At 38.3% G+C, this 223,429-nt stretch overlaps 14 protein-coding genes and 2 long non-coding RNA genes across 30 annotated transcripts; 9 read left to right on the top strand and 7 right to left on the bottom strand.

Annotated features, from left to right (window-relative positions):
* Positions 1–1,568: 1,568 nt before the first annotated feature.
* Positions 1,569–4,986, bottom strand: LOC124301671 (thioredoxin-related transmembrane protein 1). The gene is made up of 5 exons (XM_046757036.1): positions 4,748–4,986; positions 4,072–4,233; positions 3,637–3,811; positions 3,292–3,393; positions 1,569–3,204 (listed from the first exon to the last, which is right to left on the bottom strand). The coding sequence occupies exons 1-5, from the start codon at positions 4,891–4,893 to the stop codon at positions 2,941–2,943; spliced, it is 849 nt and encodes a 282-aa protein (XP_046612992.1). The 5' UTR covers positions 4,894–4,986; the 3' UTR covers positions 1,569–2,940.
* A 122-nt stretch (positions 4,987–5,108) lies between these two features.
* On the top strand, positions 5,109–10,375 carry LOC124301668 (uncharacterized). Its single transcript, XM_046757031.1, has 4 exons — positions 5,109–5,294; positions 5,465–5,983; positions 6,340–6,932; positions 7,818–10,375. Exons 2-4 carry the CDS (start codon positions 5,473–5,475, stop codon positions 10,056–10,058), a joined length of 3,345 nt encoding a protein of 1,114 aa, XP_046612987.1. The 5' UTR covers positions 5,109–5,294; positions 5,465–5,472; the 3' UTR covers positions 10,059–10,375.
* Positions 10,376–10,847: 472 nt separating this feature from the next.
* On the top strand, positions 10,848–15,163 carry LOC124301669 (cilia- and flagella-associated protein 91-like). Of its 3 annotated transcripts, none has more exons than XM_046757034.1 (10): positions 10,848–11,572; positions 11,653–11,861; positions 11,943–12,276; positions 12,550–12,872; positions 12,957–13,178; positions 13,244–13,539; positions 13,742–14,012; positions 14,130–14,253; positions 14,537–14,587; positions 14,816–15,163. In XM_046757034.1, the coding sequence occupies exons 1-10, from the start codon at positions 11,245–11,247 to the stop codon at positions 14,875–14,877; spliced, it is 2,220 nt and encodes a 739-aa protein (XP_046612990.1). In that variant the 5' UTR covers positions 10,848–11,244; the 3' UTR covers positions 14,878–15,163. The 3 variants fall into 3 exon arrangements, with proteins under 3 accessions (XP_046612990.1, XP_046612989.1, XP_046612988.1); XM_046757033.1 differs by having other exon boundaries at positions 10,849–11,572; positions 14,386–14,587; XM_046757032.1 differs by having other exon boundaries at positions 10,851–11,572; positions 14,386–15,163.
* Positions 15,164–15,756: 593 nt separating this feature from the next.
* LOC124301670 (F-box only protein 28) lies at positions 15,757–17,839 on the bottom strand. The gene is made up of 3 exons (XM_046757035.1): positions 17,464–17,839; positions 17,035–17,283; positions 15,757–16,917 (listed from the first exon to the last, which is right to left on the bottom strand). The coding sequence occupies exons 1-3, from the start codon at positions 17,578–17,580 to the stop codon at positions 16,156–16,158; spliced, it is 1,128 nt and encodes a 375-aa protein (XP_046612991.1). The 5' UTR covers positions 17,581–17,839; the 3' UTR covers positions 15,757–16,155.
* A 1,841-nt stretch (positions 17,840–19,680) lies between these two features.
* On the top strand, positions 19,681–99,795 carry LOC124299682 (heterogeneous nuclear ribonucleoprotein L). 5 transcript variants are annotated; one of them, XR_006907037.1, is made up of 12 exons: positions 19,688–19,964; positions 33,383–33,426; positions 33,567–33,636; positions 57,612–57,697; positions 57,925–58,021; positions 69,317–69,380; positions 88,612–88,704; positions 89,337–89,635; positions 89,767–89,990; positions 90,573–90,832; positions 91,896–93,519; positions 99,626–99,795. XR_006907037.1 is itself a non-coding variant. In XM_046752962.1 (11 exons), the coding sequence occupies exons 1-11, from the start codon at positions 19,902–19,904 to the stop codon at positions 92,033–92,035; spliced, it is 1,440 nt and encodes a 479-aa protein (XP_046608918.1). In that variant the 5' UTR covers positions 19,688–19,901; the 3' UTR covers positions 92,036–95,188. The 5 variants fall into 5 exon arrangements, 3 of the variants coding, with proteins under 3 accessions (XP_046608921.1, XP_046608918.1, XP_046608919.1); XR_006907036.1 differs by lacking the exon at positions 99,626–99,795 and adding an exon at positions 99,098–99,599; XM_046752962.1 differs by lacking the exon at positions 99,626–99,795 and having other exon boundaries at positions 91,896–95,188.
* Positions 34,200–35,089, bottom strand: LOC124299683 (uncharacterized). The gene is made up of 3 exons (XR_006907038.1): positions 34,935–35,089; positions 34,676–34,848; positions 34,200–34,528 (listed from the first exon to the last, which is right to left on the bottom strand). It is a non-coding gene; the product is annotated as an uncharacterized LOC124299683 (long non-coding RNA).
* Positions 99,796–99,942: 147 nt separating the features above from the next.
* On the bottom strand, positions 99,943–105,301 carry LOC124299681 (uncharacterized). 3 transcript variants are annotated; one of them, XM_046752960.1, is made up of 10 exons: positions 105,077–105,295; positions 103,511–104,944; positions 103,067–103,428; positions 102,634–102,804; positions 102,294–102,555; positions 101,648–102,066; positions 101,303–101,551; positions 100,535–101,010; positions 100,330–100,438; positions 99,943–100,182 (listed from the first exon to the last, which is right to left on the bottom strand). In XM_046752960.1, exons 1-10 carry the CDS (start codon positions 105,090–105,092, stop codon positions 100,027–100,029), a joined length of 3,654 nt encoding a protein of 1,217 aa, XP_046608916.1. In that variant the 5' UTR covers positions 105,093–105,295; the 3' UTR covers positions 99,943–100,026. The 3 variants fall into 3 exon arrangements, with proteins under 3 accessions (XP_046608916.1, XP_046608915.1, XP_046608917.1); XM_046752959.1 differs by having other exon boundaries at positions 102,634–102,984; positions 105,077–105,294; XM_046752961.1 differs by lacking the exons at positions 99,943–100,182; positions 100,330–100,438 and having other exon boundaries at positions 100,870–101,104; positions 102,634–102,984; positions 105,077–105,301.
* A 14,039-nt stretch (positions 105,302–119,340) lies between these two features.
* Positions 119,341–124,915, top strand: LOC124299958 (golgin-84). Its single transcript, XM_046753445.1, has 7 exons — positions 119,341–119,773; positions 119,876–120,333; positions 120,422–120,872; positions 121,021–121,225; positions 121,315–121,554; positions 121,630–121,863; positions 121,961–124,915. Exons 1-7 carry the CDS (start codon positions 119,628–119,630, stop codon positions 122,018–122,020), a joined length of 1,794 nt encoding a protein of 597 aa, XP_046609401.1. The 5' UTR covers positions 119,341–119,627; the 3' UTR covers positions 122,021–124,915.
* LOC124299959 (uncharacterized) lies at positions 123,847–128,257 on the bottom strand. The gene is made up of 3 exons (XM_046753446.1): positions 128,238–128,257; positions 127,654–127,988; positions 123,847–126,767 (listed from the first exon to the last, which is right to left on the bottom strand). The coding sequence occupies exons 2-3, from the start codon at positions 127,967–127,969 to the stop codon at positions 126,403–126,405; spliced, it is 681 nt and encodes a 226-aa protein (XP_046609402.1). The 5' UTR covers positions 127,970–127,988; positions 128,238–128,257; the 3' UTR covers positions 123,847–126,402.
* An 18,736-nt stretch (positions 128,258–146,993) lies between these two features.
* LOC124299842 (peroxisomal biogenesis factor 3) lies at positions 146,994–148,862 on the top strand. The gene is made up of 2 exons (XM_046753228.1): positions 146,994–147,200; positions 147,283–148,862. The coding sequence occupies exon 2, from the start codon at positions 147,588–147,590 to the stop codon at positions 148,725–148,727; it is 1,140 nt and encodes a 379-aa protein (XP_046609184.1). The 5' UTR covers positions 146,994–147,200; positions 147,283–147,587; the 3' UTR covers positions 148,728–148,862.
* Positions 148,863–149,748: 886 nt separating this feature from the next.
* On the top strand, positions 149,749–152,194 carry LOC124299843 (uncharacterized). Of its 2 annotated transcripts, none has more exons than XM_046753229.1 (4): positions 149,749–150,234; positions 150,318–150,599; positions 150,723–150,938; positions 151,004–152,194. In XM_046753229.1, the coding sequence occupies exons 1-4, from the start codon at positions 149,959–149,961 to the stop codon at positions 151,310–151,312; spliced, it is 1,083 nt and encodes a 360-aa protein (XP_046609185.1). In that variant the 5' UTR covers positions 149,749–149,958; the 3' UTR covers positions 151,313–152,194. The 2 variants fall into 2 exon arrangements, with proteins under 2 accessions (XP_046609185.1, XP_046609186.1); XM_046753230.1 differs by having other exon boundaries at positions 150,109–150,242.
* Positions 151,963–153,556, bottom strand: LOC124299844 (ADP-ribose pyrophosphatase, mitochondrial). Its single transcript, XM_046753232.1, has 2 exons — positions 153,103–153,556; positions 151,963–153,008 (listed from the first exon to the last, which is right to left on the bottom strand). Exons 1-2 carry the CDS (start codon positions 153,452–153,454, stop codon positions 152,374–152,376), a joined length of 987 nt encoding a protein of 328 aa, XP_046609188.1. The 5' UTR covers positions 153,455–153,556; the 3' UTR covers positions 151,963–152,373.
* A 14,247-nt stretch (positions 153,557–167,803) lies between these two features.
* Positions 167,804–175,054, top strand: LOC124299491 (uncharacterized). 5 transcript variants are annotated; one of them, XM_046752720.1, is made up of 13 exons: positions 167,804–168,073; positions 168,542–168,749; positions 168,829–169,031; positions 169,136–169,416; positions 169,498–169,780; positions 169,937–170,679; positions 170,898–171,170; positions 171,581–171,841; positions 172,873–173,178; positions 173,288–173,505; positions 173,593–173,709; positions 173,792–173,910; positions 174,020–175,054. In XM_046752720.1, exons 2-13 carry the CDS (start codon positions 168,559–168,561, stop codon positions 174,190–174,192), a joined length of 3,168 nt encoding a protein of 1,055 aa, XP_046608676.1. In that variant the 5' UTR covers positions 167,804–168,073; positions 168,542–168,558; the 3' UTR covers positions 174,193–175,054. The 5 variants fall into 5 exon arrangements, with proteins under 5 accessions (XP_046608676.1, XP_046608677.1, XP_046608675.1 ...); XM_046752721.1 differs by having other exon boundaries at positions 167,804–168,152; XM_046752719.1 differs by lacking the exon at positions 167,804–168,073 and adding an exon at positions 168,170–168,456 and having other exon boundaries at positions 169,946–170,679.
* Positions 175,055–175,390: 336 nt separating this feature from the next.
* Positions 175,391–220,459, bottom strand: LOC124299492 (follistatin-related protein 5-like). 2 transcript variants are annotated; one of them, XM_046752722.1, is made up of 17 exons: positions 220,103–220,459; positions 185,040–185,129; positions 184,613–184,745; positions 183,458–183,682; positions 182,707–182,879; positions 182,339–182,473; positions 181,501–181,648; positions 181,186–181,346; positions 179,998–180,121; positions 179,558–179,914; positions 178,423–178,544; positions 178,168–178,305; positions 177,804–178,019; positions 177,551–177,701; positions 177,248–177,448; positions 176,583–176,729; positions 175,391–176,295 (listed from the first exon to the last, which is right to left on the bottom strand). In XM_046752722.1, exons 2-17 carry the CDS (start codon positions 185,121–185,123, stop codon positions 176,066–176,068), a joined length of 2,745 nt encoding a protein of 914 aa, XP_046608678.1. In that variant the 5' UTR covers positions 185,124–185,129; positions 220,103–220,459; the 3' UTR covers positions 175,391–176,065. The 2 variants fall into 2 exon arrangements, with proteins under 2 accessions (XP_046608678.1, XP_046608679.1); XM_046752723.1 differs by lacking the exon at positions 220,103–220,459 and having other exon boundaries at positions 181,516–181,648.
* LOC124299494 (uncharacterized) lies at positions 180,117–183,505 on the top strand. Its single transcript, XR_006907020.1, has 3 exons — positions 180,117–180,541; positions 180,918–181,407; positions 183,435–183,505. It is a non-coding gene; the product is annotated as an uncharacterized LOC124299494 (long non-coding RNA).
* LOC124299493 (stearoyl-CoA desaturase 5-like) lies at positions 205,874–217,976 on the top strand. Its single transcript, XM_046752724.1, has 6 exons — positions 205,874–206,091; positions 212,558–212,880; positions 213,774–213,904; positions 215,593–215,798; positions 216,092–216,274; positions 216,977–217,976. Exons 2-6 carry the CDS (start codon positions 212,670–212,672, stop codon positions 217,284–217,286), a joined length of 1,041 nt encoding a protein of 346 aa, XP_046608680.1. The 5' UTR covers positions 205,874–206,091; positions 212,558–212,669; the 3' UTR covers positions 217,287–217,976.
* Positions 220,460–223,429: the final 2,970 nt, after the last annotated feature.

Here is a 223,429-nt window from a genome sequence, read left to right as displayed (position 1 = left end):
TATCTCAAGTACTTATAGGAACTACTATATATCTTCATCATTTGATTAACTTCTTCGACTGTCTCCCATCCTTTGCATCGAGAAAAGATTTCTAACTCTGTTAATAGTAAACCAGGTGCATGTATTCAGATAACATTATTATTGTCCAATCAATGGAGATAGATTCACTTTGCTGAATTTGGCTCAAACAAATTTTCGTAGTTGAAAAATACATGGCATCCATACGGGGTTATTTGAAAATTTCAGTCTGTTCCCATTCGTTATTCCATAGGCATGATAATATTCGATTCTGCATTATCTGGGCAAAGGCGGTGAGCTAGGGTAACATCAGTTCTGTCGACTTTACGTACCTACGGCTTGCCGGATTAAGTTGCGCGTGCAAGGTAGGACGCAGAGGGTGCCGCTTAACGATAAAATTATCTCGTCCATATTCGTTTGCGAAAGGTGCCATAATTCAGTGAACGCCTTATATAAAGCATGCATGAAAACTGATACTTCCGAAAAACAGCCATTGAAATATGTGTTATTAGTTATAGTCGAGGAAATAAAGCAATGGACTGTCGATTTTTTGAGCAGTAAGACGGATTTTAATGCGGTTTTTTGCATTCGCTTCGTAAGAGCGCCTACAAACTTTGTGAACTAAATTGATTAATTAATTTTTTGAAAATGCATTATGGCATTAATAATATGCATTTTGCAAGTGCACTTCCAAGAGACACTAAATAAAAAATTTGCTACTCGGGGGTTTTTGGGGTCGCTGAACACGAATATCGCCACGGCAACCGTCTCCGAGGTACCTGGTGCCCAGGGTGGACAGTATCAACGTCTTCTCCTAGAGTTTTGGCGAAAATTGTGATCGAATTTGTGATTGAATTAAGAACAATGTTCTTTAATTGAGGTAAAAATGATAATACTCAAGATAATTCCAGAAAAAGACGTTGAAACGTTCACCCTGGGCACCACGTACCTCGGAGACGGTTGCCGTATCGATCTTCGTATTCAGTGACCCCAAAAACCCCCGAGCAACGAGTTTCGACAAATTCGATCACAATTTTCGCCAAAACTCTAGGAGAAGACGTTGATACTGTCCACCCTGGGCACCAGGCACCTCGGAGACGGTTGCCGTGGCGATATTCGTGTTTAGCGACCCCAAAAACCCCCGAGTAGCAAATTTTTTATTTAGTGTCTCTTGGTAGTGCACTTGCAAAATGCATATTATTAATGCCATAATGCATTTTCAAAAAATTAATTAATCAATTTAGTTCACAAAGTTTGTAGGCGCTCTTACGAATCGAATGCAAAAAACCGCATTAAAATCCGTCTTACTGCTCAAAAAATCGACAGTTGGGCCGTTTTTAGTGCTTTATTTCCTCGACTATTAGTGTTGAATGGTGTCGAGTAGTTTGCATACAATAAGGCATATTGTAGTGTTATTCGTATTGCATACAGTCAGGCGAACGTATTTTTATCGATTCTTTGATCTGTGACGATTTCATGAATTTTCAATTTTTTTCATCAACCAAAAATGCGTAGTATTCACCGAGAATTAATGTATTCGATAAAAAATGTAAAATGGGATACACCCTTGTATATCTATATATTTATTTAGGCAGTTAGTATTACAGAGCTTTTGGCTACCCTGCACATTACACATTTCTCAATAATTCAACTCATCAATATCACTCGTTTTTCATTCAACCATACGTCATATTTTTATATGGATAATTTCATTCAGTAGGAATGTAATGAAGTAGTAGGATATTTATAATATCAATATCATCGTATATCAAGAAATGTGAAAATAATACGGTAGTATAAAACATCCTACCTAATTGAAAATCGTCGTAAACTGTGCGAAATTAGAAATTAAATTAAAGGAAGAAAACTTACATTAGTTTGTGTATTAAATATTAACGCTCGTCTCTTACTACTATGCATATTTGACACAATCAATGTAACTACTCATACCAACACTGCGCGTGATAATATACGGAAGACTAATATCAATATATGTATGTTGTTTCTTGCGATCAAAACTCCACGCGAAATTATAACTTTCCTTCTAAACATAAAAGGAATAATTAATTGCACGATTGGAATCTAAAAGAAATTCTATCCATTTCTATCTAACCGACACAGGCAAATTTGGCCAGAATAAGTAGAACAGGCAAGAATAAACAACGTATATCGGATCCTCCCGACATTCATGTATGTACAATTTTTCACCTTGGTATACAGTGTAAATGTTCCGTATTATGTAATACGGAGTATGCAGAGAGCACAAAACCATAATTAATGTTAATCTGAATTTTATCACCCTCACTGTAATTACAGAAAAATTATAATTATAATATATTAATTTTTGGATCCCTTTCACAGTATGGTTAACCAGTTTATAATAGCATTATAATCACGGGCGCATACATTGGTAGATTTTGTTGACCGAGAAAATTTGCTGTATGAATTTCAAGATGAATGCAATCGGTAATTTACAACATTGTATTTAATTGCAAATTATAAAAATAATTTTCGTTATATGTAAAAAATATTCCCGAGAAAAGTCGTTATTAATAAAGAATGACCAAATGTCTAACGTACACATTTTTCATTTTACCTATAAAGTAGTGGAACAACACAAGAAAAGACTGTCAATGATAATGCCAACAGTCAACTAAGAACAGATGACAAGATACGTGCATTAAAACCTCCAAATAAGATTATTTTCAATACCCTGACAAAAAACCTTCGCACTCCATTGCCGAAATACTCTAGCAACACTAGATTCATCGGTCATACATGCAAAATGGGTTATCGAGTTACGTTACGATTTATGAAAAAAGATTCGCAAAAAACTTCTGCATTATTAGTCAATAGTATTGCGGTTCCTAGCCGTCCTTTAAAGATGGTAATACTTCTTTTCTGAAATGCTATGAGATATAATTAGTCAGCCTTGCGTGGCTTTCGTTTGCGTACATTCGGGCTGCTGGGTACACTTTTTGTTTCGTCTTCCTCCTTATCTTCTTCCTGAGCATCAGATCCACTTGCATCTTCATCGACCAAATCATCCTTAACGTTTTCGACCAATTCTTCGTCACCTTCGTTCTTTTCCTGCATAAAACCGCCAGACCCATCCTTTTCTTTTTTCTTACTAGGATATGAGACTGGTTTTGGCGGATATATAAAATCGATCAGGCAAACGATGAACTGAAATATACAATGATTTACTCAATACAGTTTAGCTATCAGCCTCAAAGTTATCAATGTGATGAACAACATCCGATGTATACTTACAAGTCCTAGAATGGCGCCAAGGATTATTGTAGCAATTGAAAAGATCAAATAGCTACCCCAAGTAGGCAGGCCATAGTCTTCCATCAGTTTGTTATGCATTCCCTATAAACGACAGATTCAAACGATTGCAGATAATTCAGTCTGTTGGCCAAAGTGGTAAAAAAAATTCGTAAACTTCAAATTTGTTGCACTCCTGAAGGACTTTTTTTTAGAATCAGAAAATTTCTCATAGTGCAGATGTTGCAAATATTTTCAATATTGATAGGACTCAAACCAGGGCTTCAGTGAATTATCAATACGCAGTACAAAAATAGCCAAACTGAATCATGCAAATAAATTACTCACCCTCAATATTTGTGATAGTTTGAAAAAATAGCTGATTACAGACATTTGGATAGAGTTTGGGCTTTTCCAACTGGAAATAGGCTCAAGTTGTAACCACTTTTTGTCCTTGACAAACGATATGAGGGATTCCTTGTCTCGTGGACTTTTGTACTGCCTAAATATACCATCTTTTGCGCTAAAAATTGAAAATGAATTCGAAGTATAGATGACCAGATTTATGATCAATAATCACATATAAAATACACATATTCAGTAATAGTCGGATCAAATAATGTTTTGATTTCTTCACAAATTTCTTCCAACATTTTACCTAACAAATACATTCATTTTCTGTAGCCTGTATCATGTTAGTATACATTTTTCTATGAAGCAACATATAGTTAATATGTGCCTATAAAATACAAATTCTCGTTTTTTATGGCGTGAACAACCTACTGGAATATTGTCGGTAGGGCAGTAACCATAAATCGTCCACTAAGTCCAGGTGAATCTGTGACGTCTACTTTGCCAACCCGAATGCCGAGATCATTTTTCCAGGAGGCAAAACTCTCCCAAACTGGCTCCAGTGCTTTACATGCCGGACACCAAGGTGCGTAACTGAAATTAGGAGGAAACTATTCGAGAAACGTATTTGCATTGAATAAATAATTATCCTATCATAGATGCGCATAACATCGAATTCAATTTTTGGCAACTTAACCTAACCTCTAAAACAAAACAAGTTCCTACATATTAAAAACCGCTGTTAACTTGAAAATTATTAAATTCATTTGTAGGGTAAGAAAGAATTGTTCGGACGGATTGTACATGACTCATAGAACGTGGTAACTGACAGGGCATGGCGCCGAGATAGCGGTAAAAGCGATATACGAGGAGGTTGAAAAACCGGGCGTTGGTAGTCATGCGGTCACCGCAAATTTTCAACAATTCAGTTTCAGAGCCTCGACGTGGGCGAAAAAAAATCAAAAAATAAGTAGTCGTCGTAGTGAATATAAGCGAAAACCGGGAGCCGGGTGATTTTTCACACGCAATAAGATATATCGATGATATGCATGTGTGTACACTAGTAACGTGTTCCTGTCTAGCGGATGAATGTTTGTTCGACACTCACAATTCCACCATCCATTCTCCGACCAATATTTTATTCCAGTTGTCTTCGGTTAGCTGTAGCGAGCCTCCATCACCACCGAGAACGCCGTGGATTGACGATAACACGAAAAATATAGAAAAACAGGCAAAATATCGTACAACAATCATTTTTTCCGACTGCAACACTTTATCAGTTCAATGCATGCCCGCCGACGGTTAACAAAGTTGAAAGTATTCAGTATTCACTCGATTATCCGCGGGTTGGGTGTGTTCCGAAATCTATTTTAAGTTTTCACGACCAGCAGATACATACATTTGGTTGATGTTAAGAATGTTTGGAACACATTTATGGTTTCCTTCCAGTGACGTTGCGCCCTCCAGGGCCGTGTCGCAAGCCTAATTTGAGGTGACAACAAACTAAATAGTGCGTAAAAATACAAAACCCGACACCTGTCATTCCTGATACATCGTCACTCAGCCGTCCTAACGTCGTCTGTACATATGCGGTGGAAGCTTTTTTCGGCCTGATAGAGTAGATCGACTTCTCAGAAGTGGTTCAATTAGATTCGGTAAGAAAAATTATGAAAGATATTTTACGCATGTACGTACATACGAGGGTTATATTAATCTTTATGAAATCAGCTGCCAATTCCAACAAAATAGGGTATATTCTGCCTATATTACATGCAATACATAGTCACATTGTACATAATAAAACACAAAATTATTTTCACTCTAGGGCCAATCATGTCGCCTGTGTACCCAACATTGCCCAGGTTGGCTGTACGCGACAGTTTGGACGATGAGGATCTAAGTGACGTTGATGACGAGGTGTTCATAAGAGATGGAAGAAACGGAGGTCTGAAGATAGATGACGAAGGAGGAGTCAAAAGGCCGTTAATGGCACCCCGTAGAAAATGCAAAATAAGTAGACAAACAGATAGGAGAAGACCAAATTGTAAAGCACTGTTGGTTCCCTGCTGCTATGGAAGTATAGCGCTGCTCGTTCTCTTAGGACTAATCACCCTGGTCATATTTGCCGTCAGTGTATTTCCTGTCCCGTTAACATTTCTACAGAACTGGCTTGCACGAGGCATTAAACCCAAGGTTCCTAAACTTGATATCGCCGCTTGTACATCACTTTCTGCAAGCACTGTCTGGACCAGGTCTTTACCCAAATTGACATCAGAAGCTCCTCTGCGAAGCCTAGATGCTAATAGCGACAATATCGACGACATCATTGTCGCCTTCAGTACAGGTTTAAAACTGACACTGATAATCATATTTCACTGTGTAAAGACATATTTTAATTTTGTTATGTTTATTTTACAGATTGCATTATTTCAGTTCCGTTGTCTCTATCTTTAGTTCGTTTGCTTGTAAGTAAAACCATGCTTAAAAGAGCACAGGATTAATCGATATATTCAAAGATCCTACATACTATCAATTTATTGAAGTGCAATAGTCTTAAGTCAACTGTTACTTATTTTTTTCACCCTTTATTTCATATTTGTATTACACTTCATGATCTGACATAAAATGTGTTTAAAATAACCATCCATATAATCCTCTGTACCCGCCTTCACGATACCAACATTCACGAATCACTTCTAGGACTAAGTGACATTGAAGCTCCTCAGTACGTGTGCAACGTATACTTTGGAGGTCAGACTGAATGCTTGGGTGGAGTCCTTGCTCTGGATGGAACGACCGGGGAGACAATATGGACGCACTGGTCTTGGCATGTAATATTTTCCCTGGATTGTTCTATGGACGTCAATGGTGACGAGATTAAAGACTGCATCGCAGCTGGCCGAGGTGGGACAATGCGCGCTATAAGCGGGCGAGACGGTTCTATGATATGGGCATTGCCGCTTCAAGATTTCGACAAATCCGACCATCACAGAATCCTAGATGTTTATGATGCTAATTACATGGCTGATATAGACGGTGATGAGGTCGGAGATATTATTGCTGCTCATACGATGCAAATAGGTACCAAGAGATCCAGTAATGTTGTTGTCGTGTCTGGGAAAACTGGGGACATTCTTCACAAAATTGCTATAAACAACAAGGAACAGTTGTTCCTTGCCCCACAGGCTCTGGTCCACCCAGACGGGGAAAGAATACTCGTCATAGTTACAGGAAGCCACGAACAGCTAGGAGGACTATACGTCGCTTCATTTTCAGACCTTTACGCAGAATTTGTAAGTAAAAATGTCGTGGAAATTAAACACTTGTACGCACTGGTAGGTGTTCACCTTTGCACACTTGATTTTTCAAATTAACTTTGAATAGTTATTATCGATACAAGAAGATTCGCTCAAAAATAAATAAATAACCAGATATAGATAGAAAATACTATTTATATCTTCGTTGAAAGTTTTGAACTTGAAAAATTGTCTCTAATTGTTTAAAATTGTGACACATCCATTAGGTATTAGAGTTCTCGAGGAGCCTGCATTTTTTATATCATGGTGTTGTGAATTATGTGAAACAAAAAGAACTGATGGTTTCAGATTCAACACACATGTACTTTTTGTCGAAGCTAGAAACTCATGCCATCACTGGAAGTTCTTTTCTCGGTACGATTTTTGTAATTTTATCAAATTTCAATACATCATTAATTTATAACTTACAGAGTCTAAGTCGGACATGAATCGTTCCAGTTCCTGCGAAAACTTATTAAATTTCATAAAAATTCTACGAATGGTTTCAAAATTATTGTTTGAAAACGTGTTAAGCTGAACATTTACAGATTATTTTTCAATTTCCAAAACTTCACGTCAAGATAAAATTAGTAACTTGTGGCCACTTAATCAATGGTTATTTATAAATATTTTTGTATCAATAGTAGCTGTTCATAGTTGACTCAAAAATAAAGTGCGAAAGAGTGACAACTTCTCTTAATCAGACAGGTTAGCAATCATGTTTTCCACTTGTTGATGTGACACTATTGGTATCGAATTAAGAAAGAAATAAAAACTGGCTTCGTTACAGCCAGTATGCCAAGCAATATGAACAATATAAATAAATTATCATTCACACTTTCCATATTTGATTTAATATGACCTCTATGACATTTTTTACAGAAGCTGAAAGAACTATATCATGACTCGAAAAAAGGTATCTTGACACAGCCTGTCCTTGCAGATATAACAGGAGATGGCACAGAAGATATCATAGTAGCCAAGTTCAATTCCACGATTACCGCTTATGATGGGCGATCATTTGAGCAGATATGGAACTACACAGTTCCAAATTCAGAAGTAATTAGTAGTCCGATTCCCGGTTATTACAATGACGATGAAATTCCAGATTTTATGGTGAAGCACCAACTTGGGCCAGGATTTCCAGTGTATTATTATGCAGTGGCCACAATTTTGGATGGAAAAAGCGGTAAACCATTGTTAGAAAACGAACTGCAAGACAGTATGAGTGGTCAAATTTCAGGATTGTCTGTTACCGTTGATGGGTATGGCAATGACTGGTTCTTACACTGGTCAGCCGACTGTTTGAACCATGAAGGAGACAGAAGCGTGTTCGAGTTTCTCAAAACTACGTCATTCTCTTCTCGAATGGGAGCAGATCTCTGCAAGTTACGATTCAATTCCACACTGTCTACTAAATTGTTGGCATTAAGTCAGCACACTGCACCTCCTGGGCTGCCAATATATATTTCTGATGAATGGAAAAAGTTGGAGTACAATAATTCCATTGATCCCAGAAAGGAGGCTGAGAAATATTCAGAAATGCACCCAGATTATGACGGACCTAATCCAGAAATTGGCGTTTCATCCATCACTGAAAGATCGCTGAGAATTCACCCAAGCCGTCGCGTCGGGTCGAGCAACTCCCAGAATGCCGAAAATGATATTTTTGCAGATCAATTCAATTATTATCCGAATTCGAAACTCGGTAATGATTTCCAAGATCTCAAAGCAGGCATTGCCAATGTTGGTAACAACCCTGAAACCAACGTGTCTGGGGATTTTGATTCTGATGAGGATTGGAGAGACACCAACAAATGGTATGATGAAAATAAAGATTACGATCTTTACGATGAAGGATCAAACCATGACATTGATGTAGAAAAAGGTAACGGAATCCGCGAACAGCGCAGCGATTTTATTGATACTACAAAAATCGGTAACTATACAGACAATGTGAAAAATGAATTGGACCCGAACATGGATTATACAAATGGACAAACCGAGAACAACAAGTACAATCGGACAACAAACGTTGAGGAAAGCCTGAGCTATCCGGAATTTGATGTAAACTTGGACAGTTCTGCTGACACTCAACAGAAGCGGAGTATCAATGGTAATAGAAATAAGTCTGAGGGAATTCAAGGTCAAGAAGAAATAGCTGTCGGAAATTTACAAAATAGCCGGAAGTATGAAAGATTTTTCAAAATAAACAAGCGGCCAAATCATGAACTACTGCCCAAAAAAAACGAGGATCCATCTTCAACTGACGAAAATGCTGGCAAAGTTGTGGAAGCACGCCTACTCCATAAAGGATCTGTTCTGAATGTATCAATTCTCGATGTAACCGAAATAAGAAATTCTAGCGATCAACCAGGCTGGATAGCAAAAATCATTGAGAGACCAAAAGAGCCAAACGGTACGGAAAAAGTAGAAGTAGTCGTGAATGAGGTGAGAGCGAAGGATTCTTGGGTGACGAGAGACATATTTTCCAAGGTAACAAAAAATAGTGAAGAAGATGCGAACATAGAGAAGATATTTAAACGGGAATCAATGAAGAACCGACAAATTTTTCTGAATAATAATAACAACAACAAAATCAAATCAAAGAGAGAAGCAAAACTTGTTGATTCTCAGAATGAATATGTGGATGGTGTACAAAGACAACCGCCTACTGGCATATTGTTGCCTTCTTTGGAGAGAATTGGAAAGCCTTCAAATTCAGTTGATTTAGTGTTTTTAACGTCATGGCTGCCGCCTTCTGATGCCTCTGTTATCTTGCTTCAACAGGACCTGGACTGTATTCATAGAAAAAGAAAAGAATCTACATCGCCTGGTTCTCGTGGGAAGAATACTAAAAAAGAACGAACACAGACGATACTTGAGTGCCTGGCAGAACGTGGCATTGATTACAAGATACTTCAAGAAGGCACTGATAGAGAGAACGTGAAAATACCCCTAGGTCAAATGACAATTTACAGAATGAAATTAGAATGCGTTTGTCCTGAAGATATGTTGGCAGGACAGACTTGCAGAAGTATATCGTCGCAGCAAAGCTGGCCTCAGCATTTGGGGCCTTCGACAAACGGGTATTTCAAACCCCTGAGAAAACCAGCTTCTTGAAATGTGATACTATGCATAATTGTATGTATACATTAAAAGAAAGAAAAAAAAAGTTCTACGAAATTATATGAAATAATTCTTTCAATGTATATCGCATAATCAAAAATTGTTAGCATTGAAAATATTTTCTTCTTATTTAACTCTACATATAATACATCGGTGAATGCTAGTCCTTCGTCAATGGTTATAATCATTATCTTTAGTCCGTGTGATAAGGAATACAAGCTGTGCCGTTACAGAATTTTTTGACGACATAAAAAAAAAATCAAACCGATAATCGCATGTAGACACCTATCTTTCTCTTTAATTACGACACATGATAAACCCATTTTAAAGTAATGCAACATAATGCCTATACTTCAAGATTCAATTGTTGATAGTATATTCGAAAACTAAAAGTTTGAATGTGAATAAACTGATGTATACATTATTTTTAAGCAAATAAAGAATTATCATCCGATGCAACATAGCAGTTTCTTCGTATTTCTCTACAAAAATTTGGAATCTGAAGGGAATATGGAGACTGGCGATGAGTAGAAATCAATTCTGTTGCCATGGTTCTGTTTTATACAAAGTGACAAGTACCACTATTCAGAACATTATCATGTGACCATCTGTCTACTACTGTCTGTCACACTTGCGATACGTTCTTTAAAAGTTCAGGAGAGAAATTAAATTTAAAAAAAAATCTCACAATGTCTACGCGGACAAATCGACAGCCCTTAACGCGGACTTATGACTATTTGTACGGTAAGTAAATACATGATGAAAATGTCTTTAAGCACTTACTAATGTCTGTCATGTGGAACACTTTAGATCCAGTATATACTGTATGTAGTGCTAAAGACCACTTCAAGGCAGCTGTCATAGCTGCGAAACGTACCTGTTTGTATGTGAGTTGTATGTGCGTCATAGATTTACCCAAATCAAGATGCTCACTGTACATAATCGTTTAATTTTATGTCATCTGCATAGAGAACTTGTGAAAATTTTCCACCTGTATCTTATGATCAACTAAAGTATCCCGACCATCTGCTAAAAATCCGAACTGAACCATTCTGCGCATTGGGACAGATGAATTACGAAGCTCGTATTCGGCAAGTTTATATGAAAGTTAGTAGCTTGCAGTTGAAGTAGGAAACATTTACAGTATGTTGATGGCTAAGCAACACATTGGCTGCAGAGTATGCTATTTTTCATTATTTGCAGTGACTCGCCGATGATTAAAATTATTTACAGGGCAAATTTAGACCCACCAAAGCGTATTGATATCAATGGACAACACAGACACTTGTTTTACCGAAGACCAGTTATGCCGTTTTTAAAGCCAGCTGTTCCTACAATGCGATTTCACATGAATCTTGAATATGACAATATGGAAAAAGCTATGAAAGATGCGGCGGTACGCTGTTGCCATTTGCCAGATAGGACACAGACTAAGCAGACACAAACAGACTACAGAGAAAGCGAGGCACAAACGTCTCCGTGGACACCTCCTTACAAAGTGCGACCAGGTATGTTGGCTCTTACGAAAATGATCATTGAATTGTTGGCATACGGATTGGAGCTGATTGTTTGTCCTTATGTCTCATAGACGAGAACCCTGAAGTTCTGACCATTGCCCATTTGAGTTGGGGTCATGGATTGCCAGCAGGAATGCACGAGGTGGAGATCATAAACAGAATGAGAATGAAAAGAGCTTGGGAGGCGATACTCCCTCCAATGGATAACGCGACTAACATCAAAACGCGAACGACTATAATTGAAGCAATGGAAATTGATGACTGGGCGTTTCGCGAAGCCGTAAGCATTTCAAATTTAAACCTCACGAATCTCGCGACACTTGCGGCCCTTGGATTCTTAGTGGACATTTGGGTTTTTAAGGAGATTCAATTTATGATGGACACACGAATGGAATTGATGGAAAAATATGCAAAGCTAAAGGATGCGGCGAGGGAGAAAAGCATAGGGGATCGGTACCAGAGAGTTGAAGATTTGATAGACAAAAGGCGAGATATGGAGATAAGAAATATCAGGCAAAAACTTGGACGAGAACTAAGAAAATTGACGGTAAAATATCACGGTGGTCAAAATAAATGGGCAAAAAAGTGCAGCGCAGCGAGAGGTCTTGGTGACTCGATTTTCAAGTTGAAAAAAAGTGCCAAGAACTATCACGAGATCATTAACAGAAGAATACTAGATGATAAGAATGTTCCTGGTTTGTAACTCAACAAATTACAAGTACTGTAGAAGGGATTCAACAAGGTGGATCAGGGACAATTGAAAATTAATTTAGCACCTTGTGCAGGTCATATGTTCACGAAAAAAAAAGGCGAACGCATTACATTTATTCTAAATTCTGCAATCAAAGATAAAAATTTAGCAATAATTCATTAAGCAAAAAAAATAAATAAACAAACTGTCCCTAATTCACCCCATTTTCCAATATCCACAAGAGTAAAAGTGATATTTCTGTATTTTCTTGTAACAGATGCGGATGAAAATGATAAGTACGTACTGCTTCCTACATATTCTGAGTTGAAGGCAGTTAAACCGAAGCAAAAGGCACATGAACTCTGTGTGCGAGAGACTAGATGGAACGAAGAAAAATTGAGAAAGCTTCATGCTGAATTAAAATCGATTAGAATGGACATCAAGCCGGATAAAAATACCAGCTTCATGAAACGTAGATACAAACTTCCACCTATGCCCATCACCCCAAAACTGCCAAACGAGCGTAACGTGAATGAAAGTCAGGAACGGGCAGCTGTATTGATTCAAACGTTGGTTACTGGAAGAGCGATTCAATGCGTTGTGAGTTTTGTAACTATTGTGAGAAATCCAATACCATCAAACTCGATTGACTTGGCATAATTATGTATCACTCCGTGACACTAGATGTTCGAGGGACGAGATAGGTGTAGAGAACTGATTGAGGAACTTCAGTCAACACATTGGCTTCAATCAGACACCAAGAAACTACGACAAATGGAAAAACGGCACGTTATAGAGCTTCAGCAAAGCGAAAATCACAGAACGCTGCAGGAAGATCGGTTGAACGAAATATTAAACATGCTGGAAGGCATGACGTTGTCCGGAATGTTGGACTACCTGAGCAAGGTATGAAGTATGAAAGTGAACTTTAGTTTATTTGCATTTGTCGAATATTAATAAAATTTTCAAAGGAGTTGGTGCGACTGAAAGATGAGCGTAAAGCGCACGCTTTCGCTCTGCTTGCTGAACGTGAAAGAACGAAGAGGGAGGCGGAAGAAGCTGGAAGGAGGCAGCTGGAAGAACAACGTCGCAGAGAATGCGATGAAATGTTCAGGCAAATGGTGAAGGTAAATCAAGACACAGTCGAACTTTACTTGGAAGACATAATAAAGGAAGGCATCGAGTGGGTCTCAGACGCTGAAGCAAAGCAGTATATCCTAGAGACGGCTGATAAAGTGGATAAGACACTGCAATATGCAAATGAACAGTACGTGCAGGCAAATACGAAGTAATAAATTAAAAATTTTAATATGTGTATGCACATATATGTATACAGGTTTTTATTTGTATTACATAACTAGTAATTAAACAACTCATATTAACAATGAATCCGTAAGTATCAATGGATCAAGTTACAATATATATTTAATAATATCCGTACAGCTGAAGTATTCTTTCTTCACATACAGTGCTCAAGGTTTGGCTGAACAAGAAATGGTTTCTGATATGATTTACAACTTCGTACTCCCTGACGTCGACAAACAAATAGTGAGAAAGAGAATGCTTGAGCGGCAGGCTAGCTACCTAAAAAATGCACACGCTGCTATTTACAACAAGATATTGGAGCTACCACCCATTGAACGAAAAACACCCTCGACAGAGCCAACAGCTGCAGGTGAAAGTGACAAAACAGCGGAAGTGGAGGAGGAACGGTTAACAGAACCTGACCAGCTGGTCGAAGTAAATTACTACTTTTTGAATCGAGTACTTGAACAGCTTGATAGACTTTGTCCACGTTATGCCCGGAGCCATGAAATAATATTCTAATATGATAGAAAAAAATCTTTATTTACACAGGAACTAACGGAGGAAACAAGTGCAGATTGGATAAAACGTCGAATAATCGGGGAAATAATTAGTCCAGAAGAGACGTTGACTGGCAGCATATTAAAGCACCTTATCTCTCGGTCTGTGCTCTCTGGTTAGTTAGCAATTTATGAAAAAACAAAAAGAACCTCAAAAGATACTATTTAGAAGTGTTTTCAGTTAGTACAATTTCCAATTGTAAATACTTCCTTTCGAAGGATCAAACTTTTTACTCGATATTTTATAGATGGCGAAAAAATCGCGCGTTACATACTTGAAAATGTTATCAAAGATGTGGAAGCCCTAGTTGATAATTCTCAGATGTCAATATTAAGTAAGTTGTATAAAGAAAATTTACATCTGTTTTATGCTATTGTTTTAAACCCATCAATTTTTAGTTTCAGCACGATCCTCAGCCTCAGGATCATCTGGGTCCTCCTATTCTAGCGGTGAGTGATTTTCTTTAAACTTTTCTTTAAATTATGATAATTGTAACAAATCCTGACCAATTTCTTCAAGACTATTAATTTAACATTTCACTACTTTTTTCAAAGATTCTCCTTTGATCAATACTGGTTATCGAATTTATTCGTTAATTTTTTTGTAAATTCGGAATAATTTCTTTGGCTTTCCATGCTAGTTAAACTTGGCTTTAAATGATGAAAAACACATTTTAGTTTCCAGTGCTAAGTCTAATGCTCCTCCAAGTCACGTCAAGGACACAGAGACTTTGGATTAGAATCAATTTCTCATTTTGAAAGTCGCTTCTTAAATTATATTTATTATGTTATATACAAATAGTTAACGTGGTTGAAGTTAGTAACATTATTATAACGAACCATTGGGAAAAAATTTACTATTTTCCAATTTCAGAATGATTCCAAAGGAGCTAAATTTTCAAACAAGTTTTTTTTGCTTTAATACGGTTTACTAAATTTCAGACAGTTTGAAGGTGCGAAATAACAGTTTTCCTCAAGATGCATTGTTATAATGATGTTACTAACTTTAACATGATTATATTTAAACCAATGAAAAGCAAAATACAATGCGGAAAGACAGTCGAAAGAAACCGTGTGTAGAATTGGACGTGTGTAACAAATGTTATCTTTGCAATGTTCATAACGAAAACTAAAATCAGCCATTTGCAGAGTAGTCCATACTCACAGTGTTTTTATATGTGCTAGTTATCATCATATTAACTCAATAGCAGACGCTGATATAGAGTATTTTCTGTAAACGTTATTATCTGTTCTTGAAAATAATAACGCTTCATGTTTAAAAATGTATTAAGGTCCTTACGAAAATACATTATTTTTTACCCAGCATATACCTATATAAGATAAATTAAATTTCATTAGCACAGCTTCATTTCATGCAAATCACTTTTGCTACAAATATTTCACAATCTGTTTCTCAATTGCTGCTGTACAATAATAATATATTTCGAGTGTAAAGTACCACACGAGTCAAGGAGTCCCTATATGCTCACATGTCATAAATCCTACTTTCTGTGCTACCTGTTGTCAAAAACGAGAATGTTGTATAATTTTTTAGCTCATAAAAACTACAAAGTAACTAGAGTTGTTGACAGGTAGTGCAGAAGAATTTTCACACGGCATCTTTCAAATAGGTTTACTGTACTGAAAAAGTTCAAAGTGACTTCTATGACAGAACCCCATTGCTCATATTCTTCGATACAGGCTCTATTTTTTACTGATATAAAATAAACTAAATTAACCCTATGAGTAATGAAAGTGAGCAAAAATTTGTGAGAAAATTAAGAGATAATTAGTTAAACAATGCATTTTTACAGCAATAATGTATTTATATTATTTAACAAATCAAGAGAATTAAAGAAATAACAAAGAAAAAAACAATCTCTAAAAAATACCATTTACACAACAGCACAAAGAATAATCAGTCTTGTTCACGTTTCATAAATATTGATTAAATACAAATTGTTGAATTTTTAAAGAAGCTTCTTTTTACATAAGTGAACACAATTAACCATGGATTATTAGTTGGACGTAGATGGAATCTCATCCTCCATATGTTCCGTATCCAACAGGTCTGATAAAAACTTTTTAAACTGAACATCTTTTGGGCTAGTCGATGATTTACGTTCGACAATCAATTTCCTCTTCTTAGCTTGAAGATTTTTACTTTGTACTCGGACCGACTCTCGAGACTTGAGTCTATCGATATGCTTTCTTTTGCAGGTTTCTATGGTGTCAGGCTTTTGCGTTTCTTCCCTGGACCTACTCAGTTCAGCTTTTAAGTCACCTATCTTTTGTTCCCACTCTTCAAGGTGCTTCTTCATCTCCGCTATCAGAGTGTCTTGTTCACGAAGCTTTTTTCCTTGTTCCTGTATCTTGATATTCTGTCTCCGCATCTGAAAACCCTGCCTCTTCAACCTCAATTTAAGTTTGTTTATCTTACTTCTCACTGACATAACAGAAATGTAATTTCTTTTCGCCCGACTTTGTATCTTGCGAAATGTTTGGTTCAATTTCTCAGGACTCAAACCATGTGCCAGTGTAATATTCCCGCTATTGGTATGATGTGATATCATCAGGCTTGCGTTTGGCAGGTCATAAGTACCTACGTGACTCACAACAGATGTGCAAATGCTGTGCTTCAATTTTGGCAATATTTTTTCATCAAAATGTTCCATTGCCATGCTGCTGATATCTCGCAACTCTTGCAGAATCTCATGAGCTCTCGGTGGGGTTTTTGCGTCACGTATTAACCGGAGGACGCGGAATATCTCATCGATAACCTTTCATTTTGGTAGTACCGAGAAAATCATAAACACAGTTAGAGGGTTTTTGCTCAATTTATATTTCCGTTGAGCATCTTTTTGTTTGTTTCTTTTCACTGAGCTAACAATACTCACTTTTCCAGGAATAAAACAGCACAGGTTCAAGTCGACATATTTGATGAAAGTCATTGATAGCATAGAAATCCTAGTTTCTATAGCTGTTAGTATATCACAGTGACGGGCCAAAGGGTGACTTCGTCTCTCTGATTCCCTTCTGGGCAGTTGACATTTTACTGCTCTTAGGCATTGAGCATGGTACTTTTCCATCAGGTTGAAGCCTCGATTCAGAAGCTTTTTACAAGTTCGATCAAACTGCTTGCAAACCTAGAGATGATAAAAAATTCAATAATCAATCACGTATTGCACAGAGGTCGAGGGTCATTTACGACGGGATCATTTGAAAAGCGCAGAACGTTAATGGCGAGAAGGTGGGCGATGATAATTGATGGATATCAAGGACACCGCGAAATAGTAGAGTACAAGTATGTAAAAACCGCTGCTTACCGTTCTGTTTCTAGCGATTTCATCGTATGTTAGGTTAGACAAAATTGTTTCTAGAACAACGTCGGGGAGGTTTATCAACTGTAACATGTCGTTGGAAGAATTTCCGACACACGGCATTCACGAGCTAACTTTTTAAATTAGGGAATTCAGCACCGTCAAAACAGATATTTGTATATATTTAATAACCACTGAGAGGTTTGTGACAGTTACAACAGTTTGTCAATGGTTTGCTAGCTGCCGCCATGTTACAGAAGCCACGAGAACCTTGCTCACAAGATATAATCGCCCCGAATTAATACAATAATACCGTCAAGAACGGAAGGCCAACTGACTGTTCCACGGACTTGTGCGGACAGAATGGCGTGGCGTGGCGGATAGACGCTTTACAATTAGATGGACGCGTGATGTTCCGTTAGCACTTGTCAGCTAGGGGGCCGAACGGTGTGGGAAGATGCGTCTGCAGCGCTACCCTGCGTTGCTTCAATGCACTGAATAAGGAATCGATGGTCCTGTGCGAATTGCTAAACAGCGCGCTAGACGCGGGTGAGGATTTTTGCCACCATTTGTAAAGATACATTATTCAAATATTCGCACGTGATGCACGTATGTAATGAGATGTTTTTATCCATATTGCTGTTTATTTCGTCATATAGGTTTGTGTGGTATTATATTATTATCCTTCATAACAAAACTCATTGTTATATTTGCACATGTTTGAATACCGGGCAATGTCGCGAAAGTGCTGAGAACATCAGTAGGTAAATAAATCAGGCACAGATCCCCAAAAATAGATTGGAAATTTTTCCGTGGAGTTTTATTTAGAAGAATTCGATATCACTGTAATAGCAATGTAATTGACTGAGGATATATAAAATATTTCACCTTGTGGACTTGGCTCCACATTATTCTGATATGCCGACTCGATTTTAATTAGCATCCAATAAGAAGAGTCGGTAATTGAGAGCAGTAGAATCACCCCTACACTCACTAGGACCCACCCAGGCGGATCAGTTCAGGGCTGAACGACTTTATTTACTTTCGGTTAACGGAACCGTGTGTCGTGACAGCATAAGAAAATCGCGCCTACGAATTGGCAAGTGTGCTACACCAACGTGGCTATGGTTATTTATGGGCAGGCGCGTTTGTCAATACAGTCTTCAGTCAACGCCGGGCGGGTTAAGATCCACACGGGCCATGCCATACCGATTGTACATCGCAATGCCTGTATTGTTATTTTTCAGTTCATCACAAATGTAGGGTGCCTAGACTATGACGTTATGTCCTTTTTCTACGTTTCTCTCATGCCCTTTCATTCTGCATTCGAACGATTTCTTAGTCGCGCTAGAGAGACGGATTTATTGACATTCTTTATTATTATTAGAGAGAGGAAGAAAGCAAGAAAAAAGGCACGCGATATGAAGGAAGTAAAAACGGTGCGGTATGACGTCAAAAAGTGACGTCATCCTTACCGTTTTTCAGAGTGGCCCAGAGGTGCTGCTCGGTGGCGAAAACTGAAACTACGCGAAGCGACGCCTTGTCGAGCTCGGTTTGTGTCTGTTGGATGCGTAGGAAGTTCGACCTCCTCTCCTACCAATCTCTGGTTTCGTTCCTAGCTGCATCACCATCCAGTGTTGCCAATCCAATGAATATACATTCGGGCATGTGCGCTTTTCGGATTTGAATAATCAATCTCGAAAATACTCAATAAGTTTTTCTCTTCGTTCACGGTCACCCCATCTTTAATATTGCGTAAAGTACTATGCACGAAAAGTAACACACCGAGTACTGACTGACGCGTAAAAATATGCGTTCAGCGTACATACATGTATGTATGCATGTACGTACCTACACCAAATGCCACGGGTATACACAGATATATTTTTGCATTGTAGGCTAAAATTTTTATCCTTTGGAATAATCCTAATATTACAGTATCGCGTATGATTGCGTGCATTATACATTTTGGTATCCACGATTAATCGAAAAAAAGCGATTCTTTGTCAAGTACGGTTGGTCGAGTGACGGGAACAGAGAATACAGCAAAACAAAACGTTGAACGCATCATCGCGTACAAAGAAGGACGGGGTGTGCGAGTGTTAATCTGTGTATGCGCGCGCGCATACACCAGCAGCGATAGGGCGGCGGGGGGGGGGGGGGGGGGGGGAATAGTTGAACAGAGCGGGAAGTTGGCACCACTGTCGGCGACCGTATCTCCGGTCTCCTCTTGGATCCGCAGTTTCGGAGTGGCGAGCTCGCGTTCGTCAGTGATTCGCAAACCGTTGGTGAACGCGTTCAACCCGTCCCGTCGCGCGTCGCGTATAGATTATACATATTCGCGTCGAAGCTGTCCCAAAGTCCGCGTCCTGAGTTCCGAACAATCCGTCGAGAAGTAGAGAAGCTCAGACTCGGCTTAAGGGCAGCTAGTAAACGATCTGGGAATGGCTTTCAACGGCGATGGACCGCACTCGAAGAGGCAACGTCTCGAGGAGTCGGGGCACAGGGTAAGCGATGCCGAGATGCACATTTTTCACTGTAATGCGTGTCGTTTCCATTGTTAGAAGTGCAGCGGTATCATTGCACCCATGTTTCCTTATTCCCGCGGGCCCCGTTCGCCTATCGAGAATGAGTCCGGGACTCCTGATCGCCGCCGGTTTCTTAACAATCTTCAAACAACCCCACCACCACCGACTGGTTATTACTCACGGTGCATCGATTATCCGCACGCGGTCGGGCTGCTGCGTACCTTGGAGATTGCACGCTTTCTGGTCGCCATTTATTGTCACGATCACGATCATCTCCATTGTTCGTTCCCCGGCGTTTGAAAATTGTCTCGGTAAAATCTCCTCCCTCGCGGGAAACACGGACACGTCGCCAACGGCAACCGCGTAAACTCCGTTCGACGAGTTTCTGCCATTCACATTGTATATACTTCGTCACGGTAGCCGGAGCCCTCCGACAACAATTCGCTAATCGATCGATCGCCCGCCGACATACTTCCTCGCTTCTTTCTATCTGTCCGTTAACCTTAGGAGCTCCGTCAAAGGAGTAAGACTCAGTCAGTCGTTTACCGGTCTTCTCCTCCTCCTCCTCCTCTCCGTCGTCGACAACCTGTTATCGTTTCTCCCGGCGGTACTCGGCGGAGTCCGTCGGTCGCAGACCGGTGGCCACAGGTTCCGTTGCCAGAAATATTGATTATTTCTTGAAGCTTCTCCCTCCCCCTCCCCCCCCCCTCTCTGTCTCACGCTTTGCCGCTGCTGCTCGATTCTTGTTTCCTTCTCGTTTGCGCAGATCTGCCGATCCTCGCTCCTTCCACTGTCATTGCTTTTTCTTTTGCTCTTCCCCCATTTTATCGAACGAGATCAGCGCTCCTCGAGAGGCTGCAATCTCGGATCCCGCTCATCGTCGGCTGGCTAGCTATAGTAGCAATTATTGACAAGACGGTGGCAGCCGAGTCGCTGTCGTTTCTACGTAGCCTTCGTCGCCGCCGTCTTGCGCCCAGGTTACTTACACACCCCGTTTCTTGTGTCAGACACCTTATCTCTCACGCTGTCGCTGCGAGCGAGTTCGCCACGATTAGACAACACAATAAACTCTCTCCTCATCTTTCATCGCGAGCCCGCCCGCCACTGCATCGTCCTCCATTGTACGTTTATTAGTTTTTGCTTTTTGTTCACGATGCAGCGATAAATCGTTATTGCTCCTCGGACAATGAATGCCTAATCCGTACAGTAGAACCTTTAGTCTTTGCGAGACCGAAGTTAGTAGCGTTAACGTAACGAAACATCATGAAAAATATCGTTGATGTGAAATTTTAGAATAACTTTCAAGGAGTCGGTTTTTTTCAAAATAAGGGTAGGTATGTTTTGTTTATCATGGTTTACTAACAATAAGTAGCAGAAATATCTTAAGGTGCGAAGTATCGATTTTTACTAAATATGCATCGTTACCGTAACGTTACTAATTTCATACTTATTCTTCTTTCCGGTTTACGTACTTGTCTATTCGGCGGAAATGGGTCATCGAGAAGAATGAGGGAAAATAAACTTACCAGGGAAGAAAAAAGTAAGATGAAAGCAGAGAATATGATTTTGTCTCTGCAACCGGTGATACAGAGATACAGAGAGAGGGAGCTTGAAACCTTATAATCGCAAGAACCATTTTTCTCCGTCTCGAGTAATCTATACATATATTATAAGAGTATATATTATATACTCTTTGCAAGTATAATTACTTTTCTTCAGCCAACCGGCGTGGCATTCCATATTCGTTACACATAGAATAATACATACACACACACTTTAAATGTACACACACACATACATCAGTTGGGTAGACGGGTAGATATTCTGTAAGCCGGGCTACTTTGCTCCTTCTGCAGCACTTCCCTCGGCAGCTAATATATATATATATATATATATTAGCTGTATATGTATATACACATATACATATACATATAGAGAGCTTTAGTTCAGGCCTCGGGGAAAATATTCCTCAAAGCTAACAACGAGATGGGGGTTATTTTATACCCATAGAACAGCAGAGGAGACTGGATAGAAGATCAGAGATTCTCTTCTCGCGTAATGCCCGGTGCCACCACGCTGCATACGATTTTGTAACTGTACGTGAACAGACATTCCCTTGAGAAATTCAAATACTCTTGCAAATACATATATGTGATAGACTAGAATGTCTAATTTTCGATGATCGAGAACCTCCACTGACAAAAACGGATGGATAACCATCCCTGCGCGTTACGTCACCGTGCAAAATATGGCCCGTGCATCATTCCTTTGCTCATTTGTACGACGAATAACGCGCGCCTCTGTCATTAATCTCACATTGAATTATTTAATAGTTTTGTTTCATATTACATACGCATATTTATATGTTTGTATACTTATGCGTTATCTTTTAAATGACGATTTGCACGATGAATGGGCTGTGGTGCGTTTGCTCGACGGAAAAACACGATCGTGCAAAAAACGAATAAAACAAAGAAAAAACATTGGGAGGAAACCGAACGAAGAAGAAAACAATATTCAAACATGGCTGACAATGGGTGAGATTGAGGGATTGCGAATAAATGATGGTACAGCCCCAGGAGAATCAAATATGTGTCGAGCATGTATATTCATGTGTTATTTTAATATTCTCTCACTCTTTCTCCTCTCCTCGTTTTCTCTCTCTATCTCTTCCTTGCCAAGATTGAAATGCCTTTGTGAAGTCCGAATTATCTTTTTCTGTTCGTCTTCCCGCCGGCTTCTATACTGCAGAGACAAACAGCTGTCGCAAGTTTTTCTGCAGTATGCATTGGCATTGGTGTAGGGTATAGGGTATAACAAAGTCCTCTGTACAAAATGACGAAGGAAGAGAAGTGAGTCGAAAATAAAACGACAATAAAAATATATTGAAGGGGGAAAAAAGGATGAAAAATCTGGGATAAAAATGCTTTATTAAATTTTGCTCAACAAATGGTACTTTCTCTCAGTACGGATGAAAAAAAAAAATTATTCAAATTTCACCTAGCCATGTATGTAAATTCTTGAAAAGTATGCGTTTTTTTCATACTTATAAAATCTTATTGGAAATAGTCAGCGCGCACGTAAGCCGTTGTTTATGGTTAATTTTACGAAGCACGTAGCGCGATGTCGTTATTGTTATTATCGGCACATCGTGTTACAGACTTATTTACGGTTATTTAATCAATTCTGCCAACGTACAACGCGACCATCACCTGCTGCAGCGCGTTTTACAAAAAAAAACACACTCTTACACATACATTAGAATCTGTTCCGCAGAAGATCGTCGAGAAGCACTTGGTCACTTTCACGCTGCTCTGTCCGCACGACGTTGCTTTGCAATTATATTTGCAGTACTTAGTTACGTTGTTGCATGCATACCGTGGCGGAACAATACGGCTATAATTCGCGTATCATGGCAATTCGTCGGTGGTTGTAAAATGGTGTGGTGGTGGTGGTGGTTGTACGCTTCATCGCATGCACCCATCCACCAGTGATTTACTCATTTATTTACTTCTTACTCACATTGTACTCTTTCTCATCTGAAGTGTGTGTAAATTTTACTGACGAAGAGTGGAGTGGGTGTATAATCAGTGACGATGCACGTAATACACGTATTACTTGGTTACATATCGAGTTTATTGTTGGTTACTTGATTATTTTGCCGATTGGTTGATCGGTCGGTCGGTTTATCAGTTGAGAACGACATGATGGATTTTCCGTTCTCTCCATGACCATCTAAGGAGGGAGCGAGTTGCCAACTTGCTTTCTTACTTCGATGAGTTTCGCAAAGTCGACAGACTTTCTTGCTCTGTCTACATGAGAGCTTCGGTTCCTCTTTTCACCGTGCAATTGTAAATTGTAATCTTTTCAATCGCAATCATGAACGGTACTGTGACGATTCATGTTGAGGAACCCTGTTTCGCGTCTTCGGAATCGTTTGAAATTCAGCAAATCGTAATACAACAAGACACACTCATGTTTTGAAATCTAAGTTTCTGCAGAGAGATTAAAAATTGGAAATAAGTGAATTTCTTATTTACTCGTAGATTTCTAGCCGTGGTTTACATATACGGTTCGTGACGACTATTTTAATTTTTCTTTTACCAAAGCCAAACAGCATACGGCTTTGGGTACAAAACAAATATGAGATTTGTGTAGCTGCAATTATGAAATCTAATGTGTTTTGTCCGTAAATACGGTTCTTTTGATTGTTGTCACTGGTATTATATTTCTTCGTAACTATTGCGATAATTTGATGCTGGTGTAACAATGAATTAATGTTGCGGTCTAACTTAATTAAAAAAACATTTAGTATACTATACAAACTTATTTAACCGCGGATTCAACGCCATAAGAATCATGAAATTTAACGTTAACAATTATAATCACACTTAATAATTGTTTTACTATATATTCCTGTAATACCAACATTATTAATGTCCATTTTTTTCTTAACATGTGAGAAGTGCATACTTAAAAGCTTTAAAATTTTTTTCAACTTTTCCTGCCGGAGAACAAAAATTAACTGAAATACCAAAGAATTTCCTGAAAATTTTTGTAAATGCCTCCTTAACAGGCCTGGGAGGTTTCCTAACAGAGGAAAGGGACGTTGATTTTTTCCATTTCTTTTTATCTGTGCCTCGGTGAGTGACCGTCATGTTTGATATAACGGTGCAGTTCTATTTTATATCAAAGTCTTGATTGAAGTTCTCTCTGTCTCTGTGTGCATATCTACAGATTTGTATACATTATATATATTGAATTCATACATTGATACTGGGAGTTTATATATACATACACACACACATATGTACACACGCATAGGTATAAATAAGGTTGCGTTTTTATGATTTCTTTTTTAATATCGATTTTTTTATTCCCTTACGATCATGGCTCCAGGCTCCTGCAGACATTATTATTATGGGCGATACGAGGGAAGCAAGCATTAAAACTTCTACACGGTATTTCTGGATGAAATAACTTTTACACTCACGCATACGTGATATGTATATTTTCAATGATTATACGCATCGGAGATTTCTACGGTAGTTGTAACGACACGTTTTTTATAAGCTAGATTAAGAGAGAGAGGGAGAGAAATTGGCGGTCCTGAGGGAAAAAATATCACAGTAGCAGTATGACGATGGTTATTTTTCCCATCAAGTATATTCAATACGGTTTTTTAATTTTTTTTATTTTCTTTGTCAACTTCACGTAGTTATTATTGACATTTTGTTTAGGATGAGATTAATATTATTACATACCGAGAACTGATAAAAATTTGCGAAAAAATTGCCGGACGACAAATAAATTCAATAATACTCTGCTTTGATATTCTCAATTCTGGTTGTAATTGTACGAAAATATGTACACATTGTGCAGATTTGAAGAAAGAGGGTTTAATCAAGACGTGAAACTTTCCGAGGTGTACTTCGGTCGGATGGCTGCTCGAAGATATAACATATTTTATTCCATTAGGCTTTGTGGGCGGCGGCGAGAGGAAAAGGAGGAAGCCTACCTTAAATTATGTACAACGCCAGCGTTTACCCCTACAATCCAATGTCTATTCTCGATGTTTCAAAGTATTAACGCCTCCGCGCCTCCGTTTCTGCTCTTAATCGCGCAGTGGTGAAACTAAAATCGTTCCCTCGATAATGTTAGTGTTATACGCGTGCTATACATACCTGGATCGTGTTATAGTAGCACTTTATTTGATTTGTTTCTATTGTTTGCAACAAACCGAACGTACGTGCTTAGTTTTAATATTATATAACAGGAAGAGAAAATTAATAATACAAGTAAAAATAACGAAGTGGAGAAAAAGAAATACTAGAGAATAGGTAAAAATTAAAGAACCGGAAGCTGGGGCGACGTAATGTCGGGATGAGGTAAACCGCGGGATTTTTTCTGCGGCGCCTCGCTTATTATAATGCGCCGCAGTCTGTGCGGTATAGTAATTTAAATAATTTTAATAACTGCGGTGGCAGGCGACGGGGTGTTGTATAAGAATCGTATTGCCGGTGTTGCACGGACCGGAAATCGTATTAACCAAACCTTAGAGTCGTCGGTTCTGCTGTTGCCGCTGCTTGCCGTGGCCGTGCCATGCGTTATTTGTCAAGCGTTTAAGCATCCGCGAACACGAAGCGCGTCCGGCTTATAATACATACTTATAGTGGATACGCAGGTATAATTCTCACACACGGTCAACTAATCCGTCTGCCTTCCTCCTCCTCGTCATCGTCGTATGCCAAAATCACTCTCTTATAAGTTTCTCGTCTGTAGTTTCTTAAACCGCTGCCCTGATCCCATGTAGCAGGATCTACGATATCAATCAAAGAAAAATTGTGCAGTGACAATCGATATATTATTTCACAATCCCTTCGTTCAAGCTGAAGCAGAAATGTGCTTTTCAAAGTGATTATATTAGTTTCGTCCGATTTCACAGAATATAATATAAAAAATTGCGTCTTTCGTTGAAAAGAAAAATGATGGTTAAAAAAGTCGTTTTTCTTTTCAGAGAATATATCTGATTTAAGAAAAACATTTCTTTAGATTTAACCTATAATTAGATTTGTGCTCCTTAACAATGAATATTCTTTTCAAAATATGCTTGGAAAGTTAAATTTTTTGAACCTGTATCGGTACAGTGCGCTAAAACCAGGCTGGCGCATGCGCTTGGATGAAATTCTCAATTTCACACACTCGGGGTTTCTTGGCGCATGCGCACTTTGCGATAGTTTAATTTTACGCACGGAACTTACTCACGTGAGTTCAACGTGAGGTTTGCGCGTTTAGGTTAGGTTTTAAATTGTTTAAGAAAACTGAAACAAAAGAGGAAAAATCTTGTCGTCTTGTTTTTACTACGTTTTCACGATCGAAAAATACAAAATTGTTGTTCTTGTTGTAGCTCCGAGAGAGACAGATTGTTGTTATTCGATGTATTCATCCCACTGCGTTAGAAAATGTGAAATACATAATAGAAGAGGGAAGATAATAATGCACAAAAGTATGTGTAAGAAAAAAAAAATTATCCTTCATTATTCAACAGTTGCAGAGACGGAATTGTGTAAAAATGCATACATGTTCGATGGTGTAGTTACGTTACTGTTGAACAACTGCTCGTATTGACAATAAATGTATTATATCTTATAGGTACTATACATTGTGCACACATGTTTATTCGTTCGTTTAAAAATATATCATTTACTCGATTAGCTGCAGTCTGTATATATGTGTATATTGTTATTTCTGATACAATTGAGGTGATTTTGAGGTTGTTGTTGGCTTTATTTTATTATTTTATTTTTTATAAATTTTATATTTAGTCAATTTGAATCGCATCTTTTCTCTTTCTTGTCTTCAATTTTCTGTTATTCAAACGAAACATCGTCGAGGTGTGCCATGTAATTAATAAATAATAGCTATTTTTACACCAATGTGTAACAGGTCTCGAAACATTTGTCGGATCTTTATCTCCGACGCGATGATAAGAATCGTCAAACATCTTCAAGCAGCGGTGTTCTTCATTCTTATTATTGTTATTGTTGTTATTATTATCACTATTCTTTACATACGCAACACTCGAGATAACGAGTAACAATAAAATACGCCCTTACTTGCGTGGTATCTTGATACATGCGTATAATAAAAATAATAATAAAGAAACTCGTAATAAATGCAGAGCGTTGTTTGTTGTACGCGGTGAGGAACACAAATGTGGAATTTCCTGAAAATGAAAGAGCGGTGACAAACAAAAAAATAAAAATAAAAGAGGTGAAATATATGCAGCTTATATTTTGACAACGTTGGATAAAAAAAAAAAGAAGATGAATATGAAGAAGAAGAATTGAGGAGATTATGTAAGGACAGATGGGTTAAAACACTCTCTTTTTTTTTTATTTTATTTAGACGCTGGGTGATTTATTCTCACAATAAGTTCACAGGCCTTCTTCTTTCGTTTCTTTTTCCTTGCCGGTTATCTTTCGATGCTATATACGTTCTGCCTTAACCTCACTTAACATAACATAACACAACCTGACCTGACCTAACATACCCTTTGTGGTATTCTTTAGATAAGAAAAAACACGTGCCTGTTTTCCATTGTCATTTTTTATAGCGTATTGGTTTTTTTTTTTTTTTTTCTTTAGCTGGGTTAGAGTTGCAGTAAAAGTTTTCTTCTACAAGTTTGTAATCCCGTGATTTGCAAATTTTTATAATTATTATACTTATATTATGAAGGAAGCTGTAATATTATATATCGATGAACAAAATTTTTGGCAACAGTTTTACATCTGTTTTTTTATACGCGCCAAAGCTGTAAGACTTTGCGTCGATTCGCGTATCAATCCCGGAAACAAATCAGTACATTTCTCAGCTGCGTGTTGCATATATTTATACGTCATGTGGCAATTTATCTGCAAATTTGATTTATTCAATTGTCTGATGGTGACCTCCGATGGGTGTCAGCTGATATCTCCATATTCTCCGACCAAATACTTAATGAAAATGACAATATTTACTTGAATATACGACGTATAACATATTCTCAAGGTTTCAATAAATGGTACACATTCCTTTTTCGCCAAAACAATTCGCGAAAATCGTTGAAAAAAAAGAAAAGAAAACGTAGTCCTAAACCTGTGTCCTCTCTTAACGATAGATAGCTTTGTACGGTTTAGTGCTGGGATGATATTTGATCGCGAGTGACTGTAAATTCAGTGAAACTCGTGAGATAGCCTGGATAAACCTGTACTTCCTATAAATGTTTTGTACATACGCTGAGATTTCACATGTACCAGATTTCATTTCACGTTTCACTGACGTCGCTGCCACGACGGTGGTTGCAGCAGCTGCCAACTGACTGCAGCTCGGGGATTTCGTTCGAATCGAATCACAACACGACTCGAATCCTGTGTGTGTGTGTGTGTATATATATGTATATATATATGTACACACACCTATAACCAGGTACATATAAAATCATATATAGAGCATTTCCAGATATCGAACACGGAAACGGTTTTCAGAGTATCGAGGTAAAATGTTGAATTCAGTTGTCGGAGGAAGAGAAGTAGGAGGTTTGGTACATTGGCGAATTTCAACCTCCGGACGGCTCTTTACGGTTTTTAACGTCGCCCGCGGGTAATAAACTCGCCTGTCTCTCTACAGCGGTGTTATATGAGAGCAACGGAACGCGTATTACGTTCTTATATCTATGGGACAGTCCGTGTCAAATCTTACCGGTTTTGATTCTCATCGTTTTTGATTTTGTTAGAACTTTTTTCGTATCATTTCTAAGGCGTCCAATTTAGTTTTTTTTGAATGTTCTTTGTGGAATCGATTCCGAAATGAAGATATACAAATCCTTTCAAAGTTCCATATTTTATTTTTATTTTATTTATTTATTTATTTATTTATTTTATTTATTTTTTTTTTTTTCGAAAAATATTCATCTTATTTCACTCTTTGCTCCGATCGTTTTAAGATTCGTGCCATAATAAATAAATTATCGCAGTTGCGTCTTTTCCTCGTGCTATACGATCTACGGTATAATCTGGGCTCGTTGCCAGTATATATGTACAGTTGGTGAACTTATTCATAACGGAATTTCAAATTACCGATTTACACTTGCTGCTACTGCTGCTGCTGTACCCCGTGTTTCACTTCTTCATGCAAATTACGTCTACGGATTTATTAGACTTGCGTATTATGGTAGAACGTACGCGTGTATCGTACGGTATATTTATCTATACGGTACCTGCGTATAAGGTATATATCTTGAATCTATGTGTATCGGACTGCCTGAAAAAAAGAACTAGTGATTTTTTATTTCGATCGCCCACTTCGTGAAATCATAGTTTTTAAAGTAATATTGAATCTCGTGAAATTAAATCGCGGTGCGATTTTTTTGAGCGGTGCCGCATCGACATTTTTTGTTCGCTGTTTAATTGACATGTAAGAAATTCAATTCTGACGGCCGGAGGGAGATGATAATTTTTTTATGCAATGAACGGATCGATCTCTGTGCGGTAACGTTTGACTACTTTTATGTTTCCTTCAAATCGGCGCGTTGTAAAAGCTTTTCCTTTTCGAAAAATGGATAACGACAAACGCCCAGCTTCTTCGACTGGGCCACAGTAAAATGTTGAATAATATCTGTGAAATACGTTGAATTTATTCAATTTAACCGAACTTGATGTGCCTGTCTGTCGGAAATATGAAATTATCAAAAATTTTAATAAAAACTTTATCGTTTTTCGTGTAGAAGAAAATATTATACTTTGATAAATACTATTTTTACATGGAAGATTTCCATTCGCCACGTTTAGATTCTTTAAAAATCTCCGATATTGATGAAAGATTCCTGACCATGGGTATATACGAACGTTTTTGAAAGGAACAGAAAAAAGTGAGGTAACGGTAAATATCAATAGCTTTGCAAAAAAATATTCATGCATAACTCCTCGGCTATGCGGATAAATTTATATATCCGTTGACAGATTTATTATTACGTACGTATTTATATGTATTATACATATACGTGTGTAATTTAAAACCGTTTCGGCAATTTTCGCTATTAAACGTAGTATTTTTCAAATAACTATATTCGTAAGCATTTTAATAAAAGCATTTAAAAAAAGCATTTAAAATAAAATGAAATAACAGAAAACAATGAAATTATAAACGAATGCTTAATCGATGTTTCGTTTCGAATCGCATCAAAAAAACGATTAAGAGTCTAGTAGAATCGTTTAATTTTACACGGTTGTCAGGTTACCACAACCACTTACAAATATCGAAATAAAACCGATTGGATAATTAATCGTTAATTGACCCCAAATCAACCGTAGAATAACATAGTTGATTGTTCGAAAAATTTCTGAAAAAATCGATGGTCCGGCAATCATCACGATAAGATAGCACAACCAGAGGGGTTATTCACTTGTCGAATTCGTTGACCACTTTGGAAAGCAGACACTTCAATCTTTCTGTGTGCACCCAGCTTTTACCACATTAATGCGCACTCAGGTTACCCGAGTATCCACCTCTCGTTTTTATAATTTTTTTTTTTTTTTGAGTTCGGATGTAAACGGAACCATGCAAAATCGATTTACAAAGTCACGTGAAATCACTCAAAATCACGTGCAAACGTGTGAAAGTGTGTGAAATCACATGGAATCACTTGAAATCGCACGTGTATTCACTTGTTGAACCAGCAAATCACTTTGGAAAGCAGCTACTTTGAAATTCCTTGAAATTAGTTGAAATCGTATGAAACGCTTTGAAATTCCTTGAAATCATCGCAATCGCTTGTTACCCGAACCATGATTGAATATACCTCCTCGGCACAAGCACTAGCGAGATAATTACGAGGGATTGACGGTTGAAAATCTCGAATGAGACTGTAACTTACCGCTAATGATCAGTTGTAATTTTAATTCAGTTGAAACCCAACTTTTCGAAAAATACTTTAGGCTTATTTTACGCCCACTTCACATTAAGATGGCACGCCACTGCTGACTCATGGAATTTATGAAATGCCACAACAATAATAATAATAATAATAATAATACCTATCCCATAACACGTGCTGTGCGTGCATTACACGTCCTCACATGCAACGGTGACCCGAATGGATGCGCGTCGATTGATCGGTTACACGAGGAAGGATTCAGTGTGGGTTTTGAAGAAATAGAAGGGATGATTATATTTATCGCACACGCTAGAGCGATAAGAACAGGCTATTAATTTTTCACCGGTAGCTAGAAAACTGGAATACGGGAGCAGCATCGACGGCTACAGAATGTGGATGTGGATGGAAGGAAGGAAGGAAGGAAGGAAGGGGGAATGAAGAGAGGCACGCTTTGGAGGTTCCATTGAAGTGTCTTCTCAGTTTCTCTCGTGGTTAGCCACGTGGTTGGCTCACCGCCAATTTCCTCCTCGATCCGTCTCTCTTTCTTTCTATCTTTCCATCTTTCTACCCTTTTCTTTTTCTATATTTCTCTATTTCCGTCTCTATGCATGCGTGTATCTACTCGCCAGGTTGCTATATTATTATATACCTACATTCGCACACGCGTAATAAATCATCAACACGCTTCTTCCATATCACGTGCGTATCGCAGCCTGATATTGTTTCATACGCTGAATCAATTTCTTTGAATCGACGACGTTTCATTGATATTCGCGACGTAAAACTGTGGCGATACGCGATCAGGGGGTATGGAGAAAGATGGAATGCAGAAAAGAGAACGATAACCTTTTGGTACGCTGTGAAGAATTGGAAATTTATTATTCAGAGTTGCAGGTGTTAATTACGTGACCTGAAGCAGACATTTGCTGGATCATTGTACCGCTAGACAACTGTATACTTGGTACATGCACTCGACTATTTCTTCTATTATACGTGCAAACTTGTGTAACAACGACATTTGGATTATCGTGGTTGTCCTCCGTTCACTGTTTCTGCATTTTAGAGAACGCAAGAAGAAACTTAAATGCAGAATAATGTGGGAAAAACGGCTGTTGGCGACAACACACGGAGAGAGCTTTTATTTTTTTAAATGATGTTCAAACATCGTTGCAATAATATAGAGGAAAATTTGATACCAGCAACTCTATTTTTGTCTAATTATAGTTGTCAATACTACATTCTATGGTAATTGCAACATCGACTTGTTGTGGAGGCTCTTGAAATCAGTTGTCTGTTTTAACCAGCATCAAATATACAGCTACAAAACAACTTTTATTATCACTGTGTACCCAGAATTGTATATTTTTAGTTAATGCTGAATAATGAATAAAGTTGTCGACTGGATGGGGTAACCTTAACTAAATATTTCATAAGTAGAGTGCATCTAACGTATTCTTTACATCCGTTAATACGGTACACAGCTATGCATATTATAATAAAAAAAGGAAAATAACGTGTCCTTTCATCTTCTGCTTTCGCAACGTTAATATTAAACGCATAATTTGGAACTATCTTACCGGTGCAGGAATTCTCTAGTCTTGTTAAGCCAGCCGTCGCAAAAGTTTGTTCTACGTACCTATCCTCTATATCTTCTTCTCGGCAAAATGCCGCCGCCCGACACTTTGCCATTCTTCTTTTTCACGGTTGTACATTATACGAAAAGTTTTACACCATATTGCGAAAAAGTTTTCCACCGTGCGTATGCATAGGGTGAACAATTACACGAGGAGCAAAAATATTTGACAAGTACTCACGTTACACGGTGTATTGTTACGCATATATTTCAAGTATTCCTTTTTTTACAGGAAGAAATCCCTTTGGTTCAAATCCATCTTTCGTTTGTAATTCTAACGTATACTTAACATCGACTCGTGTTTCGTTATGCTTACACATTCTCATGGTTGTTTTTCTTTTCGCATTTCAGAATCACGAGTACGGAGGTTACGGAGATGAGCCACGAAGAAAGAGGTACTATCCGATTTTACATTATCCACGAAGCTCATACTGTTACATTGTTACATCAATTTCGAATGTATTTGAAAATTGACGCAGCTGGAGCGTGATAGCGAATGATTTCTAATGATCTTCATTTCATTTTGGTTCTACAGGGAGGACAATAACAAGCCCAACCACGTCCTGCTGTTCACAGTAATCAACCCCGTCTATCCAATTACGGTGGTAAGTCAAAATTTATACCCATTTTTTCCGTATTTCGTAGATCTAAGACAATTGTACGACACTCGAGACGAACTGCGAATGCGCCAATTTTTGAGTCTACGAAAATAGGAGGATCGAATCCCTCATAGTCGATCAATAACGAGTTCCTTAAACTTGTGAAAATTTTCTGTATCGGATGATCAAAAACGAAATGAAAACAATGTTATTACCGATTATCGAATGCTGATCGTAATTGATGAATTGATTTTCTCTCGGTGAACCTTTGTGGGGAAAAAAAACAAGATAGATGAAAGAATGATGAGTTTTTATACGTAGTTTAAACTGGTACGACAAGCCTGATAAGATGCAACAATAACGAACAAAGAATATGTCGATTACGATAACCATCAATCCGAGTAATTCTCGACTAACAAAAAGGGGGGATGTGATCTACCACATTTAGAAGCCAGCAGCAGTGATGTCGAGTGACTTGCAGTCTTCGTCTCGTTTCGATGTCTATCTTTGCTTCTTCGGTGTAAATGGGAACGGTAGAATTCTTAGACCCAGTATTATTGGGAACAAGACAGTAAAGTCCGTCAACCAAGGCACGCAATTCATCATCAACTCCTCAACAAAAAGAGAGATTGAAAAAAAATGGAGAGCTGCATTTATTTTTACCTTCTGTAACAATGTAGCACGCTCGTCGATATTCATCATTGATGGTGTCTCTTGTTTGGCTTTTCATGTACACGTAACAATAGGCTCGTTTTATGCATCGCCATTACCCTGTTATTTCTACGAATTCACGTTCAACAAAGCATCGGCGAAACACATCCATATTCCATTCTTATAAACGGGTCACGATTTTCATCATCAATTCATCGTTCGATGTATGTAGTTGATTGGGTGTGACCTGAAATCAAAATTTTCTCTCCTTTTGTAAATACTTATTCCATTTTCAACCTGACGAATTCCAATATCGAATTTTCTTTCATTATCATCAAGAACTCGTCGTTGATTAAACTTGTCGATTTAACCGTTCAGTTACACCTGGTCCTACAAATTATTTACCCATCCGCAATTGGGGTCTTAGCATGCGTCTTATTGCCTCTAAGAAAATGTCGGGAAATATTTTATTGAGGTTGTTAATTTGCTTCAAGTTCATTTTTTATTTTACCACGTTCATTCACCGTTTACTTTGAAAGTGGTAAAGGCATTGCAAACTAGGTGCAGCTGCAGGATAATATAAATTTAACCACGAGATATATCGGCTGCTGTATAGGATTACGTTCGCACCATTTTCAGATAGCTACGCTTACTTGTTTTTGTTTGTTGTGTAGAGAGAGCTGCAGGTTCGCCGAAGTAGTAAATAAAACGACGTCGTATACAGTTTCCGCCGTCCGAGAAAGCAGCCTTTCCTACTTGGTACAACCGATTCTCACCACGCAGCCCGAAGTTCGCTTTTCTACCTTTATCCACTACCGCGTTACGACTGGTACACCTAGTGAACATATATATACCTTCTCTGCGCACAACCGGAAACAACTTTTTAATTGCATAACTTATCGTCGAGGCTGATTGGAACAGCAATTATGAGCACAATAGTAGTTCGTTTCGCTAAACTTTGACCGTTAAAAGCTTTTAATGAAGATCGATAATCAAGCATTTGTTCGTATGAAATGTTTTGTAATGTATAGGGTTGGGTAGAAACAAACGAATATTCCAAAATAAAATTCTCCTACAATCCGCGAGACTAATACTTGTGATTCAGTAGGTAATATAAATAACGACGTGACAGTTTAACCCTTTAAGTCACACATTATTGCGCCGAGTCAACTTTTATAACGCGATAGTATTTGGTCGCTTTTTGGGGACGCTGATTGCGAATCCGAAGTCAGATTTCGAAAGTTGAAAATGTCGGATCCAATATGGCGGACAAAAAATTCCAACTTGATTGAATACGGTCAAAAAATTTTATGCAGGGGTTTTCTGGGTAGCTGATCGGATTTCCTACATTGAACTTTCGTAATCTGATTTCAGATTTGTGAAAAAAAATCGTAAAGAAACATATCGAAAAATTCTCTTAATGTACAAAAAATGCTTGCCACTATGACTGAAAGGGTTAAAAAACGGTACTCAAGTTTCTGTCGGAGCGTCGTGAAAATCGGTACAACAGTTTTTAGGATCATCGATAATGAACAAGCTACTGCAGTGTCGAAAGCTCTGCAGTTTGAACGCGATAGTGTAGAACGTACTACTACGTATCAAAGAACATACCGTTCACCGTAAAACGGATCATTGACAAAGCTAGAAGTTTTCCGCTGTGGTGAATTTGAATTTTTTTTTTTTTTTTTTTTTTTTCACGTCACCTTTTTGGGCAGCCAATAATAGCCCTGCTGAGCTGCCGCCGGCGCTCTGTTGGTACTAAAATTTATTTAGCGATCGAGAGATATACATACGCATGTATTTTCCTCACTCCGCATTGCTCCGCGGTCAACAGACGGGTTACAATGGCTCTTCTGGGTCTCTCGCGTGTTCCATCCTATTCTTCCTTCCATTCTTCTTTTTTAACTCTGTTTTTTTTTTCATGTTTAATTTTTTTATTTCAACACCCCGGGTTATACTCATCGCCTACCGTACCGTTCAACACGCCATTTCATTTCATTCGTGCGGCAAGAGACGAGCGGTTCGATGGTTGGTCGGACGCTTTACCGAGTGTTGCACTAATTAAGAGATTCTTGTTAAGGAGAAGGAGGAGACGACGAGGCGAAACATTCTCTTTCTATATTTATACATTTACATTCATGTACACGCGTGTAACGTCGTCGACTCATTACAAAATGACCAATTATCTATTTTCGTTGAATTTAGCTCCCTTCGCGACGTGTGTAAATAACGAGCTGCCGCAGCGTCCGTATATCATGTAACAAATGCGTTATATTGTTTGTAATTATCTTGACGAGTTTTAATATTATCGTACTCGTAGATACTTAAAATACTCAATCGGCGTCAAACGTGATTAATATTATAAATGAGGAGGTTCAATTGCTATCGAATCTCAGGCGTCTATGTAACTTGAATTTTGTTTTTTCTCACAGCGGGTATTTAGTAACGTGTTGCAGAATTTTTCTTTCAAATATACTTCAGTGAACGGTGCTAATAGTCATAAATTATTATCCTTATTTCAACGTATTATTTATTCGAGGAACTGTATTTTCACGATTTGTATTGTATAATTGTTTCAACACGGTGATGGACGACGTGTAATTTTTACAAGTTACTGTATGTAAGTTTCGTTTTATTGGTTCTGGCGAGAATTCTCGAGGTTTTCAACCGATGCGCGAGCAATTCTTATTCTGTGAGTCATTTTACTCATTTTATATATATATATGTATTTAAATATAAATTACACATACATACTTATACCTATATGGATGTATGTGTGGGGACAGATGTAAGTATGTAAAAAGATATTTGGCAACTCACCTCGAGTTGCACTGATTCATGCGTCAGGAAAAATATGTTCCAAGTGATTGAGTCATATAACCGCGTGCCAAACGTACATGGCAGTGTACTTTTGAAAAAATCTCTGAGTAAAAAAATCTGACGATAAAAATGATAGTTTACTAACGACGAGATTCTTCGATCAATACGATATGACTTTGCATTGAGATGAAAAATTGTTTTCATTTTTCACTCCGATCATGCTGACAATGAGAGAGAAAAAGTTTGGAATGCGATGACGTTACCAATTCCATTAATCATTAGGGGGGGGGTTTCCAAATTCCAGAAGGGAAAAGTTCCGATAGCGCTCAATTCAGAATTTTTTGGTAGCGAAACTTAAAGTAAAGATATCGAACTTTGACGAAACTTCATGGTTTCAATTGGTCCGAAACCAGACGCTCAAAATGAGAAAGTTTAAAAATCTGAAACATGGAATTTCCAAATGATCGATGTTTTCACTTCTATGAATTTCTGGCTTGGAGAAATTTAACCACTTTGATCTTTAATTGTTTTAGATTTTTTTATATTTTTACGTTCGAAATCTTGGTCATTCTGATTTTCGATTTTTCTTTAACCCACTCGTTGAATAAACTACGCTGTGCGAGTATATTTTAATTTTCGAAATTTCACTCTATCGAAACTTTATTTTTCAGAACTTTGCCCTATCGGAACTTTACTTCTAGGAACTTTGCTCTATCGTAACTTTGAGCCGGAGGGTTCCCGACCATTCGAAACAACTTTGTTACCCAATAAATAATTCGGAGTTGGGCGCATTCCGAACTTCAACCTACCCCATAAAGAAATACGAACACCTTATCACACTGTATCGCCATTGTTGAATTAAGGCACGACGGGCATCTTTTTTTTACTTTCTTATAACAATTATCCAGCAGAGAAAGTGTAAGTAGCGATACCTTGTAGAGATCGCACATAAATTCTATCTCATTGGCTATCGTATTGTCGTGTTCTTAAAATCTAGATAAAATGTATAGTTGTACTTTCTAATCGTGAAAACGTGTGTGTACGTGAACTTCTTTTCGCTCTCACCCTTTCTCCAGCATCTTTGTGTTTCTATTATACAAGCATTCATGCCGTCCGCATGAACAGCGCAACAAAACTTTGATGTTAGTATAATTCGGATGGTTTTATCAACATAAAAAAGTGAAACAGTATCGTTGCAATGTAGTATGTATCAATTATTATGAACCCTGAAACATTAATCATACCTACAAATCTTGCCGTCTTGCACACTGCCGTGGTCAGGAATCGGAAGAATCGCAATAATCGCAAGCATTAAATTTTCGCAACAGTTACAAGAAAATATAGCAACAGTGATCGTAATGAGAAAGAATAGCAACGGATCCTAGACTTTGTGATAATAGCTAGAAAACTAATTTTCATTTTGTACCTCGAAGTATATTTTACGATTGTGGTAAAAAATGAAAATAGTTAAGGATTGAGCGGTAACCGGAACTAAAAATTTCTCTGAGTCTATCCGCAAGACTCTGCAATAAGTATTTGCACGTTTAGTCATAAACTATTTGGTAATACGGCAGCATGGCAAAGCAGAAGCCGAAGAAGAAAAGCCGCTGCAAGTCGCGCAAGACGTCAAGCATCTGTCGCTTGCACGTTAAATTCGTTGGTAGGGTACATAGTTTATATATATATATGTATGTATGCATGTATGCATACGTGTACACACACTATCATTTCTCGTCTCTGCAGCCATACACGCTTATTTATATTCGTCCGTGTACGTACGTACGTAGGCATGTGTGTACCTACGCACTTGAAGAAGAGGATGCCTCGCAAGTTATTAGTATACGCGAACGGGGCATCATTACGTAACCATATGAGTAGAATTCGAGACAGAGAACAGTTGGTCCGTGTCGCACTCTCCTGCTTCTCGTATCTAACGGCTTAGCGCAAATTCATCTATCGGCTGTGATTTCGTTCTCCGTGATGATATGAGACGTGGTTAAAATGTCATGAGACACAAGTGTATTGTGATGTACGTTATACTTGTGGAAAACGTACGATGGCCTGGTTAACTTAAATAAATAAACGACCGTTTATTGGGATGTAAGGTCAATGGTTTCAATTCATTGATATTGATTTTTACTAATTTTCAATCGCTCTTCTTTTGCCGTAGTTATACTTTCTCCGGTAAAAAGTGTTGAGGAATTATTTTATTTGACGTTAGTCGAGTTTGCCGAAGGCTTGCAAAAATTCAGCCTACTCGAGGAATTGTGGGTAAAAATTTGGTTAAATCGGGTATAAGGTTAATAAAATTTTTGCAACAACGAATCGTCCAACAGTTGAACTGTTCTTTTCGAATTAGTTTGAAGATCTGGAATTCCCAATTAACGATGCAAATATATTTTCTATCAATTTTATTATAAATAATAGTTTTCCAGCGTTTTCTTTTTTTCTTACCCTATACTGATCGCCCTACACATTTTATCACTGTGACTAATTTCTGAAAACCTTCTCACATGCGAATTCGGTAAAATTCCCATTCAGACAAAAAAAAATAAGTATTATTAAAAATATAATAGGTCGAAGAAAGAAGAATCGCACTTTGAAAATGACTTAGAATTGAAACGAGAAACGGTAAATTTTACGATAATAATAATAATAATAATGATCTGAAAAAAATTCCAGACTAGGTGGCCCATTTTATGGCAAACTACACGTTTTATTCAACAAATTGGAAAAATATATATCCCATGACGGTCGATGTGAAAGCTAAGCCAGCAGCCGACACAGAAAACTCGGAATTCACGCATATATTTATACAGGTGTTTTGTTTGTAGGTTATATAAGGTAGAATACCATGTCAATGAGTGACGAAGTATTAATCTTTATCTAACTGACGAACAGACGTGTTGTAAATCGGGTCGTTTACTTAGACAGCCTGAATATAAACATACGTAATTTATGTCGAAGGAAGAGATTTTATTTTTTGTATTTCTCACGTTCATGTTTTGTCCCGTTCTTTTTCCGTTTCTTTTAACATTTTTTCGTCGCTCAAATGTGACGTCCAGCTGCGATGGTGCATCCTTTGCCGCTGCACAAGACCGAAGGAAAGTACATAGGTATAGGTATACAAGAGTACATACAGTCGCACCGGTTTAATAGGTCCACTTTTCATCCGGCGCTTTGTTATATTTATATCTTTAACTAGAAGAGCCCAAGCTAGTACCATATATTAAAAATACACCAGCCAGTACGTGAAACGTACGTTCAACCCTCTCCTCTCTTCACACCCCCCTTTCACGCACTAGTTGCTGTCGCTCTCTCTCTCTCTTTATTCTCCTTCTTTCTCTTTCGCTCGTTAGACGCAAGCATCTAAGTGTTACAACGTCGTACTCGTACGATTGTTGCATGGTTGTGTATTTGTGCGTTTTTTTTTTTTTTTTTAACACCAAACTGAAATTTGCCGCATACATTTTGATGCATCCATTTAAGCACATATGTGGAAATTATTTTGATTTTATATGTAGAGCTGTCGCCAACAAGTTCCGGTAGCTTTTTATGGCGAAAGTTTCGATCTGGCTGGAATTTGGACAGGTCATAATGTTGGTACAGCAATATTCATTGATGTCTCAATCTTACGGCAAACTTGTCTACGGTTCGAAATAAAATCCGAGTTAGATTCTATACGAATTATGTGATAAGGACTGACGATACAGCCGGTGTGAGAGGATGGGAGTCACTATCGCATTATTCCGTTTAAACTGAATGAAGAAGAAAAAGTAGAATTTAATAACCATTAGAATCAATGAAAACAAACCGAATAAAAAAATTAAATAGGACAAATTGTTTATAACGAAGCCTGAAAGTCTTTTATCCCCTCATTTTTAATTTTTATTTATTTATTTATTTTTTTTTTTGCTCGTAACTTTTTTCTTAATAATATTAGCGGAAAAAGTTGCGAATAAAAGTTATGGATAACTGTGTCAGGTAAAAAAAGCTCTGTAAAATTTTTGTATCGGCCTCACGGTTACAGAGATGAATTTAAAGAAAACTAATTACGCTCTTAATTTTAAGATGGCGGTGGTTTCATGCCACTTACAGTCCCAGAAACTGAGTCTTACACTCATGGCCAGACCCCGTACGAAATGGAAAGAAAACGCATTCTACCCAAAACGCACCGTTATTCACTATTTTACCGTACTAGTACGTTATAATGTATTTCACGTACTGAAAAATGTAAACTTTTTACGTAAATAACGCCTGAGGTCATATTTATTTGACCATAGGAAGTGCCAGAGATTCGAAGACAAAGGTCCAATTCAAAAATGCGATAAAATTGATCAAAGTGTCTGGTAATCGGTAAAACTTAATTAACTCAAAATTGGAGGCCTTTCATGCTCGGCGCACACTACGACATATGTAAACTATAGGATGATATAAACGTTAACCATAATAGATTACGTCGAGGAATGTAAAACGTCTGTTTTTCTCACCGAAAACTGTAAATCATCTATTTTATCTTGATTTGATCGTGAATATAAAAATTATCAATTTCGTTTTATCAAATGATGTGCAATGTTCGACTGTAACTAAACTTGGCAATTTATACCTGATGTATAAAGGCACTTTTTGAAATACAGTCTTAGGTTATTTGGACTTTACTCTGTCATGTGTTTGCTTATAACTCACAGTCAATGAATATTAGTAAATTTCACATTGATCGTGCGATGAATAAATTTTATAATTATTTGAAGAGGATTACATTTCTTAAATACGGTATTGAATAACGTAATTAACGATAGAAATATTTAATTGAATCAATAAAAATCGCAATACCGTTGATTAATATAAATTTATATTATACCCTTGATTCAATTCAGTTTAAAAGTAATTTGAACCAAAGCAACGTTTATATTTCTGGCTATTGCTAGCGTGCATGAGGTCAGTCTTACAATTAGCTGCAATATATATACGAACCAAGCAAATGAAATTACTTGTTCTTACGCGTTGTGGTATTTTTTTAATTTCGTGTCGGTGTAACTTATTCTTATGTAACATATATTAAAGATCACAAATCTCACTGTTACTCTACCAACCGTGAGCACTACGTAGATATGTATAGTTACGTACGTGATTTAAAAAGAAAGACTTCATATCACGCACGCTCAGCGTCGAAAGTTTGATCGTAAAAAAGAGTCTTCAGCTCACGTCAGTAACGATTATGAGAAGCTGTCGGTGTAAGAACCGGTTACACGTATAGTTAGTTGCCAACCTATACCACAGGAAATTTGAGGAAGAAATAATAATAAAAAAAAAAAAGACATTGGCCTTGGCCTTGCTGCGAAAAAGTTACGTACGAATATACCGATCACGAGGATTAATATATGTATACCCATGTAGGCTGAAGAGTTTCTCGCAAATTATCATGTAACTGCTCGTACGATTCACTCGCCATTTCGGCTTTTCAATATCCACGTTAATATGACGAAATTATAATAGAGGTTGGTGCGAAAAGTTTTGTTATTATTTCTGCTTTATTTCGTTTTTTTTCCCGCAAAGACCTGCAAAAATAATTCGGTATATTCCGTAAAGTATTTATTGAACGATTTCTTTCCTTTTTTTCCATTTCTTTCTTACCGTTTGGTAGTGACAGTTGAGAGAACGATTTATTTATATATATATATATGGGTATATATGTGTAAATGTAAAGCAGAATCGGCGGGAATGAGAAAGGTGCAGAAAATCGTAACAAATTCTATTCCGTGATCAAGTTTTTTTTTTTTCTTTCTTATCCATAACGTATAAGCCTGCATGATACATGCGCGAATATAACTGTACCCAATGCGGTAATTCAGTGCGGTGAATGGATGGTATAACCAACTAGCCGCAGTCCCGATGCATATCGAATTGCTTGTGGGCGATATATCGCGTGTTGTAAAGATAATCGAAAGTGGAAGCTGATCATTAAATATAGTTAATTTATTTCTCAACGTAACGCGCGTCTTATATAAACATATTTGTAACCTGGGCTACATAACGATGTCGCGTGCATACAGGTATAAATATCTATAATCTACATAGGTATATATTTATTAGGGTGTCCCTTATTTAGGGTATCAACGAATTTTTTCGACCCCCCGCCCCCAAATCAATTTCAAATGTTTCATAAATAATTGCCTCGTTTTTTCAGATTCTTACCTCGTCTCGAACACGTGTTTCGGACACATTCTCTGTATATGTATATTGTTATTGTAAGAATAATAATGTTCATAGTGGGCATTAGTGCTGCTGTTTGAGAAAAAATTCACATCATCGTATCAGGCAATCTACACGGATCGTACACTACGGAAATCTTTTTTTTTTCTTCTTTTTCTTTTTTAAAGGTAGAACAATTTGTTTAGATTTTCTGGTACAATCATGTGAATTTTTTCTCAGATAGTAGCACTAATTCCCACTAAAACCATGCAGTTACGGATTTTGTTTTGTTGTTTGTTGGTGGCACGTGTTCGAGATGAAGTAAAAATTTGAAAAAATGAGGCAAGTGTTTTTTTTAATTATTTGAAGTTGGGGGCGTCAGCACCCTAAATACGGGACACCTCAATATACACACATATATCTTTCATGTGCGTGTATTACGTATAAATAAACAACTTAAGGCAATGAAGTTGAGGATGAATGAGCCGCACTCACTTTAGCAAGAGTTAGGAATATGGGAAAAACCATTCAAAAAATTGTCAGTAGTGTTATTTGTGTCTACGATAGTAAACACCAATACTATCATAATAGAAATGAATCTGAGGAAATTTGAATAGAACAAGCTAAGAAATATGTGAATAATTTGAGACAAGGTTTTATAGTTAGAAAGGTCAAAATAATTCAAACTTGGTATTTTCGATCCCGCTCCAATGTTTTTTGATTCATTTTGCTCGCTGGCGAGATATCCATAAAGAATGCGTGAAAAACCTTTAAGAAAAATCCTATTACTACGGCATATTCACAACACGGAAATGGAATTTTCGACGAACATTTGTTGCATATCGTATAAAAATGTATTTTTAAACCACTTTGGAGATAATTGTTTATCAAAAATGATCACGTACCTAAATTATGGTGATTTCTGTTTGGTGAACACAATAAGGCGAAATATACTGGAATCTGATCGACTACGTAAAAGTTGAATTATAAAACCTTTTTTCGAATTCTTGACGGGTATCTCATTAACAACGTTTTCCGAATTTCCTCACATTCAATTTTGTTACGTAGTACAGGTGTGTTGTTTCATTCGCGTTCGTCATCAGTGGCGCTGATAACACGTAACACTGCTGGAGATTTTTTAAACGTTTAGAGTCTAACTTATGATTGAGACGGTGCGTCTGTTGTTCATCCTTAAAATATACACGATTCTTGGCTACATGTTCCCGACCTGGGACAATCTGAACCGCCGGTTACATAACATAAATATAGAAAATCGTTTATGGGCATTTGAATAACGTATGTAACAAATATATGCACACACATATGCTTGTTTCTAATCACGCTGGCGGTTTTAAGTGCTATTTTATGCTTAATCCAGTGGCATGCGAGCCGATCGTCGAGTCCGTTTGAGTCTAGTTCGCTCGAGGAGAGTGGAGACTAAGCTACCGTTCTGTCATCCGCATTCCTGCTCTGTGTATGCATACCGTATGTATAGAATGTACACTTGGCCGCAGTGATTCTGAGACGGATAATTTTTTCAACGATTTGGTTACGTTGGCAATGCATAATCAACCCGTAGCGCCACCGCCGGCTGGCCGCGAAACAGGTTAAATCTTTCTCAACGTAACATAACCTGTTACCGTCGAATCTTATCAAGAAATACAAAATTCCAGGCTCAATCTTTGTAAACGTAACATAATCCACGACCGTCGAATCTAACTTAAAAATGCGAAATTCAACGGTCACGAATTTATGTTACGTTTACAAAGTTTGAGTATGTTTCACGGCAGGCCGGCTGTGGCGCTCCGGTCTGATTCTGCATTGCCAACGTAACCAATTATTCAAAAAACTTAACCATCTCAGAATTGTTGCAAAGATGATTGTGGAACAGGATTTCTTTCGGGACACAGTTTAACGTTTATAATGTATTTGTTAGTATATAACAAGAAACGGAACTTCGTACAATTAACATAGCGTCTATTTAGCTTCACCGATGCCGTCTGTTACAGCAAGATTGCGTTGAATATAAAAAACGAAGAAGACCATGGAATAACAAATGTCTAGAGGATCAACGCAGTCTACATCCTAAGTCTATCTTTTTAGTTAGCCTCTCTCTGATTGGCTTATTATATTTCGATCAGGAATCACTGTGGCGAAGTGTATAACGTACATTGGCCTGTTTATGTACGCCGTGTTAGTATATACTTATACAGATAAATGTACTCGTACTTCTGTGTGTGACTTGCGAAAAGAAAAATAGGCAAGCCACTACCGCCGTGGTTGCGGTAAATAAATTAATGTATTCCTTGGCCGAGCCTCTCGTATATATATATACATATATAATAAGAGAGAAGCAACTACTAGCGCAGAACTCCAGATGCGTCGACCGGTACGAGGATGCTGCTTGCCGTGCAGATAAATCACAAACACGTCGAGAAAGATAGATGGATAGATGCTGTGCAAGGGTAGAGTGTCTTGAAAAATAGAGAAAGAGTGTGTGTGTGTATGTGTGGGTGGTTTTTTATATGGGAGATTCGCGGCGACTGTTCGTTCTAGTTTATTACTCATTTTTTGATTCTTGTACTCTTTTTTCTTTTTTCTTTCTTTTAGCTTTAGTTTTTCTTCTTCTTTTGCTTCGACAAAACCGCAAACTACATATCAATGGTCTATGTATTGTAACCGCAGGAAAACTCAAGACCCTTGAACAGCTCTAGTGTTGATGGATTTCTAGTAGGAAAAGATTTTCTTTTCACCTTTTTTCACGATTTCTTATCACAAAATCGCAAATGATTTCAGTACGGAACTGAATTTATTTACGTTCGGATTCAACTCTGCGGAATATACTTTGTTCCTGGTTTTATTTGAATGATTTTAGTTCTTTCCGTGTTTAACTTTTCGCGTAAATCAAAAGTTATCATCATAATTCGCGTCGGGATCTTTTACAATGAGAATTAACTATACGGTCGATTTATTGCATCTTTCTTTGAGGTATTATTTGATAATTAATCGAATTTATCATCATCTTTTTGTAGGTATATTATACCATTATCCATAGGTACTTGCGAATTTAGGTATGTGTGTGCGTGTGTGTGTGTGTGTACCTAAATTCGCAAAAGTATACATATATATTACAGAATACGTATACATATTACGTAGACTTATACATCGTGTTAATTAAAACAGTATATATGCGAGCCGGTGATTCCCGTTTCATCAATTCACACCGATCACCTTCACTTCTCATTTCTATCGCGTAAGATCTTTGAAATTGAACGAATCTTGAGATTAATTACAAGTTAGTTGAAGTCTCGGTCGTAATCATTACTTGTGATTACTTTCTATCAAGAAATAATAGAATCATGTAATTTTGGTCAATGAATCTTCTATTATGAAATCCGTAGTACCAATGTATAATATATTGTATTCTCTATCAATACGATCGCGATTTCTTCCGAAATATCATTTAAATGGGAAAACGTTATATCGTAGTTGTCGGGCAACTCTTGGGCTTAAGCTTAATTTCAGCAATACTTTTTGAGGATGTTTTTTAGGGGAAAAACTATTTTTCAGACCTTGTTCTAGAAATGAAAGAAATATGTCTAATGTGTATAATTACACGTGTCCTAAGTGGAATTATATATATATATATATATGTATATATAAATAATGTAACGAGGAGCTGAGCAAGGGAGAAAATTTCTGTAGCGAGTGATAAACGGCTACCAATTCGGTTGTCACAACATCAACGACGCTGCAATGCCGTTGCTGCACCGCTGCATCTTCTCGTATCCGTGCACGGAAATAATCCCGTTTCTCACCGTCAATGTCTGGCGGATTTGCATACCTAAATTACCCAGTTGATACCGGCATACGCATTCGTTATAACATGTATCTTCCATCTCCGAAGTGTTAATTAATTCATTTCTCGTTTTCGCAAAAGTTCTTATATTATTTTCCTTCTTCTTCTCCTTCTGTTATCCTGTTCACAGTGCGTGTGCAATACGCGTCTGTAAATTTTCAGGAAATGAAAAACAGGAGTACGTGTAAAGAAGTAGAAAGAATTTAAGCAACGGAGAATAGGGGGGTTCGGAGAAAATTTGACAACTCTAAACTTGGATATTATTTTACTTGGAACAATTTTGAATATAATTGAAGATATTCGCAAATTTGATTAAAACTGTATTCTCCCTTTATCCCATTTCTTTTTTTTTTTCTTGCGATGTAAATGAATTCTTTGTTTCTTCATTGCTTCACCTTTTTTTCGTCACAATCACCGCGTTGGGTTTTACCAGCTTCGACGGCGTTGTGATAACTTTGGTTTTACATAACGCTCGGGGAACATGACTCCTGTAATTATCTTTCAAGGGCCGCCTTCAACGAATATGACGGTTTACATTGCATATGTATTATTGTAGGCTGTATAGGTTTGATATCGCCTCGCTTCCGACCCAACCACGAGTTTTTTTTATCATTTTGCACGCGGCATTTTTCTCCTTTGCCGTATACACGAAAAGAAGAGGAAAAAAAAAAGATTTACACATTACAAACGTATTATCAGGCAAAATAAACTCGCGATACTGAAACCGCCGGAACGCGGCGAACGGATATACCAAACATACATTTATTATACTAAACTTGTGTTGTTGAAGTTTTGTGCACGGGTTTTTTCTTATTACAAAGTAAGAATCAACGTTGGCTAATTTCACTTATAATTCTTGCATATATTTTGAATAAGCGAATTTAGAAATACTCTCATTGCAAACATTTATAATTTTCTTTCGAATGTTTAACATATTTACATACATATAATACAGGTTTATACATTTATTTCTTACTTATTGAAGAAAAAATAAACAACAACAAAATTATGTACACACAGGGTAAAGATTCTTTGAGTTTATCAAACATAGCGAAAGAAATGTTTTTTTTTTTTTCCTTTGCGATTAAAAAAATTATCTTCGATAACATCAGCAAGAAAGCGATCTTGACAATAATTTGGGTTATTGAGTTGAATTAAATTTATTTGATTTGAATTGAATTTATTTTATTTAAATAAAAAATTTTTTTGTCTTTTTTTTTTCACACCGCGTAGGCTTGGAAATTATTTTTATCAGTTGGTACAATTAGGTGTTAATATTTTGAATATTGACGCTTGATTCACACGTTCCCCGGATCGTGCATCAGATATTATAACAAGGGCTTGTAAAATTGCAGCTTATATACACGTGTCACATACACACGTATACCACACACCTATATAAAACGCGTTGTCAATTTATCGCGAGGCTCTCGTGAGCCCGCAAAGCTTAAAGCCCCGCGCGTTGTTTGCCTATTAATAGGCTCCCCCTGGTCTTTACGGCTGCGTTCGTAGCATACTTTTAACCGTGAGGAGAAGAGAGAAGAGAAAAGAGAGAAGAGAGGAGATAGATGAGAAAAATAGAGAGAGAGAGAGAATACGTCCGCGTCATTTTCTCTCTTGTTGAATCGCTCTAGATCGTGACCAAGAATAACCTTACAACTTGCACCGATATATGCGGTTGATGGTGTTGTATGTATACGTGTTATTCGTCACACTAACTCGTCGACGTTACATGCAAAAGAGAAATGGGAGGGGGAATAAGAAGAAAAAGATGGAAAAGAAATAAGAAAAGGGAACCGGAAGTTACGTGATGAAATATACGATATTATACAGCTTGTAATATTGTAAAACTAACGCGTGTAATTTAAGTATCAGACTGTTTCAAATTAGGATGGTATAATTTTTTTTTTTTTTTTTATCTCTTGGTACAAGCTCTAAACACAAGTTTCGACTGTAAAGAAAAATCCCTCACTCACGAAGTTATAGGATTTTTAGCCGAAGTCTGAGACATGACTCACATGCGTATGTGAATTTCATTCCAGTTTCTTAGCAGAATTTTATAAAATTATCGTGTGTATAACGGTTTAATGTGGATATAATCGTGTAGACAAAGTTTAATTATCTTTGATTAATAATCTCTTTTTTACGTTGGAGCGACTACACTGAGAGAAATTTTTAGTTCCGGTTACTGCTCAGTCCTTAACTATTTTCATTTTTTACTACAATCGAAAAATATAGTTCTAGGTACGAAATGAAAATTAGCTTTATAACTGTTACCGGACGATCCTAGTATCCGTTACTATTTTTTCTCATTATCGTCACTGTTACTATATTTATAGTTATATAAAACGACGTACACACCGAGCCGATCTGTTTACATCGGTACATTTGCATGTTCGCATGGGTCTTTTAGTACGTTTCATCCCTCAACCCTTATCACCTATTTTATAGCCATTTTTTTTTTTTTGGATATTTAGAAAACTTTTCAGTATGTTTCTTTGCGGTTTTTTGCTATTTCTGATAGTACATGTAACAGGTTTTCAATACTCGAAATTAATTATTGCGATATAATGTAATTAATTATTATCGTTGGAAACAAAGAGGTTGAAAAAAAATCGTGAAAATTGAAGGAATAATCTATTTCCGAGAAAGTTTTTGGAGTACGTGATTACGAATCTGAAATCGGATTTTTCAAATTCAAGATGATGGACGAAAATTTCGGATTTTATTGAATCCGGAGAAAAAACTCTGCCGAGAGGTTTTCGGGGCCGCTGATTGGATTTGCCATACTGAATTTCCGAAATCTAATTTCAGATTTGTAATCAGCGACTTCCAAACCACCCCTAGTTGGAGTTTTTTTCTCCGGATTTGATCAAATCTGACATTTTCGTTAACCATATTGGATCCGCTACCTTGTATTTAAAAAAAAAATCAGATTTCAGATTCGTAATCGGCGACCCCAAAAACCATAAAATGGTATTTTCTTACAAAAGTACAGTAATGCGTGACTCTAAGGGTTAAACGTAAGTCCGTCTTTGTCGAGCCTACATTTGATATTATGTTATAGCTCTATCTTGATAAACAATCTTGACCGGGCTGTATGAAAACTTTCATATTAGACGAGTAACTCTAAATCCATGATGTAACAACTCTGAGAGAATTATTGAATGCACAATAATTTATTTGAAAATTTTTAACCTTCACGGTTATCGCCGAGTGACACAGTTCGAGGGAACGAATTTTTCACGATGAAAACTGATTTATATTAAGAACGTTGATCGAAAAAAATTACGAATGATGATGTAAGACTTCATCCGACATTTTTGATGATCATGCAATTAACTCAAACTTGTCGTTCGGTATCTGAATCTATTTGTATATTTAAAATATGTATACATTCGCGTGTGCTATTCAATAGTTTATTTATACTCACCGCCTCGTTCACATAGGTGTTTAAAAAAAGTAAAAAGAAAAAAAAGAAATGTGTTGTGTGTATATATACTATTCAAAATATACTGTCTAAAAGCGTGACTTTTTCGTACTACAATAGCGGACATTCGTATATAGGTATACATTTTATACGTATATAGAATAAACGCGCACACAGATAAGAATATGAATATTATTTATTAATTTTTATTTTTTTATTAAACGATTTCTTTGTCGCCACCGCCGCTCGTTGATGGAATTCGAAAAATATGCGTACCCGTCTGCAACACCAAAAAATGGTCAATTATTCGTACATGTATATTACATTTGATAAATACTATGGAGGTACGTGCGTGTAGATCGACGTGTGTGAGAAGAGGGAGAGAAACTATAAACAGCGAGAGACAGGCGTGTAATTAAATTGGCTGGGATTATTGGCCGTAGCTCGTTGGTAGTGCTGCCGTTGCAGGAACGATTCTCGTCAACGACGACGACGACGACGACGTCCTGCATACCAGCATAACGGTTTGCTTGAGCGCTTCTAGACAATGCGAACAGACCGCAACGACGCGGGTACGACGGGTAATTAATTATCAATGATGCAATACCGAATTTAACTCAACGCACGCCAAAAACGAGAGGACGACACGTCGGTGTGAATTTTCGTTTTTGTTTGTGTGTTTTTTTTTTTTTTTTTCTTCGATGACAAATTAGCGGCTGGAAGAAGAAGAAAAAGAAGAAGGAAACAAGCCTTTGTTCGGTTTCTCTTTACCAAATTTTAGTTATTTTCTTTTTTACATCATTAATCGAACATCTTTTTACGAATTTTCAACATCACAGGATGTACTTCAGAGCGATCCTCAAATTCCCGGAGGGAATTATCTTTTCAAAGCTTTTTTATTATACTATGGAATTTTATCATCAGCGGTAAACGAAAACTAATCGGACATCGAATAGCGGGAGTTGAAAATAATTGATCTTGTCATTTGAATTCAGTAAAAATGCAGCCTAAACGTATAAGTAGGATCAATAACTGAGAGAAAATGCAACGTGATTGATCTTCGTTTCTTATTGTCAGTCGTAATTTTTGAACCATAGATTGCGGGTAACTTGGAATCGCAAAATTACGTTTGTATTGTGTACGTTTGATTATAGCGTTGTTTTAAAATTGCTCATAATCGTTGCAAAAATTTAAAAGACCGAGTCGAAAGAACCATACTGCATAAAGTTATTCTTACCCGAAAAACATGGAGTTAAATAATTTTTCAATATGGTTGATTAGCACCCAAAGAACGTAATCAATTTTCATCTTCATTGATTTCTGAAATACTTGCCGCTTCGGTACTTTTTGCCAGTGTTCTGTTACCATGACATCAGCGGTGTATCTATTTTCTTTCTTTGGCATTTCCATTAATCAGGCCATGAAAATTAGAAAATCAATTGAGTAACATTTACTGGAAAATTTAACGTCTAGTACAGAGTACTGAATAAAATATATGTGTGTCAATTTTTCAGAACACTCGTTTTCCAGTTTTTCAACACGAACATCAATTTTTATGAAACATTGTTATTCTATTTATTGCAAAAAAATAATGTACCGAAATACAAGCTACGATGACCCGAAGGTCGTTTATTCCCGAGCGGTAAGGAATAGATAGAGATATCAGGAATAGATAGAAAAGGTTTCGCCTTTACGTTCTAGAAAATCCGTAGGTTAGGATGAGGCTTGAACAACTTGAGGTATGTTTGGAATATCAATTACATGCTTATTCTGAGGAAGTTGATGGAACAACAGTAGAAACGAAATGTGCAGTTTAGATGGTAGGTGAAAAGTGTATTGGGACGAGTGGATTGAAGCGTTGGCGAGTGCAGAATCAGGGTTCTGGGAATGGAAGGTGATAGTCAGGTGAAATGGAGAGTATATTAGATAGGAGAGACCAAGAATGAGTCGTGAGTGCGTGATAAAACCATTACAGAAAAGCTTCGTTTTTCTTGTACGAAGTTTCGTTCTATCGAGAATCGATTTGAAAACTTGTAAGAAAAAGGAAAGCGAAACTCTAGGAAAAATAATGCGAAACAAGTGGTCACTGATCGATGGTCATTTTCCCCAATTTGTCACCGTTAAATGACATCGGGCTTTCCCTTGATGCGCAATACGCGAATCGCCTCGGCGTATAACGTGAGATCGATCAGTGGAATCGAGATTGACGAGTTCGGGTCCCCTCTGACGGCTCTTGGGGGTCCCGCACTCAAACGACAGGGAGCATTAAGATGTACCAGATACTCGACAACGAGCGACAATGCACCGCACACCCACCGATATACTTGGACCACTTCGGAAAGACCCTCTCGAAACGCTTAGAGGTCGGTATCGATTTGCATTAGCGATACCAACCTGCCACCCACCCGCTGTTTGATGTCCGTGAGCGGTGCGCGCGCCTAGCATTTGCGCCGGTGTGTATTTTTGGGTGTCCAACGATTTACAGATTAGCGGAGAGACACACCCCCGGGTCCCGCTGTTGGGAATGCCTTTAAATCCCAGATTTACCTCCGGATTCGATTTGTTCTCACCCCCTCGTATACTTTGTTGTGTACCGAGCAGTACATGTTCGAATGGCTTTGGCTGAAACTGCTTTACTCTCCGTGAACAAGCGCCGCCACTTATCCAGATTCCGTATCCTGGGGTTCCAGAGTGGCTAGCTCCATGATCCAATTCCAAATGCAAGTCCTCAACTTTGTATATCTCGATCTAACCTTGTTTTCAATGATTTTATACTTAGGGTGTCCACCTTTCGGTAACTTGTAAAACCCGGGAAATCTTGGGGAGTTTTTAGAATCGAATTGAGTGACTAGATGAAAGCTTTGAACTTGTACATTTTTTGGTTGAAAAAAATTTCATCAAAGCACCGTGTTGATATACGGTCTTTCCTTTTTTTTAGCAGAGCAGCTGCTGAGTCTCGTCTTTGTTCGTGACAAATTGAATAGAATACATGAGAATTGACTGTAATCGGGTTGGACTGGAACAGACGAGAATGAATTAAGGGTCCCAATTTCCCTTTGAGGATTCTTTCACAAGCGAGTTTTTAACCTGTACCATGAACTTTTGACGAGTATTAGTAACAATTCTATTAAGATTACTTTTTTGTCCGATAATCAATATCGTGTTCAAATTCAGATTACAAGATGTTGAACCGTCACCTCTGATAATAACTGCGAATACCGGAAGTGAGTTACGATAGGATTACGATTGCGATAACGTCAGATTCATCTTTGAGCTACCGTGTTCTATAAACTTTTTCGGCAGCATGGTTCTAAAGCCCCTATTATCCCATTTCTCGGATACCACGTCGGCCGCTTCGAACTGAATATAGAGCTTCGAAAGTCAATTTACTTTCTCAAGTTTCAACTCTTGGCGTGGTTCAGAGATTTTTCTCAACGATTGTTATACCGATAAGACGAACTTCTGCAGTATACAATTGTATAATATAACCGATGCAAACGTCGTATGCCATATATATATTTATACTGCTTTTTGAAAGTTTTTAAAGGATGTGTCGCGACCAGATTTACACTTGATCGAACTTACTTCAAGATTAATGCAAGCTGCGACTCGTTACTAATTCAATATATGATGTTGGTTGGGTGCAGTTGTGAGGTTAAAGAAAGTCTTACTCAAGCTGTTGTACGCAGTTGACATGATTTTCAACCCTCTTCTCGTTATCTCCGTCTTTTTACTTCGCTGAGATTCTTCTTCTTATCCAGGTAGTGAAATTTACGCGCACGACGGAAGCTCCTTCCCTTATCGACTGCCGCCTGTCAGCTACCTTCATTATATGTAAGAGGTAGAGAATATTCACAAAGCACGTGGATAGCCGATCGAGTTTGGTAGTTTGTTGGGTACGAGGTGATATTCCGGAAGATCTATAAGGGTCGAGGGTTGATCGCTGAGCACGTATCCCTAATGACAACAGGGTATAGTCGTTGAGAGAGAGATAGCTCCCATGGATCGGATTAACTCTTCTAACATACCTACATGTTCGTACACTTGTAGATGTGTTCTACACATGGATTTTATACGCAGTTTCCCGATCCGACAGCTTATCTTGCACGAAAGGCATTCACCATTACCAGCCACGTACTGCTGTACAAACGCCAAATTTTGTCAACGACCCAACTCGACGTGAACACGCATGTTAAATACTCGATTGTCTCATCATCTTCCGCAGTCACGTCTCTATCTTCTGTACGCCATTGTCTTGAAAATCTTTTTGTCAACTCCCCTCAGTTCAGTGTTGAATTACTTCCAAGTAATAGAAGTTTGCGTTTGTTCAAGGATAAATCGGTCAGATTGTCTGGATCAAATGTTAGGAAAGAAAAGAAAAGCCGTTTAAAAAATCTCCAGCCTTTGTTATCTGTGTCAATTGTGGTGAACGCGAACGAAACAGCGAATGAAACAGCACCATTACTATGCGATGGAAATAATTCCGAGCAAATTGGGATAACAACGATTGTCGGCGTGAAGATGATACGCTAAATTTTCTTTCCTTCCATGCGGGAAATGTAATATATACGTAAACCGACAACTCGAGACCTGTTTATACAATATACACACGTATTAAACACCATCAGCGCGGTATGTGAAGAAAAAATAATTAATTCGAAATATTGTCAGGTCAGGTTAGGTCAGGTCAGGTCAAGTCAAGTCAAGTGAGGTCAGATTAGATGCCGCAAATTGCACCGGGATTATGGCGGGTGTTCGTTATTATACATACAACTCACACACAGGGAAATTGGACGTATCGTTGGGTGTGAATTTTCGTCCAATCTTCTCGCCCTCTTCATCCTCCTTTCCCCTCCTCGCATCCTTAATCCAAACGTATATAAAGGATGTTCGTATTTCCTACGTTTTCAAGCTTGGCTGGCTGCTGTTTCAATTTCGGCAAGTCCTGTAGCTGGCATAAAACAGTGGGACCAAAACGAGGACTGCACGCGCGAGGGTGAATTTTTTAAATGACTGTGTATATATCGTAGATACGTTTCATGTATATGGCAATACAGCGCTGCATCGTGGCAGCTGTAGCAATGAATACCTAAAGATTTTTACCCTTCGGGAAATCGACGAGATCAATCTGTTATGTACATACTATCGCGGTGGTTCAATTTCGTTGTCTTTCTTCTCTCATTACTACGCTTTATTATCTGTTATGCCTTCATTTTCTTATATATACTGGTACCTATTTTGTACTCATTCATTTTTCATCATCGCGTATCGCGCCGAGATTTTTGAAAGAATGGAACAAGAAACATCTCGACGTTGAATTGGACCCGAGGTTTTTAGGTCAGGTTACATCGTTTCATCACCGTGGCGAAACAACTATACCGCGCGTTTGAATGTCTGTATACACTACGCGGATTATACTGCTCTCTAAATCTAACGCAGCCTCCTACTACTTTACCCCATTCAATCTTCTCTGTACAGCCTTGTGTAGACGATCAAAAAATAAACGTTGGGTACCAATCTCGCTTGTTGAAATCAAGTATTTAACCAATTTGTCGGAAGACTTGAGACTCTGGTCAAAACTTATTCAACAGTGTATGAATAGTCCCGGTCGTAACAAATTTGCATAGCGTTTGGAAAACCTTAGATCTTGGTTTTTTTTTCATCTTCCAAGGTAAAAATTTTGAATAGAATCTAAACAAAGGAATGTTACCGAATTAAATCAAACAGATGTAAAACTTGCTAGTCAGAAAAGATTGGAGATTTTTTGATGCATGGCGAAAAAATGTTCTTTTCTTTTGGATATAACTATTCGTGGATGGGCACTTAGAAATATTGAGTGCAGACTGTTTATGGTGTTCTCTGATTGTCGGTTGCATTCGTATATGGAATCAATCGCGAAGTGAGGTGAAGCAGCTATTCCAAGTAATTTCCTGTCTATTTCACCCTCGCATCCGTACAATCAAACAAACTTCCATTCGGTTCACTTCCGGTCTTGTAGTTGACCAAGACGTTATCCGATTTGTCAGGTAATCTATACCTCCGCAGTCGTAAAACCAGACTCGACTTGTCAAAATGGAATGAAGAAGAAGAAAACGAAAGGGAGAAGAATCTCTGGGAATTATCTTCCGCCTGCCGTATGTGCAAATGTTGTTTCTCGAGATTTTGCTTCTCAATTCAGAGGCCGAGTTTTTTCCACTCTCCTACATCCAGCAGAAAACACGCAGGGATGCTGGACACGGTTTCGTCGCCGCGCTTTGGATGGGTGTTTGCTTGGGACGTAAGTCACACATTTTTGTGCGTGTCTTTACGTGCGTGTAAGCAAAGGTCGGGCAATCAGCGGGAAAGTATGTTGCTGTTGCTGCCGTTGCTACCGATCATCCTTCTGTTTGTCATCTGGATAGCAAACCGGAGGGTCATCGCGTGTTACGGTTGGGGTCTTCGAGAAATCCATCCGCCAACCTGCGGCACTCTTACTCTTCCTCCTTTGGTAAATCGATACACAAAACAAACTTCATAAAACCCGGAGACCTGTAAAAACTCTTTGGCAAAGAGCCATCCGTCCCACCGATGGCTTCTCTTCTCGTTCTTTACCGTCCATCGCGATCCGTCGATCTCCGACCTCTTCCTTGTGTGTGCCATTCACCATTTACTACCCAACCCTCGTACTGTGTACGATGTAAACATACCTCGTATTAAGGGTGTTTCGTAACTTGCGGAAAATAAGCATAAGCATGACAGTGTAAATAAGATTTATTTATTTAATTTAATTAGGTTATGACGCGATGAAGCTAGTTAATTGATTTATTCGAAATTTAAAAAATCTGTCGCTTTTGATGTCGCTCGTTATTGAATTTCAATCCGAAATTGAAATTTGTTAACTGCGGGCAACTTTATAAATCACCGAGTGCCAAGTTTCAACTAAATCTAGTAACTTGTTGCACTTACGTCCTTTGTACTGAATTCTCAATTTGGATTTTATTTGTTGTGTAAATATAATATTATTAACGTGGTTTTAATCTTTTGTTACAGGAAGTTCTTCACACAATAAGCGTACCGAGCGGTCAAGTACAGAGAATCGTTATATTCAAGAAAAATGGCGTACAAGCGATGGTGGAATATCCTTTTCATATATGAACCGTCGTCGAAAGTATAAGGCGGCTACATTAGTTTGAAGGATAGAAGAAAAAAAACATTCCAAAACTTGTCTCCTTCGTTTTTGATAATATCATCTTATAGTAACTTGCATGGAAAATATTCAAGATGTTATATCTAGGTATATGTATAAAAGTTGTACGATTTAATGGTGAAAATTCTTAACTGTAAAATGATATCTCGGAATCACGTTTGATTCTGTCGAGTCAGCAACACGAGCGAAGGACACCCTCCATGGCGCCGACATCTACTCAGGTTGCTGCACCCTGAAGATCGATTACGCCAAGGTGAGTTCGGTTCATTTCGCTATTACTATTGTGGCTGTTTTTTTTTTTCCTTTCCCTTTTTTTACTTTCGACCCATTAATCAGAACGCAGGTCAGCGTGAAGTAAAGCAATCTGGAAATTCTGAATACGTCGGAGAGCTTGGTTTATTGCTTATCGTACGGAATATTGATGAATGTGTAAATGTATATTAAAACCGGAAAATATGGTATCGTACTACGTCATAGAAATGGATTTTCAATATTTTTGATTTATTTATAAATTTTCTAGAAAAGATTTAGAAATTTATGGGTCAACTTTTTTATCTTTCCTCCTGACAATATTTTTTTACACACTTTGCATACTTTGGAAAAAGAAAATGATGCTCTCAACCTAGTTGCAGATGGCGAGCCACTGATTCACAAAAACTTCTCACACGCAGTGATTTCCATGAAAAAAAACCAATTGGATAAACGGCTTTAAAACATTTCTAATGCTTAAATGTGTATACGAACTCTCTGCGAATCGGCGGATAGTTTCAGGTTCATAAAAAGAAGAATGTTGCTCTTGTAAAATGTGTTGATTGAGTTTTTTACGATTCGATGAAGACATAGGGGCAACCATATTCAATTTTTATCGACCTATTGCAGAGAGATTAAAAATTTCGAGAATTTAAACAGCGGCTAAAATAAAACGACTATTATGTTTAGAAGAATGTAACATAGAAGTTGAAATATTATAACGTCAGTTTCGGCGACCGCGTTATTGTTCTCTTCGTTAAACGTTTCTATAATTGTCACGTTATAATTACCACCAGATGTCTTTCACCACGATCTATTGCTTGCCGCATGCACGCAGACAACAACGAAACATATTATACTCAAATGTTGCGTTAACTTTGCGTGGCCGTTGTTCTATAATTATTTATCGTTATTCCACAAGGACGCAGCTTTTTTTTAATTGACGTATACGAATGAAAAAAGTATGGCAATCATTATTGAACGTTCTTGCAGTAAGTCATTATACCTTGGATTTACGTGTTTGACATATGTAACGAATTGCTATTTATTTTTCTGAATAATTCCGACGTTGAAAATTAATCACGAGTCGACGTTTTTCCGCACGTTATACCGAAAGCGCACTTTCGTTCTCTCTTTGCCCAGCCGATGCAATCACGCCTTGGATTGATTTATCTATCCTTGTGAGTTTATTTCGATCCTACGCAGTGAGAAAACGATTCTTTTATACAGTTTTCCCGAGACAGCTCTGTTATGAAAGTCGGAAATATAAGTTATTTCATCGAGTAATTGCAACGCCTGGCTACTGAGGGTTGGTTGAAACGAGTTCCGAATTCAATATCAAAAGCCAATCGATGAAACAAATTATACCCGACGTCGTTTCAAATTTTCTCTTTTTTTTTTCTCTTTCCTAAATTATTATCCGATCCCGTCGTCTCCCGTTCATCTAATTATAAATCAATTTATAGGGATTAAATTTTTCTTCCTTTATATATATATATATATATATATATATAGCACTCCAATATATATATGTTGATACGTACTTCTTGCATATATTACAAACTATGAAATGGCATTAAAAACGCGTTAACGGAATTCAGGCCGAGCGATAAAATCGATTAATTTTGAACAAGAGACTTGAACTCGTATTTAGATCCGCTGGAGAATTTCGCAAGGTAAAAAGAGGTACCAAGATTGCATTATATTCTACGGATACTGCGTTGGAATTTGCCAACCATGCAGCTAGGTTGTAGTTTTCGTAATACCTGCACGTTTATATTCAACGATTATAACGCTGTGCAACTCGAACTTCGTACGTAGTTAGGTGTAATAAATCGTTGCGTTTTTGCAGCGTCCGTTGTCAGTACGATAAGAAAATAACAAGACACGATGAACTTCAAGTGTCGTTGTATTTAGTACCTACTTCGTTACGCATATAGCGTAATATATTTATTCCGCATGTACAACTATAACGGTAAAAATCGTTGCTGCAAATTTTATTCAGCTTATAAGCCATGTATAATGAGTTGGAAAAAATTGAACATATCTCAGATATGCGAAGCGGAAAGAACCAAGTGGAACTCGTAACTTGAAGAATTATTCAATTTGCTCTGGTCGAGATAATGAAGTTATTAACGTCCTGACGCTGTCCGTACGGTAATGGCGTCAATAAACGGAATACTTTTCAACATTATATATATTCGAGCGCGTGCCTGCTCAATCTCTAATTCCATACCAGCGATGCTGCACACTTGTGTGTTCTGAAATAGCGATATATCGCCTCGGAACACTTGACTATAACCGAGATCCTCTTACAGCATTTTATTCTCGAGAATTCAGACGGACTCGGGGTGGGGGGGATTCTCAAAAAATTGCTAACGAATCGTCAGACTCCGTTTTACGGAATCCGCAGCATTTGATCAGGAAGGACGCGGCAGGTAGTGAGAACGTGATTTATCATCCACGGTCAGTCGGAGTTGTTTATTTTATTTACCATACGAGTAATTATTTGATCTGTCTCCGGATATAAATTTGACGATCTTTGCACCACCCACGTGCTCCGCTACAACTATCTATACTTGTTAAGCCGCAGCTAGATCACCATTTGATATAACCGTGGCGTAACGCAACGCGTAAAGCACTAGCAACAGCGGTAGCCTGGGCATCGTTACGACTGTACGTTAGAAATTTGTGTGTTTATATCAGACAGAAAGACAGACGGTCTTCTCTCTTAATCTAGGAAAGCAACACGTGCTTTTGACACTTTGACGTCACTAAACCATTCGTGGTATTTCACACTCGGTTGGTTTATTTGTAAAATAAAATAATTTGCACCATTCGCGTTGTGCAAACTTTAGTTCTTTCTTCTATACAAGGTGCCTCTAATGTCGTTGAAACGCTTTGGCGTCGTGCTCGTGTTGCGTACGTTACTCAGATTATTGTAGACACGCGTAGTTCCTGTTTTCGCATCTCGCGTCCGATCTATACCGTAGCCGCACTGACCGCCATAGCGTAACGGAGAAATCAAGATGGAAATTTATCCACCGTCTATGATCGTAGAGATCTGACTTTTATACCGTAGATATACGGTATGCACAAATAGGGGTTATTCACTCTTCGCCGGTCAATGGTACATATTCTTTTTATTCTTTCACTTCTGATCCAAATATCACAGTCACCTTTGATGTTCTCCAGCGGATATCAACAATCCGACGAAGCGTTCGATTTGAATCTACTATATATCGTGTTTGTATATGCGGAAATAGTTCGTGATCTTTTGAAATCGCATACAATTTGTCATGTCATAAGGAGCCGGGCAGGAAAGCTAAGATATTCGAGTCGAAACAGATCACGGGTCAAAGATGATTGATTTAGAGCAGGCGCGATTAATTAATTCGTCTGATCTGTCAATCGACGATACACCGTCTAAATCACTGTTCACAACATCGATACAGGTAGGATATAATTGCACTAATTGTAGGTAGCGAGGCTCGCTCGTAACACCGTCCTAAACTATGATGTCCCCTAGATGATTAATCCCAAAATGTCGAGAGATCGTTGAACCTGTTTCAAAATTTTCTGATGAAGATTATTTCTTGTTAACTTGTAAAATATATTTCGTACGCTCTACTGACCATGAAATCTCCATATATCCAGTACACGAATCTTCCAGAACATTTCGAAACCACGTTGAACCGTCTGAAATCCTGCGAAATCTGATGCAACGGAAAATTGGTAAATGAATTATTAACCCGAGTACGTGACTCGCCGAATTGTAATATTCATAATCAAGATATCAGCGCGAGAGTACAATGAGGGAAGAGGAGGAATGGCACGCTGACTTCAACGAAGGAGGTTCAAACCGAGGAGATGGATTTGATATTTATAGGTTGGGAGTAGTGCGGGTCTCTTTAAGCCTACCTTCACCTAGGAATCGAGTTCCGACGTGTCCGTACATCGCACGTGCGTATGCCCACCACCGCCTATAGATACGGTTACGAGGTGAAATTGGTACATCTACATACCTGTGCTTTCGGAGACGTGCACGTGGGTTTCCACGGCTTCGATGTATTGGTACACCGAGTGACGGATTTAACCGGAGTATTTCAGTGACGTGACGCTAACAGACGAGGTAACTGACGGGTGGATGGACGGACAGACGGACAGCCTCTTCTTCCTACTACTCCTGCTCTTTTTATTTTTCCTCTTCGATCTTCCCTCTTTATCCCGTGCACCGAGTATCGCGAAGTCCGCCGTTCTTCTCGCGTCGTTCGATATAACCCAACAATGTTTCACGATTTTTTCCTTTCATTTCCTTTCGTTTCATTTTCTCGTTGTCTAAACTCGCTTTACAACTTTTTTTTTTTGAGTATATCCCCTTTCGTGTTTCCGTTATCGAGAGAATGATTGCGCGTCACTTGTATACATGTATGTTTTTTTTTTTTTTTTTTTTACTTACGCAATGAAAAGACTTTCGTTCTACACGGTTTTTCGTATTCTGTTACAACTTTGCAGCGTATAACGCGCAGGAGGAAAAGAACGAGATCTGTGCGAAACGATTTTGTAATTATATTGTAGGTACCATCCCTGAAACTTTACCTGACATTTTAACGTTTTCTTATTTCGTTTATCTTTCCTCTTCTTCATCTATCGTATTCTCTGCCTCTCGTCCGGTATTTTCTGAAGACTAAAAACTCGCGTGGTTTCTGGTATAAGAAGCTCTCGTTTCAGTCGCGAATAATGCTGCCTCTTCGTCGGGACAGTAGTAAAGAAAACGATTTTTTGCATGTCCTCGTTCTCTCCTAACCACATGGGTTTCTCGTTAGAAAATAAAACAAATTTTACGTCTATCCGGACCCTCTGGTGACCTAAATACATCGGGATTTGAAACTCTGTGTCCTCCTTTCGGACGAGGATTATAGCGTTGAAATTTGTTCATACATGCCTGCCTGATCGTGGATTTGTCAAATTCAAGAATCCCTCTCAAGTCGATTTTATTCAGCTTTGATATTGAGAGAGTAATTATATTTCAGGTTACGAATATGAAGTGAAAATCCAGCGCCTGGTGCCTGCGACCATCGGAAGGTACGGCATTTTCCAATTTCAACGTTGCGTTACACTGTCATTGACGGTGTAGCTGGTTTCAAGACGAATCTAACCAGTCCTGTCTCGTTGAATTTGGATGAACTAATCCCGAGATATCGCACTTTGAAGTGGCAAGAGTTATTCGTGGCTCGCGTGCCGGACGCGCAGCTATGCTAGTCGCTGTTCGCGCGCTACTCGCGCGCTATTCGCGAGCTTCAAAGTCCGATATCTCCCGTTCTGTTCGTCCAAATTTGACGAACTGGGACTCGTTGGATTCGTTTTGGCGCAAGCTAGAACGACGACGACAGCAGTAACCGCAACGGCGTTGCTTTCGAGAAGTAAATTTTACCTCCGGTATTTCCTTCGGTACACGAATTATCAATTCTCTTTCAGCATTTATCTTCAATCATAAAAAAAGCGACCTCGAGTTTTAATTTTGATGCATCAACAAATATTATTTAAATAATCAAGCTTAGATTTATGCAGACCGAACCCTCCGTTTACCTCGTTTCAAATTATACACTTTCATCAATAATTCATCCTCCGCGTACGTCGTTATATACGTATATATATATGCACGTTATACGTTCAGGGATACACAGGCATATTATTCGTTCCATCATTCTTCCTACGTCAAGCAGCAATTTTGGGTTTAACGAGGGCTGCTGGGAACTGAACTCTGATCAATCTTCATATTATTTTCACGTCGTATATTCATCGGTTAGTCAATAATAATTGTCGTAATGTCTGAAACTGCTTCACCATGTTTCTTTCTTCAACAAATGTTGGCAATTTTTCTCCAATTATACGCATGATAGGAATCCGCACACTTGACATAAAAGATAATCGTTAGAAATTTCGCGATAAAAAAAAAAAAAAAAAAAAAACTAATCAGATACGTCTGTAATAAATTATTTGAACCGTTGGGGTGAAAAATGACTGAAGAAATTATGTTTACGGTATATGGTAGGAAAAACTTGCAACGGTGCACGTGTGTCGGGATGCGATGAAATGTGACGAAAATAAGATGAAGGGGTTTTGTTGCGTGTACGACGACGAAGATGACGATGGACATGGTATAAAGAGAGATGACGCTGAGTAGACAGCTTGGTACGTACATGCGGATATAGTAATAAAAGGTAGGTCATGGATCGTTAGCAGCGTTTATTGCGTCGTAAATATATCACTCTCAACACTTAGACTCGACCACGACGATGGTTTACCGTATTATACTCATCTACTGTACTTATTATACACGTCGTGTGTTTGCCGGGTATAAGCGGCGACAGTGGCAATCCTTCCAAACTACGAAATAACCGAGATATCTCTCACACCTTGTATCAATCTCAAGTTCCATGGACTTTCAACAATTATAGTCACAAGAATAATATCGTTGGCCAGACCTGCCGCTCGATGCTATCAAGACGAATGCCAGGAACAAAGTTACACCGAATGTTGTCAGATTCTTGTGTTCTTAGTTTCAAAGTGTCGGTTACCGAAGGATCCGAACGTCCCCTGATGGAAAAGTTGAGCAGAGAGAAAATAACTTCAACGATGTTATTTACACCAATTACGTATAGTGAACAAGAATGTAGTAATATTCATGCTGTGCAGTAGAAATGATTTTCACCGAATTCTAATAACACAAGCTGAGGCATCGACAATTTCAGAAAAAGATTCTATAATTATAATAAGGACCTTTAAGATAGTTGAGCAACTTGCTTTGTTCACCATGGAGGTTTCCAAATATCGCCTAGAAAAATGTTCACAATATTAGTTGTTTTCAGAGAGGATGAAAATAGATTTGTGCAAGTACGGTACGACAGATGTTCGCTAGTAATTACAATTGCGCTTCATGACTATTGTATGATTTTGTAAGATTTGTCGAGTGGTTTTCAGACCATTTGCTGGGGTCTAGACAGCGAACAAAATAATCCGAAAAACTTCAGAATCGTGTTTGCAAACCCCAGAGTTTGAGCTTTATGAAGGTTCCAATTATGAAACCTTTTTTCAAGTTCCTCACATCTAAGCTTGTGTTGTACGAATCTGATCAAATTCACTTATTGCACATTAGGGATGCTCCTTCTTCCGCGATCACCGTCATTATTGGAGATTTTTGACGTTGTTTTACGTGGTTTTACGTCTTTTCCAAACTTTGGATTCAGGCGATGGTGCTCGTTTGTCCTTAATTCGTAAACATATTTGGTTAGCTCGGATGTCAGGATTAAATCCGATTCCCGCTTGTTTTAAATTAGGAAAACCTATAATTTACATTATAGAGGAATTTTATATTTTTATAATAAAGTGTTGAAAGTTTAACGATCATCTTTATTGCGAAACACGCTTACATACGAGCGTTAAATATGATGGCGGCGCCGAATTGTTTTCTCAGAAAGTTGTTCAATCTCGAGACAGGAATCAATTTATAAAACAAACAGTATACGGTTGGTCATAGTAGAAAATTATAATTATAGACACGAGCGTTAGTTGTATACCGGTCGCAGTGCTTTTTTAAGGCTTGTCAACGCGGAAGGCATCGCTTCAAAGAAAAATTTGTCTCATGCATCTTTAAACTTGGAAGCGTACTATTCGTCACTCACTTCACGTCGAGCCAATCATTAAATTATATTCAATGATTCCGATTTTTTTTTTCAATTTTGCAGACGCATTCTACATATTAAATAATGAAACACATGTTTGGCCAAAAAAAATTGCGATTTTTTTTTGAACGGTTGAAAGTTGCGAGAAATCACAAAAAACGTAGCGCGTGTGAATATTCGAACTAATGTATCGTCGAATCCGTTTGTTATACAAAAAAAATGCAAGTGGTCGATTTTAAAGATCTTGAGTCATTTTACGTAGTAGTAGATTTCAAATTTTCATTTGTTATTAATTTGTTTATAAATTTTATTAACATTTTTCATCATCAACTCATCGACTTCAAATTTTGGAAAAAATATTACCCACTTCAATTCTAAATAAAACAGTGAAAATTTGAAAATGGATCTCAAGCGGGCTCTGTATTCGAAAAAATTTTTTGAAACGTCTCGTCGGCAATAGTGAATATTTTATGATAAGATAAAAATCGGAAAAAATTAACCAAAATAAAGGCGATAAGAAAATTAAATTTGAATAACAATAATACCCAAAATTTGTTGATAAATTATTTAAACAAAACATTGTTTAACATTTAACGCAGGCTTCTGTTATCGACGTTAATTTTGTTGAAGTCAACTGCAAGAAATTGTCTAAGTTTTTCTATTCTTCGTATACCTGCGTTTTTTTTTTTTTTTTTCATTTGTAGATTTCGTCTATTTTTACGTAGTTGTACAGGTTGTCATTCGAGACGGGTTACGGATCAATCGATCTATTTTCGCTAGGACCATGCATGCGCACACATATATTATCTATGTGTATCTAACCGGCGGAAGAATATAACATGCAGGGCCAGAGCTTCTAACCTCTGCAATCCCCTCCAGCTCCACCTCCTACCCCAGAATGAAAAAGGTTAGAGGAACGCTGAGTTATTATTTTGACAGCCGTCACTCTGAATCTGTCTTGCATCTATTATCTCCCGCAGAGTTTCTCCCTTTCTGCCTCCCTCTCGTTGGCCGAAATTCCTGTGAACGTGGAAATATTTTTTTACACACTTACTCGGACGGAGGCAGTGAGGAAAATAAAATGTAGAGTAACTTAATTTTCTCACATCTTCAGCTGAGAAAAGAAAAAATACATTTAATGGCTGAGTAAAAGTATTTAAAAGTGTGAATATAAAAATCCCAACTATGTAATGGGTGAAAATTTTCTGAGATGTTCATAATGCATATTACAAGTATAAAAAACAAAAAAATTTGCTTGTTCCGGAAGTGATTTTCGATAATTCCGTCATTTTAATTGTTGTGATTTTCATTAACAATTTTTTTTTTTTTTACTTTATTACCGACCTTTATAACCAAGGAAAAATATTTATTTCGTTTTGATTTTCGTAGTGAAGGACAATTTTTATACAAAAAACTACGATTATTCGAGATATCGAGCGTGCCGACATTTCGAAAAGCGAATTATTGCTTACTCATTTACATATTTTTAGAAATTTACTTGTGACAAAATATTATGAAAATTTTTCACACTTCGTTATTCAAGGCAAAATAATATCTTACCGTTCAATTATTAGGTATGAAATGTAATAACTTTCTTTGGTAACTAAGTTCTTTTAAACTTAATTTTTTCCTTTATTTTTCCGTATTATATATATACAACATGTATGCAATAATTTTTTTTGTTTTTTCCTACATATTTTATACTTCGGCGAACGACGGCCGGTTGCGAAGAAGATTAACCGTAGTACGTATAAAGTTTGAGGGTCTTCCCTGCAACGGCAGCAACTACCAGGATTGCTTGCCACGCAGTGTTCCCAATCTATAGATATGTAATGCACTTACCATACCTCTATGTGTATATACGTATACGTAGTAGCGAAAGAGAGTTGAGAAACTCTCCTTTCCGTATTCTCTTCTTCTACTGGAATATTGCATGTATACGTACACGTGTAACGTACACCTTGAATATCTCTCGCGCACACACACACACACACACACACACACACACACACAACGTATTTATTGTTTGCGGGTATACGGGCATGTGTACCGCTCACATACCCTACATATCTATATTGGGGGCAGTAGAAAAATATTAATGCCATCCTCGAGGCTCTAGACACCTTCTCAACAATTTATAACCGTACCTATCTTCGGCGTCTATATACTCATTTTATACACACACCCGAGCAGCAGCAGAAATTGCGAGTATGGGCTAGAAAACTTGGTTTGAATATAAATAAGAAAAGATAATGAGTATATCGAGGGAAAAATGTTACTTCCGTCAAATGCGTAGATATAAATCTGAGACGTGTCTTAAATTTCATATACTTGGCGCTTGATTTACGTATTACTTGTTTCTTAATCGCATATTGTCTTTTGATACGATATTGTTGTTAAATATCGTATGTTTATGTTTATTCGTTGCAAGAAATTGCCAGTAGTTATAATTAACTGTTGTTATTAAACACCCGGATAACTTGTCTAATTGCGAAATGATTCTACGGGTAAAATTATCGTTGTTGGAATATTTTCAGAGTATTATAAAATGGGAGGATGAAAATGGAACTAAAGCTATTCTAAAATGATTGACAATAAGACACATTTGTTCTCTTTTGGTTCCGACGTAGATATATTATAACGTGACGAGATTATCATGCATATGTAACGATAAAGTTTCAAATTAGATACTGTCTGAAATGACGTCAGAACTATATATACGAGGTAACTCACTCGCCGTACGTATCTACAACCCGTTCTTCATATATACATATACGTGTACGTATAATACGGATATAGCACGGGGTAAATCGATTATCAATAATTAACGACTAATTTCCAATGAATTTTAATGAGTATTTATTCGTTGCCCGAATATAATAGGTTATATATAAGAATGATCGTCGTATAAGCTTGGCGCGATGTATGGACAATTACACATATATTTCACCGCAAATAATTATGGATACGCCTAACCCAGGATACGTAATATACGTGTAATGTGTATTCACCGGTAACCGGGTGATGTGTTATACGTAGTGAATTCGTATCACGTGTACAGGGTGTCCCATTTTAATTAAAACATGAAAATCAAAAAAAATGTTTCTCGCGATAGTTTTGAACAGTTTGGAGGGGGAGACTTGACGCTAATACATATACTGTGAAATTATCGTTTCAACGCCATGATTTTCGGGAGAATCCGACTCCGCTCTGAAGTTTCAAAGATGGCGAAATTACACGATCGCCTTCTTTGACGGTGAGGGATGGCGGTGCTTAAATCTGTACTTACACTCAAAATCTGTCGCTTGCAAAATGACGCATAGACAGCAATGGCGTAGTGCTGAATATCGGAAGATGCTACGTGCATTAGATGGTATAAAAACAAGGTGCGGCTAACAATTCCCCGAGTCGTCTAACAGTTCGGACTGATCCGTTACATCGAATGATCCAAATTCCGAATGTTCAAAACTTTTATACTGTACATATTTTCGCTGACTCGTTAATATCGCCCGTGTCAATGACCGCGAGTGGATTAATGCTCCAGGTGATGATGATGATGATGATTTCTGTATTATTTATTTTCGTCTAACAGTATTTCGTTTCTCTTGTTACAGCCTACCAAACTGAACGTGTACAAGAACGACGCCGAGAGCTGGGACTACACAACACCGACGTTAGGTGAGCACTTACATATACATGTACATGTATACACACACGGTACATTTCCTTTTCCTTTTTCATTTTTTTTTTTTTTCCCCACTTCCTTTCACAACACTACTTCTTTTTCGATTATAGGTATACATTATATGTGTTGCTGTTTATATATATATACATCCATCCGATACCTTTCACCGCATACACATACCGAGAGAAAACGGTGTAATTTCGCAATCTGAGTAACCGACTGCGCATGCGTAAAATAATTGAACTCTTTTTCTTCTTCTTCTTCTTCTTCTCCTTCTTCTTCTTCTTCCCCTTAAATGGATAACGAATTCCATTATTGAAGCCTATTGGTCGACGAAATCGTACCGCGGCAATATTTTCGTCTGCAAGGCAGGGGAGCCAACTTATTCGAAACGGACCGTGAGATGTAAAAATTTCCCGTGTCAAGGGGAGTATTGAAATCATATAGTTATGACGACTCTTAGAAGTCATCGCTCATCAGTCAGTTTACAATAAAAGTTTGCCAAGCAGACGGAAAAAAAATTTGCGTCATCTGCGTAACCTTTGTAAGCCGCGTTTGACAGTTGAAGCTTGGTGAGGTGGCCAGCCTGTGTGAAAATCCGAGGAAGCTCGCGCATGCGCAGTCGGACGTTCAATCTGCTAACATTAAGCTTTACCAGTATCTATCGGTATACATATAAGTACAATGTTACTTACACCGTGTCTTATCCATATATTCACCAGCCTATATAATGTTATACCCATCGTCCGCAGTCCATATCCGCACAGCCTTTTCTTATCTTTTAGTTTATTATATACTACATGTATGTATACTGTATGTATCTATCTGTATAACGTGTGCAGCTTTTGATGTCTATATGTCTTATAATAATACCTCGTTGTGTACCTAACATTGTATATAGGTATACAATGTGCCGACTCGAATGTCGCCGCTAACCTAATCTTATAGATCATACACAATGTCCCATATACTACACGAAATTCGTATAATTGTAAGAAGGAATTACAGGTATTCGAGTACAATTTTTCCACGTATAATTGGGCTAGCTATATCGACTTTTCTTCTCTCTTCTCGCCCTTTTACGGTTTTTAATTAAAGGTCAATTAATTGATCTATTTTCAAATTGAATTATTATTATTATTATTATTATTTTTAAACCTGTGGCGGTGTCACCTCAAGATAAACACCTATGTGAACGTGGCACCCGACTTTGGAAAAAAAAATTCGTAAACGGATATCGATTTTACTTTGTTTGTATTCGTTTTTACCACTTTTTTGTTCGTTTGTACTTCGAACAGAAAAAGGATGTGACGTTTTCAAAAAATGACCTGCATCCTACTTGTGAAAATTTGGTTTCTTTCCAACAGGAGTCGCTTCAGAATCATTTGTACAGTCATTATTTTCATCTGTAACCTCAACGGAAAAAATATAAAGTCGTTTCTTGATTTTTAGAAAACCTAAAATTTAAAATACTTTTACTCGTTCCAAAACCTACATTGTTCTAACAAGGTTAGATCGCAATCTACCTCCTTCTTTTATTATTCTGAACAGCTTTAGCAATAAAATAATCTGAGTATGGTTATGTCAAAGTACGATTGTTACATTTATAGCTAATAATTATAAAACCGCATAATTCTTTTTGGGTGAAGGTACAAACGAAAAGAAAGGTAATACAAACGGGTACAATCGATTGTGAAGCGATCTCCGTCGGCGGAATTCGATTATCTTTGAAAACAGATAAGTTGGCTTTTTTAAAAATCAAAAAACGGCTCTGATCTTTTTTTGAGTCGAGGTACAAATGAAAGAAATGGCGGTACAAACGGGAAAACAACAGGATCGAAAAGGAATTTCCAAACACTTTTCTCGCCAGAATTAAAGGCTCATTAAAGGTTACAGGATTCTATAAATAATATATTTTTTGGAAGCCAATCCCAGGCGGGAATATCCATCGAACTCGAAAAATCTGTGCAGTCTTTGACGGAACAAGTTACAGGGTTCCTAGGGGCTTAAAAATTAATCTGGAATTAAAGAACCCTGTTACTTGTTCCGTCAAAGACTGCACAGATTTTTCGAGTTCGGGGGGTGTTCTCACCAAGGGGTGGCTTTCAAAAAATGTTTTGCGTACGGATTCCTGGATCCCTTACTGAACCTTCAATTCTGGTGAGAAGATTTTTTCAAAATGATTTTCCGATCGCGTTATTTTGACACGGTGGTTCCAGGTTTATTTCGAGGTGGCACCGCCACAGGTTTGAAAAAAAAACGCAGAGCATTTAATTGAAAATTAAAGCCTTTAATTATTCCATAGGAGAATTATCGATTTTCGAATGTGGCGGTTCCAGTTTGACGTACATTTGTCTTTGCTGCGTGCGAAACACCAGTGCCGTCTTATTTCAGACAGCTATTTTTTTAAATGGTGTTCGGGTCTCCTCGTGTACTCTCCATGGTCCATTACACCTATGTTTCCATGGACCTACCTATAAAGTGAAGTCGTCTCGAAACCCGAAGAACAGCTATGTACTGGGTATATATAACAACAGATATCGATTCGGCATGCGGGAGATTGAGAAGAAAGGAGTATAATTATGGGATAAAAGATTTGAAAAAAACGGAAAGAGGGGCAGGAGGAAGAGGTATCCGTAATAATGGCGTCATCTAACAGCCGGTAGAGATATGCGTTCCAATTACAGCCAGCTTGACGTCTTGTCACTCAAAAACTCGCGTTGATATATCTTACGGTTTCGGCTAATTGGTCTTGGCTACGCCCACAAGAATTACATTGGGCGTCTTCCAATTTTGCAGCATGTAATACGTGTTTGCGTGTATCATGTGCATCGTACATATGTATGTATGTACGTATAACATATTCTTACGCGTTGCAGTTTATTGTGTTTTTTTTTTTTTTTTTTTTTTTTATTAAATTATTTCTAAGGATATTTGTCCGCTAATTTGTTTTTAATCGAAGAATGTATCTCAATTCACAGCAGTGAGATATCGGAACGGTTATTTGTGTACACCGATTTGATATCAATTTTATCCTTCTCATCGTTTACTGCACAAATCGCACGAAATTCGTACAAACCTGTACAGATTGCTCATACTTTTATTTAAGTATACAGGTATCTTCAAATGTTGGAATTAAATTTGTTCGCACAGATTTTGACTTGAAGTATACATACATGTACGAACTTTGCACGTATTTCAGATAGGGAAAAATTTAAACGTGCAGGTTCTGAATCTTAGCAAGAAAATTACGGTCGACTTTCGTGTCGTGTGAAGTTTGACAAAAGATTTTTGACAGTGTTTAATGGTCCAAATTCGTTGCAAAAAAAAAAAAAAAAGATGACGGATGTCTGTCCTACCCTCATTGTGTCACAAGATACTTATTATACGTCGTTTCACCTGCTCATCGAACGAACGAACTAACTTATTGTTTCGAGGACACGTTTTTATTCTCTACCCAGGTATGCAAGCCAGCAATTTAGTTCTGGCAAAACTACCGCGTGGTTCAGAGAAACGGGATCGCTAGACCGTAAAGAGCGCTCGACAGACGCGCTACGGTCAAAATCCGACGAGGGACTTGCTCTCGTGATTCACATTGCATAACGAACTCGATCGGTCTTGTTCTGTCTCGTCTTTTTTCGTCTTGTCTCGCTATGTTGGTTAGGAACCGCGTATAGATCAAGGAGGCTAGTCGGCCAAAAATCGGCGCTGTTCGTTCAGCGTTATTACGCGATGATCGCACCTTGAGAATTTAATCGAATCGTTATTATTCGTAAGTTGAGAAGATGTAGTTAAATACCGTTTACAGCACGGATTATATGCCTTTCGATTTTTACTCCATACGTACGTATAGCCAGCAAAATTCGGCTTTGCAATCAAACCGAAAAGATGAGCGGTAATAACGCCGTATCCGTCCATCCGTAAATTGGTAAATACGTGTATAATGTATATGTATACAAATTCGTATGCGTATATACATTATATTTACCTGTGTATTACTCGAATGTAGTACCCGGGTACATTATACCGATTTATCTATATATCTCTGGCTTCGAACGGATAGGTATAAATAATAGTTGAAGTAACTCACCGTCGGTCTGTACGTATTTGTATCATAAATACATACTGATTTGAACCCGTCTACATAGGTATCAGGGTGTATGGTAAAACCAATTTTTTCCAATTTCGACACGGACTAGTGTGGAAAATTTCGCTCTTGACAAAAAAAAATAAAGTGATTTCAAGGAGAACGTTTTTAGTTTATATTTTCAACTCGAGCAAACGGTTTAATACAGCCAAATGTTCCTGAATATACTCAGGAAAATGGGAAACGTCAATACTGGGATATTTTTTTTTTTAGTCCCCAAGTGGTCAAATGTGGCAACGTTGAGATTTTTGGATTTTTTCCTAAATGTGTGAGGAAGGATTTTAATATGAGAATAAGGACATGACCTCAAAATCCTTTCCTTTTTTTTTAATGCATTTATTTATGTAAACGACATCAGTGCAGGTTTTGATGACGAATGTGTCAATTTTATCCTCATTTACTCCTATTCGAATCCTGATTCTGGCATTTACCGCAAGAGCGGGGGAGAGGGGTAAGCCAGTCAGATTCCAATTTCACTCCTCTACGGATATCTATTGGAAAAAAAACATACCAGTATTGACTTTTCTTGTTTTCCTTACTATATTCAGGAACGTTTGGCTGTATTAGAGAAATTTCGAAATTTAAAACCGTTTGCTCGAGTAGAAAATATTAACCAAAAATGTTCTCCTTGAAACCACTTTATTAATTTTTTTTTTGTCAAGACTGAACTTTTTCATACTAGTCCGTGCCGAAATTAGCAAAACGTAGTTTTTCGATACACCCTAATAGGTATCGATATAAGTATCGTATATCGCTAACTCTGGATTAGAATAATAAAATGAGAAAAGAAGTAAAGAGGCGGAGGGAAAGGATTTTTTTCTATCCCCATCTCCATCGTGATTTACTTGTTTTTTTACGTAATTATGTATTAGAGAATTTTGATTAGAAGCAAACATTTTTTGCGCTCGCACGTAAAGAACTTGTACGATACGAAAACAAAAAAAAAAACAAAACAAAAATCCGCACCGGAGATTAGATCATAAATATAATTTTGAAAGGTCGATCTCGGAATTATAATTTATTCGAATTAAACAACATCGAGAAAATATGATTTTTTATTTTCAATCATTACCACTCACAATCAGCTGTATTTCATGATACTGACTTGATTCTGAGAGCATTTTGTAAAAACTTGAGTTCGGTACAAAATGATTCATTCGGCGAAACACGTAGCTTACGTGGTTGAAAATTTTTTTAAACTAAGACCTCGAAAGTTGGTTTGATGTAAAAATTCATTTTTGAACGTCTTTAAGTGGTTCAACCATTGACCTTGCAACGAAAACTTAAATGACACGCTTTTGTAGGACATTCAATGAATACCCTGAAAAATGCTTCCAATATGAAGGCCCCATCATGAAATTTGGCTGATGCAAGTGGTAAAAATTGGAGAAAAAACCCAGCATCTTCCCCGTGTCATTTAAATGGTAAAACTTCGGAATTTCGTGAGTGACCTTTAAAAATTGAATTTCAAAAAATAGCCTTCGGCAAGTTTTCCCGGTGGGGTAAAAAACAGGTTTCTTTCTAGCGAAACACCCTGATATACATATAATATGCATAAAATCATCTACATATATATACATATACATATATATATATATATACACACACACCTGTGTAACCCACCCAGTTTCACCTAGATATAAATATTATATACATAGTCTGATACCATATGACGGTATGGTGGGAGGAGGGATGCAGGGGATGGGTATAACGGGATATATAACGTATACATATACGAGCTATGCGGAAATTGAGTGGAAAATCGAACTCCGGAATTTATCGTTCATGTGCATGGACTGTACCTACCCACCTACCTATATATGTTATATATGGGCGGTCCAAGTATATACATGTATACGTGCACACCTACGTAAATGAAATCGCTCTCCTCCTCTTCCTCCTCCTCATCCTCATCCTCCTCATCCTCCGCCATGGACAGGTCGCGGTTTAATTACATAGAATTATTACTGGTTACCTCTACGAGTTATACGTATATAGTATATATACATATGGGGCATTCCGGCAGACTGTCGAACGTGTAGCTGGAGACCCTTTATATGCATCCTCTCCGATCGCGAGCTTGAAGGTCGCAAGGTTGATGTAACGATATTTTTTTGGAAAAAATCGTTATTACTTAACTTGAGAATTGTTTTGAAATTAATCGTAAGTAAAATATATCTTACAGAAAAATATAATTGTATTTTTTTTTCTTAATTTTTTCTTGAAAGCTCAACTCGTTCATCTTGCACGTCTTTCGTCACGTTGATCTTGCCAACTTAAATTTTGTCTCTGATCTTAGCATTGATTTAACAAAACAACACGTAAATACTGGTAGAGTTGTTGTTTTTTTTTTCTTGACATTCGATTTCACACTGCTGTTATCAAAATTGTTGATAAATCGTGAATATGAAATTTTTACTCGACATTCTTGCCGCGGCATATTTTTCTTTGGTCTGTGTAAATAGAAAATATTTTCATCGTACGAAATTTGCTTTCCGGATGTTACATCTCCACGAGATATTACGATCTTGCATACGCGATTTACTTTCATCTCGTTGAAGATTGATCTATAATCTTCGAATATCACAGCAAAAATCAATTTTCCTTATCGTTTCAATAGCAAATTTTTCCACTTTTATAATTGAAACAATCCTCACAGTCATCAATGAGAAATATCTGTGTTGTTACAGCGGAAGTTGTTAAATTTATTCAATTTTTCCAGCAAATTTGTAAACGATTAATAACGATTCGATAACAGCACTTTGGAGTTGATAAGGAGATTTGGCACGGAATGCACCATATCTTTACATACGTCTGTACGTAACTACCTACAGTTCACTCGAATGCATTGATCGTGAAAGGGTTGCCGCTACGCTAACTCTCCATTACACGGACGGACGGTTTGAAAAGTACCCAATGAAAACTTTTTTCGATATACGTTAGATGTATTCATACATGAAAGAGCGTATGGTGAAAAAAATATAACTAGATTCGTCTTTCGATTCGTTATTTTTCTTTATTCTATAAAACATTAAGGGGGTGCCTGGTCGATTTCGATGTTGACGCACGTGTCTCCAAATATCGAAATGCGCTTATCTCATACGCGAAAATTGGCTCAACAGCCAGATTCCATATGCAATCCTGAACAAAAACACTCTGACGCATTTTCATTTCACGCAGAAATAAAAATTTATCGGGGTGTTTTTGTTTGAGATACATGGACTTCGATGTTTGGAGATATATACGACAACGTTGAAATCGACCGGGGCATCCTCTTAACGAACGGCATTGGGTTTCGTAAAATCTTCACGACGTTGGAGTTTGGGCAGTGAGCAAATTTTATTCAAACGGTAACTAAAATTATAGCTACGGTAACCAAAGAAACATAGTAAAATGAGTGACAGATTTTGCCATTTTGGTGCTCTAAACTATGTAAACCAAGTAACGGTTACTACGTAATATGCCTAGTAACTTTTACCATGGTCACATGGTAGTTGATACCATATTCACGTAGTAGCGGTTAGACTATCGACATAATTCCCGAAACGTTGCACATAGTCTTGAAAACTACAATATCGTATACCGTGCTGTGAATAAATAATCTGCCGAGATTTCCTATCACGATGGCGACCAGAGAATTAGAGAAAAATGCAGCTTGTCGATGACATGGAACTTTCCTGGCTCACAAAGACCCATCAGCGCGACCGCTTTTACAAATCTTCAGTCAAAGATTCAGAGATTACATACCTAAAACAAAAAGACCGTCGACTTTTATTCCAAATTTTTCATTAAAAAAGGATTAATCGAATTCCAAAGTTGGATTTTTAAATAAAAATGGTGCACTGCGAAAAATTTTATTTGTTACAGTAACTAGAAAAATTCAGTAAAACATGCATCGTTAAAAAACTGTTTGAGTATAGTTGGAATTACGAAAAACGAGGTACGCGTAACCCTTTTGCGTTATTGTCTGTCCTTTTTTGGCCATTGCAACGCAGAATTAGTTTGTTCGGTTTACTCTACTTTTTTGGTTAAATAATAGGCAGCATACTACAGCATACTACAGCATTTTCTCACAATCAGAGTACTTATGAGCATCATCGGCTGATCCATCAACTTTCGGCCAGCTTTTCAGCGTTTAAGATTCGATTTGACTACAATTTGCATATGTTACAGGGTATATTTAAACATGAAAGTGATTCTATTATTCGGTTTCCAAACCTCACCATTTACGAGAAGTATGCTGATAAATTTTATCACGTTTTCGAATCTTCGTCACTTTCTGTCGTCGAAACGTACGAGCTGATGTATTTTTTAGGTAAAAAAGTATGATCTTTCCGAACGTGAAATTCATTCTAAGGTAAATAATGTTTTAAGTCAAGCTGGTAGATTGGCTGATAAACGTTAACGCGTAGAAAAAAAATGTACTTAAAATTCACTTACTTCAATTCACGAAATAGAAAACTTGGGGAATGGTGTACAAAAAGTAAAAATCCAAAATTAATTCCAACCCAACAAATTTCGCGGTAGCAGCGGCTGCATTTGATTTTTTTATACCATTATCATTGCGTCAACTTCGCAAACTGCAACATCTGCAGAAATTTCTTACACCGCTTATAATCTTCGCATCGTAGATCTTGGGATTCTCCTCACTCTACAAACTCTATGCAGTCTGTAAATTGCTTCATTCTAGTTTTTATAACTATGAAATTAGTAACGTTAGGGTAATAATGCATGTTTGGGAAAATTCGTTACTTCGCACCTTTAGGAATATTTCAAATTTAGTAAACCATCGTAAACAAAACATACTCTTATTTTTATAAACAGACACCTTGAAAGTTATTCTAAAATTGCGCAATAACGATTTTTCCCCTGATTTTTCGTTGCTTTAACGTTACTAAATTCAGCCTCATTAGTTTTTGACTTAATATTATATCATCGTTTTCCCACCTTCAAAATTCGCCTAAGAATTTTTCGCATACCAATTGAAAATGGAGGAATTCTTTTGCAACGTGTGGTCGTCCAACAGTTGCAAATTCCAATTTTGTCGTGGTACTGCGGAGGGGGAAGGGAGGGGCAATGATTTTCTATTATTCTCTCCTGTTCACGATTGCACACTTCGTTAATATAATTGTCGTTCAACATGTTTGTGAATATCCATCTGGCAGAATATTTACGTGTATTTGCTTATGATCGATCGAATGTGTTTAGCTTTTTTGAAACGTGTACGCTCACCTTTCCCACCCTTCTGTCGTATAATGATATATGTATTTGTTCGTTTTTTGTTGTTGTTGTTTTTTTTTTTTTTTTTGTTGCATTCAGTATACAATTACTATCTATTATCACTTAAGTGTGACACAAGTACACGTTTGGAAATTGCACGAATGATTATTGTGTAATTATTTTCATGACAATGACCATGATAATTATTTATGAATTTTCTATAACGATAATACGCGTTCGTTGTAACCTACGTTTAAACACAGTTTGAAACGTTCCAAGTATCTTCAACATGTTTAGTTTCGAGTACAGTACAGCAATAATATATCATATGTACAGCAATTCGTGCGAAGATAATGTGACTCGAATCAAAAGGAAATTTACACGAAAGTACGTACAAATTTTACACGTATATGCCAGTGTATATACATTCTATTTTACACGACAATTTTTAGCAGTTTGTTTATCAATGAAAAAACAAAACAGGCAAACAAACAAAAAATCAAATTCACCATTTTTTCGCTGATTCGTGTTTTATTTATGTGTCGTGTGTGTGACATAAAACCATCCTATACATACACGTGTATCGTGATGATTGTTTGAAGAACATTGACTATCCGTCACCCCAACTTTGCCTTGGAAATCACATGAGAAAAATAACAACAACAACAACAACAACAACAACAACAACAACAACATTAACAAAATGAAAAAAAAAAAAAAAAACGTTATCCGTTTATAAAATAAACTGTCCGCACAGCTCCCAAAGCACCGCCAAAAAATGAATCAATAAAAATAAGAATACAAGATACGACACAGTTACTACTGCATATGACAAAACATAAAAATAAAAAAATACAATAATGACAAGAAAATAAAACACAACAACAAATGGAACAAATTCTGAACAGTACGACATTACTGATTGTGAGGAAGATTTCGGCCCTGAATCGCATGTGTGCACAATATATAGTATATCATAGGTACTGTGCGAGTCAATGGAATCAAAGAACAACCATATCTGCCACAACAACATCGACAACAACAGTAACAACAACAACAACAATAACAACAACCATATATATATATATATATATATATACTATATATATAAAAATATACAACATATGCATACAGAAAGAAAAATATAGAAAAATAAAACAGCACACTGCATCCCCCGCCTTTGTGACTATGAAAACCTAACTTGATAATATATTTTAATATGAACATTGAACATACAAATGCAGCAAAGATCGTGAAATATAATGTTGTCAACAAACATATTGCTATATCAACAGCAAAACTAACTCATCGTTCCTGAAGATAACGTATATAATATCATACATCGTAAACTAATGACAAGAACGAGAACTGACTTTTAACAAACAATATTTTCGTCACTTGTTACTATATATATATATATAATATATATATATATATATATATATATATATATCTAAAGTACGTGAACAGTATGCGTTGTTTTATCCCAATAACTGTAACAACCGGATATGTCATATAGCTTTATACCCGCTTCGTCGCCTCTTATATTACAGCTGGCTCTCGGCTCTCTGTGTCATCATTGTCGAATGAATAGATCAATTATTGCAGTAGTACGCTGAATTATTATGCCTATAGTATGCATACATAGGTAATAGGTATATATACAATAGGTACGTAAACGTAGGTTAGCCTGTGGCATGATTCATTTTTAAAAAATTTTTTTCCCTTAATATACAACGTATTTAATTGTCTCGAAAAAAAAATCTGCTTTTTGCTACACGTCGACGTAGATTCTTTGTTCCTTTTTTTTTCTGCGGATGCAAGAGTAAAGTATGAGAAAAAATTTTCACGTGATACAGATATGATGGCGTAGACGTTTATTAACCACAGTATTACAGCAGTTTCAAACGCGTTAGTAGGGGATAGAAAAAAAAAAAAAAAGAAAACATGCGAGAGCAAGAGAAACGGCGAGAGAAATAAGAGGCTGATGTATAGTAGTAACATTTTGAAGATAACGACAACTGTAAACGACGTAGACGACTTGGATGATTAGTATTGTGTGAAAACGTACCTGAATTTAATACCATTGAGTTGTTGAGAAATTATTGAATATTATACAGTAGTAATCGTTTGTACGAAAATAACGGTACTATAACGACATTATATTAGATATGTATATTTAAATTTTGTGATTGGAACAGATATATTCACATGTTAATATTATAGCCACAAAAAAGATAGATTGATAGGTAGATAGATATATGTATCACATACCTCTTAACTACCTACGTCACAACGTCAGTCACACATACGCCGTAGATCTGCCGGACCCTCCATGCACCTGCAACCATCGACCACGATCAAAGGTTAACAAACAAAAAAAAAAAAAAAAAAAATCTTCAATAGTAGAAAAAAAATAAATAAATAAAAAAAACAAAACCATGTGTTTTTCACATGAAAAAACAACAAATCTAAATACGTATTGATAGAAAGAAAATGATAATAATATGTATAAATACGTAACGATCACTGCCTTATACCGTTGCAAGGGCTACCAGAGCACTCACAGACAAACATTCAGTCAACCACTTCTACCGTATATATATATATATATCGTATATAAATATCGATTTCGAAATCCGAGGGCGAAAAAAAAAAAAACAATTCTCAACGTATTCATACGTACATACATACATATCTACGTTACTTATATATCACCATTTATCCACTGTATGTATGTATGTATGTTTATGCGTACATATGTATGTGCACGTCGCAAAAGTCGGATACAGCAGCAAAAGATAGAAAAGAAAAAAATAAAAAATTTATTACTATCAGAAAAACCGGAATACATACACGACGTGTAAAATCTATGTATGTACATTTGTTTTCCACCCTTAAAAAATGAAGAAAAAAAGAGATTCGCAAAAAAAAAAAAAAATACATATAGAATAAATATAAAAATTAGAAAAGAGAAAAAAAAAATACGCACACAGCTAGTCGATATAACCTTTTTGCTTACCACACAACAAATTGCGGCCTGACTAACTCCAAGTTGATGAAAGAAACGAGAAGTTAAAAAAATATATATATATATATATAATATATATATATACATACTACTACAATTGAATAATATCGATATATGCACCGGAGAGGTGAAAATTGATTAGGAAGAAAAAGATGATGTCATGTTGGAATGTTTGTCTGTGTGCAGATGCAGCTTTACTCCGTGTTGTTGAGACGGAATCGGAAGTCGACAAGTTCAGGGATGGTGAGTGAGAGGAGGCTTAGGCAGATCTACGGCTCTGGGATTAATCTGATTCGGAGGCGGTGGCGGAAGCGAAGGCGAAGGTGGAGTGGCCGAGTCCAACGCGGACGCGAGACTTACTTGTTATTCAAAATATACCCCCGCAACGAAATGGTAAGTTTTGTTATACAAATAATATACCTGACGACCCAATCACTAGTGCTGTTTCCTTCATTTCCTTCCTTTCAATTTCGAGGGGCCGTTCATTTGTAAATCAAACGCAATGATTCCAATTCATTAGCATTGATTTCGATCGATTGATATTGATTTATATTATATCGTGGGATTTTCATTGGACGCTGGTAATGCAGAATCTGGCAGACTTGGCCAAAAAATTGGTCGACGCAGAATTCGTGACGATACGTGTACCAAATGATTTCCAATGTTACCCTTGTTATCCAATGATTTCCGAGCCTTCTAAGCGGTTTTCAGTGATTTCTAGGTCGGACTGAATCACGAAATAACACGACGAATCATTGGAAATCAACGAAAGTACGCGATGAGGTAAAAATCAATAAAATGTTAGTGAGTTGAAATCATTTGGCGATCCCTCCGTGACCTTGAACTTTTCATGATTTCCAACGTTTGTCACGCCATTTCTTCAACAATAGCATACGATTTTAAGTGGTTTGCAATGTTATTTCGATCATCTTGACTGATTCCTCGTTATTTTAAAGAATATTTCAGTCGCTTACGGCAAGTGCCTTTTATTGATAATTTGATTTCCAACCGTTAAAACTATAACTTCCAGCTTGATTGAATAGCCCGTCCTTCGATTCCCTCTCTTTTTTGCGTGCAAATAGCATCTTGGAACACTCGTTTTCGAATATAACCTATTCGGGGCATCATATTTTCCACATCACTCTGTAACCCCATCCTTAATGTAATTCGAATTTCAACCGAATCACCGTACAATTATCATTACCGGCTATGTATACTTGAGTTCAAGCATGATATTTAACGTCTTCCCGAACGCAGAGGTAGAAAGCCCAACCCAAATACGGTCGTCTCGCGTTATGAGGGCTCTTGTCGTTTAAGCAGGCAGGCAGCTTATGCAGTCAAGAGCAGTGTGACGATTTCCACGACGATGTGCCGTTTTTTAGAGAATCCAATTCTACCTACAGCCCTGCAACGACTGGCCTCACAACTCGAGGCGACGACGGTTAAAACGATGCCAGCTATAGACACGTATATCCTACGTATGTATGTATGTACCTATAAACACCTATGTGTATGCGTACGTTTTCGGTCTCTTTCAACATCCGCGTCTTTCCGCTTCATATATAAATTACTTCATGCCTACACCCTCTACAGAGACGGTGACCCGGTTCTGAAGGAAAACGCAATTAATCGCTCGAGGTACACATCGCAAAATGAAAACCTGGAATTTTTACTCTTTCGGCTGAAGCGGTAGATAGATCGTCAGGTGTGTAATGGTCATGGCAGTCGGTGTCCTAAGCTCTCGTTTTCGGCACATTATATATTCATCCATCCATTTACACGTATGTCTCTTCCTTTAGCCGCACGACCAAAAAACGCGAGAGCCTACGATACAAGCAATTCGATTTAACGTGTCAGCAGATTCAACCAGTTATATATTGGTGACACTTTTGGGTTTTGCGGAAATAAAAAATTGGATCGTTGTGCGATAAAGAAGTGACCAAGACTGGCAAAATTAAAATATGGGAAAATAGGTTTAATTGCGGTACGTATTTTCAGTTTAAAGTTTGAAAGAGGACTGTTTTTACAATAATGTTGATTGACGCAGCAACCTTATTAATTTTATAACAGATGAGACCTCTTGTATGTCTTTTATCTATAATGACTAGAAAGAGGGGAAATCGGGTGATTTCACCCTTTGTAACAATACATTGTCACATACCTAATGACGTATCCAGGATGGCCACTGGTCACGAAATTATGGAAAACCTGGAAATGTCATGGAATTTTGAAATTCTGGAATAGCCAGGGAAATGTCAGGGGTTTTTGCGGAAAGTCTGGGAATCGTTTGCTATTTTTTTTTTTTTCCACACATAACGTTCCACAACTTTTTTGAGTCTTAGGTAAATGATAATAACTGTGATAATACTAACAAGTATAAAATATTTGACACATGATAAAAATAGAAGCGTTTCCAATGTGTATGCTATTTTATTTCGCATTTTTTTATTTCATCTGAGTTTTTACAGTTGTTGTATCAAATTAACCATCAAAATCTGTATGCACGTGTATATTTTTTTTTATTTATAGAGAGTTATAATATGAAGAGGATTAACGTAACGAAAATTTCTCATCGTAATAATTCTATTTTTCCTGCTTGATATAAACGTAACGATAAACGAATATCAAGATTAGTTTTGAATATTCCAAATCAGTATTAACGTCACGATAATTATTAGCTTATATGAGCGTATAAAAACAACAAAAAAACGGAAGGAATTCAAGAACGATATGAAAACACAATATTCAGTATCACGTAGGATAGGTTACAATTATATTATTATTTACATGAACGTTGTAAGGATACACTATTGGGGCGATTCCACAGCTTACTTTAGTGTCAAATTAGCTAAAATTGATTTTTGGATTTTACGGACGCTGTATCGAAAATTGTCGATTTACGCATTACTAACGGTGCGTGAAATCGAATTTTACGTATAGTGTTGCATAAAAAATGAATGTTTGTTCATATGGAAAATACGCATATTTTTCTCAATTTGCTTGAACCAATTTACCCGTCTGTAGTTGGGCAATTACGGTTGTCAATTGGAAACAGTAACGTCGGTTGTTTATGCGCAGTCGATTTAACACTTACTAAGAGCTTTGTATATGCACGCGCGTGTATGCATTAAAAAATGGAACGCAAATATTAGACAATTTTCATTAGTTTTATTGCGGCCTCTGCAGCTCGCTGCCTTGACACGATAAGAAGAAAATCTCGTAATCTTCTTACCTTTCTCTTACACTGTATAGATTTAGGGATGAATGGATCCCGCCATCTGAACCTAAAGTTAGGCAAAAAGAAAAAACCGCTTACACATTTTTTAGTAGTGTAACTTGTGCTAATAATAGTGAACACAAATAAAACAACATCCCTACTGTATAATCGAAATTAATCTTTCAATCAGCATATGCGGATAGGGCATGCTAAGATATCAACAATATGTGGAAACGTTTTATAATTAGAACGTTCAAAATAAATAAACTCTAGTTTCCTATTGATCCGTTTTTAATGTTTTAGGTTTATTTTGTTTGCCATAGCGATCTCCGGAGATACTATTATTTTTTTTTTTATCTACCACATAATAGAGCTGTTGTTTCATCCGGGTTTACTACACAGGTGACGGAACTAACATTGCTCGAAACTTCTGTAACATTTTTATTCTCCGTTTTCCTATCTTTGATTTAGACGGTGAGGCCCATTCATATTTCACCTAACCCTTTCCAATAGACCTACATAATACAGTATCACACCTGATGAATAAATAATCAACCTGCGGTGACAAAAATATAGTTTCGGATGTTCTCGGTAGAACAGATCTCGACTTATGTACCTCGAACTGCAACCACATTTTCTCTTCTCTTCATGTACGAAACTCAAATTTTCTGTGTCTGTCTGTCCGCATTCTCGCTCATAACACCCGAAAACTACTGAACCGAACTTGATTCTTTTTTTTTCCGTGTATAGCTACAAAATCTGACTGCGTTCCACTCTATGTATAGTTGCAATCAGATCGGTAGTTTTGTAGGTATATAAGGATATTTGTAAGCAAAATCGGAAGGGGATTACACACTTATGCAAACACTGACTAAACTCATACGTCTAGCGAAAAGTTATAATCAACAGTTTTATAAGTACTCGACGAGTTCTACGTACAAAAAAAGTCTACGAATGCATATATCTTTGTCCAATAGTTTTGACACAATAAGCATTTGAAAATATCAGCGGACGAAGCCGCAACGACTTGCTAGTCATCGATATTACAATAGACACAGATTTGTATTGGGTTGGGTAGACAGGTGCATCGACGTAGATGAGCGCCGGGAAGGTTCAAAGAGCGGCAAACGGCTAGGTGAACCGGCAAGGGAGGGCGAGGGAGCATGAGGAGGGAGGGGGGTGTGCGCGGAAGCAGTCTGCGTGGCGGCGTCGAGGGTCGATACAGCGGGGTGCTCGTCGTCTACGCCGTCAGGCATGCCACCCTTCGCCCTCCCCCCCTACCCGCCATCTCTTATATACCAAATTACCAGCTCACGTTTGGCCGAGGCTACCTTTAGCTGCCTATCACGTGTGTACTTTGCACCCAATGTTTTTATACCTTACTTCCTGGATAGGCGGATGGCGTATAGTTTGTATGCATCGTGGAATGAAAATGCCGTGAGAAATGAAACGCCCCACTTTTGTGGTATACCTATGTATTTGATATGTAATAGGTATGAACCGTTTGGTACGTTGGACGTACACTGTATGATAGTTGGTTAGAAAATGCTAGGGTTTTTTTTCTTACATTCTTCTTAAGGGGGGAGCCCTGGTCGATTTTGACGTCGATGTGTATATGTTTATGTAAATATCGAAGTACACTTATCTCCATTATAGACGTGATTGTAGACAAAAACGTTTAAGACACATTTTCATTTGACGCAGTAATAAAGAAATGACACCGATTGTTTGAAAACGCAATAGTAAATTCGTAGAGTTTATGCTAGTTCTTTATTTCTCCGACGAATGAAAATGTGTGAAGTGTTTTTGTTCAGAATTGTATATAGAATGGGGATGTTAAGCCATTTTTCACGTTTGAGATACTTGGGCTTCGATATTTGAAGATATATACGGCAATGTCGAAATCGCTTTAATATGTGTATTAACATTTTTTCCATTACATCACTTATACACGTGTACTTGCACAAAGCGTAACAAAACATTTTATCGACTCGATCATTTGGTTTTTTTTGTTTGGTTTGATTCATCTACTGCCAAATAAATGTTTCATTACTTTGTACGAAACTGATGGTTGTTGGTACTTTGTCAAATGAATCAACAGGTCTGATACTCGAGAGGAACTGATTTTCAGTTGTAACGACTAATTCTTTCTAAAATCATTCATTGTGAACAAAGAGCAAATATTTAATAGCGTTATTTACCCTTAATTGTACTATATTATTTTTACGGAGTTGACGGCATTCAAATTAAACGCATGGTTAGATGATTTTTTTTTTTTTTGAGCGTTGTGAATGGTTTTTTAATTTTTCGTATGTACGATATCAAGAATGTCATTTTGTACTAATTGAAAATCTCGTTTATCCTATCTGAAAAGTAATTATGTGATATTGCTTACTCTACATTCTCCTCCGCTTTACCTTAATCTAGTCATATTGCGTTCATCACGAGGCACATATTTGTTCATTGTGTAAACTAACACAGAGAAGCCTCATTCATCCCTATATGTTTTCTACATGTATGTACCCCTAATTGCAATACCTTGTATAATAATTCCCATTGTATGTGTGTATGTCATGTATTAAAAAAACGGCCATTGCGGCGAGGATATGTTTCGCGAAGAAAGAAAAAATTGTCGAGACTCAGTATCCTATCTTCTGGTTTTTTCTTTTCTTCTTTCCGCACACATAATATGTATATCTACAAACTTACGTATAGACGTTTTATACGTATTATATAATTCCACACCTATATCGTCTGTTAACAGATTGTAATATTCACATTTCATTTAATTTTTCAACGATGAAAAATGATAATTTCCTGAAAATATTCACCGTATAGTTAATAATTTGATTATACACTTGATTCAATGAATATATACACGCAAAATTGAAGAAAGAAACAGACGAACTCACCCACCCCACCCTAGTGCATGTATCCACTATTTATAAAAATTGACGTGTATTGCACCTTATTTGAATTTGCACCTCATGTACAATGGACCAAAAATATACACGATCACAGCAGATTAATCGTCAAGTGAGGCATTGAACAAATAAAATAATTGATGTAAGAAAGAAATTTCATATCATAACTGTTTATGAATAAAAACTAAAGTATAAGCAGAATGTCGAGTAAATCCGCACAGAATGTGACGTATTAGCACGATCTTTACTCAACTTCTCATTTTATTAAGTATTCCTATAGTATCCGCCTTGTAAGAATAAGAAAATGAGTTATAAATATTACATTTGAACTTGTTCACACAGAGTTTAAGTTCTTTGTGAATGCTTTCAACCATCCCTTACATTTAATTATTTGATCTAATTTATTTGCAAGAGAATAATTTAGAGATCATTCCTTTGCGTGTAAACGCATTAGACAGAAAGCAGAAAGACTAATCAACGAAATTCTTTTGAAACAAGTCGAAACACATTTATTTATACTGATATATATGATATTAGAGTATGATTTTGAGTGAAAAGTGGAATAAAGATCTTGCGACGGTTGTAAAGAAAAGTACTTTACTTATTGCGCATCGAGCGTTGCCTTAAACAAGCATTATTTATGCAGAAAATGAAAAATTGATTGCATAAATTTTGTCTGTTGCAGGCACCAGCGCCCACAAAAACGACACGGCGGGCAATGGAAGGCCTGCGCCTCTACTGGCAGAGCCTAGATATGGTGCAGCACCGCAGCCATATGGTGAGTTGTCGATATTTTTCCAAAATTTTATCTATGCTGTACCCTCCTCCCCGTATTACAAACTCATGCTGCCCCAAAGCCAACCTTCACACAATTTACGCTGCGACGTACATCAGTATAAACATATCCTCGCTAGGTTTCGTTTTATTTTTCTATTTTAATTAACACATACTATATTGATTAATTTATGTTTAACAATAAGCTGAAAATAAAAACAACAATACTTTCTGACATATCGAAACGCCTGGCGCTTCCTTTCACATATACCATCGCATGAATATTTATCTTCCAGTTACTGGTAGTGGGTTTTGTTAATTTTTCTACATCACTCCTCTTGCCCCCTTGTCTCTTATTGTTGTTGATATCTTTTTATGTTTTGGGAACTTCAGTAAAACGTATAGGTATGTACATACGAATTGAGTGAATGAATTTCTCTTTATGGTATTTTACTTTTCGTTTTTACAGCAATATATTATACTATGTAACGTAAATTACAGACTTTCATCGATTCGGGTACACTGAGCTCATCACCGAAAATTATATGTCTATACCATGACACGCTTGCACAAATAGAATTTCAGCAATTACCAGAAATATATTATTGGCTACTATCAAAGATTATTTTGTTCTAGGTTCCACGCCGCAAGTCGCATTCCCACCTGGGGCCACCCATGATCGTTATGAAGAGGGTTTCAATGGCCCTGCAACGTATCCTGAACCATACGTAGAACGATATGGGCTTAAGAATGATTTTGGTGGTCGAGAACCACTTCACCCGACTCCACCTCGTCCAGGATACGTACCAACACTTGGACAGACGCCGCCATCCACCACACAAGGCTCCGTCATGATGGTTTACGGACTTCAACCTGATAAAGTGAATACAGACAAGCTATTCAACTTGTTCTGTCTTTACGGGAACGTTACAAAGGTAAATTTTTGTGGGTTTTTTTTTCAGATCTAATAATGAGAAAAAGCATTGTTGAACTCGTCGTCGATATAGATGTGTAATATTGTGAATCATATAATCCAGTCAAGTTTTTCATCACGCAAATATTTCAGGTGAAATTTCTGAAAACTAAAGAAGGCTGTGCGATGATTCAAATGGGCGATAGTATAGCTGTTGAAAGGTGTCTACAGAATTTAAACAATGTTACAATCGGTGCTGAGGGCAAACTGCAGCTTGGTTTTTCAAAACAGGCATTTCTCTCCGATGTCACAAATCCTTACAGCCTGCCTGACAAAACGGCCAGCTTCAAAGATTTTACAGGGAGCAAGAATAACAGGTACTATGTCTTTCCACAGTCTCAGATGTAGATGATGTTCTTTCGACATTGAACATTTATCGATTTAAGGGGTAACACCACTCTAGAATTTTGGAAAATCGATTTTTTCATTTTTTTTTTTTTTGGATTATACAATGTCTTAGAATCATAAAAACAATATACAGTTGGTCCTATAGTGAAAAAATATTTTTTTAAAGGTTCAATTATCGATTTTGCCACTGCAAAAAATGGTTTGCTTTTTCGTGCCGGATCTTATACTTTACGAAAAATTCGTCCTCTCGTGAAGGAGTTTTAACAAAAGGCGATTTCAAAGATTGGCCCTATCGCAGTCATTTTGCATCAAAATGGTAATAAAAATTCTTTTTTCATACTTCAATATGTGTTAAATAAACTTTCTGAAAATAAATACTGTTCCTTCGTTCCATACTCCCAAAATAAATCGTCAAAGTTAGGCCTCTTTTCGGTTGTTAGAATGGTGTTACCCCGTAATGAATCCCAAAGGTTTTTTGGAGTACTGGTTCAACATCCACAACAGATGTATGACTGCTGAAACATGTTGAATCTTTGGTATTCAATCTCCAGATTCTTAAACCCGGCAATGGCAAATAAAAATAGGATACAGCCACCATCGAAAATAGTTCATTTCTTCAATACACCTCCGGATCTCACTGAGGAGACGGTAAATCGCGTATTTATGGAACGTGGCATAGAAACGCCAACTACAGTTAAACTGTTCCCACTAAAGTCCGAACGTTCTTCATCCGGACTTATCGAATTCAGCAGTGTTGGAGTAGCGGTAGCAGCAATCATGGAGTGCAACCATACAGCACTTGAAAACAGCAGTAAGTAACAGTCACTGTATGAAAACTGAAATAGAAATTGATCATGTTGATTAAACTTACTCTTAAACTCCAACAGAGATTATACCAAGTCATTTCGTGCAAAGTGCAATGCTACATTATACCAATTAAGGAATTTGACCCTAGGCAATCAAGGAACCAAGTGTTGTGGCTGTTCGCAGTACTAGTTGTGCGGTAAATTCATGGTAGCTGCTATGTTCAGTTTGGCTGTTGATTGTGAAAAACGACAATAGAGGTCTGTAAAGAACCTCTGTACCCAATGATCTGGTATATACAGGATTATCCGACCGTAGGAAAAAAATATTTTTCAATGTTCTAGTTTGAAACTGCAGTTCGTGTTTATCTACAAATTTTCTGTATTTTACGAACGGAATTTAACAAGGTGACTTGTTTGCAATACCTGAAAAACCGAAAATATCAAAGAATTTTAATAAAGACTTGCAGCTGTTCCTGGGAATCCTGCTAAATATAGTGTTTAATACTAAGCTCTAAATTTTTCAACTATTACTTATAATTTGAACTCAAAATTCAACAATGAAGCTATTTAATAGAAATATTTCATTATTATATTGTAACGTGGCAACGTTGCATTGCAGTTAACATGGGGGCACAGTGCTCGCCGGCCGATGAAATACATCGAGCAAACAAACGCGAGTAACGAAAGTTTAAATTCTTATTTCACCTGCTGCCTTTGCTCGATCAAGAATATTTATTTATATGGATGATATTGCTTATATTAATCATACTGCGAACGTGAATGCCAAAGGTTAAACTTCATTTTCACTAGTGCTTATGACCTTCTGCTTTCTGTTAGTGAAGTATTCCATTACAATGTTTTCAACAATACAAAAAAAGTTTTGCAAAATGCGATATCTCAAAGCAAGAGGTCAAGGAAAAATCGTAATTACAGACAAGGAAACTGCTAATATGCAGGCAATTTTCAAAACCAAATTAAGTGGATACCCTGAATTATCCGTGTTAGGTTTTGCCTGATGGCTAGCCTGTATGAGAGTAACGAGGGTTTATTTCACTTATTCTGTCATAGATGGAAAATTTCCGTACATCATGAAGCTCTGCTTCTCATCATCGCGCACCATACCAACCAACTTTCCACCAAGCAGTAGCGGAGTAGCGAGTAATTCATCTGGGAATGGGCACATCAAAATGCAGCAGGATTCCGAATAGAACGGAGAAACCCAGGGCCAGTGTCAGCGCCAGCGCCAGCGCCCCTCTATTGCCCTGCATCCTATATGCGCCGCTCCCATGCCGGCTCTGCATCCCGCAACGATTGCTCTTTCTCCGGTTCCTACCCCTCTGCCACCCGCATGCCTTCTTATCGCTGCGCCTGCCCTGTACCCTGCTGTCCCTCCACCTCCTCCTCCCCCACTTCCGGCATTTTGGCCATACTGAAACCAGGTTCATTAGTTGGTTAACGGGTGGAAAGAAAGTTGGCGGTAGATTGGGGAAGTGATGATCTGCGATGACAAGACTTTTGGGCGTGTGGAAGAATTTGATATTTAGTCGATGTTTAAACAATTGACTTTTGGCATAACTGTTGTGTGTAACAGTGCATTGAGATAAGCATTATACCTAGATGCTTTAGAATTTATTCCAAAGGATTACATATCTTATATTTAGGACTATCGGCGGAACCCTTGCTTGTAATTCGCTGCATCGATCCAGGGAAGGTGTAGAAAATTAGAATAATATTAATTTAGCCACATATCAAACGGGGACGTAACGACGGGAAATATTTATTGAAATTCATCTGTCGCAGATCAAACGAGAGACACGACACTTCCTTCTTTCCGTTCACCTGTAATGAAAATTTGGTGAATAACGTCTTATACATGGCAGTGATGTTGAAAGGAATTGATTCTTTGCGCTGGTTTAACCTTATGTAAGATAAAACTAATCTGCTTTTATGTTACATATTGATAATGTTCCCATCATTTATGAAGCAATTTTTCACATCTCTAAATGAGATAACTTCGTAAATGTGAAATCACGGTAATTGTCGAGTAACGGTTATCAACAACTTAGGGACCTTTTTTTTTTTTGGGGGGGGTTTTCAATTAATTTTTGTAAATTTTGGAACAAATGGGTGTGGATTTTCCTAAAGCAACTGTTGCATGAAAATACAAAAAACTTTTTCAATAAAGAAAAATGTGTTATTGCATGAAATATCGACATTTTTCAACTATGTCTCCAAATATTGGAGAAACCTCACCAAGCTTCAAACAAATCTCAAGTGTCGAGATGTGAAAGTTTGTCAATGCCAGTGGAAGAATTCGTTTGGAAATAAAAATCTTTTGCATGGATTTTATATCATGGGACCTGATAAATAATAAAAACAAAAGTATATATATCCGTCTATGAAGGAGATTAATCGGGTTTGTCCGTTATTATTAGATTCCTTTGATATAGCTTGGAACCGTTGTATCAGTGCTCTCTATGATGCAAAAAGATTGGGGATTAGACGCGTTAGTAATGAAAACGAAAGTTTTTTTTTTTAAATTAAACATTAAACAAGACTGCTGTTTATAAGAATGTCAAGTTGACCAGAATCTCGCCACGACATTGTTCCTAAGAAACGAAAACAATCCCTCAGCTGTAGTGTTCAAGTTGCGAGGACTAGACTTGTTGCCGAAAACCTTGATGAAAAAAAAGTGAGTAACCTGAATCCCCTCTCAATCGCACGATCGGATTGAAGAGTGTGAATTGAAATTCCATATATATATCTATATCTATATATACTTGTATATAATAGATTGGCATACATAAATACATAGGGTGCAACTATACATACTATGTGTAGATGTGTGCCTTCCGGGAGAAAAATCAAGGGGACAAAAAATAATAAGACAAATACTGATGTGGAAAACACAATGCTGTAGTGTCTCCCAGTAATATTTTGACAGACTGTGGGACGTTTTTATAAAAAAAAAAAAGAAATACACACACACAAACACATAAAATAATAATAATAATTTAAAAACACAAAAAAAAAAGAAATTTTTTTAGAAAAGGTGTTTCTAAAACTTCGAAGCGAACCAAATGACTATACTGATATAAATATACAATCTTGACTCGGCCATACGTATCGTAAGGAAAAGGGATAATTATTATTATACCCTTTTAACGCGTGAAGAATATCCGCAATTTTGTCCATTGATCGTGAGTGAACTAACAAATGAAGTATAATTTAATTAAGTAAAAAAAAAAGAAAGGAAATAACAGAAGTTTATATTCGAGGCAATATTTGTTACAATACAACTAGAGAGTAAGTTGTACATCGTTTAGGATCCGACCCAATGAAGCTTAAAAGGATCCCATAATGATTGCTGAAAGCAACATACTATATGACACATGTGTAAATTACACATTCGTATGTATACACTATATATACAATACACTACGTATTGTATATAAAGGACTATGAATTCAATAAGGACACTTCTTTTCTTTTCATCACACGACGATGTATATTGATGCGAACTATGTGAAATTAGGTGGATGTGAGATTTGTGCGAAATAGTAGCCTAATAACGATTAATGGTCATCTATCGGTGCATGATATTTAAGAATTGTTTGAAAATTGTTTCAATTCCTGTTTACGAAATATTATATGATGCATAAATGTATTTTGCTGGTTCACCCCTCCCTTCTTCCCGGTTTAAACTTAAAAAATATATTTTAATCTTCTTCGGAAGTAACTTTACCCTATAGTTATTTGTTTTTTCTGTTTTAAATTATCAATATTATTAATAATATTGACCATTTCACGTCACATTCTCACGTTATTATCGCATAAGTAGGTTTCCTTTATTTTATTGCCTAATTCGAAGTTTAAGTTTCTATGAGAAGACTAACATATGTCATTTATTGTCGTTGAATAGTCGTATGTTTTTTTTTTTTTTTTTTTCATATAGTGATCACGTTTTTAAGACATATAAGGGTAGTCTATAAGCGATTAGAAAGCGTAAGCATATCATAAAAAAATTTTGTAGATATATATATGTATGTGATGCGAAAATAAAAAATGAAAACTAGGCTTCAATTCAGGGATGTGATAACGGGCGATTTAACTTGATGCTTTTTTGTTGGTCCTCCGCTAAATGAAATAAATTTTAATGAATTAGGAAAACAGAAAATGCAATACCCCACGTTTTCATCCTACATTTCTCTGTATACCGACGTTATCACTTTCCTAGAGGATATCATGAATTTCCTAATTGGAAGCCTAATTTAATGTGATGTACATTAGGCATTCGGTTATAACGAGATGCTTATACTAGAAAAAAAATTTAATAAAAAAACAAACTAAAACTACACATAGAACACACACTTTGCATGCAAGACTGTTGCTTATTTTCTGATACTTTACCTGCAAACTTATAGCTGGGGTAAAGTGAATTTGTATTACACGTTACAACGAACACACGACACGCTCCTGAGCAGTACTTCTAACTGGAAATGCAATGAAGTTGTAATAAATTACTGCAAGCGTTTTTGAGTATAAGAATGTAATGTACATACATGTAATTGGTGTTGATGCATTTCAATAACTTTCTTTAAAGATCCCTAAAATTTTTCAATAATAATTTTTATGCCAAACTATTCAATTAATTTTGGTAAATCGTAGATTTCTACGATAACAATCTATTAATGATAATTTTACTTTGTTACTGAAACGAAGCATCTATTATTTCGTGTATTCATCTACTTCTTAAAATCGCTCAGTAGTTAAATGTTCCAGGTAGAATATAACTCGAGGTTCCGAACATAACACAAAAGTTACGCATGTACATCAATAACAACAAACTCGAGGTTGTAAGATAAAAACCTAATCTGTGTCGATAAGTAATTATAAAAACAATTTGTTTAACTCTATTACCAATACATATCCCATCTATATGTATATATTTGCGAACGCATGAAAATACAATTTATTGATTATTATTATTATTATTATTATTATTATTATTATTATTATCATTGCGATTATTATTATTGTTTATAGTTCCAATTTTCAAAAAATTGGAATATATATATATAGACATATTGAATGGATATTGCGTTTAAGGCATTAAGTTAATCTTTGTAGTTAGTTAGATAGATCGTAGGTACATATCGTTAACATTATTATTATTACTATTAATATTATTATTAAATATTAATTATTAATAGTAAGTATTGTATAAAATGTTACGGCAGATGCGTTTTGGTTCGTTTTTTTTCTCAATTCTCATACTGCTTCTCTCTTTTTTTCAAAATTTTAATGTAATAATGGATTACTCAGACGATTATAACTTATGTTACTATTGTTATTGTTGTTGACAGAGTGAGAAAATTTAAAGGATAACAACAGTAATGTCTCAAACTTAGCTATGCAGACTAATTCAGCGTCTTGATTGGTGTCTTTTTGTTACTTGATTATTGCTGTTGAAGTACAATATTTGACATTGAAATATCTTAGGAAAATTAATGTAGGGTACATATTTACAACAATATTTTGAAAAATTCTGAACTCGACGATTTTATTATTGTCAGTGATGAACATATTCGTACGAATGGTGGCGGCGGCGTGGACGGCAATATTATATGTATGCGTGGGACAAATAGATACATAAAATGTGTACATCAAAGAAAACAAGCCAAGACGCAGCAGCCTTTAGCAATCCCAAGTATTACCGGTGACATACCCGTCTGCTCCACATATCAGGTCGTAGGTATTCTATGCACCATGACGTGTCATATCAATATTTATATTCCGCTCCCTCTCCTTTCCCTATAAAAACATTCGACTTTTATTTCGCGAAAAACAAGATGAAAAATTCTTATTTAGAAACGACGTACACTGCGAAGTACTAATCACTCCATGCCCCATCCTTTCTCCTCTTATTCCTCCTCTCTTTATGGCTCTGGTTTTCACCTGCTCCATTAATCAGTTTCTAAAATCTGGTCCAAAAAAAAAATAGGAAACTGTCTACTCTATGCGCCGTCTTCCCATTGCTGCATCAAAAGACAATTTTAGATTATAAAGAAAAAAAATGAAAAAAAAATCATAAGGTTTGTTGACTATACGTTACATACTGCATATATACATATATATGTAATACTACATAGGAACGTGCAAAATTTGTTAAAAAACAAAAAAGAAAAAAGAAAGAAATGAAAAATAATCTTAGTGCTGTGTATTTGGAGAATAACACGGAGTAGCAATGCTGACCAGTGTCGCGAAAACTACCCTTTCGCCCAGACTGAACTGTCAAATATTATTAAATCGACAGTGTATAGGCGTAGAATTAATCAGCTCGGGGCTCAAAATAGAAATACTATAATTGAAAAAAAAAATTGTCGATTAAAGCAAAGAAAAGCATAGTTGCAAAAGTCCTGTAATATATCCAAATAAAGTTAGCTTGTCGCTAGTTTTGAATCTAGTATCTGCCAACTTCTTTGTGTACTCTTAATGCTGCTCGGTTATTGACTGACGGTCGCAGGCTCTCTATTTCTTGTACGACAATACGCTAATAATATTGATATTAATGAAGAACGATTTATTTATTTAAATCACAATCTGTGAGACGTAGTAGGTATATATATATGTATGTATAAATAATTGAAACTAGAAACGAAAAGTTGTGTAATCGAACTCATTCCTAGTATTAGCCATCTGTATTAAACTGCGAGATCACAGCGGATAAGAAAGTAAGAAAACGAAAAAAAAAAAAACAAAACAAGAAAATGAAAAAGAAACAACAAACAAAAATAATTGTATTGAAATAATATACCTATCTACATAACCAATTATCGCACCGACACAACACCAACACAACTTACATGAGATATGCTAATAATAGTAATATCTTTATTACGAAGCAAAATGATGAAACAAAAACACAAACAAGCAAAAAAAAAACAATTATGTATATTATACTAATATGTGTCGTATGCTCTAATGTTGTTTGAAGAGTTATTTGCGAGTCAATTATCTGTGCCTAGCAACCCTGCGCACCCAACTACCAAAATGTACCACCATTCACATAAAGAATAATAATAATAATAAAAAGAAAGAAAAACGAAATCAATAAAGAAAGAAGTAAAAAAAATTCAACGAATAGTCAAATAAACACTCTAGTGTGTTGCGCAAATAAATTGCACCCCTGTACTTGTATCTGATATATAATCTGCAAAGCCAATATTATCCAGATATTTGTATCATCTCTTCTCTGAAATTTAAATATTCCGCTTTAGTTGTTCACTAAATTTTCATTTTTCTATTTCGTAATTTTCTTAAATATATTACATAATATATTACAACTACACGCCGCTTACTCCATGTTACAACTGACCGCCACACACTAAACACAATATTACAACTTAGAGTTCCACACTTGTACACTTACGTTATCCCTCATTCTATTACATACTATCCAACATAGATACAGAGAAAGAGAGAGAAAAAGAGAAAGCAAGAGAAAATCGAATATAGTGTACCTAAGGATCAATCTGCTTGTCTTTCTTGTTGCCTGCTTTATATTCTCGTTTGCTATTAGTAGTTATAGCTTGAATATTTCGCTTCTTTTCTGGTGATATTGCTTCCTTGGCTCGCATTAACAAATCCTCCTGTCATAATATCAAGACAACTGAAAATATAACAAAAGAAAAATACAACAAAGTTACATACCGGTGGCTAGTGAATTTTACGCGTTGAGAAACAATCGGAAAATGGATGAAAGCTAAGGAGCATACAAAAATTTGAGAAAAAAGTATTGAAATTAAATCATTCTTCGCTCCAGTGCGCGCCAATATAGTAAAAAGACATGCTAGGCTACTGCAATAGGCGCTAGCGTTTAGTAATTTAGCTTATTCTTTAGATTTATTTTTAAGTTTAGTAATTATAACGAGATTACTATAAAAAATTTATTATCGTATCACACAACACTGTAACACTTTTATTATATAATAACAATATACTATACTTGTGCATATTTACATATTATGGAAGATCACATCATTAAAAACATACTATACTCAATATATTAAACGTCAGACTCGATTCATTAAACACCTACATAAATCATGCATACTCTCAAATATCTTCATGGAACCACGGTACAGAAAAAATATCATACTTTAATACAAATTCAATCTATTAATTCATCAGAATAGTAAAAAAAAATCGAAACAATTATTCACACACCGTTTACAATTTATTCTTGTATTTTATTTTTCTTATTTTAGGAACCACGGTTGTTACATGACCTGAAAATCCTGGAAACCTGGAATTCTCAGGGAATTACGCAGATGTGCTGGAAATTTTTATTTTTCAATAGAAGTTTACTGATTTTTCTTTTTTTTTTTTTTATATACAGAATGACTTCTTGTGTCGTTATTTAAAAGGTAGTTTTCTCAACATGTTCAATAAGACCACTGCATTCGTACAAGTTGATCGTGAATTCAAGTTCCGCATACTGGATATTTGTAATATGATTATTGATGGCATAAAGTACGATTTAATAAAAATTTTAAACAATGCAATTTTGATAACAGGTTGAAACAAACGGTAGTTTTTCTCTTATAAAATTCGGCTTTATTGACTAGAGCTCTATGTAGCGCCGTAGATGTTTAAGTGTTACAAGCATGTGGTATAAATCTCAAACCAAGTGAAATAACCATGATTGAGTTGTGATTTCCATAGATTGAGTATTTATATGAGTTGAATAAATTAAGTCATTTGAATTAATGGTTGATCTCTATTACTATGTTTAGGTAGATGAACTAATAATTTTATTACGGCAACTCAGACTGGAAACCAAATAGGTTTCATGCCTGAAAAACCCGGAAGTCAGGGAATTCTGTGATCAAACAAACGTAACAACTCTGCCTGCAACAAGTGTTAGTGAAAGGACAAAAAAGTACAAACATTTCCATTTGATCCTGCTGTCTACTCTCTTATCGAATTGAAGAACAGCCAATCAATCATATCATAGAGCAACGCATTTGAGTTGGATGATATAGATATAGGATTAAATCTAGTGGCAAAAAACTTGAAGTATATGAGGATAAGACAGAAGATGGCCAGAAAATAAAATTTATCATCATTTTATTCAATACAGTAAAACTTAAGACTACAAGTATTCAACAGGAAGTAATGGTTTGTATTTGACAGATCAAATTTTTCCAGTAAATCTATGGAACTTGTTGTATGTATCGCTCATGTTTTTGAATATTTCACGCTTTGCTGCTGGTAAGGCTCTATAGTTAAAGGCCACTCCGTGAGGATCGCAAATGCTCAGTAGTTTGTTGATACAATTTTGGAATGGCTCCTGTTGAAAAATAATTTTTTTTTAGAAAATAATAAGCTAAACTAAAATGTGAATCAGCCTAGTATCTCAGAAACTTCCTAGGTAATAATAATAATATATTTATATTACACAGTCAAAACTGCCATAGAAAATGATCTGGTGACTCACTTTGATGGGCTCTAAATCTCCTTTTGCAAAAACATCTACCATATCAGAAATTAAGTAAGGGCTGAGCCTTTCCATATGCCTTTTCAATTTGCATAAGGCACTGGTAACTCTGAAAACAGGTCGTCCGTATTAATCGAAAAACAAAGGAACTGTGATTATTAATGTTATTCATAGATAAATATATATTTTGTACATATTCGCTTACTTTTCAACGTTAAGAGCGCATAGTCCCAATAAATGACTATTTGCTGTACTTTCTTTTTTAGCTTGGGAGGATACAAAGGTAACAGCTTGTCTGAAAAGCTGCAATAGTAGCGGGAGTCTGTCAGTCATCATTTCAACTCTGGATCTTAATAAGCTCAGGCAAAGTATTAATACATTGTCACATTCAAGCAAGCTATTTCCTTCTCTTATTGACCTGGTAGCTATCGATATTATCATGTCGATAAATTCACCAAATAGCTGCATATGCTTTGAGTTAACGATCACTTGTAGCAATTTTAACACATCGGGCCAGTGCTCAGTTCTTATCTCAAGTATCAGCAGCATCCGCATCAGCTTTCGCGTAGCGTGCTGTCGAGATTTATTTCGACTTGTTCCCATGTCTGACATCTCAATGCAATTCCAAATAACAAGTGTATTGTTCAATTTTATCGCATCAGGCTCATACAATTCCATTTCCTGCGAAAATAAGGTAGAATGTATCCACACTCGTGGCACTAGCTTGGAAATGGAACTATTTTTCATGTTCCTTCCTAGCAGAATACATTCTAGACTGAAAAAGAATGTTTGCCTTTTATCCCAATATTTTAGACGTAAAAAAAAAAAAACAATCGCGAACATGAAAACGATGGGAATAAGCCTTTACAATTTACAAATTTATAAGGAGCCTGTTTGAAAAATATCTTAAAATAAACTATGAATGACGTAACATTCTTTTATTGGCAAGATTGTGAATAGAATTGAAACTTACAGTCTGCCTGTGGAGGGACATTAAAACTTCGTTGAATACTTTCGGAGTTGTAGCCTCCAGCAAGATGGTTAGTAGTTTTGTTTGTGGATATTTTAAAACAGTACTCCAAATGCCTGCAACAATTTCGTCTGGTAACTCTAAATATGACCTATGTTGCAAGGCGATGATTGCCAATTCTAAAGCTTTTTTAATGAAGTCCTCTCTATCGTTGTTGTGATTTTCTTCTTTTGAACTTACATCCACACCATTCTGGAAATTTCATATAGCAATGATTAGTAAAAACAATGAATGTTTTGCATTAACAGAGAAGATCGTTTGGATTCAATTAAATAATAAACTGCATACCATAAAGGCGGATCGGAGCATTGAGCTAACCGATTTTTTAAGATTTTCTTTGACACTGTTTTTTCCAAGGGAAATTTTTAATGCCATGGTAATTTTCTTGACTTCTTCAGCAGATTCTATATTTTCGTTACATGTTTTCAAAGCTCGCTTGCCCAGTTTCTTTTCAACTTTATCCAGAGTAAGTTTTACTGTCTTATTTGTTTTTTGTTTGACATTTTCGATACATGATAAAACTGTTGAAATTGATTCGTCTGGACAGCTACTAAGTGTAAATAAAGTCGGAGATCCTGATAACGTCTTTACATTGCGCAATGATAATTCGAACGCTTTTTGTAAAACTTTGTTTCTGGGAAGATTAGGTACCAATGAGTCCAAATCAATGTACTCCAAAACATTCAGCCCACCTTCTTCTAGACTTTCTGTAAATGATGAAAAATATATTACATAATTATACACCCAATACATGTATTTTTAATACCATGTTACGAAAAAACAAATTGTACATTATTGTGTATTACTAGCCCTGTGAATTACAATTTCAACATGAAAACGTGCAACTTTTTATTTTAAAAAAGAGATAGACGTTAATATGGTAGTATTATATTTCGTGAGTTCTAAATAAATTTACAGCAATTATCTAACTTACCAAATAATATGTTGTTGCATAAGGTTTTAATTCTTTCATGATGTTGACATGATCTTTCAATAACGTAAGTAATTACAAACGTCATTGTCCTTAGTGAAATACCAAGATGCCTGATAGGTAGACACAGTAAGGCATGTAAATATTTCTCTATCCTGCACATCTCATCGTTATGCAGAGTTGATAATACTGGAACATCCTTAATCAGTTTATTGGAATCCAATGCTGGAATAGCATCATCACTCTCAGCTTCCAATATGTTTACCTAGAATGATGAAAGTTTAAGTTAGATGTAGATGCAGAAAGTACAGAATGCAGAATGTGTTCGCTTGATTACACTCACAATATTAATTCGTGCGACTATATCCGTAGTCATGTTTTGTTTAGCTAATGATCCAATTTCAATAAAAATTTGGCAGAGTATCACAATAACGAATCTTTTATTTTCTTCTAGAGTTTCTTGCCTCAATAAATCTTGTAACTTTTGGAAGTTGCTTTCACTGTGTGTGATCATCTGTGCCAAAAAGAACGAGGTCAGCTGCATTAGCTGATCAAGAGTTAATAATGAAACAAGCTCTGGATAATCCTGAAGAATAAGTAACCAAAAATTTTGCATCTCGCCGACAAGACCAGTCAACCTTGCCTGGGGTTCACGAATCAGATTTATTTTTGTTCGGTGCAGTGAAAATTTGTTCTGTAAGCACAAAGTTCTAAAATGAAAAAACATGAAATATAAAACTTTGGACAATAATCGGTAATTTTTTACATGTCATTACCAGGGCTTCTTTGCAGCCCGTATCTCCAAAGTTCTCGACCCTTTGGATCAGATGCTGCAAGTCATCCTCTAAAATTGGGAAAGACATATTTTCCGCGCCCGATTTTGGGGCGTAGAAAGCCAGTAGACTCCATACTCTGCTCCATGACAGAGCAGCTTCCAACAAGATAATCGTCATCCTACCATTATATGTGGTATTCGAAATCTTTTTGCTTAGAGTAGAAAGTATGTCACCCAGTTCACTTAATGCACTGGTAAATTTTTTTTGCATGGGAAGAGGTATGTTGTGTTCAAATATCCGAATACCATTAAAAAATGAAACCATTAATAGGACTGTACATTCTGTCATCAGGGTAACCTGACCTGAAACAAAATGGAATGCATATAGTTGAATGCAGGTGAATAAGAAACTGAAAACAATGCGTGATCATGTTCATGTTATTACCTGCAGAGTTGATATTAAATTCATCGACACAGTTTGATTTTAAATGGTAACTCAGCGACTTGAGCATAGCTGTAACTTGCGGGCTATGCAAACCGCTAGCAAGACTTGTGAATTTGGAAGTGAAGTGGGTAGGGAAAACTTCTGCTGGTAATAGACAGCACTTTTTATTTTCCTGGAGAGCTGTGTTAAGAGCCAGCAGAAGCCATGGAATCAATTTTTGTTCACGCCTCAGACGCGAGCTTGCATCCACGGCGCTAATCAGGAACATAACATAGGACTGCTCTTCAGACCTTGATGATCTAGCTTCGAGGAGTATTCTCCGGAAGATGGCTGGTAATTTACTTTCTACCACCAGCGGATTCAAGTGGGTAACATTGCGCAACAGATCATAATCCTTATGACTCAACCTTTCTTCTTTTGAAAGAATCTCGTCAATTAAGCTGGTAAGAAATTCCGTCAGAGTTAGATTGTCAATCTTGTTACCAAACTCCAGATGAATGTCAGTCAGATAATTAATCAGGTAATTTGATACTACAGTTTTTAGATTACCCGCAGAATTTACAAAGCTTCTGAAGAAGCTGTCTATCAGTTCACCATCTGTTTTATAGGAGCCAACTGCAGCGCGGAAGACATAACTCAACATAACCGAAACATCATCAGAACCCATTTTAGCAAGGAGTTGGGTAAGTGTGGTGAATAATTTTACAGGTAAACATCCATTTCCTATTCCGGAACTATATTCTTTGTACTCGTTGTACCTTGCTTTGCCAAACAATATTTGTTGTATACATTTATGCGTTTCTGCTCCAATCCTATTAGAGTTGTCCGTGCAGGTAGGATCTATTAGGGCGCAGAGTGGACTCAAAACATAGTCCAAAAAAGTTTCAGCCACCTGATTTTTATCGGAATGGTGTTTATGCACCTGAATTAAACTATCAATGGAATTCAAGACACAAGCTTGTCTAACTTCTGACAAGACAAGGCTGCTTCGGTCAGGCACATCATCATTAGTAGCTGCCTGTTTAAAGTTCTCTAGCCTAATTCTGATGAGTAGACATTGCAAAAAACGTCCGAATTTGCTCAGTACGTTCTGGAAGTAATGCTGCATTTTAGGGTTTGTCAAAATCCAAATGCAGCAATCAAGCATCTCATCAGGAATATTTTCCTCCCTGAAGTTCAGTTGGTTTGTTAGAGTTTCAACCAGTTTCGTTTTCGTTTCGAGATTTAGAGTGGTTCTGTTGTCAGTTTGACAGTAAACACAAAGTCTCAAACTCTTCCAAACTATCAATTCTGTGGGTGCTACTTTGCACAGCCATTTGACTATCAAATCTTCTTTATGATTTATCGGCAGATCAGTGCTGCAAAATGCGTTCTCAGCCAGTTTCAGCCGTTTTGGCAGCGGTTCCGCATCCGCGTCCAAACGCAACAAAAGCTCTGTAAATAGGATCATATTTTATTCTAAATCATGTGTAGAATCCGGTCAAATCATATTAGGTTATGTTTACTAAACACGTGCCACTCATGGACCAAGAATTAAACTTTTCATTGATCCTACTATACGCTTACCGCTTGACAAGGCCATTTCTATGTCGCTGCTTCGTTAAAATACAAGTTTTACCAGCATTCCGTAGTAAATGTACTTCAATTTCCAAATCATATTTTAACTGATTTTGAGTATTTTTCTAAGCACTCTTGGTAAAAACGTGGTAAAAACCATAGGTCGCTGACCGAAGATTCGCTAAAGTCTAGATGTTCACGGGTGTCAAATTGACGCAACGGCAACTTGACACGGCAGCGCCACGCCGTCGGCGGGAAAAGCCACTCATGGAAATGGGTGCCGATGCAACGGCTAAATGGCGCACGTAGTTATTGTTCGCACCATGGGCGTAATGCTTTACACCCTCGTGCGACGGATTGCACTAGGATAAAAAAACTTCAAGCCTTAAATACGAAAATAGCTATTAGTCGAAGAATCGAAAAATCTGGAATTATTATTTTTTTTTTGTTCATTATTCAAAGGCTTCAGTATACGTGTCATACAACAAGTAGTACTTACTTAAACGCATATTCACTGCTTAGCATGTATAAACTAAATTGATTTGGTTAATTAATTATGTAAAATTTTCTGCTTGGTAAAAATGACGGTGTTCGGTGTCATTCGATTACAAGTTATATACAATTCATTCAATAACTTCAGAAAAACAATTAGAGAACCTGTAAATGTTTAGCAGCAGCTGAAGTTTTCTGTTATATTTAAATTTAGATTTATTTAGAACATTATTCTTTGGTTTTATATGTACATTGTATTGCATTACTTTGATGTTATTGACAGTTCTCCATACCTGAGCATCTATATGCTTGTGTAAATGGAGTTGTTATTTTTATCTTCTTTAAAAATTTCATTCCAAATGGCAATTAATTCTGTTGTTTCAAAGTTTTGACAAGTTTTTCTAGGTTTCCTATTTTCTTATCTTTTCTTAGAATTTTTTTACGATAAGCGTCTACTTGATGATTCCTTGTGACTGCGTATTTTAAAAACTTGCTCCATGCCTCGTCAGAAACAAAGTCTATCCGTGTGATACATCGCATTTGACTTCCATCTTTAAAGCTGAACTTTTTGGTTCCAGTAAACACTTCATCAGTATTTGAACGCTTCCTGAAAATGATGAACGAAATTTATAAAAGTTGGAAAGTACAGTCTTGTATGAAAACTATTTTTCAGTCATTGTCGTGCGACGATTATCTATTTCAATTTTAGGCAGCAATTTTCTCTGCTGTGCCAGAATTCTCATGCATACTTTCATGTTCATTATGAGCTTGCTGAACTTTTGTTTTATAGTGCATTTCCACTGAATGAGATTTTTCAGTCTTAATAGTGCATTCCTTGCTCAAAGCAGGAAACAATGGGAAAATAGAAATTTTCACATTATTATGTCAGAGTAATTTGTGCATGGTAACTATTTCCATACCGTCTCAAATTCTTATATACCTGTTACCATTCCAAGTCACCAGAACAGTCTCCAGGTCCAACTTTTTAAGAGAAGAATAAGATCCTGAAGAATTCTGGTTATTTAGATCAGTCGATATCAAAACACTAGTTTTACTTTGTGAACCAGTAATTGCGTAAACATTTTTTTTGTCTAATGTACTGTTACAATTATCCATATCACATTTCCTACAAATAATGAACCATGCAAACAGGTTACTCATAATCATACGCAAGATTTTCATAAAATCTACATTATTGAAAAAAATATACACCTCTTAATACTATTGACTCCATTTGAACAAGTATCAGTTGTTTCAGTAGACTTAACACATTGATGAAAATCATTAAAAGTTGTCTTCAAATTAGCATCGTTCTTATTTTTGTTCACATATGGCTCAGTAAATACTGTTAGTTGTCTTTCATCTTCAAAATTGACGTTCTTATTCGTACCATTCGATAATACTGTGGTACATGGCTTTTTCGGCACTGCGTTTGGTAAAAGTCTTCTCCTACTATTATTATAGCCATTCTGGTCATGAAATGATGTAGGTGAAAAATGATCACTGCATATTCGCCAACAATTCTTTAGACATGTTACTTCAATAGCCTCCATCCATTTTTTTTTCAGCTTATTTTCATGAGGAAACCTGGATAATCAGTAACACGTGAACGAAGTTGGCTGGTGAGATGATAAAGTAAATGAGTCGCAAAGAAAAGTAATAAATAATTATAAAGGTTATATTAGTTGCATGAAAAGGAATGGTACAAAATAAAGCTAGCTGTGAAGAGAGCTTTCTGTTATAATAAAGTGAATAATAAAATAGGATGAGAATAGAACTGAAGTAGGTTAAAAAGAATAGAAATGTAAGAAAATGTAACGCTGGAAGGCAATCATTTGAGAATATCATTATATGTATATCAAAACCGCGAGTGAATCAAATTGACATTTTCAACCATAGCTTTCGATAGTAGAGTATTATTCTAAATTTACAAAGACTAAGTGCTCAACGTTAACAACGTTCGGACTCATCAACCCTTCCGATCTCGAGGTGAGGCCCTGATCCGGAAATTCTACTGACGCAGACCGACACGATCCGACGGCTCTCAATCTCGTCGTATTACATCTAAAGATGAGTCAATCCGAGTGCTAATCATCAACATTGAACGAATTCTAATGTCTTCACCTGTCTAATCAAAATTTACTATCATAATATCTAGTCAAAGGTAAGACTAGAGTTGGTGGCTAGCTTCACTACCCCAATTAAGTCATACGTATTGTTTCCAAGATTTAACCAACAAGAAATAACAACTGGAAATATAATTAATTTAAGATAATCTACAAAGAGAGATACAATACAATAATCACGACCAGCTAGTTATAAGTATCGTTCAGGATAGATGTTCTTGGTATCTAATAATAATAACATTAGAATAGAATAACACACGATTTGCTCAAATACGCAAACGGTCAAATTTAGCGATTCTGCAGCTTCTCTGCATTTGAATCTAAATTCGTCCGTCGGTGTGGATTGTTATATAAATTCAAACACTTTATAAATTGTTACGTCATTATCAACACTCATTGTTACCACACATTTCAATTACCATATCGTACCAAATAAACTTTATCTTTTACCAGTTGAATCACGTCGAACCATTTATTTTGAACGACAACCTTTTCCCATTTTTATTACTATAAATTCGTCTCAATCATTTCAACAAACGTCACAGACCTGTACAGGACTATACCAACACGATCCTACAAATTACCGGCTTATCGGAAGGTAGGTCTTTCTTAGATTTGATTTCTGTTCATTGTGGCTACGTGGAAGCTTGATTATTCAATTAATCATTAACTACCACCGCTGAGTACATTCTCACCCCCAAGTAACAAATGGTAAGGGGTTGGACTTACTTTTTCTTCATTTTTCGAGCCCAAAATTTTTGGTCTCAGATTCGATTTGAATGACCCTTACCCGACTAATTAGACCCTCAGGAACTCAGAAAACGCAGCAGAACGAGCGTAGGACCAAGAGAAGAGAAACGGCGAGCAAAAAAGCACCTGCTGAAAAAGGTCGAAATTTCAGGTTCTCGTTTTTTGGCTGTAACTTTTGATGCGTCGATCGCAGCGTATTGGGACTGTGCCCAATCGATTTCTCTCGCAAAATTACGTCGGAATAGTCCACGAAAGAGGTCATTCCGGCACTTTTCAAAATCGCGACAATTTTCACAAAAAATGCAAAGGGGTTAGCCTTACTTTTTCTTCATTTTTCGAGCCGAAAATTTTTGGTCTCAGATTCGATTTGAATGACCCTTACCCGACTAATTAGACCCTCAGGAATTCAGAAAACGCAGCGAAAACAGCGTAGTGATTTAAAGACCTAGAAAGGTGATAGGGAGAGAAAGAACGACGCTTCTTAACACTTCGAGTGTATTTTAACACACATTTGAAAGATACGAACGAAATTTTTCATCATCCAACTGTCGCAGAACGGCAGCGTTATTAGCCGACCCGTTCACTGAAGAATATATCTTCACTCAACGGCTGACCATTGAAGGGCCTGGCCGCTTGAGTCTGGAATCGGCAGGAGAGATAAAGTGTGTATTTCTTGTATGAAATGTGAAACCTAAAATCATTATACATCATATCATATCATCATACATCATACATCGTACATCATACATCGTACATCATACATCATCATACATGGTATTAACGGTCGAAACCAAAGTTTGGATGTCGGATGTTCAGAAAGTGACGTCACCAATTCAAAATCAGCTAGTCGAATTCCTCAGTCGGGAAACAACCGCGCAGTAGAGCGGACGGATGAGAATCGCGCTCCGCAAATTTCGAGTACCGGGTTCTCAACCTCCCGGATCGCGCGCTTCGGGTCCGCTACGCGGTGAAACTCGACTTCCAGGATAAGCGCTCCGTGGCTCCTCGTTCATGTTTACAATAAATTATCTCAATTCGTTTTTCGCGCAAGCTCGAATTCAGTAGCTGTCAGTCCGCTAATAAAATATCTCGACTTCCAGGATCAGCGCTCCGTGGCTCCTCGTTCATGTTTACAATAAATTATTTCAATTCGTTTTTCGCGCAAGCCCATATTCAGTAGCTGTCAGTCCGCTAATAAAATATCTCGGCTTCCAGGATAAGCGCTCCGTGGCTCCTCGTTCATGTTTACAATAAATTATTTCAATTCGTTTTTCGCGCAAGCCCATAATCAGTAGCTGTCAGTCCGCTAATAAAATATCTCGACTTCCAGGATAAGCGCTCCGTGGCTCCTCGTTCATGTTTACAATAAATTATTTCAATTCGTTTTTCGCCAGTCCGCTAATAAAATATCTCGACTTCCAGGATAAGCGCTCCGTGGCTCCTCGTTCATGTTTACAATAAATTATTTCAATTCGTTTTTCGCCAGTCCGCTAATAAAATATCTCGACTTCCAGGATAAGCGCTCCGTGGCTCCTCGTTCATGTTTACAATAAATTATTTCAATTCGTTTTTCGCCAGTCCGCTAATAAAATATCTCGACTTCCAGGATAAGCGCTCCGTGGCTCCTCGTTCATGTTTACAATAAATTATTTCAATTCGTTTTTCGCCAGTCCGCTAATAAAATATCTCGACTTCCAGGATAAGCGCTCCGTGGCTCCTCGTTCATGTTTACAATAAATTATTTCAATTCGTTTTTCGCCAGTCCGCTAATAAAATATCTCGACTTCCAGGATAAGCGCTCCGTGGCTCCTCGTTCATGTTTACAATAAATTATTTCAATTCGTTTTTCGCCAGTCCGCTAATAAAATATCTCGACTTCCAGGATAAGCGCTCCGTGGCTCCTCGTTCATGTTTACAATAAATTATTTCAATTCGTTTTTCGCCAGTCCGCTAATAAAATATCTCGACTTCCAGGATAAGCGCTCCGTGGCTCCTCGTTCATGTTTACAATAAATTATTTCAATTCGTTTTTCGCGCAAGCCCATAATCAGTAGCTGTCAGTCCGCTAATAAAATATTCGACTTCCAGGATAAGCGCTCCGTGGCTCCTCGTTCATGTTTACAATAAATTATTTCAATTCGTTTTTCGCGCAAGCCCATAATCAGTAGCTGTCAGTCCGCTAATAAAATATCTCGACTTCCAGGATAAGCGCTCCGTGGCTCCTCGTTCATGTTTACAATAAATTACTTCAATTCGTTTTTCGCCAGTCCGCTAATAAAATATCTCGACTTCCAGGATAAGCGCTCCGTGGCTCCTCGTTCATGTTTACAATAAATTATTTCAATTCGTTTTTCGCCAGTCCGCTAATAAAATATCTCGACTTCCATGATAAGCGCTCCGTGGCTCCTCGTTCATGTTTACAATAAATTATTTCAATTCGTTTTTCGCCAGTCCGCTAATAAAATATCTCGACTTCCAGGATAAGCGCTCCGTGGCTCCTCGTTCATGTTTACAATAAATTATTTCAATTCGTTTTTCGCCAGTCCGCTAATAAAATATCTCGACTTCCATGATAAGCGCTCCGTGGCTCCTCGTTCATGTTTACAATAAATTATCTCAATTCGTTTTTCGCGCAAGCTCGAATTCAGTAGCTGTCAGTCCGCTAATAAAATATCTCGACTTCCAGGATCAGCGCTCCGTGGCTCCTCGTTCATGTTTACAATAAATTATTTCAATTCGTTTTTCGCGCAAGCCCATATTCAGTAGCTGTCAGTCCGCTAATAAAATATCTCGGCTTCCAGGATAAGCGCTCCGTGGCTCCTCGTTCATGTTTACAATAAATTATTTCAATTCGTTTTTCGCGCAAGCCCATAATCAGTAGCTGTCAGTCCGCTAATAAAATATCTCGACTTCCAGGATAAGCGCTCCGTGGCTCCTCGTTCATGTTTACAATAAATTATTTCAATTCGTTTTTCGCCAGTCCGCTAATAAAATATCTCGACTTCCAGGATAAGCGCTCCGTGGCTCCTCGTTCATGTTTACAATAAATTATTTCAATTCGTTTTTCGCCAGTCCGCTAATAAAATATCTCGACTTCCAGGATAAGCGCTCCGTGGCTCCTCGTTCATGTTTACAATAAATTATTTCAATTCGTTTTTCGCCAGTCCGCTAATAAAATATCTCGACTTCCAGGATAAGCGCTCCGTGGCTCCTCGTTCATGTTTACAATAAATTATTTCAATTCGTTTTTCGCCAGTCCGCTAATAAAATATCTCGACTTCCAGGATAAGCGCTCCGTGGCTCCTCGTTCATGTTTACAATAAATTATTTCAATTCGTTTTTCGCCAGTCCGCTAATAAAATATCTCGACTTCCAGGATAAGCGCTCCGTGGCTCCTCGTTCATGTTTACAATAAATTATTTCAATTCGTTTTTCGCGCAAGCCCATAATCAGTAGCTGTCAGTCCGCTAATAAAATATTCGACTTCCAGGATAAGCGCTCCGTGGCTCCTCGTTCATGTTTACAATAAATTATTTCAATTCGTTTTTCGCGCAAGCCCATAATCAGTAGCTGTCAGTCCGCTAATAAAATATCTCGACTTCCAGGATAAGCGCTCCGTGGCTCCTCGTTCATGTTTACAATAAATTACTTCAATTCGTTTTTCGCCAGTCCGCTAATAAAATATCTCGACTTCCAGGATAAGCGCTCCGTGGCTCCTCGTTCATGTTTACAATAAATTATTTCAATTCGTTTTTCGCCAGTCCGCTAATAAAATATCTCGACTTCCATGATAAGCGCTCCGTGGCTCCTCGTTCATGTTTACAATAAATTATTTCAATTCGTTTTTCGCCAGTCCGCTAATAAAATATCTCGACTTCCAGGATAAGCGCTCCGTGGCTCCTCGTTCATGTTTACAATAAATTATTTCAATTCGTTTTTCGCCAGTCCGCTAATAAAATATCTCGACTTCCAGGATAAGCGCTCCGTGGCTCCTCGTTCGTGTTTACAATAAATTATTTCAATTCGTTTTTCGCGCAAGCCCATAATCAGTAGCTGTCAGTCCGCTAATAAAATATCTCGACTTCCAGGATAAGCGCTCCGTGGCTCCTCGTTCATGTTTACAATAAATTATTTCAATTCGTTTTTCGCCAGTCCGCTAATAAAATATTCGACTTCCAGGATAAGCGCTCCGTGGCTCCTCGTTCGTGTTTACAATAAATTATTTCAATTCGTTTTTCGCGCAAGCCCATAATCAGTAGCTGTCAGTCCGCTAATAAAATATCTCGACTTCCAGGATAAGCGCTCCGTGGCTCCTCGTTCATGTTTACAATAAATTATTTCAATTCGTTTTTCGCCAGTCCGCTAATAAAATATTCGACTTCCAGGATAAGCGCTCCGTGGCTCCTCGTTCATGTTTACAATAAATTATTTCAATTCGTTTTTCGCGCAAGTCCAAATTCAGTATCTGTCAGTCCGCTAATAAAATTTCTATAACTTTATAATCTTCTCATAATCTTTCTGGTAGATTATATCGATAAAAAAAATTATATCAAACCTTACACAATATTTTCGATGTGTTCTTATACTGAAAATATTTATTACTATTCAAGGTATAACCTGAGGTGGTTGAAGGTGGTCGGAGGTGGACGAGGAGGAGGACGAGGAGGCCGAGGATTTGTGCTGGGTGAGTAAAACACTTTTATAATATTTGATGGCAATTGTAATTATATTTCATCTGAAATATTACAAACTTGTCACGTTTACAATAAATTATTTCAATTCATTTTTCGTGCAAGCACATATTCAGTAGCTATGAATAATCTTATACAATTTATTATGTTATCAATTAATTAAATAATATTCTTATAATATTTAATGGCAATTGTAATTATATTTCATCTGAAATATTACAAACTTGTCACGTTTACAATAAATTATTTCAATTCATTCTTCGTGCAAGCACATATTCAGTAGCTATGAATAATCTTATACAATTCATTATATTATTAATTAATTAATTAATTACAATAATCCTTACACAATATTTTTGATGTGTTCCTATACTAAAAATATTCATTACTATTCCAGATATTACTCGAGGTGGTCGGAGGTGGACGAGGAGGAGGACCAGGTGGACGAGGAGGAGGCGGGGTGGGTCGTGGGAGAGGACCTCTCCTCTCCTCAGAGGAGGGGAGGGGGAGGGGCAGGGAAGGGGGAGAGGTGGGCGGGGAGGGGGAAGGGACGGGAAGGGACGGGAAGGGAAGGGAAGGGAAGGGAAGGGAAGGGAAGGGAAGGGAAGGGAAGGGAAGGGGTGGGGCGAGGGAGGGGGGAGGGAGGGAGGGCGGGTGGGAGGGAGGGAGGGTGGGAGGGAGGGAGGGAGGGTGGGAGGGCGGGGGGGAGAGAGTGGAGGACGGATGTCGATGCAAGCCCGTTTGAGTTAATAGAGCAGTACACCCCCCCCCTCCCTCCCTCCCTCCCGCCCACCCGCCCTCCCTCCCTCCCCCCCTCCCTCCCCCCCTCCCTCGCCCCACCCCTTCCCTTCCCTTCCCTTCCCTTCCCTTCCCGTCCCTTCCCGTCCCTTCCCCCTCCCCGCCCACCTCTCCCCCTTCCCTGCCCCTCCCCCTCCCCTCCTCTGAGGAGAGGAGAGGTCCTCTCCCACGACCCACCCCGCCTCCTCCTCGTCCACCTGGTCCTCCTCCTCGTCCAGCTTGTCCTCCTCCTCGTCCACCTCCGACCACCTCGAGTAATATCTGGAATAGTAATGAATATTTTTAGTATAGGAACACATCAAAAATATTGTGTAAGGATTATTGTAATTAATTAATTAATTAATAATATAATGAATTGTATAACATTATTCATAGCTACTGAATATGTGCTTGCACGAAGAATGAATTGAAATAATTTATTGTAAACGTGACAAGTTTGTAATATTTCAGATGAAATATAATTACAATTGCCATTAAATATTATAAGAATATTATTTAATTAATTGATAACATAATAAATTGTATAAGATTATTCATAGCTACTGAATATGTGCTTGCACGAAAAATGAATTGAAATAATTTATTGTAAACGTGACAAGTTTGTAATATTTCAGATGAAATATAATTACAATTGCCATTAAATATTATAAGAATATTATTTAATTAATTGATAACATAATAAATTGTATAAGATTATTCATAGCTACTGAATATGTGCTTGCACGAAAAATGAATTGAAATAATTTATTGTAAACGTGACAAGTTTGTAATATTTTAGATGAAATATAATTACAATTGCCATCAAATATTATAAAAGTGTTTTACTCACCCAGCACAAATCCTCGGCCTCCTCGTCCTCCTCCTCGTCCACCTCCGACCACCTTCAACCACCTCAGGTTATACCTTGAATAGTAATAAATATTTTCAGTATAAGAACACATCGAAAATATTGTGTAAGGTTTGATATAATTTTTTTATCGATATAATCTACCAGAAAGATTATGAGAAGATTATAAAGTTATAGAAATTTTATTAGCGGACTGACAGCTACTGATTATGAGCTTGCGCGAAAAACGAATTGAAATAATTTATTGTAAACACGAACGAGGAGCCACGGAGCGCTTATCCTGGAAGTCGAGATATTTTATTAGCGGACTGGCGAAAAACGAATTGAAATAATTTATTGTAAACATGAACGAGGAGCCACGGAGCGCTTATCCTGGAAGTCGAATATTTTATTAGCGGACTGGCGAAAAACGAATTGAAATAATTTATTGTAAACATGAACGAGGAGCCACGGAGCGCTTATCCTGGAAGTCGAGATATTTTATTAGCGGACTGACAGCTACTGATTATGGGCTTGCGCGAAAAACGAATTGAAATAATTTATTGTAAACACGAACGAGGAGCCACGGAGCGCTTATCCTGGAAGTCGAGATATTTTATTAGCGGACTGGCGAAAAACGAATTGAAATAATTTATTGTAAACATGAGCGAGGAGCCACGGAGCGCTTATCCTGGAAGTCGAGATATTTTATTAGCGGACTGGCGAAAAACGAATTGAAATAATTTATTGTAAACATGAACGAGGAGCCACGGAGCGCTTATCCTGGAAGTCGAGATATTTTATTAGCGGACTGACAGCTACTGATTATGGGCTTGCGCGAAAAACGAATTGAAATAATTTATTGTAAACATGAACGAGGAGCCACGGAGCGCTTATCCTGGAAGTCGAGATATTTTATTAGCGGACTGACAGCTACTGATTATGGGCTTGCGCGAAAAACGAATTGAAATAATTTATTGTAAACATGAACGAGGAGCCACGGAGCGCTTATCCTGGAAGTCGAGATATTTTATTAGCGGACTGGCGAAAAACGAATTGAAATAATTTATTGTAAACATGAACGAGGAGCCACGGAGCGCTTATCCTGGAAGTCGAGATATTTTATTAGCGGACTGGCGAAAAACGAATTGAAATAATTTATTGTAAACATGAACGAGGAGCCACGGAGCGCTTATCCTGGAAGTCGAGATATTTTATTAGCGGACTGGCGAAAAACGAATTGAAATAATTTATTGTAAACATGAACCAGGAACCACAGAGCGCTTATCCTGGAAGTCGAGATATTTTATTAGCGGACTGACAGCTACTGATTATGGGCTTGCGCGAAAAACGAATTGAAATAATTTATTGTAAACATGAACGAGGAGCCACGGAGCGCTTATCCTGGAAGTCGAGATATTTTATTAGCGGACTGACAGCTACTGAATTTGGGCTTGCGCGAAAAACGAATTGAAATAATTTATTGTAAACATGAACCAGGAACCACGGAGCGCTTATCCTGGAAGTCGAGATATTTTATTAGCGGACTGACAGCTACTGAATTTGGGCTTGCGCGAAAAACGAATTGAAATAATTTATTGTAAACATGAACGAGGAGCCACGGAGCGCTTATCCTGGAAGTCGAGTTTCACCGCGTAGCGGACCCGAAGCGCGGGATCCGGGAGGTTGAGAACCCGGTACTCGAAATACGTGGCGGACCCGAAGCGCGGGATCCAGGAGGTTGAGAACCCGGTACTCGAAATTTGCGGAGCGCGACTCTCATCCGTCCGCTCTACTGCGCGGTTGTTTCCAGACTGAGGAATTCGGCTAGCTGATTTGGAATTGGTGACGTCACTTTCTGAACATCCGACATCCAAACTTTGGTTTCGACCTTTAATACTATGTATGATGATGTATGAGGTACGATGTATTATGTATGATGTATGATGTATGATGTATGATGTACGATGTATGATGTATGATGATATGATATGATGTATAATGATTTTAGGTCTCACATTTCATACAAGAAATACACACTTTATCTCTCCTGCCGATTCCAGACTCAAGCGGCCAGGCCCTTCGATGGTCAGCCGTTGATTAAAGATATATTCTTCAGTTAACGGGTCAGCTAATGATGCTGCCATTTTGCGACAGTTGAATGATAATAATTTTTGCTCATACCTTTCAAATGTGTGTTAAAATACACTCGAAGTTTTAAGAACCATTGTTCTTTCTTTCCCTATCAAAAAGAAAAATCGCCGACAATCACCTTTTCAGGTCTTTAAATCAGGACGCTGCGTTAAATACTGTCTCATATACGGAGCATCCGTTTCATCTCGATCAAAATTAGCGCGTCCGTGATGTATTGCAGCTACTCTGAATTATTTTCCATACGAACACTTTACGAAAAACAATTCTGCTTTCCTACCCAACGTAGATACAACACTTGCGAATAAACTAAGCTGAAACAGTGTTGGATTCTATGCCTACGAAAATTCAATATCGAGAGAACAAATGAAAAGTTGTTGGAATAATTACGAATATTAATGTTGTGGAAAACATCGAGCGCGTGTCGAATAGAATCCCATTTCGAAATGAATAATTGTTCTATTTTCATATTATAGCCGTATCATTGTAGATAATCTAGTTTGTCACCTGGAAAATTATAAAATTTTTATTATGCATCACGTATTAATCGTAAATGGATCATATGTATTAATATCGTACATGGATCGCATATCCATGTATACTTTTTGGTCTCTGCATCAACATCACTTGCACGTTTTTAGTGCTTTTGCATAAATTTTTTGACAGACTGCAAATCAAGTGATACAGACAGCACGTTACACTAACCCGTTTTCAGGCTATCTCTCCGCGCAATCCCTATCATAGCCGTATGGCTTCCAGTATCTACACTCATATTTTAGTGGTATAGAAGTGTGTGGGGCGAATTGAGATCACAAGAGACTCGCTAAAATTCTCAAACTCCAAAAGTGATTACAGTGAGTTGAGCAATGCGATGGACTTGCTATCAACTGAATTAAATAGTTTTAATTTTTCTCCAAGTTTTCGGCTATAGCTTTTTTTATAGCCAAGTCTCTTCAAAATTTTCAATTGCATTATTTTGTGTCGAGGTGTGAGTAATATTTAGAATGCAGGTTTCTGATGTTTTTCAGATTTTCCGCATAGTTCTGCAAACAAAAATATGTTTCCGATATATCGGCTGTAATAGCTAGCGTTGATAATTTTTCTCATAAATGACCAATGGATTATTGAACACAGAAGACTCCAAGCTTTCGAAAAATTTTGCAATCAATCATCTATTTTCTTTGACACGTATATCACATTCCAAAGCCACGTGTCTGTACTTTTTGGATTGACACACTTTTCAATCAACAATGACAACAATCTATCACGCGCACTTGTAACACTCAATTTTCAAAGAAAAAAAAATACAGTTTCACATGATAAGGCGGAACATGGCTTGTGACGAAGTGATTTGTATGTTTAATTATAAATACGTGCACAGAAATTCTCGGGTTGTCTTCTTACTATGGTACCTTGGATTACCGTTTTCGGTACTCTTTTTATTGTCGGTGGCTACAAACCACATATCTCTTTTAGAACAGCGTCTTCAACTTTTTCAACTCCACCTTTTCTCACTTTTTGAAGTTAAATAAATGTGCATCAATCCAAGACTTAACTATACTCGTTCATCTTCCTTTGATGCGGAATAGCAAAACATAACTATGAGTATCTTGCGATAACGGTAGTACGTACAGCCGACAGGGTCAAAATTGATTCTGCGGAGAATGTTGCGTTGGAAACAGGATTCAATGATTTGAAATTCATCGGATTACTCCCCTTGAAAATCGGTTATTGAAAAACAACCGTTGATTTTTCAATAATGTTATTTACTTAATTCTGAACATTTCAGAATTTGCCCTGTAAGGAAGATATTTTTTACTGTCTTTATCCGGCGGTCGGGCAGTAGGAGGAGTAGGGTAGGGCAGGGTAGGAGGTGTTCAGAGATGGTAGGAGGCGGTAAGAGATGTTAGGAGATGGTAGGAGGTTTTCGGAGGTGGTAGGTGGTGGTTGAGGAGGACGAGGGGGAGGAGGCGGAGGATTCACGTACTCACTCCGTACTGACTCAATCTCAAGCTTATATGCCGACACTACTTAGGCTGCTACGAATGTCGGTGCGAGCCCGTTAGGTAGAGTCGATAGAGCAGAAAATCCCTGCACTTTCATGCCCACCTGGGCCTACTTGCCCGCCGAAAACTGGTCACAAGAATTTACCTAGAGGTAACGTCTTTATATTCTCCAGTCAACGACTTCATCTAAAAATCGAAATGTGACACATACATAGGTATGTATATATTATACATAACTGTGCAGTGAATAGTACTTGAAGTTGATTGCAATAGTCCTCATAGACAGAGGGAACGCATTGCATCGCGAATATCGCATTTTCAATCATCTTTCGCTGTGTAGCATATTTGAATTACGCGCCGGCTGAATTTTATTCTCGACCTTTTCGACAATTTCTCGACGGTCTAATGACGTCACTACAGCCATGACTACGGCGGGCGAGTGGCCAATTCGCGGACATAACGTTACGTCTAAAACGACCGCATTCAATTGGCTCGGCAGCACACGGGAAAAAGGAATAGACGAAATTAGTGTCACTCATGTCAATCGTGTCATGCCATGTCAAATCATATGGAAATATGTGTGAAAAATAACTACCTAATCTTATCTAACCTGCGAAGGTCCCAGTGAGGTGCCCGCAAGATCATCAAACTTGACAGTTCAATCGTTCAAAGATTGGTATAAAAATTTGCAACGATTGGATTAATATCACATAATTGAGTATGGCCTGGCTCTCAGGACTTGCAGGAAAAGCGGAAAATCTCCTTAACAAAATTGATCAGAATACTGCAGCAGTGTTGAGCAAGGAAAAACAAGAATCAGAGTCTCACTCTCTATTGACGGAGGTGACATGGGTTCCCCCTCATTCGTAAGCCATCTAAAAACACTTTATATTTGTTGAATCACAATTTTATCCTATTGACGTGATCATTACTCACAGAAAAATGGTGTCATGGAATGTTTCTTTTAGCGGTTCACCGAATAAACCTGCACTCTCGTCTTCTCCAACATCTCCGCTACATTCAACTGTACCTCAAGTACGCTCGACGCCAAATTTGAGGACTTTAACACCTTTAAAATCAAAAGTTTCTCGAGATGAAGAGCTGATCACGTTTTTAAATACACCTACTACAACGCCAACCAAATCTATAATTACCGACCATGTTACGGCTCCAGCAACGCCTCTGTCAATCTGTGTTGAACCTCCAACTGACAACACTGATTCGATATCTGAAATGTCGATAAGGAGTGGCCAGATCAGCCCGGTTCTTTCTCATGCCTCTGTTGATGTGCCTGAAAACGATTTGGTCAACACAGAAAATAATCATCTTGATTTGGAAACTCAAAATATAATTTTAAGAAATGAAATTGAAGCCTTAAACCATGAGCTAAATCTGATTACGCACAGGGCTCATTCTTCTGAAAGTGGTGAGTGTAAGAAATTCATCTGTTCAATTGATTTCTCTTGTCGAACAAGTTCGAATATATTTTTTTTCTGTACCCTCGTTGCGCACAGAGTGCAACGAAATACGTCACAGATTGGGAATTCTTCAACGAGAGTTTGAGCACAAGTTTAACAGCCAAAAATTGGAGAATGAGACTCTTGTTAAATCTTCCAAAGATTCGGATTTGCGAAAGGATTTAAAATCTGCACAGAGAAATTTGGAGGAAAAGGATGAACAGCTCGACAAACAGCAAACCGATCATCAGAAAGAAATTCATTTTCTGAAAGAGAAATTAATCTGCTCAGAAAATAAACGGGCGGAGATTGCTAAACAATTGACCGAATCTCAATCGGTGTTGGAGAGAAATAGATTAGAGTTATCTTCGACTAGATCCGAGTTGGAACAGCACAGAGCTAGAGCACTAAAGACACTACAGGAAAAAGAAAAACTGATTGCAGAGCTCAGAGGAAATGCTACCACTGGATTAGATGATGTGACTCTTATGGAATTGGACCAAATCAGGTAAAGACTAATGTTTTGAAAAATTTAATACCATATGAGTCGTATGATTGGATAGAATGCTTGAATAATTACATCAGTCTCGATTTTCTTTGTATTTTGTGACAGAGATTGTAATCAATAATTCTTTAACTCTCCCCTACCTTTACAGGCAAGAGCGTGAAGCTTTGAGGGAAGAAAATCAACAGTTGTGTGACCAGCTACGAATAGCACGGGAAGAATTGGTAAATGCAGATACTAAATTGGAGCAAAGTAGACAAGACACTGCCATGGCAGCGGTACAAATTCAGGAGACACTTGCGTTAGAAAGAAATCGACGCCTGGCCATCGAAGAGGATTCACGGCATCATGCCGAGGTACGTTATAAGCAATGAGTAACGAATATATGTAAAACCCTGTGGATATCTAAATGATTTTATTATTTTCATGGGAAAATGATTTTCAGGAACTCAGGTCCCTCCAGGAGGAAGTATCTCGTCAGCGCAGTGCTCTAGCTTCGAAGTTACAAAAGCAAGAGACAGAAATTTCGAGACTTAGGTCGCAACTTTCAGCTGCTTTAACACCCAGCAGCGAAGTTGAATCAAGATTATCCACACTGACGCAGACCCTTGTCCTAAAGCAACAAGCGCTAGAAAGCCTGACCACGGAAAGAAACGCTCTGCGCTTGCAGCTTGAAAAAATTGAGGTAATCATCTCAATAGCCACAAGTATTCGATGAGTAGTGCTATGACTATTTAAAACTTATTCCGTTCTATACCAGCACCAGCACAGAGATGTCATTGGAAATCTGAGGAAAAATATACCTTATGACCACATTAATGACACAGACGACGCCAAAGCACAAGTACCATCATTTTTGCTAGAGACACCTTTCGATACCGGCGTTGCCAGGCGTGTAAAAAGAGCTTATTCGTCTCTGGATGCCGTCAGCGTTCGGACAGGAGTATTTCTGAGACGTTATCCACTAGCAAGGATTCTGGTGCTTGTTTATATGGTTAGTATTCATTGAAGCTACCCCACGATTGCGTGACAACACCGTTTGACTTGGATGGAACATGTCTGGATATTGTTTTCCAAATTTTTTCTTGCAGGTTCTTTTACACTTCTGGGTCCTTGTGGTCCTATTTTCACATTCCCCAGAGGCACATTGATTTCATGCTACAAATCTCAAAGTTTTCATTCAGGATGGAATCTGACAAAAACGGGCTGGCAAGACAATGGAATCTGTTATCGAGTTATTCGAGGGGTAAATCACCGGGCGAAAATGTGTACACTACATCTCTTTTTCTAAAAATCTCCCGTCATTCCTCAACATCTCCCAACATCTTCCGACATCTCTCAACATCACCCGACTTTTCCCCACATTTCCTCATACTGTCACAGTGCCGGCGTTTGGGTAGGGCGCGTTCGGGCAATCCCCCGGGGCGCCAAGTCTATAGGGGCGCCGGTGTCTGGTGAATAAAGAAAGCGAATAAAGAAGGAAGTAGATTAGGGAGCCGTTTCTGTTTCTCAGAAAAATGGTCTTTCTTGCGCACCATTAAAAAAATAAAAAACCGAGAAGAACTTACAGGCATCTGTGTTAATCTCCAACGAAAGCTTACAGTTGATTCCGATTGTGATACAGTACATGTATTGTCTAACGAAGCTCATTAGCCTCAACTTGTACATTCCGTATTAAGGTGGTTCAATCTAAAGAAATTTTTTTTTCAGCGTTGCTCCCTCTTAAAACTATTGTTAATGTTGACAAACAAATTCCCTGCAAAAGTTGAGCAAAACGAAAACTTAAAAGCGGGACCTATAAATCTTGTCCGATTAGGCTCAAATTTCCAGAGGATTTTTTTCATCATAAACAACAGTTTCATAAGAAAGCAGCACTGAAAGAATAATTTGTTTCTATGGTGAACCCCCCTAAGCAAATCTGGAGATTTATTCGAGAAATTTCTGTTTTCATGATCTCAGTCACTTGTATGAGTTGTACCAAAATTAGATAAAAAATATCTAAAATCAATCTAGTATTCGAAAACAAGCCATATGTGTATTAGGTATACGATAAATGATACATTGTATTCTCAATTGTATTCCAATGTGTCCGTACTATTTAAAATCAACGTACATGCGATTACAATTACAATTACAACAGGATCTAATATGTACATAATTGCACATAATAAAATAAGGGAATACTTCGTATAAATAGAGAACAATGAACAAGAATCGCGATTTTTTTATAGTATTAAATATTTTACTCTCAGTTTCATTGTTACGGTAATAGAATATAGAACAAGAATTTTGTTGAATCGACCGCGTGATCAGACGTGGGTATTTTCCATAACAGTTTTTTTTCACCACCAAAGAATAAGAAATTTTCAGGATTATTCACGAATACACCAAGATAATCCGATAGTTCTTCCTTTGGCGAAACATTCTTCAACTCACTTTTAACGAATCGCTCGATTTCAAATACATCACTTTCAGATATATTTCCTAGCAATACATTATTCGCAAAACCGTGTGGAGTCAATTGTTTTTTTACGTGCGAAGGAATGTCATTTCAAATTCACTTTCAATGCTGTCGAAAAAATCGCTCGCAGTTTCAGCCATTTTTATTGACAAATTAGCGCAATCAATCGCGTGGTCAAAACGTACGCGCCTTGCAAATGTGCACGCTGTAATTAATCCGTGTCGACACCTTCCAGTGTCACTCCTCCCAACTCTTCCACATTCTGCGACATTTACCGAATTCTTCCGATATCTTTCAACATCCGGCACATCTGATCCACATCTCACCCATATCTCACTAAATCTCACCACAGATCGCATAACATCTCGTACATCCTTGCACCTCCGATACATTTCCAGCCTCGTATACACCAAACTTACCCGGTGATTTATCCCTCGGAGTTATTACTTCAAGGAGGTTGTAAATAAGCACTGTAGATTTTCTATACTGGGACACTGAGGTAATAGAACAACGATATTCGTTGATGAAATATTTTTTTAATTGGTAGGTATATAGTGTCTTAAGTATAAGGTGTATGTATTGTATAACAACTAAAAACAAATTTAAATTATATAATTGTAAAATTGGTAATACTATCAAGGTTATAAACGAGAAGATGTACACAATGCATCGTACACTCCATAAATAATTAATTAATAATAAATAAATAAATTATAAACAATCGAATTCTTCATACAGCTAATGACTACGTTTTAAAACTACTGCCAAACGTAATTAATTTTCTCCTGCACTTGTTCACATTATATATTTATTATGATTGGAAAGAAAAAACATTGGTAATGCTGATAAGCATTTTACTACATTGCGTAATTACACCTCATGTAAGCTAATCCAACACCAGTATACTTTGTTGTTTTTCCTTTCTTCTCTTTTAAATTATTTACTTATTGCATTGTTAGTGAAACATTTTTTGTATCAATTCTTTTCCCATTCCATTCTTCGAATGGGTATTTTGCAATGAACTTTATCAGGACATTTTGTTTAGTACATTGAGATCACCAAGATATAATGAAAATAATAATAACAATATAATTCGAAAGATCGCACTTTCATGGTGTTTTTGGTTATTGATCAAATTTGATTTGGCTTTTCTTACTCAGATATAATTTATTATAAGGTATTAAGGTATGTATTATATTTTTTATATTAGAAAACAGACGTCTAGACCATAAGTTGTAAGCTAATTATGGTAAGCCCCAAGGCTTGATATGCTGGAAGCTACATAGTTTTATAATGTTAAATCTAATCCTAATATCCTAATGCATATATTATATAACCTGCGTGTAAACTGTCACTACCCCATCACTGCAGTATACACAACACAGGCACTTATCAGTGCAGTGTATGTAACTGACAATAATTTACAGACTTTAGAATTTAAACATTGAGTCACAGAGAGCCTAGATTGGCACGCAAATGAACAAATTACATATCATCAACGTATACAATTGAGAATTGAGCTTATTAATCACGCGTCATTCGTAAATATCGCGATAATTTATCCTTGATTTTGCTTATCGATCAATCTATTTGGAAAAAAATATTTCTACTGTGCTTTCTCAATGCATCTAACACTAACAATCTGAACTCATAATCGAGTAGCCCATCATTCCATGATATTTTTTTGTAAAAATAATCACGACACATATCCTGTTATAAATATAAATCGAAAACTACCGATAGATCGTGCTATAAAATCAACGGCAATAAAATTCTTGCTAGATCACGGTTGTCTGACGCGAATAAAGGATGTAAATCAGGAACTCGGATAAGTGTTGTACAGTTAACTAATTATAGTAAAATGAATCGACAAAGTTGAGTCGATTTTTTATATCACATATGTTCGATTGAGTGCCAATGAGAAATAGATCTTATCTCCTAAAGTACTACTATACATATGTATGATTATCGCACAATCACAAAGTACACGTGTATGTCTACTATATCTATAATGTATATATGTAAGTATGTATGTATGTATACAATCAAGTTTATCGAGTCCTACATTGCTTTTTGCACCTGATATTATCATCATTATTATTATTGTTATTGATATTATCATTCATCGACAAAATCTATTACTCATCATATTTATTTATTTTATTATTATCGGAGTCATGTAATCGAACGCGTTTCCCCTGCGAGAATCTATAGATTTTAATGAATTATTATTCGCCAATCTCCGGTGCGATACGTTATATCCTAAAGCCGTGTAAGTATAATAAAGCTATGGAGAACGTAGGCATCTAAGTAGGATCAAGTTATCTGTGAAGATGGCTATACGTATTTACTAGTAGGAATTGTGATGCGCGTATTTCGGTAAAATGTATAATATTTATATGCTTATGGTATATCTATGTAGTATACTTGTTTTTCACTGGATTTTAATATTGAATTTACAGACGTATCGCATTGGCTGGAATCTGATCGTAGTCAACGAATTCTCGTTGCCAAGTAGTTTCATAATACGTTGCCAAATTGGATTTTGATATTCAAATAAAAACATGTAATTATCGTTTCATAATTGTTACATGGGTGCAAAGAAAATAACTATAATGAAATTCCTGCAAATTGAACCGGCGCGCTTAGTCTTCGCTATATAATCACAAGGCATATATTCATTCTCGAGGCATTTTTGTGTCCACATATCGAAGTGGCAGATATATGAGTTGCAAAAAAAAAAAAAAAATATACCTGTACGTACGACACGTTCATGCGTTCAAAAATTTTGGAGGCTAGTTTAAAGGCGTGTAACACGAAACTCGTTGAACTCTCGTTATAACGAGACCTCATGACCTTAACTATGATCGCACCTCAATTCGAGTCATATAACGTTACGAATATAATATAATGTAATATAGTATAATATGATATAATATTGAATTACACGACTCGCCGGCGAGACCGAGTACACAGCGCGATTTCTCTTGCAGAGACCTTTACATGGGATATCAGAGACGCGAGTTAATTAGTTTAGACGATGTAACGGGAGAACGACGATCAGGATCTATCTTATGAGCTTGAAACTTTGGGATCCTGTGTAACTTTTTGGGCGGCCTCGTAATAATCGTCCGAGGAACAGTCAGAGCTTCCATCGTTGTCCACACTCGGTACCGACATGGTGGAATATCCGGTTGACGAGTCCGGAGTGGGCGGAGGTGTAGGTCTGGATAAAAAGACTTCGAAGTTTGAGGACACCGCGGTATCGAGGCACGGAGAAACTTCAGGTTTTTCTGGTTTGCTGCTGCTGTTCTCAGGGTTGCTCATAACCGAACGGATGAACTCCCGGGTTTCGGAACGCAGCGCGTTCACCCGTTTCTGCAGCATGTGGTTGCGCCGAACGAGAATCATGGTCCGGGCGACGATGTCCAGCAGACCTGAAAGGCAGAATTATGTAAGATACTACGAAGAGAATTCGAATTCGAAAAGTATGCCATAGTCAGTCTTTAACTTCTTTACTTGCAGGGCTGTGCGAATAATCGCGCACATTGATGAATCGATTTTCGATTAATCGATTAAGCAAATAGAAAAAGAATTATTGAAAGAGGCAATTAATCGATTATTAGAAAAAACTATCAATTTGCATAATCGATTATTGGTAGTTTACGATTAATCGGCTAATCGCAATTTTTTATGTAATGCTAAACCAAAAATTGGATTATTGAATCACTTGTGAACTAGAATTATGTTCCCTTAAGATCATGGATTCAAAAACGAAATGACGTGGAGAGTACCGGAGCGGAGAGGCAATACAAACACAAACAGACGAACAGATGCTTTTGCGACCCAGACGTCGAAACCTGAAGCCCTTGACCCTCCAACAACCCTTAGTCTCTTAGCATCATTAGAAAAATAAAAACGGTCCTTCCTCGTACATTTCAAATAAAAGCCGAAGATAAGATGTATATAATTCACCGTGTTTAAATATTATTTATCATCCCATTTTCCTACAAAGATATCAAGAAACTTTTGTTCGTACGAGAATAACGACAGAAAACGTATATTCCTGCAACTTGGAAATCAATGACAAGAAAACATGTTCTGGTATTATTGTTGCGTAAGAAAACAATTTTTTCAGCGACATGTGTTTAGCTTTGCGGGTAGAACTATACGAGCCGCGACGATGCGTATGGTTTGTAGATAATAGACAAACTAAAAGTGACATTTTATTCTATCGGTAATGACTGACCACAGCAGACAATGATTTTGAAATGCATAGAGTTAAATTCTTTTTTACGAATCGTTGTTATACTGAGTACCGACCTTCTCGCTGGGCAAAAAATGATCGCCAATGTTCGGTCAGGTGATCTGTGGATGACGTCCTGGCGTTCGATGCGAGACAACTTCTCGTTGGATAAAACGAACTTATCGGGCATGTCGGTTCCCATACCGGACTCGGAGGTGGAGACAACGAACCGAGTCGATTGTTTTCGGAGTGATTAAAAATCCGCTTTATTTCCAACCGTTGTTGCTCCCTTACGATCCCATTATTTAAAGTGCGTTGACGACGCCGTATGTAAGAGCCAGCACCGTTCTGATCGTGCATTGATAATTCCGGTACACAAATCGTTGGCGCCATTCTCGATGTATGGATATATCTGCAATGAAAAAAATAACGGTAATAGATGAATAAATTTGCTGTAACGAAAATTATATAGCATAATTTCCAAGAAATATCGTCGAATTATGAAATACAAATTTTATCTTATTAAATATAAAATTGTTTTTTTTATTTCATCCAATTTTGTACGACGAAGAAACCAACACTGGAGTTTCGAACTAAATATGTAATTATTTCGTATCGATAACTAAAATTGAACTAATTACTGTATATATTTTGTATGTACCGTGTATATATGCCGTTTATTTTGAGTCAAATAAAAAAAATTGAAAAAAAAAAAACACAAATCCCGTGGTGAACTTTCTTCTACACCGTTAGACAGATGAATTTTTCTTATGGTTAGCAATGGTAACGGTCGCGGTTGCAGCTCAGGTTGAACACAAACAAGGCGTGCGGTTGAGCACAGGCTTCGCGAATGACTCGATCGTTATTGATTTCGCCTTGTATTTTATCTAGTGCAACTCGACGCCGTTCCATGTGACCGATTATTCGTACTGTAGTAGCCACATAAGCGTGTAACTCGTGCACTTTAAGAGCATGGGTATAGCGGTTAACGTGATTGGCAAAAAAATAAAAAATTTTGATACAGAAAGTTGTAAGACGAAAGTTCAAAGGTGCAATTTAAATTTATTATGAATCAAATTTTATCGCACCAATGTACCGTTTACTAAGAATACGGAATTATTAACAACTCTTGCGAATATCGTGGTGTTTGTACACTTTTTCAACGCCAAATGTTCAATCGTGTGGTTTGTTATTCGATTATGACGATCTGCTCGTTTTCCTCGCAGCTAAATTTCATAAGAATCGTATAACGGGGATTTCTTCTTTAGCTTTCTAGTTCAATAGTAAACTATAGTACAATCACTGACAATGATCGTCGAGTTATAAACGAGAAAGTTGTGTCTGCACTGTGAAAACCATAGTTGTTGACAAAAATCTGTTTCAGACGATTTAATAAGAACACTGCGAATGAAGTAAGTAAATCAATTTCATCAAAATTGGGCAAGCAATACATCGTTTTCGGCATTGAAAAACCTGACCGGTGATATGATCTTGCTGATGAGGTTGATAATTCAAAAATTTCGCGATTAGGTCCAGTTGCACCCGTTTTATACTTTTTACAATCTTTTTCGACCAACGTAAGCAACAATTCATCAGTATCATTAGTATACCCGCTATAATGTGACAATGAATCGGTCGGAGGCAATTGGAAAAAAAATCGATAAGAAAACCTCCCGCAACTTTTTGTGCGACAATGATAGTGAACATTTTTAGTGTATAATTGAAATGAATCTGAGAAAATTTGGATAACACCAGCTAAGATGTTAATGATTTGAGAAAAAGTTTTATAATTGGAATGTTCAAAGTGATTAGACTCTGGTCTTCTTCATCCGATTATAATGTTTTCGGATGTATTTTGTTCAACGTATGCATCCCCATACATTGCCTCAAAGTATTAGAGAAAAAGTCATCTCCAGAGTGGATAAAAAGAGATTTCTGTAAATATGGTGAACCAGATATTTATCAGCAATTACATTTACGTGTGAAAACTGTACTATAATTTAAGATTTCTTAAAGTGCTATACGTTCAATCATTCAAAATTTTTACTCATTTCAATCACAAATTTTCTTGATACAAAGTTCACATCATATCAAGGAACTCGAACCGTGTCATCTTGAATAAATTGATAATCAGTATGATTTTGTCCGAAAAAATTATTTCGTTGAATCAGGTAAGTATTGGATTGGCCGAATTTCATTGTAGCATTTAATTGAACGAAACGAATATCACACGACTAAAATAATCCCTTCCCACCGTGTCAATTTTACTTGTCACAAATATCATTGCTGAAGATTTTTCGAACGATTTTTCCCCTCTTCCTGACTTCCGAACGAGACAGACGGATCGATTAATCCCCGATACTTTGCACAGTACAATATCAAATATCTCTTTCGAATATCTCGTCGACGAGAAAATAAACGCGGAATGCTAGGTTGAAAATGGTTAGGGAGTGGGTGACTGTCGCGCGCGTGGATGCGAGGGGCTGCTGAACTCATAAACGATTACCTCGAGGGTAGTTTCCGGGTTGAGTTTAGGGGAAGGGGGTTAAATGCGGGGGGATTTCGAGGGTCGGCGAGGGGAGAGGAGGCCCGAACAGGCAACAGAGAAAGAGAGAGAAGGAACGAGGAAGCTCTGGAGGGGATGAAACCTGGTATCGGCCTTGAACCCTGCGGGGGCACACGTGCAGAACATCGCACCGGGAGGCGGACGGCCGGCCGACCTCCTTATATCTTCCGGGATCCAAGTTTCGTGGCTTAGTCTCGGGAAAAGTTACTTCCGTTCTTTAATCGCGTCAATGTATCAATTCTCTACAGCAAAATCTTGGAGGTTGCGTACATCCGGCGCGGATGCTGCCAACGACGAGTACCTATACGGGAATTAGGTACATCGGTATTCGGTTATCGCAGCACTCCAAATTAACATTTTACAACAATACTTTACAGTAATAGTTATTTTCATCACATCTAACGTGAGAAGGATCAAAATCCTTTCCCATTTTTATGGTTCATATTCTCAGAATATGCGCAATAAATTTGTCATATTCTGTGTAATTGATTTTTTTTCTTTGTTTTTTTTTTTTTTTTTTTTTTATATCAACGACACCGATCGTCTTCCTATCCGACTGTAACATGTTTAACCCTAGACGATGTAGGTATATGAAAGTCAATTTTCAAAGACTGTTTTTAACAAAGAAAAATGCGAAGAAACGCGAAAGAACGACTTTTTACAAACAAAAAAAAAACTCTATACTTATTTCTAATCAACGATTGAAATAATTCAAACGCTGTTTTAAATTAGGTACGATATACCATCGGTATAAAAATATCGCCGTTTCATTCGCTCAAAAAAAGTATATTTATTTGATGATACGAATGTGGTCAGTTTCAGAAGATTCGGAAATATGATACGTTGAGGTTAATTCGGTAAAAAGAGTTTTTTTTTTCCAATCATTATTGGTATATGTTCGTTCAATAATTGTCGAAATATATCAAATGCGTACGAATAATAATCTACGTTGTATTTTTCTTACGCTCGAGCAAAGCAAACAAGACGCGTCGTTGTTTTGTGCATGTCACACACGGCTCGTGGACAGGTGTCGCAAAACCCCCTGACCTCAGATCTAGGACAAAAAGGTCATTGCACCCGACCTTTAGCAAATGTATACTTCATAATAGTGGGATAAGTGTACCTTTCTGGCTGAAACAAAAGAACTGAAATCGACATAGCGTCACAATGAACTAACGTAAAAGAGCAAGTAGGGTCCGATTGGACCTCAAATGTTCTTCCGCTAAACATCAACAATTGGGTACTTTAATCAAATTATGGAGCCCGATAACACCGCGTGCAATTTTAGTAGCGTACTTTCAAATGTAAACGGGGTCCGTACGGACCCCATAAACTCCTTGCAGGGATATTATTACCTTTATCTGTGAATAAGTATAATACTTACGGAGCATCATAGGCACATGTATCTGTGTTATCATAGATAGGTTTGTTGTGACTGGCACAAGCCATTTGAAAATAATGTAAATATATACACGATATATTTATACGATGCATATTATGTATACATAGATAGGATGAAATTCTCCGACAATGGTGAGTCAGCTGATTTAGTCACGCAGAGACTTCGCGTATTGTAACACATTGAAATTCAGGGTGTATAACTATATTACGGTATACGTGAAATTCTATCAAAATAAATACTATATATATATATATATATATATACAATTTGCTGTTTACTATATCAGAGATCTGCGCTGCGTGTCGAAACCAAGGCAGATGTTCCAATCTATCCGTATATGACTGCAATGTATACAAGGAAATGAACTCGTCAGGAATCAAAGCGGAGCAATGAAAAATGCGATTCGCTGTTGGTTTTGAATTATTCAAATCGTACGCGTCTAGATGAGGAGAAACCGAAATAGATAAAGAGACAGAACGGTATATATATCTAGATAGATACCTATAGGAGTTCTGGTGAAATTGCTCTTTTATAAAGTCTGATCTGCATTTTTACTTACTTTGTGTAATGTGATCTTTGCCAAATTTTCGGTAAATTGTCAAATAGGAAGAATATTCCTTATGTACGTGTTTTTTGTGAATTTCCCGGCTATCCTGTACTTCAGGGTTTTAGCTAGCCGTTAATTTTTATTAATCAGTAGCTATTTCCCACAATTTCTCAAAATTACTCCGCTTCCATTTTCTTCCCAAAATTTCTAGACCATATTAATTTATATAGAATTTATTTGATCGCCAAGTGATTCGAAAATTCCGACAAAACACTAATAATATTTACCTATCTACTATATCTGTATAGAGTTACTTTTACCGGCGATGAAAAGAATTCAATTGTTTCTACTGACAGTTTTATTAGCATCAAATAAACGCACTAAAGCCATTCGGTCGGAACCTTGTTGCAATCATACAAATCGACTAAATTGATTTCAGATATATTTTCCTCTCCTCTCCGTCGTGCCGTTGTAAAAAAAGACCTCGATTAATCGTTTAAATTAATCCTTCTATCGCCCGATCAACCAATCGGCTCTTTATCGATTAATCGTACATTCCATTTCCCGATTAATTGGAAAAAACAGAGACAGTTAAAGTCTACAGTAAACAGATTCGAATTGCACAACCCCATAAATATAAACATGGGCAAAAAGTGCAACGGCCACCAACCGGTCTTGACACGTGCCTTTACGACAGGCGGCTCTCGGGTCGCAAACAGTCAAAGCGACTAGCTGCCAAGCACGGAGTGGGAAAGCGCAACGCGAGAAAAACGAGCCCATGTCGACACGTGGCCTCCTCCTCCCCCCCCCCCCCCCCCCTCCGCCCGCCACTCTTGCCCCTTCCCGCTCGGCTGCTAGAAGCGGAGAACTCCTGTTATATGCGAGGATGACTGAGGATGACCCGCGCCCGGTGAACGTAAAGCGAGCGAGGCTGATGGTGGATCCGCTGACACGTGCGAGTGACGTGCGAGTGGAATTCGCGTATATCGAACCGAGTTACACATTATATACCCTTGAAGCAAATGAGAACGTCGGCGCTCTAATTGCTTTTACCTCGACGAGACGATTTTTTCCACTCCTGTGCCACGCGACTTGTTGGCGATTTATGTACATCCATATATATATATATATATATATATACATTATACGTAAAACCCAGTCACGTGGCGTATTGGCCGTTTTGAACCAACGAGAAGCCTTTCGCTTCTACTAAGGCTGTTCCACGATCTCCGTGAAGCCTCTGTATACTCGTTATTTGCCACGTGATGGTGATTGTTATCATCGTGCCATTGCGGTGATGAAATTTCATTGAAAAAACTCTCGATGTATAATACAGGTGTATATACAAGGTACACATGGATTTTCTACAATAATGAACAAGAAATTTGATAGGATTTTAATTTTGATTTTCTATTCTTATTTGCATAAAAAAAAAAATAATAATTGAAAAAAAAAAATGCAGAAATTGTATAATAGAATTCATGCAGCAGATGAATTTATCTGCGATAAAATTTATTGGAATATTCTCGAATTTCCCATTCGTCTCCAACAATGATGTAAAGCGTATACGTGTGTATTTATCCTAACAATAAATTATACTGTGCGTGGACGTATTTCCGAGGTCGGTTTTACGTTTGCGAGCGTAACGTCGAAATGCGTACAAAAGGCCAACGTGCCAGAATGTACTTATGTATACAATATACATAGAATTTTGTGGGGATACATAAGGTAAAATGCATATGTATCGATCGACCGCGAATGAGAATTATCGGTTAAAGTATTTACACGTGGGTGTACAAAATTGTATATATTGGTACATAGTTTTATACACATATAATATGTATAATTAAAGATATATATTCATTGGAGTCACGTTAGAGACGCGTGTTTGTCGTTAACGAGTTTCAACTTCTCTCATACATTATAAATATACTTTTATTAGCTAGAAAAATAAAAGAAAGAAAAAAAAAAGTTGAAAAAATTTACCCGAGACGTGAAACACGGATCCTCGGTGAAAAGACATAAATACATTGGTCAGATTTATTTTGTCAGATTGGTTTTATTTCTTATTCTATATTATATTATTTTACGCTACATATTTTCCTTTCGGTAATAAGTGAAATTTTAATATAGGTATATATTAAACACAGTGTCAGAGAAGCGGCTGATTTCACAGAGAATTACTGGACCTCCTTACATGCAACACGGTTATTCTTCGTGTGATGCAGTAACTAACGTGAGGGGCGAAAAATAAATTGTACACTACATTATGTAAATATTACGGGTCTGGAATCCCCAGATCACAAAGCCGCGTTCACATCGCGCGGGTTACTGTATATACTAATCACGTGGAATTGAGATTAATGATACATGGGAGAAAGGAAGATGGGAAACATAAATAATAAAGAAATTGAAACAGACAGAGAGAGAAATAGAATTTTTAGAATTAAAAGACAAAGAACCGCTGCATTTGTTTAGAAGAAAGAAGGAAAAAGTAAACGGGCAAATCTCATTTGAATCCGCGTATACCTTCGTAAACAAACATACACGAATAATATGTATCACGATACAGCATAAAATACGATACTCAATCGCGCGCCAGTTTTATAAATAGAATTACCGTCTCTAATTCAAGGAGAAGGATGTTCAATTTTGTAAAAAGAATTAGCGAAACGGTCCATTTCTCCCCGTTATGCTTAACTATGTGTATACATATTTATAGGAACACGCATTCAGGATTTTGTATACGCGGTGAAAAAAAAACGTGCGTTTGTACAACGCGATTGAGTAATTTCGTTGCTCGTTAAGAAGTAAGCACGCCATTTTTTAGTCGGCGATTAGTTGAGGTATATAGAGATACGATGTAGTAAAAGAAAGTAGATTGGCTACGATTCGATTTTTCCGATGAAATTTATCGAATCGGTCATTATTGAATAAATCATTCTGACCGAGGAGCCATTCACTTTGAAATCAAATGAAACATTGATTTCGATACTATCATGTGATTTTCATTGATTTTCAGTTTATACCAAGAGAGTTCCGGAAGTTCTAGACAATTTCCAATGATTTACGGATTGAATAGAATTACAGGAAATGACAGCAGATGACCGAAAATTGCCTGTATAGAACGCTGAGAAGTCATAGGAAACGAATGAAAATCAACGAAAACACAATACATATTGAAATAGAAATCAACAGAAATAACAATGAATTGAAACCATTTGGTCCGTGACATCATTTTTTTGATGCTATCATCACGTGATTCCAAGTGATTCGAAATGATTTCCAACAACTTAAATTATCTAGATCAATTCCCGCGTTATTCGAAAGAATATTCCAGTTATCTGTAAATTTATTATTTTATCTTTTATACAACTTGATTTCCGACTCTTTTAAATGTATCCAGGTTCCCACAAGTAGAACGTGCCCATCGATTCCTGACGGTGAAATTCAAATTTACGCGAGAATCCGCGACACGGACCCGGAATAATGGTGTGAAAATTGCAATCATGGATCGAAAATCGATTCGAATCGTTCATCACCCCGACCGTAAGGTCGTCTTTTATAGGCGTTAGCCGAGTTTCTGGAAAGAAGTTTGCGTGGATCTCGCGGGTTGAAACCACGTGAGACCCCCCCCCCCCCCATAACTGACACAACTCTCCGTCTCGTTCCCCGCACGCCGACGCTTTAACGCCGGCGTCCCGTTTCACCGCGTCGCGTCGCTTTCCTTGTCCTGGCTATCGCGCGCACGTGGCTCCAAGTTCGATGCCCCTTAAAACGTCGCCCGGAGCGCGAGATTGGTAGGTGGGTTGGTAGGTGGGTGGGTTGGATACCTCTGAGCACAGGATCAAGGATATAGGGGTAACCACTGATCCTGCTATACCTGGATCTTTCTGCGAAAAATATTCTACGAACGACCGAATTACTTCTGGATTTCAATACAGTGAAACCTTTTGTCAATCCTGTTAAATAGATTTTGACTAATGGTAATGTATATGTATTTTTTTAACGATCCATCGTAAATTTATGTATTATAGTACCTGTGTTATAATTCTCCATTTAACGTTGTTTGCGAAATTTTTTTAAGTGAAAACTTCTTCATCACGGGAGTGATTTGTAACTCCATGTAACGAGACGAAACTACTATCGATGAAACGAATAATTATTCCACTCCTGATACTGCATTCTCCTCATTTTCTCGCAGTTTAGTTTCTGAAGGTTTCACTTCTACCACGTGTGAACTGCCCACATGTTTTTTGTTTCTTACACTTATACAATGGGCTCCATAATTTTTTGGTATTGGACAAACTCATAACTTGATTGCAACAAGTTAAATTGCTTGAAAATAATTAAGTGTTCAACTGTTTCAATTAAAATTTACAGTCCTCAAACATTTGCGTTGTGTTAATAAGGAGACCGTTGAAGGAAACACGCTGTACAAATTTTTTTTGTACCAGCAGATTTCAATTAATTCAATCTTACGTGGACAAAACTTTTCAATTTGTAATTGTTCACATTTTTTAATAGGAATAATCATGGAATGTTATTATCACCTTCTGCAATCAAGGAGCAGATATAAAAATGCAAGGAACATTAAGTTTTTCAACAATAATCGTTATTTCGCGACTTCACAATCGTCTGTAAATCAGTGAACGGTACACTGGAAAATAAATAGTTGAATCCAAGAGAGTCTTAAATCCAATAGTCGTTAACAGACATTCAATTATTTTAAGTCGTTATTTACTTGTAGCAAGTAAAGTTTATCTGAAATAGAATTTTTTTTATCGGAATAATCCAGTACTTTTTATTATTTTTTATTTTTTGTATCGATAAATTACCTGCTTCAGAGTATGGGAATAAACATTATCTTGGATCTAACTATTTTTTTCTTTCCACCGTATGAATATAGCCAAATATATTAATACCTCGAAAACTGAGCATCTTAGTATCAACGGTTCATGCCAAAGTTGAAAAATAGCCGTACACAAATCGTTTCGTTACGATACCGTATAACAACATCAACCTCGAGTGAAATAATAAACTATAACTGATTCGATGCATATAACGTATAATACAATTAGTCATCATCCATCAACACACTCCATTGTACTACTAATTGTGAACTAAATCGCATGTACGTACAAGTGCAGATTACGTTGTTTGAGATGGGGGAAGCCATTGCGCGATAATGTAAATATTGATTAAACTCGGGAGCTTCGGAACGTGGTGGAGTTTATCATCGCGAATTAATTCGAAAAAATTTCACATGCGCGAGTGTGTGCGTGCGTACGCGCGACACGTGCGTCCCGGTTAACCAAGTCGTGTGTATTCGCGTAACGTATATAACGTATACCCTACGTGCGCGATAATACGCCGGATAAGACGCCGGACCTGCGGCTGCATGGTTGAGCGGCGGTGGAGGGAGTATCGGGAAATGTGGGCCACACGTGGCGATAGCGCGCGATTCCAATGACTAAACTACGTACGTATCTACGTATGCACAATACGTTGGGTACCCGCTGTTCCCACATGCCGGCCGATTAGGAACGACTTCACCTTGTTCCGTAAAGTCGGGTGACCTCCGCGTCTAGGTTGCGGATGCCTGCCACGAGCATCGCGTTTGAATTTTGATAGAAAACGTAATGCAGTTAGCCTTACAGACTTTGCGGGGTAAGGGGAGAAATTGCAGTATTCTGTTATACCGACTCAAATTGACATTATAGGACCCATAAGCAATAGAATTCCCCCGAACGCATTCGGACCCCCATCCAGCCGGAGGAAATAGTAGCCCAGAGATGAACGTCTTTACTTATCTTCAGTCAACGCCACTGTAGGGTGAATTTTTATAAGTACGGGCGATCTTGATTTTATTGTACCAAGATCGATTCGGAAGGTCTGAAAAATCGAACATTTAAACAGCCGCGATGCCTGTGGTCTGTACGCTATGATTACGTTGGTATGATTATGTCGACCAATGATAATACGCACGTGGAGCTGACATAATTTGAAACTACGAAAGTATACTTCACACTTACAAGTATACTTCCATATTATGGCACTGTGAAGTCAGCTACACGTGCCTATTATCATTGGTCGACATAATCATTCCAACGTAATCATAGCGCATAGACCAGACGCGATGCTCTTTATTATTTCGATTTTGCATGAATCGATATTTCTTCACGCTTAGTAACTGACTAGTTTTTTCTGATGAATTCTTTCCGACTTGCGTTTGTGCGGTATATTGGTTACGCATATTGCAAATTATTAGTTAAGATATTATACGCGTAGAAATGGTCTGCATTGTATAAGAAATACTGTGTGTGATATGGATCGGTGCAGTAATTTTACATTTCATTTCATTTTACGCAGATTCGAAAGAATCTATATTTCAATTCTACTTTTATATTTTAACGTAAAATTGTTGAAAATTGCCAAAATAACGCTTGTTTTTTACATTTCCATAAGACCTTGAAAAATGCCCTGTAAAATCCGGTGTGGAGTTCTAGAGATTATATAATTGTAGAAAAACCCAACTCTAACAGTGAATAATGTTATATTGCAATGTTTTTTTTTTTTTGCACGATTCAGATGCTAAAGCGATTTAGGCCAAATCGATTCTTTGGGCCGATTTCTGGTTCAATCAATTTTTGGGCTGGTGCAAATATTTTGTACCACACAAAGAAAGGATTTGTTGAAATTACCAAATATGGCAATCGAATTCCGAGAAGGAAATGTCTTTTTGAATCAAATGTTATTGTTTACAAATATGTCTGTATATTCTTTCCCCATAATAGAGTAACGTATTTAGTAATAACAAAAATTTGTTTTTGTGCACATCATTTGTTTTTTGCTACGAGATTTGTACACTACTATGAGAACCATTGCAGTAACTGCACGACGCCGTATGAAAATGGCGATGTGTGTAAAAAAAAAAAACTGCCGATCAAAAACAATTGAAGATAAAAAATTCGCGGTTGCATAATACATCCTGCGATTTCTCACCCTTGAAACTTAACCCTGTACGATAGCTAATGATTGAGAGCCAGGCGGTTAATCGGTTAATCGATGAAGCCATAGTTCAAAGTAACGATTTTTAATCGGTATACTAGGAATTAATCGATTAGTCGGTTATTTAAAAACCGATTAATTGAATACACACGTCAGAAGTTAGTACCTGATCGAATATACCAATACTCGACCGATCTTTCTTACGTATTAATCAGTAATCTTTTCGGCCAGGTTGCGGCCTTAATCTGAGTTCATATACGGCAGCGTAGGTATAATTTTAATATACCATAATAGTAGAGTTTTCGTGATAAGTTCATTGACGCGTATGCTTTCGGGTTCTTTATTAGTTATATAGCTTTGGTGAAACTGTGGCCCGGTTTTTATACCCCATCGAGTACTACTGGTCTGTCGATCGCTTTACTACGCAATTTGCATAAATTTTAATTTTTACCCCGCGTGGAACGTTTTCAATTTTCTCGCACAACCGAAAGTTATCGGTATTATAATTAGGGACCGTGTTACTGTTATTTCGCGTGTTTGATTCGTCTTATTTTCAAATGAATATTAAGGACGACGCTTGTAAGGCGGCGTGAAATGCCAACGATATGCCGTTGGCACCAAACCTTTCGAAACGCAGAACCCGCGATGGTTTTCAGCTTGGTGTACTTGAAATTTCGCTAAAACTGTACGAACAAAACGGTTCGTTGTTTGCGAATTGCTATAGATTGCCCGTTATCACAATATCTTATAAAATCGCGCGCGTGATTTTCTGTTATACGCAAACGTTGGACTTGTTTTATTTCCGAGAAGCTCGAAATTTCTCTTTGAGCTCTATGTACTATTCGTTCAGCATCGTTGCGACAAGGTAATTGTTTCCGTGAAAGGTTCCAATCTTTTCTGAAAACTCACAAGATGTCGTCCATGAATAGATTTTACACTGAAACTGTGTCAGAACCCTATAAGAATAAATTTGCATGCTTAATACAAACTCGAAAAGAAAAATGACTAAAATAATATAATCCCGTCTTATTTATTCCAAAAAAGGTTTCATCGAATCTATACAACAATTTATCCACATCAATGAATAATTTTGACCTCCGTACCCTGGCAATTGATTCGAATCTTTTTATCACAATTAAGGGGGTCGTCTAGTGTGAATGCTGTCTTTTTTAAAGGTTTTTGGGTATTTTTTTTTAAGAGAAACCATTCAAGTAAAATTTTTCTTATTATGTTTATTGACGTTTAAACAAACTTTGTAAATTTCTTGGAGTCGAAGTATTAAATATATCCTAACGCATACTGCCCGATAGGAATGTAAGTAAAGAAGTTTAAACGTGAATCTCAAAAAGCATTAGATCGATTCTGCTCAAATTATTGGAGCATCATTATTATACTATACCCATCACGTGAACTAGCATAATCACGATTGCTTTGGTAGTTTTTTTTTTACAAGAATAAAAAAAAAAAAATAAATAAAAAAGGAGAGATTTGAACTTTTGTTCCGTTTGTTTAACTCGTAAAATATAAACTACCAAAGCAATCATGATTAGCCTAGTTCGCGCGATAGGTATTGGTATAATGAACATGCTGTAAAAATTTAAACAGGATCGGTCTAGTGCTTTTTGAGATATCATGTCTATACTTTTTTTCCTCTTATATTCCTATCGGGCAGTATACATTAGGTTATATTTAATACTGCCACTCCTAAAAATGTACAAAGTTTTTTTTAAATGTCAATAAATATAATGTGTAAGTTATGAGAAATTTTATATCAATGGTATGTCTGAAAAAAAAAATACTTAAAAAACCTTTAAAAAGACAGCCTTCATACTGGAAGACCCATTTAAGAAACGAATTAATTTTGTACTATCTAGATAAAGAAAATCGTCCATAATTTTCATAATCAATTGAAAGAAAAATAAGTACATATTTTACTGAACATCTTCACATTTTGCCGCAGAAAAATCTTCTTTTACGGACTTTTGCAAAGACATTTAAATGTACACGTATCAGGTATTTCAACATTTTCTTACAATTAATTTCCATATCATATTGTATGTATTGTACATAACATATTTTGTGCGATTTCGATACTGTGCGCAATTACCTACTGGCGCGTATATCAGAGAATTATGCTAATAGGTATAATTGAGCAATTGCTTGCAGCTAATTACAGTTCAATTGATCGTTGGCCTGGGTGGTAATGTCTTCGTTACGAATTAGTACGACCAGGAATGACTTATGAAATTATTGCTGGAAAAGAAATAAAGTTCTAAAAAAAAAAAATCGTACCTATAGCTGTTTTCAAAAATTCTTCAAAAATTCACCGCCTACACCCTCTGCAATCTCCAAACTGCAGTAAGTCGTCCCGACGATCGATGTAGATCACCTGTGGCGCCCACGTTTCCGTTTTATATCGTTTATAGTATCTTCGTTAGTGTCTTTTTCCCGCTATATTTTTTGAGTGTAATTTTTAATAGTTATTTAGATATTTTTCCGGATCCGTGAATGGTGGAAAGTAAATAAAGTTGAGTGACACTATCTTGGGAATACTTTGCGGGTAACGAGAATAGTTTCAACTATCTATGCACATACGATGATAGTTACAGATGTATATAGGAAAGACTTACTAGTGCGATATTCTTTAAATATATTCTACAATAATTTGTGCATAATATGTGAGATATGTAATACACGGGGGATTAAACGCTGACCCATTCCTAACCTGAAAATATTGCTTATGGAAGTTTAATATTATACCAGACTTTTTTACGTATATATAATACCGGGACGGAACTATCCTGTACTTCTCTCACTCTCTCTCTCTCTCCTTCTCTCTCTCTCTCTCCTCTCTCTCGCTCTCTCTCTCTCTCCTCCCTCTCTCTCTCTCCTCTCTCTCTCTCTCGCTCTCTCTTTGTTTCCTTTTTCTTTTGTTTATCTCATAAAACTATAGGTCAAGCGTTAACCTGCCAGAACGATGTCAAAGAAAATCTGTATGTACATGTGTCGGAACGTTTTATTATACAATTAGTTTTATCTCCGTATATCGTATAGCGTGTTTATAATTGCCCGTTTAAACAACCGTTTTTACAACGTACTTTGGAATCAGTTCGCGGCAAAGTACGAGTATATTTGAATACAGACGCGCACTCGTAGCTACGTAATACGGTCTTATAATATTGCAGCGTTCTGGTTTGTTCAAGGAGCGCACTGCACCGTTCGAAGGTTTGCGGTCGACTGAGGAATACGCGCCATGTTCGAAAGCTCGTGGAAATACTAACACCACAGCGGTGTAGAAAGGCATGTACCGCCGTACATAGAAACCATGGATTTGTAGGCACCCGCTTATACGTATATAGATATACTGCTAATAATCATGATAACGAATGTGCGGCACGTGTATCCCCTCCAATGAGGGTAGGATGGATTTCGCAAAAGGTGCGCGCGCCCGCTTCGCCCAACCGCGACGCCCTGACGTTACACACGCATACACCCATATACATGTACACTCGAGGGCAATGAATCCGAGACGGCTACTTTTTTTACACTAGACAGTTATGTTGGCAGCACTGAGAAACCTAGAGCGCCATAGTCGGCCGAGCGCGAAACAAACTCAATCTCAATAAACGTAACGTAACCCACGACCGTCGAATCTAACCTTAAAATACCGCGGGGATAATGACTTGTTAGATTGACACGTCAATTCTAAGGTTAGATTCGACGGTCGTGGGTTACGTTACGTTTATTGAGATTGAGTTTGTTTCGCGCTCGGCAGCTAATGGCGTTGTAGGTTTCTCTGTGCTACCAACATAACTGTCTAGTGTAAATAAAAAAAAAACACGCGTGCAGTTCACACGTGGTAGAAGTGAAACCTTCAGAAACTAAACTGCGAGAGAATGAGAAGAATGCAGTATCAGGAGTGGAATAATTATTCGTTTCATCGACAGTCGTTTCGTTTCGTTACATCGACAGTAGTTTCATTTTGTTTCGTCGAGTTTCAAATCACTCCCGTGCTGAAGAAGTTTTCACCAACGGCGCTAAAGTTTTCACTTCAAAAATTAGACGTTTCGGATTCACTGTCCCCAAGTGTACACGCCTGATAGTATGCACACACCTATATATACGATGCGTACATGCGTAAAGGCACGCGCACGTGTACATCTATCCGCGTAGCTCGACACGCGCGTTACTCGCCAATATCGCATATTATAGTTACGATACGACGTCGGGAACTCCCGTAGAGCTAGCCGCGAATCCGTTCCTCTCTACACTCGCTCGTCTGTCAAGTCGCACCGACCGGACGAGATGGGACGAGCCCCTAGCGTCTCGCTCTATTCACTTGTAGATTCGAAAAAAGGAAGCCCAAGCGATCAACGGCCTCGGCGGCTCCCACGTCAATATTGTACTCGCAATCAGTATGAGGGAAATCGGAACACCTTGATTGCCGTTGATGATAGGTTGCATGCAACGATCCCACCGCACTTCGTTTCGCCGTTATGCATTCGCATGACATCAACAGCTAATTGCCCGTGTGATCACGTCCACCGTTTTTTTCCCCTCTTCTTCCGACGTTGCAGCTTTGTTCAGCAGAACAGACCTGAAACGACATCGGCGTTGACCCGTAACGATGGACCAAGCGATAGTTATACATATGAACTACGGTACGGAATATGGTGTATACCAATTGCATGTACACCGAAAGTTTTCTACGAAACTCGCCGATCAATGCCAGCGGATAAGCAACCGAAGCTACTTTCTGTATTACAGCATATATTTGAAGTTTTGCAAAAGTCTCCCGGGATAAATATGTATAGAATTTCCAGCGTGCATGTGGAAATATTTTAGATCGTATCCACGTTGAAATTATGTCAATTACCCTGCGTACTTGTCATCATTTCCAAAAAAAAATAAATAAAAAATACACATTTATACAAACGTATAATATACAATACATACCTATAAGATTATATGCCATATCGGTGAGGAATCGACAATTACTGATGCAGAACGTAAGTGCCGCGTTTTTTGTTACATACATCATACATCTTCAGGGAGAATCTACGGAGGACAACAAAGAAAGTTGAGAGGTTGAACGAGAACGAGGATTGCATAAAAGGAAGTCGCTACGAGAAAGAGAGAGAGCGTGATCGTGGCCAGGGTGGCGAGAAAAAAATAAAGATCGAATAGAAGAGTGAGGAAAAAGGGGGGCGAGAGAAAAAGAGAGAGAGAGAGAGAGAGAGAGCGAGAGAGCGAGAGAGCGAGAGAGCGAGAGAGAACAGAATTCGAAATGATTTGGTTCGCTTCCTGGCCCGAAGTCGCCGCGGGGATCGCGGAGATGCGAGGGGCAGCGCACGTGTAACCGGCTCCCCACCCCGCGACTCGAGGCTCCGTTGAAAAGAGCGTCCTTCACCGTTTCCCCCACCCGACCACCACGTTCCTATCCCTCCACGCCCAGCCACCCTTTCCCTACCCCGTGCCATGACCCCGGCGCGGCGATTGCAGCTCCACGTGGCCTGAGCAGCGCAATCGATGCACGTGTACGTTCTATATGTCGGCGTTACGTAGGTACTTACGACGTACTTGCATATACGTATGGGCTTGTCACTGTGTATCTGCCGTCTACCACGCGCGCGTCCGACTATTTCTATGCACGAGTCGACGCGGTTGTGTGCAACGACACGTGGAGAACCTTTGCCCCTTCCACTTACTATATGTATGTTACTCCTGGAGTCTCGAGGCTTTTTATTCGAAGCCTGCACGCGTAACTTGCCATGTGTAACTATTTTACTCGCTTGTATCATGGATGTAATCATCTGTAATCACCTTTTGAGCTCACATGCGTCCGACGGCAAACGTTACATACGCCGATCGGACGCGCCTCCGACTATTGTCCCTCAATGATGATTTTGCTGGAAAACGGATTGCGTGATGCAGAAATTCATCGGAGTATCGTTTCATTGATTTGAACGAGTATTTACGGATTTGCAGGTTTATTCAGTTTTTTTTTTTTTTTACACCGAATACTATAAGTGCAATTTCGATTCGTTCTAATCCGTGATGCACAATTCCGTCTCGGTCCGTTTCTTTGTGTGGAATAATCTGGAATAATCTACGTGAATTGAAATTTGCACAAACTTATTGAATATTGGAAATGGACAGAGATTATTCTAAGTAAATTTACCGCAATCCAAACGCAAAAGAGGAGAAAGAAACCAAATCCGTTAAATGCAATAAAACTGTTAATTCTGATTGGGGGATTATCAAAACGAAACTAGGTATATGCATAATTTATACGCTTTATTCCTCTTTCTTTGGCGCGGAGTATTGGCTTCCCTCGTAGACAGTTGCCGTCTTTGTTCAGGTCGCTCGGATTTATGTTGAAGCTGATGACTAAAATCGCGTTTCACTTTTACATTTAATGATAATTCTTATTTTATACCTATATGTATAAAATATTGAATAGATTTACGGTTGCATAGAATGTCTATTCTTTTTGAAGTACCGTACGATTCTGACAATGTATTGACATGTGATACTTAAACATGAGTCTCTGCGGGGTCTATCCTTGTTTTCGATTTAATCGAGGAATGGCGTTTGCTTACGCGAGCTTTGCTCGTGAGTCCCCATTCCGAGTAAATCGGATATTCAAATTTATTTATCATCTGCGGTATCGAATCGGATCATTCATGAATTAAATCGGGTTCTGTTACCGGAGTCATTGATAAGGTGGTCATTGACCAACTTTTTATTGATCACATATTCATACGGTACGTGTGCAATGTTAACCATATTGAATTATGGTGCTGAAATGTGAGGATTTTCATAAATGTGTAAACTCGTCACACAACTCTGATATTTCCTCAATATTCCGCCTGATTAGGAGCAAAAGCTTTCGTGATTTATGAACAATCCGGTTTGATTTCGGTCAAGATAAACCAACGTGCAGAAACTGTAAAACATCTTCGCTGAAATACAAATTATTATTCAGTTTCTGGCTGCCAATTTTCTAGGAATTTGTTTCGCCCAGCCCGAAATTAGAAAACTAACCGGATGCGTCGAGTTTTGATCTATATATATGTTACTGAGAAAAAATACCGACTCGAAGTATGACGTAATTAAAGAAGAAACTAATTCCGAAAACACTCGTGCATTTAATAGTAATCTCATATTTAGTGACATCTTATATTGGGGTGAAAAGATTCAGTACTAACTGGGAGTCCCAACGAACAGGGCGCATCGTTATGTAATTCGATGAAACTTTAACGAAGTTGTACAGAGGTTGTAAAGTATCTACGGTTTACCGTGATTGATGAAACAAACTTGAAAAAACGATACATCTTTTGAATAAAACTTACAGAGACTAGCCGAAGTTTAGCAACTGCTGGTGTTGCAAATTCCCCAATTTGAATTGCCTAGTTTAGATTCTTTACGACGCGACGTTTTCAGAAACAAATCATTATAAAGTTTAGAATCGAAACAAATAAATTAATGATATAGCGATCAGAGACAAAGAGAATTAAAAAATGTAACGAAACGTAAAAGAAAAAGAAAGTACATCGGTCCTAACTCTAACAGCATGAAATCTCCGTGATATAGTCATTAAAGAAAGACGAAGAAGGGTGAAAAAATTGATTTAAGTATTTTCTACGTTCAATCACGTTCATCGTGTTACACGAGGTCTATGAAGATTTTATGGGAACTGAGGTAACTCGCGTTGCGATACTGTTTCGGTATATTTAAAAAATACCTTTCGTGTACTTTGTGCAAAAAATTTCAAAATGTGGCGGCCTCAAGTGGAATGAATTGTAAATGTCGCATCGATAGAGGCAAAGAAGTGTTCTCGGCAAGCGAAGGAACAGGTCCCCAATCGTGCTACCAGAGGGTGCCAGTTTCCGACTAACCACGTCTAACGGCGCAGGAGTGACTCGCTAGTTTCAAGATTACAAAACAGGTTAGAGTTCACTGGCATAATTTTGGCCAAGAACAAGGAGTCAGGGCTTGAAGCATGAGTATTGATGGGGATCAAAGTTCGCAAGACGCGGTAGATCCACAGCTGCAGCATTTCATCGAAGTAGAAACGCAAAAGCAACGATTTCAGGTTAGCCCGTTCACCATGTTTGAGATCTTTCCTCAGGTAACCCTAAAACCCGTCGATACTACAAACAATTTTGATTTTGCAGGGCCTGGTCCACGAACTGACTGACATCTGCTGGGAAACCTGCATTGACAAGCCATCTGCCCGTCTAGAATCGAGAACTGAAAACTGTCTTCGTAATTGTGTCGAGCGATTCATAGACACTACTAATTTCATTATGAACAGATTACAGCGCACTGCTCTCAGCGCGCACCCTGAGTTGGCCATGGAATAATTCTGACGGCTCAGTATCAGATAGATTAAACACACTTTGATAGATTAAAATAAGTTTACGTGTAACTCGGTTTGCAAGAAAATGATAAATGGCCCCATGAACTTAACTTAATCAACATGTTTTCACGTTTGAGAGGATTTCTGTATCGTCATAGACGCAAATTTGTCGTCAGTGGTATCCTGGTCGGTGGCATTATCGTGGCGACGAGGTATACCCAAAGAAAACTGCGGGAGTGGCAGGAGAGTGAAACAAGGATGTTCATAGAGAGAACAAAACGACAACAGCATTTTGAGAGCACGGAGAGAACATGCAACCAAACAATACTGTCTCTTGCCGTCGGCTTGCGGGATACCGTCACAAGTACCCTGAACACCGAAACCATAGTGAATAAGCTTAGGCATGGTTCGAACGACAAAATAGCACTTTGGAATGAGCTTAAGGTTCTAGCCCTTGCTCGATCAGCGGCATTAATTTACTCCAGTACAATGCTGGTTGCAACATTGAGGATACAACTGAATTTGATGGGCGGCTACATGTTCAGGGACTCGAAAAATCAGAATGAGCAAGCAAAAATAGACGGGGCAATGCAGAAGAGGTACCTATCGATATGCGAGTATTTCATGAGCGAAGGAGCTGTTAAGCTCAGTTTATTTGTAAAAGAAAAAGTCAAGGAGACCACCGCTTCTATATCACTGGCACAACAGCTTACCCTGAGGGATGTGGAACAGATATATTGGGGTATAACATCATCTATATCAGCGGATACTGAGAGAGATCCGATCAAAAATCTAAGCGCCTACATTCTGCCTCAAAATTGTGAGTCTACGGGGGATAAAATTCTCTCAAAAATAATATCGGAGACTTTGGATTTGCTTGAAAGCGAAGAAGTGCAATCCCTCGTTAGGTCAAGTGTCAGAACCGGTTTTGTCATGATGGTTGATCATATTTCTGAATATTTTTTCGACTCGTCTTTTTCTGGACAAGCTATGCCTGGTTCAAATCCTTTTGTCGCTATTCCAGGCCCGTCGACTCAAAGCGATTCGACTGAGAAGCCTATGGACGTTTGTAAGACAAACGGCTTTCTCAATCTTGACAAAATGTCCATGCCTATGGCCAAGCTGATCCCCATAGTCAATGGACAAGTTCCGGCCATTTCAAGAGCAGGTGATAGCCCCTCGCTTTGGGTAAAACAGTTAATTCTAAACGATAAACTCAAGACTCTAGGAGCCAACGTCTACGAGGCATTCAGCTTTTGAATATATTACTCTTTAATTAAGATTTGGATAGAGGAACTATATATTTACAGCCAATCGTGACAGTGAAATAGTGGTGTGGGAGTCATAATAGACGATGTAAACGCGATAGAATGTTGATGGAATAAATTTTGTTACACAAGTCTGGATGTTTTATATGAAATTTTAGGGCTGCTATGCATTTGTGAATACACAATACCACACCTAACATGACGTAGTCAAATTGTCATTTCAGAGAAATATGAAGTATCAAGGTAAAGAGAAATTTGTGAAGGTTCTTAACAGATCAAATTAATGCAAAGCAATAAATACAATGCATTATGAATTTTACATTTAAGAACGAATTTCTTGAGAGTCGTGCATTTTTACAAGGTTGAAGTTTATAATATTAATGTAATGACATTTTTTAGCCAAAGATATTATTACATTACTTTCAAATTTTCTAAAATTTAGAAAATCATAACAAATGAAAATACATTTATATTTTAGAAACTCGAACTGCTTCAGTCATACTAATTGAAAGAGGGGAAAACAGTGATTTTTGTTTCAAATCTTCATTACTTCTACGTTACTAACTTCAATGACGTGCATTGCAACAACTGATACGGTATTTTGTAATTACATATTTTCGAAAACACCCACCGGTCGGAAATAATCGAAACTTAAGTTGTGCAGTAACCATGTTGCAAATTGAATTTGATCAGCATTATGAAACGAATATAAGTGAATATATAATTAAAGTTATATCCGTTGACTGAACGAGATATTACATATTATTCATCATCAAACAGGTTCCAGATACTGTATATGTAGAGTTTTTGTCGGCTGTCAAAAACCTGCGTCTTCAGAGTTGCCAGAAAAAATTCAACCCGATAAGTTTGCAAAGAGTGAAAGAGAATATTTACTATTTCACGTCGGCGCGTAATACTCCGAATTGAATATATCCTACCTCTATGCACACGTAATATGTGTACTATACTTGTCTGCTTATGTGCAGCAACCGAAATAAATACGTCACACATGCGCACTCGCGCGGTCGACGACGATGCATGTCGTATGTATGTGTAACTTGCCAGAGGAGATTCTGAAGTGCAGGCTTCGGACCTTGGCGGTGTTCTGTGGGATTTGGTAGTTGGGATAGGATAAGGTGTTTAAATTTTAGGGCTTGATCGGTGTCCAGTTTCACATAATCAGGTAAAGCCCGCGTTTCAACGTTTCTTGAACGAATCGTAAAATGTGGAAATTTGTATCACGTGGAATTCGCGAGTCGTTGGAGCGACGGGCCAACTGTTGGACAAACATATACCCACACACGTCGCAAGATGGTAGTGGTGGTAGTAAAAGTGAGGTTAACCAAACTTCTAAAGTTCATAAACAAGTTTCCATCGATTATGCGATATCGCGATACTTCAACATCTGTCGCGGATTCGGAGCCGCTGGACCTGACGGCGACAAGAGCCGCGGGTACCGTTGGAATCCAAAATATTCTTGGGTCGAAGCCGTTGAATGGGTAAGATGGTAACTTTCCACCCACTATTTTAATTCACGACACTTATACGATTTTGTAAATAAACTTTAATCACTTTTGCTCAGTCCGGACTCCTCGCATTGGGCTTGGTGGTGTGCCAGTCGCTTTGTATTCATCGAAGATTTTTCGGTCCTGACCCTGAAGCTGTGTGGCGTAGAAGAATATCTCAGGCGCACCAAGTTGGTATTTCCAAGTTGTTGAATGGACTTATGTCCTTTGAACCGCATCACATCTTGCCGATAACCAATTGCGTAGGAAATGGGGACCGGAGTGAAGACCGTCAAGAGAGCTCAGAAGACTCTAGTTGTACTTCACAAAAACCTTACGGACCAATCACCATTGAAGAGGTAAAGATGCCAAGATCTGTACTTTGAAATGTTAATGTTATTTTTTACATTGGTTGAATTGAACACTGTTTGATTGTACATTTCCGTTATGTTGAATTATTAATAATTGTCTCTTTCGCTTAGGCCCTTCAGGATGCAGGGGATGACTTCACAAGGATCCATCGAATAGTGATGGGAGAATTTGAATTCCAAATGGGAATGAAGGCGCTGGAGGAAAAACGCCACAAAGAAGCTGTGAAACACTTTTCTGCCGGTGCTAGCTTGGCATCTTCAGCTAGTATGTTTAATCTTGCTGTATGCCATGAGATGGGACTGGGTACTTCAGTAAACCACAAAGAGGTAGCGAAAACAAACCTACTAACTGGAGAGTAAAAGTTTTCGTCTGCTAATCTCTCAACTTTCAGGCTGCTAAACGATATCGCGCCGCTGCAGAAAATGGGCATGCTGATGCGATGTACAACTTAGGAGTTTTCCACGCTCAGGGTAGAGGCGGATTGGAGGTGAACATGAAGATGGCACGAAAGCTATTTACAGAGGCAGCGAAACTGGGTCAGCCTCAGGCTCAGCATGCATTGAACTTGGAAAAATCAACTCAACAAAAAGTCCATGAGCCGGAATTTGCAAATGATTCTACAAGATGTTTGCCGATAGAAAAAACTCAAATGCACACTAACAAGTCTAGCTATTTGCCGGTGCAGCTGGTCGGCTTATGAGAAGCAGATCTTTTCCTTCCGCATACGCGTCTGAATTATTTGATGAAGAACGTAGCTGCCTACGACTTGTTCAGATCGGAAATATTGAGCAGGTGGAGTCACAGTTGTTCAGAATTAGATACGTTGCAAAGTGTCTTGGTATTCTTGGCATATGTGTTACCTAGGACTATCGCAAAAGCATTAAAGTCCATTCCTGCGCAGCTATACAATGTATAAAACTGGCAGAGATAGCAAAATGGATAATCAAAATCAATTTTCAACTAATCATATCCCACCATTTTACGATAGATAGATATTAGATAACTGTGTATGACATGCTTAATATCTGTCAATCTGATGCCATAGATATTAGGTGTACAATAGATTTGTAAACTTTGTTGCTAAAATTGTGACTGAAAACCGTTGTAAATAACTTTCCAAATTACTAAGTTTGACAATGAGATAATTGTGAGAAGGCGTCTTTACCTGACTGAATTATAATAATGGTTACGTACTAGATTTATGTAAGGGAGTATTTTCGTATTTCGTCACGTACAATTCTGTGGCACAGTATATTCTCGTTGAACGAACTGTTTCATTGCAAGGCCCGAAAAAGAACGATATCTAATTATAAGGAGAGCGAGAGAGAGAGAAAGAAAACGAGTTTTGGATCTCTATACAAGTATATAAAATAATTTTATTGTATTACGTTTAATTTTTTATATTATGTGTTGAAGAATAAAACTTACATTGTAAAAATTGTAACTATGGTCTCTAATGACAAAAAATGGTGTACAGTCTACTTTGTACTCAAATATTCTGAAACTGAATTACGAAAATTAATCGAAGTGAACGTTTGTATCTGATGAAATTATTCCGGATTTTCTGTTATCGCTTATCTCCGAAGGTTAGTAGAAAAATAGATTATAATACTTGTTAGAAAAATATGATTTAACATTTTTCGTGAAATAATAATAATAATAACAACAATCTTACCTTAGCGTATATAAAAAATAGCCCTGAACCACGTGTACATATTTAGTACCAACTACAATCTTTGATCTCGTTTTAAAAATTTTTTGCTACCAATGTGCGTTATGCATTTGTGCGGTTCGTTTAATGAAATCTCTGTGACTAGCGTACAATTCAAGCTCCTTATTAACGTCAGTCCAGCAAACATTAGCGGCGTCGTCTCCAGCGCTTAACTCCAGCTTGCCAACAATGCTTCCATTTTCGTCGTGAAAGTTTAAAGCTACCGTTTCAATCCACGCATTATCAGTGTTTCTCGGGTCGTCAACATACCCTTTGAATACTTCATCTCCTTTCTTGAAGAATTCTTCCAGCGATTCTTTCAGCTCCTCAACCTGTGCCTCATCCTTCTCCAACGAGTTCATAGCCTCTTCCATGAATTCCCTTCTAAGTGTAGAAGTAATAACTTCTCCAGGATCCACCATCCCCCCTGGAAGAGCCCAGTCCCCAGAGTCTTTCCTCTGCACAGCGATAAACTGAAGGATAGGATTTTCTGTCACTCTGCTTATCTCAACGGCACCAGTTCCATTCCTTTTCCAACGTGTAACTATCGGGTCTGCTGCGTGATTTGGTCCCCAGCGACCCAGTAGACCCCTGCCAATGATTCCTGTGCGACCCACCGGATTCAGTGGAAATCCTTTATCGTCGATCGCATACTCACCGGTGTGGCTTTTGCGGCTGACGTTGCCTGGGGGGATTGCCGAAAAGGAAGTCGTCAGGACATGACAGTTAAAATAAATAATACGAGTTGAAAGTTCAAAGCGTATTATCGTAATTCTTACCATCCACGTCATTCCACTTGGGAGTGAATTGGGGATCGCTAATGTCTGGATCTGTCCACGGCTGTCCCTGGATAGTGGGCGCCGAGTACGACGCAGGATTGTAATCGGGAAATTCCTTGGACCAGGGCACTTTGTCTTCTGGTACTTCAAACCTGTTTACGCTTGAGCGCGGGTAGACACCCTGACGACAGTTCTGGTGGATCATTTTTATTATCTTATCGCGCATCTGATCGCCCGCCTCGGATCCAATGCGCTTATTCAGCTGACTCTCGACCGCCGATGACAACTCTGACGCTAAACTGAATACAAAGTGGGCAAAGCAGATAAACAGCCTCGTATTGTATGTATACATTATTTTTTTTTCATTCTCCCTATCTCTCGTTAATATCCATCTCTCTCGCTTCCTCCAAGTTTCGTTTTTTAAATGGCCGCTGTCGATCCGTAGTACTGCGAAATCATAGACAGCGTTGAGTGAAGATATATTACATGAAGACTGATAGCTTCATGGGACTTTTCGTAAACGAAAATGGACGAGATAAATTCATCGTAAAGCGGCGTTCTCTACGTCTTTCCTTGCACGCGCAACTCGATCCGTCAAGTGGTCGGTACGTAAAGACGACAGGAACTGACGTTACCATCGCTCGCCGCGTGTACCCAGATAATGTAGAGTCGAATATTATTATGCCTATAATATGATTAACGTAAACAGGCTGAGATTTTCATATAACCCTGTCTGGACCCCGTATACTTTTCAACTACGCAACTTCATTTGGGCAAATTCAGCAATGTCAATCTAACTCCATCGGATCGACAAAAATAATGTTTTCTAAATAGATGCTCAATAAACATGCACCTGGTTTACTGTTGACAGAGTTACAAACCTTTAATACAGAGGATGGGGGACAGAGTCGAAGCAGTTAGTCAAGGACTGGAGATATATAGTTGTTCCTATATGTACCTTATGTTATTTCTGTACATGTTTAATACTTAACTCGTACCGTTAACTGAGGATAATAATACGTATGCTTCAGTCAACGATCATATCTTTATTCCGAAGGAAGATGCAGCTCACATGTAAAAATAATATCTTAACTGACATTAGATTGCCGTGGTTTTTTGGAAATACAGTTCACTTACAACGGAAAACCAAGACCTTTCTACATGAAAATACTACTTGTAAATATTTTTTGGAAATTAGGTAAGATTCGATTGTTACTAATGTTTGAGTCCATGCTGTAACAAACTCTGATGAACTTCAAGCAATCATTATCACAAAAGTGATTTAAGAAAATTTAAAGATGACCACGGTTCCTTTTTTTTTACTTCATATTACCTGATTAGATTGCGACTCTACCCGCTAACCCCGAAACTCAAGATTGTTCCGAAATTTATTATCAGGCGGTACTGATTATAATTACTCACGTCTGTCCACTTTATTATACATTTATGGCAGTGCCCGTGTTGATTGTAGGAGTTTCGAATTTGTAAATATGTATTTCAGACAAAGTCGATACTATTTTATGCGAAATTTTAGCACTTTTCCGGTAACCCCTAATAACAATATTACCCAGAGGATACAATTGTGTGATAATACTATTTATAGCATATCAGAAACTGACGACTGATATTACCTGAAGATGGATTTTCCGGATTCTTTATAATGAAATTCTCATCAATTATCTACGATATCTCTGTCAAAAAAATACAGATGAAGGGTTGTGAGACCTTTCGGAAGGTTCAAGAGTGTTCTGCTTCCAATATTCTATTGGTCTTTTCCGAGACAACTTTCTAATCTATCGAAGTATTTCTATAGATTTCCGCAAAAAGAATTTATAAATTTTGCAGACTCAGGTAGAAGAAGAATTCCACGAAGTGAACAGGAGATATTGGTACGACCTTTTGTATACACTTTTTTTATTCACAATTATACTTTCAGTAAAAATAATTAAATAATCACCCGTTCAAAAGTTATCCTACTCAAATGTTCATATTTTTTAATCCAAGTGATTTTGATTTGCATTCTTGACGAATCACTTCCCTTCTCTCGAAAGTAATACATATGTATAATGTGACAAAACATTTTTTTTGTGTTTTTTAATTGCGTCTCGAATCAATTGATAATATTACTAAACGCAAGTTATCATATTAATTGCCTTTATTTTTATATATATGAATGTAACGATTTTTTGGAAAAAGTATTTACAGTGGATTCAGTTGAGTAATCTAGAAATCAAGCGGGTATACATATTTGTCATGAAAATTTTTAAATAATTTTCTACAATATAGATTCAAAAGCGAAGATGGGAGTTAATTTCTTATTGTATTCCATCTTGTACAATGTGTCTTTTAGACGGATCACCCGTATCTCGATCGTAAAAAATTTGAATATCGTTGTTTTTTTATTTTTAGTAGACGGTTTTGAATGAGCTTCGTTTTTTTTTGTTCTTTATCGTTTGTCACGGGCGACTTGCTCATTTCATATGCAAATATAGTGTTTCATTGTAACAACTTAATCCGAGCACCCGGTTGGTTCCGGATAAACATAATTCGATCCAAACAGTAAAGTTGATAATTGTTTGATCAATGTCTGTGCATCACGCGTGTTAGCTACTGCGCTGAATGACTTGTGCTCAGAACCTTGAAGTATCAAGTTTACACATAAAAGGTGCTATTAAATTTGAATTCATGAATTCTTGTACCACAAAATATTCCTGAAAAAAAATACTGGGAATGCCGTGCCGGATAGGCAATTGAAATTGAACTATTTTCTCCAAAAAGTCGAGTTGTTCAGTGAGTAGCGAGTAAAACTTTCGAATTTTTATACAATTCAACAATTTTACTATATAGATTGCGAAAGGCCCAGCGGGGAATAAAGATGGTAGAATTGCCAAACTCTAAATTGCAAAAGGTATGTGCACTTTGTTGACTTTATTTAAGAAGCGAAATTCATCAAAAACAAATATGTATTTACGTGGAATTCATTCTGATTTAACTAGAGAAATCAGGAGGTATTACGATTCCACATGCGTTACACATTATGAAAGCATGAGTTTTATTGACAATGAGTTAAGAATAAAATTGTCATTTAAAAACCTACAATATGTTAGTATTTGACCAGTGAAAATAAGTTCACTCGTTTCCACACCACCGCAAGCGGTAGAGCACCCGGCGCGTTTTTTTTTTATTACGTGGTATCCCCAGTAGGTCTACTCCACGGAGAATAGTTGCAAGATCGATCTTACGTTCTTCGAAACATTGCAAATGAGTTTTTTTCACATTTTAATTATGCTGAATTGTTTCCCAATAAATTTGTACCCGCGGAAATTCGCAACTTGTTCGAAATTTTACAGTTCATATAACCCGCGCACTATTTATTATCGATGAAAGATGACTGTTTTAATTATGGATGGAAGATGGTTGTTTTAATTATGGATGAAGGGTGATTGTTTTTATCTTATATGCGAACGGCGATTGACTTCGGATGTTCGCGCACGGTTTCTTTTTCTTATGAGGTAAAAGCTAGTCACTAAAATGGAGAACCTGGTGAATACGCGAAAAAATCAACAACTAAACCAACATCGAAAATACGAACCGCTATAAGACGTTGGTATTTACCTATCAGATGACGATGCAGAAATCTTTGAAGAAATGGAAAGAAATCGGAGTAGAATAAGCACAACCACCAAAATACGACAGAGCTGTATAATTCTACAGTGAAATACAAGCCGAACATGACCTATGAGCGATTCGATAAAAAAAACTCTTACACTACAACGATCGCAATAAAAGACCGTTAAACCAATATAAAAAAAATACAGCTGAATAAATTTTACTACACTTTGTGATCATGATGATTCTGAACTACACTGCTAAATCTGTGTATCGATGAAAACAGATGACTGACCCTGGACCAGACCTAAGCCTCAAAAATAAAACGTTAATTTTTCAATACAGTCAACAGAACTCAGTAACCTGGAGAAGATGAAAATATAATTAGTGACATATGTCGATACAGGCAAAAATATACTGAGCTTAGGTAAGTGAAAAATATAATTAACGAAAAACGAGGCAAAATAATTGGTTGAAACAAACATAAAATTTGTTTAGCTAAAACAGGCAAGAGGTTTGATTAGCTGAAACGGACAAAGGTTTTATTAGCTGAAACAGACGAAGGTATGGTTAGCACCGTCACATAAGTTCATACACTGACAAAAAATGGGTAGGAACCAACATGATATTCGTTTTAACATTCATTGCGTCGTTTATCAATTGTATCGACGAATACAAAACATTCTAAATTTTTTGATTCAACATCCTTTTCTGCTTTGAGTTATTAAAGTGAATATCTTTTTAGAAACATTTTAAGGGTCTCAGTGCATTTGTTAAGAAATCGGTTTTGTTGCCCTGAAACAGAAAATAATACGATCAGTTAAACGAGTATTTCTGTACGTTTCAGATATATTTAATAAATACTTACGCTACGATTTTTCACTATCGGTATATACTACCGAGATTTTTGTTCCTACGCGTTGAGCGCCGGTTTTCAAACGCCGCGGTTTCTCTCATAACTGAAAGGTATCAAGTCCACGCTTAAAAGGCGTCGTGGAACTTGAAAATTTTATAATTCGTTAAAAAGTTGCCTGAAGAACTGTAAAATCAGCACGTCGAGAGTGCGCAACTTTTTTATATACTGTTTGCAAAATAGACGTGCAAAAAAACGTGTCCAACTTCAGTTATTGATTTACGCTCATGAAGCTGCGTTCAATTCTCGTGATTAATCTACGCGCAATAAGGCGCGACAGATTAAACTGTCAAAAAATTTGTATATTCTGGGACTTGTCCCAAAAATTCTGTAGAAACCCAATCCGCATCAGCATCTTTTAGATATCAGATACATTGCTATGCGGATTGTTGTTCTCAGATTACAAATCAAATTGAAATTGGGAGAGAGGTTGGAGGGCATGCATTATTGTGTGGCGTGACGGTCGGCGGTCCTCTTCGACGCGAAGTCTTCGAGCTCAGCATCTCTCCCCATCTAGCGTACCACGGAACGCGATAGATGGTCCAGAGATGCGTTTTGCCCATTCAGACGATCACAGAGATTAATCGAATGGAATAACGATCGGTAATGACTAAATAATTGAATTACATAACGACTGAAAAATAGTTGCAGATTTACAATAAATGGAAAATTCAATTTCGTTTATATTCAAATGTTTTCAAATACTCGAGAGACTCGAATACGGAGTCTTTTGGGAAAATTTCTGTGATCGTTTGACGCTGTGGATTAGAAAAGTTGGTAACATCACGGTACATCGCGACCTTCCTACCCTCGCCTGGTTCCCAACGAAGCCACCCAACGGAAAAGAGAGATTCACACACTCATGCATAAGCCCCGCGACGGATTCCAAAACGTCTACCTACCTACCCGGTTACCTATATTCGATCTAAACGATTCTCCATTTTTTCCAACAGACATCATTCTTCATCATTTGCGCCGTGGTCACTGACTTACATTTTCGTTGGTTACCTGTTGCGAGCAAAATGTTTTTGTATCGTAGTCTGCCTTCTCAGAATACAGTATCGCGGTTGTATCTCGCCAACCCTAATATTGCATTTGTTATTTTGGTAACCGTTGGCAGACTATCGGTACATTAACCTTTTGTAAAAGTGATTAAAACATCCTGAATGCCAATTAGCATTTTTCTAAGCGAGCTAAGCCTGCAATTGATCAATACTTGTTGGATGTTAAAAGATTGAAAATTTATGTTACGTTATGCCAGACTTTGGAATTTTATCAATTTAAAAATAATGTGGATATTTGAATACTTTTAGAACCTCAGGTGAACTCACCACTTAAACGGCATCATCGGTAAATTCGAACGTAGATTATTACATCAGTTACGAAACACAATTCGATCTCGCGAGTACCGAGTAAGCGATGGTTACCTGTCGCGATGCTTATTCCACTTTTAGCAACGTGTAAAATTACTACCTTTAAGTAAGCTACAGTAAAATAAATTGCAAATAAACAATGATTTGACTGAAAGTCAAGCACGTTGCGATCGTGAATGAGCCTATCCATGCAGCTAAGAAATCGAAGATTTGTGTAACAATTGTTACCGCCACGCCACGTGACAGAGGAATCCCAGGGAAATACCTATAACCTAACAGATGCAAACTCACCAACGTTGCCGAGAAATGGAGAAGTTACTCGGAAGTCTGTGCTTAAATCTGTGAAAAACTGCTGCTCCACACTTCCACATGCAGTAGTTGCAGCATCTCAGGTTTGTCGGTGAAGCGACGCACTTTTCACATCATTCACGTCTTCACTAGTCTCTTATAGTCCAAAAGTCCGCACCGCAGTAACACTCGGATTCTACACTCACTTTTTGTGCTACAGCTGTCTGTTTGAACCGACTAAATAATTTTGCTAACAGCGCATTTGCCGAAAATAAGCCAAAAAAATTGTAAAATTGACACACGACGCACAGAGACAAAACACATATCACTAAAATCTGAAGTTATACAAAACGATGAAAACTCGGCACCCGAAATTCACCTTCAACGTTCGCAGGATGTTTTTATTTCAGTAACTCGGTTTTTTGTCGGAATGTTGAATCCCGACCACGAACGCGTAATTCCGCTTCTATTGCTCGGAGACGACTGATTCCGCTCGGCGCTCCCGCCCTCTCTGCCGCTCTTTCCATGGAGCGAGAGCAGTGGGGGTAGCTGCACGCGCCTAGCGAAATTTGAATTCTCGGACCACGTACGGTCAAGCACTAGATTTAACGGCGTATAGGTTAGTTTGTTTTGTTTGTTTACAGCAATTCGCGAAGTATCCAAATAATTAAGATTATTCAAAGTAATGTATAGAAAATCGCGATTTATACTTTCAAAGATTATGTGATACAAAAATTATCAGCTTCTTTATTGAGTTCTTGTTACTGAAAAAGTACGATGACGATAACTTGTGCTGTCTGCAAAAAGCAGCCCATCACATTTGACAAAACCCGCAGTTTCCACCAGTAAGTACTCATCATCAATGAAAGCAATTTTTTAAGGGAATTCTAACGTGTAGTACTTCTAACGTTATGCTGAACAGTTCAGTAAATTTTTTATTACATAGACGTTATCCCTTTAGTTCTTTCAAATAACAAAAAATAATTGAGAATATTTGTTAATTTTTAAGATTTTATCGAAATATATTCATACGAGAATGAAAGAAAATACAATTTTATTCATTTTTGTTTCTCGTCATTATATAATGATATTCTCAAATGATTGCCTTCCAGCGTTACATTTTCTTACATTTCTATTCTTTTTAACCTACTTCAGTTCTATTCTCATCCTATTTTATTATTCACTTTATTATAATAGAAAGCTCTCTTCACAGCTAGCTTTATTTTGTACCATTCCTTTTCATGCAACTAATATAACCTTTATCATTATTTATTACTTTTCTTTGCGATTCATTTACTTTATCATCTCACCAGCCAACTTCGTTCACGTGTTACTGATTATCCAGGTTTCCTCATGAAAATAAGCTCAAAAAAAAAAATGGATGGAGGCTATTGAAGTAACATGTGTAAAGAATTGTTGGAGAATATGCAGTGATCATTTTTCACCTACATCATTTCATGACCAGAATGTAATAATGTAATATTTATTTATTGGCCGTAGAACAAAGTCCTCTAATGGCCATAAGGCATACAATTATGTAATTATTATTGTTTATTCAGAGTACACAGTTTTTGTTAATTATATCAATAATATACAGGTATTCAGGTATACCGATATAAAAATAGAAGAAAAAAGCGAAGAAAAAAAAATAAAAAAAGTAAATTGAAATAAAATAATAATAAACAAGGAATCGTACAAGATTTTAGGTAATATTAATTGTATGGTCTCTCAGTATCAGATTGCTTAACACAGCTAAATAAAAATAAGAATTTAATTATGAATATGGACACAATTATAATATCGATTACTAGGATTGAATAGGTTCATTTCACAGCACTATATTTCGTCAAGGCACTGCTAATCGTAGTTTGTTTACTCCATCGCGTGAAGGTAACGAAAACATCGCGTGAAGGTAACGAAAACATCGCGTCCTAAATTCCTCCAGTGTTGTTGCTGTTGTAATGTCCGGCGGTAACGAATTCCAGAGATCAGTGCCAGTAATTATGAATGAGTTTTTGAACATAGTTGTCCTTGGAATTCGCGCAATTAGCGTATCGGTTCTGTTATTATCTCTGTGCCTGGCTACATTATGATTAAGTCTAATGTGCTTTCCTAGCAGGGCATTTTTGTTGAGTACAAGGATGCCGTAGAAGAGACAGCCTATCAAATATAGGCGACGATTTTCCGATGAAAGCCATCCGAGATTAAGGCGCGGGCCATTGATGTGCTCGCCAAGTCGTTTTCGCAGAACGAATCTGGCACAGTTCAGCGCAACACATAACTTCTTCTTCAGGTTAAGGTTTAGATTTATAAGAGCTGTTGCACAGTAGTCAAATATTGGGAGTACCAGACTGACGACCAGCTATCGCTTCAATGACACCCCGACCTTATTTACCGATTGGCGAAGACGGTATCGTGTTCTTGACGCTGAGTTGCATACTCTTGTGACCTGATAAGTCCATGAGAGCCTCGGGTCGAGCATGACTCCTAGATACTTGAAGTTGTCAACGTATTCTATTTCTTCCTCGCCCAGTATAAGTTTTGGTAGCTGATCGACATTTATGGAATTAATATTAATGGCGCTGCCGAAGATAATTGCTTTTGTCTGTGTGGCATTCATTTTGAGTCTATTTTCCTTGCACCACTCCGTAATTGCCGCAAGATCTTCGTTAATCTTGGTTACACTTTCTTCCAGTTCGCTTAATTTACAGGTGAGATAAATAACACTATCATCACCGTAGAAAAGATGATTGCAGTAGCGCAGACACATGGGAAGGTCGTTGATGACGAGTGAGAATAGCAGTGGTGCTAATACGCTGCCTTGTGGGACTCCCGTCCAGCACTCTTGCCACGAAGATATATTTTGTCCGTTTCTTACCGCATGTTTTCGTCCTGCGAGGTAAGCATATAGCCATCGAATGACCTCCGTTGAGAAGCCTAGTCTGCGCAGCTTGGTCAACAGCAGTTTGTGATCTATCGAGTCGAATGCTTTTGCAAAATCCAGGAACACAGCTATGGTCATCATCTGTTCGTCTATTGCAGCACGTACGTCATCTGAAAATCTTAGGACAGCTGTGTACAACAGAATGGCTATAATAATATTGGCAGCTAGGTGGCGCGTGCAGCTACCCCACCGCCAAGGGCCAAGCGGTAGTGGGTGGCGGGGGGGGGATTATTATGTTCCGTACTCCAGAGAACTGATTTTACTTTCTTCTGAGCGCCGGGCTGTATCAGTCGATTCCGAACAGTCGGAGCGAAGCCACGTTCTCTCAGTATCAGTTCAACATTCAGACCGCGTTCTTCAGGTTGTGTAACGTTGTTCGATCAGTGCATTTCCACCATAATCATCTGTGAATAATACACGAGGAGCCGCGTGTAGCCTGAAGGAAAACCGAGTCACTGATACAAAAACATCCTGCGAACGTTGAAGGTGAAGTTCGTGTCCCGAGTTTTCATCGTTTTGTGTAACTTCAGATTTCAGTGATGTGTGTTTTGTCTGTGCGTCGTGTGTCAATTTTACTATTTTTTTGGCTTATTTTCGGCTAATGCGCTGTTGCATTGTTAGCAAGATTATTCGGTCGGTTCAGTCAGACAACTACAGCACAAAAAGTGAGTGTAGAATCAGTGAGTGTTATTGTGGTGTGGATTTTTGGACTATAAAAGGCTAGTGAAGATCTACATGATGTAAAAAGTGCATCGCTTCGCCAATAAACCTGAGGTGCTACAGGAACTGCTGCGTGTGAAAGTGTGAGCAGCCCAGAGACGAGGTAACAATACTAATTTTAATTATGGATTGATAATTCAAGGTGGTACATTTGAGGCCGAACTTTTGTTCTTGCATAACATGGAGTGCATAAATATGAAAATAGACAACAGTAATAAGTCATTTGTGACTGAAAAGCCAATTTCCTAAATTATTTCAAGTGTCGTGTTTTGTTTTTTACAGATTTAAGCAGAGACTTCCGAGTAACTTTTCCATTTCTCGGCAACTTTGGTGAGTTTGCACGTGTTAGGTTATGGGTATTTCCCTGGGATTCCTCTGTCACGTGGCGTGGCGGTAACAATTGTTACACAAATCTTCGATTTCTTAGCTGCATGGATAGGCTCATTCACGATCGCAACGTGCTTGACTTTCAGTCGAATAATTGTTTATTCGCAATTTATTTTACTGTAGCTTACTTCAAGGTAGTAATTTTACACGTTGCTAAAAGTGGAATGAGCATCGCGACAGGTAACCATCGCTTACTCGGCACTCGCGAGATCGAATTGTACTTCGTAACTGATGTAATAATCTACGTTCGAATTTACCGATGATGCCGTTTAAGTGGTGAGTTCACCTGAGGTTCTAAAAGTATTCAAATATCCACATTATTTTTAAATTGATAAAATTCCAAAGTCTGGCATAACGTAACGTAAATTTTCAATCTTTTAACAGCCAACAAGTATTGATCAACTGCAGGCTTAGCTCGCTTAGAAAAATGCTAATTAGCAGTCAGGATGTTTTAATCAATTTTACCAAAGGTTAATGTACCGATAGTCTGCCAACATTTACTAAAATAACAAATGCAATATTAGAGTTGGCGGGATACAACCGCGATACTGTATTCTGAGAAGGCAGACTACGATACAAAAACATTTTGCTCCCAACAGGTAACCAACGAAAATGTAAGTCAGTGACCACGGCGCAAATGATGAAGAATGATGTCTGTTGGAAAAAATGGAGAATCGTTTAGATCGAATATAGGTAACCGGGTAGGTAGGTAGACGTTTTGGAATCCGTCGCGGGGCTTATGCATGAGTGTGTGAATCTTTCTTTTCCGTTGGGTGGCTTCGTTGGGAACCAGGCGAGGGTAGGAAGGTCGCGATGTACCGTGATGTTACCAACTTTTGTAATCCACAGCGTCAAACGATCAGAGACATTTTCCCAAAAGACTCCGTATTCGAGTCTCTCGAGTATTTGAAAACATTTGAATATAAACGAAATTGAATTTTCCATTTATTGTAAATCTGCAACCATTTTTCAGTCGTTATGTAATTCAATTATTTAGTCATTACCGATCGTTATTCCATTCGATTAATCTCTGTGATCGTCTGAATGGGCAAAACGCATCTCTGGACCATCTATCGCGTTCCGTGGTACGCTAGATGGGGAGAGATGCTGAGCTCGAAGACTTCGCGTCGAAGAGGACCGCCGACCGTCACGCCACACAATAATGCATGCCCTCCAACCTCTCTCCCAATTTCAATTTGATTTGTAATCTGAGAACAACAATCCGCATAGCAATGTATCTGATATTTAAAAGATGCTGATGCGGATTGGGTTTCTACAGAATTTTTGGGACAAGTCCCAGAAAATACAAATTTTTTGACCGTTTAATCTGTCGCGCCTTATTGCGCGTAGATTAATCACGAGAATTGAACGCAGTTTCATGCGCGTAAATTAGTAACGGAAATTGAACGCAGCTTCATGCGCGTAAATTAATAACTGAAGTTGGACACGTTTTTTTGCACGTCTGTTTTGCAAACATTATATAAAAAAGTTGCGCACTCTCAACGTGCTGATTTTACAGTTCTTCAGGCAACTTTTCAACGAATTATAAAATTTTCAAGTTCCACGACGCCTTTTGCGCGTGGACTTGATACCCTTCAGTTATGAGAGAAAGTGCGACATTTGAAAACCAGCGCTCAACGCGCAGGAACAAGAATACTTGTTTGACTGATCATATTATTTTCTATTTTAGGGCAACAAAACCAATTTTGTAACAAATGAACTAAGAACTATAGAATGTTCGGTAGAAAAAAATATTCACTTCAATAACTCAAAGCAGAAAGAGATGTCGAATCAAAATATTTAAAATATTTTTCACTCAGCAATGCAAATAATAATCGAAGCAGCGAATATTAAAGTGAATATCATGTTGGACTTGACCCATTTTTTGTCAGTGTATGACTTGTGATTGTGCTAACCATACTTTTGTCTGTTTCAGCTAATTAAACCTATTGTCTGTTTCAACTAATCAAACTCTTTGTCTGTTTCAGCTAATTAAACCTCTTGTCCGATTCGGCCAATCAAACTTTTTATCCGTATCAGCTAATGAAACTTTTTGTCCGTTTTAGCTAATCAAACTTCTCGCCTGTTTCAGCCAAACAAGTCTTCAGTCTGTTTTAACTAATCAGGTCGTCTCTTTTTTCGTTAATTATATTTCTCACTTACCTAAGCTAAGTATATTTTTGTCTGTATCGACGTATGTCACTAATTATATTTTCATCTTTTCCAGGTAACGTGAGTTCCGTTGACTGTATTGAAAAATGAACGTTTCATTTTTGAGGCTTAGGTCTAGTTCAGGGTCAGTCATCTGTTTTCATCGATACACAGATTTAGCAATGTGGTTCAGAATCATCATGATCACAAAGTGTAGTAAAATTTATTTAGCTGTATTTTTTTTTATATTGGTTTAACGGTCTTTTATTGCGATCGTTGTAGTGTAAGAGTTTTTTTTTATCGAATCGCTCATAGGTCATGTTTGGCTTGTATTTCACTGTAGAATTATACAGCTCTGTCGTATCTGGGTGGTTGTGCTTATTCTACTCCGATTTGTTTCCATTTCTTCAGAGATTTCTGCATCGTCTTCCGATAGATAAATGCCAAAGTCTTACAGGGATTCGTGTTTTCGATCTTGGTCCAGTTTCTGATTGATTTGTGTATTCACCAGGTTCTCTATTTCAGTGGTTATCTCATATCTCATAAGAAAAAAATCTGTTTACGAACATCCAAAGTCAATCGCCCTTCGGATATAAGATAACAATCACCCTTCATCCATAATCAAAGCAACCATCTTTCATCCATAATTAAAACAACCATCTTTCATCGATAATAACGAGTCAGCGGGTTAAATGAACTGTAAAATTTCGGACAAACTACGAATTTCCGCGGGTACAAATTTATTGGGAAACAATTTAGCGTAATTAACATGTGAAAAAAACTCATTCGCAATGTTTTGGAGAACGTAAGATCGATCTTGCAACTATTCTCCGTGGAGTAGGCCTACTGGGGATACCACGTAAAAAGAAAACGCGCCGGGCGCTCTACCGCTTGCGTTGGTGTGGAAACGAGCATAAGTGAACTCATTTTCACTATTAAAATACTAACATATTGTAGTTTTTCGAATGACAATTTGATTCCTGCTGAAATTTAACTCATTGACAATAAACTTCATGTTTGGATAATGAGTAACGCATGTGGAATCGTGATACATTCGGATTTCTCTAGTTTAGTCAGAGTAAATTCCACCTAAACACATTTTTCTTGGATGATTACTAAGCTATCACATGAATTTCTAACAAGTTCCTTGTAATTTTAACATATATAATGTAACTCATTAACGGTCTGTAAATGTCTCCTCTTCACTTAGAAAAATTCGTCTTTCACCCTCAATCTGCAAAATTCTTAAACTTTGTTGGCGGGCATGTATAGAAATACTTCAATAGATGAGAATCTTGTCTCAGAAAAGACCAATGGATGGTTGGAAGTAGAACAATCTTGAAGCTTCCGAAAGGTCTTGAAATCCTTCATTTGTATTTTTTTAACAGGTAAATCTTAAATAATTGATGAGAATTTGATTATTAAGAATCCGAAAAATCCGTCTTCAGGTAATATCAGTCATTAGTTTCTGATATTCAATATATAGTATTATCACAGAATTGTATCCTCTGGGTAATATTATATATTAGGGGTTACGGGAAAAGTGCTAAAATTCCGCTTAAAATAGTATCGACTTTGTCGGAAATACGTATTTACAAATTCGAAATTTCTACAATCAACACGGGCACTGCCATAAATGTATAATAAAGTGGACAGATATAAGTAATTATAACCTGGGCCACTTGATAATAAATTTTCGAACAATCTTGGGTTGGGGGGTCAGCGGACAGAGTCGCAATCGAACCAGGTAATATGACTAGAAGTTGAAACAAGGAACATTGATAATCTTTAAATTTTTCTAAATTATTTTTCTGCTGACGATTGCCCGTTGCTATCTGGGTACACGCGGCGAGCGATGGTAACGTCAGTTCCTGTCGTCTTTCCGTACCGACCGCTTGACGGATGGAGTTGCGCGTGCAAGGAAAGACACAGAGAACGTCGTTTTACGACGGATTTATCTCGTCCATTTTTGTTTACGAAAAGTCCCATAAGGCTATGTCTTTACATATCTTCACTTAATGTACGTGGATGCATCGCTTATACACAAATAGCTATATTACTTTTCTATGGAGATAGTAGCATCGCACCCATAGTCAAATATCTGACTTTACATTATCTGGGTAGAAGCGTTAAGTGATGGTAACACACAGTATCGACCATCTTCTAACTCGAGTTGAGCCTGCAGGGTAGGACGCAGAGGGCGCTATTTAACAAAGAATTTACGTTGAATTTATCTCGTCCATTTTTGATTGACAATTAGAAAAGCTGCACGAAGCCAGCAGTCTTCAGTCAGTCCACAGTTAGCCGATCGTCGCTATTTGGAATTACAGCATGGATGAAATTGATGATCATTTTCTTTCTCTGATTTCCTAGTGTTAGTGATTCGCGGTTTGCATGTTTTTTCAAGAATTTTATTCTTATAAGCTGGTTTCATGACCATTGCTCAATTCGTTTTTCGCGCAAACACAATTTTCCACGTCTTCCCACCCGTTCTGCACACCACGTCGGACATGTTGATTTCTGGGGGTAATGGCGGCCTGACGTGATTGCGAGCGAAATAGCTTCGGTGGATTTCACGGTAGAATTGTAAGAAGTCATAAAAACAAAGTTTCACCGCGCTATCAAAGTTTCGCCTTAACCGTCGTCGGATACGTGGCGTATTGACGTAAATACAAATTACGTTAGCGTTGCGAGAGGATACTTTTGTTTGACCAGGTTTCGACTCGCGAATAACGCGCTCTCTAATTCCCAACATTCCTTATTGAACGACGAGCGTGACTTGTACTTGATTTACGGGACTCTGTGCCCGCGGCAGGGACGAGCTTCGGCCTCCGTCTCTTAAATCTCGGTTTCTTATACACGACTAAAAAAAAGACAACGTGTTTCAACTTCTAAGAATTCGGTATTTGCTCGTAACTGAATGGTATTTTCGCCGCGCAGAGTCTAAACAAAGACGCCCCATATGATAGGTTAGAATTACTAGGCGGGTCGTTGTCTCTGTCTTTGTCTCCGTTTTTATCCGTCTTTCGTACTCAATTCGTGTCTGGTTTCCAGACTTTGGCACGGTCCGAATGGACACCCAAGTCAACGACGCAGGAGTAGGAGGTATTTTGGCGATTGAACCGCCCAGAGTATCCGAAATCCCGGACGCCCCAGAGCCAACGGGACTCAGTCCTCTGGCTTCCTCTCTCGACCATAATCTTACTCTTCAAGAGGATTATATACCATCCGCCAGCAACAACATGGGCATTGAGAACACGTGGTGAGACACCCTCAGCTGCAACTGTCTTTCTTTTATCTTACTAAACTTTCCTCAAAATTTCTCACAATGATTTTTTTAGGACGGAAGCTAATGTCATCACTGGTGATTGTGTCATTCCATTACCACCGCCACCGGGACTAGAGGATTTTGTCGACGTTGGTGCTGACCCTATTGGGGATTCCTTGATTGGCGTCGAGCATGGCCCTTTTCTTCCACCTGGTGGGCCAATGCTCAACAATCTCTTTGCTGAGGCTGATGATGATCAGAATGATTCTGCGATCGGTAAGTGCATTGGTGTAGCAGGATAAAAGACTGGCAAGTTTTTTTGTGTGTAAATTTGATTGTAGTTACAAGCTCATATAAAACTTTTTGAATTTGTTAAGCAGAAGTAACAACGCCACCAGGCGTGTGTGGTCTTCGCAATCTGGGGAACACCTGTTTTATGGCTGCTGGACTGCAATGTTTAACAGCAACTCCTCCAGTGCTGCGTCATTTCCTTGATTCAGAGTTGAGCTGTGATAAGCCCATGGTGCACCCACGATCGTTGATGGCTCACTTTGGAGCGCTTTTAGGGAAGATGTGGTCCGGCAGGTATAGCGTCATCAGGCCAGCAGAATTTAAACAGGCACTTGCAACTTATCATCCGCAATTCAAAGACTACAGACAGGTTAGTGACTGTATAAGATTTGCTAAACCTCCTCAAAGTTTTTCTGGTACTATTGAATAGCCACAATTGAACTTATTGCAGCATGACTGTCAGGAGTTTCTAGCTCTCCTATTAGACTCTTTGCATGAGCAAATGAACACTGCGAAATTGACAAAAAACCATGAAATATCTGCTACTGCTACTACTCCTGAATTAAACGACTCAAATGAGCCTCTGCAAAATTTGGCTCCTCCTGATACGACTCTCACTACCTCTGTCAGTGGTGCTGACTCCATTCCTGTCGAACCTCGTGAAATATATGACAACCTCCCTTCTCCTGAGTGTCCAAACAGCCCAAATGTCACGATGGCCGGCTCACCCAGAGGTAAGGTATACCTATAAGTTACATTGTTTATACTTTTACAGTGTATTTGGCTTCAGATAGGTTTCATGATGTATGAAAAAATTGTCCATTTGAAGTACATAAACATCATCATACTGTACTAATAATAACAACAAAAATAATAATTACTATTGTTTGAAGATTCAGATTCACCGATGGCTGAGACAGACAGTGCAGCAAATTCGCCCAGAGGATCGCTATTAAATGATGATGAGGAGACATTGGATTCAGACGAAATAGTGGAAACGAAGTCCAATTTTATTCACAATAAAATGCAAGAAGATCCAGATATGGATGTCGCATTGAACGGAAATGATTTCCGACTAGACAAATTAGATAATGTATTGACGACCAACAATGTCAGTTGCTATCATGGTTTATATGATATTTTGAAGGATGCTAAAACTAGCAATGCTAACTTCTTGGTCACAACACAGGAAAGCAACAACGAGATTCATTATGACTCTCAAAAGTTTCCTAAAGAAAATATCCGTAGAAATGCTTTAGAAAATTCGAATCTAACCGAGAATCATGACTTTGACAATAAAAGTATCAGTATCAAACGAATAAAAGAAGTAAACGTCCAGGCTGGCAATCGCAGTGTTGACTGTCTATCTAGTGGATCTGACGCTGAGTGTGATAGTGGTCTTGAAAAGTGTAATGTCAAGAGAATGCGGCTAGATGATCAAGAAAAGAATCATCGGAAAGACGGACTAGGGGGTAGTGAGTCGCAGTGTTCCAGAGTGCTACTTAACTGTGAGAATGGAGCGATCGCTACTCAAGGAGAGACAGAGGCTGAGGCCGATAGACACTGGGCAAAACATCTCACAGAGAATAGAAGTGTGATTGTAGATACGTTCCAAGGGCAATTTAAAAGCACGGTTGGTTTATTAAAAAAAGTAAAAACTTAACATGCTGTGAACGTTTCTACATTTTACTTATTTTCTCAACAAATATGCGGTATTGAGACTTAGCAGTAGATTTGCAACTTATAAAAGCAGGAAGTTTGATTTGCAAACGTTTATTCATATCTGTTCCGTAAAATTGAATCATTCTTGTTCCTCTTATCAACTTTTTAAAATCGAATTCAACGATACAGGTCGTCTGTGCAGTCTGCAAACACATCTCTGTCACCTATGAGCCCTTCATGTACCTTTCGGTGCCTCTCCCTCGAGCCATGGAGAGGCAGTTGGCTGTGACGTATATCCCGGCTATCGGAGGCGCGCCCACACGTTGCGTTGTTTCACTGAACAAGCAGTCGAGAATCGGAAAACTGAAAGAAGAATTGTTGCGAACTCTGGGAAAGACAGATGTTGCCACTACTAATGTTGCATTAGCAGAGGTCTTAGAAAATCACATAGCTAGGATATTGGTAAAAGCCGATGTTGTTCACTGCTTTAATTTGTGTGATACGTAGATCATATTTTGTATTTGTCTTCTTTTTTTTTTTTAATACTTGAAAGTACGTGCTTCTGCTTAATTTAAACATGCAATATTCATTTGCAACTACTGTTTGCTCTTTTACCTATATGTCAATTCGAATTATTTTTTCCAAAGCCTATTTAAGGAGGGTCAAGAAGGTGACTTATTATGAAGCTTTAGTATTCGCCGATACTGCCCTCCAAAAGAAACGTAAACCGCAGTAGAACACCTCTGCTGCTTAAAGTATTTGTAGCAGAGCTACTTATTGCTGTACAAATATTTTAATTACAATTTGTAATCACGTTGACCTTGATATGCAATATCAGCAACTCAATCCTAACGATGCAATTTTATTTTCAGGACGACAACTCTCTATTAAAATACGTAAATGACACTAACCGGTCGATATATGCATTTGAATTATCTGATCCTCCGAGCGCATATATATCAGTGTCTGATGGCGGTGGAGATTGCGTGACTGAAACCGAAACATGCCATACAGGAAGTGGCGTAAGTGAAGAAATTGGACCCTGTACAATTTGCCTGGAAGAACTTGATGGGGATCTAAAGAAGCATGGTGGAAGTGGCTGTAATTTTATTATGTGTGACCTCTGCATCGAGGTGAGCCTGCTTAAAAAATTTCTGATTACCTATATTTTCTCGTGCCTTACCAAATGCCTAACCCGTTTACACACATGACAGTCGTTTGTTATTGCAAGGATAACATTTATCGTGTTCAGTTCCTGTAGATACTTTAATGAGTCGATCATTGCTCTTTGCACGGTTTTCTTATCATTTCTTCATAATTTATGGGGAAAAAAATAATGCATTTAAATGTCACAATGCCCAATGATGAGACAAGGCAGTGTCAATCTAGCAGCAGAGGCTTACAAGCAAGGTACATTTTTGTTACCATACACCAGCCTCGGGAAGGTCTGAGATAAGGTCGCTATATGCTCTAGCAGGGTGACGCTATAATAGCGTGCACAGGAACCAGAAATAGCTTGATTTTGTCATTGCCAGGGATGCAGGGACATGAGGTATGCAACCTGTGGAGGCGACTTCAATCAAGTTGGAATCCCGTGTGACCAGCTGTTTTAGTACAATCTGCAAGCTGCGATATTTTTCTCGCAGAACTCAATTCAGACTAGTCTGATGCTGCCTTATTACTGAGGGCTTTCAATCATTTATTCATCTTATTTCTGAATCAATTCCGATTAGCTATGGCAAATTACTCATATATGATTCTTTACTTTTTGATTTTGCAAGGGATTATTCACTCTTAAAATATACAGTTCCACTGCTGTTTTCAGTCTTCTAAAATGGACTGTAAACATAATGCGATTAGATTATTAAAAATTTTAGTGAGTATTCCCTGGATTCTTCTGCCTTTACCTTTACGTTTCTCAACTTCACCCGCTCCATTTATTGATAGTGGCGTTGTTTGGCAAATAGCTTTACCAATTTGTTTTCGTCCCGGTACGTATGATTTGTTATGGAAAATTTCCAGTTGCTTGTTGCAACAAGAGAGTTAGAGTTTATTTGCGGTGTCACGCCTCCGTACTTGGATCCCCCGCATCATCCATGGTCCGACATGTGTGGGATAAAGCTAAAGTGAGAGAGTTGAGAGACGAGTGCGTATTGCCCAACAGAACTACTTCAAGAACCAAACGGATCCTCAAATCTGCCCAGTTTGTTCAACGTTCGTGACGGCCTCCTCTTTTACTAAGATTGATCAAACTGGTCGCCCGAGGCCGGCTATTCGTAACCTTAACGTTCCACTGGTCCTAAGGCACGACAGTAACAAGGGAACCAACAATCGGAAAGGCACCAAGCTCTACGGTTATCCACACTTAGTTAAATTACCTTCCAGGGTTAATGCTAAGGATTTGTACGACGTTGTCAAGAAGGTTGTGCCGCAAGAGGCACCCTACAGCATACATTTTGTTGACGGACAGGTGAGTACATCTTCTAAAACCTTGTTGGCGCGATAATAAGTCAATTTCTATTAATAATTATCAGATCTTCCTAAAGAATTTGCAATAAATTCTGGTTATATATTTCCAGGGTCACCATTGTTCCCGTTGCATGTACACCGCCCATTGTACGGGCTGTCGAGTGCCGGATTCGGGGATGATAGCGTTGCAAAATGGGGATACACTTGCGGTACGATATACAGATACAGTACCGAATATCATACAACCTGTTGATCACGTTAGTGTCAGTAAACAGAGACCTCATCGTCCCCTGTCATTGTACGATTGCCTGCAAGCATTTAGTCAAAGGTATTATTTCTCGAATTCATTTAGAATCCTTCTGTATGTTAATAATTAATGTGTAATCGTATGCTTTTTGTTATTTTTTGTTTTCAGCGAGACATTGGATGAGCACAATCCTTGGTTCTGTCCAAAATGTGAGCACAATCAGTGTGCTACAAAAACGTTAACCGTCCACCGATACCCTAAGTTCCTTATAGTATACCTTAAACGGTAGGTTTTGAAGCAACTTGAGGTACACAATTCTTGCATCAGATTTATGCAATGTTTTATTTTACCCAATTTTCAACCACAGATTCGTGTTCTATGAATGTGTCAGCATGAAGCTTGACGATAAGGTTACCTTCCCTCTAGTTGGTCTCGGCATCGGAAGGCACCTTTATGATCTCTATGCCTGCGTCTGTCACTTCGGAGGTGCGTGTTGCAAAACAAAATCTCAGTTTGTTTCGAAAATTCATTCCTTGTAATTTTTCTATTTTTCTTGACAAACAAATTACCACCAAACGCCCACGTCTTTTCATAGGTGTATCAGCCGGACATTACACAGCGTATGCTCGCAACCCTAGAACGGACACGTGGCATTATTATAACGACGAACTAACAACGCGACAGAAGCCACAGGAGGAAGATTTCAGCAACGCGTATATATTGTTTTACAGTCGTCAAGGTACGAGTGCTAAACCTTGTAACATTTAACTACAGAGACGATGATTCGCGGTTTTTTCAGTTCGGGTATAACGCCGCGGTGAGATGTAAGCGATTTATTCTTCTATTTGACGCCACTGCGGTATACGTGTTTTTCCAGTAAATATGTTTTAAGATCGTCGTCGAAGTGTTGTTAGGTGTCGTACCAACTGTGTATTACTCAACGAATATATTATAATGGATACATCGTTCATTTATCATGAATACAGCATTATTACAGTATCGCTAGGTACGTTTATATTGTAGTTCAATTAATGTTTCGCCTTCAAACTTCAACAATGAAAGAAAAAGGGAAAAAATTATGCTATAAATCATAATGGGTCACTATTTTGTCACGGAATCGTTCTAGTATCCGTTGCCCTTGAAAATGATAAACGAAACCGAAACAACCAATAGGCGAGTGATCTTGATAGCAAAAAATACGTAACCACGGTGTAAGATGCATTTTGGTTTGTTGCTTTTGAAATTTGATCTACAATAGTGGTGGTGGATTAAGAATAGGACGAGGAAGGAAAATCGTATTATGCGTGGAAATATACATCAGTTTCGATACCGTGGCGTAAAGACACACGAACATAATTCTCATGAAGTATGTGAAATTATATTATAATTACTATGTTAAATTTGTACTATAGTTGATTATATAGACGCTCTATTCGACTAAACCTCGGATTAAACTTAGATAAACGTAATTTATTAGGAAAATTTCTGTAAAGTTCGATTGCCTATTTGAGAAGCGTATATGATCGGTACTTGATAAAAACCGTCACCACCAGCTTTCACAGCAAAGTGCACTGAAATAAAGTAGGGAAGGTGCAATGAATGAAGAAATAAATATGTCATTTTTGTTAAATCTACGGTTGAATCTCATTATAGGTATTCAAAATTGGAATAAATCATCCAAGACAATGTAAAATAAATTTTTAAAGAACGCCCGTAAATTGTATTATTATAATAAATGCATAGCAAGATTTGGTTATACCAAAATACTGCAGATAAACTGAGGAGGAAAAGAATTTGGCCTCAGCAATACCTGTATTATAATAATAATACAGTAACGTGTATTTGGTATAACTATTAAAATATACGTCGAACAAGTAGAAAAGTGAAAATGAGAGGGTTAAATAATCGAGAAGTAAGTATTGTTTCATAAATAGTTGTATTTTTTTTTAATTTTTTCTTTTTCTGGATTACAAACTTTTCTTTTCACTTTATATTATTCCGATACAAAATAACATTTTTTTTCACAATTTTCTTTTTCTTTTTTTTTTGTATTTATCGTCAAACGTTGAGATTAGTCTCATCTAACCACTATATATTTTTTAAATTACACACGCCGCGAACAGGCGAGTACTCCATAAAAATGCTATATTCAAACATTTCAATAATATATATATATATATATATAATAATAATAATCTATTACTTTATCACTAGTTATTGTGTACGGTGTGTATCTTACCAATTATTATATGAAAATGATATATATATCATATATTGAAGTTTTAAAGTGCTCGCGTGTGTCGTGGTGGTACGGTGATTAAAATGTGTTGATTTTGTGGAAAAGGATGGGAAATGGCAAGGGGGGAGAGGTGTTAAACGTACAATTATCCTTCGCTACATTTATCGTAATACCGTTTAAAAAGGAATTTCTTGTTTTCGGTAAGGAATCAAATTCCTCGCTCTTACCACGTTACACTCACTCATATTATTTACTAACTAACCGAAGATGCGTAACACACAAAGGTGAAATTGAGTCGGCACGGCAATTCACATCATCGTTACCGTTGACGATATTTTTCCCTTCTAAAACTAAGTTGAGATGAAAGGAACGAGAGGGATGGGGATCAGCCTCTGTTAATATCTAATGATTTGGAACCGTCAGCCAAACCACGGCACTCGGTCGTACCAGCCCGCCGATTTCACAATTTACCGTCCGCGTCTCTCCGTTTATTACGAACAGGGCTTCGCTCGAGGGGCTCACCATGTATCGACCAAATACTCCGCTATCCACGATAGGTCTGTTCGGATTTCCCCATTTTGCAAGAATTGTCGGCATTGCTTTTCCTACGCCTGTGATCATCTCAACTTTTCCTGCGGATTTATGATGATTTTTAGTCACGCACTGCGACGGTGCTCTCGTCAAATTCAGAGTTCAACGGTGCGAGGTATAAATTCGTTGGAATTTCGGAACTTTGATAGAGTTGAAATAAGCTCTTTAATGAAGATTAATGTTCGTAGGTTTCGAGTTTATTATTAATAGTTGAAACTATGCGAGTACTGTAATTGGAATTCGCGGACCGTTGTAAATTGGTATAGAACTTTCCTTGCACCGTTAATTCCCTGCAATTTCGCATCAGCAGAAATACTGGGTTGCATACCTGTGGCTAAATTCAAAAACAGAATATCCTCTTTGTCCGTCGATGAAGCGTACAGATCGCATCCGTGGGTTGTTTGCGATGGATAAAAAGTGATGTCGCTTATGTTGAGAGATGTCTTGACGTCGAACGAAAATTTCAAACCGCTCGCTGAAGTTTAAGAAGAATTATACCCGTTATAGAATTTTCATACTGAATGTAAAGGGAATAATCGAAGGGCCATTCACTTGGGAGTCAAATGAATGATTTCAGTTTATTATATTGATTTTCGGTATACTCAGTAGCTTTTATCGATTTGCAATATTGCTCCGATTTCCGATGAGTTTTTAACGTTTTAGGCTTTTCTGATTTCGATAAAATCACAACAAATCACTAGATACCAAGGACATCCCATAATAGGATAGAAATCAACTGGAAACTTTTGGGCGTTTACCGTAAAACTTGCAACAATTTGCGCGATTTTTTCGGTATTATCGTGTCATTTTCAAATGTTTTTCAATGATTTCGAATGATTTCAGTAATCTCGATTAATTTCCCGTGATTCCAACAAACATTCAAATTAGTGGAGTCCCGTCGATTTACAATTTAAATTCCAATTGTTAAATTTCTTCTGACTTTCTCGAGGGAATGGCCCTTCGGCAATGATAAACTACTGCAAAGATACCCACGCAATATTTCCTGTACTACGAGGATGACTCCGCTCTCTTGTCTATCGAGGGTGACCAGATGACGAGAGTCCGGGGATATCAGAGGCCTTCCAACGAGTCCAGGCTTGTGCGCGAGCACAGCATCCGTGATATAATCGAGAAGAAGCTGCCCCGTCGCTCTCCCGGTAACAGGCTCTTCGCATTGAAGAATAACGAATCCGTCTGCGAAGAAGATAAATGGTTTGTTTTGAATATATTGGACTTGTTGAGACGGGATAAAGTAATAAATATTAAACGGCCAATTTCTCAGAATTTTTTACTCACATAGAGCGGGAAATTGAATGTTCGTCGGGACGCAGCTGTACGGTGCCAAATCCACGCTCCTTGTGTATCGCATATTCGCCAGGTCCAGCTTGTACATCCCTCGTTGATTCGTGTGGGTCACGTATCCATATTTGTAGGTATGACCGATTTCCTGTGATTCGTGAAGAGATATAACTTTTAATACATTTTGATCGTTATTTTTTTAATTCGAAATTGAGATGCAAATTATTACTGACAACTTTACGACTCGTACCTGGAGCCCTGGTATATAGAGACCCTTGACCAGGTCGAATTGGCCGTCGATTGGTTCTGGATGAACGGTCCGGTGTTTTCGCTTCTGAGCCGCGTCCCGGATCACTTGAACGGTTTTTATCCCGGTGTCCCGCATGCTCCTCCAATTCAGTAGCCAGACCTGGTCAAGTGTTGGAACGTAGTGCAGCTCGACGGGATATTTATCGGTTGCGACGACCTGCAGAAGATTCATGTTTATATTTATAACTTGGCTTACAAATATCGTTACATCTACAAAACTATTAATCTGGTTGTAACAAAATATAGCTTACAACATGGTCGGTTAAAATAGGCTGAAGATGCAAGCGCAGTCAATGAAAACTTACGTCGACCACCACCATCTGGATTTTACTGATCACCAAGATGCGGTCCTTCTCCGGCTGAGTTACGTACACGTACCGATTTGCCACGTTGATCGCCCTTCCCCAGGAACAACTTACGCTCTTTTCACCACAAACGTACTCCTATTCCGAAGGAAGAGAAGGGGATAAAAACCATTATTATTCATAATAAGGTTCCTAATTCTTTCTTCTCCGTACGTGATAGGAAAAGTCTACGATATTAGGTATACGTGTCTTTACCTGTGTTCCAGGAATAATATCCGAAGACCTGATTTGATGATACAGTCGGCAGGCGGATGGCTCGTAAATTGATATACCCCATTCGTGGAAGGAGAAAAACCTCCGCTCCTCACTTGCAGCGGCTGCATCCCAAGATAAATAAAATTCATTGATCTGGTGGAGATTTTGCACGCTTCGAAATTTAATGCGACTGAAAACTCTCCCGAAGAGGCTGGCAATTTGGACTCTATGGTGTATTGCCGAAAAAAATGAGTTAGTCTATCACAGAAGTCTGAAATCGGATTTCAGTTGAACCAAAGAATGAATAAAAATGGTGAGAAATTTTGATACGGGGTTATATACGCATGGGGGTAAAAAATTATTCAATTCGATTGGGGTTTGTTTTATTCAAAATGATGGTAATCGAACTGCGTTTCAATATTTTTATAAAACGCAAACATGTTTTATGCATTTTTCCATGCGTGTTTTCCGTACACAAAGTACCCGTTTCTATTACGGTCGAGTGAGTATGCGAATGCGCATGCGCAGAGTACTACAAGACCACTTTTAAGTCCTAGGAGTTGTGTTCTTTTCTGTACTGCGCGCATGCGCTGACAATCAATGATATGTTTCACGGTGCCTATGATATCTTAAAAACAGCGCAACCGGTTTACTTTATTTTAAGACAGTATTCTTAGAGAGTTTATCCTCTGCGTCAGGTTCGGTTAAAAAAAATTAAAATGTGAAGATAATGAAAACTCAACGTTTCGTTTCCGGGGTGATTTGTATAATAACAATTTTCTGTATTATCTTTTTTCTCTGAAACAAGGGAAGCGCAAAGTTGATAAAAAATGGAATCGTGGCCAAGAGAATAAACTTTTCAAGAATAACTGTCTAAAGTTGAAGTAAGTCGTTGGAGCACTTTTCGAAATATCTTGAACACCGCAAAATATGTCACTAAGCGAAATAGTTGACTTTATTATCAATGAAAATAATATCTAAATAAAGCAAAGTCTGTAATGTACGTTTTAATAAAACACGTCCCATTCGAATTGAATATTTGGTTGTCGAGATATAAATTACCAAAATCCACCAATTTTTTCTGTGTAGTATCTGAATTTTCAAGTAAAAAATTTTCCACACTGGGATTACGCACTCGGTGTGGGCTGTTCCTGAATCACCAAACTGCTTATATCCCTGGTCAACCCGCCCACACTCGTAGCCTGGCACATGTAGGCGCCGGTGTCGGCGTATCCAACGTTTCTAACGACAAGCCTAGTCCCATTACCAACGACATCGTACTTCCCACTATCGTCATCTTCACCATCGTCGCCATCGTCATCCCCGACGGCTTCGTCGTCATCGTCGTCGCCCTCTTTGAGGCGCAGGGGTTCGTCGTTCTTGAGCCACTCGACGCGAGGCAGAGGCTCGCCTACCACGTGACACCACATCGTGGCCTCTTCACCAGGTCGTTTCGACTGGAGTCGTGGCGTAACGCGGACTTCAGGGACGGCTGGAAGTTGAGGGACACTCGGAAGATGAACCGCAATCTGATTATCCAACAATTTAAGAAAGTTTTAGGAGCGCCGTACTCACTGTGAACCGTCACCACGTGCGTCTGAACTACGTCCTTGTTCCTCAGGGCGTGACAAGTGTAGTTACCAGCGTGGACGAGCTGGACTCGTTTCAAATAGAGGCTTCCGTCGTTGAAAACTCGGATCTGGAAGATCATCGATTACAGGAGCAAGTTGACGACCTTAATATCAAGCCTGATGGAAAGTGAAGCTCGATTTCATTTGAAAAATGTTCAGTACCAAAATCTGGACTTTCTCAATCATATCTTTTTAGAAATGGTGGTACAGTCTGTTTCTCTGGTTTAATCAGACCTTACAATACGTCACAAAAAGTGACCTCATACCAAAAATCAATTCGCGTCTAAAGCCAATGGATTTGCTACTTATTTTTAGAGTGTATCAAGAATCAAGTCCAACGTTTTTAGCATGACACGGAGAATTTGAGATTGGCCAAAATTCGTTACAAGGTGTGTGACTCGGACAAATAGACAAACTGCCATAGCCAAGGGCTTAGCCACTCGGAAGAAAGTGACACACTGATTGCAGACTACACAGACTAGATTAAGGTTTTTATAATTGCAAAAGATTACCCCTTTTAAATATGAAAATTGGACTACATATGACTACAGAAAAATTTCATGACTACCGTGATTACAAAAGAACAGCAATTATACGTAATCATCAGTGATTATGTTTTTACAAGTTAAATAATGTATACCAAAATATAATGCGTACTCTTTTCGCCTAGCTGATAATGGGAAGCGAGACGGGAAGATTAATAGTCTTGTTAATAGCAGTCTTTAGTCTGAATTCAGTCGTTACATGCTCTAAATGCTGTAGAAATTTTTGGTGCAGGTTATTATTATTATTATTTTTCTTACTGTAATCACAATGACTGCGACATGATTGCAAACGATTACAATTAAAAAAATAATTTGTTAGATTGCAGATGGTTTTATGATGACAACGTGATTACAGTGATAGCTAAATCGCTACAGTAAGGGGTGACACAACGACTGCTTTAGTGGTTAACCCCTGGGTCATGGTGACCTCAGATGTAGCTTCGGTTGTCTATCTGCTGGTGCAGAATGGCAAATTTCACAGAATCTTGGTACACAGTACGTATAATTTCGAAGAAACATTTACACAGTGGATGCGAACATTGAATGCGTCTAATAGGATTAACATTAGCGGACTGAAGTGACTCCACCTCCTGTTCGGCGAGGGTTTCAACGTCGGCCTCGTGCCTACGCCAGACAAGGGGCGGTGGCGGTGTTCCAGTAACGTCGCATTTGATTTCAACGTTGTCGCCAACCCTGACAGAGACATGATTCACCTCTCGCGACTTGTCCAGGGAGACTACCGATACGCCTGGAAGTCAATATGAAATTCGGAGACCCGTCACACTAGATTGCTCGTCACAGATTTATGAGTATTACTATTTTTATTATTATTATTAGTAAGTGATTTTGGTATTACTGAATACTGATGTATAGGTACTTTCGTACTCCCGTATATTTCATACATTGATCATACTGACTGTAGAGTTTGCTGAATGCCATGTAAAACTCGTTGATGTTTAAACGTCCATCCTTGTCAGCGTCGTCGTAACTTATCATGTGACCCAGTGAACAACCTCGGCTTAGCTGCTCCAGGTCTTCGCGCTGTGCAATCTGGAATAACAAAAACAATATTTACAATAATGATGGTAGAAAAGCTTGAGAAGATTCTTTCGATCCTCGGACTTGTATGTAAGCTGTCGCCCAATTGCGACACCATAACGACAGCAGCTTATATTCTGCTCACGGGTTGTGGTGACGCACCCTTTTCATGTAAAAAAATCATTAATCATCTCCCAGAGAAACATTCATGACAAAGTGAAACGGGTCATATAGGTGACGGTATTAATGGTCGTTGTATGTTTTACGTGTTTCGTCGCGCTTACCGTTCGTCACGGAGGCCGTATACGTTTTGATTGTGCAACAAGTGCGGTATTCAAATTGATACATATTCGTAAACTGAAGTGGGAAGTGGGGTAATAAAAAATATGATTGATGTTCGATCCGTTGGTCAGTATTATACGGTAATATAAGTTGACGACCCTTTAAACTGCTCTGCAGGACGTCTAGCTTCATTATATTGATTTTATAATACCTTGTAAGGATTCAACAATTATTGAGGAGTTGTATACCGTTTGGAAAAATCATGAATTTCAAACTTATACACGAAACAACAGAATTTATTCTGCTTATTTGTCAAATCTTTCATAACGCATCCCGAATTTTTATCTGACTTTTTGACTCACGGAAATCGCACTTAATTACGATATCGACGTAACTGCATAACAGACACGATCATCTCACCTGCTCCAACTCCTCTCTTTCCAAATTCCCATTGTTATTCTGATCGTAGTGCGAAAACATTATGCTGACAAGATACTCCTTGCTGTGGTTATCCTGAGCCATGAGTCTAGCGTGATTGAATAACAGCAGGTTATCCTGTGGGATAAATGAAAAGACACCATAAATTTCGAAACCTGGAAAGCTCGAGAAATTGGGGAAATCAAATGGTAGCCAGAAAATTTGTACTTCCGAAAATCGGTGAAAATATTAATTTTTCAAAATTGCAATCATTAGTTTGCGAATTCTTAAAAGCAATTTAAAAATTATTTTTTTATGCCTACACATCTTTTTTCCGCGCAATTATATTCTCTTCAAGCGTACCAACCCACCTTCATAATCTCGTATTCCTGCGCTGAGCAATCCTCCAGATAATAACTATCCGTGTCTATGGTATTCTCTTTGACGTTGTTCTGCCCCGTATCTTTTTGATCAGGCGGTTTTAGAGTCAGATTCGCGGCGGTTCCAACAGGCAGAACTCGCGGCGCGTCCGGAGGGCGATCGTCTGAAACGTGCGACATCGAAAATTATGCGATTGCAGGATGACTGTACGTAATTAATGAGCTAAACACTCGGAGAAAATGTTGGTATTGCTATAAATTGAAATAATTCCTTATTTGATTTGAAATAATATTTTGTTTACCCTTCGTCATTCAACATAATAAATAAATCGGTTTTTTGCTTCGAAGAACAAACCTACTTGGTTAGATAAAAAAAAAAATTTATTTCATTTTCTTAATCACCAAAATTCCCCAGATATTATTGTATTTTCTTACTAAAAAAAAAAGCTAGTTCTAATACCGAAATCGTAAAAAATATCGATTACCTCGAACGCACTTTCATTTTAGATTGAACGAAGGGTTTGAAAAAAATATTTAGTTACAATAAGTGACTTTTTTCTCTGAGTTGAAGATTTCCCGATAAGAGTATATACCCAATCGATTAGTTTGATGCCTGTAAGTTAGTCATATGTCTGTATTATACGTCTAAACATCACACGTACTACATCGTATTGAAAGATGCACAAGTGTGCAACGCCGTGATTTCGGTATCGTTACAGTAGCCCATTACAAACCCTCGTACCTGCTCGATGAAGGCATCGCATGAGCCTACTGGCGATTAGCGGGATACCAGAATTACACGCTGCACGGTGTAGTTCGCAGTGGTTTGCGTAGACCCTTCCGTCGCTTCCGCAGACCGGACGGTGCCGACGGGAACACCGTCTCACGCAAATACAAAGGGCGACTTCCCCGTCCGGAGATATTTCGCACTCTCTGCCAGCACCGCAATACTTGCCAAGGCAAGGGCCTGAGGAGAATTGCCGGATACGGTTACGAGGAGATTGTTTGGCCAAAGATCGATATTTTATAACGATTTCATCGTAAGAGATAGCCGTACATTGCGTATTTACGAAATTATTATTGTTGTGTGTGTAAAATATAGTCGTTAAAATACTAAAATTAAAATAATGGAAATATGAACAAAAGCTATAATATCGATGATCCGTTTCAAATCGTTACAGAGTATTTGGAAATGCAGTGTGACTGTCGGTCTGCAGACTGTTTTCTACAGATTTACCGAAACACTTTTTTTTAATTTTTAATCTTAAGAGCTCATGTTTGGCTGATATATTCTATTTCAGATGCTTTACCTCCAAAAATTTTTTGTTTTATTTGACATACCCTATGCATGTACATACAATCATACATACATCCCCCAGAGAAATATCAGAGAAATGTAAATATTTTTGAATTTTATACGGTTGTTTTCCTTTGTTTGACATTCTCGCCTCATCATCTGTCGTCGAGACAAAAAAGCGTAGTGACAGAATGATGAAGGTATTCGTTCAATATGTGCGAGGATGTGCGTCTGCGTGCAGATAACGGTTATCCTCGTCGGCGTGGCTTTTATATTCTGGATTGTTCTCGTCGTTTACAAACTTGCGTGAATACGAAAATTACACTTTTGTGGATGAAAAACAAAAAAAGAAAGAAAGATAAAAATCTCAGCAACCGTAAGGATCATCTGCCAGAAAATGAAAGTTACGATCGGCATACAAATATTCGCCGCGATAACCTTCACTTGCGTCGTTTGCTTCGTTCTCAAGATTCAGTACTTCTAACGCGGACTGACAATCATCATAAAACGGTACAGATTGTATCTATATGCATTGATATAAACCGTCCCTCGAGGTTATTCGAAATTTCTTTTACTCTTTCCACTCAACAGTTTGCTTACCTTTGCCCTTGCTCGAAACGATTCTACGATCATCCGGCTGACTAGATGACGGCGAAACCGCGGGAGAAGCTCGATCGACGACGATCGGAGATTCCGTCGAAGCTGCGGTGTAATCGCGATGCCGTCGAGAATGCTGAAACATTCGGTGTACTCAATGACGAAGCATAAATTGGCAAACTACACGTTATAGAGATGCTGAAAAAAGTACCGTCTCGAAGTTTGTGATTATTTGCAAGGAATTTGTGCGAAGATGGTGCAATGCATATAGTTATAGGTATTCCGCTCGTCTTGCAGGCGATTCGTTTCACCGTTCGTTTGACCGTAATAGATTTTACGTACCCGTCTACACGGTACACAGCTCTAGGTTATTGCTTTCTTCAGTTACGTGTAATATTCGTAAAGGCTTTCAAGGCAGCGGCGTTCTTACCTTGTAACGAGATGTGCCTGCGGTGCTCGATAGCTGGAGGCTTATCAAGAGTACAAAATACAGTCCAGCCCATTCAGATTTCATCCTTGGCTGAAACAAAATTTTTCAATTTTCATTAAGTCTCTTCTGTGGTAAAAATTTCTTTCCAATATTACCACGCACAGATTGTCCAGTACATTCGTCTAATCTTATATCACGCAAAGAAAATATCTTTGAATAATATTTCTGCAATATTTCTTATTCGCAGACTATTTTTGCAAAAGCACTTTCCCGAGTAATGCGGAATAAATTGCACAGGCTGGGTGCTGATATAAATATGAGGAGCGTACGTGAAAAATATATGAGAAAGAAAAAGCTTTCGTCTTCGAATTGGGCCGCGAAGACTGATCGCCGGGGTGATCTGCATGCTTTCCCCCCACGTCCTTCGCATGTATAGGTATATAGATATATGTACCATGCATAGATATCTGCTTTTTGTACCCTCGCCAGAAAATATCCCTTTACCAGGTTCTAGGGTCAGAGCGGGGTTGGGCAGCCCCTAGTCTAGTCTAACTTAGCTTAGAGATAAGAACTTGTAGCAGTAGAAGCCGAGCTCACGGATCCGGGGCAACAACGGCACAGCAGCATCTGCAGGGATAGAAGGAGCCGGGGTAACAGAAGCAGGAGCCGCGAGATTACCCTCGGCACTTAGCGACGGCTTGAGACGGTCTAAAATCAAAGTTTCACAACTACTTTGCGGGGGTTCCGCAGAGTAATCTGTTGTGTGTCTCTTCTAGTCTCCATAGCTCTCTCGCATACTAAATCAGATCGCCAAGTCCGCAGTCAGGAAGGTAATTTATCGTAATTGATCATAGAATATTCCGATATTACTTGCCACAATACTCGCTAATCGTGTTATCGTATCTTTTCACCGTGTACAAAAAATTTGGTTAAAAGAATTCGTTACAGACCACAATCTCACCGGGCAGGCGAATCGTAAGAATTTCAAATCGATCAGTTCTGATAAATTGTGATTAAAAGTTTCCCTCGGAGAGAAATTATGACGAAAATTTTCGTACATATACCAACTTATGATATATTGTGTTTGAAAAATGTGCAGAGAAAGTTGTGAAAAATTACCGAGGAATTATTAAAACGCTTTATTATACTGCAGCACGTCTCGTACATCCGGCGCAACGTTCGTCGTTTGTACGTAGATATCACGTCTGCGTATAGATATGTACGTGTATACACACACACAATATATATATATATTACGTACATATATATATATATATGTGTGTGTAGGTACAGGTGCCTTCGTGTTCGTTATATCTACATACTGAATTATTGGCGTTCTGTATTAATTACAATGAAATCAGAGTTAATTAAGCGGAAGCATTAGTCGCCAACAGAAATTCAATTATCTCCGTAAACGGGCGGCTCTGTAGCGGCTAGGGAATGGAAGAAGGCGACGCGGGGGTCGACGAGGGATTTAACGTCGGGTATAAGACTCCTTCCAGGCACCGCGCGTTGCCCCCGTTTACACGTAATTCGCGTAATAAATCTCCTCTGCAGGGGCTCATTACCATATATATGAACGTGCCAAGTTAAAATAACAGTTCGTCCTCGTCGCGTCGTGTCGCTCCGTTCAGACAGCCGAGCACCTGCCATCCCCGTAACCCTGTCCACCGAAAAGGATATCCGAGTATCCTCCTGTACAGGCTGAATCCGTCTGTGAGGCGTCTGCAAATCGTGTTTACTTTATACTAGTATTTGTCTCTTGTTCGAGATTATTTAAACAACTTTAGTTTTTTATAAGGATACAGATTCATCGTCAGCGTCAAGAGCATTTTTTGAAAAGAGATTGCTAATCTATGGATCGCTATCCGATTACGGGTTTAGCGTCAGCTGCCGAGTTAGATCTTTTCAGAAATGGTAGTACGGTCTTCGAATGTAACTTTGGTTTCATATCTAACGGCGTTGAGTGGTAAGTTTCACAGAAAACTTCCGGTTCGTTCGTACCCAACGACTACCTTCACGCCTTCAATATTATCGATCTTTCTATTGATTGAGTTAAAACATCAGTCAACTGTATTCACTCTGATTTGAACATATTTTGGCATAAGTAACAATTTTTCTTTAAAAAATTCATTTAGATAATTACAAAAATACACATGCAGTAATAGGAAACCAATTACGAAATAACATATTCTAAATTCTTGTATTTCATCCAACCCTGATAAATTATGTCTTCTCTGATCGTGGCTTCAGACTTGGACCTTATGATGTTGGAAATTTCTGTCGAGCAGGTGAGCCTGTCTATCGGAATCCTTTGCGGTAGAGATATATTAAAAAATGTTTCTCCATTTTTTCGCCAAGCATTCGTGCCAATTTTGACGAACATTTGAAAAATGATGTTGAAAAAGAATGGAACGAACGGTTTTAGTAATGCCGCGAAATATTATCGTGAAAGGTTATGTTACCGTATCGTGAGATAAAATTATCTGGGATTTTTGTGAACATTGACGCGACGAGATGCCCACAAAGTTTATCATGCCTTTAGTAATTAATTTGCAGTTGGTATTCCAAATATGCATACGTTCCCAGACGCTGCGTCGCAAATCGACTATTTCTAACTGCCAGCATATAATACTGGAACTATTAACATATTCCTCATGTATATGTATAGTCTAATTCCCTTAACACACCGGAATATGCGCATTTGTAGTGATTTACATTTATTGCTGTTATCATCTACGGTACCCTGAAAATATTTATAATGAGAGGCTCCCTACTAGGTCAATATGCGGAAACAAATCACACTACCCAACTTTGAGCACACCTCACGGTTTGTTACGGGTTGTCATTTGGGTCACATGCCAGTGGGCGAGTGTTATGATTCGATTCCACATAAAAAAAATGAGTATAGCATTATTTGTTAAAAAGCGGATTTTTCTTGAGGCAGCTGGAAGTTCCGCGAGTGACGGAGTTCGACAGAGCTGTGATGAAGAAGACTGTGATGATGTTCCGTCTTCTGGACAAAGACTGGACGAGCCTGTACCCCCAGCGAGCAGACTACCAAGTGTACCGGGGTTCGAACAGCGATGTGGAACCGTTCAACGGTGGGGTTTCTGTGGTGTTTCCCATCCCGGTGTCGTCGCTGGAAAAACCGATGGAGAACGTCGAGCTTCAGATTTACGTTCACAGGGAATTGTCAAAGTATTTTGAGCGTCAGTCGTCGGAAAGCGTGGGGATCACTCGGGTCGACGTTTCCGACCTTTTCAACCGCGTGATCGAGGGTGTCAAGCGCCGGAACGAGGACGTCGCTCGAAAGCGGCCGGCGGTCCATCCCCGTGAACCCGTGTCAAGGTCGACGAAAGATACTCACCCCCTTCTCAACGAGGATGGAACCGACTCGGGCGCAAAAGTGACCGCCTACCTCCGACTGACCCACCTGGGCCGTTCGGTTATATCGGAAATCGAGGTGCCCGAAGACGCTAAACGACTGTTCTACGCGCGGGAGGAAACCAGCGAGAAACTACCGTATCAATGCAGGGAAATATCCCTGGACGAACTAACAGGAGGATGCTGGGGCAGCGGGACTTTCGTTCCGCCCAGGGACCCCAGAGACACGATATGCTGCTGCGACGCGAGCGATAAATCTCGCCTGTCGAAAATCCAGGGTGCCGACGATAAGGGCAAGGATTCGGGGGTATCCGGCGATGGCGAAGACGGAGGCGGAGGGGGCGGTGAAAAGTCAGGAAAAAGTGACAAGGGCGGGAAGGGGGGTAAGCGTAGGGGTCAACGCGGTGGCGGAGGCGGAGGCGGAGGCGGAGGCGGAGGGACTGACGGTTCAAATGGAAGCGGAACTGGAATCAGTGATTTAAACGGGGGAGACGACGCAAACGCGTCGTGCGACGTGAAACCGGCGCTCTGCGGCCGCGAGGGAACCTGCAACAAGAAGGACAAAAAGGGAAAGGTTGGAAAATGTGGGAAACCCGACGGCGAGGGCGGCAATCCGCTCGCCTGCGGGGAACGCCGGAAGTGCGCCAGGCGCAGATCGGCTGCCGGAAGCGCGACCGTTGGAATTGTCGATAAGAAGGCGCCCTGCCCCCGACCACCCCCCGTTTGCCCCTGCCAACCCAGGCCGTGCCCTCCGCCATGCTTACCTTGCACACCTTCGGTACCCTGTGCCAGGTGTCAACCCGTCTATCGTGGGTCTGCCTACGTCGCGAGACCCAATGCGTGCCAGAATTTGTACGATACTTTATTGCCGTACAACGCCTACGTCTCGAGTCCTCGATGTCCATCGGTCAACGTCGGATGGCGATAGAAGTTGCAGTGTGAGGATTTTTCCAGTCTCTTTCTCGTTGTGCGGAAGTCAAGCTTATAATGCGATAAACTTTGCTTTTAGAAAATAAATGTCTTTCCTTGTTTGCGGAATATCTTGGTTTATTCAAAGAGACGATTTCCTTCGAGGTTCTTCACTCTTCACCGGCAGATAGGCAACCGAAGTTATATTTACAATATACGTTACGTATACAATACGTAGAGGCATCGGACTTTTTCAGTTACAAATTGATTCATGAATTTTGGACGGCTTAAGTCATGGATCGCATGATGATCTGAGGACTATTTAATGCCCGATTCTGAAATGTTTCGCGAATACGATACTCCGAAAGGTGGCAAAAGTATGTTTTCCAAATTAAGGTTTTTTTTTTTAATTTCATTTTGTTGTTGTTCTTTGTTTCCCCTTTTCCCTTAAGCGTTGTACCCGGAAGCTACCAAAATCTACGGACTACAAGCGGACAAGAATATGATAAAGTATCGCAGAGAATAATGGCAACTACGAGCGAAGGCTCTCTCGGCACAATGGGGAAACGCCAATCAGTGAGCCACTATATCGGTAAACATGACGTGAAGATTCGTCCGGTCTGGAGTCCACGCCTAGATCACAAGTGTTGCACTCCAGAGTGGAAAGTACTCATTGCAGCCAACCAATGAGAAAATTGTTAGCGAATGATACAGTTTGAAAAATAATTTGTAAAATAGTAATATTATTTTTGGATGTGATTTACATTTAGCCATAGAGGTTTACTTTTTTGCGAGACTATAACCACGCACAATATCTCCGTTGTTCGTCACCGTAATTTATTTTCCATTATAATTTTAGTAAAATATACTGACTGGTTCGTCTGAAGTCCTACCTACGGAGAAATGGCACACCGACGCGTGTGATTAAAAATGATAAAAAGAATTCTTGAAACCTTATTTTAATCATACCATTTTGCGTATCAAAGTTTAATGAATGATCTTGAAGAATGTAGATTTTTTTCGAGTTTGTGGAAAGCACGCCTGATAGTATCAAAAAAGAATTAGTTGAATTTAGCAAATATGCTAAGAAACTGTTGTGTTGATTTAAATAATCATCGTTTCATTCAATAACCAAAATTACCGAGTTCTCATCACTTATTAATTTTAATTTTAAAAGTGCTTCTTTCGACATATAATATTTGATCACCATATTTGGTGAATTCAACGAATCCTTATTCCGCGCGTGTTTTGGAAAATTGTAACGACCCTCACGTAATACAAGTTTGGAAGAAAATAAAAATTCCGTCCGCTGAGTCTTCCCTTGTCAGGGTGAGTTATAGGATGCGTCGAAAATAAACTAAGTTTCGATTTTTGCGAATTTCATCGGTTTTCCCCAGTCACATTTTGCAGTGTCGTAGGTGCGAGTAAACTAATTGTGCGAGAGTTACGCATATTGGCCAGCTAGCGTATAAATTAGGTCTGGAATCACGATTTTCCTACCGTTGTGGAATAGTCATCCCGTGGATATTTTTGACTACGTACAATTTCGTGATTTTGAACATTTAATTCGTAGCGCTAATTTATGCTGTCATTTTTTATTATTTAAGGTAGCTCGTGGCCGATTGCTATTGCGAATTTGGGAATTACGGTTCACCGCAGTTAATTGGATTATTTCAAATCGATCACTGCAGTTTTATATTTTTACTTTGAAAATTTGAATTTGTTGAAAATCCGTAAATACATAGGTTTCCTGTATTAAGTTATTGCACATTTCAAAATTTAACTAACCGATTATTATCTTCTTCGAAACCCCCGACAAGTTACGGTTGAAAAATGGCGCCTGTGACTCGTGCGTTTTGCCAGTTGTTCTTCCTTGCTATGTATTTTCTATGAGATGCGAATCAGTTTGTTTTCGTCCTCTTTTCTTTAAGGCCTGCGCGAGTGTAGAGGAGGACGAGTTTAAGCACGAACGCATTCGCGGAGTGATTTACCGTATCGCGGAAAACGTCGGATCGAAGAAAAATGTCTCTCTTTCTATTTCTCCGTCTTTTGAACGTTTTTGCATCCCCATCCTTTTTTTTTCTCGTTTTCTTCCTCCGTAAGTTTGAAAGTATTTTCTGCAAGCTTCTCATGCGTATTGTATATTATATAAGATACGTCGTGTGTATAATTTTTTATCCAGCTGACGTCCGGACAAATGTCTTGACTGATTTGGATAATATCCGCATGAAAAATCACAAATATACGTGAAACGAGGATTTCATCCGAAGCTTCTTTGAAAAATGTTATACATATATTTGTAAGGTACGTAATTTCAATTCTTGAAATCACTAACATCCGATTGTTTATTTTTTCACTTCTACGTGCATATGTAAAAATAAGTTGCAATTACACGGGGTGTCTCATTGTAATCAATCCAATCAAATATCTCGAAAACCAAAAGTGTGAGTGAAAAATGTTTCAAACAAAAGTTGAATGGTTCGAAGATTGAAAGAAGATGAATTAAAGTGTCAGATTTTTTTAAGCGGACTCGCCAAGGTCCAGTGAAGGTTAACAAAGTTTTTTTTTTAAATGAACAGTATATTTTTTTCATCGTCGTATAAAAGAACATCAAATTCTGCATCGAAAAATACTTGACTCGTATCTTATCACCACTCGAGTTTAGGTGGTAAGTGTGTGAGTATTTTTTATTGCAAAATTTGATGCTCTTCCAAATGCCTATGAAAAAAATATACCGTTCTGTTTGATAAAATTAAGTTGATATTCATCTGACTTTGGCGGGTCCACTTACGAAAAATCTGATGCTCTCAGCTTTTGTCCCCCTTCGAAACTCACAACTTGTGTCCGAAACATTTTTCACTCACACTTTCGGTCTTCAAGATATTTAACTTGATTGATTAAAATGAGACACCCTGTATATCACATCCTCTAAACGGTTTACCCAATAACGTTACACGACACGCCATTTTTTTCAGAAATTAATCACAAGTTTGTTGGAGCCATATTTTCTTGTTGTTTACTTCGTGTATCATAAGATTAAAAAATGGAACGACACGTCGCGTCAATATCATATAGATTGAGAATGAGATCATGTTATCGAGTGTATCGAAAGTTGTAAAATATAAACAAATCGAACATCGTGTTCGAAGCATTGAAAAATTTAAAATTCACAAACTCTCTCCAAGTATAATAAAAATCGGTGTCAATGTACACAACTGATTAACATCCGTAATTTACCGGTTAGCATTAGATCAATTTTTACGACGTAGATCGACTCTAAACTCATATGTTTGAACATAAATATACGAATTGAGTAGGTATATATTGGAAAACAAACGCGAGAGTAACTCGTCGAGTTTAGTCTTCTAGCGTTACCGAAAATAATCTAGCCGAGAAAGGTGCAAACTGGAAAGTAGACATGAATAGCCCGAGTAATTAGAGGTAGACACGACAGGGACTAAAGTTCGGTAAAGTTGTACTTTTGTATGATTCTCCCGACTACGCAACTCTTTCATAGCCGTAACCGTCATCATCATTACCATTACTATTACGCACCTACACACGTCTCCTCCATCGGAGACTCGGTCTATATAATACGCTGATAAACGAGGGGATGATTTAGGGTTCGTCGAGCGAGTTGCTTTCGCGAGGGGCAGGCAGTCGAAAATCGAAAAACCGCGAAAGGGGGAGGGGGTTGCCGGATCGCAGGTTGTACGAGATGAAAAATGTACCAGCCACCCGGGGTGACCCGAGCCAATTTAAACGTGTTCGCCCGGGTATCGCGCGCTCCGTTGGTGCAGGACGATTGATGCGGGTCGTTTGTCGGGAGAACTTGAAAGTCTGATTGATTTCGGGTCCATTATTTCCACCGGCGGTGGTCCGACAGCGTCCGTGCCAGCTACATGGATTACGGCCGTAGGACAACGGGCAGAAATCGGTTCAAATACACCCCCGCATGGAAGGCTTACCCCCTGTATCCGTTGGGTCGCCTTCATATCCGGCCTCACCTTCGGTGTCCCCGCGAAGGAGTATTAGTTTTTTTGTTTTTTTGTTTTTTTTCTATACACCGATTTGTCGTGGCTTTTGTCTATGCGACGGCGGATCGAAGTTGGATAAAAAATTGTGCATTATACAAATTACCAATTTATCAAAGTTATGCCTGGTCACGCGTAAGTAATCAGGACTGCTTGGGTCACTTCTTCGTCATCATCCGTTCAAAGAATCTCGGAATTCGAAACATAGACGTTGCGGTATGAGTTCAAAAATCTAGAAAAACATTTAAAGACACATTTAACATCGGGATTAGTCGAGTTCCAGACTCTTGGCCCGGTTTGCGGGCCAACGTGGAAAAGAGAGATGCTGCAGGAAAAAAAAACCAAAAAAAAAAAAGACGAAAGTAATGCAGAGAGAAGGGAAATTGCATTCTTCTTTTAAACGATTGTTTCTTTTCCACGGCGATAATCCCTCCAATATTATACCGAGCACTCCACAAACAACCCGCGTTGCAATACAGAGGGTGGTACAAACGCGTACCGCTTTACAACGCGGCGCGAAAATTAATTATTACCTAGGAGGAAGGAAGGAAGGAAGCAAATGGTGGCGGGGGGGGGGGGGATGGGGGTGGGGGAAATTTATCAGATTTATACCTGGAGGTCCCGCCGGTAAGCCGCGGCGACACCGAGCTTATCTCTCTCAATTCTGGCAGGGTAAACCCTCTTCATCCCGTGGGATAAGGACTTTAAGGACTTGAGCTCCCGCTCCCGCTCTGCCACCACTCTTCTATCTTATAGATATGTATATATATATATATATACGCTATGTGTACGCTGGTATAGGCGGGTACACGTCTCTACGTACGTTATACGTATATAAGTGGGTTACGTATAATATATAATATATAATATATATATATGCATGTATATATATACTATATCTCTACGCCAGTGCAAAGAAACTCTCGGCTACGCGGGGATGACGATGATAGTAATAACAATAACAATAAAGGTATAGCGGTGATAATAACAGTAATATAATATCCAACAATGGCCGAGGACCGTTTTTCAGGCGCCTTATGTATAACGGAGTAGCTGTGTATGCAGTCTCGTTGGGTTCTCCCGTTGTTGTTGGTCGAGGGGTCTTTAAACCCCGTGTCATATTTCAACGCTTTCGACACCCACGTTTCGCAATACAACTAAATGTACACCCAATGTGCTTGATACCGAAGCTCAAGGATTGGACAACTCGGTTTCAGCATTACAATTTTCAAACACCCCGGAGTTGGACAAATTGGTTTTAGTATGATTTTGCTACGGCGCACGTATCCTGGCATCGAGCTCGTTTGAATATGTACCGAGAGAAAACAGTGAAACTTTGCTGATTAAGCGATGACTGCGTATGTGAAAATTAATTGAATTTTATAGGCCTCTGGCGAACCTTCGCTAACGTAGAAAACGTCCTTGCATCGTTGTGTGCACGTACGGAATTACCATCCAAGTTTTGTCAGGCATCCTGCACAGGTCTTACACTCAATAGCAATGTGCTTGAAAGGTATGCTAGAAATCTATTGGCTGAAAAAATCCTACCGCGGCAATATTTTCCTCTGCAAGGCAGGGGAGCCGATTTACTCGAAACTGGGCATGAGATTTTAAACTCTCCCGCGTTACTTAGGAGCGAATTGAAATTACATTGTTATCGTGACTCGTAGCGGTGATCGGTCATCGGACAGTTTACTGCAATGAAAATTTTCGACAAATTCCTGCATCCCTGTATCAGATATTCGAATCCTAATTATCAAAAAAAATATGCACCACCAACGTAACCTCCGTAAGCCGTATTCGACAGTCGAAGCTTAAGGTGACCGGCCTGTACGAAAATCCGAAAAATCTCGAACAAACGCAGAGTGACACGCAATCTATTAAATTTTACTGTTTCCACTCGGTATGCAGATGAGCATACACGTTAAGATCCGTCATGCTAATTCTATCCGACGACGCCGAGTCGAGTGTCGAGTCCCGTTTTCTTCCTTACTTAGAATCAGTTTCACTCGACAGTCTTTGTCGGTGACCTCGATGCTGGACAAACTTTTTCACTTTGCCACTCCAACCCAACCCGTGATATGAGAGTTGTTCAACTCGGTTGAGATCGGGTTCAAGCACGCCAGGTGTACGTACATCTAGCGACTATTTCGGTCAGCGAACTCACGTTATTGCCCGTGACCTTATTTTTACTTTATTTCGATGCTTTGCGGCTGTTATTTTTCGTTGGGTGTAATTTGCCTGGTATTTGTAGGTAGGTGATAATGAAAAGTTGGACGACTTTAGTAGGCCTGCTTCAAACGGCTCCGCTTGGTTTAGAAAGCATCTTATACGCCTTAACTCGCTCATATGCTTTCTGACGAGCATCATCGCGTGAACCCGGAACGGATTAATTTGGTATTCAAATTTATGCCCCGCTTATATACACTGTATGTATGAGTAGCTGGTACCGTTGGTGGATTATATTGGAAGGGTGACTAACCTCGTTTAATTATCACATTTTAAGTATACGTATCACAGATTTCACGAGATTTGAATCACGTTTCGGTTTTATTTCCTTGTTTTTTTAAACGAGTTTTAATCTTTCTAAATATCTCTATATATATCTCTATAAATTCTCTATATCTCTATACGAATGCTGCCGGATAAAAATTCATGGCATAGATACAGGTATAAAATGAGCGAGTAAATGTTTCCTCACCAAGCAATTATTATAATCCGTCCTGAATTACAGTTGCCGTAATTAAGACTTTACTGCATGAATAATGGTTCAATTTTTTGCATGGTATAAAATCTGAATATTCATGTGGTCAAGGGATTTTAAGTTTCTTCTCAGTTTCACAGAAAACTCCCGTAATGTTTTTCACGAGAGTATAACTCTGTGCGCATAACGCGCGACTTTCGTCCTACGTGACGAACGGCATGCGAAAACTGAAAGTACGTACCGTTCGAGACTCCCACCATGAAGATTATTCTGATAGCTAAACGAATTCGGGTTACGACCAGATGAGGTAGTGAAAATTATTATTGAGAGTCGTCGTGCGTGAGAGTGAGGGATTGAAAAAATGAGATGCTCTAGGTGTGACTAGCTGATTTGACGAGTTCAATCATCGAGTACACGCACGTGTACGCGACGCAGGTATAATAATGGTATCGAAAACCTCCGGAGGTTTCTCTTTTCCGCCTCGGAAATCGCCACCCGTACATTAATAAAACTCAGTCTTCTGCCTGTATACAAATGCATGTGCTTACATATCTATAACTATTACATCTAGCTGCCTTTACGCGACGTTGATCGATACGGAAAATGTAAGACAGCTTTCGCGTGACGCGATAATGGTTTAGCGCTATTCGCACACAACTCTTATGCAGTTTATGCAGTTGCACATAACGCGCGTTCGCAATTCGCAAACACCGCTTGCGTTATGTGAAGGTAACCGTATTTTTTATCGCTAAAATTCGAGAAAATGGAGTTATTCACGAGATCAAGTAATTCTGCATAAACACTAGGGTGATCCTTAATAGGTCTGTGTTTGAATTTTTATGCTCTCAGGTGCTTGAACGATTTCAAATTGATAAATAAAAAATTCCCTGAAAATTTTAGCTCTCTATATCAACTCTAAGATAGTCCGCTTTGCCATCGAAGTATCTTATGGAATAATATGGGAAATACTTTTCTTCCTCTTGAAAATTTTATAAGTCGTTGGCGAATACACCGTCAATAATGGAATATACTTATTTTTGTAGAGAATTGATCGCTCTACAAAAAAGCTCTAATGCACAAAATTTGCAAATAAAAGCATTCGTATGTTAATTAACATTCAAAGTTTAATTTATACAGAATTATCATTCCGTCAAGTATAGCTACGAAATAAGCAACTGTATCATAAAATATATGACAATGTTGAACTCAAGAGAGCTCAAATATTTAGGGACTTTTTTTTTCATCAATTTGAAAGCTTTTAAGCTCCCGATAGCCTAAAAATTTACAAAACAAACTTATTAAAGACGTTAAAGACCACCCTGATATACACACTTGAATTAAACAAATAGATTTAAACGTTCGACAGTCTGTCTCTCAGTTTTGTATAACGTACAGGAATTGTTTTGTTTGTGTTTCAGAATCAATTGCAAATATTGTATAATGTCCGTATCTAATGTGGTAAATCATGTCGAACAAGTTTAGCAGCTTTTTTTTTTTTTTGCCAAATTATTCTTTTTTTTTCTTCATTCGAGTTAAAATCAATATGGTCAATGGTACGACGGAATTATGATCAAGTGCAGAATATCGAAATATGCAGTATTTTCTATAAAACGTGAGCCTTTTACTCGGAGATTGATTAACCTCTGGTCTACAATTATTTCATCACGGTCGAAAACTACACCTATAAATAAACTCAGCCTTGATTGATTCGATAAATAAATCGTGATCTACACCACGTGATATCAGAATGCATCGGAAATCCGTAAAGTGCGAGTCGAGTAAGGCATTAAGTGCTTGTATAATTGCCAATATTAAATAAGTGAACGTGACTGCATCGCAATTAAATCAGGAGTTAGTTCTACCATGTGCGGTATAATCGTATTAACATATGTTTCATCCATTGGATAGGCGTGTGATTACGTGCATGAGGTGCAGAAATTACTCCTCCTCGTTCTCGAGGTGTTTCAACTGCATGTTTGCGGTATATAAGGTACCGCATATTACAGACATTCGTGTTGTAGCGTGTCGTGCAATAATATAATGCACTTATGCCATCATGCGAGTAAGAAAAAATAGTTTCTCTTGGTGTAACGATGTATTTGACTTACGCAACGATAATATGTAACCTGCTTTGGTAAATCACGCGCGGGCGTGGATAATTAATTATCGTTTCGCTTATTGTATCTTATTAGAATATCTTCGGCGTTAAGATTTATGATGGTTACTTACAAGTGCATTCTGAATTATTAATATATACACGAGTATGATGCGTTACATAAAAGAGTTGCAGACGCGCTATTTCATTCATTCATTTATTTATTTATTCAATTATAATTCGTCTCTGTACATCTCACGTCTGATTATACGCTCGGAAAAGAAAGCTAGCACTCTCTACCTCCGATTTTGATGCGATGCATGCGTCATCAAAAATTTTTTGATAAGTAGCCGATTTACGGTGATGTTAACACTATATACCGCTTATTATTGTGGTAGAAATTCATACCGGCGTATACGCTGTTTGGCTCATGCCCCCCTCTACCTCGCTCAAAAAAAAAAAAAAAAAAAAAAAAGTACAGAAACCTACAATTGAATCAGGTGTACGGTGCAAGTCAAACTTTCACGATCTTGTCTACGAGAAAAAAAGAGAGATGAGAAAAAGTGACAGAATAATAGGTATACAGTATGGTATATACCTATTATAATCTGGCCACGAAGTTGAGAAGCGATCGTATAGTTTGCCCGTTACCGAATAGATTAAACTCCAATTAAGCTTAGAGCAAGGCTAATGACTTTCTGCTTTGCAAGCGAATCCTTTGTACAGGTACCGATTTTGTATCCTTGCAGGTGCAGTTCACTTATGAGATTTTGGGTCACAAAAAAGTACATGTAGACGAAAAAAGTATACCGACGTAAAAAAAAAAAAAAAATTGTTTCACTTCATCGGACAAAAATTACATAAGAGCGTCACCTTTTATCCATAATCATAAAGACGGGGAAAAAATACAGTCGCGTTTTATGATTAGTGTGACTATTTTTTTTTTATTTTTCTTCCTTTGGTAAGCTACAATGAATTCATAGTTTCGCATACAATACGCGGAATTTGGTACACTGTAAAAATAGTTATCGTAGTTACCAAAAAGACCTTTGCCCGCGGGTATTTATTTTCATCCTTGCATGAGTGTGTCAAATCTAAAATCGAAATATGCTTTCACAGCGATGACGTGTGATTAATTCGGTAATCGGTGATTGGAAAACGTGTAAAAAAAATTAATTGATTCATACAAGTTACAACAAACTTACGGCACCAGTATCATATGACACGGATTGATGTTCCAGACGGTAGCTGACACTGTACTTCAGTGTTACTTGATGATATGGGATAAGATTTTTAGATTCGCGTAAAATCAATCGAACCGAGCGAAACCGTCTTGATATGCCAGTTTCCGTTAAATTTGTAATAAGTAGTGACCAAATTAATTATTACCTTCCAGATAGTCAAAATTTATGATTTCACGTGAAATTAATAATATGGTTTTTCCATCTCTTTATTACTTTCACCATTGCGAATAGTCTGTAATTTGTATTCACTTGCCTGGCAAATATAAATAATAAACGTATCTTTTTACTCAATTGATCAAGGTAGAATCGATACACGTTCTTATGTGAGTATAAGAAAACTGATACGTTCTATGGTCCTGCGATGCAGTATAATAGTAAAATTGATAAATCACCAAATAATTTGTAACGAATCTGTGCGGTAACGTATCTGCCAATGATATTCCGAAAGTGATTGTCGTCCAGTTTACAACAAAAGTGAAATGGCCGAAAGAGAGCAAAATATAACTTACAGATGAATAGATACACGTTACGTATAAATACTGGATGTAATTACCCTTGTCTATACGCCGCTAGTTTCGTAATCCATAAACAAAAAGCCCGTCATGGAATTTATCTATTCTAACCATCCTGCGGTATGCGGCAGGCCAATTGAAGCGGAAACGAGTGTTTCATTTCATTGTTCAGCGTGATTCCAAGCTGACTATGAACTCCTATGCGGACCTAGCAGTCGTGGCGTTACAGCAAGGTAACGCAATTTTTGCGAAACGGATTTAAACATGCACAAACGTCGTTCCGACGCAAATCTCCGCTGCACACGCTGTATCGCTGCAGGTTGTTCGATTGTCCAATTTTCTTTATACCCTGCATACACTACGCTGCAACTGAAAGTCATTGGGCAATTTTCTCGCCGTCTAAGAAACGCGGTTTACAACTTCTAATTATAGTCGTAACTTACGCCGATGTGATCGTCACCCAAACTCGCGATACTGCAACTGGGTTCGTTGAAGGCGATTTCTTTCTGGGAATGACCGAATTTACCTCCTTGTTACACAATATACTATTCCTGGCAGAGTTTAAGAATGTATGCGACATACGGTAGGTGGAAGGTTATCTAAACAAGAACGCGATACGAGAACAGTGCTTGAATTGTTATCGAAGCTCATTCGCAGGAAAAAATGTTAAAACACTGAATTTCAACGTTACATACCTTATTATTATAACAACATCAGAGACTCACATTGTTTTGATATTTTTTGATATTTTTTCACTGATAAATCCATACTGCTTTTACGATTGTCGATTCCAATGAGTAACAGTACATTTTACGTAAATATAAATTCTCAACGGTTCGCCTAGGTTAAATTATGGTTAACAATGAGAGATTTCTTTTTGTATCACAAGTTTATCATTCTGTGATTTACGATGACAGTGTCATTGTGACATGTCATATTTTTATTACCAACTGACGAGCGCAAGAAAAAAAATCTATCTGAAACAATTTGCATAATAAGGATTTTTCGCTGAGGAAATACTGGAATAATGTGATTTCTCTGAACTTGTTAGTAACAGAGTGGTTCCAGTTGAGATTCAGTGATTTAACATTTTTATTTCCGGACTAAGGAGAATTTCTCAATGAGACTAAGTTTGATTTGCTCAAATTGGACATTTTAAATCTTTCTTTTGTCACGTTTCTGTGTCGACACAATTTTGAGTAGACTGTATGTACCATACATCGTTAAAACGAATTTCTCGTTTCGACCTCACGCCTGATTGCGGTCAAACAGGAACTTGGAGAGCGGAAATTTAAGAACCCGAAATTCTTAGACCTCTATAATTCTAAATACATCTATCTTTTTTGTACTTTCTAACTCATAAGTGGGATCGATAACGTCTCCTTTTTCAATGGGGAAACGAATGGTGATGAGCTAATTTTACTTCATTGAAGTTTAGTTCGTAAAAAATTTATCGTGTATATGTCTTTGTATAATATTATATGTGACTCTTGGCGCTTAATTTACCTAATAACAAGTAAAATATTTTGATTCGAGTAAAGAAAGCAAAATTCAGTTACAGCCACGAAACACCAACTGCAGTTTTGAAGTGTTTTTTTCAATTGCTCTGCGCAATGGCCAGCAAGCAACTGATGTTATGATAGGCTCAACCTCACTGCCAGATACCCATATAACATGAAATCTTTCCAACAAACTTTCAATAAAATGTTTTATAGAAAGATTATGAGAAACTTTTTAAGAACAACAACAGTCAAGAAATCTTTTGCAAGTTTCTGACGCGGACATTTTCAACTTGCAGCAACCTATTTTTGAAATATGTTTGAAATGTTTCTTTCCTTTCATGAAAGATTTCAGAAAGTTTTCTGAAATATTCATTGTTATGTGGATAATGGAACTGAACTCTACTCACGATCCCAGGCCGATAATGTCAATTTTTAGCTTAGGACAGTAGTTTGAAAGTCGGCTCGAGTCGTTTACGACACCGTACCTGTGTTCTAGGGTTGATATGCATCCCGTGCTCGATGCGCACGCGGCATCCATGTTGGTACTGAAACGAACAATCTCGTAACACCGCAGAAGCGCAATTATCGCTTAAACTTGCGCAACACGCTTTTTGTTGCCGAAGGCACGATTTGCAAAGAAGTCGAGTTCGGAGACCCGCAGACCGGCCCATCATTCATCGTCAACTGCATACGTCGCTTGTCTCCTCTTAAAACGTGTCGCATTCAGGTTGGATGTGAAATCGAACAACCGTACAATGCGAAGAAGGGGAGAAATATTTCAGTGAAAAAATCGGGACGCAAACATTACGCGCCGCTGAGCCGGTTTCCAGTAATCGAGTAACGAATCGATGTTTATGGTTGGATTCTTTTTACCGAACATTTTTGCACTGCTTAATGTTCCGAAGCATCGGGTAATATTGAAATTTTTCTTCTCACGTTACCGATGTAATAACGAAGCACTTTGCGATTCCCTGCAAGTGTGTCTAATCGACAGTTTCTTAGCGCAAGTCCGTTATTACCTCGTAAATAAAGTACAATCGATTTCTTACCAACTATTTGCATACTAATTGACGTTAATACGTTTATATTCACACCTTTTGTACATTAATGGGCATTATAAATGTACATCCGCAGTGATATATGCCTGCCGTTTGTGTTGTTGAGAAACAGTTTGTTATGCACCTTCGGGCTTCTCTCATAATTTCGACTGGATTTCATAGTTGCAAGTCAAAGATTCTGGTACCTACACGTGTCTTTTGCCGTTGATTTATTAGCGTGTATTTGGTTTGTTAGCAAATAGTTTTTTGCGAAACTTACAGTTGTACGCATATGTGTAGGTATTTGTATTTGCAACCATTGTAATTACCTACTGTTACTTTTTTAATTGTGCAACTGCATGCGGTTTCACGATACATCTCTATGTTATATTGCACTATAATATTTCGGTCAATTAGAAAGGTGCTTATATGTTTTATACTTCAGCTTGCTCTTTATTTACACCTATAATTAACTTTTATTTTAACTTGGAATTTCATTACTTTATGGCTAATCTGATAGAGTATGTACTATTTCCCTAAATCACGGATATATCTCGTTTTCCTCAAAATTCTTATTGTACAGAATAATTTTTTAATGATTTTTCACTGGAACTCTTATAAAAATATCTTTAGAATTTCGTATAGACTACGATGTCAAATTCTTGATGCACATCTTAAATGGGACTGCAATTCTTTTCACAGAACCGCAAACGAGATTCCAATATGATCATACGTTTTTACGTATATGTAATTTTAGTGTATTTATTGCTAATTTCGCACAATTTTTTCATATAACTCCAAGTCCTCTGTCCGGATTTAAAATGCAATAAATCTCTGTAAGAAGAGTCTCACACCCATCGACGCGGTAAAGTCAAAAGAATGATTCACGCAGGTATAATTTATACGTTTGCCTGCAATATTATACATTCATATGAAAGATGAAGCGAGCGAAATGTTGCAATCTGGAGGCGAAGTTTAACTCATCCGTTTACGGGGCCGTATAGTCTTTGTTGTAATATGTTCAGTGAAATAGGGAGCTGCAGGGGTTGTCGACGGAAGAATATAACGTTCCAGGAACGTTCGCCGCCGACGTTTCGCAACGATTGGTGGATATGAAACCTTGCTCTACGAAACTCGAAACTCTTCGTCTAAAGTATGTGCATAACATGCTATGTTTAAGTTTCCCGCGAAGGATGCACGCGATTATTGCACCAAGTTGGAAAATGAAATCCCCTCCGACACTTGATTGATCAATTAAGTACTGCACTGCGGTTCTTCTATTCGCATATTGTGTTGGGTCAAATTGCACACGCTTTAATGAGCCAATTGTCGTTTCTTGTTTGAGAATTCATTGCCTCTCTGGTATAATTCGGTTATAAAAGTATATGTCGGAGTTGATTATTCATTTGGATTCCAAATCAATTTTACCAAATTGTCGTAATTACTGAGAAGAAACGGTGAAACTTGACAAATTGTCCGTCCAAATTCACATGCGCTAGCTTTGTCGGATAATTGGGAATAGAGTCCGATTATACAGCTCTACAAAAAAAAATTTTTTTTCTTTGTCCAAAAATTTATCTTACGTTTTTTCTATTCATTAACCAATCATTTATCAAAACTTACAATATATTTCTTTCGAGTTATGAATAAATAAAAGTTTTAACAATGGATTTTCTAAAATACCGTTCAATCGTTCTCCTGGATATAAAAGCAAACTTTTTCAAAGCATATATATATATATATATTTTGACTCAGGTTCACCGTTTCATTTCGGTAGATCCCCAAAGGAGCTAGTGGGTCTGTTACTGTAAATACAAGTGATGTTTTTCGACGTGCCCAAATACGCTGGAGATCAGGACAATGAGCTCTGGAAAGAGAGCTGAAGAGAGTCGCTGGGAAGCAAGGAGTGGCGCAGGATTCGGAAAGTGAAAACCGAACTCGCCGGTTTCTCTCTTCGCCAAGATATTCCGCTTGCTCCGGAATCGGACCAAAGGGTGCTGCCTGCCGCCGTTCTTCCGCCGCACGGTATTCGCATTACCGTGCCGCTGTAACGTGCGTTCGCATTGATACAGGTAGACCATAGAGTACAGAGTGTATAGCCGGCGATATCTACACAGCCAACTGCTTTCTCCGCGATGCTGTACGTACGTGTATAGGAGTGCAGTAAGCCCTTCTGGTTCCCGATACCATATCATCATGCACGGGGAAAAGTGTGAAAAAGATAAATAATGATATACAACAGCAGCTACTTTAAGTAAGAAGGACAAATCTCTGGATTATTCATTTTTTGCATGATGCAATTTCTCTGTCGACTGCAAATGTATTAGCAATTCAATAAGTTTAATAAGAGTAACAAAATTTTCGATTTTTATTCTCACATACACTGATTACAAATTTATGCGTCCTGTATTTATTAATTACATTATTAACTTGCAAGTACTGCACTTATGTTATTTTATTTAATTGTTATATTCCCATTCTTAACTACCACTAGTTTGTGTGCTATAGTTTATTAATTACACTTGCAGCGCACTTGCAGAAATAGTTGCTTAAATTTTTCTTTATTTTATTTCGTTTCATCTCGTTCGTAAATTCACATCGTATAGGTGTATCAATAATACGTTGAGATTTTGTCCCGTGAATGTCATTCTCACAAATTTTCGTTTCATATTTGTTTGAATCCGCGTTGACTGAGAAGACGGAAAGAAAACTGCACTAGGTATACCTACAGTAAATTAATCGAAAACGAAATCTGCGAAACGTTGGGAGATTTGTAATAGAATGAAATTGCATATGAAATAATAATTTAGGAAACAATTTCACCGTAGTTAGAATGTATGCTTTGTCAAATAACCGACCGTTATAGCTTAATTCTGCCTTTTAGTGAAGGACCTCAACAAGTGCATGTATAATAAACCAATGATATATAGGTCTGTTTGTCGCTCAAGATTTCTTTTGCCGGAAATACACTTTTTACATTAAGAATAATATATGTATAATTACCTGCAATTACAACGTGAACATTTTTCGAAAATTCAGATATCAGCGTTGGAGCATATCTCCTATTATAACGTATAATTGGCGGTGAAATTATTCCGTGCCCGGAGCTTGGAGAACGAAAGTGGGGCAGTCCCATCATTTACAACGAAATCAACAAGAGCCGGTACCTGTTACACGATTGGCTTCGCTGCCACGCGTTTGTAACTCATCAGAATAACCAGAGAATATCGACTGTCTCAAATCCAAATAGCTAATACCGGCTAATCGAGGCCGGAATACATCATAGTATTGAGGTACGGTGTATCCGCGTAGTCTTCAGCATTCTTTTCATCTTTTTCATCCCCCCTTTCACACGCGTCCCTCTCCATGCCCGGTTAAGACTCGGAAGTCTTTATATATAAGCTCTGCAGAGCTCCGATGCCGGGAATTATCGCCTGGAAATATCGCACGAGCTGCAGAAGGGAGCCGAGCGAGAGTGCAGGAATTTTGTCAAACCCGTGTCGCGATCGAAGTTGCGAAAGAAAAAGAGACCGACATTTCTGCATTGTTACGGCCGGGAAAGAAATTGGCCAACGATAACCAGTGGCAATTTCTTTCGATTCGAATCCATCCGCCGCTGCGAGACTACGTAAGTACCGACTACCTGTGCGATTAATCGATTAATCGTAGATATCGATTGATTAAAGATATCGTCTGAAATCTCCTGAAATATTGTGAAATCTACAGATATATCCCGTAGAAGCATATGAAATCTATGAAATTACATGAAATCTTTGAAACCCTATGAAGTCTTTCGGAATCCTGTGCAATCCTGTGCAATCCTGTGCATGAAATGTCAATTCCGTGAAATAATTTTGAAATCACTTGATCTTCATAAGAACCTCTTAAATCCTACGAAATGATTTGGATTCCTTGAAATTTACGAAGGCATTGAATCTTTTGAAATCATTTATTCTTGAAAAGTGGTTGATCTCTCGGTTTTTTCGATTAATCGATTATGCGACCCTTTCAATTAATCATTCTTTCGATTAATCGAAATCTTCTTGCAATTGGTATAACCAACCGTCATCCGCTCCTGAAGCTTCGTCCGCTCATGCATATACTTTCAACGCCGAGGGCGCAAGATTTACCCCTTATACCGAGGGGTTCTATTGAAAAGATCTGCTCGACAATTGCAACTCGTCTGGTTTATGTGCGCAGTCAACTTCGTAAAAATGTTGCTAGCATGTTGGGCAGAGTGGATCGCGGCTGTGCCATGACCGGTCATTCATAGGCTACGTTCCGAAAATATCTGGAAGCGCTAAAAACTCCCTAGGACACAGGCAGAACTAGTCATGAACTTGACAGCGCAGAAGAGATAAATGATTGCTGATAGCACTGGGAGCTAAATTCGGAACGTACACTCGGGGCAGAGATGACTCATCTCTGCTTGGGGACAATGAGTCTGAGACGGCTAATCTTTTACACTGGACAGTTATGTTGGCAACACGGAGAAACTTACAGCGCCATAGTCGGCCGAGTGCGAAACAAACTCAATCTCAATAAACATAATATAACCCAAGACCGTCGAATCTAACCTTAGAATACGTGTCAATCTAACAAATCATTATCCTCGCGGTGAAAAATTAACCGTCTCAAATTCATTGTCCCCGAGTGTACCTTTATTAGTCGGCCAGAGGTTATGGTTGATTTTCACTTATCAGCTGGTTTGCCTCAGGCTGCGAGAATAAATATCAGCCAATCAAAATTAATCAAGCTAAATCGGGCGCGCTACGAGCAGGTCTTTCAAAAGAACCTCACGGTATATACGCGTACGCTGCATGTGCATGTGTTATAATATCCCTATATGTATGCCTATACGTGTGTGTTGCATTATCTATGTACGGCCCGGTATACCGTGGTATAACATCCAGATCCCGCCGCCTGCTATTGATTCTTTTCCGCGATGCAGCCACACCGCCGGTGGTTAGGGGCGCCGCGGGTTTTGCGCGCACAGTTAAGGGCTGCAGTATGAACGGGGTGAGACCCCTGCAGCTCCTCCGATCCGCGAATACGCACGCATTGTATTAAAACTAACGATCATCGCAGTACTTGCGCAGCTGCGCATGATTATCATCATCGTTATTCTCTCGCACACTGCAGCGTTTGAATGTTACAGAAAGTGAGGGAAGCAAATTTAATCGAAATGGGAAGGTTTGTTTTTTGCGTAAAACACAAGCGACCTTTGCACCGAGGGGTAGTAATCGAAGGTACTCGTTTGTGTTTTAATTGTCTCGGAGGAACATTTTTATTGTCAACTTGAATCTGTGCTTCAATCAATAGTATGCATAAATTGAAATTACCATAAACTAAGAATATGATATGAAAATAAATCTAATTAAATTTTATTGTATCTTTAAATCTGGAAGACATTGCGGTAGTAAAAAAAAAAACAACAAACAAACAAAAAATTCACATCCAATAATTATAAACTTTGTATACATGTGTAGAAGATATAAAAAAAGACGAGAAAAATCCTGCGCAATGACGTGCGTTCGTATCTATAAAAACTTTTCAATTTTATCAGGAAAAATTGATCGAGCCTATAATTTTCACCACTGCGCGGCTGTGCATATACATACATGGAAGAATGAGCACCCTTCGGCGGAAGAAAGATTTCACTGTTTCCGTGCCGACCCATCGTAGCGAAGAGATATTGTTATTTCAACCCCCCTCGGATACGGAAGTTGGCCGTGATGGAAAGCAGTGTGAAAAATCACAGCGCATACTTTTTTGAAACCGGTTTCGCGTGTTGTGTACCTTAAATATGTACGTGCAGAATGTTCATCAATAGGTTGCCAGTGGCTCACTATTTTTTGGAATCAAAACTGGAACGAGTTTCTTTGCTAAGTAAATTTTATGCGTCAATAACTAGCGACGCAAGGGACAATAGAATCATAGACACGTAATATTTCCATAGAAAGAAAGTTTGTTTCAGTTTTGATTCCAAGGAATAGTAAGCCAATGGAAATCCATTCATGAACATTACTGTACATTTGACTAGTAATGAAAACAATTGAAATCTATTACGATCATATTATTACAAAGTTGTTTCGTGAAAATGTTTGATGGGCCAGTATATTCGCCTGCATTTATGCAAATCCGGGTACATTTTACCGATCGACATTTGTTCTCGTGAGCCACGGTTCGAGAGCGTGAGAAGTCGGCCAGGAGCGGACAATGAGACAAATGACAATCGCCGTAATGTACTCTCAGTTGCCAAAATACAGGCGGATGATGGTAAAATGTTTTCACAATTTCATAAACGTAAGCGGATTTACCCAATGTCAAAAGCCTCAAGTGTCCGAAATCTAGCGCGCGATGATTACGGGTGATCTTGAACTTGAGGCAGAAATTGTTTCATAGGTACACGAAAGCATCTAGGAAACGACTGAATTCGATTTCTCATCTTCCTAACTGAAAGTAGGTGTTCCATTATATATCCGTCCTGTAGCGATCGCATCTACTTCTCTTCTTCCTGTTCGCGACGTGGCGTCGAGCGTACGAATAGAAGATATAAAAAAACCAGACAATTAAAAACTGGGTAAAAGAATGGGACAAGAAGAAAAAGGCAGTACAAGCTGTAATCCGGTGTGGAGAACTCACGCGTGTCGCCTCGCTTCCGTGTTAAAATAACAACACACGCGTCAGCCGTTATAACGCGTGACGGGGAGGTGTGACACATCCTGAATCACAGTCGGTTCCGGCCAGTCGTGCCGCAGCAGGAACTGCTCTCAATTTTGCGAGGATCAACGACGCAACGCGAAATCAGCGAATGGGCAAAGTACTTTCACCGACTTACCTGCAGCCTCCTTCTCGATCCAGCAATCGAGCAGGCACTCGTCGATGATCAGCTGCCGTAACCCGATATAGCGAACCAGATATAACTGCGGATATACGCTGACATAAAAGTATTAGAGGAAAAGGAAACGAGGAAAGTGCAGTTCTCGTAGATAGGTACTTACACTTGCACGAGAAATGCAGTTTCGCTTCGCGTCGTAGCCTGCGGGGATAAGGCCTGCATATGTATACCTTTCGTTTCAATTACCCGTGTAACACATGAATTTTCACTTTCCCTGATTTCCATCTCGCTTTGTTTCACCCGCGTGGAACGATGACGCGGCACATTTCTCTCCACACTTTATACCTATCTCCCGCGTTGAACGACCGGGTATAATATGACCGATCGATTCGCCAGAGGCTTTTGTACGTATAACATACCTTACACCCGATGATGGGTTGCGTTACATTACGTTGGAAATAAAGTTAAAGTAAAGCTTTCGGTAGAGCTACTCCCGTTCGGCTCGCAGCAAATCTCAGCTCACCTCGCAATCCCCGATTCCTAGACGCCTGCTATCTGCAGCACTGCAGGTGAACTCGAATGAGACGTGCATTATGCATACAAGTATAGTTATGCATTGTGCAGCAGTCCGGCATACATACATATGTATAGGTAACTGGCCAGTTCCGGAAATTGAAGGTGATTCAAATTCGATGGAGATATGAGAACTTATTTCATCTTATCGACGCTACTGTCACGTTCAGGTTTGCGTTTGCGCTTTGTCGAAAATAATCTATCTAGAGCACGTATCTCGTCTGTATGGATATCGGCCAAAAGCGAATGATGCTTGTCGATTATTCAAACGGACACATGGCTGAGAAACTACAATTTTCACATGGTAATAGGTTTACGATGTTACGTGATGTGATCGATAATCTCCATATCTGTCAACGTATACAGGAGTTATGCGTAAAAACCTGAGGAGTATCGAGTCCGAAGAAAGTAGAAATTCCTGAATTAAATTCAACAATGCATTCCTGAGCAGACCCGGTTTATATTGGATGGAAAGAAAATTGAATGAAAATTCTTCATACACATCCTTCACTGCCTTATGGTACGAGATATCAATCATGATCATGAAACGTGGGGGTCCGGCGTTTGCACTGGAGTCGCGGCTGCTATCTACGATGTAAATATTTGACCGTCTCTGGGAGCAAATACTAGAGCTGCAAGGTGCGAAGCACGGTTATATCCAGATCCGTATAGCCTCCAGGAGATCGAAACCGACGTTGGAGGAACGATGATGGGGCTAGACGTAAATTGTTAGTTTGACGATTATAAATGAGAAGGTAGACTGCAGCAGCGGAGGCTGCGTAACCCCCAACTTGATGGCAAGCTCTCACTCCTCCGCCAGCTATTTTCTCGAGGTGTTATGTTTCCGGGGGTGGGGGAGAGGAAAAAAAAAGTTTTCTTACGTAAGTGTGCGCGAGGGTGACTCGGCGTTTCATACACAATGCGTTCCGGATCGATTACGAGTTGCAGGATAAGGTTTTTGCGAATACAATATGATTGTTTGGGAAAGTGAAAACGATTTTATTACGGACACGCGGACTAAGCGATGGATTTATTATACATTGTATCGCGGTGAAAGTATCGGTACATGATGCGGATCTAATCACGGTCTAAATACAATAAGTACCTTCGTTACGTGTCACGATCGTCGTAAAGATTTAACGCAGTTTTCAAACTTGCAATACTCATGCCAACTCCAGACATCTCGGGATCCTCGTTGACCCGGATATACCGGCTATGCGAAGAGAAATCTTATTTGAAATTTTTACTGCCAAACACTGTACAAATAAGTCCTGGCGTGTGAAAGGGGCGTCAGTCAATGCAGTGTCACCAATTATTAGCGTTAGGATATATATGGTAAATGCGTCATTGTATATTCATATAATTTACTCGATGCTGCCGAGGCGCCGCGTATCCCAATGTATTACTTCAGTAATGATTAATGATCCTTGTACGATGAGAATATCACAACCTCGAAATAAAAAATGCATGACATCGAGATTAAGTATTTCGTTTTACTTCGATTTCCGAGTATTCTTTGTTTCGCTTAATCTTTTCCTTGCTGTTCGAAAATCTCATTTACAGCGTCAACTATCCACCAAAGAAATTTTAGTGAAGCAGCGCTGTACCGAAATCATACACATATCTATTCACACATTGAGTCGAACGCGATCTTAAGGAAGTATAGACGTGTAATTAGAAATCGTGCTAGGTCAATGATAATTATACAAATTGTTATCACTTTTATTTTAAATACCTCTTTGAAATTTAAAAGCGATTGCCTCAACCACACCGGAGCTATTTTACTTTTAATTACTGCTGTTATATGCATGAGCGTGACGGCTTCTCGTAAGAATCAATGTAAAATTACGAAAAGTTAAAGGTTGACACACAGATCTAACATAACAATAAGGACAATTTGTATAATTTGCATTGACCTACCACGATTTTGAATTACACGACTGTACATCCTTAAAACCATATTTCAAGTAGATAAAACTGGCGTTAAAATTGCTGGAGAACCTGACCAAATAAATTATAATAAGGCATTAAGTCTTCGGTCTCATCTGATCGGTAATCGCCTTTGTTATATATAACGCAATTTTCATCAATCGAGCCTGCTTTTTATATCAAATTACCAAGAGATAACCAGTTGAAATTCTAAAATTGTTTCCGGTCGGTTAGACCGGAACACGAGCGTACATTTAATCTTGCCGGGGTGTAAAAGTCACTCCGGGAGCACAATTTTTTGCGCTAAAAAATGACTCCGTACGCCGGCTCTCGGGTTAATTGCGAACGGCTATTCGCGCGCCATTTATTTCCGCACAAAACGTGCAAATTCCCGAGAGGTTATTGAGCGACGCGGACGCTCAAGCATCTCGAAAACCCTGCGGTGGTCGAGATGTAGAATACAGGGTCACGATCTTTCGAGTTTTATGTACCGAGGACCATCAGGGTCTAACTCTGATCGATATGGAAGCCGTCTCGGGTTTGATTTGCGAGAAAATCCTGTTTGCCGACGCACCTTGCGAGCTCGCCAAAAGTTCGCTTGATTGGCTTAACGCACACGTCAGGGATAGAAAAGAAAGGACAAAAAAAAAAGAATCGTGCCAACGTCAGATTATAACAGGAACACGGAAGCCCATATATGTCGATTCTTCGATTCTGCGATTCTCCTTCTAATTCTTGTTCTTCTTTCCAGGGTAAAAGTTCAACCCTCCGCCAGCCCTGAAGTCATCAGCGACTTGTAATCTGATCCGCTGAACCCCTTCTTTCCGGGAAAACGACTTTTCGCGGGCCAATTAGCTCCAGCAATGTACTCATCGACTGTAACGCAGTTCGAGGAACCACCTCGGAAGAAATCCCCGGAGGAAATAGCTGCGGAGCCGATTCCCCTGCCGCCCCAATCCGCCGAGCAGCCACTCATATGGAGGAACGTTATCGCCATCGCCGTATTGCACATCGTCGCTGTCTACAGCTTCGCCACGCGGTATCACGAGGCCCAGTTATGGACATGGCTATGGAGTAAGTTTTTAAACCTTAAGGTGGGTTGACACAGGCGCAATGGCGCCGAACGCGCTTGAGCGATAACCAATCGAAATGCCTAAAATCAGTTAGCGTTTGTTAGATTTCATGCATTTTGATTGGTTGCCAATCAACCGTGCTCCGCGTCACCGCGAGTATGTGAACCCAGCCTTATGGCATCCGATACCGATTTTGACTATCTACTGTGACTGTGCAGGTCGTAAGCTTTAATTACACCATCAACAATCTTTTACATACCATACCAGGAATCTTCTTTGAATCTAATTGCCATTCAACGCTCGCAAATAAACACCCAAAGCTACATTTCGTATTGAATCCTATTTAAAATGTAGTTCCGAGTTTCAGTGATTGTCAACCCTCTCCGTATATCACTGATTTTTTTTTGTCACAATTTTTCTACATTTCCTAAGAGACTGTTCTTGCTGAAAGTTTCATCTGCATTTCTATATAAAAATGACCGTAACAATTCGAAAACCTTTCGCAAAGAATTTCATTGAAATATAGAGCTGTAATTTTTTTGAATCTCACAGAGACTAAATAATCCTGTTCGCATAACGTATAAATTTATGAACTCTCAGAATTCTGTGAAAACCATTATATATAATAAAAAGCAGAGGAGAATGTAACGCTGATAAATGCAGAGAGAAATTCTCAGTGAATATCTCTGCGATTTTTCTCAGTGAAGAGTTTCGCAATTCGCATAGACTTCTGGGAAAGATATATTACAGGATCGCGGAGTATAAGACGTAATGCAGATAAATTCGCAGCTGGAGTAAAATTTTACCAAGGGTACTCTATCGTGTCCTCCTTAATCCTAACGCTACTAGCCAGTGGAGCAACCGCGGTGCTATATGTAAAATCTTATCACCTAGGTCCTTTCTACGGCTTATCAGCAGGCCTGGGAATTACAGCTGGTGCTCACCGACTGTGGGCTCACAGAAGTTACAGCGCTAAGACACCGCTGAGGATATTCCTTGCGATGCTCTACTGCATGGGTGGCCAGGTAGGCGAAAGTTGAATAAAATAAATAAATGGGGAAGTAACAAACGTGGGGGGAGAGGGCGAATTTTTCGCCGAGCCTTAGAGTTTCGTAACGGATACCCTGTCAGGGAGGAAGAGCAGCGTAGGCGGTCCTCCAAGTTCCACCCCTTTCGGGTGAGCTTATGCCGCCTGAGTTGCCGCGAAGCGATGCCACCAATCTCCGTTCACGGCACTTTGCCCTCAGAACTGCCGATAATCTGTATTTAGTGAAATCCAATAATGATTTTATGGAAAGTAGGTGTGTAATAAATGTGACGCCCGATTCGCTGCCTCGGCACTTTTCCACCCCTAACGCTGATCGGTTACACACATATCGACTGCAGTCTATCTGGGGGCGTTCATTCAATTTGGTCTCACGATGTGTGGGAGCGAGATTCCCCGGATTTGACGCTAAGGATGGTGGGAGTAAACCCATATCCTTAAATGGGACCGACCGGTGGCAAAAGCTGCCGGGACGCAAATTGGGAGTGACTTTTATCGGGGGCAATACAGCGACGGTGCAAATCTTCCTTCCGCAAGGTCTTAAGGAATTGCGACACCGACATAATTCCGGCGTATTGAAATATTAAACGCATATCGGTGCACTTTTAATTTACCGCTCGTTATTCGCGTCCGCTCGCAATTAGGTGAACGTAAATCGTGCTTGTGGCACTACCGACCATTAACCAAATTGCGGACCCGCCTACCCTCTGTTTACCCGTGGTATAATATAAGTGTGTCTCGCATCTCCTTATTCCCCGGGCTTTGTGCTTAAAACTTGAAGTTCTGTATAATAAGGTAAACTCCTCCACGCTACCTCTTCCTCCTCATATTCCTTCTCCCAGTCGTTGTCCTTCTGCTCCTTATTCGGTAGGGAAATCCCAAAATAGCGGTGGACCGCCTGTGTTGAGGACAGGAAAGTTTCCGGACCAGCGAGCCAAGCCGCCAAGGTATTATCGTAACACAGAGAAGGTTGAGGAGGCGGAGGAAAATCACTACGCGGTTATACTATAACGGCGTCCGCTGGGATCGAGGGAATACAGCTCAATCTCTTTGAGGTTTAAGTAGACGCGACGGTGATGATTAAATTTACCAAATTTATTCGCATTAAGGGAGCATAATACGCCTCGAAACTCTTAAGGAATACGTAGACGGACGCTCGGGGATATTTTTTCATAACGAAGCTTCATCGCATACACCGTTCACTTACACCATTGTCTCTGCGAAAGTATATTAGGTAAAAATTAGCATCACTTCTGAGAGTACGATGCAAGGGTGAAAATGATTGCCGTCAATTCAATCATACCCGTAATAACAACAATATTTGCGCTCTAAATCAACAACATGTAGCTCTGTTTTCGTTTTGGCACCACTGCGAACGAAACATCCGTTACAACTGTAGGCATGCAAGCTTGCGTTTCGCTAGTCTCACGAGAGAGACGATTTGGGGCCGATTTGTAACACTTTTAGTTATAAAATTATTCCCTCATGATATAAAAATTTCATATCTTAAGATGCATAAAATTCCCTGGAGAATCATACCGATACTAAGAAAATGACGTTCCGTGTTTCCTTTCGGCAAGTTTGTTGTATACTGTTTTGAGGAATGGATAACCCCGATCGTATATCGCCCCTCTTGAGTTAGTGACAATTAATCAAATTTGGTTACAGACGTGCCTCTTCAAATGGATTCGAGACCACCGGACCCACCATCGTTATACCGAGACCCCGGCCGATCCCCACGATGCTAACCGTGGATTCTTCTTTTCCCATGTGGGATGGTTGATGATGCGTCGTCACCCTGCAGTGAAAGCCCACGGCAGCAAAGTTGACATGAGCGATATTCTCGCTGACCCGGTTATACAGTTCGCCGACAAGTGAGTTTAATATTATAAGAATGCAAATACACCCTACACTACGGGAATAGGTGTCGAGCTAATTCTGTTATTTGTTAAATGAAAACTGACAACAGTAATTCTTTGATGTCTCTAAACTTGGACCGACCACATCATTTTTGCGAAATCAGACCAAAATTGTAATTTGGTGCTATTTTGGTGCTAATTTTGTGCCCAAACCCCAGTTCAGGTTTAGAGACATGATTCTTTTATCCGAAGAAGTCGTTAGAGGGCCGTAAACGGTTACTATATAGAATATTTTCCGTCTTTGCTAGGTACTACACGCCGATAATGCTCTTCCTTTGCTTCGTCTTCCCAACCCTGGTACCGGTTTACGTATGGGGCGAAACCTGGACCGTCAGCATCCTGGCTGTGACGATCCGGTACGTCTGGTTACTCAATGCCACGTTCCTGGTGAACAGTTTCGCTCACATGTGGGGAAACCGGCCGTACAACAGGTAAGTGTTCTGGGGTCTAGGCTTCGCCGTTACCTCGACAATTTGACATTTTGGCTGCTGTACCCTTAGAGATCCGAAAAACCGGGCTAGATCCAGCAAAAAAACTCAGCGCGGGAACGGGCAAGAGATTAATGTCCTACCGGCACGGCCCAACTTGACCTAATCTGACATAGCTCCAGACTCAATCCCTTCAGCCTGTTCCAACCGTAACTAATCAAGCCACCACGCAAAGGGTTGCAGATAATTTTTTGTTCACAACCTCTCAACTCACCCCCAGTATAAGAACCCGATCTCAGATTGTTGAATAAAGTATAATACAAGGCATGGCAACACCGTGGGGTAGTGGATGTTACAATTTGTAGAGGAAAGAGAGGAGAATCATATATTTTCAATAGTTCTCCGTTTTATGATAAACGTTAGGTAGAATCACCGTCACCGCTAATGAATTATACTTTGACACGTATAGTAGAAAGAAAACTTGTACACCTGCGTCATCTGACAGATAGTCGTCCTTTAAATGTCCCGCTTTTTAACTCGTCTACATTCATACCCTCGAATGGCAGTACGTATAATTTTCGTCAATTTTATCCTGTAGCCCGAGGGACTCGGATATTTATTCCTTTTTTAAGAGTAGTAACTCTGACTACATTAAGTACTTAAAATATATTCCTCTAAAAATGGTCTCATGTCATCTCAACGCAGCCACGTGAAGCCGACGGAGAACCCAACAGTTTCCTTTTTCACGCTCGGTGAGGGATGGCACAACTACCACCATTCGTTCCCGTGGGACTACAAGGCAGCCGAGCTTGGGGCATACGGACTGAACCCCACTACCGGATTCATCGAGTTGATGGCCTGGTTCGGACTCGCCTACAACCTCAAAACACCCAGCAAGGAAATCGTGAAAAAAATTAGCCTGACCAAGGGCGACGGCACGGATAGTTTCTGGGGCAATCACTATCACGATACTCATCATTCTTCCGATGAACGACGGAGTATCCAGTCACGCTAAAAGGCACGTGTGCGTAGAGAACTGAAAATTAACTTTGCGATTAGCCACTGTGCGCGATCGACGGTAAAATGAGCTTTAAAATCCTACAGTATGTACGTGATAATAATTTTATGTTTTGCGTAAGTATAAGCATTAGATTTAGACAGTAGCGGTCGGTCTGATGCTACACCAGTGAATCAGATCAGTGTACCTATAACGACGTTTCCTAATGAAACAAGGGTATCTTGCCGAGTCGGATAGAATAAATGTATCTCGCCGTGCAAGGTAGAACAAGGGTATTTCAGAAAACTCTATAAGCTATGTATAGAACTACCTATACTTTTCCTGTAGAGTCTTCTGAGATACCCTTGTTCTAGACTATACGACGAGATACACTTATTCTACACAGCCCGACGAGATGCCCTTGTTTCATTAGGACACGCCGATATGTTCGAATGTAATCACATGGGAACACAGCTTTAAATACATACGTAATACGAGAAATGTACAACGGTAATAGAGGCAGTTTGGCCCGGTATTACGGAAATATAATTTTATGTTGTTGTTTAGTCGTAGTACCAACTCCTGACGCTCGCCAGGTTACCAGTTGCAGTAGAATTATATATCAAGGATGTATACGTGTAGTTTTTTCGATAATTAGTATATGTATTTTTTTAATAAAAATCCTTAGACGTTATAATTGTCAAGAAAGAGAAACTTTGTGAATTTCTTCAATTTATAAAATCCCGTCCCTATGTGTCATTAGTCGACGAGTGTGTGGTCCGCAGGGTCGAAAAAGAAATAGGGATAGAGAAACTGACGAACAGTCATCCAGACATACCGACGCAAGATGAGAATAAAAAGAAAGAATATTAGAGCAGTTAAGACCTTTTTGAAACAAGACCTCGGGATAATGGGCTAGTGGAGGAAAAAGCGTGGAACGGTGCTCGAGAGGATTTCCTCCTTAATCTTAACAAATTAGTCCCCCACACCGCCCGTCTCGTGCCCTCTGGCTCGCAGTTCTTTCAGGGGGGGCCTTAATAGTACTACGGCTACCCAGTCGTTCCCGTACTACTTCAGTCTGTCTACTTCGTCTCAAGTATAATTTTCTACGCCATGGGACCACCTTATACTTTATTTTATAACGAACCAGCGAGACAAAGTCCGCACATCTAGACGCCGATTGTTGAAATTTTTACAATTAGTCATTAGCGTGGTCCTACGCGTGTTTCACCGCATGCGAGCGCCCATATTCCACACCCGTGTGTGCATGAGAGTCACACCGGTTGCCACAACTTCAGGCGTTGACGAATTAAGTATTGAAGATTTTTTACATTTCCTGATGCCTAGGCCGCCCTTTGTCGGACCAACTTACTACGACTTCTTACCTTCCCGAGGGGGATCTTCGGAGTCGGTGTCTGAGCTGGTTCGCGCGGAAAGTTGGACGTAATTGCGGCGTAATTAAGAATGGGAAGGGAAAATTTCCGAGGCCCCCAGCACAACCTAACACCCAGCTCGGCCTGCCCCGACGGCAGGGAAAGCCACCACTTAATTTGTCCCGCATTTAGGCGAAGAGAGAAAATAAATAAAGAAACGAGGAGGCGGAGGATGGAACCGAAAAAAAGGAAAACCGCTTGGCTTGCACGGACTCATTCCGGCGGAATATATACCCGACCACCTAACCACCTACCCACCGCTATACCGGACAGCGAAATATCTACCAATTTGTCAAGGGTGGAGAAGGGATGCCTACTTCATCCTCACCCGTTTCACCCTGCCTCTCGTCGGTCGTCTACAGAACGAACTATCGATCACCGACTCTTCCTGGAATACTGCATCTATACCTATACTCATCCTGTATTTATATACGGTGTAGTCCGGTCATCTCTCCTTCGACCCGTCTCTCCTTCGATCCACTGTCCCCTAGTACCCAAAGATAGAACTTAATTTTCCAACGGTAGACACCGCACGGGTCGAGCACAGGGTATTGGGTATCGGAGCGCGCGGTGGTAGATACAGAGAGCCGAAGCCGACTTTAGTTGGGTTATAGACCGAAATTACACGTACGAAGGACGTACAATGGTGCGACGGAGTGGTCGGCGGTGAAATCGATCCCCTATATAACAGTATCCATAAATAAATTCCGATCTTGTTAGACGCGCGACAGAGCGGCGCGGAAACTTTCGCGAAAGCTTGTACCATGCCTGCCTACTTTTTCGTCGACGCGCAACACAGGGTTGCCTGCAAAGAGTCAACCACTGTTGCAGTTTTCTCCTGAGTTTAGATATGTCCCTGATGGGGTTGCCTACTCGCAGACGGATCTTAATCCGGTAAAGCTCGGAAGAATTAATCATACAATGTTGCACTGTAAATTCAAATTTGACATATGGCATAAACTCGCATGTAAGACGCCGAGTGAGCATGCGGCAGCTGGCAATCAACGTGTCGAGTCGGCGATTCACCAACAGCTGTTCCCCTCCCACCCGCAGTGTGGTGTGTAATGTATCACACGTCGATACGCCGTATCGTAGAGCCCAGGAGTATAAGCAACCCCACGAGATTTAGCAAATACAGTGTAATAAAGAGGTGCGATGATACTTAGTTACACGCTTACATGCGGACATCTGTACTATTTCATTCAAAATTATAAATATCTAATGTTTGGGATTGAAAATAAATTGAATTTTTAACAAAATGAATCATATACGATTGTTTTAATTTTAGTTTGAATTTTTATTCCCTTGGCTATTACATCAAGTAATCAAATTTGTAATATTACTGGGATGTATTCACAAAGAAAATACGTGAACGTCTGTGTAAACACTATGCGTACTCACGTGATGCGACTAATGTCGTCGTTGTACGACGGGAGCGAATTCAGCCTCCACGACAGAGGGGGCACAGGATTAGTCACCGTTGGCAACGATCGGCAGCTGGGGCTTGCAAATTTGAGTGGGTATTCAAAGAAGCACAAAGTCCGTAAGCGCGCGAGCTCTGCCACAGCGAAAATTTTAGCACCACAAACCACCGCCAGAAGAAATCAAAAGTCCGTATCGGAGACCCGCGTTCGCGCAATTCTGCTACGAATAGTCTGAATAATTAACCGACTATCCAATCTGCCCTGCAAAAGTACGCTGTCAACTCTACACGCCGTTCCGAGCTTACGACGAGGACTCTCGCGACACTGTGGTGGGAGCGGGCCGAGAGTCGCAAGGGTGCTTTAGGGTGGCCCAGGGTGAAACCCAGTCGAAGTCGCCGGCGCAGACGCCGGCGCGGGCGCCCTGAAGGCTCCCCTCTACTCATCGACGACGAAACTCATACCGAGCCGTGTCGCGTGTAGTAGACAGCGTGGATTAGACAGTTTTTTTTAAACTTTTTTCAAACACAAGCCGGTATCCCTCAATCAAATTCACATCAAACTTGGCTCACCTTCGCTACCATTGTCTATTCGCAATCGTGACAACCGAACGAGAGCAATTCATTCATTATACGTTCCTGAAGAGACTTTCCTTTATCCGCGTGAAAATCGTTTTGCAATAGAGATACCCTATTGTGCTATACGAGTTGGACGGTAATTAAATACCGGAGCAATTTACCCTCGAATGACTTGTTTGTACTTACAAGGAAGGTCACCTTACTGTACCCCCAGAACCTGGGTCAGAAAAATTATATTTTGTAGTTCACACCAAAGTATAAACCATCACAAAAAATTAGCGGCCCACTCGCATATTTAAGGGGTGAAATTAATTCTCAAATATCGGTGGTTTTTTCGTTTTTCGCTGATATCTTAGAAACAAAAATAGATACGGCAAAAGTTTAAATAGCAAAGTTGTTCATTTTTCAGTGCTCTGCAGTAATATGTAGTCGAAAATTAGAAAGAATTTTTTAATTTTTTTTATTTAAAAAAAGTGTTTTTTAATACATTTTTTGTCATTTCATCACTGAAAAAGTTCTTATTTCGCCTGAAAATTAAACAAGGTTGACAAATCCGTCAAACGGAATATGTTTATATTTATATATAGGTTTAGTAAATCCACATCTGCTGTTCCACCCTTATCGTAAAATACTCATAAATCTTTTACATCTGGTATAGTTTTGTGCATCTATTTTAGTACAAGCGAATAAGTATCACATGATTTTTTTTCATTTTATATAAAACTTTATTTAACATGCATGTCGTTTTTTTATTTACTAGAAACCTTTAATTCATATATTATATAGCTATTAAAATGTCTAGTACTCATGACAGGAAAAAAAGCAGACAATGCACTTATCAGTTTCTTCATTTCGTATTATGGAATTTATTCATTGCAATAATGATACTCCTCAAAGAGGTGTTCGAGACACAAAGGTTTTTTGCACCACGAACATGTTATAACAGCTAAATCACCACAAATGTGACATCGTGGTTCCGAATTATCTCCAAAACTAAACGTCACCGGATTGATGAACTCAGGGGGTGTTTTTTCTATGTACCCACTTTTGTACCATGCATATTTAAGCATATTAATATAACGTGGGGAAGACAGTTGATTGAGAACAAGTGACTGCAGTTTGATGATGTTATTCCTTAAATGTAGATTTATATCGCTACCGGAAAGAATTACTATATCTGAAAAATGCCGAACAAAATTTTTCCATATTCGAAAACCAAACACATCTAATGGTTGTATTTGTTCTGTTGTCCCTTTTGGAATAATTTTTAATACAATTTTTTTGTTAGGAGGAGTTACTACATCAACTACTTCTGAACAGTGTCCACTCCAGGAGTCGATTAAAAGCGCACTGTTGTCGCCAACATTCGGAAAATAGATTTCGGTTAGCCACTGTTTGAAATGATCTGTCGAAAAAACGAAAGAAATATTTAATCTGATTTGGTTCGCAATATTTAATATGCCACAAGAATGTATAATTTAAATAGTTCCTACCTGATGTTAACTTTCCAGATTCCGATGCCGAAACAAAAACGTTTGTGGGTTTGAACAACGTTTTTTCTACGCGTGGGCCAAAGTCACCACCGATTTCTTTTAATACAAGATATAACGGTGAAAGTAATTTTCCATCGACGGATATCGTTGGTTGAATCGTATAAGAATGAGTTGTTGAAGATATCGATTGAACAACGCATTCAATTTCTTTTCATCCTTGGTTTGCAAGAGTGCGACTAGAATGCATTTCAAATTGAAATCCACTTTGATCTGAATTGTAAACGTTTTCCAGACCAAGGTCGTTGATAACAGATTTAATGTTATTTGTAAACTCTTCAGCCGTTTTTTTAAGATTTTTTGAGTCTTCTAAAGTTTTCCGGGTAATAAATTTTGTAATTTTCCGAGACGTAATGCGATGTGCTCTTTTGAACTTATTCACCCATTTTTTGACGCTTTGAATCGTGCATCGGAATTCATGAAATTTTTATGTGCGGTCAAAGCCCATCGTCGCAAATCAATATCGTGTACTATCTTGCCACATTCAGTTGCTTCAATGAAGCGATTTAAAGTATATTGAGATATCTCATTTAATTTTTCTTTAAAAGTCCCACCTTTATTGATTTGATGAGCCCAACGCTTCAATTGTGTTTTAGAAATCACTTTTTTAAAACGGTGTGCAACTGTACGAATATTAAAATTTTTTGTTTTTCCACTTCTCCAAAACTCCACAGCTTTCTTCTTGTAATCGAATGAAATCTCATCTTCATTTTTTGTACATTGAGAGTCATCTGCCTCATCAGATGTAATTGAATCCCATTCCAATTCACTGTCTTCTATACTTTCAGGCTCATGGTGTTTGAATTGTTCTTGAAATTCCAAGCTTTCGTCTTCTTCAATTTCGATTCTCGTGTATGTGTTTATGCTTTCAATTAAAAACTCTTTAATTGTATCTGCTAATTTCATTTCATTCTCATTCACTGGTGTTTCGGGCAAATTCAACATCATAAAATAAGTCGACAAAATATTTATGACATTCACGGGATTGATATACATTTTTGAAAAAGTTCACAGTATTCAATACGTTCTTAATAATGCACTCCTATAACCAGAGAACTTTAATGAACGGAAACCGTCAATACTAACTTAAATGTGGCAAGAGTCAGTTTATATAGAGCCTCATTATTTACTGATATGACGGTATTAAACATCTCAGATAGAATATCATGAAAAAATAAA

Source organism: Neodiprion virginianus, chromosome 3 (genome assembly GCF_021901495.1).
Source record: "Neodiprion virginianus isolate iyNeoVirg1 chromosome 3, iyNeoVirg1.1, whole genome shotgun sequence".
NCBI classification, from domain to species: domain Eukaryota; kingdom Metazoa; phylum Arthropoda; class Insecta; order Hymenoptera; family Diprionidae; genus Neodiprion; species Neodiprion virginianus.
This window is presented reverse-complemented; position numbering and strand designations above follow the sequence as displayed.

Bases quoted from the DNA above. Each gene is read 5' to 3' on its own strand.
- LOC124301671 (XM_046757036.1), bottom strand. From the start codon at position 4,893: ATGATTGTTGTACGATATTTTGCCTGTTTTTCTATATTTTTCGTGTTA. The intron at 4,234-4,747 runs GTGAGTGTCGAA...TCCTAATTTCAG, and splicing joins GGAGAATGGATGGTGGAATT to TTACGCACCTTGGTGTCCGG. The intron at 3,394-3,636 runs GTGAGTAATTTA...TGTCGTTTATAG, and splicing joins AACTATCACAAATATTGAGG to GGAATGCATAACAAACTGAT.
- LOC124301668 (XM_046757031.1), top strand. From the start codon at position 5,473: ATGTCGCCTGTGTACCCAACATTGCCCAGGTTGGCTGTACGCGACAGT. The intron at 5,984-6,339 runs GTTTAAAACTGA...AATCACTTCTAG, and splicing joins CATTGTCGCCTTCAGTACAG to GACTAAGTGACATTGAAGCT. The intron at 6,933-7,817 runs GTAAGTAAAAAT...CATTTTTTACAG, and splicing joins CAGACCTTTACGCAGAATTT to AAGCTGAAAGAACTATATCA.
- LOC124301669 (XM_046757033.1), top strand. From the start codon at position 11,245: ATGCTATTTTTCATTATTTGCAGTGACTCGCCGATGATTAAAATTATT. The intron at 12,873-12,956 runs GTGAGTTTTGTA...CCGTGACACTAG, and splicing joins GAAGAGCGATTCAATGCGTT to ATGTTCGAGGGACGAGATAG. The intron at 14,013-14,129 runs GTAAATTACTAC...TTATTTACACAG, and splicing joins AACCTGACCAGCTGGTCGAA to GAACTAACGGAGGAAACAAG.
- LOC124301670 (XM_046757035.1), bottom strand. From the start codon at position 17,580: ATGCCGTGTGTCGGAAATTCTTCCAACGACATGTTACAGTTGATAAAC. The intron at 17,284-17,463 runs GTAAGCAGCGGT...TATCATCTCTAG, and splicing joins AAATCGCTAGAAACAGAACG to GTTTGCAAGCAGTTTGATCG. The intron at 16,918-17,034 runs GTGAGTATTGTT...CCAAAATGAAAG, and splicing joins GCTGTTTTATTCCTGGAAAA to GTTATCGATGAGATATTCCG.
- LOC124299682 (XM_046752962.1), top strand. From the start codon at position 19,902: ATGGCTTTCAACGGCGATGGACCGCACTCGAAGAGGCAACGTCTCGAG. The intron at 58,022-69,316 runs GTGAGTTCGGTT...CTCTTGTTACAG, and splicing joins TGAAGATCGATTACGCCAAG to CCTACCAAACTGAACGTGTA. The intron at 88,705-89,336 runs GTGAGTTGTCGA...ATTTTGTTCTAG, and splicing joins TGCAGCACCGCAGCCATATG to GTTCCACGCCGCAAGTCGCA.
- LOC124299681 (XM_046752959.1), bottom strand. The intron at 101,011-101,302 runs GTAAGTTTCAAT...TTATTTTCGCAG, and splicing joins TGTCCCTCCACAGGCAGACT to GAAATGGAATTGTATGAGCC. The intron at 100,183-100,329 runs GTGAGTCACCAG...ATTTTTCAACAG, and splicing joins GAGATTTAGAGCCCATCAAA to GAGCCATTCCAAAATTGTAT.
- LOC124299958 (XM_046753445.1), top strand. From the start codon at position 119,628: ATGGCCTGGCTCTCAGGACTTGCAGGAAAAGCGGAAAATCTCCTTAAC. The intron at 121,555-121,629 runs GTAATCATCTCA...GTTCTATACCAG, and splicing joins TGCAGCTTGAAAAAATTGAG to CACCAGCACAGAGATGTCAT. The intron at 121,864-121,960 runs GTTAGTATTCAT...TTTTTCTTGCAG, and splicing joins TTCTGGTGCTTGTTTATATG to GTTCTTTTACACTTCTGGGT.
- LOC124299959 (XM_046753446.1), bottom strand. From the start codon at position 127,969: ATGGCGCCAACGATTTGTGTACCGGAATTATCAATGCACGATCAGAAC. The intron at 126,768-127,653 runs GTCGGTACTCAG...TCTGCCTTTCAG, and splicing joins ATTTTTTGCCCAGCGAGAAG to GTCTGCTGGACATCGTCGCC.
- LOC124299842 (XM_046753228.1), top strand. From the start codon at position 147,588: ATGTTTTCACGTTTGAGAGGATTTCTGTATCGTCATAGACGCAAATTT.
- LOC124299843 (XM_046753229.1), top strand. From the start codon at position 149,959: ATGTGGAAATTTGTATCACGTGGAATTCGCGAGTCGTTGGAGCGACGG. The intron at 150,235-150,317 runs GTAAGATGGTAA...ACTTTTGCTCAG, and splicing joins GGGTCGAAGCCGTTGAATGG to TCCGGACTCCTCGCATTGGG. The intron at 150,939-151,003 runs GTAGCGAAAACA...CTCAACTTTCAG, and splicing joins CTTCAGTAAACCACAAAGAG to GCTGCTAAACGATATCGCGC.
- LOC124299844 (XM_046753232.1), bottom strand. From the start codon at position 153,454: ATGTATACATACAATACGAGGCTGTTTATCTGCTTTGCCCACTTTGTA. The intron at 153,009-153,102 runs GTAAGAATTACG...CAATCCCCCCAG, and splicing joins CAAGTGGAATGACGTGGATG to GCAACGTCAGCCGCAAAAGC.
- LOC124299491 (XM_046752716.1), top strand. The intron at 169,781-169,936 runs GTAAGGTATACC...TACTATTGTTTG, and splicing joins GATGGCCGGCTCACCCAGAG to AAGATTCAGATTCACCGATG. The intron at 173,710-173,791 runs GTAGGTTTTGAA...TTTCAACCACAG, and splicing joins CTTATAGTATACCTTAAACG to ATTCGTGTTCTATGAATGTG.
- LOC124299492 (XM_046752722.1), bottom strand. From the start codon at position 185,123: ATGAAATCTGAATGGGCTGGACTGTATTTTGTACTCTTGATAAGCCTC. The intron at 180,122-181,185 runs GTGGAGTCACTT...ATGATCTTCCAG, and splicing joins AAACCCTCGCCGAACAGGAG to ATCCGAGTTTTCAACGACGG. The intron at 179,915-179,997 runs GTGAGTACGGCG...CTCAACTTCCAG, and splicing joins GCACGTGGTGACGGTTCACA to CCGTCCCTGAAGTCCGCGTT.
- LOC124299493 (XM_046752724.1), top strand. From the start codon at position 212,670: ATGTACTCATCGACTGTAACGCAGTTCGAGGAACCACCTCGGAAGAAA. The intron at 215,799-216,091 runs GTGAGTTTAATA...CGTCTTTGCTAG, and splicing joins GTTATACAGTTCGCCGACAA to GTACTACACGCCGATAATGC. The intron at 216,275-216,976 runs GTAAGTGTTCTG...ATCTCAACGCAG, and splicing joins GGAAACCGGCCGTACAACAG to CCACGTGAAGCCGACGGAGA.